Genomic DNA, 288,358 nt, shown 5'->3' on the forward strand with positions numbered 1-288,358 from the left:
GGACTCATAGCGTAACTTTGTAAATTTTATTCATACATCACACAATGAACATGAACCCCGTTCCCTTAGAATGCTACTCACAATATTGCAATGTAATCAGGCGTGTACATAAAACAGTCCCGCTTGTCCAACGCTACTCACATTGGACAAGCGCCCCCAGGTACAGGTGAAGACGTTTGCATATGGCAGAGACTGTCTTGGGGTCGGTCAGCAGAGAGAGGTTGAGTCACCAAACAGGAAGCGGGAATGTTGTGATCGGGATGCATAATGTCAAGGAGGTCTGAGAGGTACATCGGATCAATGGAGGCATTGTGTATCAGAGGGATATCCCTTTGAGTGAGAAAGAAGTAATCCAGTCTGGTGTATCGACAGTGAGGGGTAGAGAAGAAGGTATAATCTCCACCATTCAGGCAAGGAGTATGCCATGTATCATGCAAGAAGAGATCTTTTAATATCGTTTTAATTGCATGGAAAACTTTGTAAGGCATATAAGAGGTTCCAGTGGATGTGTCCAGAATGGGATTAAGTGAGAGGTTAAAATCGCCTCCAATAATTATGATACCAGCAGAGAAGGAAGTAAGAAGTGGAGCAGAAGAAGGAAACCTGTTGAGTATTGGGGACATAGATGTTTGCAAGCGTGATGGGTTTCCCCCGAAGTTCTCCCTTCACGAATAGATAGCTGCCTTCTATGTCAACTAGGGAGTCTGGGATATGAGAATAGATACCCCTTTAGACTTTGAAGTGAGATTTGTTGCTTAAAGATGGTAGGATAGTTGTGGTTTCTGGTATATTAAGGCCACATGCGTTGAGAGAAATATGTTTAAGGCGGAACTTGTCGGTAGAAGGTCTAGGAGTTCCCATTATTCACTGTAAGGGAGGGGATCCAGAAGGAAGTATCTGTTTCCAGTAGACCTAGGGGAGAGGGTGGAGAAAAAAAAGGGGGAGGGGGAGAGAGAGGGTATATGTGGAGAGGAAGGAGGTGAAAGAGGGAAAAGGAGGGAGGAAAGGGATTCGTGAGGAAGAGTTGTTAGAAAAGGCTTATGTATTGTGGTGTTACAGGAGCCGGAGAGAACCAGCTCACCTGTCCTGATCGGTATAAAGCCCTATGGGGGGTATTTTCAGAGAAAAATAAGCGGTAATAGCTTGAAGGGGGAACGGTGATTGATTCCACTGTGTGGGAGGTAGTAGTTTTGGGGTACTGTGATTCGATAGGGGTGCTACGCCTATACGGGGACAGTGGGTAGACTGAAGCATAGAGGCTATGTTGTTGAACGAAGTACGGGGTGATAGTCTTACAGGATGGAAGTGACTCATTTGTATATCTAGGCCAGCATGTCTGTACCAATGACATATTAGAGGGATGATAGGGGGACATGATGATCAGCGATATTTAGGGAATGTCTCTCATGGAGGATATGCTACGACCAGGCCTAAATTGGAACCCCACAGAAGGACTCTATTCCAGAATGAAAGAATTGTAGTTGCATCATTAACTTATAGAGAGATTCAAAGGAATACCAAAACGAAACATTTTAACAAGAAGTAGTACCTTTGCATGATTATACATATGGCAGATATCAATCAGGAACATGTTTAAGAATCATTTGATGATGGTAGTCCTGAGTAGCGGTATCCATAGATGAAAGTCTTCATGCAAGGCGAGCAGCCTTGTCGGGCATGGCAGAGGGGAGAGTGGTTCAGCTTCCGTAACCGGAAGTCGCTGTTTGTACCGCATCTGCGGCTTGTATTCACTGCTCGTATTGTCTGCTATGATGTAAGTGCATTTTTTCTTTATTATAGTGATTATTTTAAACATACTATACCATGATGGTATTTATTTAAATCCCCCTATCTGTGAGATATTTATGAGATGAGAGGCTATTGACCACCACCAGTGGGGTGCTTGCTTTGGAGCGATCCATAAGGAAAGGAGAGAGACAGCTTGCCCATATCTCACCACCTATCCCTGAATCTTTGAAAGTGTATCAAGAAGATAGAGGGGTTGTGAAAAGTTGATGTTCGATTACTCATCCATCCATCCATCCTATAGGGAAAAGATTATCATTGGTTCAAGTGATATTTATCACAGACACGCTCTCTTGAGTGTGCATTGAGGTGAGCGGCCTTTGCACACAGTTATTTATTTTAGTTCATTGAAGTGACATATCACGGTCATCAGACAACACTCTTTGCACATATTTCGTTGTATTTATAAGGAAGTCACCTTTTATACTTGGTGTTCACCTGCTCAAGTCACTTTATCGTTTGGAATCACCGTTGTTCGATGTTCGATTACTCATCCATCCATCCTATAAGAAAAAGATTATCATTGGTTCAAGTGATATTTATCACAGACACGCTCTCTTGAGTGTGCATTGAGGTGAGCGGCCTTTGCACACAGTTATTTATTTTAGTTCACTGGAGTGACATATCACGGTCATCAGACAACACTCTTTGCACATATTTCGTTGTATTTATAAGGAAGTCACCTTTTATACTTGGTGTTCACCTGCTCAAGTCACTTTATCGTTTGGAATCACCACCTGTTCGCATCATTCACTTTATGGACTGTTTTAGTTCTATATTTTACGCTAGGTTTTTTTGCTGATCCTGACACTTTTATTATTGCACTTTATCACCTTTCTCGTATATCACATGCATGCACCATTATGTAATATTGTTTACTTATCATCTTGGATTTTCATAGAAGAAGATTTTATCACACTATTTATACATCTGTACCATTCATTATTCTATTTATCATTCAACCTTTTGAGCAGCCAGTACATTATACACAGGTACCCACTTATATGTGACGCTTACATATGGTATGCCGCCCCCTTTTTCACCCCCTCCACATCCGTGGGGGAGGCGTTTCACTGGGTGACTACTCCTGCATGTCATGAGGTGATGGAGATCTGAGACACTTTCGGTGTATGTTCTTAAACTTCCCTGTACAATAATGTTGTTTTTCTAATGCATTATCTCTTTTCACACAGGAATTCTAAGGCAAATTTATCTACTTTTAAATCAATATACCCCTGAAGAAGCGGATACTTGAAACCGCGAAACATGTTGGGTCATTACCCGGTGCTTTTGGTGTAAATCACCGGTTTTCATATATATTGTTATTGCCTATTAGAACAGATTCGTATATTCCTGATATACTGTTTTGTACATGTCTTCTCATTTCATGTTCATGTCTTGTCCTAATTTTGTTATGTTTTTAACTTAAAGAATAAAATTTATACATTTTTATATATGATGTTTATTCATCTCTAATTACAGTACCGTCAAAATCCCACTAGCCCTCAACCTTCTTTTCTCATCCCCTCCCCCCTTTTGTCCCACCTTCTTCTTGCCCTCCCTTCCTACTTACCTCTGTTTTTCCATCTTTATTCCTTCATTCTTTTATTGTGTTCCTTTTCCCCTTGTCCCCCCTTCCCTTCCCCCCTCTCTCTTTTTCTTTTTTCTTTTTCCTTTTTCCTTTCTTTTCATTGAAAGCACGGTCTTGTTGCTGGACCCTTCACCCGGATCCTGCGCAGACCTAGCCTTTCTTGAACAACATTGGGATTATCTTTTAGTGACTAGGGATGATCGAACTTTTCAAAAGTTCGGTTCGACCAGAACACCCGAACTTCACGAAAGTTCGGCCCGGATTTCAGAACCCCATTGAAATCAATGGGACCCGAACTTCGGTAATCAAAAAACACCATTTTGAAGCCCTAAAACCCAATAAATGCCCCTAAAAAGTGCCTAGGGTTCTGGGTCATGCCCCAGGGACTATTAATCACACAAAAAAAGTTCTTAAAAATTGTCATTTTTGATAGGGAGCCAATTATTGAAAAAATTATTGAAAATAAAATGAGATTTCTTTGGATTTAGTGTCTGGGGGGGTCTAAAAAGTGTACCTGTGAAGTTTCAGCTCTGTAGCATGTCCAGAACCAGAAAAAAAGTGTGTTTGTATTAGAATTGCAATAGAACAGGATAGTGGCTCCGCTATTATCACACCTTGCTGGTTTTGTAGCTGGCGTTTTTTTGGGCATTTTTTGGGGGTCTTTGGTGGCAGGCATAACATCAGAACTTCTGTGTAGGGGTATATATACACACACACATGTATGTGTATATACACATACACATACAGTATATAGGTGTGAAAGTAGCAGAACACTATGCTTGCGCTAATGAAATAATTAACACCCATATGGCTTCTCTGCTATAACACCTATATATGTGTATGTGTATAAATACATATAAGTGTGTGTGTATATATACCCCTATACAGAATTTCAGATGTTTTGCCTGCCTCCAAAGACCCCCAAAAAATGCCCAAAAAAAAAAAAAACGCCTGCTGCAAAAACACACCTGGGCGTTTTTGTAGCTGGCGTTTTTTTGGGCGTCTTTGGAGGCAGGCATAACATCTGTACTTCTGTGTAGGGGTATATATACACACACACATGTATGTATATATACACATACACATATATAGGTGTGAAAGTAGCAGAAACCTTTTCAGTGCCTTTTCAAACTGCAGGCTGTAGACTTTGTTTCTTTCCATGGCAATTTCATGAACTAGTACCTACTATGCCAGGGAAATGAGTCTTGCTGGGGTGGTTGCAGGTGAATGACCCTGCCAAATGCAGGAGAGAATCTGCTTTAAATTTAGTTTTGCTCAGATATACACTGCCTGGCCTGATTTATACATTTTAATTTCAGTAAGTTTCCCTAAGCCCAGATAATCAGTTGCTTCCTCCTGTTCCTGGGGGGTGTCTCTGACAATATTATAAGAGGCAAAGATACCTTCAGTCATGAACATTTATCTTTTTCTTCTCTATTTACTAGGAGGCTGCATTCTGGTGGAGAGTATGAATATTCGGTGGAATCTGCCTTAGGGAGGACATGCGCTGTATATATGGGCATATTGCAAGAGAAACAGCCTGAATCAGGTCTTGAGTTTGATGCTGCCTTTTTGGAAGGTGAGTGCAGAAAAAAAGAGCAGAAGAATTGTTGTCACCTAGAAGAATCCTGCAGAGGGAACATCACTGTCAAGAAGGTCCTGGAGGGCTGGTCAGGAGCTGCAACCTATAGACCACATTGCAAGCCACATTGTACTGCTGAGAACCAAATCAATTGCTGGTCTCAGCTTAAAGGCACACCATCAAATATTTTTTTTTCTCAGCTTAAAGACACACCAGTCCATAACAGGAACTAAATCCATTTTCTCCACTTGAGTTAGTTGTGGAAAGAACCCTTTTTGGAGCTGGTGGATATTCCGTACAACCTAACCGTCGCTCCCCCAGAGTTGTTTAAATAATAATAATAATAGCAAAGATTGACAAAGTGGGGGCTCATCAATCAGTTGCTGCTGAATAGTGGGTGAGTTATGTTGGGCATTTGGGGAACTGATACCCTTAGAAAGGCTAGGAGGGCCCACTATTACTCAGAGGCACTTAGGGGGTACCACTACAATTATAAAATAGTCCATAGAAGGAAAAAAAATCACTGAAAGTAGACATTGAAAATACTTGATCTGTGCTTTTACCTGTATTTTTTTAAAGTTGGTAACAGGGTTTCTTTAATATGTATTTTACACAGAGGAGTAGTAGGGTACATCACAGGGTATATGAAACTGAACATGTTGTTTAGTGTCTAAAGGATCACATGCCCAGTCTTTCTGACAACAAACTAAGATGTTACCACTTAGAAATAAAGTATAGATTCATTCCCAGCCATTGATTCAGAGGAAAATGATAATGACACTAGTCACTTTAGAGTCATTTTGAGAAACAAAAGAATCTTGGTAATTGCTTGAAATAATGGCTTGCTTTGCCGAACCCATTAGAGTTTTCACTAAAAGAAATGAAAGAAGAAATCTGTTATCAAAATATTTTGATTCTTTCGGAATGAGTCTCCACTCTTAAATCTGCTTTGTGACATTTATACAGAGATTTGTATTCACTGCTGTCTCCATACACAAGACTTGTAATGTAGTATGCATCTGCGTAGGAGTTTAGAACAGGCACAAGGATAGAAGACCCCCAGAGCAAACAATAAAAAGAAAATTGTTTTAAATTTATCATCATTCCTGTTAAGTGAAGAATATGATCACTGTGTTTTATTTTTGAAAATTACATGGAGTTGACTTAGTTTCTCAAATGCTTTGATTTAATGCATAAAACCAAACCTTTTTTTGTTTTAGCTGTACTATAAATGCTTGCATTCAAACATGAATTTCTTTTAAACACCAGACAGTAATGGCCCAAGTTTTTTTTTTTTTATAGGGTTGATAAAATAACAAAAAAGTAAGTTCCTAAAGTGTTGTATAGTGGTAATCTTTATTTGTTTTTGTAGCCCAACGCTGAATTCTTTCTAATTTAACTATGTCTTTTCTAATGATTGGTAACCAAAACTGAATTTCATATTCAAGATGAGTGTTTTGTGAAGGCATATAATTATTGATTAAGGCTGGGGTTTTCACTCCTGTCGCATAACAGGAGAGTGTGACCGTCTCTCAATGGAGCCAGTTCACACACCTCTGGGGCAGCCACAGTCCACACTAGAAAAGGGTCCTGTGAGACTTCTGGTCCATTTCAGGTCCGAATTCAGGCAAAACATTGGATCTGATTTACCCGAAACAGAGAACAGGGATGCATCGGACCCCTGCTGTGAGTTGCGCCTGCAACTAGTGTGACCCCAGCCTTAGTCTTAAATGTATTATATCTAAGGTCTTAAATAAGACCAGATACAGCGCTTGCTTGTAAATATAAATACCTGTAGGGTTTACCCAATTGTTATTATTTTATATGATACCAGCACATGTTCTAAAAATTACTAAATAAACGAATGATATTAGTGCAATTATAGTGATACACAAACAAAACAAAAGTGTATAAATAATTAATAAATATTCCTTGGCTAATAAAAATTGGTAGAATATAAATACATACAGTGGGTACGGAAAGTATTCAGACCCCCTTAAATTTTTCACTCTTTGTTATATTGCAGCCATTTGCTAAAATCATTTAAGTTCATTCTTCTTCCTCATGAATATACACATAGCACCCCATACTGACAGAAAAACACAGAATTGTTGACATTGTTGCAGATTTATTAAAAAAGAAAAACTGAAATATCACATGGTCCTAAGTATTCAGACCCATTGCTGTGACACTCATATATTTAACTCAGGTGCTTTCCATTTCTTCTGATCATCCTTGAGATGGTTCTACACCTTCATTTGAGTCCAGCTGTGTTTGATTATACTGATTGGACTTGATTAGTAAAGCCACACACCTGTCTATATAAGACCTTCCAGATCACAATGCATGTCAGAGCAAATGAGAACCATGAGGTCAAAGGAACTGCCTGAAGAGCTCAGAGACAGAATTGTGGCAAGGCACAGATCTGGCCAAGGTTACAAAAAGATTTCTGCTGCACTTAAGGTTCCTAAGAGCACAGTGGCCTCCATAATCCTCAAATGGAAGACGTTTGGGACGACCAGAACCCTTCCTAGAGCTGGCCGTCCGGCCAAACTGAGCTATCGGGGGAGAAGAGCCTTGGTGAGAGAGGTAAAGAAGAACCCAAAGATCACTGTGGCTGAGCTCCAGAGATGCAGTCAGGAGATGGGAGAAAGTTGTAGAAAGTCAACCATCACTGCAGCCCTCCACCAGTCGGGGCTTTATGGCAGAGTGGCCCGACGGAAGCCTCTCCTCAGTGTAAGACACATGAAAGCCTGCATGGAGTTTGCTAAAAAACACCTGAAGGACTCCAAGATGGTGAAATAAGATTCTCTGGTCTGATGAGACAAAAATAGAACTTTTTGGCCTTAATTCTAAGCGGTATGTGTGGAGAAAACCAGGCACTGCTCATCACCTGTCCAATACAGTCCCAACAGTGAAGCATGGTGGTGGCAGCATCATGCTGCGGGGGTGTTTTTCAGCTGCAGGGACAGGACGACTGGTTGCAATCGTGGGAAAGATGAATGCGGCCAAGTACAGGGATATCCTGGACAAAAACCTTCTCCAGAGTGCTCTGGACCTCAGACTGGGCCGAAGGTTTACCTTCCAACAAGACAATGACCCTAAGCACACAGCTAAATTAACGAAGAAGTGGCTTCACAACAACTCCGTGACTGTTCTTGAATGGCCCAGCCAGAGCCCTGACTTAAACCCAATTGAGCATCTCTGGAGAGATCTAAAAATGGCTGTCCACCAACGTTTACCATCCAACCTGACAGAACTGGAGAGGATCTGCAAGGAGGAATGGCAGAGGATCCCCAAATCCAGGTGTGAAAGACTTGTTGCACCTTTCCCAAAAAGACTCCTGGCTGTATTAGATCAAAAGGGGGCTTCTACTAAATACTGAGCAAAGGGTCTGAATACTTAGGACCATGTGATATTTCAGTTTTTCTTTTTTAATAAATCTGCAACAATGTCAACAATTCTGTGTTTTTCTGTCAGTATGGGGTGCTATGTGTACATTCATGAGGAAGAAGAATGAACTTAAATGATTTTAGCAAATGGCTGCAATATAACATAGAGTGAAAAATTTAAGGGGGTCTGAATACTTTCCGTACCCACTGTATATTGATATCTCAAAAATACATATGTGAAGGTACTCTGTGCTCAGAAACATATATTATAAGTGCCGTGTCCTGAATAAAAATAGAGTTCAAAGGTGGTGAGCGTTTAAAAATATATATATAACTGTGTTTCAAAATCAATAAATAGTCCTTGATAATAAAAGTGATGGTTGTTCAATTCAAAAGTGCATGTGCTTGATCATAAGAAACTGTGACATCAAATTCTTGAAAATAAAAGGGCTGGATCACTTACCAGACGTAGTGGGTTCTATATACCTTATGGTATTAGAACCTATCAGGCTTGTGGAGCCCCCTGGGCTCAATGGGTTACCTCTTTTGGATGGTCTCCAGTAGCAGATTTTGCCATCCAAGGTGTTTGAAATGAGAGGAAAAAGAAGGCTCCAATAGCGCAATTCAATAGGATAATTGTTTATTTCCCATAATATGGGTAAAAAGTATTTAAAAGATCGTCTCACATCCCCAGTGGTCTAGCGTTGCGGGCTGCCTGTCCTCCTCGCGGTGAGACAAAGCGACTTCTGGCTTGCGTTCCACTGAGTGAGACGTGATGACGTACGTGCGGTCCAAGCTTACGCGTTTCATCACATCCGGTGACGTCTTCAGAGCGCTGTATCTGGTCTTTTTTAAGACCTTAGATATATCACCTACCATTTTTATACAGCAGCTGCTAAAACATTGATTTTAGGCTCTTTTAACATTTATTCATATTTTATACATAATACCCTATTTATAGTACTCTTCCACTGGCGCGAGGAATATACTTTTGTATATACATAATATAAGTCTTAAATGTATGCCTTTTTAATGTGTGACAGTATTTTGCTGGTTTTATTAGCTATGGCTTAGCATTTTATGCTATTTCTAAGTCTGTGATCTAAAAGTTCCTCAAGATCCATTTCCATCACTCCTTCACCTAGGGGAGCCCCTTTAATTTGCATGTATAATTCTGACACCCAAGTGTCTAAGTTTACATTTATTAATATTGAATCTCATCTGCCATGTAGCAGCCCAAACCTTTTATTTTCTCTTGGTCTTCCTGTAATGATGCCACATCTTGTGCCAAGGTTATATCCCTGCATAATTTGGTATCATAAGCAAGCACTGAGAGATTGATCTGTTGATTCCAATCTTTATATCATTTAAAAACAAATTGAACAGCATTGGTCCCAAGACAGAACCCTGAAGCACCTCACTGACAACTTTAATCCATTCAGAGAATGAGTAGCTTATCACTACTGTCCTTCAAAACTTTATTGGCTCCAAAAAAAATTCAAAAGAAGGCAGGCTTACATGTTGCTTGAAAGCCACAGCCCATGACATACCAAATATACATTTATACAATTGTACCACAACTCCCTCCAATCAAAAAAGGTGTAGAGAAACAGGTGTTTTTGAGTTTTTGAGTCATCCACCTTAGGAGAACTGAGAATTGTAATGGGGGGGGGGGCTAATACCTGTATTGAGTGGGGCTGAGAACTTTAATGCAGGGGGGTAAGGCATGTAATGTGTGTGTGTGGGGGGGTATCTGAAAAGGAGTAGCGTACACTGCAGTAAAGGGGGCAGGAGAAAGTACTGTTGGGGGTTTGATATCAAGGGAGTGTGAGAACACTACTTAAAGGGGTGGGTGGGGGGGATTGTGAAGGGGGAGCTAAGGACACTGCTGTGAAGGTAAAGGATATTGATGTCAAGGGGAGTGAACTGTAATGAAAGAAGTCCCTGACCCTGTGGCAACATAGGGTTTGACGTGTGCAAATATGGGACACAGGTGCCAATGTGTGGGGGTGCTATTAAGAATTAATGGCATCCCAGCACGTCTGCTAAAATGTAGCATGTTCCTCTGTGGGTCAGAAATACATGCGATTTTGAGTGTGTTTCCCAGCAGCAGAGATGGGAACCTAGGAACCTAGCCTAAGAGGAGAGGGGGGCTGTAATGGGAAGGATCTGAGCCATCAAGCAAACATGAAATTCAGACTTCTGTTGGAAAAAAATTTTTTTTGACTGGAAAATTAATTTTAATTCAATACCCCTGTTTTACACTGTGTCACCAGGCAAAAGCATTTGCCAAGTGACCCTGTGTAGGTAATTCAGTAGATTTAGAGGGCCCAGGGCGATTTCCGGTTTCACCTACACAGGATGATGGGGAAAGTCCTTTCCCCCAGCGGAACATTCTTTGCTAAGCCCCCTACACTCAGCCCATTACAGCCTCTCCCGCCCTGCTCAGCCTTGCTAAACTGTGCATTTGCACACAATGTATGTGAATCTGTAAGTCAGAAGGCCTGACCACCCTGCCCCACTGAATTTCCTCTTATACATACAAGCCTACAGCTTTCACATGGCAGCTCAGAGTGTGGCCCGCCTGCCCCTACTTTGTTTGCATGGTAGTGTGGGGGTCCAAGCTGGCAGGTGGTGGTGTGGGGGCCCCAGGTCAACTTTTCCATCAGGGCCCACAAGATTCAAGCTACGCCTCTGCTTAACATGTTTTGAAATGTTTGAAATGTTCTTAGCATTAGGATTCATTGAGTCATTATAATCACAAACTCTCTCTTTTAAAAGTTTATGTGTACAACCTATATATTGGAGAGTACACTTCCCACACTTAATAACATAAATACAATTTTTGGAACTACAATTAATATATTGTTTATTAGAATAAACATTACCAGTAGCAAATGACTGGACATCAGTGCATTTGTGTGCACTCTGCAGTATCTGCAGCTATTAGGACCACAGCAGTATGAACCGGCCAAAGCGAGCCATGTATGTTCATGAGGATTAGATTGAAACAAATTGGTGGACAAGAAAGTCAATAAGGTGGGTGCCTTCCTACTAGAAAACCACCTATTTGTATTCCACTGAGAAGGCAGTCTCAAAGGTAACCTGATTATTTTGTTGACATTGATTTTTTCACAGATTAGTATGATCTTTACTGTCCAGGTCTAATCTCTTTGTGATGCTTTTCTCTTACCTCTACAAATCTGCCAATCATGGTAACATCTTTCACTACTCTCTAAATCCAATCATGTAACCAGTTACCTATCTATATATAGTAAACATTTGTGAGGTACAGTATCAAATGCAAAATCTAGATTCAATTTGTCAGTTGCTTTCTCATAGAACAATAACTGATTTTATATACAGTGCCTTACCTTTCCCTCAAATACCTTACATAATATTGACGTTAGGCTTATGGGTCTATAGTTTCCTGATATGCATCTCAATCCTTTTTTGTAAATTGGTACCACATTTGCTCTATGCCAGTGTTTCTCAACTCCGGTCCTCAGGGCACACTAACAGGCCTGTCTATTCTTTCACATTTTTTTACTATTGATATACTTTTTAAAGACCTGTTTTTCTTTTTTTTTTTACACTAGATTTTAACCACATAGGTTTTAATTGTGTTATTTCAGGCTTGTTGTTAGGGATTGGCCGAACAACCCCCTGTTCGCACCAGAACATCTCGAACAAGGAAAAAGTTCTAGCAAACATGCAAACTCTTTAAAGTCTATTGAACACGAACATGAAAAATCAAAAGTTGTCATTTTAAAATTATTGCCATAAAAAGTGTACGAGGACCTGGGTACTGCCCTGGGGAACATGTATCAATGCAAAAAAAATGTTTTTTTTTTTTTAAACAATAGTGTTTAAAGGAACAGTGATTTTAATGATGCTTAAAGTGAAAATAAAAATTGAAAATTACTTTAAATATCGTAAATTGGGGGTCCCCTTAATGTGCCTGTAAAGTGGCGCATCTGTACGATGTATGGAGCCTGCTGCAGCAATACTGACATTCCTAAAGGAAAACATTAATTTAAACTTGCACTTGTCATTTAAACTTGCCAGGAGCCAACTGTAATGTATTGCTGGCTCCCTTCCATGCCAAAATGTAAAAAAAAAATGCGTAGGGTCCCCCCAAAATCGATACCAGACCCTTATCCAGGCATGCAGCTTGGCAGGCCAGGAAAGGAGGGGGACGAGCGAGAACCCCCCCTCGAACCATACCAGGCCACATGCCCTCAACATGGGCCTCTGGGTGCTTTGGGACAGGGGGGCCTCTTCCCAATAACCCTGGGCTGTGGTTGTTGGGGTCTACGGGGAGGGGGTTTACCAGAATCTGGAAACTGGAAGCCCCCTATGTGAATGAGTACCAGGTACATCGTACCCCTACCGATTCACCAAAAAAGTGTCAAAAAGTAAGAACCACAGGAAACAGTTTTTCGTTTCAATGGTTTTTATTGAGTTTTTCAAAAGGAAAAAACAAGAACAGAAGCAAGAATGACCAAAAACAAAAGATAACAAGATAACAGGAATGCATTTCCACTAATATCAATAATAGACAGTATGCATACAAGGCAAGGGAGACACGCAGGTGTCCGAAATAAGATAAAAGAAAGTAATTGATTAAGCATTAGGATCCACCAAATTAACTAGGTGGTCAAATTCAAAGATATGCAACATACCAGAACATTATAATGTGGAAACTGGGGTCGCCACCCCTCAGACACCCCGATGGGAGCTTACTGTGTCTGAGGGGGTTGGCCATATGTCCGTCCAAGTGAACCATAGTGCAGTTGTACGTGCTAGCGTACCATTACTGGATGCCGTCAGAGACTCATAAATGTAGTGAGTGTGGGTTATGTCGATCATTTCTTTAATGGAAGTGGGTACGGGGGATTTCCAGTGTCTGGTTATAGTCAATGTTGCTGCCAGGAGTACATGAATAGTTGCGGTAATAGCATGGTGGGGGATAGAGTTTAGGTCTAGATGTAATAGGGCCAGTGCAGGATTAGGGAGGATATGAGAGCGTGTCAGTCGGGAGATCAGGGTAAAAACATCTTTTCAGAAATTAGTGAGGATCGGGCACTTCCAGAAAATATGGTACATGTCACCTTTATGTGTGCAGTTTCTCCAACATTTATTCAAGTGATTTCCTTTGAAGTGAGCTATTTTATCAGGTGTAAGATACCAGCGGAGGAGGATTTTTTGTGTGAGTTCCCATAATTTAGTGCATCGAGTGGCCTTGTATGTTGATCTGCATGCTCGTGATCATTGGTATTCGGTGAATGTTTTACCTAGGTCCCTCTCCCACTGGAGCATTGTGTCATATTTGACTAAGAGCACTTTCTCTTGTAGGGTATTGTAAAACAAGGATATACCCTTTTTTGGAGGGTTAGGTGAACGGTAGAACAGTACGACCTGGGAAGGGAGTAAGCAAGGCCAGGTAGGGCATTTTTTCATTCAGTAATATGCGCATGTGAAGGTAGAAGTCTGAGTTGGCCAGGTGGTATTCTTGCTGGAGTTGGAGAAAGGATTAAGGGTTGGTCAGGGTGTATAGATCCTCTAGTGAGGTTATGCCTTTGCGTGACCAGTGGGATAGGGAAATATCTGGAATTAAGTATTCCAGGGTTGTCAACGGGATAAAGAATTTAGTGCAAGTTTTGTGGGAGTTAGAGAGTTGCATTCGTTTCTTCCAGGCTTTAGCGGAGGCCTGCATGGGTAGAGGAATGTTGGACGGGGTTGGGTTGCCGAGAGAGAGGCTCATCAGCCATGGGAGGAGTGATTTGGTAGGAGTAAAAGCTGCCTCGATCTCAAGCCATAGAGTGTGTTGGCAAGGGGTGAACCATTCTTTAAGTTGGGTCAGGATAGAAGCTAGATAGTAATCGAGGAAATCTACCTGACCCATTTCTCCAGCTGATCTATGTTTAATGAGTTTAGAGTGAGAGCACCGCGGTCTTTTGCCAAGCCATAAGAATTTAGAAAGCATGGATTAAAGTGTGCAGAAGTAAGAAAGTGGGATCGGGATGGGGAGAGTTCTAAAAAGGTATAGGATTTGTGGGAGATGCAGCATCTTAAATGCCGCCAACTTCCCTTCCCAGGAAAATTCAAACTTAGCCAACTTATTTAAATCTTCTTGGAGTTTGAGTCGAAAGGGGATGAAGTTTGCTCAGAATAGGTTGCGCGTAGAGTCTGTCAGCTGGACCCCTAGGTAAGGGATGCTGTGTTCAGCCCAGATATATGGGTATTGCTGTTGGAGTGTGTTGCTCGACACTGCGTCTACCCCTATGCCTAGGATGGATGATTTGGTTTAATTTACTCTATAGTAGGACACATTGCTGAACCAGGTTAGTATTTTTTGGACTTCTGCTAAAGAGGAGTGGGGATTCGTTAAGATTAAAATAACGTTGTCTGCGAATAAACTTATCTTGTGTTCGTTGGAGTTGACTGTAATGCCAGATATTCTCGGGTGGGATCTAACGTGAGTGGCTAGCGGCTCCATTACCAGGTCGAATATGATTGGTGATAGAGGGCATCCCTGCCTGGTGCCATTAGATATGGTGAAGGGTTTTTAAAGGATGCCTGAGGAGAGGACTCTGGCAGAGGGGTGCGAGTAAAAAGCTAAGATCGCGTTTCGTATTTGGCCCCCGGAAGCCGAATCTCTCCAGGGCCGCTGTCAAGTAGGTCCAATTAACTCTATCGAACGCCTTCTCTGTGTCTAAAGAGAGCAGCAGAGAAGGCATTCCATTCTGTTCAGCATAATGGATTAGATCAATTAGTCACCTGGTAGCGTCGGACAATTGGCGTCCTTTTACAAAGCCAGTCTGGTCCTTATGGATCAGTGTGGGAAGATGTTGATAAGTCTATTCACAAGCAACTTAGCATATATTTTAACATCGATATTAGGTAGACAAATCGGACAAAATTTTTTAGGTGTGTCCGGGGTTTTCCCCAGTTTGGGGAGCATTACAATTGTGGCAGATAACATTTCAGGTGGAAACTTGGAAGAGGAGGCAGCTTACGAAACAGTTTTTGACAAGTCCTTTATTAAAAATGTAAAAAATAGTGTCCCTCAATGTAAATCTAGCCAGCTACATCACCCGGTGGCACCCCTTATTCTGATGTCACGTGACGTCATGTGATGTCAGAAGAGGCGGTGCCACGGGTGATGTAGCCGGGTGGCCCTGCCCCTTGCCTATATAAGAGCTGTCAAAATGGAGAGAGGGCAGGCAGCTGGAAGCCTCCCAAAAGGCGGAAGCGTTTTTTTTTCTCGGGTTCCGCGGGAGTTGTGATTAATGATGGATTTACATTGAGGGGCACTGTTTTTTTATTTTTTAATAAAGGACTTGTCAAAAATTGTTTACTGTGATTCTTACTTTTTGACCCTTTTTTTGGAATGGGTAGGGGTACTGTGTACCCGATACCCATTCACATGGGGGGGCAGGATCCGGGGAGCCCCCTTGTTAAAGGGGGCTTCCAGATTCCAATAAGCCCCCCCCACCCACACACCCCAACAACCACATCCCAGGGTTGTTGGGAAGATGCCCTTGGCACCTCAAAGCACCCTCCCCATGTTGAGGGCAAGCGGCTTGGTATGGTTCAGGGAGTGGGGGCGCTGACTACACTAACTGCACTAAATTGACTGAACACACTATCCACTAACTACCTACCTAATCTCCATTGTCACACACTATACATGGCTGCTGTGTAAGCAGCCTTATAGAGTGTGGGGCGTGGACTTAGCCCCTGAGCCATGACTGGCTAAAGGCACTCTGCCGCTCGCCCCCCCCCCCTGCTTTCCTAGCCAGGCTACATGCTCCGATAAGGGTTGGGTATGTATTTTGAGGGGGACCCCATGCCATTTTTTATTTAAATGTTGGCGTGGAGTTCCCCTAAAATCTATACCAGACCCAATGGGCCTGGTATGGATACTTGGGGGGAATCCCATGCCATTTTTCTTTGTTTTAATTTTGTCATAAGGTTCCCCTTAACCACTTAAATACAGGGCACTTTCATCCCCTTCCTGCCTGACCAATTTTCAGCTTTCAGTGCTCATTGGCGTCTATGGGAAAGCTTGGTCAGCTTGACATGGCACTGCTCCCAATCCCTACTTGTTACCCAGTGGAATACTGTACAATGACTAATGCACTTGTTTTAATTCACTTTTAAACACTCCAACTTACCTTGTGTGCTCTTTTTTTTGCAAAGATGTGGTCTTGTTAAGTGTCATGCATTAATAATCACAGCCAATTGAACCTAATGTTTTGAAATTTAGAGTTCTTGTCAATGTCAACGTGATTACACTATGATGACTTTTTCCCAAGTTGTCTCCAACTTGCACATCTGTGATCAGCTCTGTGTTGTATAAAATGAATAGATCCAACAGAGCATTCTTCCTCATTGGGGCTTCCATCATCTGTTCCATGAAATTGTTGTGCAATACATTTAAGAAATGGCAGTCTTTTGTTGTGTGTACAGTTACATTTGCCCACTCAATACCAGAGTAATTACCTACTTCCCGCCTGCCTTATAGCCAAAAGATGGCTACAGAGCAGACTTCCAATGCCTGAGAGGACGTCAATGACCTCCGCCCGTGATTACACTGCCCGCGCGCTCCCTGCAGCATGTGGGCAGCACACTCTGTGTTCGCAGATTGGGATAAAGTGCCATTCACAACAGCTCTTTACCACATGATCAGCTGTCAGCCAATGACAGCTGATCACAGGCTGTAAACACAAGCCCTTTTTTCTCTCCTCACGCTGTCCATGAGGAGAGAAGAAGAAAGCTGGTAACTGGGTTCTGTTATCGGTCCTAACAATGCCTATCAGTGTGTAAGATCCTGGCACTCTCAGTGACTTTCTATCATCTCACTTCCGGGTTGCGTTCCACCACTCAGGTAGGTGGAACGCATATAAGGTGTGTATTCCTTTAACAGTGCTGACGTCATCATCAGGCGCCGCACTGAGCGGCTATTTCAACTGACGGTCTGCACTCACACATTGTTCGTGCAACCGCTCCTGATACCTGCCTAACCTGATGCTGCCGAATCTTCCAGCTACATACCCTATACCTGGATTGACCGGAGCCTCGCTACCTTGTCCTGCACTCCCTCACTACTGGCTATTGATAAGTACCCCACAGGGGACCCCCTCTTATCAACAACGCTTGCTATCTATACCTGCATTATAAGAACTATTGCTAGCTCTAGGATACATGCTCTCCAGTATCTACCATCTGCATTTCTAAACCTAGATCGCTAGCTCTTGTGCCTATTATTTGTTACAACCTGCATTACCGAACTAAGCTTAGCAACACCTGTATATCTTGCTTGCTATTATCTATCACCTGTTGATTATACTAGATTGCTAGCTCTTGTGATTGCTATCTATCATCATCTACTATCATTCCTGTAACCTCACTATCTGAGTGCTTATCATCATCTACTATCACTCCTCAGAGCCTATACCTTCAGTGTAACATCTCACTGCTACTTGCATAATTACTATCACTCCTGCAACATCATTATCTGAGTGTTTGTATATGTGCATACTGAATCAGGCTGAACCACTATGATGAGTCAAGAGAGTTGGATCAGGTGATTTAACAAGATCTCTACAAGACTACTGAGTGGAATTCTGCAGCTGCAAATCCAGTATCCTTGAGCTAAAACCCAGAGCGTTACACAGTGCTGCTAATCAGTGCACACCAGTGCTGCTAATCAGTGACCACTAGTGCTGCCAATCAGGGCCCAACAGTGCTGCCTATCAGTACCACCTACCAGTGCCTATCAGTTCCCATCAGTGCCACCTCAAAGTGCCCTTCAGTGTAACCTATAAGAGCCTATCAGTGTCACTCATCAGTGCCACCAATCAGTGCAGCCTTATCAGTTGCTCCCCAACAGAGCTGCCTCGTTAGTGCCCATCAGTGCCACCTATCAGTGTCCATCAGTACCACCTAATAAGGTCCATCAGTGCCACCTCATCAGTGCCTATCAGTGCCCATTAGTGCAGCCTATCAGTGCCTAATTGCCCATCAGTGCAGCCTCATGAGCGCACATCAGTGAAGGAGAAAATGTACTTGTTTGCAAAATTTGACTATGCAATTTTTTATTGTTTGCTTAGCAATAAATAAAAAAACTAGTAGTGAATAAATACCACTAAAAGAAAGCTCTATTTGTGTGGAAAATATAACAATTTTGTTTGGGTACAGTGTTGCATGACCAAGCAATTTTTATACAAAATTTAATAGCGCTGAAAAGTGAAAATTGGCGTGGAAAGGAAGGGTGTAAACATGCCCAGTAAGCAAGTGGTTAAAATTGTTCAAAAAATAACACTACCTTCCATCCAAGCCATTTCAGTCTGTGAAAGAAGCTAACAGCTTCTTTCTTATCCTTTTTGTTAGGAGGCCTATAACATACTACCACAAGTAATTTACTATTTGCTCCATTCTTACGAAGCTCCAGCCATAATGGATCTGCACTATCACTGTTCTAGTTAGTCACCTCTCAAACTCACTTTCAGATTGCTTTTCACATACTGTACATACATACATACATACATACTCCTCCACCTCTTCTGCAAATTCTGTTCTTCCGAAATAGAAAATTGTGTTTTCTTTTTCCTTTCAAGTAACTATGAAATACATTATTTGCCTTCTTTTAGATTAGGAAGGATCAGAAAGGAATTTATTTTCTCCCCACTGGAGCAATTGCACCATGAGTTTTAGGGATTTAACCTTCCTCTGCATCAGCTATGGGTATAGGATTCCTAATATGGAGTGGAGGTTTTCTATTTATTTATTCATTTTATTTCTTTTTATGAACTAGATGGACTTGTGTCTTTTTTCAATCTACGTAACTATGCAAATGAATATTATGCCTTCCAATTTTCTGCCAGTAGGTGGAGCTTTAGGTTCCCTTTTACACATTTTATTCTATCTTCTAAGTTCCTTTTGGTAAAGAATAAGTAGGCTTTCAAATAATTATCCTTTTATTCTCAACCACCACTTATCTTCTTTAAGATCCATGCTGTGCCATTAGTGTCATGCTTTTTCTGTACATTTGCAGACCAAATCCCATGTATTTCTATGGAAAGGCCTTATAGTAGCCTTTAAAAAAAAAAAAAAAAGTTACAGTATGCTATTTTTTCATGCATTTGCAGAATTAGTGAGGGTTGCCTATATTTGCAAGTGTAAGGCAGAGGTGTCCCCTGTACTGTATGTGTGATTTAGCCATTATTGCAGATGCTAGCAAAAGATACATTTGGGGTGGTAGTGCCTGGGAAAGGTGGGAAACATCTAAGTGTGATTGGATACATGGATGATGTGATTGTGTTATATATGTAGCACCCTCCTAGGTAGGTGCTAGGAAAAGTATATATTGGCCCTGTCTGCTTATCAGGGGGGCCTGATCATTAAGTTAGGTTGTCATATGTTTCCAAGTGTGGTCTGTTGAGTCTGGGGAGTCTCCCCACTGTATCCAATGAGGGCTCTTATTGGACAGTGGAGGAAACCTGGCTAACAGCGCACCAGGGCTTATAGCTGTCTGAGTGGGCGGAGTTTGCCACAATGCACCCTGGGATCTGATATATGCCTGAGGGGAGCACGTGACAGGGTGTCTTTGGCTGGAAGTAGAGTCCCAAAAGGAGACTGATGGCTGTCTCTCCTCCTGTCAGAGCAAGTGAGGGTGTCCTGGGCAGTCGACCAAGGACCGGAGGTTGAGCTGGGCTGCAGGAAGAGGATCCAGAGTGTTGCTGACTGAATGGAGCTGCTGGGCAGAAGTTTCCAGGAAAAACAGTGTTGTGAGTACTTAAAACTGCCCAGGGGTCCGCCTAAGAGAGGGGGCCACTCCAGAAGGTCAAAGGGATCCGGGAGCCAGCTAACCAGTAGAGGAGGCTTAGAGAAAGGGGGTGCCAGTGTCTAAGCCCTGAAGATAATTGAGAGAAAGGGGGCACCGGTGTGGGCCCTGAAGTTTTCAGCAGTGCAGCAGTATACAAGTAGCTACCTCAGCAAGAGTGCTTAAGGGAACGCAAAGAGGACTTCTTTAGTCAGAAAGCAGTCACAAGTCAGTTCAGTGTTAACAGGCATCCGGCCAGCATTAACCAGTGTCAAGCCAGCGTTGATAGACATTCAGCCAGCGTCAAGTCAGTGCCAAGTAGCGTTCTTCAAGTGTCCCTGCCAAATGGTGCATAATTCAGTTTAAGGAGTATCCCACTCATCCCTTCTCCTATCCAAGTTACAAAATAAATACAAAAACCCAAAGATACTGGACTGGTCATTGTCTCAGTGGCCACACTTGGAGAAACATGCTTAAATGTGCTGTTGTTGCTAGCGGTAACCCAGGGGGACCCATATCCAGCAAAACGGCCGGGAATTGTGCTACATATAAAAGTATACAAAAAGGAAAATAACACGGAAAGTGGATAGTGGGACTGGAGGCAGCCTTTATCTTGCTGAAAGAACATTATGCCACCATGCATGCCGGAGCCTGGGTTGGGTAGTCTGTGATCTGTCATCTCACTTCAGGGTGGCTGTATGTCTCTCAACACATCTTGTGGTGACAATCCAGGAGAAGGGAACATATGCCACTACAAGCTTGTTTTTACTTCTCAAAATGTAAGTGCAACTATTGTGATCTTTCTTGTGTGTCCCTAATAAAGCAGTGTTACATTAGCTTTGCTGCACGCTCTTCCCCTTTTTTCTTTTTGTGTAGATGCTTTTCCAGCACCCAGTGTATCAACAGAAGAGCTACAATGCTTTAGTAACAGAAGTCCCTTACACGTTAAAACTACCAGTCTGCTTTGCGGGCGTTCCGATTAGCGCATGAACTGGTGATTTGTTGTTGTTTTTTTATGTAGAAGTATAGCTGGTCTGAAGAAAGTAAAATATGCAAAAAAGAGAATGTAGTTTTTTTGGTGAGTGGAGAGATGTGGATGCGTGGGGGTGTAAGGGATAGTGTTAATATATTGGGTACAAGATTTGATAGTGATTTGTATGGAAGAGAGAGCTGGAAAGAAGTGTATGGGGAAATAGCGATCAAAAAACATATTTATTTTTTCTTTAAAGCGGAGTTCCTCCTAAAACCAAAAAAAAATACAAAAAAATACCCCCGGGACAGTCAGGGCTAGTGCATTCCACAATGGATAGCCTCTGAACTGTCCCGGGTTGCACTTACCTGCAAGAAGAAATACTTACCTTGAAAATGTCTTCTCCAGCTCTGCCATCTCAGGTGTGGGCAGCTTGAAGCAAGCGCGATCCTCTTCTGCGTCCTCTTCCATCCTCTTCGGTCCCACGATGCACTGCGCCGGCCCCGCCGTCACTTCCGGGGCTGCAGCATCATCCCTGCACAGCTTCTGGGCATGCCCAGAATCTGTTTAGCAAGGTATGACGGCGCCTGCACCGGAACTGACGTCGGGGCCGGTGCAGGCGCATTGATTCCTGGGAGCGATGACGTTCAGCTCCCAGGAATCATTGCAAGCCAGGAAGTGACGACTCGCCGTGGCCGCCGAGGGGAGGAAGAGGAAGTAAGGTAAGTATATTATCTTCTAAACAAGGTAAGTAAAAAAAAAAAAGATTGCGATTATCCATTTGTTTTTCAGGTGACCCGGAGCAAGAAGATGGACGGAACTTTAATTTTAGGTTGGAACTCCGCTTTAAGGACTCTAACAATGGAGGCGAAACCTTTGATTATAAAGGATGTCATCTTGCCAATTCCATTGTATTTATTTGCTGTGCTTCCTGCTCCTGATAAAATACTGAAGATAAAAAAGGAATGTTTTACTTTTTGTGGTCGTCGAGAATGGGGAAGTTGAAGAGAGAGAAGGTGATGAAAGGGAAAGCAAATAGAGGAAAAGGTGTGGTGAATATTAAAAGAATCTTAGTTGTAAAATATGTATGTGTGTGTGGATTATTGGGAAGGAGAGTGTGTGGGATGTATGTTGAAATATGCAGGTAGGAGTGTTCTTAGGAAATATAAGTTATGTGAAGTTGATTTGTCTAAGCCAGTAAATTTTAGTGCACTGTGGTTTTATGTGAGGATTGAAAGATGTATGAGGAGGTATGATTTGCAAGAGGTGGCTAGAGAAGTGTGGTATAAGAGTAAGAAGGTGATGAGTGTTTTAGGAGGAAGAGAGGGGTTGAAGGTGGTAGGTGGATTGAATGAAGTGTAAAGTAAGAAAGTGTGGAAAAATTTAATAAATAAAGATCTTGTGAATTGGCAGAAAAATATTGATTGGATGGCTGTGCATAGGTGGTTGCCGATGAGAGATTTTCAGAGGAGGAGAAGACTGGTTGATAGTGAGATATGTCTTAAGGGAGGGGTGTAGGTGTGTGGAGAATGTGGATCAAGTATTCTGGTAATGTGAGTACGCAGAGAGGTTTGGAAATGTTTGATGAAAATGGTGAAAGGTTTGTCTAAGGCAGTGTTAATGTAGTCAACGAAAACATTTTTGTTAAACTTTCCTCCACTTACGAAAACTATGACGAAAATCAATTATGTTTTCGTTAACAAACTAAATGGAATTGTGAGGTAGGGACGTTTACCCTCATGAACTTCCTGCTTCCACAAAGCTCCGCCTACTTCCGCTCCCAGAAAGCAAGCGACCCGTGTCTGTAGCGTGCATCGCTTAGCAGAAGTTTGCAGGCTGTGCATCCAGCATTACAGACTTCTGGGTCCTCAGATGACCGTCTGGTGCAGCACTGCGTAATACAGGCCTCCCGACGCGAGTCCCACTTCCAAAGACGACTGTCCAGAACAGAGAGCACTGTGAGTGTGTAACATTACAATTACAGGCCTCCTCTGACCACCAGGATCCAGAGTACTGTGCATTACAGGCCATTCCTCAGACCTGAGACCACCATCAAGCACTCTGCAGCATTACAGGCCTCTCAGAGTCAGACCACCATCCCAGAGCACTGTTTGTAAAGCATTACAGGTCTCCTCTTCAGACTATGCATGTCCAGAGCACTGTGTTCACTACAGGCCTCCTCAGACCACTGTCCAGAGCACTGTGCAGAATTACAGGCCTCCTCAGACCATCCAGAATGGCTAAATCTGTATCTGTGAGTTTGTTCAAACCTTAATACCACAAATAATACCATGATATTAGATTTTTTTTTTGTTTCCAGGCGTATATAATGAGTTTGGAAATTCTATAGAAATGCTTAAATAATGCATTACAATTTAACTAAACACGTGATATTTTATTTGACTAAACTGTACTGGAGATTTTAGTTGACTAAAATATGACTTAAACAAAAACAATTGCAGATGACTAAAATGGAACCTTAAAATAAAATGGCATTTTAGTGAAAAGACTATAATTAATACTAAATCCAAATTCAATGCCAAAATTAACACTGGTCTAAGGTGGAAAGGAGGACTTTTGAAATCATGATGTTTGGTCTGTGTAAGATTGGGAAGAATGAAAAGAGAGTTTTATGGATGTTCGTATATTGTGTAAAAGAAGATTTGTGGGATGCTCGTAACATTCATTTTCAGGAAAGGAAAATTGAGAATGAAAGAATGTGTATCCATGATCAATGAAAGGCTTTACCTATATGTATATTGTGACTGCAAGTATTATGGTTATCATGGGATGCGTTGATCCCATACGCATACATGAATGGCGATCTCAACACACATGTGAGGCATTCGTGGTTATTTGAGTTAACCTGTTGCCTTTCTATTATCTCGAACCAGTCTGCCCATTCTCCTCTGACCTCTGACATCAACAAGGCATTTTTGTCTACACAACTGCCACTCATTGGATATTTTCTCTTTTCCAGACCATTCTCTCTAAGCCCCAGAAATGGTTGTGCAGGAAAATCCCAGTAGATCAGCAGTTTTTGAAATACCCAGACCAGCCTGTCTGGCACCAACAACCATGCCACGTTCAAAGTCACTTAAATCCCCTTTCTTCCCCATTCTGATGCTCGGTTTGAACTCCAGCAAGTCGGCTTCACCGCACCTAAATGCATTGAGTTGCTGCCATGTGATTGGTTGATTAGCAGTTTGTGTTACTAAGCAATTGAACAGGTGTACCTAATAAAGTGACCAGTTTGAGGTTCTAAGTAATTTTCTAGACAAAAATACTGATTTTTTTCTTGTAAATAAAAAGTGTCAGAAAACGGCCTGGTCTTTAAGTTGTCAATATTGATCATAATGATGTATTGGAGAAGCTTAAACCATAACCATGACTCCCAGTGTTAAATGTTTTTAGTGCATTCTGAGTTTGGGTCATATTCCATGTAAGTTATTTTTTACATGAAAATTTTAATATTAAAAGGGTGAATATAAACTTGCAAGTTTCCAAATATTTAGCCCAAAACAACAAACTTGAAAAGCAAAATAAGAGGGCTGTAGTGTAGTATTGATACCAGAATAGTTGAGGACTGCACGGATGTAATATTAGGGACCATAAAATCGAATTTGAATACATTTAACAAGCTAGTTGGTCATTTATATCACAGTGTAAGAATATATAATAGACTACCATAAAGAAGGAAACATGCTTCATTGCTGGATTAACAACATATACGGCCTATTGAAAGATTCAGCTTTGGTGCCAAATGAGCAAATGGAAACTTTTTTTCTTTCTCTTCTTTCAAGTTTTTTTTATATATAGAAAATCATATATCTAATTGAATAACAAAAAAGTGAAAATAATGTTGACTATCACTTTCTCAACACAATGTTTGTTTTCCTGTAGAATTAGAACATGTTTTTGGCTATCATATGAGTTTAAAACTTTTGGCTGTTTTATTACTTTGCTAGTTGAATAAATTAGGGTTACAAAAAGTTACAAAACCAATGATTATATGTTGAATGTCAAAGACAAAGGAATATATTTTGAAAACGACTCAATAATAGCAAAAAGCGAATCCAGTTAAAAAAAAAAAAAAAATGTTATGTAATTCTTTTCTGTCCAGAGACTGCTAAAAATCTGCTATTTATTTCCAGTCCAATTCACACATCAAAACAATTTTGATTGTATTTTTATTGTTCTAGCTCACTTCTTTATCACCATCACTTTTCTTAATAAAAAAAAAAAAACTTCTCTTTATTGCATGCAATATCTTTCAAGTTTGTTTTACAATACAAGTTGTACTGGTTGATACTCTCATCACTCAAATATTTTTTGTAATTCTGTCTTCTTGTCTGTTACCTCGTATGAGCAGGGCCTTTATCACCCTTGTTTTTCCATTGTTTTTCTCAAATGGATTTTTATTGAATAATTTTTTCAAATTACAATCCACAATGGTATGTAATATAAAACGATTATCAATACAAGTATTTCTATGACAAGCAGAACGAAACTTATAGCAAGGAGTCAGAGGTATTATCCTATGTAGAATGAGTTAAGAAACCACATAAATGTGTATACCAATAGCTTTGATATAAAAGGAGAGACTAAAGTTTTATAAATATATATTTAGAAAAAATTTAGACGCATGACAAGTACACACTACAAGAACCTTTTCATATGGCCTAATTTCCACAGTACCAATATTTTTCAACTATGTATGCTGATATAGGTCCATGGCTCCCAATGTGTGAAAAAGCGGGACAAAGTGACATCTCTATGGGCAATAATTTTTCATATCTAAAGGCTTCATCTACCTTTTTAATTACGTCACTAACATTTGGGGACAAATCAGATTTCCATTTCCTAGACACAATTAGTCTAGCTGCCAGAAGAATGTTCATTATTGTTGGCCTGAGTGCTGGAGGATAGGGGTCAATGTGTGCACCTAAGATGGCTTATTCGACAGTGCCTTTTTTGATTATTCCCATAGGTTTGGATATTAGGCGGAAGACTCCTTTCCAAAAACTTTTAAGGCGGGGCATTCCTAGAGCAAATGGAGCAAAGTGCCCACTTTGTGACAGCCCCGCCAGCACTCATTTGAACTAGAATGTTTACATTTTGCTGTAATGTAGGGTGTATAATACCAATGAAGGAGTATTTTTTGGGCTATTTCCCAGTATGTAGCTGATCTTGTATAGCATTGATTAAATTTAACAGATTTTTTCCATTGGTCCTCCGTGAAGTGGGAAGGGATATTGGCTTGCCATTTTTAAAAGGGGAGGAATTTTGTGAAGATATTTTTTTGCTGTAGCAAATTGTAAAACAAGGATATCCCTTTTGTAGACATATTTGGGTCATTCCAATAGACCCAGGCTTTGTGTGGTACCCTAAAAGGATGAGCTTTTAGGAATAGAGCTATTCTGGTGAAAGTGTACTGTTCATGTACCCCATACCCATTACTCATTTATATGGGGGCATCAGTATCTAGGGGCTCCCTTGTTAAAGACAGCTTCCAGATTCCAATAAGTCACTCCCCACACACCCACAACCACCGGGTCAGGGTTGTGGGGATGAAGCCCTTGTCCTCATCAACATGGGGACGAGATGCTTTAAAGGAAAGTCAAGAGATCCTTCAGGATGAGATGGTTCAGGATGGGGAATGCGCTCATTTGATCCCCTCCTTTCTTGGCTGGGCTGCACGCTCAGATACTGTAAGAGTCGGGTATAGAATTTTTTTTCAAATTTTGGTGTGAGATTTTCCCCAAAATCCAATCCACGTGCAAAGGGTCTAGTATAGATTGAGGGGGACCTCACACATTTTTTTCCATTTTTTTTTATATTGCTGGCTTTTCTTTGTGTTTTGTTTTTTGTTTGATTGTTTTTATTGCTGGCTTTTCTTCAGTTTTTTTTTGTTTTTCACTCTGCTTGCTGCAGGGAATCTCACTTACAGCAATTAAGTCATGGTTGTTATGGAAACAGAGGGTGTCAGCTCCTTAACAACCAGCTATGCACTAGTTGTTAAGAACACCAGTGGGTGCCAGCTTGATAACAACCAGCTATTCACTAGTTGTTAAGGATGCTGGCAGGTGTCAATGTTAAAATACCACAAGTTTTTACTACCAAAATGCTATGTTTGGTGAGATGATTTTTTACCAAATGTGGGGACAGAAGGGAAAATCTGACATATGAAATTGAATATCACAATAAAGGTAGTTCTCAGGGAATATTGGTTGGAAATTGTCATCAGTGTTCTACTACAGGTCACCGAACAATCATCATCCATAATTATCATCATTAAACATTAACCTTTACAAACAAAAATAAAATAAGAAGTCCAGGCAAACAAAGTTTATCTCCTATATACACAGTAATAGGACAGCACACTTGAGACCAGCAATAGCCTTCTGTTATAAATTCCAGACTATGCTTTGCAGCACGTGTCAAGTTCATAAATGACTCACACATGTAAACTGCTTGTATAAAAATCTATTTTGCTTTATGGCACACAAGAAAAATGGTCATATCAGCAGACATACAAGGTTACTTTGAAGTGACTGCTTTATGGATATTTAGTCCTTTTAAGATTTGAGGCTGTGAACAAAACATCCATTATTTATTATCACACTTATGTCTTCTATGGCTCTCCATAAAAATTCAAGCAGACAGAATTCTTACATCTGAGCTGTGAAATGACAGCCTGTCATCTTCCTATCACAGGCATCATTGGCTAGAGGTGAATAGTTAGCCAGCTATTGCATGTCACTGTTCTTAAGTGGAATAAGTCATAAAAACATTGGCAGGAAGAAAAAGAACATTTTGTTTAGGAATGCAGAAAAACCTTAATATTAATATTTATTAAATCTTTCAAGTCCTGGAATACTGTGGTTGTGTTAAATTTTTCTTCTTTTTTTATTACATTGTGTTTGCAAAGACCGTGGTTTGGCAGCCCTAAAGCAGTAGGCTTCTCTCTGCTCCTTGATAGTAGGACACACAAGGGGGCAGGGCCGGCCTTAGGTGTTCAGGCGCCCTGTGCGAGCTAATCCTGTGGCGCCCCCCCGCGCGCATTTTCTAGCACCTTTTTTGCACTTTATTTGACTTTTCTTTTTTATGATCACTAATAACTTAGCCCCCCTTACATCAGAGACCCCCACACAAAGCCCCCCTTAATTTAGAGGCCCCCTACATCAGAGAGCCCCCCCACACAGAGCCCCCCCTCACATCAGAGACCCCTCCACACAAAGCCCCCCTCACATCAGAGACCCCACACACACACAGAGACCCCCTCACATCAGAGACCCCCACACAAAGCCCCCCTAAGTTCAGAGACCCCCTACACACACACAAAGCCCCCCCTCACATCAGAGACCCCACACACAGAGCCCCCCTCACATCAGAGACCCCCCACACAAAGCCCCCTACACACACAAAACCCCCCTCACATCAGAGACTCCACACACAGAGCCCCCCTCACATCAGAGACCCCACACACAGAGCCCCCCTCACATCAGAGACCCCACACAAAGAGCCCCCTGACATCAGAGACCCCACACACAGAGCCCCCTCACATCAGAGACCCCACACACAGAGCCCCCTCACATCAGAGACCCCACACACAAAGCTCCGCTACACACACAAAGCCCCCCTCACATCAGAGACCCCCCACACAAAGCCCCCCTTACATCACAGACCCCCCCACACAAAGCCCCCCACATCAGAGAGCCCCCCCACACAGAGCTCCCCACATCAGAGAGCCCCCCTTACATCACAGACCCCCCACGCAAAGCCCCCTTACATCAGACCCCCCGTGGAGCCCCCCACATCACAGACCCCCCACACAAAGCCCCCTTACATCAGAGCACCCCCCCACACAGAGCCCCCCACATCAGAGAGCCCCCCTTACATCACAGACCCCCACACAAAGCCCCCTTACATCAGACCCCCCCCGTGGAGCCCCCCACATCAGAGACCCCCCACACAAAGCCCCCCTTACATCACAGACCCCCCACACAAAGCCCCCTTACATCAGAGCCCCCCCACACAGAGCCCCCCACATCAGAGAGCCCCCCTTACATCACAGACCCCCACACAAAGCCCCCTTACATCAGACCCCCCGTGGAGCCCCCCACATCACAGACCCCCCCACACAAAGCCCCCCTTACAACACAGACCCCCCACACAAAGCCCCCTTACATCAGAGCCCCCCCCACACACAGAGCCCCCCACATCAGAGAGCCCCCCTTACATCACAGACCCCCACACAAAGCCCCCTTACATCAGAGCCCCCCCCCACATCAGAGAGCCCCCCTTACATCACAGACCCCCACACAAAGCCCCCTTACATCAGAGCCCCCCCCACACAGAGACCCCCACACAAAGCCCTCTTACATCAGACCCCCCCAATGGAGCCCCCCCTTACATCACGGAGCCCCCCACATCAGAGAACCCCCCCTTACATCACAGACCCCCCCTCACACAGAGCTCCCCACAAAAAGCCCCCCCTTACATTTTTTAAAGGCGAGAGTCCTCACTTACCTTCTGCTCTCTGCAGCTTTTTTTTTCTTTAAACTTCCCACCCACACATCTCCGGGAGTGTGGGCGGGGCAGGAGGAGGAGGAGAAGGGGCGGGCGAGGAGGAGCTGACGATCTCTCCTCTGGCATCAGTGCAGGAAGGGAGGAGAGATCGTCAGCGTGGAAGGATTGGAGCGGAGGCTGAGCTGTGTGTGTGTGATACACAGCTCGCCTCACTGCTTCAATACGGGTGACCGAGGCACAGCCGCACAGCGGGAGGTAAGCAGCGGACGCGGCCTGTGTTAACCCTGTCCAGGCCGCGGTCGCCGCTCACCTCCCGCTGTGCGGCCTGAATCACCTTATCTTCTGCGAGCCGTGATGGCCGCACGGCGCCCTTGTAGCCCATGGCGCCCTGTGCGGCCACACGGCTCGCACACCCCAAAGGCCGGCCCTGCAAGGGGGTAGATCCTTAAGACAAAGTAAGGTTTGAAGAAAACTGACAGGGATAAAGTGACAGTCTTGTAATAATAACCCTCCAACTCCCTAATATACATTTTCACTGTGCTCCCCTGACACTTTTGCTCCTTTAGAGCTCTCGGTAATTACCTAATCCTTTCTACCAGAATAAGCATATAATTTGCCAGGCCCACCAGGAATAAACATAATCAAAATTAACAAATCTTGTATAAGCTCCAACACTACCTGACACAAGTGAACCCATGGTATGTATGTGCTAGGTATTGTAGTCCTGTGCTTGCTGCTGTGAGCGCTGGCTGGGAAGGAGGCTGCCCATGCTCCAAACAATAACAGATAAGAGAAGAAGATCCTAGGAGCCGCACATCAGAACAAGACCTGCTGTGTGTATACAAGTGGCGTTCTCAGCCTTGACCCACGACAGGCCTCGCGTTGTGGGAGTGGCTCCCAGGATCTTCTTCTCCTAACTACCTGAAGCAAGGTTAGAACTGTACCCTGAAGAAGCTAAGTGACAGAATCTCTTTAAAGTGTAAGTTCACCCTCAGGAAGATTTATTTTTAAATTTTCCCTATGAAATTCTATATCCAATGAATAGTACATACCATAGTTCCTACTGTAAGAAATGGTGAGGATCCTCCCAATACGGATGCATTTCCAGAAAAAGCGCTGGCTCCTCTTACCTCTCCATCCTGCAGTTTATGAGACGGGCCTAATTTGACAATAATGAACCCCCTAGAAGTCACTTTGGGCCAGTCAAAACTGTGTGTATGCACAATATGTCCTCCTCTGGCTCCAGCTTAGTAGTGGGCTTTTCAAACCACATGCTTGTGGATTATGTGATCACCTTCTCTAACTGAGCTCAGGCCATAGAGGAGTAAAGGACCTCCAACAGCTGCATCTGTAATTTCATCAATTTCAGAAACAGAAAGATCCCTGGTATGTACTAATCAATTAATATAGAATTGCATATGGGGCGTTTCTGAAGATCTTCCTGCAGGTAAACTTACATTTTAAGTAAAGTATATTTTCTACTGTGGATAGTATTGGACAAATAGGAGAAGGATAGACGTTCAACCTCCCTGGCGGTATGATTCTTTCCGATTTTAGGTGCTGAAAGCGGTACCATTATTTTGCATTATTATACATAAAAAGTAAAACTGCAGGAAAGGGCACTGGGGGGCAATCTAATGTGAATTTATTTTATTTTGCAATGTATCAGTGTGTTTGGTGTGTTTTACTTTTGAATTTGCCACCGGTTCCACCCCCTGCGAGCGTCACGTCGCAGGAGATGGAAACCGGGGCACAGAGAGCATCGGGAGGAAGATCCGCTGCCGCACACCGCCCGCATACATCGCTGGATCCCGGTGACAAGGTGAGTAACCCCTCTACCAGGATCCAGCGATGCTTCTGGCGGTACCCCGAGTGTGGCTCGGGGTTACCGCTTTTGGCACTGAAATGTAACCCCGAGCCACACATACTCGGAAATACCACTAGGAGGGTTAAACAGAGGGGATTTTGACAAACATTGGTCTCAAAACCATTGCAAGACAACATTCAGATGATAAGTAAAGATTTTCAAAGGTGTAGAAGACAAGGTAGACAACTTATAAAGCCGGTTTCTTTGACTGTTTGCCTTCTTTAAGCTACAGCTATGACTCTGGTATTGTTTTATAGAGCCGGCAATCAGCTTTCACATAAAAGTAATCTGAACAGCTATAAAGCTGCCCAATCAATTTTGAGGAGCTTGGAAAGGGGCCCTTTTTCTGGCACTACCTGCTACTTTTTTTTAACTATGTGAGTTGTGGAACATCATTGCCCTGCCAGGGTCTAGAAAGATGTTATGACCTAGGATTCTTAACCAGATGGGTTGATGGGCTCTAGGGAGCTTGTGTCATGGAGAGGAAACTAGCTTTTTCAGTTTCCTCACTGTTTGGTAAAGCCCATTTTAAGAACTGGAGCCTGGAGATTTCAAAGTGATCTGGGTGGGATGATATCTCCAATCCGGTGTCCAGATTTTGTGTACAGCCAGCACACTAATTAGTCAGGTGTGTGCTGGGCTTTTAGTAGTGACCTGATCATGGTTCTGGGGATCCACCCTGGCAGACTGGAGGTCATTGCCCAGGAGTCAGGAGGGCTCCACCTAGGAGAGACTTGGGAGCCATAGCAGCAAGGGGTAGCTAGCTGTATGCACAGAGTTGTGTAGGAAGATAGTGTGTGGGAGACAGACAAAGGCCTAAAGGGTAAGGCCAGAGCATGTATAAGGCTGTAGGCTGAATATTCATTTGTTTTGTTGGAAGATAAAAGCAGGGCCAGACTGGGAATAAAATTCAGCCCTGAAAATAATTTCAAATCAGCCCCATAGCATTATTATATCGGCCCAACAGCAAAACGTCATTATTTTCTTGTTCATAAAAGGGAAAACCATGAATTTTAAAGCACATTTGAAGAGTGTATTATATATAGATAAGAGAGATATGAAAGAGCATAGGGCTTTTTATATATATATATATATATATATATATGAGCAAATTCGGGTTAAAAGTGGTAAAAGTGGTAAAAGTGCGGACATGGTACAGGAGGTGGTCATAGGCTGTGTGAGCATGGTGTAGGAGATGCAGGGGCTGTGGACATGGTACAGGAGATGCAGGGGCTCTGGACATGGTACAGGTGATGCAGGGGCTCTGAACATGGTACAGGAGATTCAGGGACTCTGGACATGGTACAGGAAATGCAGGAGCTCTGGACATGGTACAGGAGATGCAGGGGCTGCAGGCATGGTGCAGGAGATGCAGGGGCTGCAGAACATGGTACAGGAGATGCAGGGGCTCTGGACATGGTACAGGTGATGCAGGGGCTCTGAACATGGTACAGGAGATTCAGGGGCTCTGGACATGGTACAGGAAATGCAGGGGCTCTGGACATGGTACAGGAGATGCAGGGGCTGCGGGCATGGTGCAGGAGATGCAGGGGCTGCGGGCATGGTGCAGGAGATGCAGGGGCTGCAGGCATGGTGCAGGAGATGCAGGGGCTGCGGACATGGTACAGGAGATGTCAGAGGCTGCGGACATGGTACAGGGGGACATGTCAGGGGCTGCAGGCATGGTGCAGGAGATGCAGGGGCTTTGGGCATGGTACAGGAGATGCAGGGGCTGTGGACATGGTATAGGAGATGCAGGGGCCCTGGACATGGTACAAGAGATTCCGGGTGCTCTGGACATGGTGCAGGGGCTGCCGGCATGGCGCAGAAGATGTGGGCATGGTGCAGGAGATGCAGAGGCTGCAGACATGGTACAGGAGATGTCAGAGGCTGCGAACATGGTACAGGTGGACATGTCAGAGGCTGCGGCATGGTACAGGATATGCAGGGGCTTCGGGCATGGTACAGGAGATGCAAGGGCTACGGGCATGGTACAAGATATGCAGAGGCTGCGGGCATGGTTCAAGATATGCAGGGGCTGCGGGCATGGTACAGGAGATGCAGGGGGGCTGTGGACATGATGCAGGGGCTGCGGGCATGGTGCAGGAGATGCAGGGGTTGCGGGCATTGTGCAGGAGATTCAGGGGCTGCAGGCATGGTGAAGGGGCTGTGGACATGGTACAAGAGATGCAGGAGTCCCGGGCATGGTGCAGGAGATGCAGAGGCTCCAGGCATGGTGCATGAGATTCAGGGGCTGCGGGCATGGTGCAGGAGATGCAGGGGCTGTGGGCATGGTGCAGGAGATGCAGGGGCTTTGGGCATGGTGGAGGAGCTGCGGACATGGTACAGGAGATGCAGGGGCTGCGGGCATGGGGCAGGAGATGCAGGGGCTGTGGGCATGGTGCAGGGGCTGCGGGCATGGTGTAGGAGATGCAGGGGCTGCGGACATGGTACAGGAGATGCAGGGGCTGCGGGCATGGTGCAGGAGATGCAGGGGCTGTGGGCATGGTGCAGGGGCTGCGGGCATGGTGCAGGAGATGCAGGGGCTGCGGGTATGGTGCAGGGGCTGCAGACATGGTACAGGAGATGCAGGGCTGTGGGCATAGTACAGGAGATGCAAGCTTGCTGGCATTGTGCAGGGGCTGCAGGCATGGTACTAGAGATGCAAGGCTGTGGGCATGGTACAGGAGATGCAGGGCTGTGGGCTTAATGTAGGAGATGCAGTGCTGCGGGGAGGGTACAGGAGAATCTCCTGTACCCTCCCCGCAGCACTGCATCTCCTGAGGAGTCTCACTTACTTTTTGTTGAGGCGCCTTACATTTAAAAATGGCGCCGCTCGCCGCCAACACAACACTGCGCATGCGCCGTCTTCCCAGGAATAGCTGAACGCGTACAGGCTTTCCCGAACGTCGGTGGCGCATGCGCAGTATGCATGTCAGGCCAGCCATGGCCATTTTTTTTACAGGTCCTTAGCAGCCCCAGGGCAGAGGGAACTTGCCGGCCTACCGGGAAATTTCCCGATATCCCGGTAGGCCAGTCCGGCCCTGGATAAAAGCTGAAAAACCCCTGTGAGGGAAAACTCATGTTTTGTGTTTTCTAGAACTTTCGTTTAATAAAAGTGGGCAAGAAAAACCCTTAAAAAGAAGAAAGTCCTTAAAGCTCTACATTTGATGCGAGTTCTTACAGAGTGTACCTCTATATGTGAACTTAATAAAGCTGAGTATCAGTGTTTAGTACACTATGAGGGTCCTTTTCACTCTATATGTCATCTGCTTGTCTGGGTTGGAGTATTGGAGTGTGGTTAGTCACTAGAAGATTCCTTGGTCCAGACACCTAAAGTATATGTTTTGAGCACTTTATGACCATGTATGTGATCAAATCCTCACACATGGTCACATACCCTCTGGTAAGGCACTTCATGGGCACTTCGGGTAATCACGTGAAGTTTGTGGGGGAATCTTTGGATTTTGTTTATATGGACACTGGAAAGAATAGACTCTTTTTTGATTGCACTTTGTGAATTATGTTTCACTATATGGACACTAAATTATTAATTAATTTATTGTTTTCCATTCACAATATATATTTATAAATTATAGCTTCACTTTTGTACAACAGCTTTTCATAAAGTGTTCCTGTCACAGGCCAAAATTATCACATGGGTATTGTTTACTTCATGAACATGTATGATAGCAATAAAAATAAAAAGTGTAAAAGCCAGGTAAATTAAAAAAAAATGAAATGCTAAATAAAAAAAAAAAAAAAAAAACGTTTTCTTTGCTATATATCAATATATGTGTCAATAAATAAAACACTAAGTATTACTAGCAGCAGCTGGCACCTTATAACACTCTCTTTTGTGCATATTTAAAATCAAATAAATCAAATTCATGCCACGCTACTCAAAAATTTGAATCAATGTGCTAAACTCAGATATAAACCATATTGCATGCAATTACATACAATAAAAAATTGTCCCAAATAAATCTCTCCATGCCGTATTTCAAATGTCCACTTGCTGTATCAAATATCTTCCTTCACCTTTAGTTCTCCACCAATCACCAGATGCGCTCTAATCTTTTTTGTGTGCCAAAGTCAAAAAGTGTCTGTGTCCCCTTTAAATTGGATCTTTCTGCCCTTTAAAAGATGCATGGCTTCTCCTCCTTTCCTCCTGGTCAGAGCATCATAGATAAAATAAACCCAACATAATGTTTATTCTTAAAAACACCTTTATTTACATCCACTCTTTCTCATAAAACTCACATTTCAATGTGCACCTAAGTGCACCCACAAAAACAGCATGTATTAGAGAGAGATTTCCAATAGAACACTCTAATATCACACTTCCTGGCTTCCGATGTAGGTCGTGACATCATCCAGGCCCTGTCCCAATGTGTTTTGTTACAGGGGCACCATAATTGGATGACTAGAAAACTCATTCTTATAGCCCAAGGCCAGGCGACATCTTATTAGAGACCCTTTATCACTAACCACACTAGAAATGCCATTACCAATGTATATACATACCCTTTACTACATACCTTATTTCTAAACAATTAAAACCGTTTTTTTTTTCTGAAAAAAACCTTACATATGATAAATTCTTCACAACTGTTATATGCAACTTATATAGTGTGCAATTTATTATATTGCATTAAAACCTTACACAGGAGATTTATTAATGACCTGCTGATTGTATGGAAGGGGAAAGGATACATTTCTTGGATATGGAAGTTGGGAAACAAAATAAGGAAATCCTAAAAAAGGACAGTTCATTCGATTGAAGAGGAATTGTACAAAACAAGCATATTTTGAGGAGCAAACAAGAAGGCTGGGTCAAATGTTTATAAATAATGGTTGTGATGAGAAATATGTAAAAAAAGGAATTAATAAACTGAGGGAGATGAAAAGGGAAGATTTGATGAGGAATAGCAATATAAATGTTAGTAAACAGGAATTTCAAACATCTATAGTATTGGATTACAATACACAATATCAAATATGGAAGGGTTGATCGAAAAAACATCGGCCCATTCTCAGGAAGCATAAACTTTTAGTATCAGTCATTCCAGACAAACCCAAGATTGTATATAGAAGGTCCCCCGCTATTGGGGATAAGCTGGTGAGAAATGTAGTTGATTCCCCTTCTCAGAAAGTTTCTTTTTTTTTAATGGAACAGGTGTTTATGCATGCTGCCATTGCTACAGCTGCTGCAGAGTGAAGGGTAATGCAAAAAGAAGGGGGTCCTTTAAATCACAAGTTACTCAAAGCAAATTCAAAATTTAAGATTTTACATTCTGCTCCACATCAGAGTGGTGTATGGGCTAGGATACCCCCTGGACAACATTATGTGGGTATGACCATAAGAGGCCATTGTAGGAATGAATTAGGGAGCATGTATACAATAACATCACTGTTTTTAAAAAACATTGTTTATCAAAAAATGTTTTGCTGCACCATAATAGGGAACCCAGTGGTCTACAATTCTGGAGTATAGAAAAATATAAACCCCACTGGAGGCGAGGAGGGGGGCAATAACACAAAGGAGCTCAGCAAAATGGAATAGAGATGGATATAAGAGCTGAGAACTCTAGACCCACAGGGTTTAAAAGGGGATTTCAAATAAAAATGTTTCATTGAGGATTTAGAAATTGAGAATTGAGAAAAGCTTTCAGGGATCACCTGAAAGTGGACAGAGTAAGAGATAGTAGGACAGCTTGAAGTATGGTATTCTCCTGGAGGTGAGCATGGGAGGAGATACAGGCAGGGCCATAAATATTGAGACATTGATAGAATTCTAATCTTTTTGGCTCTATACACCACCACAATGGATTTGAAATTAAACAAACAAGATGTGCTTTAACTGCGGACTTCCAGCTTTAATTTGAGGGTATTTACATCCAAATCAGGTGAAAGGTGTAGGAATTACAACTGTTTGTGTATGTGCCTCCCACTTTTTAAGGGACCAAAAGTAATGGGACAAGTGGCTGCACCATGGCCATGTGTGTGTGTTATTCCCTCAATATCCAATTTACAAGGAGCAGATAAAAGGTCCAGAGTTCATTTCAAGTTTGTTATTTGCATTTGGAATCTGTTGCTGTCAACTTTCAATATGAGATCCAAAGAGCTGTCACTATTAGTGAAGCAAGCCATCATTAGGCTGAAAAAAACAAAACAAACCCATCAGAGAGATAGCAAAAACATTAGGTGTGGCCAAATCAACTGTTTGGAACATCCTTAAAAAGAAAGAACACACAACGGTGAGCTCAGCAACACCAAAAGACCCGGAAGACCACGGAAAACATGTATTGCATTGGATGTCTGTAAGCACACACCTGCTTTTTTATTAAATTCATTTAAGCCGTTTTACACTATGTGCCTTTTTCCTTTTTTGGCTTTATGTGTTATGGTGAATGAGGGATTCACCCTCCATCTTCCCCACTCATTGTGAGCCCGGGCTAACATCCAAGGTTACCCTAAGGAGGAATCTTAAAGCTCATCTGTGAAGCCTCTTTTGACCTATATGTCATACGACATTATAGGTCCACATCATCTGGTGAGCGTTCATTGCATTTGTTCCATGTGGTGATGGGATTGGAAAATTGTTTTTTTGTGAAGAATCAACAACAAGTGGGACACAATCATGAAGTGGAACGAAATTTATTGGATATTTCAAACTTTGTTAACAAATAAAAAACTGAAAAATTGGGCGTGCAAAAGTATTCAGCCCCTTTACTTTCAGTGCAGCAAACTCTCTCCAGAAGTTCAGTGAGGATCTCTGAATGATCCAATGTTGACCTAAATGACTAATGATGATAAATAGAATCCACCTGTGTTTAATCAAGTCTCCATATAAATGCACCTGCACTGTGATAGTCTCAGAGGTCCATTTAAAGCGCAGAGAGCATCATGAAGAACAAGGAACACACCAGGCAGGTCCAAGATACTGTTGTGGAGAAGTTTAAAGCTGGATTTGGATACAAAAAGATTTCTGAAGCTTTAAACATCCCAAGGAGCACTGCGCAAGCGATAATATTGAAATGGAAGGAGTATCAGACCACTGCAAATCTACGAAGACCTGGCCGTCCCTCTAAACTTTCAGCTCATACAAGGAGAAGACTGATCAGAGATGCAGCCAAGAGGCCCATGATCACTCTCGATGAACTGCAGAGATCTACAGCTGAGGTGGGAGACTCTGTCCACAGAACAACAATCAGTCGTATACTGCACAAATATGGCCTTTATGGAAGAGTGGCAAGAAGAAAGCCATTTCTTAAAGATATCCATAAAAAGTGTCGTTTTAAAGTTTGCCACAAGCCACCTGGGAGACACACCAAACATATGGAAGAAGGTGCTCTGGTCAGATGAAACCAAAATCGAACTTTTTGGCAACAATGCAAAATGTTATGTTTGGCGTAAAAGCAACACAGCTCATCACCCTGAACACACCATCCCCACTGTCAAACATGGTGGTGGCAGCATCATGGTTTGGGCCTGCTTTTCTTCAGCAGGGACAGGGAAGATGGTTAAAATTTGATGGGAAGATGGATGGAGCCAAATACAGGACCATTCTGGAAATAAACCTGATGGAGTCTGCAAAAGACCTGAGACTGGGACGGAGATTTGTCTTCCAACAAGACAATGATCCAAATTATAAAGCAAAATCTACAATGGAATGATTCACAAATAAACATATCCAGGTGTTAGAATGGCCAAGTCAAAGTCCAGACCTGAATCCAATCGAGAATCTGTGGAAAGAACTGAAAACTGCTGTTCACAAATGCTCTCCATCCAACCTCACTGAGCTCGAGCTGTTTTGCAAGGAGGAATGGGCAAAAATTTCAGTCTCTCGATGTGCAAAACTGATAGAGACATACCCCAAGCGACTTACAGCTGTAGTCGCAGCAAAAGGTGGCGCTACAAAGTATTAACTTAAGTGGGCTGAATAATTTTGCACGCCCAATTTTTCAGTTTTTTATTTGTTAAAAAAGTTTGAAATATCCAATAATTTTCGTTCCACTTCATGATTGTGTCCCACTTGTTGTTGATTCTTCACAAAAAATTACAGTTTTATATCTTTATGTTTGAACCCTGAAATGTGGCAAAAGGTCGAAAAGTTCAAGGGGGCTGAATACTTTCGCAAGGCACTATATATTTTTGCAACCTGTATTTTCAGTTGTTTAGTCCTGGCTGCTTTACCCTTATTTGGTTAGTGCGATTTTACACTTTTATCCAAGAGTGTTAGTATTACCAGGGCTGTTGAAGTTGACAAAAATAATTGTGGGAACTTTTAGAAGAGAGAATGTAGGGTAGCCAGGCAGAGAAGTCATCAAGGAAAGTCTATACCGATCCAGGGGACCAGTAGATCACAGCAATTCTTAAAGAAATTGGACATATACAGTGAGCTTCAATTAATGAAACCTGAAAGGTGCTCAGTGGGGATAGGAGGATTTTTAACTTCACCTGCCTTGCATCCACTGGGTCTGGGGGAGTGAGTCCAGAGGAGGCCACCATGGGAGAGGGAAGCAGGGAAAGCAGTGTTAGAATTATGCAGCCAGGTTTTGGTGACAGCAAGTAGATTAAAGGAGTTAGTGACAAAGAGGTCATGAACAGAGGAGAGTTTATTGCATTGATCTGAAGAATTTTGCTGATTGGGCAAATGAAACGCGTCATCAGCTAATGTCAGAAGTTCCCAGGTTGGGAGCCGGGTTGCCCTGTGTTCCACACGAGCCTGCTTGCACAGCAGGGAGAGATTGCCGGTACTGCCTGAAAGCTCCGGACCAGCTGACTGCAATTTTGCTTGGCTATCTCATCCAGGGCTTATGCAGGCTTTTGCTTTTGGTGAATCCCCTGGGTTCCTGCATACTGCCTTCTCCCTCACTCCCCAGTGAAAATAACATTAAATGAACTTTACTATGCACCTTATGCATGTGGAAGTTATATCTGCCTAGTAAGAAACAACAGTGTGGAGGAATTGCAGCAGCACCTGATCGTGATAGCATACAACATGTTTGACCCTGGGATGGATCTCCAAACGGAATGGTCCTTTATCTGCTATATTTCCATTTGAACTGCATTACCTTGCCCATGTTGTTTGCTTGCAGGATAAACCTCATATTCTGAATGGTGCTTATATCTACACTTCTTGGTGGGAACAATCCAGCTTTCCTTTTGTGGGACTCAGTAGACTGCATACAGTGGGTACGGAAAGTATTCAGACCCCCTTAAATTTTTCACTCTTTGTTATATTGCAGCCATTTGCTAAAATCATTTAAGTTCATTCTTCTTCCTCATGAATTTACACATAGCACCCCATACTGACAGAAAAACACAGAATTGTTGACATTGTTGCAGATTTATTAAAAAAGAAAAACTGAAATATCACATGGTCCTAAGTATTCAGACCCTTTGCTGTGACACTCATATATTTAACTCAGGTGCTTTCCATTTCTTCTGATCATCCTTGAGATGGTTCTAAACCTTCATTTGAGTCCAGCTGTGTTTGATTATACTGATTGGACTTGATTAGGAAAGCCACACACCTGTCTATATAAGACCTTCCAGATCACAATGCATGTCAGAGCAAATGAGAATCATGAGGTCAAAGGAACTGCCTGAAGAGCTCAGAGACAGAATTGTGACAAGGCACAGATCTGGCCAAGGTTACAAAAAGATTTCTGCTGCACTTAAGGTTCCTAAGAGCACAGTGGCCTCCATAATCCTCAAATGGAAGACGTTTGGGACGACCAGAACCCTTCCTAGAGCTGGCCGTCCGGCCAAACTGAGCTATCGGGGGAGAAGAGCCTTGGTGAGAGAGGTAAAGAAGAACCCAAAGATCACTGTGGCTGAGCTCCAGAGATGCAGTCAGGAGATGGGAGAAAGTTGTAGAAAGTCAACCATCACTGCAGCCCTCCACCAGTCGGGGGTTTATGGCAGAGTGGCCCTACGGAAGCCTCTCCTCAGTGTAAGACACATGAAAGCCCGCATGGAGTTTGCTAAAAAAACACCTGAAGGACTCCAAGATGGTGAGAAATAAGATTCTCTGGTCTGATGAGACCAAAATAGAACTTTTTGGCCTTAATTCTAAGCGGTATGTGTGGAGAAAACCAGGCACTGCTCATCACCTGTCCAATACAGTCCCAACAGTGAAGCATGGTGGTGGCAGCATCACGCTGTGGGGGTGTTTTTCAGCTGCAGGGACAGGACGACTGGTTGCAATCGAGGGAAAGATGAATGCGGCCAAGTACAGGGATATCCTGTACAAAAACCTTCTCCAGAGTGCTCTGGACCTCAGACTGGGCCGAAGGTTTACCTTCCAACAAGACAATGACCCTAAGCACACAGCTAAAATAACGAAGGAGTGGCTTCACAACAACTCCGTGACTGTTCTTGAATGGCCCAGCCAGAGCCCTGACTTAAACCCAATTGAGCATCTCTGGAGAGACCTAAAAATGGCTGTCCACCAACGTTTACCATCCAACCTGACAGAACTGGAGAGGATCTACAAGGAGGAATGGCAGAGGATCCCCAAATCCAGGTGTGAAAGACTTGTTGCATCTTTCCCAAAAAGACTCCTTGCTGTATTAGATCAAAAGGGGGCTTCTACTAAATACTGAGCAAAGGGTCTGAATACTTAGGACCATGTGAGATTTCAGTTTTTCTTTTTTTAATAAATCTGCAACAATGTCAACAATTCTGTGTTTTTCTGTCAGTATGGGGTGCTATGTGTACATTCATGAGGAAGAAGAATGAACTTAAATGATTTTAGCAAATGGCTGCAATATAACAAAGAGTGAAAAATTTAAGGGGGTCTGAATACTTCCCGTACCCACTGTATATCAGTGTTCCACAAATACATCAGCTGTTCCCCTTTGGGATGGATCACTAACCTGGGTGATCTGCATTGATCTCTACATTTCCAATTTCTGGACTGCCTTTACCATCCCACTTCATTACCCAAGATGTTTATTGGATTCCAGCACCCCCACCATGTTCTAACACCGCTAATTTGACATCCACCGATCCTTGCATTTGCCTCACTTTGCTGATCGGATCGGCTGCTGGCTTTGTGAATTCACTTGTGAGTTTTCTTTCAGATGATGGTGACGCCACCTAGTGGCCAAATTTAGTGTAGATCCACACTGCATTTTTTCACCTTACGTCCAGCCTTATCAGCTAAGTTTGTTTGTTCACATGCTTATTAGTATCGGATAACTAACCCGCAATTTTTCATTAACCTGGTACACCACCTGGGGTATTTTATTAAATGTTTGTATGTCCTTGTTGTGACTAATTGCCGATACATGTGTCAATTTTTATACTTCTTTCAATAAAGTAATTCTTTTTTTAAGCCTAATACCGCCTGGGTTTCTTCCCTACTTTTGCATAGCTCCCTTTGCTATTCTTTTTGTTACTGAGTTTATTGCAGACAGAGTGGACATTCCAGGTGGCTCAGGAGAAGGGGAAGCTGGTTTTGGGAAGAAGAGTTATAGAAACTAAATTATGTGGCTTGCGGCTGCTGCCAGGGGGTACAGGGTGATGTGTGCATTGAGTACAGTTAAAAACAGGAGCCCCCGGGTTTGAGGATTTGTCTCCAGAGGTTAAGAGAAGCAGAAAGGTGATGGAGGTAATATGAGAGTGCAATTTATATGAGGGGACAGGCCTCAGCATTCTGAGGGTTTTATTAGCATGGGGGATTAGTATTAGGAGGAGATGATGAGTGCAGTAATAAGGAGAGAGCAGATGTAAGGGTGATATATGCAGATGGTGGAGCGGAGAAGAGAAGAGGGGTGAAGGAAACAGAGTTTAAGGAGAGAGGACACAACAATGAAAAACAGAGGTGGAGATTGCATATTACAAAGGAGAAGAGGTGAATGGGGAAACAAGGTCACCTGCAGTCTGGTGTTTTGTAAAGTAGCTTGCTGTAGATGTTCGCTTTGTACAATCGCTGAAGTGCAAGAGCGGAATTGCCACTTAATTAAAGAATTCCACTTTATTGGAAGAACCCCAACATGCACCACCCTAGTATGTACTCCCCAGAAATGTGATCTACCTTTATACTGTAGTGGATGGGTGTGGAATTCGCCAATTAATCATTTAGTTAATATTAGGCACACATCTAGCACAGCAAACTTTTCACCAAACTGCAAAAGGACCAAGAGGGCAGGGGTGTAAAGATTAAAATTAGCCTTTCATTTAGGTAAGAGACTTAAAAATAAAATACACATCGCAATAATGTGAACAGATCTAAGTTTACCTTAATGAAAGTGAGAGCAGTCAGCCTGTGTTCAGTTTAAGGTGGATTAGAAGCAGCAGTAACACAGTTGCAAAGTTTACTTGATAACCTGTAAAGGCCTTTAAAGCATTGCCTATTAATAATTTTAGGTAGTGTAGTCTGTCACCATTTCACAGATGTGCACAATTTGAAATCTTAAGATGTTTGGTATCTATTTACTAGAAGCAATATCATCTTTTATGCTGTACCAAAAAAAGAATGCACTAAAATATATATTTTACATTGTCATTATATTGTCATTATTGTCATATTGTGTGACATAAAATTTGCAACAGCCACCATTTTATTCTCCATGACTTCTGTTTTTATAAAATATATAATGTTTGAGGGTTCTAAACTATTTTCTAGCAAAATAATGCAGGTTTTAACATAAATGTGAGAAATGTCAAAACTGTGGTTAACCACTTAAGCCCCGGAGGATTTGGCTGCTTAAAGACCAGGGGGTATTTTGCGATTCGGCACTGCATGACTTTAACGGACAATTGCGCGGTCGTGAGATGCTGTACCTAAACAAATTTGACGTCCTTTTTTTCCCACAAACAGAGCTTTCTTTTGGTGATATTTGATCACCTGTGCGATATTTACTTTTTGCGCTATAAACAAAAACAGCATCAATTTTGCAAAAATAACAATATTTTTCTAATTTTTTTATATGAAATTCCCCAAAAAAAATGTAAAAATCAAAATTTTTTAACATTTTCGGCCAATTTGTTTTATGCTACATATGTTTGGTAAAAAAAATCGCAAAAAGCGTATTTTGATTGGTCACGGACCCCCCCGCGCGTGTGACTGGCAGACCCGATGTCCGCCGCTCACTCAGCGATCGTCGGGGAGAGGGAGAAAGGCAGGCGGCTTGTGTAAACAAGCTGCCTGTCATTCTCCCCTGTGTAGAAACTGTGATCACACGGTTCTACTATGTAGAACCGTTGATCACTGTTCATACATCTGAAGCCACAGCCAATCACAGTAGAAAGCACGCCCCTAGGGACACACATAGCCCCTCCCTTTCAAAAAAAGTTAACCCCTTCACTGCCAGTGTATTTTTCCAGTAACAGTGCATATGTATAGCACTGATTACTGTAGAAATGTCACTGGTAACCCCAAAAGTGTCAAAAATGTCAGTCAAGGGTCCGATCTGTCCGCGCAATGTAGCAGTACCGCAAAAAAAATCGCAGATCGCCGCCATTACGCGTTAAAAAAAAACAACAAAAATGACAAAAAACTTTCCCTTTGTTAGTAAACGCGATAACTTTTGCGCAAACCAATCAAAATACGCTTTTTGCGATTTTTTTTGCCAAACATAGGTAGCATAAAACAAATTGGCCGAAAATGTTAAAAAATTTAGATTTTTACATTTTTTTAGGGGGGAATTTCATATAAAAAAATGTGAAAAATATTGCTATTTTTGCAAAATTTATGCTCTTTTTTTGTTTATAGCGCATGATCAAAAAATCGCACAGGTGATCAAATACCACCAAAAGAAAGCTCTGTTTGTGAGAAAAAAAGGACGCCAAATTCGTTTAGATACAGCGTCGCACGACCGCGCAATTGTCCGTTAAAGTCACGCAGTGCTGAATCGCAAAATACCCCCTGGTCAGGAAGGGGGTAAAATCTTCCGGGGCTTAAGTGGTTAAAGCAGTTGTAAAGGTAGAAGGTTTTTTTTTTTTATCTTAATGCATTCTATGCATTAAGATAAAAAAAAACCTTCTGCATGCAGCAGCCCCCCTCAGCCCCCCTAATACTTACCTGACCCCTATCACTATCCAGTGTTGTTTACAAGTGCCTCAACCATCAAGGACTCTCTCCCTCCTGATTGGCTGAGCCATTGGCTCCTGCTGCTGTCAATCATAATCAGTTAGCCAATCAGGAGAGAGAAGGGGCAGGACTGAACCGAAGCTCCATATCCGAATGGATATACGGAGCTGCAGCTTGGCTCAGGTGCCCCCATAGCAAGCTGCTTGCTATGGGAGCACTCAACAGGAGGGAGGGGATAGGAGCTCCAGCCATGGACCCGAGTAGAGGAAGATCTGGGCTGCTCTGTGCAAAACCCACTGCACAGAGCAGGTAAGTATAACATATTTGTTATTTTAATAGAAAAAAAGAGACTTTACAATCACTTTAAAGAAACCTTTCTTGGGAGGAATATACAGTATTGGTTGCTATTGCTGCCCATCTCCATGTTAGTTCCCTGAAACTTGAAATATTCAAGTGTCTTTAATACTTTTTCAGGCTCTGACCTGGAAAAAAAGGATACAAAAAAAAAGAAATTCTGACTTTATGTTCAAATTTTTATCTGTTTTAAAAATATTTCTAGCTGGGGCTAGATGAGCATGGCCCCTGTGATTTCACTGTGACCTTTTCTGCTAGCTAGGTAACAAACAGAACACACGTATCTGTATACTTGTGGACAGTTCTGCCTTTTTTAAGTAGAACATATTCCCACAAGAGCAAGGAACAGAATATCAACCTTATCTGGGTGAATATATACAGAAGAGTATCAAGTATATTAAAGTTTAATAGTACACACACAAAGGTTAACACAAAAGAGAGTATTCAAACATGACCCATCTAGACAAGAAAGTGAATAATGAATTTTACTGCTCTCTTTTACGTTTTCCTAGCACTTATCACTGGTGTGGTACTGCATTTGATTTATTGGGGCCTGCTTGTTTTGTATACTTAACCATACCGTAGATCCCTATTTTCATAGACCTAATGTTTATTTCATAAAGCAGCATAAGGACATTTTATACATTTTGGATGTCCTTCTTTTAATTTGAAATGTTACAAAACAGCATACACTGTATATGATTTTGAAAATATTGAAACAATTCTGCACATTAGCTGTTGATTTATTTCTCATCAAAAGTCTTTCCACTCCTTTATGGATACTTTTAAAGTAGTGTGAAATAGAGAGAAAAGGAGAAAAACGATGAATTATTAAAGTTGCCTTAATATGGTATAAATTTTGCTATTTGATCTTTGAAGAAAGTTCCCTCATAAATGCATTATACCCACACATATACACACTGTATATTTATAAAACTCTACATCCTTTTCAATTCTTCACAGCTCATTTGTTTACTCATCTTAATGATGTGCCTAAATCCATAAAGGGTGGTATAGTTACATAATTTTGCATATTTGTTTCAGCAGACTTAAACAAGCAAGATGTAGTAAAACTGGAAACTTGATAGCACTAGATAAACAGGATCGCTCTGTTGAAAACGGAGGAGCTGTTGAAATGCATCAGTGGTCATTTCAAGACCTGGTGATGTCAAGTGCACATGCTTGTTTTTCAGATTTAAATGTTATATCTGTCTACTTGTGGTTATCAGCCAGGGCTTTGTTAGACATTCCTGGTTAACACATGAATTTTGACCTTCACCCTTTTTTTTAAAAGTTTGTCTCCTGCCACCTTTCCCCTCCTCTGCAACACAATTAGAAAAAGAAAAAAATGTAAAGTATATTTTTTTCCCCAAAGTTCAGGTCCATTATTCTAATTTAGGCAAGGATTAACTACCCAGGATGTGTCGAGTGTCGACATGCAGGAATGCTATGGGTCACTCTGAGATCCATTGTGGCATTCCTGTGCATGTCCCATTAAAATGGCTCCTTGGATTTCTATGTCACTCATCCCAGGAGGCAGCTTTCAGGATCTTGCACATGTGCAGAAATAGTGAGTTCACGCAAAGGGAAATTTGAGTTGGCTTTTTCGTCAGCGACTCATTGTTTAGTAATGCCATGTTTGCACCAGTCAGTCAGTCTAATTACATGGTAAGCTGCATGATATTTGGGTATACCAGGGAATGTTGGACCTCCGTGAGGTTTGGGGAGGTGCTGGAGAGTTTATTTATCAGTCAGTAATATTTGGGTTGCATATCACTTTGCATAGAAAAGGTTCTAATGAAACTACAAAGAAAAGGTAAAAAGTGGGCAGTCTTGGTGGTTGCCATTAGAGATCAGAAACAACTTGGCTAGGACCTAGTTGATGATTACTGTGGCTTAAGAAATTGAGTAAATTGCAGTAACACACTTCATTATGTTATCTGCCAGGCCAGTATGCTTTAGTACAGCTTCCATAAATTGCCTATTTAGATAAGTCCACTCCAGTCAAAAACAGGACACAGGGGCGATCAGAAGAGCCAGCTCTATGGATTACATTAATCATTTTAACAATGTTATCTTAGACCTGACAGAACAGAATAAAAATCACTTGGTTGTGGTTAATTATATCTAAGATGTAGGGAAGAAGTCTGTTAGCTGTGATTTTTTGACTAGTTTTAGATCTATATTTTCGGTGGGAGATTGAATTTCAATTGGTGCAAAGGTCTTTTCCTTTTTTCTTTAGGGGGGACTGTGATGTGAGTCCTTGGTAAGTCCTGTGAGAAGTAAGAGTTGTTAGTCAGGTAGCTGAACACTTGGTAATATGAGGAAACAGAAGGGAAAGCATATCCTTAAAATATTGTATGGTTAGGCCATCAGGGCTTGGTGATTTGCCCAGTTTAAAACAACGAATCACACTTACAGTAGAGTATCCTCTTGTGTAATAGCGCCATCCCAGTCAAATTGTTAGAGTGAGTCTCTTGGACATGTGGTAAGAGATTTTATCAGTTTTGAGATGGGGGATGAATTTTGGGCCTTACCCTGCAAACTAGAGAGAGATGATAAAGAAAAGATTTTGCAATGTAAATTTAGAGCTGGACCACTTGAGGGTTAGAGAAGAGAAGCTACAAAAATGCAAGGGGAAAGGATCCCTCAGATCAGGTGCTTAAAGGTATGAAGTGATGGGTTGTAAACTATGTTGACTAACACAAGGTGTAAAATTAGGGACTACAAGAGGCATAAAAAGGCTATACGCGAGTCTGAAAGGTGGCCATCTCTGAAGGGAACAGGTTAACTCACCATTAATGCTGGACTAGTGGACAGGTCTCAGGGGATCTGTGAATATAGCAGTGGGGAATTCTAGAATCAGTAGGCAAGTTCATGTAGCAGCAGCATAGTTGTATTTATGGTAGAACTGCAGTAAAAAGCCCTCAGGCTCATACAATTTGGCCTGTGGGCAACAGTTTAGAGATGTAACAAACCTTTTTAGGACACTCATTTTGACAGTAGCAGCTGTAGTTATATTTATCTGCTGAGCCTCTCTTGAAATGTTTTCTATTGGTGTTTTTTATTTTATTTCAGAGTTATCCTTATTTTTGTTTAATTTTCTGCTAGGTTAAAAAATGGGTTTAGTGATTCTGTTGCTAAGGCCTTGTTTAAAATTTTAAGGTGTGTACCTGGCAAAGCTGCCTTTTTATTTTGCTGCACGTCACTGCATGCCTGTTCGGTAAAGTGGTGTGCACCAATAACCACATATTTATCTACCCTATTGCTATAGCTGCCATTGAATATAGGCAATTTCCTATACTAGAAAAAAGTGACTACTTGATTGTAGAGAATATCAGGGATGAGGTTTGAGTCTGTATGAAGTCAAAAATGTTCCACTGAGTTAACTTATGGGTCTGTGGCAGGACTTCTTCTGTCATTCCTTCTTAACAGTTCAATATGTCCCAGTATGCAGTATACATCGCACATGATGTCACATGTAATACAAATTTGGTGGGCACATATGCAAAGTGGCTCCTTTTCTTGTTTGCAAAGAGACAGAGATTATTTGGTCTCCATCTTCTTGGTGAAACCTGAACAGTACCTCTACTAGGTAATCAGTTGACAATGGGAGTATTTGTGGGCTATATGCCTTTAAGTAGTTCTAAAAGCAGAAGGGTTTTTTTTTTTTTTTTAATCTTAATGCATTCTATGCATCAAGATGAAAAACCTTCTGTGTGCAGCAGCCTCCCCCAGCACCCCCAATATTCAACTGAGCCCCATCTCGATCCAGCGGTGTTGCACAAGAGACTCGGCTATCCGGGACTCTCCCCCTTCTCATTGGCTGAGACAGCAGTGGGGCACCATTGGCTCCTGCTGCTGTCAATCAAAGTCAGTGAGCCAATGAGGAAAGAGAGGGGGCAGGGCTGGGCCTCAAATCCATGCATGAAAGAGCAGTGGCTTGACTCGGGTGCCCCATAGCAAGCTGCTTGCTGTGGGGGCACTTGGAAGGAGGGAGGGGCCAGGAGGGCAGACGAGGGTCCTGAGAAAAGGAGGATCCAGGCTGCTCTGTGCAAAACCACTGCACAGAGCAGGTAGGTATAACATGTTTGTTATTTTTATACAAAAAAAAACCTTAGACTTTAGTATCACTTTAAATGTTTTTTTTTTGGCTGATCTATATTTAATATACTTTATGGCCTTAGATGCTATATATTACATCTTTGCAGGGCATAACTATGGCCCCTGGAAGATCAATACATTTCCCATGCTTCCCCCCATGTGGTATACCTGGTTGTGGGTTATGTTTCTTATTGTAAATACGTAGGTGTATGTCTGTTGTCAGCAATATCAGACACTAGTATGATAATGTTTGTATTATGTTTATTGTGACAGGTGAGGCCCTGGCACTGTAAAAATATAATAAAAATGACACAGGGTTCTCATGTATGCAGAGTTTGGGGCTCTATCGGTTTAGAGTGAAGAAAACTGATATTTTGGTTTTCTCCCAGTTTTGGTATTCGGATTGGGTTTGGACACTTTGAAGAGTTTTGGGAAGGAAGAAGTCATCAACCCAGTGTCTTTTTATTGGAAACCAGCAGGATGTGTACAGCCTTTATAATGACAGGCTTGGGCTCTTGTTAGGAGACATGTGTATTACTCAAGAGACAGGCATCCATGCTGGAGACAGGAGATGCCTTGTACAGAGGGCTCTGAGAGCTGAGATAGCTAAGTGAATCTGCAGGACCAAGAAAGATAAGATGACTAGCCAAGTCCAGAGGACTTAGAAAATCTCAAGGTTTCAGGAGACTGAGAGAACCAAGAGAGCTGAGAGAGCGGGGAAAGCTGAGAAAGTCCAGAGAGCCAGGAGAGCTGGGTGAGCAGAGAAAGAGCCACAGGAAATCAGGGATACTGTGTGAGATGGTCTAAGGGACCAGTTAAAAGCCAAAAGTTCAAGCTTTAGGGCCTAAGCAGCAGTGCTGCTGAAGAAAGGAAGCCAAATGGCTTGGTATTATTTTTACTGTTGGCCAACTACTTTATGTTGAACTTTGATTTTGTTTGATAAAAATAGGCTGTCGAGCCCTAAACAAAGTTTAGGATGACATGGACTCAAAAAGGCTAAACATTCCTCTACAACTGTTTCAATTCCCCAGAGTATCACAATATTAGATGATTTGAGATACCCAAGGGGAAGAGGAGATTGGCAAAGAATGATTGGGTTTTCCTATCTCCTTAACCCTGTCCCATATACCCAATGAGTGAGATAAGAGGGGAGAGATCGGTTGGTATTTTAGGCTCTATCCTTCCTGCACAGCCATGAAAAGTTGTGTTCAGAACTTTGTGTATCGGGAGCAGAAATATTTCTCAATATAAACTCAAAGTGGCACCTGCAAAGGAACAAAGAGCAGCAGTGGCCGGGGCTTATTAAAATTAAAATAATGTGTGGTACTCCTAGGTTCACATATTCCTTAGGCTAATTGACAGGTAGTATGTGCGTTGCTGTTCTAGGTCTACTTTTGCCCAATATTAACTTGAGTATATGGGATTGTAGTGCACATACAGTATCTCCTTTATAGCCATGATTTTGACTAACCAGAAAATTGTGTAATCTCTCCATTAGTGCAAGCCATTAGTGCTTGAAGGTAATTCAGGTGAACACAGAGTTGTCTTTAGCAGGGGAGGGGAAAGGAATATGTTAAATTTATTTAATTTGCCTAATTACAGGTGAGTCTCAAGTCTGGCCCAAATGTTTGAAGTGTTGGATAAGGATGAGATGATTTTATTAGTTAACAGTATAAGGGCAAGGCCTGCAAACATGATTTTGTGATGATACACATCAAACTCCACCCCTGACCATGCCTTTTCTGGCACTTTTTCCTTACAAGTAAAAAATCTGTAATTTTTTCATTTTTGCTAGAAAATTATATATATATATATATATATATATATATATATATATATATATATATTTTTAGCAGAGACTCTGGAGAATAAAATGGGGATTGTTGCAATCTTTTATGTCACGCGGTAGTTACGCAGCGATTTTTCAAGTGCAACTTTTTGGGAAAAAAAAAACTTTAAAGAGTTTTAAAGCACGTTCAGGGAATGGTGACAAGGTGACAAACTACGATACTTAAAAATCTACAAAGGCTTTAAAAAAAGCCTTACAGGTTACCTGTTTAGAGTTACAGAGGAGTTCTTGCAAAATAATTATTGCTCTCGCTATAACGTTCATGGCGATACCACACATACCACACGACTTATATATGCGTTTCCTTCTGTGTGCGAGCACGGGAGGACAGGTGCGCTTTAAATATGTTTTTCTATTTACCAATTTATTTTTACACTGTCCCTTTCTTTTTATTTTTTTATCACTTTTCTTCCTCTTGCTAGAAATGTAAACTTCCCATTTAATAGAAATAAGGATGACAGGTCCTCTTTATGGAGTGATCTGTGGTCTATAAGACTCCAAATCTCTCCTTTAACTTTAAAAGCAAAAGATCAAAAAGAAAAATGATCTTTTGCTTTAAAAAAACAAAATGTTTATCTCTGCCCTAGACTGGAAGTGATGTCATCCCTCATTAAGGATAAAGGTCTGATATGGATTTTAAGGGTACCTTATGCCATTTTTCTTTCTTACTTTTTTTTTTTTTTTGCATGGAGTTTCGCTCAAATTCTTTACCAGACCTTTATCCAGGATTAGGGTCTGATATAGATTTTAAGGAGGGACTATGCTATTTTTTGGAATTATTATTTTTTTTTTCTTCAGAGCATGTGACCTGGTAAGCTGTGGAGTGGAGGGGAAACATGCTTACTGCTTGATCTTTAATGGCTATACAGGAAAAAAAAATAATAATCATGTCCAACAATGTAAATTCAACATCGATCATGTTGTCCAACAGTGTAGTGTTATTGTCCATCATTATGAGGAAATCGTGCCAACCTGCTGGCGCAAACGTGACAACCCTCACCCCAACTGAAGCTGGCCAGTATCTGTATCTTTACAAAGCAAAAGATCATCAATTGGATAGAAACATTATTCATCTCTGATTATTGTGGATATCGTTAGTTTGTAGGATACTCTAAGAACCATATTTGCTTAAGTTGTATAACTGGGTGAGATAGTATTTGTTTAATCAAAAAATAATGTATTGCTATGGTTCTGCGCAAAACCAAATAAACACAGTTTAACCGCTTCTCACCCATACTATAGCCAATATAGTGCTACAGCGTAGCTCTCCAGTTCTGGGAGGACATCCCTGGACTTCCTCCCACGTGTGCACCTCCCGAGTCCCGTACCTTCCCTGGGATGTGCAACGAACGTGCTCTGTGACCACTGTGTGCCTTGGACACAGCAGATCCCAGATTAAGGTAAAGAGCCAATCACAGTTTTATAACAGCTGTCACAATGTAAACAAACTTGCTGGGCAGCATCCCTATTATTGTACAACAAAAAAATCCCCTCAGCCTACAAGGGGCATTTAAAATATTGGTGGCAAGTGCTCAGGATAAATCATGCAATGCTCAGGTATCAAATGAAGGACTAGTCCATGTAAATATAAAAATCTAAAGACTATATATGTATTTGGGGGGTCAATAGTGATGAGTAAAAGCCAAGAACACTTAAGGCAAAGGAAGCTCTTCTCAGGAGTGAAAGCCAACTCTGGAAAAATAATGTACAAAAACAGAAAAGCGCCTCTAAGTGTAATAATTTATTGCAAGGGGAAAACAGCAATGACAATTGCCAACACACGAGATAGGAGTAGAGTAAATGCTCATCTGTAAAGTAAAACGTTCTCCCACAGGTGAAGCATCCAGCATGCCAATCCAAGTATACAGAGCCTGTGGTCAGTACAGGAAGATGTAGCCGGTAGGTTCCTTGTCGTTCTGGGTATCTGTTTTGGACTGCAATGTGGAGGAAGCTGGCTGTGACGTCAATAGGGGACTAGGACTACAATGCGTTTCAGAGCATGTGCAAAGCTCGTACTTAGCATGTGTGCTCCTTTGTCAAGTGTAACAAGGGGCATTTAGAAAACAGGATCCATAACACCAATATACACACCAAATGGATGGCTCTTGTGCATATTGTATACCTAATGTAGACACATTTAACTGCATTTTATTTGATTAATAAAGACTGTTCATATTTTATCCACATATATGTACATGACCTCTTTGTGGCACATTCAAAGTCCCATTTTTTCTCTTCTAAATGCCCCTTGTGGGAAGGGGGTTGGTTGTATGTAGTTTTGATCCCCTGCTCCCCCAGCAGCCAGTGCTCTCCTATTCTCCTCTACACTTCGAGAGTGAACTGTCCCTTGGCATCCTCATGTCCAAAATAATATTAGTGTGAGTTGTTTCTTTTTTTCAAATAGCACATCCAAATATCAAAAGCAAACAATTGTGTGTTTAAATCCACCTAGCACAGTGTTTGTTTTGCATTGTGGGTTTTACAAAGTTAAGTTAGGTTTTAAAAAGGCACAAGTTCAACTAGTTCATCCAAGTAAAAAAAAAAAAGGAAAAAACTTCTATATACACAATCCTATACCCACAGTTGATCCACAGGAAGGCAAAAACCCCAATAAAGCATGATCCAGTTTTGGGGAGGGGGGGAGAAATGCCTTTCTGATCTCCCACGATGCAATCAGATATTTCCTGCATCAACTAACCCTGGTGTTATTACCTATAAATGTTATATCCAGTTATATTTTGTTAGTTTAGGAAGGCATCCAACAATATACTGAGCTGTCCAAAACGAGAGAGAGTCTATTCCACATTTTCACTATTTTTTCTGTGAAAGAAGCTTTACCCTTAGTTTTGGATGAACAGTTTGAGCTGCGCAAAAGCTTTGCCTGAACATTAGTTGTTCTGTGAACACCTAAATTGTCAGGGAATTCGGCTGTTTGTTCGGTTCATTGAACACCCCACAGTGCATTCTAAGCCCTAATTGGCTGAAGCAATTAAGTCTCTGCCCAATCAAGCACAGAGCACTGTCAGAGTCATGATTGGAGAAAGTAATGATGACTGTGCCCAATCATGGCTCATTGCTCATAGACCCACCCCACATTATAAAAGGTTACTTCCCAGAGGAACCATTTGGAGTGTGATGTTGAAGTTGAGATAGATAGAGCAAGGCTCTGTCTATCTCAAGGCTCTGTTAATTTCTAAAAGCAAGTTAGTGTGTTATAGTGATTATATTGTGAGTGTAGAGTGTTATTGTAGTGTAAATATAGTGATATTGTAGTGTAAATATAGCGTCAGTGTAGTGCAACCTTCCTTTTTTATTTTAGAGTCAGTGAAGTGAGTCAGGGCAGTTTTACAGCAGTATATTGTAGTGGGTCAGTGCACTTTTACTGCAGTATACTGTAGTGCGTCAGTGCACTTTTACTGCATTATATTATAGTGCGTCAGTGCACTTTTACCAGATTATATTATAGTGTGTCAGTGCACTTTTACAGCAGTATATTGTAGTGCATCAGTGCACTTTTACTGTAGTATATTGTATTGTGTCAGTGCAATTTTACTGCAGCATATTGTAGCGGGTCAGTGCACCTTTACTGCAGTACATTGTAGTGCGTTAGTGCACTTTTACTACATTATACTGTAGTGCGTCTGTGCACTTTTACCAACTTATATTATAGTTCATCAGTGCACTTTTACAGTAGTATATTGTAGTGCATCAGTGCACTTTTACTGCAGTATATTGTATTGTGTCAGTGCAATTTTACTGCAGTATATTGTAGTGTGTCTGTGTAGTGCAGTGTTTTACACCACATTACATAACATTTAGAAATGTATACAGTGCTGTACACCCCCCCTTTTTTTTTCAGTTGCTGTGTGTTGTTTGTCAGCAGCAGTCCTCAAGTTAAAGTGCACCAAACACCACTTTCCATTGAATAAAGTGCGACCAATTACACATTTCCCCGTCTCTATTCAATGTTTGGTAATAAGCCCCCTCATCATGTCTGAGAGTCCAACAAGGGAAGGCAGACATGCCACTGTGACCCCGCCACAGTGACCCCCCCGGCACTATATTTAAAAGGAATTTTTAATTTTTATTGCTTCACTTTAAATCGTTGCTCATTAAAAAATGCTCTTTTTTACAAAGTTTTTTTTGCATTGATACACTATATTACCAAAAGTATTGGGGTGCCTGCCTTTAAACACACATTAACTTTATGGATTAAGACTGGGATGCCATTAGAGTTCAATATTGAGTTGGCCCACCCTTTGCAGCTATAATAGCTTCATCTCTTCTGGGAAAGCTGTCCACAAGGTTTAGGAGTGTGTCTATGGGAATGTTTGAGCATGCTTCTTTGTGGACAGCCTTCCCAAAAGAGTTGAAGCTGTTATAGCTGGAGAAGGTGGACCAACTCAATATTGAACCCTATGGATTAAGAATGGGATGCTATTAAAGTTCATGTCCATGTAAAGGCAGGCATCCCAATACTTTTAGTAAATCGTGTAAATTTCCCCCAGGGCAGTACCCGGACCCCCGTTCCTTTGTATGCCCAATAACTTGCATATAAGCCTTCAAAATAGGCACTTTTAATTTTTCAAGTTCGGATTCCACAGATTTCAATGGGGTTCATTTTTCAGCTCCGAACGTTTGCGATGTTCGAAAGTTCGGGTGCAAACAGGACGGGGGGGGGGTGTTTAGCCCATCTCTACTTTCCACATAAAATCTCTTTTCAACTAGATTTAGAGAGTGTCCTCTTGTCTTCTGTAATATGAATAACCCACCAACCATTTCACTAAATGGATCACTTACTGTACATATTCATACATTGTGATCATATCCCCTTTAATCACCTCTTCTCAAGAGAAAATACATTTATCTCAGCTAATCTTTTATCATAGCTGAGCTCCTCCATGCCTCTCATCAGTTTGGTTGCACTTTTTTTGCAATTTCTTCAGTTTCCCGATATCCTGTTTGAGAACTGGTACCCAAAACTGAACTGCATATTCCAGATGAGGTCTTACTAATGATTTGTACAGGGGCAACATTATGAACCCACCTCTCTCTTGAGTCTATGCCTTTTTCTCTAATAAAGAAAGTATTTTGCAAACTTTAGAAACTGTAGCTTGGCATTGCTATTGTTAAGTCTATTATGCCTCGTTTCCACTGAGTGCTACTGTTCGGTACGGTACGCAATTTTTGCCATTTCCATTGTCAAAAGTTGTGAATGGTACCCCAATTCCAAACCGTACTGTACCACTTTTTGGGATCACTTCATTGGACTACCAAGCACAATCGTACCGTACCAACAGGGTGGAGCTACACTCTGCAGAACATTGATTGGTTGACAGAGAATCGTCACTTCCGCCAAGAAGCAAGAACAAAATCTGCATTACTTCCTCCATTGTTGCTCGCTGTGTAGCTTTCTTTTGCGCGAGAGAATTCTCTACTTTCCGGCATATACCACGCCTATAACCATGCCTATCAAGTGACATCCCACCCCGCCTATCATGTAAGGGTACTGTTGGCGGTGGAAACAGAAGCCTGATCAAGGTGTACCGTTCTGAACCGTACTGGACTGTACCAAACCAAACCGTACCGCTCAGTGGAAATGAGGCATTATTTACTAGAACACCTAGATTTTTATCAACCACTGACCCCCTCCCAGGTGTTCTTTTCCTAGAATGTATATTGCATTATTGTTAATTTTTTTTTTTTTTTGTGCCCCAAAGGGCATAACTTCACATTTATCAAGATAAAACCTAATTTTCTACATAGTTGCCCAGTTGGTGCATTGAGGTCAGCTTGTAAGTCAGAGATGATCTGTAAGGACATTTTTCCAGTACATAACTTGGAGTCATCTACAAATACTAAAATGGTACTTTTAAATTAATTCTAAAGGCTTTTTTTTGTTTCTTTTTTTAAAAATAACAAACATGTCATACTTACCTGCTTTGTGAAGTGGTTTTGCATAGGGCAGCTCCGATCCTCTTCTTCTCAGGTTCCCATTGGCACTCCTGGCTCCATCACTGGCTAAATGGAAAAAAAATGTCTAGGCCAAGCTTACCATGGGTTTCAGACTCTTTTATCAGCATTCCCTCTATAGCTTGTTAGCTGCTGATTCACTAGATTACATTAAATTGATATAGATAAACAAGCAGTAAAACACACATCGATCAGAATAAAGCACATGTCCATTCAAAATGAGTCTTATATTTTAATTTTGAATACAATGCACATTGGTTAGCACCCTTGTCATGTTTTTTTTTTTTTTATTGTTTGTGTCCCCTTAGGGGAGATTTCCTTTTACTTCCTGCCATCACACACATCACACAGACAGCAATACCAATCTGACACAACTATTCAAAAAAAGATATATAAAGGGGAAGGGGGAAAAGGGCCATTCCTCCCCATAGGAACAGTCCAGGGGAAATAGGATTTTTCTGGTACCATAATAAAGTATAATGTCACATATAAAAGTATTTTTACAAAAATGTATTCAAAACAAATTTAAAACTGAAACATTGGTACAAAATGCCATAAGTATGATAAGGCCCCTTTCACACGTGGAGTCAGTCGGCAGACTCTGTTTTTCTCAGCAGGGAATTGATCCGCCGATACCCGCTGAGCAGGCGGATGGCAGCTCTGTCTCCGCGCTGTGTGCGGAGACAGAGCTGTCAGGTCCCCGCTGTTCTTTATGGGGAAATCGAATGAGAACGGACCGCCTGTCTGTTCTTATCTGATTCGATCCGCTGGACGGATAGAAAATAGGGTTTCCATCCATCCAGATTTGACGGACCGGATGTCAGCGGACATGTCTCCGCTGACATCCACTGCCCCATAGAGATGCACGGGGCATCCGTTCAGATCCGCCTGAAAAACTGACAGGTGGATCTAAACTGTCTGCCTGTGTGAAAGGGGCCTAATGGATGGTTGTTCAAACCACGGAATACAAAGTAATTTCCAGGCGTATATTCCTCAACATGTTTCACGGAGAAAACCGCTTCTTCAGGAGGATATAGAAAATATGCACATTTTGGAGATAGCAACCATCACAAACCCCCATGACACCGTCAGCCGCCATATTCTCTCACTGGCGGACATGGGAGATGCATCAGTATGAGGTTAGTGATTATCCACAAAGGGAAACATCTGCAGAGACTGGAAAGTGGAAAATACTTCCCAGATTTACGTGAGGCTGTCAAAAATAGCCATTCAGGCTATCAGTCGCCAGATCCTCAAAACAGTCCCAATAACGTGACCCCGAGTGTGGAGGTTCCACTGTATGAAAAAAACAGCAGACAGTGGAACCTCCACAGGGGTCACAATCATATAAACAGTAATAATATAGCAAATAGAATACCAATCTTTAAACAATCCAAATTAGGGTTTACTTTCTCCCTTCTTTTCAGGCAAAACTGCATAGACATATATTAAAACATGATATATTGTTACTGTGATAGAAACTACAGTAAAAATGTTATCAAAAATATTCCTCTTGCAGTGCCTGAACAGCAGAGCTCACACTGGGTGTGGAAAAAACAGCACAAGGAACCAATTAGTTATGGTTCAGTGCAGGGATCATGTTAATAAAAGAGGAACAGTTACAGAGATGATCTCATCAGTCTTCCGTTTCACCTTCCAGTGTCCATTAGCAGGGTGGGGATATGGCAGAAACTTGTAGGTGTTGATGAACTGCAACATAGAACGCTGTGTGGCAGAGCTGTGTAAATCTAATTACTGGATGGACACAAACACAAATCCTATGGCATATGAAACAGCTATTTTATATTTCAAGTTAGTTCAGTACTTTACAATTCATCGGTGTGCTTTACTATTCTGACACGACAAACCGTGTAATATACATTTTTTAACTTAGTTTACACTGAAAGGAAACATGTCTGGATAGCAATAGTGGGGCTGCCTTTGCTAAATTGTTTTAAAGGTGCAAGTTTTGGGTTATCCTTATTCTTGCCCATAGAATCAAGACTGTGTGATGTTCTAAAGCAGGGGTCTCCAAACTAGGGCCCTCCAGTTGTTCAGGAACTACAATTCCCATCATGCCTAGTCATGTCTGTGAATGTCAGAGTTTTACATTGCCCCATGGGACATCGTTCCGCAACAGCTGGTGGGCCATAGTTTAGTTCTTAAACTATACATTGATAGGTGCACTTTAATGTATATCAAAACCCAAAAAGAAAGATATTTTATATTGCAGGTTACCAGTCCTTCGATGTGCTGATTGCATTTTTTTTTTTCAGGCTAAGGATATTTTCTGTGCAGAAATATACCAATGTCCTAGTAACTTAGAGTGGCACCGATGCTTTTTTATAGATATTGTACAGTACAGTGACTGTATGTCATTGTTAGCTTTGGAAAGGATCGCCAGGTAAAAAAAATTAGAAAAAAGGTGAAAAAGTAAAATAGGGACTGGTAAGCTGCAATATTTATACTGTATGTGTGCGTGCATACATATATATATATATATATATATATATATATATATATATATATATATACTGTATCTCACAAAAGTGAGTACACCCCTCACATTTTGTGAATATTTTATTATATCTTTTCATGTGAAAACACTGAAGAAATGACACTTGTGAGTGTACAGCTTGTATAACAGTGTAAATTTGCTGTCCTCTCAGAATAACTCAACACACAGCCATTAATGTCTAAACCATTTACCTGGAGCTGATTCAACAGATGCATCTGAAACATAAAACAAGGGTGCACCAGTAGCAAAAAAACACATTTGAATTATTTCCTTAATGGAATTCCACCAGAATAAGGTTTGCATTCTAGAACAATATTAACCTCCTTGGCGGTATTCCCGAGTGTGGCTCGGGGTGGAATTTCAGTGCCATTAGCGGTAACCCCGAGCCACACTCGGGGTACCGCCAGGGAAAAGTCATTAGATCCTGGAAGAGAGGTTACTTACCTTGTCCCCGGGATCCCGCGATGTATTCCGGCAGTGTACGGGGGCCGGATCTTCCGCCTGATGCTGTGTGCCCCGGCTTCCGTTCCCTGTGAGCGTCACGTCACAGGGGGGTGGAATCGGCGACAAATTCAAAAAGTAAAACACACAAACACACTGATATATTGTAATCCTATTGGATTACATTACTAAATACAATTTTTTTTACCTTAGTTTGCCCCCCCAGTGCCCTTGCCTGCAGTTTTACTGTACTTTATATATCCACTTAAGCCCCGGAAGATTTTACCCCCTTCCTGACCAGGGCCTATTTTGCGATTTGGCACTGCGTTACTATAACAGACAATTGCGCAGTCGTGCAATGATGTACCTAAATTAATTCAACGTCCTTTTTTTTCCCACAAACAGAGCTTTCTTGTGGTGGTATTTGATCACCTGTTCCATTTTTTGATCATGCGCTATAAACAAAAAAAGAGCGTAAATTTTGCAAAAATAACAATATTTTTCACATTTTTTTATATGAAATTCCCCAATTTGTTTTATGCTACATATGTTTGGTTGAAAAAAATCACAAAAAGCGTATTTTGATTGGTTTGCGCAAAAGTTATTGCTTTTACTAACGAAGGGAAAGATTTTTGTCATTTTTGTTGTTTTTTTTTTAACGAGTAATGGCGGCGATTTGCGATTTTTTTTTGCGGGACTGCGACATTGCGGCGGACAGATCGGACCCTTGACTGACATTTTTGACACTTTTGGGGTTACCAGTGACATTACTACAGTAATCAGTGCTATGCATATGCACTGTTACTGTAAAAATGACACTGTCAGGGAAGGAGTTAACTTTATTTGAGAAGGAGGGGTTAAGTGTGTCCCTAGGGCCGTGCTTCTAACTGTGATTGGATGTGGCTTGAGCTGTAAGAACAGAGATCAACGGTCCTACATAGCAGAACCGTATGATCTCAATTCTTACACAGGGGAGAATGACAGGCGGCTGTGTTTGCATTAGCCGTCCGCCTTTCTCCCGCTGTAATGGACAATCACGAGTGTCGGCGGACATCGGGTCCGCCGGACACATGCGCGGGGGGGTCCGTGAGCGAGCGGGAGCGCGCCTCCGGCGGCGTGCGCTCGCTCCCTAGAGCCTCACAAGCTAGCGACGTAGACCTACGTCACTTTGACTGTGAGGGGCTGACTGCCGACGTAGATAGACGTTAGGCAGTCGGCAAGTGGATATATATATATATACTTATATATATATATATATATATATATATATATATATATATATACACTTTAACTTATTTATAGATATTTTTAGATTTATAGATATTTATTATATTATAATTTATGATTTTGTGTTTCAAACTTTATCACATCTGGGATGTCTACTAGAGTCTTGTTTGGTCAGGTTTAAGTAAGTAATTACTAAGAATTGTAGGCCTACAATACATAACACCAAATTTCCATGCAAAAAATTGTACCTCTTTTGGCACCAAATTCCTGACATAATCATACCACAAAGGAGGTTAAAGAAACTGAAAAAAGGAAAATAGACTGTATTTTTTGTTTTTTCCCTCTAATTTTAGTATTTTAGGTACACAACTGCTTACTACTGTCTTCCAACTAATGACTGAGGCGTTGAAAGACGTTTACATATTTTCAAATATTTAACAAGACTCAACTATTGAAGAGTAGAAATAAGCCTAATTACAGCAATACTTAAAAATACATACAGAGCTAATACAATATGTACATGATATTTACACATTTCATTAATATATTCAATGCAATGCACCTATGTGGTAAATTGTATGTGTGTCCATGCACAAACATATACCAAATCTTTGAAGCCCAACTGAATTTGTAGAAATAGTTATGTAGTCAGATTGTACTAACAAATTCCATTTCTATGTCTTAGGCTGGGTTTACACTTGTGAAAGTTGGATGCGGTTTTCACCGCATCCAATTTGCATTACAGGAGAGTGTGCCCGGCTCTCAATAGAGCCGGTTCACACATCTCTGTGGCGGCTGCGGAGCTCATTGCACAGGGGTCCTGTGCATCTTTGACTCCATTTCAGGTCCAAATTCAGGCAAAAATTTGGGCCTGATTCATCCCTGAAACGGAGAACAGGGATGCACCGGACCCCTGCCGTGAGCCGCATCCTATTTAAGTGTGAACCCAGCCTTAGGTCCACTTTCCTGGTACAAAAGCTGTGCAAGGAGTCTAACTATGGCTGAGTAAGATAAAAGACACCAGTATTAGACCTGGCACACTGTTTATTATAACAGAACTGGTAAGACAGATCTCATCTCTGATTTTTGCAATACAATGTGGGGAAGCGTGTGCTGAAGGATATGGATATTATTCAGCTATGTCAGCACAAAGCACTGCAGTGGGACAGGAATCGGCATCAGTTACTAAAATAAAGGGTGTTTTAAAGTTAGCCCAAGAAAAAAATCTGAAGGCCAATATACTATGTTGGGGTAAAAGGGGATATAAAGGTGTAAAACTTTATTCAAACTTTACCAAGGAATCATGCTGCACTAGAGATCAGATAAAGAGAAAAGGGGCCTAAGCGCTGCTAAAAGGTATTGAGATCAGGCTGCACTTGGCATATTTGAAACATGTAACACTTTTAAATAGGCCCTCAGCCTGTGAAAGGATTATTGAAATACTGATGACAGCATGTCAAGAATAGCTTCGATTGGACTGTACAATGTATTATTTAGAAGTCTTTACAAAAAAGTGTGGTGTTAATTCTCTCTGAACTAGTGTTCCTAGTGACACCTCACTGGTATTGACATTTTTTCTCTTTTCACCCAATTCTGCAGGATAACCTTTAAGTATTGAGAGGACATCAGACAAGGAGAAAAATTGTACAACACACACAAAAATTGTGACTTTCACCAATTCTAATGCTCTAAGCAATGGCTCACAAATCTTTATGAAAAATACAACCTTGATAAGAACCATCTCCATCCAACTATACCTCTTACTGTGCTCATGCAGCATGTACCGGTCAGAGTTATTAATTTAATTGTACAGAATATTGTTTGACATAGTGAGGGGTACATGAGTGAGCAGGAAGAAATCATGGATGGAAATGTCACAATGGCATATCTACCCAGGAGTAAAATTTTAAAACTGTAATACTATAGTATAACGTTTCCAACATCATTTACGTGAAATCTGAAGTTTACATGTAGTTTTTCTATAATTATCAGGAAATAATATAAAAAAAAAAAACCACAACAAAAAACATATGTTCTTTACATTAAACAAGTTGATAACGTATTGATAGTCCAAAGTATATAAAGTGGAATAACTGTAAATTCACATATAAGGTTTCAAGTAGAAATATACATTTTAGAAATTGTAACTCTGCAGGGTTAAATCTTGGAAATTCAGGTAAGGTCCCAGTTCTTCACTTACTTCCTCTGAACTGGCAGAAGAGGTATCTGAGCCTCCCTCCAGCAGAGTCGCAATGCTGTTTTTATGATTCCTTACTGCTAGCTGTAAGGGTGTGCAACCGCTACTGTCTTCTATATTCTGCTTGGCATTAGCCCGGAGAAGAGTCTTTACAATGGCTGCATTAGCATTTAGTATTGCCACATGTAACGGAGTCCAACCAAATTTATTTTGAGCATCCACATTAGCTCTCTTCTCAATAAGCTTGATAACGTTGCCAAAAGAACTCCGTTGTACTGCAAGGTGCAGCGGCGTCCAGCCAGACATTTCTGCAACATTTGGGTCAGCTCCAAAATCCAAAAGAAGAGAAATGATTGAGTCTTCACTGTAGCGTACTGCCAGGTGGAGTGGTGTCCATTTCATATCTCCTTCAGCATCTAAGGCAGCATTATTGTCTTTAAGCAAATGTATTATTTCAGTATGTCCTTTAAAAATTGCAAGATGCAGTGGTGTCCAGCCCTGGTTATTTTTTATGTTCACCTGAGCACCATGCTTTATGAGGAGTTTACAGATCATGCTATTGCCTTTTACTGCTGCCATATGCAATGGGCTATAAAGGCTTTGATCAGCACAGTTGACATTAGCTCCCTTTTGAATCAAATGCTGTACTACTCGGACATATCCTCTATCTGCAGAAATGTGAAGGGGAGTCCTGAGATTCTTCTGCTTGGCATCTCGGTCAGCTCCTTGGCTAATCAGTAGTTTAACAATTTTGTAGTGACCAAAATAGGAAGCTATATGAAGAGCTGTTTTCCCATCTGCTTCCTGGCAATTTGGGTTTGCCTGACGGGTGAAAAGGACCCGGGCAACATTTTCAAAGCCATTTTGAGAAGCCAGATGAAGTGCTGTCCAATCATCTCGTTCCACTGCATCTACCTGAGCTCCGTGGTCCAACAGTAGACGTGCTATCCGATCATCTCCAGCCTGGGCTGCAAAATGCAGAGGTGACCATTTGTCTTCATCAGTTATGTTCACATCTGCCCCATTTTCTATTAAAATAGTACATATGTCAGGGAGCTTTTTCTGCACCGCCAAGATGAGCGGTGTATATCCACTCAATGTGCGGCTATTAACATTAACATTCAAGCTGAGGAGATGGTTTACTTTCTCAAGGTTTCCTTGAGCTACTGCTAAGTGAAGAAGTGTGCAGTTGTTTTCATCCACGCAGGACACGGTATCACTGTTGTTTTGAAAAATCTCATTCATGAAGATCTCTGTTAGGAGAAAAAAACTGTTTTAGTAAGGCTATTGAACTTTTCTCTGGGTACCTATTTTTCTTGAAACAAAAAAATTGATGAGCTGGGAGATTTAAACATTGCCAACGAAAGTTAAGTGTATTTTCAGTGAACACATATTTTTTTTAAAATTACTTTAAATTTATATTAATTTTTGATATGCCTTCCCAGACATAAGGGAGCATATCACTTTCTCCTCTTGCTCCTGAGTCTGAGCAGCCATCTTTGAACCCCAAGCACTGCCATGCGACGGCAGGGGGGAGGTCCTTTTCTCCAACACTGTGCTTATACAAGGTTTTCTACTTATTGCTCTGGCAGGTGAACAAGTCAGGCAAGGAGTGCCAAAAAGGTAAGCAACAATAGCAAAAGAACTAGGATATCTAAAGAAGCTTTCACTTTGCTATTAATGGGCAAGATTGCAGGTCTACTTGGAGGGTTTTGCATTACCACAATCTGATCATTTCAAAGTCAGTGTTTTCATTAGCCTGTTGTAACTGTGAGGAGGTTTTCTCATTCAAGACAATGAGGAAAATGTGTCCTTCACATTGAATTTGAGGATTTTAAATGATTGCAAATTACCGATATTATTACTGCATATATTTTATACAGGTCTATTTCCTCTCTACTTTCTAAAGAAAAGAAATAAACAGAGTTTGCCTTTAAACTAATTTGGTCTGTATTTATTTTTTTTTTCTGAGATTTTAGTTACCCATCGTTGGGGTACCGTGAACTAAAGTTTCCTAATCTTTAGCATTTAAAACTCTATTATAACGAATGCTACACTAGCAGGAAAAATATAAATGCATGCACCTACGTAAACAACTAGTTATTTATCAGTCTTCTTTATCAGTTTATTGGTAATAAATATCATCTTATTTTACACAGCCTTTAGTCAGATCTTTCCATTCTGATAAATGGAATTTGAAAGCATAAACAGGAATAATAACTACTGGTGAAAGATGACTGTCTATCTAGATGAAATGGAGGCTATGTAGGTAAAATGGAGGTTGTTGGTCAATATGGAGAACGTTGGTCTACAATTGACAGAAACGTGAATATACACTGCTCAAAAAAAATTAAAGGAACACTTTGAAAACTCATCAGATCTCAATAGGGAAAAATATCATGCTGGATATCTATTTTGATATGGACTGGGTAATGTTTTTTGGAAATGAAAGGATGCCACATTGTTTGTTGGAAATTAAAATGATCAACCTACAGAGGACTGAATTCAAAGACACCCAGAAAATCAAAGTGAAAAAATGATGCAGCAGGCTAGTTCATTTTGCTTAAATTCCATTGCAGGAACTCAAAATGGTACTTAGTAGTTTGTATGTCCCCCACCTGCTCATATGCATGCCTGACAACGCCGGGGCATACTCCTAATGAGATGACAGATGATGTCCTGGGGTATTTCCCCCCAGATCTGGACCAGGGCATCACTGAGGTTCTAAACAGACAGAGGTGCAACTTGGCGGTGTCGGATGGACTGAAATATAATGTCCCATAATGTTCTATTGGATTTAGGTCAGACGAATATGGGGACCATTCAAAGGTATCAATTCCTTCATCCTCCAGAAACTGGCTGCATACTCTTGCCAAATGAGGCCTGGGCATTGTCGTGCACCAGGAGGAACCAAGGACCTATGGCACCAGCGTAGGGTCTCACAATGGGTCCAATGACTTCATCATGATAACTAATGGCAGTCAGGGTGCCATTGTCTAGCCTGTAGAGGTCTTTGCGTCCCTCCATGGATTTGCCTCCCCAGACCATCACTGACCCACCACCAAACCGGTCATGCTGAACGTTGTTATAGGCAGCATAACATTCTCTACTGCTTCTCTAGACCCTTTCATGTCTGTCACGTGTGCTCAATGTGAACCTGCTCTCATCTGTAAAAAAGCACAGGGCACCAGTGACTGACCTGCCAGTTCTTGTGATAAATGGCAAATGCCAATCAAGCTCCACGGTGTCAGACAGTGAGCACAGGGCCCACTAGAGGACTTCGGCCCTCAGGTCACCATCATGAAGTCTGTTTCTGATTGTTTGGTCAGAGACATTCACACTGGTGGCCTGCTAGAGGTCATTTTGTAGGGCTCTGGCAGTGCTCATCCTGTTCTTCCTTGCACAAAGAAGCAGATACCAGTCCTGCTGATGGGTTAGGGACCTTCTTCCAACCCTGTTCAGCTCTCCTAGAGTAACTGCCTGTCTTTTGGAATCTCCTCCATGGTGTTGAGATTGTGCTGGGAGACACAGCAAACCTTCTGGCAAAGGCACATATTGATGTGCCATCCTGAGGGGTTGGATTGCCTCTGCAACCTCTATAGGGTCCAGGTATTGCCTCATGCTACCAGTAGTGACACTGACTCTAGCTAAATGTAAAACTAGTAAAAAAACAGTCAGAAAAGATGAGTAGGGAAAAAAAAAATGTTAGTGGCCTCTACCTGTAAAACCATTCCTGTTTTGGAGGTCATCTCATTGTTGCCCATCTAGTGCGCCTATTGTTATTTCATTAACACCAAAGCATCTGAAACTGATTAACAACCCCCTCTTCTACTTAACTGAGCAGATAAATATCCCAGGAGTTTAATTGACTTGATGCTATACTCTGATTAAAAATTGTTAGCTTTATTTTTTGTAGCAGTGTACTTTGTCAGCATCCAGCAGAATTGTTAGTTTTCTTATCATTATGAGCTCTAATACTTCATGGTTGATCTTATAACCAATACAGGGGAGAGCTAAAGTCTGGTCTATCATTGTTAGTGTATATACTGTTAAGTCCAGCATTTTAGCTTTGGGAAGTGCAGGCTAATAAGATAAGAGCATTAGATGTGACATTCTAACTTTTGCTTATTTTGCCTTATTTTAAGCTACACACTCATTATGGTCTAAAAAATATGCTCTTTGCCACTAAATATGTAAAAACTCTCAGCTCTTTTAGTAAATATGCCTATCTCTTCCTTAAAAGTCACTCAAAACCTTATTTTAAAATATAAAAATACATATACAATATTTAAAATTAATGTATATATCTGTATATATTTATTTTCCATTATAGTCACCATCATTACAATATTATCACATGCATTATGGCCCACTTATATGTATTATTTTCTCTGTTGTATTGAACTGCATCAGAATACTATTGTTTTGTAGTATGTTAATATTTTGTGGTAGTTTAGGGTCACTTTATCTTATTTAATATGATATCTGGTATCTTCCCCATCCTTCCCTACTCCATATCTGGAGATTGGGCTCAGGTAAGTATTAGGGGGGCTGGGTGCACTGCATTTTTAACTTAAAGCTTAATCACTTCTGGACCAGAAGATTTTACCCCCTTCCTGACCAGGCCCTATTTTGCGTTACGGCACTGCGTTACTTTAACGGACAATTGCGCAGTCGGCGCCGCTGAACCCAAACGAAACTGACGTACTTTTTTTCCCACAAATAGAGCTTTCTTTTGTCTTTTGGTGGTATTTGATCACCTATGCAATTTTTATTTTTTGCGCTATAAACAAAAAAAGAGCGACAATTTAAAAAAAAAATAAAAACAATATTTTTCACATTCTTTTATATGACATTCCCAAAAAATAAAAAAAATGTAAACATCAATTTTTTTAAACATTTTAGGTTAAAAAATTTCTGCTACACATTTTTGGTAAAAAAAAATCGCAATAAGTGTATTTTGATTGGTTAACGCAAAAGTTATCACGTCTACTAAATACGGGAAAGATTTATGTAATTTTTATTGTTTTTTTTTACTAGTAGTGGCGGCGATCTGCAATTTTTTACGGGACTGCGACATTGCAGCGGACAGATCGGACCCCTAACTGACATTTTTGATACTTTTGGGGGTACCAGTGACATTACTACAGTAATCAGTGCTAAAATATGCACTGTTACTGTAATAATGCCATTGGCAGGGAAGGGGTTAATACTGTTGGTTATCAAGGGGTTAAATGTAAGCCTAGGGGAGTGATTCTAACTGTGTGGGAAGGGGGGGATGGCTTGTGAGATGACCATAGAGACATGTGATCCTATATAGCAGGATTACATGGTCTCTGTGATCATCCCAGGGAGAAGGACGGACGGCTGTGTTTACAACAGCCGACCGTCCTTCTCTCTCTCAGCGGGGAACGTTCGCGGGTGTTAAGCAGCAATAGGAGCTGCCTGACCCGTGCATTGGCTTCCCCGATGCCGAGTGGGGGTGGGAGCTCACCCCCTAGCTGCCTGCGCGCGACCGACGTAGGTCTACGTCGGTTCGCGCAGGAGAGCCACCCTGCTGCAGTTAAAAGGCGGCGGGTGGTCGAGAAGCGGTTAAAATGCATTGAGGTAACCAAAAAAAAACAAACCTGTTCCTTTAACTACTTGTACTGTTTACCCCCATTCCTGACCAGGCCATTTTTTGTGACATGGCACTGCGTTATTTTAACTGACAATTGCGCAGTGGTGCGACACTGTACCCAAATCAAATGTATGCCCTTTTTTCCCCACATATGAAGCTTTCTTATGGTGGTATTTGATCACCTCTGCGTTTTAATTTGTTTGCGCTAGAAACAAAGAAGGACAGTTAATTTTGAAAAAAATATATATATTTTTTTTCTTTCTGCTCTAAAACAAATCCAATAAAAAAAAAAAGAAATAGGCTAATATGTATTCTGCTACATATTGTTGGTAAAAAAAAAATCCCATTAAGTGTATATTGATTGGTTTGGGCAAAAGTTTTAGAATCTACAAACTATGGGATATTTTTTATTTATTTATTTATTTTTTACTAGTAATGGTGGCAATCAATGACTTAAAGCGGGACTTCAATATTGTGGCGTGCAAATCGGACACCTAACTGACACTTTTGACACTTTTTTAGGGATCAGTGACATTATTACAGTGATCACTGTACTAGTGAAACTGGCAAGGAAGGAGTTAACATCAGGGGCAATCAAAGGGTTGACTGTGTGCCTAGCTAATGTTTCAGTGTAGTGGAGGAGGTGCTTTTACTAGTAAAAGGCATGGGTCTGTGTTTCTGTTTTAGAGGAACACAGGATCCATGTCTTCTGTACTGATAGAATGACAAACAAAAAACAAACAAAGGGCGCACCGGCCTAGCGCATTATCCTCAATATTGGCTTTAGTAATTAAAAAAGTGTCTACTCAGAAACAATTGTTATAAAACAGCATATCCAATCCAAACATCAGGAGCAATCTGTGCCGGTACCCCCTATCCTTAACGGATGAGGGCTGACAAATTTCGTGGCTTAGCCCCTTCTTCAGAGCCATAAACTAGTGGTCTAGACATTGCCTACTGGCTCTGAAGAAGGGGCTAAGCCACGAAATTTGTCAGCCCTCATCCGTTAAGGATAGGGGGTACCGACACAGATTGTTCCTGATGTTTGGATTGGATATGCTGTTTTACAACAATTGTTTGTGATTAGACACTTTTTTATTAATAAAGCCAATATTGAGGATAATGCACTAGGTTGGTGCGCCCTTTGTTTGTTTTTTGTTTGCAGTACCTTCAGACTACCCCAATCTTATACGGTAGCAAGGTAGTGGAATGAGGTGGACAGGGAGCTCTGGTTCTGAGTGCAGGAGAAAGGTGCTACATCATCGCAATTTTGTTTCTGACAGAATGACAAATTGACACAGGCAATCTGCCTCTGACTCAGCAATCTGCCTCAGCCACAGGATCTGCGATCAGCTCCCACTGTGTAAAATCACTGCGGGAGTGAGCCAAAACCCAGAAGTGCAAAATCACGTATATACATGTTGCCACCCCGTTGAGGTAAATCCGCTGAGGTTAAAATTACTACTACCACATACTTATCTCTGACCATTAAAGTCCCAATTTTAATGATGGACCTCAGATGCAGACTACAACACTCATACAGCAGTGAACTGTAAAGTGTTTATCTGCTCTCTTGTGATGAAATGAATGTTCAAGTCCTGGTCAATGTAATAAAGAAAAATGGTTGTCCTGGGTTTATGTGTTGAAAGAAAATATCCAATCTCCCTGTCCCCATACAAGCCAAGGTAAGTGGAATTTTTATCACTTTTATCTGAGGCCTGTACTACAACTAGGAGTTGTGTTTGTAGTCAAATGTAGCTTGCTTTCAGGTGCATTCAACCTATTTGTGAGATTAGTTTGAGAAACATCAAAGATATTTCAGACTTTCTCAATGGCTGTATTTAGCCTTCAGGGGACCTTCTTCTGAACTGAGTTTTCTACTATAGGATTAGGTAAAGCTTATCTGGAACTTACCATTGCTTATCGAACTGGAAGATGATGGCTGGCAACTTTCCTGTAAAAATTGAGATAGTAAATCAACATATTGTATGTAAGGAACGACCTTGATAAATGGCTTTATATCACTAATAAATATTAGTATTATCATTCCATATACTAACTTCCCTATACTTCTAAAATATTAAACCTGGTTGCAGTGGATTATATTACATTAGAAGTCTTCATATTTGTATTCTTTAATGGCCAATGCTTAAAGGATAAGTTCACCTTTGGGAACATCTTACAAGTTCCACCCGTTTTGTAGGGTGGAACATGTAACATGTTCCCAATGCCACAGCCGCTCTATGACAGCCGTACAGGGAGAAGTTCCTCCTACTAGCTGTGTCACTAGTGATGTCTGCAGCTAAAGGCATCACCCTGGTACCAGCATCCATAGCCGATAGTTGGCTGTCTTGTAATGACAACCGATGCGGCTGAGAAGCCACTCAGCTGTCATTACAAGGAGCCGGAGGGGACATCCTTCCCCTCCCGCCACCTTCCGTGGCTCGCCCGGGTCTCCCATCCCACCGGGAGACCTGGGCAACCTACCTGAATGGCCGCCGAAGAGAAGACCTGATCAAAGCCGCATTCGGCTCTGATTGGGTCTCCTTGTAAAAGTGATGTCATGACATCATATTCAGCGCTAGATTAAAAAAAAATTACAAACTTGGCTGTTTTGAATGCTTTTAAGTAGGGATGATCGAACTTTTGAAAAGTTCGGTTCGACCAGAACACCCGAATTTCCCAAAAGTTTGGTTCGGATTTCAGAACCCCATTGAAATCAATGGGACCCGAACTTCGGTAATCAAAAAACACAATTTTTTAAGCCATAAAACCCAATAAATGCCCCTAAAAAGTGCCTAGGGTTCTGGGTCATGCCCCATTAACTACTACTAATCACACAAAAAAAAGTTCTTAAAAATTGTCATTTTTGATAAAAAAGCCAATTATTGAAAAAAATTAAAAAAAAAAAAAAAGAGAGAGATTGGATTTAGTATCTGGGGGGTCTAAAAGGTGTGCATGTGAAGTTTCAGCTCTGTAGCATGTCCAGAACCATGAAAAAAAAAAGATAATTTTTCAGTAGAACAGGGATGTGGGTCGGGACCCTCCTTTAACTTTAACACCTATATGATCTTTTTTTCTGGTTCTGGACATGCTACAGAGCTGAAACTTCACAGGTACACCTTTTAGACCCCCCAGACACAAAATCACACAAAAAAGTTCTTAAAAATTGTCATTTTTGATAATAAAGCCAATTATTGAAAAATTAAAAAAAAAAAAAGAGATTTTTTGATTTTTACTTTGGATTTATTATCTGGGGTTCTAAAAAGTGTACATGTGAAATTTCAGCTCTGTAGCACGTCCAGAACCATGAAAAAAAAATCGTTTGTATTAGAAAACTTTCAGCACAGGAGGTTGGCTCCGCTGCTGTAACACCTTGCCGGTTTAATAGAAGGCATTTTTTGGGTTCTTTGCAGTCAGGAAAAACATCTGAACTTGTGTATAGTGGTACTGTGCACAAGTTCTGATGTTTTGCCTGACTGCAAAGAACCCAAAAAAATGCCTTCTATTAAACCGGCAAGGTGTTACAGCAGCGAAGCCAACCCCCTGTCTGAAAGTTTTCTTATACAAACAATCTTTTTTTTATGGTTCTGGACATGCTACAGAGCTGAAACTTCACATGTACACTTTTTAGACCCCCCAGATCTGAAATCCAAAGTAAAAATCAAAAAATCTCTTTTTTTTTTCAATAATTGGCTTTTTATCAAAAATAACAATTTTTAAGAACTTTTTTTGTGTGATTTTGTGTCTGGGGGGTCTAAAAGGCGTACCTGTGAAGTTTCAGCTCTGTAGCATGTCCAGAACCAGAAAAAAAAGGATTGTATGTATTAGAAAACTTTCAGCTCAGGGGGTTAGCTTCTCTCCACACCTTGCCGGTTTCAAAGTAGGCATTTTTTTGGGTTCTTTGCAGTCAGGAAAAACATCTGAACTTGTGTATAGTGGTACTGTGCACAAGTTCAGATGTTTTGCCTGCCTCCAAAACCCCCCAAAAAATGCCAGCAAAAACACACCTGGGCATTTTTTTTTTTTGACGCTAGCGTTTTTTTGGCATTTTTTTGGGTTCTTTTGAGGCAGGCAAAACATCTGAACATGTGTATAGGGGGTATATATACACATATATGTCTGAATATATACCCCTAGACATATATAGGTGTGATAGTAGCAGAAATATATTACTGTAAATGATTTCATTAGCGCAAGCATTTATTCCTGCTACTATCACACCTATATATGTCTAGGGGTATATATTCAGACATATATGTCTATATATACCCCCTATACACATGTTCAGATGTCATGTCTGACATCAAACATGTCCTCAAAAAAGCACTGGCAGTGGCAGCCCCTGCAGCATAAAAAATGCTTGGCTGGTGAGAAGCCATATGGGTGTGCCAAAGAAATTCAGAGAAATGATCATTTCTCTATAGCGGTCACCCTGCTATGGAAGGGTTTTGTCACCCTGCCATAGCAGTCACTGCCAGTTAACCCTACACTACACTACGGTCCCCTTACACTTAACACTTTCCCTACAGAAACTAAATTTTCTGAAGCTAACTTAAGTGTAAAGGAGCACTCTAACTACACTAGATATCCCTTTCCTCACACTAAAAATAGCTAAATGACACTTTTAAAGTAAAATTAACAGAACTGCTTCCACTCTCTTCCATGTCCAGTATAACAATGCTAGGAATATGGCGGGGGCGATCTTATATACTGGGGGGCGTATTCACTAATGATTGGTCTAGGGACCCCCTAGTCACTCCAATCACATTCCTAGCATTCTCCTGCCCCCTCAATTGGCTTTTGCTAATGGTTCTGGCCCAATCACGGGCTTTTAAAGCCCATTTCCTGAAGCATTGCATTTTGGGCGGTTCTGGTTGCCGAATTCCGAACTTTTTGGGCAAAAAGTTCTAAATTCCGCCGAACCTCGAACACCCAATGTTCGGGCCGAACCGATGGTCGACCCGAACCGTTCGATCATCCCTACTTTTAAGTGAAGAGGAGGGGTTTGGGGTCTTTTAGACCCCAAGATCCCTCCACAACAGTACCGGTCAAGTGTAAATATAGAAAAAAAAATGAAATGTACAAAAATATCGTCCAATAACGGCCAATACCGATATTCAATGGCCAAAATGTTGGTATCGGCAACGAAAATCTGGAATTAGGTGGACAGGGAGCTCTGGTCGATCACTAATATAGTGTACCTATGTGTGTTTGTTATACATTCCATTCCAAACCATAGGGCATTAATAGATTAATGTACTTAGCACTTCAGCTTTGATATTTGCACTACTATACTGAAATAAAACTGACACTTCTGAGTGTTCTTAAAAAGATGAATATTAAGGAAAGAAAATTAAATAGGAAACAACTTTTTGATTCTTAGAACTTACATCACTGCTTATGTTGTCGACTATTACAGCAGAAGACTTTACATGATCTTTTTCAGCTTTGGACCACACACCTACTTGCTCTGGTAATGGGCTTTGTACCAAACAGAGTAACATATGGGATTCAACAATAATATCTAAAGAAGGAAATCAGAGAGAGGTAACTAGCACAAAGGAATTTTATTTGTAGAAGGTAAAATGCCAATAATGAATACATGGAATAGACTGAGATGCATACCAAAAGGACAAACATTAAAAAGGATGACACGAGGCACCTTGCTTACCAGCTTAGCAGCTAATACTCCCCAGGCTATATCGGAATTGATACAAACTAAATTTTTAAAGTGGTTGCAAACCCTTACATATACCCAGTGAATTGACTTTCCTTAGGTCATAAATAGAAATGTACCAAATCTTCCTGCATAAGTTGTACCTGCTTATCTGCAGTCTTCTTCTCTCTACATCTGTTTCAAGATCAGAATTTATAAAGCTGGTCTGAGCTGTCAGAAAAAAAGAGGCAGAGAGGTGATGTTACACTCTGCAGAGCATAGTGAGGAGAACTCTGAGAGATTATTGGAGGGGAGGGATACCCCCCCCCCCCTTCACACAGCTCACAGGAACAAAGCTAAGGCTGTCAATCAGCTGGAGTTCCCTTCCCTGTCATTTTTTTTTCTCTTGGTGTCACAAAAATTTATCAGAAGTGACTCATGCTAATAGCAGAGGAAGGAAGCAGCAGACAGAAATGACACTTAGTGCCCTGGATTTACACTATAGAGGGATATGCTTTGTTCATATTTCATGTCTGAGGTTTGCAACCACTTTAAAAAGAGGGAGGTCTAGATATATGTAAAGTCCAGATGTTTGTTATATTTAAGGCCAGCCATAGACGGTTCGAATCTCGGCAGAAATTTGAACCATTAATAGATAGGGTAATTATACCGCCACTACAATAATCACTGGCTTCCTATGCCCCCCTCCCCCCCCAGCTGGGAGAAGACAATTGCTTGGGAGGAGGGATTCCCCTGTCAACACTGTCAGTGTTGATGGAGAAATTGTGCAAATTTCTTTCCTGCAACCCATGGTTGCGGAAAAGAAATGTGCACCGCCTATGGCCTGCCTTAATGTGACCAGGTATCAATTCTTACCCTGCATTTGCTGTATAGCAGAATTTAGACTGTGATGGGCAAGACCTGTGGCTGTTACTTATTTTCAGCAGAAAAATCAGATCTTCTTCCCTGCCAGACAGGGGTGTGCTATTTGCCAGTGCTATAAAACATTTCAGGACTTTACTGAATGGTAAAACTGCCCCCTATACAGTATTTATTTCATCTGTGTAGATTTTTGCATGGAACTTAGTTTCAATCATTTTGCTTTTGTGACTTACTGTATAAAATTGAACAGGTCACCTGAACCTTTTTTTTTTTTTTTATTGTGTTCATTTATTTAATTATGTTTAATTTATCAAATGCATTGCAAAGTATGCAAATACAGTGGACTAGAAAAATATTCAAAAAATAAATAATTACATACAAAAAATCTCCATGGAAGGAGCAATTGAAACATATAGATACAGAGTATAGTACTGTAAGGTTACTGAGAGCCCAAAAACCATCCCAACCTGCTTTAACAAAGGAAACCAAAAGAAAAGAAAGCACACCAACATACAGTACATACACCATTCACACCAATGCCACCCCGCCTCCCCAATATTTAAAAGGAGAGCTAAAAAGCCCATGTCAATTGTACCAGCAAGCCAACAAAAATAGAATTATCATACCCCAAATTACAAATGTTGAGACTCAGGGATATATTTCCAAAAAGATTCCACTATGTCGCGCTAGGGCTGCCAAATTTGTGAGAACTTCTTGGAGGAGGCCTGACCCTTAAAGGTCAACCTAAAGTCAAGTAGATCTTTATTTGACAACTGATCTTTAAAAAAACATTTTGTATGATAGACACAAACTGCTCACCGGAGAAACTTGGTCTTTTATTCGGGTTTTGATTCCAACATCTCTGCATCAGGTCAATCATCTGCTGACATTCCACAGGTCCATCCTCAGAAATATCATTTAATGGAGGTCTCTGCCCAGCTGCGACTTTCACAATGACAGTCATCATGCTGTTACCTAAAGAAAGTGAGATTTCTATGTATTATCATTAAATGTAAGCCATTAAAGTGAAACTGTCACTACAAAGAAAAAGGCTACAAAAGATTGCCTTCAAAGGAAGATGATCAATACTTATCTCTATGGGTAAACAGTGACTCAGATCATTGCTGCATTCAATAACAATGGCAAAGGAAGTGTTTTTAGCACAGAGCTGGATCATCAACAAGGAAACTAAAGCAGGTGCCTAGGGCATGGGGATGGCTAATGGACCCAGCTACAACCTTCACGCTCCTTCAATTAACCAGGATATAATGTGATTAAAGTTGTGTATTCACAAGAAGGGTATGTACTAGCAAACAGCTGATATCTTATGAAATCTTCTATGCCAGTTCAGACAATGCAAGTATGGTGGATTCTCAGTGTATTTCCTATTAATATCCATCAAAAGGATTGAAGGAGTAGAGTACACAACTTGCTTCCTGTAGTGAGGTAGGGACTGCTGGATAGAACCACAGCATGCAGCGGATGACCTGACATCTAACACTCCTGGATGTATTTCAGATTCTGAGGATATTTCAGCTGCTATAGTTTACAAATACTAAGACAATTCAAGTAACTACCTAGATAATCTCCTGCTTACATGGTTCTTGACTGCATTTCTCCTTAGATTTACTTATTTTTAAAAAACTGTGACCTATCATGTGATTTTAGCAGGTAGACCCTTCTATTCAAGAAATAGAATGTGACTGCAGGCAAGAGAGAATCAAAGAATATCATGTGTCAGTAGGTATTCTGCAATGATGTTTTCTAAAATCCTTGATATATGCACTGATCAGCTATAACATTAAGATTACTGGTTGGGTTGAGCGAACCCGGACTGTATTGTTCGGGATCGTACCGGACTTTTGGGTATTCGGTACCCGGACACGGACCCGAACATTTCACTGTATGTTCGGGATACAGTACGTTGTTCGGTAATGTTATTTCATGTTTTGGCGCGGTTTTAATGTTTTAATGGTGCGGTTTCAACAAGCGTTTTACTAGTGTGCCCTTAGAAGCCATCACAGCCATGCCTACTAATGGCATGACTGTAATTGGCCAGTGCAGCATGTGACCCAGCCTCTATATAAGCTGGAGACACATAGCGCCGCGCGCGTCACTTTGCTCTAACTAAACTATGGACAGGTTCCTGCTGCTGCTGAGGGAGAGATAGGAGATTATTGTAGGGGGAGGCTGGAGATTGCTTTTAGGGAAAGAATAGGAAGAGTCTTCTTTAATCAGACAGCGATCTACATTTATTTTTTTGGGTGGAGGTGCAGTGCACAATCTTTTGCCCTGACCTGAGCCCAGTGAGGAAGAGGGAGAAAAAAAAAACTTTCATCAGTCAGTTAGGTGGGTGGCGTGCGTCGTGCAGCGGCCATGTAATACAAGCTCAGAGCATATGTGTCTGCTTAATCTGGATTTAAAAAAGAAAAAAACTTTTTTCCTTCATATTTTACCTTGACATAGAGTGTTTAGACACTGCTTTTCTAATCTGCTCTTCAAAAAGCACCAATTTAAGAGGAAAATATTTTTTTTTCAGTTTTTAGGGAAAAAAATATTTTTCAGTTTTTCATTCAAATGGGTTTTTTTTATTCAATAGCGGAATAGAACAACAACAGTATCCAACCTATTAGGCATACGGCGTGTAGCAGCCATGTAATGCAAGCTCAGTGCATATGTGGTTGCTTAATCTGGATTTAAAAAAAAAAAAAAAAACTTTTTTCCTTCATATTTTACTGTGACTTACAGCATTTAGACACTGCAGTTCTAATCTGCTATCCAACAAGCACCAATTAAAGAGGTTGTAAACCCATTAAAATGTTTTTTCCTGGCAGTCTCCATGGCAGCCTACGTGTGGGGTTAACCCCGCCTCCTCTCCAATGGTATAGGACCCCCCTCTATAAATTTCAGCTTGCAGGCACAGCCAGTGTTCCTTTTTTGTCCTCCTCCAAGGATCAACTATTTGGATTATTTCCTGTTGGAATTTGGTCGGCTTACCTCAGAATGAAAAGTCGGTGTCTATGTCCAGGGCCCAGCCACGGGCGGGTGAGTGACATTTCAAAATCCCCTTTGGCTGATAACTGTGCGGTGCTTCGGATGGCCGACGGATATCCTGACAGGGTCTGAAGATTTGTCTCCTCCATGGCAGTGTTTTTGTTATGTTTGTTTGTCTCCAAACTATCTTTCTTTGCTATCCCTGGTGGCCCAATGGCGGCTGGAACGCTCCGTGCGTTCCAGCCATCTCCTTCCTGCTTCCCCTCCGCTCAGTCCGGCGGACGCATGCGCTGTATGGTAATGGAGCTCCGCTCGCTGCCTGCGCATGCGCACTTCGCCGCGATCGGAAGCGAGGCCTGGTCCGCGCATGCGCACTTGCGATCACGGCCGGCCATCGCTGACGTCATCCTGGCGCGGAAATTTAAACGCCTGTCAGCTCCAGAGCATTTGGGAATGCACTGTGGGCATAGCGACGTCTTCCCGGTACCTTGTCCGTTTGTTTACCAGGTATGTGGGGACCGGATGCTGCATACCTTTTTGTGGTATGCAGGGGGGGGGGAGAGCGGTTGGATGCATATTAGGACAACACCTGAATGTTCCTTATTGCTTTGTAGTGATCCCTGTATGCTCTACTTCCTAGTGAGTTTGTGGTTTTGCCTGAAACATGGATCCTGCTTCACCGCCCTCTTGTGGCCAGCCCTCTCACAACAGGTGAGTGCTGGTACATTTAGAGGGATATGAAGGGAGGGATGCTGGCTCATGATTCATGGCTAAATCCTGTGTCTCCCTGGATTTCTCTTTCTCCCAGCTCCTCCAGGTCTGGTCAAGAAAGAGACCCTGTCAGGCCACGAAGAGAATCATCTTCAAGGTCAAGACGCCGTGAGTCTCCATCAGGGAGCAGACATGAGAGGAGACGCTCACATTCCTCCTCCAGACACCGCACACACCGCCACAGTAGCCATACGGCCCAGAGAGCCTGTTGGGGTTGTGGGGCGCATGTCCCGGAGGACAAGTCCCTTTGCGAGCCCTGTTTCGCTCGTGCAGCTGGTGAAAGAGAGTCTGAAGATCAGAGATTGGAATCCCTGGTGAAACGGATTGTCCAACAATCCATGAAAGAGTGGAATGCTAGTCCCACACCTGGATCTGCTACTCCCAGCTCTCCTGCTGATGCTCCTGAAGAGCAAGGTCCCTCTCAGCCAAGCTTCACTTCCGGGAAATCCTCAGAGAGCGATTCGGAAGAAGAGGAAGGTGCAGTTGGGGGTTTTGATTTTGCCCTTGTTGCACCTCTCATAAGAGCAGTCAAAGAGGCTCTGAAATGGGAAGATCCCAGTACCCCACAAGTAAAACAGAGAAGGTTTTTCAAACATTTGGGGAAAGAGCGGCTAAACTTTCCGCTCCTGTCAGAATTGAAGGATGTCATCCTAGAAGAGTGGAGTAAAGGGGACAGCAAGACCTCCTTATCCTCCAAACTGTCCAAGTTGTATCCTTTTAAATCGGAAGAAGTCAGTCACCTGGAATCAGCTCCTCTGGTTGATGCTGCAGTTTCCAGACTGGCTAAACACGTTACACTCCCGCTGGATAATGCGGTGTCCTTTAAAGACCCTCTGGATAGGAAGATGGACTTGGATTTAAAAAGAATTTATGTCACAGCCGGTGCGGCTTGTAAACCTGTGCTAGCACTAGCAGCCATGTCTAAGGCCATGGAAACCTGGGTTTCTGATGTTGAACTAAAATTAAGAAGTGTGTCTGAAGATGCAGTAGAGAACTCTCCTGTTCAGGAACTGAAGTTAGCTTCTGTGTTTCTTGGAGAAGCATCCATTGATGTGTTACGTCTCTTATCCAGATCCATGTTGGCTTCTGTCACAGCCAAACGGGCCCTGTGGTTGCGTCCCTGGCTGGCAGACCCAGCCTCTAAACAGGCTTGGTGCAAAATCCCTTTTGAAGGTTCCTCTTTATTTGGAAACAAATTGGATAATGCAATTACTAAAGTGACGGGTGGAAAGTCAGGTCTCCTTCCCCAAGATAGGCGCCTCTTTGGCCCTAAGAAGCAGCAACCAAGAAAGCAGTTTGCAGAGCGATCAAAGGATGCCCGCTCATATAGGCCTGGGCGAGATTACAGGAGAAATTGGAAGAGCAGCCAAGCATCCTCTCGTAAGCCGGTCAGAGGCTCAGCACCTTCCGGTCAAGAAACCTCGAAGTCCTTTTGAGATTGGGCCCGTTCAGACATGCCAGGTGGGGGCACGCCTGCTCCACTTTCAGCGTGTCTGGGCGGCCTCAATCTCAGACTTCTGGACCATCAGGACAGTGTCCACAGGACACACATGGACTTTCTCAACAGATCCCGTGTCCAGATTTATTCCCACTCGCTTGCCTTCTCAGGACGAGAAAAGAAACGTTTTGCTCGACTATGTAAGCACTTTGGTAGCTCAGGGCGCAATAATTCCGGTGCCCGTGCAGGAAAGATTCCAAGGCGTGTACTCGCCCCTCTTTCTAGTACAGAAGAAGAATGGATCCTGGCGCCCTGTGATAGATCTCACCTATCTCAACAGGTTTATCAAGAACGAAAAGTTCAAAATGGAAACCTTATCTACTATCCAGAAAGCAGTACTTCCAGGAGACTGGCTAGTGTCAATAGATCTCAAAGACGCGTATTTCCATGTGCCTATAGCAGTAAACTTCCACAAGTACCTTTGTTTCGCGGTAGAACATCAACACTTCCAGTTCATCTGCCTTCCTTTTGGCCTGTCCACATCCCCAAGGGTGTTTTCCAAGGTCCTTCTAGCTGTGGTGGCTCTAATCAGAACAAAGGGTGTACGTCTACATCACTACTTGGACGATCTTCTACTGTTGTCACAAGACCGGGATCAACTTTTGTTCCACAGGGACCTGGTCACTACAACTCTCATGGAGTTCGGGTGGTTGTTGAATCTTCAAAAAAGTCATCTGGAGCCCTCTCAACATCTGGTCTATCTAGGGGCTCAATTCAACACCGTTCAGAATACACTTTCTCTGCCTCTAGAGAAAATCCCGGTGGTTCGGGAGAGGATCCTTCCAGCCCTCTCATCCTCTTTTCTGACGGCATCCCAGTGTCTCAAGATCATCGGCACAATGGTTTCGACGGCCCCTATGGTCAAGTGGGCACTGTGGCGAATGCGGCCCTTTCAGAGGGGCTTCCTTCGGCAGTGGAATCCGGAAGATCACGATCAGTATATCTTTATTTCCCACAGCATGAGGAGCAGCTTATTTTGGTGGCTCCAACGCAAGAACCTGCTCAATTGCCATTCTCTAGTCCCCATCACATGGGTCATCATTACAACCGACGCCAGCAACTCTGGCTGGGGAGCCCATTGCATGACAGAGGTGGCTCAAGGGAAATGGCCCCCGCAAGCCCACTCCCCGGTTTCCAACGTCCTGGAGCTTCGTGCGGCTTTTCTAGCTCTTCAAGCTTTCCATCATCTAATAGAAGGCAAATCCGTACTTCTTCGAATGGACAACACCACGGCAGTGGCTTATGTGAAAAGACAGGGCGGTACCAGGAGTCTCTCCCTTCTTCAAGAAGTAGACCCAATCATGACATGGGCCCAAGCCCATCTGTCCAACATCTCGGCGGCCTACATTCCGGGGCCACAGAATGTTCAGGCAGATTTCCTTTCCAGAGTTCAGTTGAATCACAACGAGTGGTCTCTCCACATAGACTCATTCAAGTGGATTCTGTCCCTAGGGGTCTCACCAGAAGTAGACCTGTTTGCATCTCCATGCAACCACAAGCTAGTCCGGTACTTCACACTCAGCAAGTGTCACCAAGCATGCGGAACGGATGCTCTGACCGACAGATGGGAATTCAGCAGGGCATATGCTTTTCCCCCATTTCCCATCATCCTCAGATTTCTTCAGAGACTCCAAGCAGAAGATGTGGAGATCGTCATGGTAGCCCCTCACTGGCCGAACAGGCCCTGGTTCCCACTTCTCCTGCAACTCAGCTATCGGAGCCCGATTCCCCTGCCCATCAAACCAGACCTTCTCTCGCAGGGAACAACATTACACCCCTGCCCCGCCTTGCTCAGGTTAACGGTCTGGTTCTTGAGAGGGAGAGGTTGGAGTCACTCGGATGCCCTCCTGGGGCAATCCCTACTTTAATGAACTCTAGGAGACCTAGCACGAACAGAGTTTACTGTAGAGTCTGGTCTAGATTCTTGGAATTCACGTACCCGGAGGGAAATCATTCCCTGAATTTCGGAGTTCAAGAAGTCCTGAAGTTCCTTCAAGCAGGTCTGGATAAGTCCCTATCAGTTGGGACTCTCAGGGTGCAAATATCAGCCTTATCGGTGTTCTCAGGGTTCTCCTGGGCCAAGCATATACTCATACAACAATTCTTCAAAGGTGCGGTCAGACTCAGACCTCAGAGGAAGCCAAGGTTCCCAAAATGGGACCTTCCCCTTGTCCTTAACGTCCTTTCAAGATCTAGTTTGTCGGACTCCATTAAAGATCTTACCATTAAAACAGCCTTTTTAGTAGCAATCACTTCAGCTAAAAGAGTTTCTGAGATCAGTTCTCTTGGTTATAAAGAACCTTTTCTCACGTTTTTCCCGGACCGAGTAGTCCTAATTCCGATGCTCAATTCCAATCCGAAGGTATCATCGGTTTTTCATGAGAACCAGGAGATTGTACTTCCTACCTTTCGTTCTTCAGAGGATAATGAACCTCATCCCTTGGATGTAGGGAAAACTCTTATGGAATATCTCCAGTCAACGTCTTCTTTCAGACAATCGGATAATCTCTTCGTCCTTTTCTCAGGCAAGAATAGAGGGAAACGGGCCTCGTCAAGGTCCATTGCGGCCTGGATTGTGTCTGCCATTCAGCGAGCTTTCTGTGTAGAGGGTTTGGCTCCTCCGGAGGCGGTGACAGCCCACTCGACGAGAAGCATCTCAACGTCCTGGGCGGCTTCACATCATGTTGCACCAGAAGTAGTCTGCAGAGCAGCTTCATGGTCTTCTGTAAATACGTTCATGACACATTATTGTGTGGAGCCAGCCTCCTTATCTTCAGTTAATTTTGGCTTGACTGTTTTGTCTGCTAATAATTTGAAGTAAAATTTGATTTGAAACATTCCCACCCGTGTTTTTTGGGCTAGTTATTTCCCACACGTAGGCTGCCATGGAGACTGCCAGGAAAACGGAAAATTCCTATCATACTTACCGTAATTTTCCTTTCCTGGTGGTCTCCATGGCAGCCGGAGTTCCCACCCTCTGGTCTTGGATTCGGCTAAGATATGGAACACTGGCTGTGCCTGCAAGCTGAAATTTATAGAGGGGGGTCCTATACCATTGGAGAGGAGGCGGGGTTAACCCCACACGTAGGCTGCCATGGAGACCACCAGGAAAGGAAAATTACGGTAAGTATGATAGGAATTTTCCGTTTTTTCAACTTGAAAGAGAAGCACATAATGAGCTAGTATGCATCGCATAACAGCTCATTATGTAATACTTACCTTAGAACGAGCCCCCGCCGTGCCGCCCGCTTACCTGTATGACGGGCGACATGTTCAGTCGCCTGTCTTCCGGGAACGCGGCATCTGGCCATCTGATTGGCCGGAGCCGCGGTGATGTCACTCCCACGCACGCGCACGGGAGCCAACGGTCAGGGCACGGGGCTCTGAAGGAATGGCACCAGCGGCCATTCCTTCAGAGCGCATGCGCCAGTGATGTCACTGGCTGCATGTAAGGTAAATATCTCCTAAACGGTACATGTTTAGGAGATATTTACAGTACCTATAGGTAAGCCTTATCATCAAATCTTATCATGCAAATCTACTCTTCAAAAATCACCAAAGGGAAAAATAAAAATTTTTCATTCATACGTTACAGTGAGATACACCCATTGGATAATGCTGTTGTATTCCGCTTTGCAATAAAAACGCATTTAGGGGAAAAATAATAATTTGCAGCCTAGTCTGCATATGATACAGTGAGATACACCCATTGGATACTGCTGTTGTATTCCGCTTATCAATAAAAACCCATTTAGGGGAAAAAAAATGAATTGCGGCCTAGTCTGCATATGTTACAGTGAGATACACTCATTGGATACTGTTGTTGTATTCCGCTTATCAATAAAAACCCATTTAGGGGAAAAAAAATTAATTGCGGCCTAGTCTGCATATGTTACAGTGAGATACACTCATTGGATACTGTTGTTGTATTCCGCTTTCCAATAAAAACCTATTTAGGGTAAAAAAATTAAATTGCAGGCTAGTCTGCATATGTTACAGTGAGATACATCCATTGGATACTGCTGTTGTATTCCGCTTTGCAATAAAAACCCATTTAGGGGAAAAAAAATTAATTGCGGCCTAGTCTGCATATGTTACAGTGAAATACACCCATTGGATACTGTTGTTGTATTCCACTTTGCAATAAAAACCCATTTAGGGGAAAAAAAATTAATTGCGGCCTAGTCTGCATATGTTACAGTGAGATACACCCATTGGATACTGCTGTTGTATTCCGCTTAACAATAAAAACGAATTTAGGGGAAAAACATTTAATTGCGGCCTAGTCTGCATATGTTACAGTGAGATACACCCTTTGGATACTGTTGTTGTATTCCGCTTATCAATAAACACCCATTTAGGGGAAGATCCAAAATTAGATAAATATAAGGATAAGGTCAAATAAGGGAAGTGGCCTGGGTCATGGTGCTGCTGGTGGAGCTATTGCAAGGAGAGGACATGGTTGATCTGTGTCAGCTACATGCACAAGTGAAACACCTTCCTCAGGTGTGAGTAGGCGACAGAACCTGCAGCAGTATTTGGCAGGGCCTAATGTGCCTCTACAGATGTTGAGGCCAGAACAAGTACAGACAATAGTAGATTGGGTTGCTGACAGTGCCTCCAGTTCCTTCACATTGTCTCCCACCCAGTCTTCTGCTGAAAGGTCAGAGTTGGCACCTGCAGCCGATGCCCATCAATCTTTCACCTCACCCCCTTGCAAATCAGCCAAGCAGTCTGAGCCCCAAGTCATGCAGCAGTCTCTTCTTCTTTTTGATGACTCTGTTAGCATGGTTTCCCAGGGCCATCCACCTAGCCCTGCCCCAGAAGTGGAAGAGATTGAGTGCACCAATGCCCAACCACTTATGTCTCAAGATGAGTACATGGGAGGACCATCGCAGCACATCTCGGATGATGACAAAACACAGGTGCCAACTGCTGCGGAATTCCGAATTGTGGAGACCGACAAGGAGGGCAGGGGTGAAGACTGGGTAGAAGACAATGTGGAGGACGATGAGGTCCTCAACCCCACATGGAATGAACATCATGCAGGTGACCTGAGTAGTTTGGAGGAAGAGGCGGTGGTTGCACAGAGCCACCAGCACAGCAGAAGAGGGAGCAGGGTGCAAAAGCGGAGCGGCCGTGCCCTAGACACTACGCCTGCTACTGCCCAACACAGCAAGGGACCGTGCACACCAAAGCCAGCTCAAAGGAGTTCCCTAGCATGGCAGTTCTTCAGACAATGTGATGATGACAGCACACGAGTGGTTTGCAAGCTGTGCAATTAGAGCCTGAAGCAAGGCATAAACCTTCTCAACCTGAGCACAACCTTTATGACCAGGCATCTAAGTGCAAAGCATGAGCTGCAGTGGAGTAGACACCTCAAAAACCAAGAAAGGTCTCTGGCTCCTCCTGCTTCCTCTTCTGCTGCAGTCTCGGCCTCTTCATCCACCTCTGTAGTGACAGTTGCACCTGCCACCCCGCAAACAGAGGATCCACCAGCAACACCACCACCTGGGTCACCAAAACCATCTCCACCATGTCCCATGGAAGCGTTCAGCTTTCTATCTCCCAAACACTGGAGTGGAAGAGGAAGTACCCCCCTACCCACCCGCGATCCCTGGCCCTGAATGCCAGCATTTCAAAATTCCTGGCCTTTAACCACTTTACCCCCAGCCACTGTGCTGCTACTGCGGGACAGTGGCTCGTTCCCGTCCAGCGAGGTAGGCCTACGTCGCTGGACTCCTCCCCCTGTAGGCGGCGCTCGCGCGCCGCCGGAGGCGTGCTCCCGCTGTTTTCATTCACAGCGGCTGCTCTGCCCCGATCATCGGGAAATCGAGTGAGGAGATCCGCCCGCCTGTGTAAACAGAGCGGGCGGATCTCCTAAGTGACAGGGACTGACAGATCGGAGTGTTCAGCATAGCTGAACATCCGATCTGTCCTTCTGTCACTCAGTCACCTCCCCCTCCACACGTCAGTAAGCACCAGGCATACATTAACCCCTCCCTCTCCAATAAAATTAACCCCTTCACTGCCAGTGTCATTTTTACAGTAACAGTGCATATTTATAGCACTGATTACTGCAGTAATGTCACTGGTACACCCAAAAGTGTCAAAAATGTAATTCAAGGGTCTGATCTGTCCACTGCAATGTCGCAAAAAAAAGGACGTAAATTTTGTTTTGGTACGGAGTCGCACGACCGCGCAATTGTCAGTTAAAGTTGCACAGCGCAGAATCGTAAAAAGTGGCCTGGACGTAAGACAGCAAAATCCTCCGGTGGTAAAGTGGTTAAAATGCTGTCATTCCGTCTGGTGGAGATGCAGAGTTTTAAAAGCCTTAAGGCGGTGGCTGTCCCACAGTACGTCGTGCCCAGCCACCACTACTTTTCCGGGCAAACCATCCCTTCCCTGCACAACCAAGTGGGTGACAAAATCAGGTGTGCATTGCTCAACGCAATCTGTGGCAAGGTCCACCTAACTACGTATACGTGGACCAGTAAGCACGGTCAGGGACGTTATATCTCCCTAACAGCACACTGGGTAAATGCAGTGGTGGCTGGGCCTGAGGCAAGTAGCAGTTTGGCACATGTCCTTCCACCACCGAGGACTGCAGTGCGCTTCAGTTTGCCTCCTGTTCCTAACTCCTCCTACTCCACTTCCTCATCCTCTACCGCCTCCTCATCCGGTCAGCGTAACACCTTCACCACCAACTTCAGCACAGCCAGGTGTAAATGACAGCAGGCAGTTTTAAAACTTGCCTGTTTGGGGGAAAAACCACACACCGCGCAGGAGTTGTGGAGGGGTTTTCAACAGCAGACCGATGAGTGGTTGGTGCCAGTGAGCCTCAAGCCCCGCCTGGTGGTGTGCGATAATGGGCAAAATCTCGTAGCAGCTCTGGGCCTAGCCGGTTTGACACATATCCCTTGCCTGGTGCATATGCTGAATTTGGTGCTGCAGAGGTTCCTTAGAAATGACCCCGATATGTCAGAGCTGCTGCAGAAAGTGTGGGCCGTCTTTGCGCACTTTCGGCGTTCTCACCCTGCTGCTGCTTGCCTGTCAGCGCTGCAACCTAACTTCGGCCTTCCCGCTCACCGCCTCATATGTGGCGTGCCCACAAGGTGGAACTCCACCTTGCACATGCTGGCCAGGCTGTGCGAGCAGCAGCAGGCCATAGTGGAGTTTCAGCTGCATCACACACGCGTGAGTCGCTCTGCGGAACAGCACCACTTCACCACCAATAACTGGGCCTCCATGCGAGACCTGTGTGCCTTGTTGCATTGTTTCAAGTACTCCACCAACATGGCCACTGCCGATGACACCATTCTCAGCTTAACTATCCCACTTCTATGCCTTCTTGAAAAAACGCTTCGGGCGATGATGGAAGAAGATGTGGCACATGATGAGGAGGAGGAGGAGAAGGAGGAAGAGGTATAATTTCCAAGGCTTTCAGGGCAGTCATTCACAAGTGGCTCTGAGGGTGGGTTCCTGCACCCACAAACGTCAGGTACACAATTGTCCAGCAGGGGCACAGTTCTGGAGGATGACGAGCATGAGGAGGAGGAGATGGAGGAGGAGATGGAGGAGGAGATGGAACCATGTTCACGGCAGGGTGGCACCCAGGCCAGCTCATGGCCATCACTGGTGCGTGGCTGGGGGGATACAGAGGACACAGAGGATACATCTCCCACAGAGGACAGCTTTTTGTTGCCTCTGGGCAGCCTGGCACACATGAGCGATTACATGCTGCAGTGTCTCCGCAATGACTGCCGAGTTTCCCACATTGTAACTTGTGCTGATTACTGGGTAGCCACACTGCTGGATACCCGTTACAAGAACAATGTACCGTCCTTAATTCCCTCACTGGAGTGTGATCGGAAGATGCGCGAGTACAAGCGCACGCTGGTAGACGCGCTGCTGCTGGCATTCCCACCTGACAGCGGGGGCACAGTGGAAGCATAAGGCCAAGGCAGAGGAGGAGGAGGAAGAGGTCGCCAACGCAGCCAGGGCACCGCCAGCACCTCAGAAGGCAGGGTTAGCATGGCCGAAATGTGGAAAAGCTTTGTCAGCACGCCACAACAAGCAGCAGCACCACTAGCTGATATGGAACGTCTTAGCAGGAGGCAGCATTTCACTAACATGTTGGAGCAGTATGTGTGCACACGCCTAGATGTACTGAATGACAGTCTTCCCCCTTCAACTTCTGGGTCTCCAAGTTGGGCACATGGCCTGAGCTTGCCCTTTATGCCTTGGAGGTGCTGGCCTGCCCTGCAGCCAGTGTATTATCTGAACGGGTATTTAGCGTTATCACAGACAAGCACAGCCGCCTGTCCAGAGCCAATCTAGACAAGCTCACGTTCATTAAAATGAACCAGGCATGGATCCCACAGGACTTATCCATACCTTGTGCAGAATAGACATGTATACCCGCCTTACCCAGCCATTGTTGTATTTGATATTTCTTACTCTTTTGGGGTGTACCCTAATTTAAAAAAAAATGTAATTAAAAACCAAAACCATTGTTGGCTACCTCGTCCTCCTCCTCCACCGCCGCCGCCGCTTCCATCTACACCGCCATATCCACCGCCACCTCAACCTCCTACTCCATATGGGCCTCATTCTCCTCCTACATCATTCAAGATTATTATTTTTATTTTTATTGGCATGCTCTTAAGAAGATTTTGCTGCCATTTGCAGCCCTCTAGCCCTTTCCATGTGTTTTTTAGAGCCTTTTTAGTGCTCAAAAGTTCGGGTCACCATTGACTTCAATGGGGTTCGGGATCGGGGTAAAGTTCGGGTTAAGTCCGGGTCACGAACCCAGACTTTTTTTTCAAGTTCAGCCGGACCCGCCGAACCTGGACATCCAGGTGTTCACTCAACTCTACTGATAGGTAAAGTGAATAACATTGATTATCGCTTTACAATGTCATCTGAAAGTTGGTTAATATATTAGGCAACAAGTAAACTTTTTTTTCCTTTAAGTTGATGTGTTGAAAGTTGAAAAAAATGGGCATTGCAGTTTATTGTGTATGAGGTTGCATAGCTGCAAACCATTCAGTGTGCCCAGGCTAACCCATGTCCACAGCCAAAAGTGCCTACAATGGGCAAATGAGCTTCAGACCGTGGAGTAATAGGAGAAGGTGACCTGGTCTGATAGAAAGCATTATTTTTTACATCATGTGGATGGTCAGGTGCATATGTGCCACGTAACTGGGGAAGAGAAGGCACCAGGATACATTATTTGAAGAAGGCAAGCCGGCAAGCCAGTAGAGGCAGTGGGATGTTTTAGGCAAAGTTCTGCTGAGGAATCCTGGTCCTGCAAATCCTGTGGATGTTACTTTGATGCGTACCACATAGCTACCTACCTGACCAAGTAAATCTCTTCATGGAAACAGTGTTCCCTGATGGCAGTGGCCTATTTCAGCAGGATAATGAATCCTGCAACAATGCAAAAATGGTTAAAGAATTATTTGAGGAACATAAAAATAAGTTTGAGGTGGTGACTTGGCCTCAAAGTTCTCCAGATCTCAATCCATTGAGCAAAGAATCTGCTACTGATTGCATTGTGCCAGATACCACAGCATGTGTCCACACCGCGATGGGACAGGGCTGTTTTGCTGGCAAAAAGAATATCTTCCCAATTTTATGTGAGTCATTTTAATGTTATGGCTGATTGGATTAGGATAAGGGAAGCACTTTTTATATTTTGTTTACTTTTTTTATTTCCTTAACAAGGCTGAAAACATGCCTACAATCTATTGTAAAGGCACAAAGTACAAGGAAAATAAAAGCTAGATTTAAGACTGATCTTAAAAACACATTTTTCCATCTTGTTCAATAAAAATTATTGAAAGCAAAAAAAAAAAAAAAAAAATTTTCCTGGAAAACTGCCACAATAACCTTGGTTAAATACAAACCACTATCACTTTCACCTTCTATTGTCTACATTACAATATAATACAAAGCTATGTCAATATGCTCCATTTTAGACAGAATGTTCTTATTCTTTTGTCTGCTTGCCAGCTATTGTATGTCATGTTGTCATTCATACATGCATTTATGTGCACTCTGTTCTCCACTTAAAAGAATGCATTGTAGACATATGTTTTTGACACAAAAGAAATGAAAAGCATGTTTACCTACAAATGGTTTCTTCTGAGTCAAAAGCTCCCAGATAACAATGGAGTAGCTGCAAGAAAAGGAAAAAGACAATATTGATGCCAGGTATGACAACTTCAGTAGTTTTTTTTCTTTGCATCCTGACCCTTTTTAGGGCAGTTCAAACTTCAGGCATGGAAATGACAAGCTGATGATTCTAAGATCATTTTGAAAAGGTATAAATTGGATATGTGAAAGGAATGAACATAATACAGAGTTCTAATTCTTAGAAAGTAAGACACTTCATTGAGGAATGATGATATTATATTAAACTTAGCAAATAATGGCAAGTACTGATTAAAAGAAATATGTACAGTATTACATGGGCTAGACATATAAAACATATACAGGCTGAAGCCCATCATATAGAAAGTCTGGATGTTTGTTTTCTGGATGAAACCCTTAAGTGGCATTCAAGTTTTTTTATTTTTTTAATAGAACATAATAATAAATTAACTTACATGTATTTGCTGTTTCTTTTAAAAAAAAAAAAATCTTACTTTCGAAAGTGTCCCCCGGCCAGGCTGACAAACTACCAGTTCTATAGTTTCCCCATAGAGTCTTGTAGCAGTCCCACTTTGTGCACACTTTCACTCTATAATAAAACTACATGTAGGGTTCTGAGTGCCACACACACAGGCAGTGCTGGGGTCACCCACAGAACAAAAGTCATGCCTCTCTTCCTCCACAGCTGAGGTTGACAGTGGCTCTTTACCCTTTTTGTCTCTTGTGCTGACAGAGTGTGCACTATTTGGAATGTTGCACAAACAGTTGTAATACAGAGAAGGGCTTCTATGGGTCTAAAGCCATTGGGGCCCTTTTAAAATGAATGGAGTTGAAAACGCTTTATGGAGACCCCAGTTGCATGATCTGTCAAAGTCATGTGGCCAGGCACCCCTTAGGGATTATTTTAACCATTGGATTGGTTTGGCAGCTCTCATGATTGGCTGACAACCATTCAGGGGTATTCCCTTTATCGCAGAGATAGGAGGTTAAAAAAGGGTGAGGGGTATGCCTGTATATCAAGAATGATGTGCCAGTGAATATGAGGGACGATATCATTAATGGAGCTAGGGAGGAGATGGAATCCCTATGGGTAGAGCTTCAAAGGGAAGATACTAAGGGGAGAGTAATTATGGGCATATGCTATAGGCCCCTCAACCAGAGGGAGGAGGGGGAGGCGGACCTCCTATCACAGCTTGGAATAGAAGCAAGGATGGGAAATGTCATAATAATTGGAGATTTTAATTATCCAGATATAGACTGGGCAGAAGGAACCGCACATTTGTCTAAGGTTTGCCATTTTCTAAATGTTTTGCTGGACAATTTCATGGGTCAGATGGTGAACGCACCAACGTGAAACAATGCGTTACTAGCCCTACTAATTATGAATAATATAGACCTGATTGTGGATGTAGAAAAAGGGGCAACTTAGGAAACAGTGACCATAGGTCAATTAGTTACAGTATAATTCACAGAAATGGCAAACATAAGGGTAATACACAGACACTGAGACACTGAGGGTAATACAGTAGACACTGAACTTCAAAAGAGCCGATTTCCCTATTTCCCTTGCTCTATTCTAGGTGATATTAAATGGGATAGAATCCTGGGAACAAAGAAAACTAGGGAAAAATGGGAGTGCTTTAAGAACATACTTAATATGTTATATGGTATTGGCCAGTGCATTCCGACAGGGAATACATTTAAAAGAGCTCAAATAAATCCTGGGTGGCTTACCTCCAACGTAAAAATGCATATAAAACAAAAGAAAAGGCCTTCAATAAATACAAAGCAGAGAGGTCATTGGCAGAATTCCAGCACTACAAAGAATGCAATAAGAAAGGTAAGAGCACAATTAAGGAGGCTAAGATAGAACACGAAAGGCACATAGCGGAAGAGAGTAAGAAAAGCCCCAAGAAATTATTTAACCACTTGCCTACAGTGCACTTTCACCCCCTTCCTGCCCAGGCCAATTTTTAGCTTTCAGCGCTGTCACACTTTGAATGACAATTGCGCAGTCATGCTACACTGTACCCATATGACATTTTTATCATTTTTTTCACACAAATAGAGCTTTCTTTTGGTGGTATTTAATCACCTCTGGGTTTTTTATTTCTTACAAGAAAAAAAGACAGCAAATTTTGAAAAAAAAAAGTTTTTCTTGTTTTCTGTGAGTGCGCTGATGAGGGGGCACTGATGGGCACTGATAGGCTGCACTGATGGGCACTGATGAGATGGCACTTATGGGCACTGATGAGGTGGCACTGATGAGGAGGTACTAATATGCCGCACTGATGGCAACAATAGACGGCACTGATAGGCGGCACTGATGAGCACTGATAGGCGGCACTGATGGGCACTGAAAGGTGGCACTGATGGACACTGAGAGGTGGCACTGATGGGCACTGAGAGGCGGCACTGATGATCAGTGCCCTGATTACATGTCCTTGTCTCCCCTGTGAGGAGGAGCCGCCGATCGGCTCTCCTCGCCTCACACACTGACGGTGTGAGGCAAGGAGAGACGAATAACGGCACTTCCTCATTTACATGTGACTGGCTGTGATTGGACACAGCCGATCACATGGGTAAAGAGTCATGTTATTGACTCTTTACCGAGATCGTGACCGCGCCGTGTTGCTAGGACACGGCGTGGTCACTATCGCCGCCAAGAATTGGGGAGATACAATAACCTAGACTGTAATGTTAAAGGTAATAACACATCACAGGAAGCACCCTCATGGCTACCAGAAGACAGACTTAGAACTAGACTCGAAAAACTTAACATAAATACTCTGGGGTAGGATGGTTTACACCTGAGGGTCCTTAAGGAACTCAGCCAGGTGATGGCCAGACCATTGTTCCTAATTTTTAAGAACAGTCTTCTGACAGGAATGGTACCAGTTGATTGGATTATAAAACCAACTTGGCACCAATATTTAAAAAAGGGCAGAGATATATCCCTGGAAACTACAGGCAGGTTAGCCTAACATCAATAGTCTGCAAGCTATTGGAGAGGATGATAAGGGACTATATACAAGATTTTAGTAATAAAATGGTATCATTAGTAGTAATCAGCGTGGATTCATGAAGAATGGCTCTTGCCAGACCAATCTATTAGCCTTCTATGAAAAAGTGAGCTGCCATCTAGAAAAAGGAAGGCCTGTGGATGTGGAGTATCTGGACTTTGCAAAGGCATTTGATACAGTTCCCCAAAAACCCTTACTGTACAAACTAAGGTACAACGGTATGGACCATAGAGTGAGTACCTGGATTGAAAACTGGCTTCAGGGGCGAGCCCAGAGTGTGGTGATATATGCAAAGTACTCAGATTGGTCGGGTGTGGAAAGTGGGGTTCCCCAAGGATCTGTCCTGGGACCAATCCTGTTTAATTTATTCATAAACAATCTGGAGGATGGGATAACCAGCACAATCTCAGTATTTGCAGGATGATACTAAGCTATTCAGGGCAATATCTTCTTCACAGGATGTGGAAACCTTACAAGAAGACCTGAACAAAATAATGGGGTGGGAAACTATATGGCAAATGAGGTTTAATGTTGAAAAATGTAAGGTAATGCACTTGGGTGCCAGAAATACGAACGCAAGTTACTCACTAGGGGGAGTACCTCTGGGGGACTCTAAGATGAAAAAGGACCTGGGGGTCCTAGTAGACAACAAGCTCAGCAATGGCATGCAATGCCAAGTTGCTGCAAGCAAAGCCAACAGAATACTGGAATGTATAAAAAAGGGGATTCAATCCAGAGATACAATGATTATTCTCCCACTCTACAAGACTCTGGTCTGGCCGCATCTGGAGTATACCGTCCAGTTCTGGGCACCGGTCCTCAGGAAGGATGTGCTGGAACTAGAGAGAGTCCAGAGAAGGGCAACAAAGATAATTAGGGGAATGGGGGACATCAGCTATGAGGAAAGACTACAAGCATTGAACTTCTTCCCTCTGGAGAGGAGACGCTTGAGAAGGGGATATGATATCAATGTACAAATACCGTACTGGTGACCCTAGCATAGGGAACAAACTTTTCAGCGAAAGGGAATTTAAAATGACACGTGGCCATTAACTAATATTAGAACAGAAGCAGTTTAACCACTTGCCTACAGTGCACTTTCACCCCCTTCCTGCCCAGACCGATTTTCAGCTTTCAGCGCTCTCACACTTTGACTGAGAATTACTCAGTCATGCAACACTGTACCCATACAAAAATTGTGTCCTTTTTTTCACACAAATAGAGCTTTCTTTTAATGGTATTTGATCAATACTGGGTTTTTATTTTTTGTGCTATAAATAAAAAAAGACTGAAAATATCGTGAAAAAAACGCATTTTTCTTTGTTTCTGTCATAAAATTTTGCAAATTAGTCATTTTTCTTCACAAATTTTGGCCAAAATTTATACTGCTACTTATCTTTGGTAAAAAAAACCCAAATAAGTGTATATTATTTGGTCTTTGTGAAAGTTATAGAGTCCACAAGTTATGGTGCTATTCATTGAAAATTGATCACACTTGATCACACCTGATGTACTGAAGGCCTATCTCATTTCTTGAGACACTAAAAGGTCAGGAAAGTACAAATACCCCCCCAAATGATCCCTTTTTGGAAAGTAGACATTCCAAGGTATTTAATAAGGGGCATGATGAGTTTTTTGAAGTTGTAATTTTTTCCCACAATGCTTTGCAAAATGAAGATTTATTTTTTTTTATTTTTTACAAATTGCCGTATTAACAGGTTATTTCTCTCACACAGCACATGTATACTTGCAACTACACCCCAAAACACATTCTACTACTCCTCCTGAGTATGGCGATACCACATGTGTGAGACTTTTTCACAGCCTGGCCACATACAGAGGCCTAACATCCGAGTAGCAGCGTCCGGCATTCTAGGAGCACAAATTACACATATCATTTCCTGACAACCTATCGCACTTTTGAAGGCCCTGGAGCACCAGGACAATGGAAACCCCCATAAAATGACCCCATTTTGGAAAGCAAACAACCCAACGTATAATTTTTGAGGCATAATGACTCTTTTGAATATGTCATTTTTTTCCACAAGTTTTTGGAAAATGTGGAAAGAAAATGAAAACACATTTTTTTTACACAAAGCTGTCCATTTATGCAATATTTCTAACACATCGCATGTACATAGCAAAACTTGCACCCCAAAATACATTCTGCTATTCCTCCTGAGTATGGCGATACCACATGTGTAACACTTTTTCACAGCCTGGCCACATACATAGGCCTAACATCCAAGTAGCGCTTTACACAAAGTTGTCCATTTATCCACTTTAAGACTGGGCCTATTTTTGACACTTGGTGTTTACAAGCTAAAATCATTTTTTTTGCTAGAAAACTACTTTGAACCCCCAAACATTATATATTTTTTTTTAGCAGAGACCCTAGAGAATAAAATGGAGATCGTTGCAATATTTTTTATCACACCATATTTGCGCAGCAGTCTTCCAAATGCGATTTTTTTGAAAAAAATTCACTTTTTTTAACTAAAAAATAAGAAAACAGTAAATTTAGCCCAATTTTTTTCCATAATGTGAAAGATAATGTTACGCTGAGTAATTAGATACCCAACATGTCATGCTTCAAAATTGCGCATGCTCACAGAATGGCGCCAAACATTGGTACTTAAAAATCCCCATAGGCAACATTTTACAAATTTCTGCAGGTTACTAGCTTAGAGTTACAGAGGAGGTCTAGGGCTCAAATTATTGCACTCGCTCTAACGATCGCGGCGATACCTCACATGTATGGTTTGAACACCGTTTACATATTTACATATGTGGGCGGGACTTGCGTATGCGTTTGCTTCTGCGCGCGAGCTAACGGGGACAGGGCGCTTTAATTTTTTTTTTTTTTTTCCTATTTATTTTATTTATTATTTTTTTATTTTTACACAGTTTAAAAAAAAATGTTTTGATCATTTTTATTCCTATTACAAGGAATGTAAACATCCCTTGTAATAGAAATAGGCATGACAGGTCCTCTTTATTGTGAGATCTGGGGTCAAAAAGACCTCACACCTCACAACTACACTAAAAAAGGAAAAAAAAAAAAATTGTTGAAAGAGGAAAAAAAAAAAAGCAAAAAAAAAAAAGCGGCCCTTTAAACCGGTTGCTAGGCAACGTCTTTTGACGTAGCTCCGGTCCTCCAAGACCATAGAGTTGAGTGAGGGCCATCTTGCCCTCACTTGACTTCCTGTCTCTGAGGATCCGGGACCGGATAGTTTTCCCCGCTGCCGGGGGGTCCGGTAAGCTGGGAAAACGTCTGGGACGCGGCAGGAGGGGGGGGGGCACCTCTTCCCCTGCACCGTAAGGGTAATTCCGCGGCGAATCCGCCACTGGGACCACCCTTATCTGAAAGCCGACCGCCCGCCGTTTCAAAAAATACCGGGGTTATGGGGGCTATCTGCTGCCATAACCCCAGTATTTAGCTTTTAATGGCCGACGCATATAGTCGTTAGGCGGTCAGTAAGTGATTGCATGTATATGGCAAACAGGTGACGATGACTGACGGGGTGACAGGTGACGATGACTGATGGGGTGACAGGTGACGATGACTGATGGGGTGACAGGTGACGATGACTGATGGGGTGACAGGTGACGATGATTGATGAGGTGACAGGTGACGATGATTGATGGGGTGACAGGTGACGATGATTGATGGGGTGACAGATGACAGTCACTGACGGGGTGACATATGACGATGATTGATGGGGTGACAAGTGACGATCACTGATGGGGTGTCAAGTGACGATGACTGATGGGGTGACAGGTGACGATGACTGATGGGGTGACAGGTGACGGTGATTGATGGGGTGACAGGTGACGGGCGATGGTCACTGATGGGTGACAGGTGACGGGTGATGGTCACTGATGGGTGACAGGTGACGGCGATGGTGCACGGCGGTACTGATGGCAGTCTCTGGTGACCGGTGAACTTTAGGCTATGTTCACATGTGAGCGTAGCGATCGCGGGCAGAATCACTGCGATTCTGCCCGTGATCCAGAAATCATTGCAAATTGCGGGGCGCCTGTGCGTTGCCTGTGATTTGCAATAGCACCCCAAATGCTGTGCGATGTTGCTGCGATTTCCGCCTGCCGAATCGCGGTAACATCGCGCAAACAACGCATGACGCTCCAAATAAAAACTCTTGTACCTTTTTTGGGCGTCATGCGATGTTTGCGCGATGTTACCGCGATTCGGCAGGTGGAAATGGCGGCAACATCGCACAGCGGTGCTCAGTGGGGTGCTATTGCAAATCAATGGCAACGCACAGGCGTCCCGCGATTTGCAATGATTTCCGGATCGCGGGCAGAATCGCAGTGATTCTGCCCGCGATCGCTGCGCTCACATGTGAACGTTATGGGTGTCAATTTCTGGGCACTGATGAGGTGACTGTTGGGTGACAGGTGACATTGGGGGGGGGGCTGAGGACTGTGTGGGGACCTTTATTACTGTGATTTTACTTTTTGCAGGTACACAGAGCAGTAACTCACTATTTCTAGCTCTGCTCCCCTCATACTGGAAACTGTGTGAGGAGAGAAGAGCTAGTAACACTGAGTTACTGCTCTTTGTTTACATTTTGTGATCGGCTGTGAATGGATTCACAGCCGATCACATAGTAAACAGTCACTGTCAGTGACTGTTTACTACCGCCGGTGACAGCTGTGTTCCTACGGAACACAGTGCCACTGACATGACCGCGCTGCGCGCTCCCGATCGCGCATGCGCGGTCATCTGGTGGGCACCTTCATTGTGATCGGCTGTGTCATTGGAACACAGCCGATCACGTGGGAAACAGCCACGCCCATTGGCTGTTTCCCCCCTGCCGGTGACGGGGGGTGTCCCGGGGACACCTCGACACCGGCAGTGCAGGGCGGCGCGCACGCGATCGCGCGCCTGCCCTGCTTAAAGTGCCGCCGTCATATGACGGCGGCCCAGGATAATGGTCGCTCCGCTCCGCCGTCATATGACGGCGGGCGGGCGGCAAGCGGTTAACCTTAAACTGTGTAAAGGGTTCTTTACTGTCAGAGCGATAAGGATGTGGAATTCTCTTCCACAAGCAGTGGTATCAGCAGGGAGCATCAATAGTTAAAAAAACTATTAGATGGGTACCTTAACGACCACAACATACAGGGGTATACGATGTACTGTTAACTGCAAACACACAAACACACACATCTAGGTTGAACTGGATGGACTGGTGTCTTTTTTCAGCCTCACAAACTATGTAACTATGTAACCACTTGACCTCCGGAAGATTTACCCCCCTTCATGACCATGCCATTTTTTTGTGATAGGGCACTGCATTACTTCACCTGACAGTTGCGCAGTCAAACAACGCTGTACCCAAACAAAATGTATCTATTTTTTTCCCCACAAGTAGAGCTTTCTGCTATAAAACATATCCAACAAAAAAATGTAAAAAAAATCTAATTTCCTGATAAGTTTAGGCCAAAATGTATTCTGCTACATGTTTTTGGTGAAAAAAAAAAAATCCCAATAAGCATATAATGTTCGGTTTACGCAATAGCATCTTCAAACTATGGGATATACGCTGGAGCTGGAATTTGTATTTACTTTTTTACTAGCAATGGTGGTGATCAAAAACTTTTAGCAGGACTACAATATTGCAGTGGACATTTGGACACTAACTGCCATTTTTTGGGAGCCAGTGACACTAAGATAGTGATCAGTGCTAAAAATATGCACTGTACTAATGACACTGGCTGGGAAGGGGTTAAACATCTAGGGAGATCAAAGGGTTAGATGTGTACCTAACCAGTGTTTTGATGTACTGTGTTAGGTGCTTTTACTAGGGGAAGTTATAAATTTTATTTCCTGCTTTGCAGGTAAAGAAAATATATTACTCCCTGGCGGATAGGACAGGGCTCTGCCTTGTTTATATAGGGCTCTGTCCTGTGTAAATTCATGATAATCGCCGGGTGACAGCAGTAATCCATTGGCTGGCACCCGCTGATCAACATCTGCTGTGTTTAATCACAGCAGGGCCGGGTCGCGCATGCCCACGACCCAGAAGTGTCAGATCACGAACCTAGTACTTGATCTGGCGCAGCCAAACCACCTTGCCACTGTATATCTGTGTTATACGGTCAGCAAGCGGTTGGAAAGCAAAATGTATTATTCCTAACATTCCATATCCCAATTATAGACAAGTACACTAAAAAAGTAGAATGCATCACAGATGACTTGAGTATAAGTATAGCACAGGCAGTATGGTCATTTATCTTGGCATTTAGATGGCCATATTATACATTTTTTTGGGGGGTTATAATGAATGGTCTCATTGCAGCCCTTTGTGTAGTCGGTGAAATGATGTACAATTGTCATCATACCTGTACACATCATATTTAGTCCCCATTACTCGGCTGCTTTGCAGAAACATTTCTGGAGGGATATAATTCAGGGTTCCTTTGATTGCTGATCTTTCTATGTATTCCTTTCGGGTCGAGTTTTCTTTCCATTTAGAGAGGCCAAAGTCTGAAATCTGAAGAAGAACAAATACATTAAAGATGAATATTGTATGTTTAAGTGCATGCTTTCTAAAAAAAAAAAAAAAAAAAAAAAAACATCTAAAGCCTTTTTAAAGAACCTAATTTCACTTAACATCCAAGAGACATTTGCCCACTACTTTTATTTTGATATATCATTTCTACAATAAAATACCTATTCAGTTTTACCAGAACTACATTATATGATAAATGAAAAATGTAGCAACATAATATGACAGCTGGCATTGTAGACGTACCCCTTCTAAAGGCTGTAGGGTCAGGCCCTAAAATAAAATATAAATAATCACATTTATATAAAATATAAATAATCACATTTTTTTTTTTTTTTTTACTATTAAATAATATATAGATACAATATATATAAATATATGATAAACACAGCATAAAGGATTTAGCCAATACAATACAGGGCACTTTTACCACTTCTTGCCCCAGGCCAATTTTCAGCTTTCAGCACCGTCACTGTAACCCTGTAACCATAGGACATTTTTATCATTTTATTTTATTTTTTACACAAATAGAGCTTTTGTTGATTGGTATTTAATCATCTTTTTTTTTTTTTTTATGTGCGAAAAAAAAAAAACAGCTTTTTTTGCTTGCATATGTTTGGCTAATGGAAGCCAGCAGAGCTTCTGCTCATTTACTAATTTACAGCACTTTGCAAATTGCACAGTCTCTTTGTCTTTAGTAAATCAACCCCCATAGAGTCTACAAACTATGGAATATATATCTACCGAATCGTTCAATCCTAAAGTACTGACGGCATATCTCATTTTTTGTGGCCCAAAAATGCCAGAACAGTACAAAAATACCCCAAATAACCCCTTTTTTGGAAAGTAGACAGTTCAAGGTATTTCGTAAGAGGCATGGCAAGTTTTTTGAAGTTGTAATGTTTGTCACAATTCATTTTTTGAAAAGTGAAAAAATTTAAAAAAAGTTTTTACGTACTGTCACCAGGGCAGTAGAGCATCATCATATAACTGGTGTCGCACTGGTGACAGTTTGTAAAAAAAAGTAGTATTTTATAAATGTATTTACATTTTTTTATTACTTTTTTTTTACATTTTTTTTTTTACATACAGTGACCAGAGCAATACCATAGTAACACTGCATTGCGCTGGGGAGGTGATCAGATTTTTTTTTTTCTTTTTTCACACTGTCTGTACAATGTGATCACTGTGACCAAACACAGAGCTCATCAACATAGTACACAATGAAATTGGCACTGGTGACAGTTTGTAAATAAAAAGAGGTGTTTTATAAATGTATTTACATTTTTTTTATTACTTTTTTTTTTACATTATTTTTTTTTTACATACAGTGACCAGAGCAATACAGTGTTACCATAGTAACATTGCATTGCTCTGAATTGGTGATCAGATTTTTTTTTTTTTTTTTTTTACACACTGTCTGTACAATGTGATCACTGTGACCAATCACAGAGATAATCAACATAGTACAAAATGAAAGGCATGCACCAAAACCCTTCATTGTGTACAATTGTCATGTGATCTGCTGTGATTGGCCACAGCAATCACATGGTACAGGCAGTGGGGCGATACAGTGATCTGTCACCTGTCAGCGTGGCACAATCCTGGGAGAATGTCATATGATATGATCCCAGGATAATAGGGCACCCACCTGGCTGTAATATTGCAATAGGCCGGGTGGGAAAGGGGTAATTAAACACTGAAAGCTCTACACTGTTTGTCTGAATGTTATTTATTGTTAATGTTATTTATTATTTTCTGTACATTACAAAAGCATGCAATAAGAGACATTTTCCAAAGTTTTAATACAATTTGGGATGAGCTGAAAACACCTTGGTTTGGTTTGTGCAACATTCGCAAAAGCTAATTTGAGCATACAGTCTGACTGGCCAGAAAAGGGCACACCCCTTTACACAATACCAGACCACATGCCCTCAACTTGGAAAAGGCACCCAAGTGGGGGGAGTCACACTGGCACAGCATCTTGTCCCTATGTTGCTGAGGACAAGGGAGTCTTTTTCAGGGGTCTGCAGGAAGGGGGCTTATCGGAATATACAATCAGATACTGCCCCTTTACACGAATAAAAATTAATTAACAAGAAAAAAATGTAAACAGTAAATAGGCACACCACACACTTTGCAAAGTCATTTTTTTTTTTAAAAAGTCTATGAAAAAGTCTCAGGATGTAACTCCATCATCAATCACATCATGATGAACAATGCCTGACCTGACAAGAAAAAAACAATAGAAAAGGGAAAAATCTGCTAAGTTTACTTAAAAAAAATGAAATGCACATGTTTTTGCAGGTAAAAAAAAATGCACATATTTTGTTTCTCAGGAGCCTACAGAGCATTGCACCCACAAACAGGTTTTTCAGTCCAGTGTCAACATCTGCCTTTGGTTATCTATTATTTTTGCTTGATGTGATACTTTATTGTTTTTGTATCAAATATGTAATGGATTTTTGGGTTTGTTTATCCTCATAGATCTACATAGGTTTTTATACCCATCATCTGGGGTGCACGGCCCTTTTTATTTACATAAGATTTTTTTTATAAATATGGTTATTTGTATATACAGTATATACCCTTGGGATTGTGTGGCGTAAGAGGAGGCTAATATGGGATGTGTTCTGTGTTCCATGCCGGCTGTGGATGATTGACTTGGATATACATGGACATAGTGCCCGCTATTAGTATTTCATTGTCGGATGTGATGGAATAATCGATTCTATATATTTATTATATATGTATATTTTTTTCCTTATGTAAGTTATATGATACTTCCATTTTTTTTATATTGTGTGTATTTGGATATTTTGATATGTGTTTTATTACTGATCTTTTGGATTCTAAGGTAATTTTACATACATCCTTTTTAACAACTTCTCCAATTATTGATTTCATGCATATACAGAATTTACATTTATATATATTTTTTTCTTTTTTTTTCATTTTCCTTATCGTCCTTTTGTTCTTTTTTCCTTTTTCTTTTTTTCTCCCTTGTTTGCGCTGGGAGTGTGGACAACTTTGTCTGTCAGGTGTATATATACATCTTTGTGCACATTATGGGTTGGAATTATACAAGTATCTAATTCTGTTAACTTTTTTAAATGTTTATATGGAGTGTGTGCAAATGTTTGACTATATTAATTGTGTTCATTTGTATATTCTGTCTTGATTGGATACTTTGCATTATGTTTTGTATTGGGGTGAACTTTTTTTTAGTGCTTGATTAGTCACAGCTGATTTGGGGCTATTTAAGAGTTAAACATTTCAAGCAACTATAGGCTATGACTAAGTGATTGAGCTCTTGAAACGCATCAACCTTGCTCCTTTGCATGTGTGTCATGAAGTTTTTATAATTTTGTTACTCTTTGTTGGATGATTTTATGCAATAAAGATTTCCTTGCATCTTGAAGTGCGTTCTACCTTCTCTTTTTTTGGATATAACCTAACGTTTTAAGTTTCAATCTTTTTTTTTTCATTTCTATTTTGTTAATATATGTTGATGTGAAATTCTCCTACAGCTGGAGCTCTATTGTGCTCTCATTTCTCAGGGCCATCTTTTCGCACAGGAAAGAGTTGCAATTGAATTTGTTTGTGTTTTGTTAAAGCGAGAAGGTTGGAAAGTTAAATGAAAATAGTCTTGAGACATGTAAGTGATTCATTTTTCTTCTACACAATTAAAAAATGGAATGAATTTACTGTATATATGTATATATATATATATATATATATATATATATATATATATATATATATATATACATATACTGTATGCAGTATATATATATATAGGTAGGTGCTAGGAAAAAGCATTTATATGGCCCTGTCTGCTTATCAGGGGGGTCTGATCATTTAGTAAGGCTGTCATGTGTTTCCAGGAGTATCTGTTGAGTCTGTGGAGTCTCCCCACTGTGTCCAATGAGGGCTCTTGTTGGGTAGTGGAGGGAACCTGTCCAATAGCGTCCTGGGACTTATATCTATCTCAGTGAGCAGAGTCTACCGCAATGCATCCTGGGATGGGGTATAAGTCTGAGAGGAGCACATGACAGAAGGGCTTTGGTTGGGAAGCAGAGTCCCAGGAGGAGGGTGATGGCTGTCTCTCCTCCTGTCAGTGGTAGTGAAGGTGTCCTGGGCAGTCGGCCTAGAGGATGAAGGTTGAGCTGGGCTGCAGAGAAGGGATCCAGAGTGCTGTGGGCCGAGTGGAGCTGCTGCACAGAAGTTTCGGGAAAAAACAGTATTGTGAGTACTTGAATCCGCCCATGGGTCTGCCTAGGAGAGGGGACCACTCCAGAAGGTCAAAGAGATCTGGGAGCCAACTAACCAGTAGAGAGGTCTAGAGGAAAGGGGGTGCCTGTGTTTAGACCCTGAAGAGAAGTGATAGGAAAAAGAGGGTGCCGGTGTGGGCCCTGAAGTGTTCAGCAGTGCAGCAGTGTATACAGATAGCTACCTCAGCAAGGAGTGCTTAAGGGAGCTTAAAGAGGACTTATTTAGTGAAAAAGCAGTCACAAGTCAGTTCAGTGTTAACAGGCATCAGACCTGTGTTAACTAGTGTTAACTGGCGTTGACCGGCATCCTGCCAGTGTCAAGTCAGCGCCAATCAGAATTTTTCAAGTGTCTCCGCCAAGTTGTACATAGTTGAGCCAAAGGAGTATCCCACTCATTCCCTTCTCCTATCCAAGTTCCAAAATAAATACAGAAAAACCAAAAGATACTGGACCGGTCATTATCTTGGTGCTCACACTTGGGGAAGCATGCACAAAGGTATTTTAGTTGCACCCGGTGACCCAGGGGGACCTATATCCAGCAAAACGTCTGGGAATCCTGCTATATATATATATATATATATATATATATATATATATATATATACAGTATATATATATATATATATATACAGTGCCTTGTATGAGCTGAAAGTTTAGAGGGACGGCCAGGTCTTTGTAGATTTGCAGTGGTCTGATACTCCTTCCATTTCAATATTATCGCTTGCACAGTGCTCCTTGGGATGTTTAAAGCTTGGGAAATCTTTTTGTATCCAAATTCGGCTTTAAACATCTCCACAACAGTATATCGGACCTGCCTGGTGTGTTCCTTGTTCTTCATGATGCTCTCTGCGCTTTAAACGGACTTCTGAGACTATCACAGTGCAGGTGCATTTATACGGAGACTTGATTACACACAGGTGGATTCTATTTATCATCATTAGTCATTTAGGTCAACATTGGATCATTCAGAGATCCTCACTGAACTTCTGGAGAGAGTTTGCTGCACTGAAAGTAAAGGGGCTGAATAATTTTACACGCCCAATTTTTCAGTTTTTTATTTGTTAAAAAAGTTTGAAATATCCAATAAATTTCGTTCCACTTCATGATTGTGTCCCACTTGTTGTTGATTCTTCACAAAAAATTACAGTTTTATATCTTTATGTTTGAAGCCTGAAATGTGGCAAAAGGTCGCAAAGTTCAAGGGGGCCGAATACTTTCGCAAGGCACTGTATATATATATATATATATATATATATATATATATATATATATCAACATTTAGTTGACAGAGATGACAAATTCCCCTGTGGGATGCCACCTTATAGTGGTTCAGGTAAAAAATTACACCTCCCCAGTATACCACATTCCTGGTTGTCTTGAGCTGCCAGTCTGGACCCATTACAGTAAAACAAATATGACAATATTGCATCATGAAAACAATGCACAATACTGCCATTCACTAACACATCAACACTATATTGTTTTAACCTTGTCTTTAAAAATGAGCCATTTACCTGGAGATCCACAATACCATGTTTATAAGGCATATTTATTTTAAAGACATACCATCCCCATAGGTAATGTCTGCATAGCTGAAAGACCACAATAACACATTTGTGATGCAAAGATCTTTAAATATATACAGTAATAACCCAAAAACAGAATTAGCATACAACTGATTTTTATAATGCCAAAAAAGAAAATATATAATGCTGATTGATGAACATATCACAAGGTCATGCAAAAAGGATACATTGGATTAATATTAAGTCATATGCCCTGTGCTAATTTTTTTTTTTCTTACTAAACTCAGGCTTAAAACACAACATGGACATCACCTCTCCTAATTAGTAATAGGTGTAGCAGATTATGCGATGATATAATGTATAATGTATAAACAGGCTTATTCAGAATAGAAAACTATTAAATGTGGTATTAGTATTATTATTTCAGCAATCTGAGATGACAAAAAATAAAAGGATTCATTCTTTGCTTAGGTTACTAGGTTAGGTTATATTGCAACATTGTCCTTAGTACTTTTTTATCTAATAGGCATGAAGGTATGTGAAAAGACCCCTCTAATAACTTTACTTTAAATTGTAGTAACAATTACATGTTTTGATACATGCACTGGAGCTTATGATCAGAAAGCAGAAAAGAAGCAGAAAAAAAAATCCATATTTAATTTTACAATGCAAATCATCTAAAGTATTGTTCTGCCCTCATAAATATGTGCAACATAATGCAGAGAAAAGCTTTGTGGGTCATTGAATGCTTTACAGAACTATTATATGTTTTCATCTATAACTGAAAATATGAGTGCAGCTGAAATTATATGGCACTGCTGTAGCCTGGGGCACTAGCATGTACAGTACATGTAAGCTTTTAAAAAATGCAAACGTATTATCTGTCAATATGGTCCTCCTCAATGTCATTCCTAGGATATTTGCTTGTACAATAAGGCAGAGTAACAGGACAAAGTCTTTGGAAACAAGGAAACTGCATTGTAAATTGTAATCTACAAATGCTGTTGTATTTCTCTGCAATTTTGCTATATAGAAGGCTGACTGACTGATTGATAAGACGGGGATTTTAAATATCTATTTAACTGTTTACCCAAAAGCTCAATCTAGAGATGTTCAGTAAATGTTAATAAATATTTAACCAAATATACCAATGTGGTGTTAAGCAGTGTTGTCATTTACATTATGCCTCCTAGCTTATAGTATGCTACATTCAAGGCATGCCTCCGGTGATAACTGTCACAATTGCGAGTGCATTTATGCCACCTCTCCTTCTATCTTTCAAGACTTCAAATGGCTGATGCCACAGCTGGTTAGGTGTGCTGCACCATGGTGACAACAGATCTGAACAGAGGCTAAGATGACACTTAGGAACAGAAAGGTTTAGTTCCACTTTAAAATTGTCAGAAAGAGAAATGATGGTGGGTCATAAATTACAGTGGTTCTCCGTAATGCATTTATTAGTGTTTAGAAAGTTATTGTTTACCAAGGGAATTCTTGTATTTCTTCAGTAATATATGTATTGGTTACTATTATTAATATACAGGATTTATACAGTACCAAGAGTTTGCCCAGCACTTTACAATATGAATGGAGACAGAACAGTCACAATACAATTCAAGACAAGAGGGTTAGTGGGGCCCGGCTCATAAGAGTTTACAATCTAATAGGGAAGGGTCAATGCTTTTACCTATCTTAATTTGTTCTCTAAAGCCCAAAAGTAGCCTCTGAAATTTTAGTTGGCTAGAAAATCTGTGCTGAGGTTCCCTGTCACTTCCTGTGTGGATGTGTATTCAGTTGCTGCATATCATCCTGGTGTACTGCTGTTATATAGCCGATGCCGGTGACAGGTGACAAGACAGCTTGCCACTTCAATGGTGTTGTGTCATGGTTATCATTCTGTAAATAAAGGTGTCATCCAGGCTGTTTTTTGCCAAGAGCCACAGGTATGTTTTTCATCTCAGAGTGCTCACGCATAAAAATCACTGAGCACATTATGAATTTTTTTGAGCACTCCAGAACATGTGTAATATTTTCTTTAGGCCATGCATACACTTTATTTTTTAGTTGGTATAAAATCAGTGTATTGAAGTAAGTATAGTTGGCAGGGCTCAAAATTTCAAGTCCTGAGCTACTAGCCAGGCCTACTCTGCCCGCCCCTAATTCCAGCCCTAAATACACCCTCATAAATGATCCCAGGAAATTACACTGTTAAATGTTTTATGCAGAATTAAGGTATAAAAATAAACATTAACACCAACAAATGTATCAGTGCAGCCTCATCAGTGCCCATCAGTGCAGCATATCAGTGCAGCCTCATTAGTGCAGTCTGTCAGTGCCCATCAGTGTCACCCTATCAGTAGCCACCAGTGCAGCCTCATCAGTGCCCATCAGTGCAGCCTTAACAGTGCCCATAAATTCAGCCTATCAGTGCCCATCAGCATAGCTTATCAGTGCCTATCAGTGCAGCCTCATCAGTGCCCATCAATGCAGCCTATTAGTGCCCGTTAATGCAGCCTATTAGTGCCCATAAGTGCAGCCTCAGCAGTGTCCATCAATGCAGCCTATCAGTGCTCACCAGTGCAGCCTCATCAGTGCCTATTAATGCAGCCTACCACAGCTTGGATCTGAGACACCAGCCACAAACAAAGTCTTGCCTCCTGGATGGCTCCTATGATCGATGTCACACTGCTTCAATTTGCAGGCATTGGAGCAGTGTGCTGTTGTCATAGGAGCCAGTCCAGGAGGCGGGACTTTATTTGACAGTAGCCGGCATTTCAGATCCAAGCTTTGCCACAGAAGGAGTTCCCCTATCTGTGTGATCTGGCCGGCTCTCCTCTTCATTTCCTCTCTTTTCTCCACAGTTTCCTGGCTGATCACTGGGAATCAGCTCCTGTTTAACCCTGCCTGCTGGCGGCACCCATTCCCCCCTTTAGATGTGGCACACACTCGCCCTCAAGTTATTCCCATTCGCCAAATATAAGCAGGCGAGTGGAAATTTTGAGGGCTGATTTTTGAGTATAGTTGAGGAATAAGTGATCTGCAGATAGAGATAAAACTTTATTCTCCAATGCATCTCCAAAAAATTAAACATCTCCATGGTTCTTTTGTGATGTATATAATCATTTACGAAATGTTTCTACAGTGTATGCATTTTGTTTTTATCAAGTTTTTCCTAAACAAAAAACGAAATAAGCTTTAGACAATAACCTACCTTAACATGTAAATGTTCATCCAGAAGAATGTTTCCAGGCTTTAGATCCAAATGAAGTAATGGTGGGTTCATTATATGGAGGAAGTTCATCCCTAGCGCTATTTCATGGATAAAACGAAACTTAAGCTGCCAGCTGAGGGTATGTGTTGGGATTAGCTTCTCAAGGGATCCATTTTCCATAAACTCCATCACAATTCCAAAAGGATTAGTGCAAATTCCATAAATTTGTACAATGTATCTGAACTTTATCTTCTCCATCTTAGATGCTTCCTCCATTAGATTGTTGTAAGTTGTGCTGCATCAATTAAATTGAAACAAAATTGAATGGTTAACCTTTTCTAAAAAGGAAATTTAATCAAAAAAATAATTAAGTGCTTATAATGATTGCTGGTAGCCTGCTTTACCCTCAGATATGTTTTACCCTGAGAAGTAAGAACACACTGTAAACTTGCAATCTTTTAGGTCTCTGCCCTTCCTTCTGACAAGTTTGAAGTTGGCATTTTGCCTTTGAAACTCTTTACATCTCCTGTAGCACCTGAAATATCAAAGTGCCAAAGCTACAGCATTTGAAGCAGCCAAACAATCTGTGAAGTGTAATTTAATGCCACTCATTTTCTCTTCGAACATATCTGCAAATGCAAAACTGCAGTTAGCGTTTGCTGTAGTGATTAATCAGAGTATTATAGGTCAGTATGATTAATTAACAATAACTTGGCTTCTTTTTAAAACTTTGTCACAAGTATTATTACAAATTATTTTTGTTACTACTACTGTTGCCAGGGGCGTAACTACAGGGGTTGCAATTGCAACCGGGCCCCATGCTCCAGGGGGCCTGTGCGGCTCCCCTGTACACCTGGATAGGAGGGGCGGTGAGGGCAGCATGTAGAGAAATCACTGTCCTCCTTTCTCCTCCTGTAGCTGCAGGAGGAAATTGGAAGAGATTGGTTCCTCTGCATGCTGCCACCACTGCCCCTCCTATCCAGTTCACTTGTGTTCTGCTGTCTCTGGGCCCCTGAGTGCTCCCCTGCTCCCCCCCCCCCCACCGTGCTCCCTTCCCTCTCCTGCCGGCTGCTGCAGGGGATGTGTCACAATAGAGAACCAGGAAGGGGTCGGTAAATGTGTAATTTACCAGCTCCTTCCTTTTCTGAATGGACAGAGTCATAGTCAGTGACATTGTAAAAAAATAAAATAAAATGATAAAAAATAATACAATTAAAATACCAAAAAATAAAAACTACTGACACCAGTGGGTTAACTTCCAGGATCGCAAAGGTCACACTTGCAACTGGGCCCTGGCATTCCACCAACATGGGGAGGCCCCAAGATGGCAAGAAGGGGACCCACTTCAGAACTTGTGAAAGGATCCCACTGTGGGACCATAATAAAGGGCCCCGCAACGAGAGTAAAGGGCCCCAGGATCAGTGGGAAGAGCCCCAGGCTTGAAGAGAAGGGCCCACGGCCAGAGGTCCGGAGGCCCTTCATGGTTTCTTGCATCGGGCCCCTGAAGGTTCTAGTTACGCCTCTTTACGCCTGTTTCAACATATCCGTTTGTAAACCAAGGACTTGCTTTGCCTCTTTAACAATGCACTGGGGTTTTGGTAGGGACATTATATGGTCAAATGTATGTAGAAATTCCTCCAAATTATTGAGTTTAAGTGTTTCCATAGAAGGGGGAAAGGTATCTTTAGACAATTAATGTGCTCCCAACCTTGTAGCAACAATTTTGGGAAGACAACGTTCTGTTTCAGCATGACTGCACCACCTATGCACAAAGCAAGATCCAGAAAAACATTGTTTGATGTGTTTAGTGTGGAGAAAGTCAAGTGGCCTGCAAAGGACCCAGACTTCAACCCTTTTGAACACCTTTAGGATGAATTGGAGTGCAATTAGGAGCTATGTTGTCTGGAGTCTTTTTGTATGTGATTTGTATGTGATTTGATTAGAGTCAATAAAGATACTGTACGTGATCTTAATCTATTAAGTGCTGTGATGATGCATGCTTCATGCGTTTCCACATATTACTTTTGATACATGTTTGTTCTACTTAGAAGTCCAGGGGAAAGGTAAAGCCTATATCCATCTTTTCTTGATTGTTTGTATTACTATGTATTTTTGGAGATCTCTCTCTACTGGCTAGAATAGGTCTTTGCAGACCTTACAGGCTTAGGTAACAATTTTGTTACATTCCAATTAGGAGCCATGGCTTCTCATACAACATCAGTACCTGACCTCAAAAATGCTATTTTGACTGAATCAGCACAAATTATCACTGGCATTCTCTAAAATCTTGTGAAAAGCCTTTCCGTAGGAGTGAAGCCTGCCGAAAATTATGACTATGTTTTTTTTTTTTAATAGAATGTCCAACAAGCCCATAAAGATGCTCAGGTAAACATAAACTTTGGCCAAATATAGTATCTTCCTTTATTGATTTTTGTTGTGTGTTTTGTATGAATTGCATCTTATTTGAATATGATATCAAATGACATGTATGCATGTTAATGAGAAATTTTGGTTTATGACAGTAGTAAAATAAACCAGTAATGTCAGATTCTTCAATAGCTTGTAAGTTGCCTGCAGCAAAAATGCATTAAATGCTTACAGTTAAATTAATCACAAATACTACTTATATGGTACTTATAACCCTGTATGTTTGTAAATAACTGTATCATTGATATAATCAATATATTACCATTGATGCCCTAGTAAACATACGTAGAAGTATATAGTGGATACTCACTTTCTGTAACTTTATGGTAAAAAACAATGTTGTTTGAACCATTTTTTATGTCATCAGTTAAATACATTACAATAGGATTGTTATGACATACCCTTTAAATGCCCATGTAGCACAGGTATAGCTCTTTTATGCATAGTTATACTATTGTCTCTTGCCAAGAAGCACATTCACATACAGTAAGGGATGATCACTGATGTAATGAAAAGGGAATCCATGTTTTTAAACAGATATTTTGCATCAATCCCCACTCCTCCTGTGACATGTCCAATACGTTGATAATTCACTATGTGGAATACGCTACACTTACTACTTATGTTTGTTTTTCTTCTTCCCATGTACCACTTACTTTGTATATGAATCTGTTAATGTACCTATGTCATCACAGACCTGTCAAACCATGTTTTTCTCTTGTTGAAATTATTAACTGCCTCCCACCCGGCCACTGTACAAATATGGCCGGGTGGGAGTCTCGTCCTTCTGATCGGACGTTCCCCGAACGTCCTGCAGAAGGAGCGAGATTGCACTGGCACAGGCACGTGCAGCGGCGCAATCTCGATGTGCCTGTGTCCCTCGGACACAGAGCAACAAGTTTTGGCAGGAGGGCCCTGTGATTGGCCCTCCTGATCACATGACAGCTGTGTCCAATCACAGCCGTCATGTAATGTAAATACAGCCGTTGTAACGGCTTTGATTTCTTCTTCTCCTCACACAGATCCTGTCAGTGAAGAGAAGAAGATGATCTGTGCTGCAGTCAGGGGATCAGTGAGTTTTACTAATTACTCACTGATCACAGGGGGGGTCTGTGCTGCTAATCAGAACATTGATTACCAGTGCAGCCCTTGGGGGATGCCACTAGAGCCACCAGGGATGCCCACCCATGACCACCAGGGATGCCCACCATGGCCACCAGGGATGGCAATCAGGGCTCAGAGAGCCTGCCAGTGGTGCCCTCCCTATCAGTGCTGCCCACCAATGCCATCTATCAGTGCTGCCCACCAGTGCCCATTATTGCCATCTATCAGTGCCGCCCACCATTGCCCATTATTGCCCAACAGTGCTGCCTATCAGTGCCCATCAGTGCCGATCAGTGCCGCCTATCAGTGCCGATCAGTGCCGCCTATCAGTGCCACCCACCAGTGCCCATTATTGCCCAACAGTGCTGCCTATCAGTGCCCATCAGTGCTGCCCATCAGTGCCGATCAGTGCCACCTATCAGTGCTGATCAGTGCCGCCGATCAGTGTCCATCAGTGCCACCACTTTCAGTGCCCATCAGTGCCGCTGATCATTGTCCATCAGCGCTGCCTATCAGTGCCCATCAGCGCTGCCTATAAGTGCCCACCAATGCTGAATATCAGTGCTACCTATCAGTGCCACATATCAGTGCCCATCAGTGCTGCATATCAGTGCCACCCCATCAGTGCCACCCCATCAGTGCCTCGTCATCAGTGCCTGTCAGTGCGGCCTCATCAGTGCTCATCAGTGCTCATCAGTGCAGGAAAAAACGTATCTATTTACAAAATTGTATAACATAAACAAAAAACTTTTTTTTTTCAAACTTTTCGGTATTTTTTATTTGTGCACCAAAAAAGAAAAAACCTTGCGGTGATCAAATACCACCAAAAGAAAGCTCTATTTGTGGGGGAAAAATGACACAAATTTGGTTTAGGTACAGTGTTGCATGACCGCACAATTGTCATTCAAAATGCAACAGCGCTAAAAGCTGAAAATTGGTCTGGGAAGGAAGAGGGTTTAAGTGCCCAATATTGAGGTGGTACTGAAACTCAAAAGATATTTGGACCTTGTCATCCTTCCCACTTGTGTTATCTTGTGCTTCCATAATTCCTATTTCATTTTCCTTCTCATTTTACCCCCATTGCCTCCTTACTCATCCCAATGTAACAGATTTTTATTTTCCTAATCGAGTTATTCCCTCCCTCACTTCTGCTCCATGGCTTACAACATTTTTCTGGGATATGTTATCAAGATCTAAATTTTCTAATTTCTCCCACAGAGCCCACATTTTGAATTGAATAAGTTCATAATGACATAACATAATAGACATCAAAGTCATCTGAAAGATGCAAGCTTTCCTCACTCTATACACCATGAGGCCAGCTTTTTTTGGGTTATATCTGTACTAACTGGTGATTCTTGAAGTTATGCCCTATTGATTAAGCATTTTGTCATCTTGTGCATAAGAGCTGAATGACAGTCACTCTGCCATCTATAGCAGGCATTTTGGGTAAGTAAAAAAAAAAAAATCAGATTGTTGTTGTTCTGGAACCTAAAGAAAGCGATCCCAGGAAAATCCTAGCAATCCCTAGCAAACTGTGATCCCCTAAAAGATTGTGGTATGCATTTTTCCTTAAAATATCTCCTTGTCCATAGCTGGAATATATTTACTGGTCATTAAAATTTATTTTGGCTCAAAGTTTTAGACAGAACTGCCATTATCTTTACATTTGATGAAGTCTGTACCCAAAAATGCATTTACATTGTAAATTAATAAATATATCTTTATTTAGTAATCTTTTTCCATATAAACTTTTATCTAGGACATAAACTATGAATTTAGTTGTGAAAATGAGGGTCAGCAAAATCCATTATTTCAAACATTAAATAAAATAATAACGTATCTCCTATTGTTAACAGATAATAAAGACTCCTCAAAGCTATTGTAACCACCAAATCACCATGATAGTTCATGTCCTAGATATAAGTTTATATGATATTATATTACTTTATATGAGACCTTAAGGTAACCCTATATTTATGTGATCTTATATGGGCTTTGAGTATTTTACCACAAAACCTTTTACAACATTATATATTTTCTATATTATTGTGATATAGGAGGCCTTTTTGGTCCAGGTGCCCCCCCCCCCCCGCCCCCGTTTGCCTGGTTGATGAGGCCTTATTTTGTAGAAACATGCTGGGTAGTTGGATGCACTCATTGCTGGGAACAATTTCTTGTTTTTAACTTGTAACAAATGTATTACTGGGTTACTGCTGTTCAGGAGGTAGGTCTTTTGACCCCTATACAAAATTGTATGCTATTGTCTGATACTGTATGCTACAAATATGATGGGATTTGCTTAGCAGATTATTGTCCCCCTATTAGTCCTAAAGAAACAGACATTGATCTGAGAAACACATTGAATTTCAGATAACCTGATACTTACTTGAATCAAAGTAAAAGTAATGTGTATTATGTATGAGTAATAAAATATCTGGGGTTGATTGATGTTTATTAAGTCTATACATTGGTGGAACAGCCTTTAACCACTTGTGGACCGCCCGCAGTACATATACTGCGGCAGGACAGCCACTCTGTGCCAAATCACAAACCTATTACATGATCACACAAAACAGGAGCCCAGCTGCAGGTACCGCACACTGCTCCAGATGACGTTGTAGTGACAAAACGCGTAGGGCGTGGCTTATTGTGTCATACGTCACTTCCGGTGGCGGTGGAACGCGGAAGTGCTCAGGCTTGTCAGACCCTGCATGCTGACGGTGAACTTCCTCAACTGTGAGTGGATAAGTTTTACATGTTGTATCTCTAACTATACTACGCAATGGAAGCTATTTTGTACTTGTAGCGCTAATGTGAACACGAAGTTGGATGCAGGATTGACGTGCAGTTTAACCCTAAACAGTCTGTGCGGTAAGTGCTTTTGCCTAGTGGGGGGCCACAGGTAATAGCACCGGCAACACTAGCACGACATATCATGTGAGCACCCATCTCCCACAACTTCACTGGCACAATTCTCTGCAATACTCAGTTGGAACAACTAGTAGCATTAGCTACAACCACCTTGCTTCTCAGCATGTAGCACTTTATGATGTGGTTCCTCGGCCCCCTGCAGGTCCACACGAGTATGATATAAACGCACAGTGCACTTTTATGATATCTTATGATATTTTATGTTATTCACTTGTCACCATTTGCACAGTACACACATATGGTTTTATAAATGTGCACATTGTGGTAGCGCCGACACACCAACAACACTTGCACTTTTTTATTCACTTACTACCTCAGAGGTAGGTTGGCGGCAGCTTAAACCACACACTCTCTTAACACAATACACTCCATAGCGCTGGTATTCTCACACGCCCCTTTTTTACCGCACACTATTTGCCCATGGGCACCCGCCAATTACACAGGACACAGGTAGAATGGCGATCTGCCTATGTAAACAAAGCAGATTGCCATTCTGTTAGTAGGGAACGTGGATCATTGCCTTCCCCTAGTCAAAGCACCTCCCGCACAGTGCGAAAGCAGAGGCTAGGCACACAATTAACCCTTTATACACTCCTGATGTTAACCCCTTCCCAGTCAGAAGTACAGTGGCAGTACTTATTTTTAGCCCTGATCACTGAATTAGTGTCACTGGTCCCCAAAACGTGTCAAAAATGTCAGTTAGTGTCCATTTTATTTGGGTACAGCGTTGCACGACCGAGCAATTGTCAGTTAAAGTAACATTGCAACAAAATCGGGTATACTGGCGCTACCAGACAAAGTAACAGAAGGACAGAATGGATGCTGCTCAGGATCTTGAAACATTAAAACATATTTATTAAAATGGGTATAAAAATGCTCCTTGACAGACAAAAGCCGGCAGTGTGCCCATGGTACAACAGTCAAATGGAACAGCAGTCAGATGATACAGCAGTCAAAAAATACCTCAGAACAAGGGGGACCTAGGAGCGGGAGGACAACGACTATCCAACTGTAGAGCCTGGATGGTATCGGCGCTTGGGAGTGGGATGTCAGCCTCGATCACCCAGGGGAGCCTTGCTGATGATGTGCCTCCAAACCGAGTGAGGACCAAGATGTTGAGAGGGGGGGGGGGGTGGAATCCTCGACCCCCGCAGACCGCACCGGTTGCGGATGGTGCACAACCGAGGTGGCGGCAGCCGCTGCTCCTCGGACCTGACTACAGTGGCGCCGGATGATGACGTCACCGGGCGCCTGTCAGGGACGTGCACATTGGAGACTGCCTTGCGGATGTGAGTCTACGGCTGCTAGACTGGTCCAGGGGCAGTGCACCGGCAAGTGAACTGACAGCTGGCAGAGCTAATGAGGATGGCCACGGATAGAGGGGGATAACATGTTTCAGGCCAAGCCCTTCTTCAGTTAAAGTAACACAGTGCCGTATTACAAAAAATGTCCTGGTCATGAAAGAGGGGTAAATCTTCCAGAGGTCAAGTGGTTAACAAGTGTTTTTTATCCAATACCTCTTATGATATGAATAAACATACATGATTTTATCTAATATTATTATGACTTGGTACCTTTAAAGTCTTTTATTTTTTATTTTTTCTATTAGAGTTCCTCTATATACAATATGTATCTTCAATTTATGGTGTGGTACCTTTAATGAGATTATAGATATTTCCTCGCCCTTTTTCTTGTTTCTTTTTCTTGTTTTGGATTGCACTAAACCTCCTTCACATATGATGATTGCGTATTCTAAATAAATTATGTTTCCATTAGATTACCTGCAGTACAATGCAATAGTTATTTCTATTTGCTGTAGAACCTTAAACTGCATGAAAGTTATTTGGAATTATTAAACATCATCTATCTAAACTGTTAAAGCACAATTTGTTTTTTACTGTCTTAAGAACACAATACATTTAAAAATTGTATTATGAGATTATGAGGATGTCTTTAACTGCAGAGCAATCTGTTGGCATGCCTGCTGCTGAAAGAATATGCTTCATGAAATCAGGAAAGGCACGTTACAAGAATGCTCCATGATTTGTACAATGTAACAAAATGTCACATTTCTGATTGGTAAGTGGTTTGAACAATGATGATAAATTACCCAAAAGCTAAGTAACCAATACTAAACATGTTCTTTCCAATGAAATTGCATTAATAAAATTCGATTTTCTTTCCACCCATACAATTGTAATTTTATACTTTTACCAGCAAAATAATTGTTGTACTGTTTCATCTTATATTTCTTTCAAGTACACTTTGTTACATTACCTATTGAAAAGGTATTAATATCACTGACCATATCCAATAGCAATTTAATTAGGTACTTAAAAAGTAATTCTAGAGTTCTGTAATGGGAGTAAGAGTTTAATCTTGCTGTCATTCTCATTAATTCTCTACAAATGCAGTTGCATTTTTAACTGTTATAGTCTTCCTTAGAGGCATAGAATCGTTAAGTAACTTTTCATGTGATATAAAATGAAATGATTTCCCACACTTAAATAAAAGTTACAGTTTGACCCTAAAGTGAATTTTTTTTTTTTTTTTTTCAAAATATTTTATTGGTTCACAAAAGATAAAGTACAAATGTACAACCAGCTTAAGATGGCAGAAATATACAAAATTTTCAAAAAAGGGTACAAGCATGTAAACAGCCGAAGTCGGCAAATGCAACAGAATAAAATTGCATATAATAAACAGTATCGATAACCGTGGGGATCCGGGACAACTCTACCCTGTGAGGCGTATGAAGACAATCAGGGGTCAGAAGTGGAAAGAGAGGGGAGGCAAGAGTAGAAGCCAAAGAATTAGACACTGTAGAGGAAGTAAGGCAGCAGGAGGTCAAGCGGTCAGGTCGAGCTGGTCCGTGTCGAGGCCCATATCCTGGGTGATCCAAACCCAGGGACGGGAGACAGGGGAGTCGTCGTGGAGAAGCGGCTGCGAAGCATTCAAGTCATGCAATGAAGAGGGGGAGCCAGTTGTCCGGGCCCGCCCAGAGACAGCGAAGCAGCCCGTGGAGGGCAGGGAGGGGAAGGGAGACAGGGGGGGGGGAGAGGCGAGGGGAAATTGACAGGAAAGGAGGGGGGAGAGGAGGGAAGAGAGAGGAGGAGAGAAAAAAAAAAATACAAATTTTTTGTTATCATAGTGGGAGACAAAGAGGAATGTGAAAGAGAACGGAAAGAGCGGTGTATCCAAGGGGGTCAATAAGGACAGTACCGTAGGGTCGTCACTGACAGAGATGGGAGAATTCGGGCGTGGAAGTATAATGAGTCCAGCATGCCCACTTTTTGTGGTGTTTGGAGGGGGTATCCCTAGCAATGGCAATCAACTCTTCCATTTCCGCGACCCTTGAGAGGCGCTGGAACCACTGCTTGACGGTAGGTACGTGCGTGGTCTTCCACAGTGCCGGGATGCATTGCCTGGCGGCGTTCACCATAAGAATCGCTAGAGATTTAGAATAAGTCCTGCTGGAAGTGGAAGAGTGGTGCAACAGGTATTGAGCAGGAGTGAAGGCGATGTCAGCTGTGGTAACTTGCGTAACAATTCTATGGACTTCCTCCCAGAAGGCGGTAAGGCGAGGGCAGGTCCAGAAAATGTGGAGGAGCATACCAGGTTCCGCGTTACATCTCCAGCAGATCTGTGATAAAGTGAATTCTCACGATTCACACACAGGTCTCATACAGCATACTAAACCTGTATGTCTATTCTGGCTCATACCTTTTGAATATTTCAAGTGATTCAGCGAAGTGATACTTCAAGTGAAAACAAAGAAAAAAGAATAACAAATCTCCTTCTAAACACTCATTTTAAAAAAAAAATATATATTTTTCAAAAAGGTATTTATTCATTTAAAAGTTTGCAAACTTTGCATTGAAACTCATTGAACTATATCTTGGTTGTCAAAGCTAATAATTTGTAAGGCCAGTAGGGAAACTATTTTCAAATGAAAAGCATGGGAAACTGATAATTGCCATAGGGGACATGTACCCATGTCAAAATTAAAATCACAGTAGAGCAGAACAGCTTTCCCTAAACAAGCTCTCCCTGTCAACAAAGAATGACAATAAAGCACTTCTGAACCCATCCTTTTATAGTGAGGGTTTTGGGTTCTTCCTCGTTTCTAGTGGTGAGTCTGCAAAGTTCTTTGGCCAAAAGTTTGCAAATGGCAAACCCAGCAAATCCAAGGGTCTCCTCCAAATCCATCAATACCAAGAAGAAAAAAATTACATACTGCTGCAATGCTAGCATCAGAATTTTTATTTACAAATACAGCACACTTACAAAATAACAGATTTTATCAACCCTCAGCCTTCATACTTATGCGATGCGGGAAGGCTGCGAATTTGCAGCCTGTTCCCGCATCGTAAACGCACCCCCGGCAGTTCACACTGCCATATGCGATACGCTGGGGGTGTCAATGTAATCTTAACGACACCCCCAGTTTGATCGCATATCGCAGTGCGATCTTGCAGTTCGCACAGGATCGGATCACACAAGTGTTAACCGCTGTGCGATCCGATCCTGATGCGGCTGCAAAAAAGGGTCCTGTGCGTCTTTGCTGCGGGTGCGGTGCGAATTTAGCCATACAAAGTGTATGGCTAAACTCGCACCGCACAGCCGATTGCATGTAATGAAGGAGCAGTGCGCTCCGACATTACATGCGATCGCCGCAGCCGCATCAGTGTGAACCGGCACTAACCCACAAAAATGCTAGTGTATTTCAACTTTTGCAGTCAAATTTCCTAAACACCAATTATATATATATATATATATGCCATGTGTTCCTGTTCACACAGTGTACCCAAAAATAATCAAAACATTTCAAAACCAGGGCCAATACTGACATTTCTGCCATACATGTAAAACTCAGAGGCCCTGGAGAATATTTGAATGTTGAAACTTTTTATGTCACACAATATTTGGATAGCCATTTTTTAAAACACACATTTTCAGGAAAAAATATGGTTTATTGAATTTTAGGGCACAGAACGCGAGTACTCCCAGTACGGCGCACACCCTGTGCGCTTTGTGATCTATGTGTCCTTTGGACACAGCGGATCACACATCGGGGTAAAGAGCCAATCACAGAGGCTCTTTACCACGTGATCAGCTGATTACGATGTAAACACACTTGTCGGTTATCGGCATTCCTTTCCTCACACTGTCACAGCGTGAGGAGAGAAGAGAGCCGGTAACTGATAAGTGTGGACATCTACACTGATAATCAGGGCACTGATCATCAGTGTCCGGATAATCAGTGCAGCCCCAACAGTGCTCATCATTGCTACCTATCAGTGGCTGTCGGTGCTGTCTATCAGTGGCCATCGGTGCTGCCTATCAGTGGCCATCAGTGCTCCCTATCAGTGCCAATCAGTGGCCATCAGTACCGCTTATCAGTGCCCATCAGTGATGACGATCAGTGCCCATCAGTGCCGCCTATCAGTACAGCTTATCAGTGCCCATCAGTGACGACTATCAGTGCCCATCAGTGAAGGAGAAAAATTACCTGTTCGCAAAATTTTATAACAGAAACTAAGAAAAACTTTTTTATTTCTGAAAGGTTTCCTCTTCTTTCCTTTGTTTAGAGAAAATAAAAAACCCAGTGGTGATTAAATACCACCAAAATAAAGCTCTATTTGTGTGAAAAAAATGTCATATGGGTACAGTGCTGCATGACTGCTCAATTGTCATTCAAAATGCAACAGCGCTAAAAGCTCAAAAGTGGCCTGGGCAGGAAGGGGGTGAAAGTTCCCAGTAGGCAAGTGGATAAAGCAGTAGTAAAGTCACTTGTGAAAAATAAAGATATGTATTTTTTTAGCAGGGACCCTAGAGAAAAAAAATGGAGACTGTTGCAATACTTTGTCAGACAGTATTTTTTAAATGCAATTTTTTGGGAAAAAATACACTTTTTTTAATTAAAAAAAGAAAACAGTAAAGCTAGCCCAATTTTTTTTCTGTAATGCAAAAGATGACATTATGCTGAGTAAATCGATACCTAACATGTCATGCTTCAAAATTGCGCACGCTTGTGGAATGGCGACAAACTTTGGAACTTAAAAATCTCTGTAGGTGACCATTTAAAAATTTCTACAGGCTACCAGTTTAGAGTTACAGAGAAGATCTAGAACTAGAATTATTGCTATCACTCCAAAGATTGCGGCTATACCTCACATGTGTGGTTTGAACAACATTTACCTATGTGGGCGCAACTTGCATATGCGTTCGTTTTTGCGTGCGAGTTTGAAGGGAAGGTGCGCTTAAAAATTATTTTTCCTATTTATTTTACTTTTTATTTTTTATTTTTAAACTGTCCCTTTAATTTTTTTTATCACTTTTATTCCTATTACAAGGAATGTAAACTTTCCCATTTAATAGAAATAAGCATGACAGGTCCTCTTTAATGTGAGGGTCAAAAAGACCTCAGATCTCACATTTACACTTAAAAGCAAAAAAAAAAAAAAGGCAGAAGTGACATTTGACGCCGCTCCGGTCCTCCAAGGGCATAGATTGAGAGCGCTGATCGAGAGCTGATCGGCAGACCTTTTTCGGTCATGCCCCTACGACAGAAACCAGCTGAGCAGCCAGCTTCTGCCGGACCCACTCCAGCACACACGGGCCATATGTTGGCCAGTTTCTTTTGAACCGGCCGGTGCCGCTCGACATTCGTGCCTATGGGTACTAGGCTTAAGTTTAATCTATTAGAGCTCACCCCAGCTGTTTTAAGGGGATTTTGCCTTTTTTTTTTTTTTACATTAACGTCCAACATTGAAGGTGAGAGTTTGTCCTTGGGAGTTGGTGGTGGATTAAACACGATCTCATCTTTGTACCCTTACAAATGCAGTTTGATGTTCATCTTAATGAAAAATGGACTATTGCACTTCCATTGATGTTTGATTTCACATACATTATTTTTGTTTAATGAGTGCAAGATTTCTCTGGCCTGGCTGCACTAACTGTTGCACTAATATTTTGTGACACCCCTATTCCAACTATTTTATTCCCTGGGGTGTCTGCTTTCAAAAAATATATATTTTGGGGTTTTACAATATCTTCAGGTCTAACATTTTTTTTTTTAAAACATGTGTGCAAAGAATGCAAAACTGGCTGTGGCAGTAAAATGATTAATTTGAATTGCTTAGGTTTGTTATATGATTAGTTGGATCGAAAATAGACACATCTACTCACGATCTACTCTTAAAACTGCTTCTGTCCCTCTTCTAACACCTATTAACTACCCTTTGGATGAAAATATTCTTATCTATTCACAGACCACTCTGGCCACATAATCTCCCTGTATCAGCCAGTAGCCGGCTACAGGGGTAAGGTGGTAGTGCTCTGACAACGGCTGGAATGCCTGAGCGGTGATGTCACCTATAGCAGTGGTTCTCAATTCCGGTCCTCGGGACCCACTAACAGGCCAGATTTTAAGTATTACCTTGGGGGATGCAGACTAGAATACTGCAATCACTGAGCAGCAAATGAGATCACCTGTGATGTAATTTAGTTATCTTGCAAACCTGGCCTGTTGGTGGGTCCCGAGGACCGGAGTTGAGAACCACTGACCTATAGGCTTACTATGGGCCATCCGTTGTTGGCACTTCTTCCTCTCCCCTGAAGCCACTGCTAGCTGGACTGGAGGTGTTAGAAGGGGCATGGTTTTAATATCAGATTGTTTTAGCTCGGAATTCAACTTTTAAACTTTTATTAAAAAAAACTGCATTCTCAGAACCCTGATACAAGTTTGTTCAAAAGTAGGCAAAAAAACTTTATGTTTGTTTAGATATTGTGCCTTTAGGTTCCTGTTATAAATCCTGTCTTGTATATGAATATATTCCCAAGCATGAAATGTAGCTGTCCCTTAGGACTATGTTATCACAGTTACTATTTGCATGAGATGCTCATTTTAGACATGTTGAGCTCCATGGGTTTCCTAAGAGGTTGTGAAATAATTAAAAACAAGAACATTTTAAAATAATCAGCTGATTTAATCTCCCACTAATCAGTATAATCTATTCTCAACGTGCTCAAGAGACTTTCATGCAAATTAGATGTTGCTAACACAATAACGGCTTTATCTGATTGCCGTTCATGTTTTAATTGAAGTCATAACTGACGTTCTGCCCGTAAATGTTACACATGGTGGAAAATTTTAAAGAACAAGAGCCAGCACTGGCAGCTATCCGAAAAGCCGGCTTCCAGAAGCACATGGAATGTTAGCGATTACTGAGTATTTACTAATGTATCGCTGCTACTTCAGGGTAAGCCGACAGCTTTACTCATTAATCAAGCAGAACAAGAAGAAATGTGCCGAGAAACAGAAATAGGTAGCAGTATGAATTTTTAATAGGTTTTCATGCAAAAGTATCCAAGCTGCAATCCTTCCAGGGATCTTTTAGCTTATACATTTATATCTCTTTGCATCTGCATTAAAAATTTCTATACTGTAACGATAATACTAGAAATACAGATAAATCCTCAGACTTCTGAGAGAGCCATGCACAGGGTTGGCCTTAAAGTCCAATTGAAGAAGCAGAAATATATATTTAAACAGATAGATATTCTACTAACAGCCTCAGTTTTCATATTATATATACACACTGCTAATTGCAGTTACTGCTTCTCCGTATAGGAAGAAAGAAAACTACTCCACCTAACTGCTTTGAAGCTTGCCGTTATCAAATAATTAAATGCCCATCTTCTCAGCTGATGAAGAATATATTGCTATTTTTTTAGGGGATAGTAGAAAACAGACTAATACTCTTCCTCTTCGTTGGTTTCAGTTGTCACCACTGGCCCCCCTGAGTCCCATTCTTCTTGTCAGTCTTCAGCTGGTCTTGTCTCTATCCATCTCACATGGGTCATCAAGTACAATAGAAGCCCAGGGGCCGTGTTCCATCTTGATGATGTGGTTCCTGCTCCTAAATTGTATGTGATGAGGTAGTGCCTACTACTGTTTCAAGGTTGGAGAGAGCACTGAAACATTGCGTTTCTGGTGAATTTTTTTATTGTTTTTTTTTCATTCCAGTGCATTATTCTCTCTTTCTTTCTTTATTTCAGTTAAGGACGAATGAAGACGTGTGTCCCGGTGCATTTTTGATGTGTTTTGCCCCGTTCCAGATGCATTTTATACATAAAAATGCAACATGTTCTATGTTTGTTGACTGCACTGGAATGCACTTTACTGGTGTGGTCAATTGGAATTCATGTTAGACATTGTCCATGTGTTTTTGATGCAGAATAGAAATGCATTGGACTGCATCTGGTGTTAACCAGTATGGCATCCAGACAAAGCATTTTTTAGAGGATAAGATCACTGGTGGCAGCCTCTGTGTTAACCTTATAAAACATTATCTTCTAGACCTTTCTAACATTTAGTCCCATACAGGGCCATTGACAGGAGGGTACCACCATTTATCCTGTCAGGGGCCCGGACACACAGGGGGGCCCTGAGTGCATGGGTAATCAGATACAGGCAGCAGGACAGGGAGGATACTTGGTGAGTGGGGGCCAATACAGGAATCTGCCTTGATGCAGTACTCTGCTGATGCTCTTGTACGTGAGTAGAACTATTGGAGTTTTATTAAAGCTTTTTAGCCTTTTAGGCTCCTTTCACACAGGGCAGACTCTGCCAGCTGATCTGCCTGCTCAGCAGGGGATCTGTCCAATGATCCCCACTGACCAGGCAGATGACAGGTACGTCTCAGTTCCGCTTATGCAAAGTGGACACAGACACAGCCCGCTTTCCTCTATGGGTGGTCAGATGTAAATTAACTGCCTGCCCATTTACATCCGACTGTCATCTGATCTGATCCCCTAGATGGATGGGGAACTGATCCTCCATTTGTTTGTTTTTATTGGATCGTATCAGATGCAGGCAGGTGTAAATGGACACATGTCTGTTTACATCTGCCGATCCATAGAAGGCAATAGATGGTAGGATCCCGTCCATCTGAAAAACAGACAGGCAGACCCGATTGGTGCGCCCATGTGAAAGGGGCTTTATACAGCAACATGGGCTTGTGTGGTCTCCTCTTCACTTCATCCTTGTGTTTTGAAATAGATAGAGCCTCCCCTCCATATTTGGATCAGTGGCATACCTTCTAGTGCTAGTTTCAATGTTTGGAAAATGGGCTAGTCATTCTTCTATTTTATGTTTAAATTATAGTTTATTGACTGATTTGTATTGTTTGAGTCACCCTTTAGCTTTTTCTTTATCTACTCTACTGTATATAGCACTAGATCTTACCTATTGGAGTGAGCACTATAAATTGGGCGCCTTTTGGCGCTTTGCTGCTGTGTCATTTTATTTTTATGAATGAACAGGTGCCTCTGCTCCTGTTCATTCATCTCCAGTGCAGCCGAGGCTGCAGAGAAAGGAACTGAAGAATCTGTTTCCCCAATTAATTTCTCTGTCTAAAAGGTGAGATGTAAGGGGTCTGTTTAGACAACTGATATTTCACCCATAACAGCAGCCCTGGTCCCATATAGGAGTAACCTGCTATCAATTCCCTTGTAGAGATGAGGGTAGTTTTAGATTAATATATCAGAAAAAAAACAGTGCAGGGAAGGACTCTGAGTGTAGTAATAAATCCTGTAGGATTTATTAAATTGGAACACTCAAAGGTAGTGCATTCACAAAAGTGGCCTTGTACTGTTGAATGTAACAGTGCTGTGGGATCAAGCCCTCATACTCCCAAGCAGCCCTGGTCAAAGAAAGCAGGGGAGTCCTTTGTAATGGAGAAAGATTAGGTAACATTGTGGTTGAACAAACGCTGACCACTGTCAGAAGAAGCCATGTCCACTGTGATTACATCATGCCTAAGTCTAGATGCCATGAAGCGACATGTTCCTGGAGAAACCTCACCTTCAGCAGCCTACTTTAGAAGCTCTACCTCTGTCTGTATATATATATATATAGGTATCAAGTTATCACTGTGGACTTCTGACTGCAGGGGCTCCCTTAAAATTTTAAAAAGACCCTTATCTAGGCATGCAGCCTGGGTGGTCTGGGATGGGAGGAAAGAAAGCATGCGACCCCCCACCCCCACAACCAACACCCACACACACTTCATGAACCATACCAAGGTACCCTTTTGACATTGTAAAAGTACCTTGTATAAAGAAAGTAGCAAAGTCTCCCCTTTTGCAAAGCAACTATTCCATGTGCTGAAGGGACAAGAAGCCTAATCAAGAGCCTAATCTTCAAATCTGGTCTCAAAGAAGGTGTGGGGATTTGCAGTGGGGACTTATTAGAGTCTGGAAACCTAAAGCCCCCCTTATAATAGGTATATTAGTACCCCTATTACTCATTCCCCAAAAAAGTATAAAAATCATGAAACCATCTTTTATGACAAATAAACAACATCCAATAATGTAAAACCATAGTCAATCAAGTTGTCCAATGTAAATCTAGTTTTAATGATGATAACCCACTGCAGGATGCTGTTGCCCTGCCACCTCAAAGAACCACTGCTTGGCGATCTTGACCAACTACACTACTACAGCAAATCTACAGATCCCTGACCAGCTGTTCTTTGTAAACAAACCAGCTGGGGATACTGGGTAAGGTCAGTAACCAATGACCATATCTGGTCAACGATATTGTAGATCCCTAGCAAGTTTGTTTAACAACAGTAGTTGGGTGAACTAGCAAAACATGGTCAGGTTGTTGGGCGGCTCACCAAATGGCAAACAGGCTAGGTATAGGCACATTCGACCCACACCCAAAGCTCACTAATACTAGTGAAAGCCACTGCTATTTATAAATATCAATTCTGCATCTTGGTCCTCTCTGCTTTAAAAGGGATAACAAAAGGTCCATAAAATAAGAAAGATTGAAATCTCATCCCATTATTTTTACATGGGTGCCCAACACAGTAAATAATTCACCTGACTTTTCAACACATATTAAAATGAACTGAAAAATGTATGTCTTGAATGAAAGTTGTGTGAACCTTGGGTGAAAACACATGAATGAACACATGCAATGCAACACACATTGATACTGTGTATTTAGACACATGAATCAACACACACAGAACACTGTAAATGGGCCTTCAACTGGTAGTTGCCCAATCTGGTTGGTTTTGGGCACAGTAGAAAACTATATCATATCTGTGGCAGCAGCAGTCACCTGCACTGGGTGTGACTTTAAAATTATCAATCATCTGCTGCACTTGCAAGATTCTAATGAGGAAAGTGTCAGGATCTGAGTCATTTTAGACTAGATTAACCCTGTTAGAGTAACTCTCATTCAAGTATAAAGACATTTTGATTAGGGATGGACCGATTATCGGCAAAGCTGAAATATCGAGGGGCGATATGCACTTTTCCCGATATATATCGGAATTGGCCCCAGAGATTACCGATATTGCCCATATTTCAGGAAAGTGCTTGTACTGGAGTGAGGCCTGCAGCTAGAGGCATCATCCTGGTACCGGCGTCCATAGCCGACGGTCGGCTGTCTTGTAATGACCACCGATGCGGCTGTCATTACAAGGAGATGGAGGGGACATCCCCCTCCCGCCACCTTCTGTGGCTCGCCCGGGTCTCCCGTCTCACGGAAGACCCGGGCAACCAGCCTGCACGGCCACTGAAGACCCGATCAAAGCCACATTCGGCTCTGATCGGGTCTCAATGCAAAAACCCGTCATGAGTGACATCAATTCTGGGGTCTGTCCGGCGCCAGATTTAAAAAAATGACAGCATTCAAAACAGTCAAACTTGGCATGCTTTTAAGTGCAGAGGAGGGTTTTGGGGTCTTTTAGACCCCCCAGATCCCTCCACAAAAGTACCTGTCAAAAAAAAAAATATATATATATTTTTTTTAAATGTACAAAAATATCGGCCTATATTTACCGATACCGATATGCATTAGCAACGAAAAAACAATATCGGTCAATCACTAATTTTGATAACTATGGGGAAGCAAAGCAGAGATCTTCTCTGTCTCTAAACTCTATACTGCATTCATATATATATACAGTATCTCACAAAAGTGAGTACACCCCCCACATTTTTGTAAATATTTTATTATATATTTTCATGTGACAACACTGAAGAAATGACACTTTGCTACAATGTAAAGTAGTGAGTGTACAACTTGTATAACAGTGTAAATTTGCTGTCCCCTCAAAATAACATAACACATAGCCATTAATGTCTAAACCGCTGCCAACAAAAGTGAGTACACCCCTAACTTAAAATGTCCAAACTGGGCCCAGTTCGCCATTTTCCCTCCCCAGTGTCATGTGACTTATTAGTGTTACAAGGTCTCAGGTGTAAATGGGGAGCAGGTGTGTTAAATTTGGTGTTATTGCTCTCACTCTCTCATATTGGTCACTGGAAATTCAACATGGCACCTCATGGCAAAGAACTCTCTGAGGATCTGAAAAAAAGAATGGTTGCTCTACATAAAGATGGCCTAGGCTATAAGAAGATTGCCAAGACCCTGAAACTGATCTCCAGCACGGTGGCCAAGACCATACAGCGATATAACAGGACAGGTTCCACTCAGAACAGGCCTCGCCATGGTCGACCAAAGAAATTGGGTGCATGTGCTCAGCGTCATATCCAATGGTTGTATTTGGGAAATAGACATTTGAGTGCCACCAACATTTCTGCAGAGGTTGAAGGGGTGGGGAGTCAACCTGTCAGTGCTCAGACCATACGCCACACACTGCATCAAATTGGTTTGCATGGCTGTCATCCCAGAAGGAAGCCTCTTCTAAAGACAATGCACAAGAAAGCCCACAAACAGTTTGCTGAAGACAAGCAGACTAAGGACATGGATTACTGGAACCATGTCCTGTGGTCTGATTAGACCAAGATAAACTTATTTGGTTCAGATGGTGTCAAGCGTGTGTGGAGGCAACCAGGTAAGTAGTACAAAGAGAAGTGTGTCTTGCCTACAGTCAAGTATGGTGGTGGGAGTGCCATGGTCTGGGGCTGCATGAGTGCTGCCGGGGAGCTACAGTTAATTTAGGGAACCATGAATGCCCACATGTACTGTGACATACTAAAGCAGAGCAGGATCCCATCCCTTCAGAGACTGGGCGGCAGGGCAGTATTCAAAAAATAACAAACCCAAACACACCTCCAAGACAACCACTGCCTTGCCAAAGAAGCTGAGGGCAAAGGTGATGGACTGGTCAAGCATGTCTCCAGACCTAAACCCTATTGAGCATCTGTGGGGCATCCTCAAACAGATGGTGGAGGTGCGCAAGGTTTCTAACATCCACCAGCTATGTGATGTCATCATGGAGGAGTGGAAGAGGACTCCAGTGGCAACACATGAAGCTCTGGTGAACTCCATGCCCCAGAGGGTTAAGACAGTGCTGGAAAATAATGGTGGCCACACAAAATGTTGACACTTTGGGCCTAATTTGGATATTTTCACTTAAGGGTGTACTCATTTTTGTTGTCAGCGGATTATACATTAATGGTTGTGTGTTGAGTTATTTTGAGGGGACAACAAATTTACACTGTTATACAAGCTGTACACTCACTACTTTACATTGTAGCAAAGTGTAATTTCTTCAGTGTTGTCACATGAAAAGATATAATACAATATTTACAAAAATGTGGGGAATGTACTTTACTTACTTTTGTAAGATACTGTACATAACATAAATTACCTGTTCATACTTTGCTTAAACTGACTGGCACTTTTAATGTGGGGTTTAACAGGTATTTTATTACTTTTGGGACAACCATGGACCTTAGATGAAAATTGTACATGTAGGTTTCCTTAAATACTCAAAAGAGGTTTTTTTCTGGCTGGTTTTGTGTATAAACATGCAGCACTGTGATCATTAAACATTATAGATTTTTCAACTTACAGAGTAAATCCACTTTGGTGGAAAAAAGTTTTTGCAAAAAAAAATATATGTAATTGCAACACAAACCATAATGTAATATAACATTTTTTTTTTTTTTTTTTTTTTTAAATGGCTCAGTGATTCACCTAGAAATATGCAGTAAGATACAAATCTGATTTTGTTGCAGAAGATGTGCTGATGTACAAAATCAGATTTGTATCTTACTGCATATTTCTAGGTGAATCAGTGAGTCATTCACACAAACAGGAAATTACATTTCTGGGGGGCGTTCCAAACACCATCTGTCTACAGAATGCCTCAAGGTTGCCATATTGCATTGACTTTTACAGGAAATTACAGTGCTGCAGAGTGAAAAGGAAAGGTCATTTTTAAAAATGTTATATTACACAATGGCTTGTGTTGCAATTATATATACTGTATATATTATTTTTTGCAAAAATAAAAACCCGCGAGAGTGAATTTACTTTGTAATTTGAAAAATGTATAATGTTTAATGATCACAGTGCTGCATGTTTATACACAAAACCAGCCAGAAAGACTTCTTTTGAGTATTCTATGAAACCCACATGTAAAATTTTCATCTAAGGTCCATATCCCAAAAGTAATAAAACACCTGTTAAACACCACAATAAAAGTGCCAGTTAGTTTAAGCAAAGTATGAACAGATAATTTATGTATATGAATGCAGTATAGAGTTTACTGGCAGAGAAGCTCTCTGCTTGGCTTCCCCATAGTTATCAAACTGTTCTGAGAGTCTTTATATTTGAATGACAATATGCTTTGTTCTGTTTATCTAGGCTTTAAATGTTTGATATGGAAATAGCTAAATGAGGTGAGAGGAAGAGCATAAATAGCTATTAAACAGACAGTTTACTTTTCTGATCCCTATCAGCAGCTAGGGAGGTGTGATGGCCACATGTGCAGATAAATGACTGAATAATACCTGCATATAAATATGAAAATATTATTATTATTATACAGGATTTATATAGCGGCAACAGTTTGCACAGCACTTTACAACATGAGGACGGACAATACAATTCAATATAGCACTTCATTAGCACTTACAATCTAAAAAGGAGGACCAAGTGAAACAAATATCTGCGGGGGGTGATCCGAAGGAAAACATAAACGTACAGTTGTTAGACAGGGGCAGAATAGGTTTCTCTAACGAGGAGGGTTTCCAGGGATCGTCCAAAAGAAAACAGAGTAGGAGATAGTTGGACAGATTGAGGTAGGGAGTTCCATAGGATAGGAGAGGCAGAGGAAACTAGAGAGCAGGAGGTCTTGGGAGGAACAAAGAGAATGAGTAGGTTGGTATTTTGAGACTAGGTTAGTGATTAAACCAACAAGCTTTTTGTATATATTATCTAAAAAAAAATTTTGGCATTTTTAAAGAGATAGCTTTGTCAGATTTTAGATTTAGCATGGCTGACCAATCTTTTTTGTTTTTGTTTTTACCAAAAATTTAATTTGTTTGTGATCTTGATAAGCAAATAGTAATTTCACTCAAAACAATTTGTTTCAGGGTTGGTGGATTGGGACAGGGATTTTACCCTATTGACTTTGGGAGCAGTTGTGTCAGTTTTACTCTTCTGGAGCTGTCATCAGTAACATTCCAGATAATGGTCAGGGACATAGGCTGGGTACACATGGGTCGAATATTAGTCAGTAATTACTGGCTCAATTGGAATCAGGCCACATTTGGTGAGTGTGTACAGCTGTCTTTCCAACAGAAGCCCACTGATAAGAGCTGGTAAGCAGTCACTGATGTGCACTGATGGCACTGATAAGCACTTACTGATGTGCACTATAGGGCACGGATAAGCACTCACTGATAGGCAACGTAGGGCACTGATGAGCACTATAGTGGCACCGTAAGGCACTTAGGAGCACTGTAGTGGCACCATAGGGCACTGATGAAAACTGTAGTGGCACTGATGAGCAGTGTAGTGGCACTGACAAGCACTGTAGGACACTGATGGGCACTGTAGTGGCACCGTAGGGCACTGATGAGCACTGTAGTGGCACTGATGAATACTGATGTCACTATAGGGCACTGATGTGCTCTGTAGTGGCACTGATGACATTGTAGGGGCACTGATGGCACTGTAGTGGCAGTGCAGTGGCACTGATAAGCACTGTAGTAGCACTAATGGCATTCAGGGTCAATCCAGTTCGCACTTCTGTGGTGTTTCTCTCTCCTGAAACCAATACAGCATGTGAGGAGAGGAGATAGAAACACCACAGCAGCGTGAGCTGAACTGGGCATGATCCAGCTTTGTTGACAAGTGATCACTCCATCATTGGATGGAGTGATCAAATGGTAAAGGGCCACGCTGTAGGCATCATTCGGCTATAGCATACTCGGCAAGTGGTTAAGCATATGAGCATTGTATGGAAAATGATATATTTTTGGCAAGTTCTCATTATGCTCTTGTAGGATTAGGTATTGATGCATTTGATGTTACCCCAAAACTTCATATTCCTGATATGTGGCTGCTGTATCATGTAGTTGTATGAGAAAGTATCCTGTATTGCTTCCTTTGGGTGAAATCCCTGGTGTTCCTGCTAGTTCTCTTGCTTTCCTATTAAAAAACTGACCACACTAAACAGGGGGATCACAGTGTGGTCAGTTCTCTAGCTATGCTGGGAACTCAGTGTACTCTCCTCCAATGATCAGACTTGTCCTGACATGCCCCGCTGCACAGCAATTTACTGAGAAATTTAGTGTAATCTTGCTTCTCCTCCCAACAGATCTTATGCAGCTGAGAAAAAGGGAATAGGATCGCTTATGAAAAAAAGGAAAAAATGTATTTATGTTTTTTTTTTTATATCTAGACATTTCTATTTTAAACTGAATGGGTTTTACAAGGTGATAGTTTACAATCACTTTAACTCCGCTCTTTACATCTAAGTACACTTTACAGGACTAGTCCAGGAAGTCTAATGAACTGTGTAAAAGGTGTACTAAAGATACTTTTAATAACCTTTCACACATCCTGTTTTCATCTTATAAGCATTTCCCTGTGCACCATGCCAACAATAAAGTGTATGTAGAACACTGGGTAGGGAACACACACATGCCATACACCAGAGCTTTAAAGATGCAGTTTACTGGGTAGGCAGCAGAGAATTAAATGTGTTCATCTTTTGGGAAAAAAATAATACATGCACATATTACTGCAGAAAATTATGTGCATTTATTATTTTTTCCTGCAGGGGCCTGGAAAACATTGCACTGGTGATCAGTAGATTATGGGTGCACAGCCAGGCTCCTGCAAACTCTCAGCATATCTGTCTGCCCATACCTTCCGCATGCAGACAGATATGCTGAGAGTTTGCAGGAGTGCTCATCAGTGCTCTTGCAGTTAATGGAGAACTACAAGCCCTCTGCCACAATGGTAGACACTAGTTGTAGTTCATTCACAGAATCCTGTGAATGAATGCAGTAACTGTGTGGGCGAAGCCCTGAATGGCTTACGCTGTTTTTGAATTGTGACAGTGAGTGCAGGGAAATTATCTCCTACATGCTGTCACAGAGGGAGGTTTGAGGGGGGTGGGGGACTGCTGGAACATGTTACACATTATACCCTAAATATGGGTGTAATGTATAACAAGCTCCCAAATGCGAATTTAGCCTGTAAGAGTACATGCTTTTACCCTCTACAGCCACCAGGCGCTCTTAAAAACCTGGTAGAAAAGTGGAGCTAGGCGGTGTAGAGCCCACCAAGCAGACTTGGTGGCTCCTCATGGAGCTTTGACTCTGCCATTGCATCCCACAGTCCTACTGTCCAATGGGGCACCTTAATGGCTCTTAGAAGAAAAGGACAAACCCAATAAAAGTGTGAGGTTTGAGGACACATCTAAGTTCCAAACTCATAGACAATGCATCTCTGAATGTGGCTTGGGAAAGTTGGAGAAGGACGAAAGGGAGGAAGAGACTTTAGGCATAGAACAATGTCACTGGCAGAATGGTGACCACCAGCCACTAATGCAAATGTATCATTTTTGTGGAGGCCATACAGTCTGATTATGCAAACTATCTACAATCTCTATTAGATTTCCTGACCCTTGCACTATATATTTATAGGTAGATCAAAAGAGGCTTGCACAATCAGATTGCAATTGTACTATTAGAGTTTACCCAAACCCAAGACAAAATGAATATGCCATAAAGGAAACCTAATATAGGCATAACTGTTTCCGCTTGGCTTACAAGAGGATATTAAATGTATCTCTGCTGGAAGCGAATGTGAAGGTTATGAATAGTGTTGAGCGAACACGGACTGTATTATTCGTGTTCGTACCGAATAATTGGATTTTTTGTACCCGAACACGGACACGGACACTTTACTGTATGTTCGGGTAAAAATCCGTGTTCGGTCGTTTTATTTCCGGGTTTTGCATGCTTTGGCGCTCTTTTCATGGCGGGCTTTCAACAGCCAATCAACAATCGTTTAACTGGTGTGCCTTAAGCCATCCCAGCCATGCCTGCAAATGTCTCAGTAGCTGTGATTGGCCGTCTGAAGCATGTGACCAAGTCTTTATAAGTTCGAGGCAGCCGCAGCGGCGTCATTATGCTGCTTAGATTCAGGGACAGAGCACACATCAACGTGCTGGCTGCTGATTAGGGAAAGATAGGCAGGAAAAAACCATTTGTGTCCGGATAGAATTGAGGGACAGGTCGGAGTGTTTAGGCAGGGCGAGTTGTAGGCATTTTAGGGATAGAGTCTGCTGAATTATATAGGGTCAGTGTCTTCTACAAACTACAATCGATATTGCTGTGTGGGGGGTGGGGTCTGCACTCAATCCTGATCTACGATCTCTTCTCAATCCTGTTAGGGACAGAGTCTGCTGAATTTTAGGGAAACTGTGTTCTACAAACTACAATCGATATTGCTGTGTGGTGTGGGATTGGAGATAGGCAGGTGTCAGTGATCCACATCCATTTTTCTGTGTGTGAGCTGCAGTGAACACAATCTTTTTGGGCTGCAGTGAACACAATCTTTTTGGGCTGCAGTGAACACAATCTTTTTGGGCTGCAGTGAACACAATCTTTTTGGGCTGCAGTGAACACAATCTTTTTGGGGTGCAGTGAACAAAATCTTTTTGGGGTGCAGTGAACACAATCCTTTTTGGTGTGCAGTGAACACAATCTTTGTGGGGTGCAGTGAACAAAATCCTTTGTGGGGTGCAGTGAACACAATCTTTTTGGGGTGCAGTGAACAAAATCCTTTTTGGGGTGCAGTGAACAACATCCTTTTTGGGGTGCAGTGAACACAATCTTTTTGGGGTGCAGTGAACAAAATCCTTTGTGGGGTGCAGTGAACACAATCTTTTTGGGGTGCAGTGAACACAATCTTTTTGGGGTGGAGTGAACAACATCCTTTTTGGGGTGCAGTGAACAAAATCCTTTTTGGGGTGCAGTGAACAAAATCATTTTTGGGGTGCAGTGAACACAATCTTTTTGGGGTGCAGTGAACACAATCTTTGTGGGGTGCAGTGAACACAATCTTTTTGGGGTGGAGTGAACAACATCCTTTTTGGGGTGCAGTGAACAACATCCTTTTTGGGGTGCAGTGAACACAATCTTTTTGGGGTGCAGTGAACACAATCTTTGTGGGGTACAGTGAACAGAATCTTTGTGGGGTGCAGTGAACACAATCTTTGGGGGGTACAGTGAACACAATCTTTGTGAGGTGCAGTGAACACAATCTTTGTGGGGTGCAGTGAACACAATCATTGTGGGGTGCAGTGAACTCAATCTTTGTGGGGTACAGTGAACACAATCTCATACTGAAGGTTTGAGGGTGCTGCCTGTTCCATACTCCCCCTACTCCTCATCTAGCCTTTTAGGGGTACAAACAATAGTAATTGGGGCCTAGTGTGGTTGTGTACGTGTGATATACATACACTTTTTTGGGATCATATTTTCTATTCCGCTATTTAATCAAAAACCTTTGGGGATCAGTTAAATTGGGGGATAGTCTGTGTTGGTACGTGTGAGAGAGATCCACCTTTCCAAGTTGTTGGGGTTCATCTCATACTTCTGAAGGTTTGAGGGTGCTGCCTGTTCCATACTCCCCCTACTCCTAGCCTTTTAGGGGTACAAACAATAGTAATTGGGGCCTAGTGTGGTTGTGTACGTGTGATATACATACACTTTTTTGGGATCATATTTTCTATTCCGCTATTTAATCAAAAACCTTTGGGGATCAGTTAAATTGGGGGATAGTCTGTGTTGGTACGTGTGAGAGAGATCCACCTTTCCAAGTTGTTGAGGTTCATCTCATACTTCTGAAGGTTTGAGGGTGCTGCCTGTTCCATACTCCCCCTACTCCTAGCCTTTTAGGGGTACAAACAATAGTAATTGGGGCCTAGTGTGGTTGTGTACGTGTGATATACATACACTTTTTTGGGATCATATTTTCTATTCCGCTATTTAATCAAAAACCTTTGGGGATCAGTTAAATTGGGGGATAGTCTGTGTTGGTACGTGTGAGAGAGATCCACCTTTCCAAGTTGTTGGGGTTCATCTCATACTTCTGAAGGTTTGAGGGTGCTGCCTGTTCCATACCCCCCCCTACTCCTCATCTAGCCTTTTAGGGGTACAAACAATAGTAATTGGGGCCTAGTGTGGTTGTGTACGTGTGATATACATACACTTTTTTTGGATCATATTTTCTATTCCGCTATTTAATCAAAAACCTTTGGGGATCAGTTAAATTGGGGGATAGTCTGTGTCGGTACGTGTGAGAGAGATCCACCTTTCCAAGTTGTTGGGGTTCATCTCATACTTCTGAAGGTTTGAGGGTGCTGCCTGTTCCATACTCCCCCTACTCCTCATCTAGCCTTTTAGGGGTACAAACAATAGTAATTGGGGCCTAGTGTGGTTGTGTACGTGTGATATACATACACTTTTTTTGGATCATATTTTCTATTCCGCTATTTAATCAAAAACCTTTGGGGATCAGTTAAATTGGGGGATAGTCTGTGTTGGTACGTGTGAGAGAGATCCACCTTTCCAAGTTGTTGGGGTTCATCTCATACTTCTGAAGGTTTGAGGGTGCTGCCTGTTCCATACCCCCCCTACTCCTCATCTAGCCTTTTAGGGGTACAAACAATAGTAATTGGGGCCTAGTGTGGTTGTGTACGTGCGAGATACATACACTTTTTTTGATCATATTTCCTATTCCGCTATTCAATAAAAACCTTTGAGGATCAATTGAATTGCGGGATAGTCTGTGTCGGTACGTGTGAGAGAGATCCACCTTTCCAAGTTGTTGGGGTTCATCTCATACTTCTGAAGGTTTGAGGGTGCTGCCTGTTCCATACTCCCCCTACTCCTCATCTAGCCTTTTAGGGGTACAAACAATAGTAATTGGGGCCTAGTGTGGTTGTGTACGTGTGATATACATACACTTTTTTTGGATCATATTTTCTATTCCGCTATTTAATCAAAAACCTTTGGGGATCAGTTAAATTGGGGGATAGTCTGTGTTGGTACGTGTGAGAGAGATCCACCTTTCCAAGTTGTTGGGGTTCATCTCATACTTCTGAAGGTTTGAGGGTGCTGCCTGTTCCATACTCCCCCTACTCCTAGCCTTTTAGGGGTACAAACAATAGTAATTGGGGCCTAGTGTGGTTGTGTACGTGTGATATACATACACTTTTTTGGGATCATATTTTCTATTCCGCTATTTAATCAAAAACCTTTGGGGATCAGTTAAATTGGGGGATAGTCTGTGTTGGTACGTGTGAGAGAGATCCACCTTTCCAAGTTGTTGGGGTTCATCTCATACTTCTGAAGGTTTGAGGGTGCTGCCTGTTCCATACCCCCCCTACTCCTCATCTAGCCTTTTAGGGGTACAAACAATAGTAATTGGGGCCTAGTGTGGTTGTGTACGTGTGATATACATACACTTTTTTTGGATCATATTTTCTATTCCGCTATTTAATCAAAAACCTTTGGGGATCAGTTAAATTGGGGGATAGTCTGTGTTGGTACGTGTGAGAGAGATCCACCTTTCCAAGTTGTTGGGGTTCATCTCATACTTCTGAAGGTTTGAGGGTGCTGCCTGTTCCATACCCCCCCTACTCCTCATCTAGCCTTTTAGGGGTACAAACAATAGTAATTGGGGCCTAGTGTGGTTGTGTACGTGCGAGATACATACACTTTTTTTGATCATATTTCCTACTCCGCTATTCAATAAAAACCTTTGAGGATCAATTGAATTGCGGGATAGTCTGTGTCGGTACGTGTGAGAGAGATCCACCTTTCCAAGTTGTTGGGGTTCATCTCATACTTCTGAAGGTTTGAGGGTGCTGCCTGTTCCATACTCCCCCTACTCCTCATCTAACCTTTTAGGGGTACAAACAATAGTAATTGGGGCCCAGTGTGGTTGTGTACGTGTGATATACATACACTTTTTTGGGATCATATTTTCTATTCCGCTATTTAATCAAAAACCTTTGGGGATCAGTTAAATTGGGGGATAGTCTGTGTCGGTACGTGTGAGAGAGATCCACCTTTCCAAGTTGTTGGGGTTCATCTCATACTTCTGAAGGTTTGAGGGTGCTGCCTGTTCCATACCCCCCCTACTCCTCATCTAGCCTTTTAGGGGTACAAACAATAGTAATTGGGGCCTAGTGTGGTTGTGTACGTGCGAGATACATACACTTTTTTTGATCATATTTCCTATTCCGCTATTCAATAAAAACCTTTGAGGATCAATTGAATTGCGGGATAGTCTGTGTCGGTACGTGTGAGAGAGATCCACCTTTCCAAGTTGTTGGGGTTCATCTCATACTTCTGAAGGTTTGAGGGTGCTGCCTGTTCCATACTCCCCCTACTCCTCATCTAGCCTTTTAGGGGTACAAACAATAGTAATTGGGGCCCAGTGTGGTTGTGTACGTGTGATATACATACACTTTTTTTGGATCATATTTTCTATTCCGCTATTTAATTTAACTGGGCCTCCATGCGAGACCTGTGTGCCTTGTTGCGCTGTTTTGAGTACTCCACCAACATGGCCAGTGGCAATGACGCCGTTCTCAGCTTAACTATCCCACTTCCATGCCTCCTTGAAAAAACAATTCGGGCGATGATGGAAGAGGATGTGGCACAGGATGAGGAGGAGGAGGAGGATGAAGAGGTAACATTTCCAAGGCTTTCAGGGCAGTCATTCGCAAGGGGCTCCGAGGGTGGGTTCCTGCACACGCAAACGCCAGGGACGCAATTGTCCAGCAGGGGCACAGTTCTGGAGGATGAGGAGGATGAGGAGGAGGAGGAGCTGGAGGAGGAGATGGAACCATGTTCACAGCAGGGTGGCACCCAGGCCAGCTCGTGGCCATCACTGGTGCGTGGCTGGGGGGATACAGAGGACACGGACGATACACCTCCCACAGAGGACAGCCTTTCGTTGCCTCTGGGCAGCCTGGCACACATGAGCGATTACATGCTGCAGTGTCTCCACAACGACCGCCGAGTTGCCCACATTCTAACTTGTGCTGATTACTGGGTGGCCACGCTGCTGGATCCCCGTTACAAGGACAACGTACCGTCCTTAATTCACTCACTGGAGCGCGATCGCAAGATGCGCGAGTACAAGCGCACGCTGGTAGACGCCATGCTGCTGGCATTCCCATCTGACAGCGGGGCCACAGTGGAAGCACAAGGCAGAGGAGGAGGAGGAGGAGGTCGCCAACGCAACCAGGGCACCGCCAGCACCTCAGAAGGCAGGGTTAGCATGGCCGAAATGTGGAAAAGCTTTGTCAGCACGCCACAACAAACAGCAGCACCAGCAGCTCAGATGGAACGTCTTAGCAGGAGGCAGCATTTTACCAACATGGTGGAGCAGTATGTGTGCACACGCCTACATGTAGTGAATGACGGGTCTGCCCCCTTCAACTTCTGGGTCTCCAAATTGGGCACATGGCTTGAGCTTGCCCTTTACGCCTTGGAGGTGCTGGCGTGCCCTGCAGCCAGTGTATTATCTGAACGGGTATTTAGCACGGCTGGGGGCGTTATAACAGACAAGCGCAGCCGCCTGTCCAGAGACAATGTGGACAAGCTCACGTTCATTAAAATGAACCAGGCATGGATCCCACGGGACTTTTCCGTACCTTATGCAGAATAGCAATGGATACCGACCTTACCCACCCATTGTTCCATTTTTGCTCTTTCTCACTCTTTTGGGGTGTACCCTCATTTAAAATTTTTGAAAAGAAGCAGTGTTGGCTACCTCGTCCTCCTCCTCAGGGCCAGATTAATGTAGGGGCTATTGGAGCTGCAGCTCCAGGCCCCTACCTTTTATATAGGCCCCGGGTTGGCCATATTCACTGTTACCGCTCTTCTGTCACTTGTAAACACAGAAGTCTGGCTTCTATGCTCGCTTCCCCAGGCAGCACCCTCAGAACCTCCCCACACAGCGTGAAGGCCGGACAAGGAGGGACAGTTGGCGATGCATGGATGTGTTTATGGGCTTCAGAGACAGCATCCCATGTTGAATTAGGCATGCATGGCTGCACCCTTCCTCCTCTGGGTGCATGGCAAGGCACGGCCCTTAAGGCCCTTCAAAATCCTCAGCACCAAGCCCATGATGCTGTTAATCCGGCCCTGGTCCTCCTCCACCGCCGCTTCCACCTACACCGCCCATAGGTGTGCGCAGCCTATTGCATTAAGGTGTGCACCCCAAAGTTGAAATACACATGCATGTGTTTGCCAGCAGGGAGAGTAATGTATCGGGGCCATGTACCTGTAGGCAAGGAGAAATAGAGCAGAGCAGGTCCCAGGGAGATCTTTCCCATCTCCTCACTGGCAATGCTATGTGCCCTAGGTGATTAGGGTGTGCCCAGGCACACCCAGCACACCCTGTGCGCACGCCTATGTCACCGCTAGGCTTGTGACGGTATCAGATTTTCATGCTGCGATTAATTGATTAAGGTTTTGCCACGGTATACGGTATTATCACGGTATTCTATTATTAAATTTAAATTATTAAATTTCCACCTCACTTCAATTTCATTGCTGAATTTAGGGGCTTTGGTTCACTTATGCACATTATTATATAGTCAGTCAGTACAGACTCTGTGAACCAGGCCTAAAATAGGTCATCAAGCAGTGTCTGGCCTAACTGGTGATAACTGGTTCTGGCGCTCGGCTCCGATCCGATGGCCTGGTCATTAAGAGGGCAAATCCTTGTGGTCAAGAAGTGGTTAAACCTGAAGGAGGTGTTGTTTATAAATTACTTTACTATTGCTTTAGGCCTGGTTCACATGTATGCGGGTTGGTGGTTCACATTTGCACAGGCATAGCAGCCCATTGATTTGAATGGGCTGCTATGCCCTCATTTTCCGCAGAAAAAAGGTGCATGCAGCATTTTTTTAAAATTCAGTGGCCTTGAAATCCATCCTGCTTTTGCACCATGCGACTAACCTGCAGTTCCTGCTCTGGCAAGCTTTCTGCATTTTTTGTATACGTGGGCACGGCATTTAAAAATAAACAGTTTGCGTGTGCAGCAACGGCAGGTAAGTCGCATGGTGCAAAAGAAGGATGGATTTCATGGCCACTGCATTTTTTTAAATTCTGCATGCACCTTTTTTCAGCTGAAAACGCAGGCATAGCAGCTCAAGCCCATTCACATCAATGGGCTGCTATGCCTGTGCAAATGTGGGCCCCCAACCCGCATACATGTGAACCAGGCCTAAAGCAATAGTAAAGTCATTAATTGGTTAAACCTGCAGGAGGACCGGTGTTTTTATCTATTAATGACTTTACTATTGCTTTAGGCCTGGTTCACATGTATGCGGGTTGGGGGCCCACATTTGCACAGGCATAGCAGCCCATTGATGTGAATGGGCTTGAGCTGCTATGCCTGCGTTTTCAGCTGAAAAAAGGTGCATGCAGAATTTAAAAAAATGCAGTGGCCATGAAATCCATCCTTCTTTTGCACCATGCGACTTACCTGCCGTTGCTGCACACGCAAACTGTTTATTTTTAAATGCCGTGCCCACGTATACAAAAAATGCAGAAAGCTTGCCAGAGCAGGAACTGCAGGTTAGTCGCATGGTGCAAAAGCAGGATGGATTTCAAGGCCACTGAATTTAAAAAAAATGCTGCATGCACCTTTTTTCTGCGGAAAATGAGGGCATAGCAGCCCGTTCAAATCAATGGGCTGCTATGCCTGTGCAAATGTGGGCCGCCAACCCGCATACATGTGAACCGCCAACCCGCATACATGTGAACCACCAACCCGCATACATGTGAACCAGGCCTAAAGCAATAGTAAAGTCATTAATAGATAAAAACACCGGTCCTCCTGCAGGTTTAACCACTTCTGGATCGCAAGGATTTGCCCCTTTAAAGACCAGGCCATCGGATCAGAGCGCCAGGACCAGTCATCACCAGGTAGGCCAGACACTGCTTGATGGCTATATAATAATGTAATGTGGGCTGCTAGGCGTGTGTGTGTGTATATATATATTTATTAGAGCTGCACGATTCTGGCCAAAATGAGAATCACGATTTTTTAGCTTGGAATAAAGATCACGATTCTCTCACGATTCTCTGTGTAACAAAAAAAAAAAAAATTGGGATAACTTTACTGTTACGTTTTTTTTTTTTTTTTTATTCATTAAAGTCTAATCATTGCGTTTGAAAGACTGCTGCGCAAATACAGTGTGACATAAAATATTACAACAATCGCCATTTTATTCTGTAGGGTCTCTGCTAAAAAAATATATAAAATGTTTGGGGGTTCTAAGTACTTTTCTAGCAAAAAAAAAACTGATTTTAACTTGCAAGCTGCAAGTGTCAGAAAAAGATCCAGTCTTTAAGAGGTTAAACTTCCTTTCTCCCTGGCAGAGGGAAGGAAAAGATACAAATGTAATCATTTTTGTTTATAGTTAGGAGACTTAATGCTGAAAGGTGTTAGCTGAGTGAGTGAATGAGTCATCCAGCTCACTGAAATGTATCAATTCACAAGTCAGGCAGACTTGACAGAGAAACTCGGTATTTTAAAAATGCCACAATAACAATACCGTGGCTATGCAATACCGCGATATATCGAATTACCGAAAACCGGCATATGTCTAGTCACCGCCACATCCACCACCACCTCAACCTCCCTCCTACTCCATATGGGCCTCGTCCTTCAGAGATGAAGAAGAACATTGTTTTATTTTTCTGTTTTTTTTTGTTGTTTTAAGTTATTTCCCTATCCTATCCATTTGTTTGCAGAGCACTTGCCATGCTCTTAATTACGTTTTGCTGCCATTTGCAGCACTCTAGCCCTTTCCTTTGGTGTTTTAGAGCCATTTTAGTGCCTTAAAGTTCGGGTCCCCATTGACTTCAATGGGGTTCGGTGTCCGGGAAAAGTTCGGTAAAAGTCCGGGACACGGACCCGGACTTTTTTTTAAAGTTCGGCCGAACCCGTCGAACACGGACATCTAGGTGTTCGCTCAACCCTAGTTATGAACAGATGTTATATGATTCCTCTTCATCTCTTGAAACTATATCCACCATCCTCACCACTGAGTTTACAAAGCTGTCATACCTATAGTACCATGCTTAATGTTTGGTAGGAATGCTCTAAAATACGGGGCTTCTCAAACAAGGTCTTTGCCTTAATAAGAAATGTTACAGGGGCACCAGTTCCACAATTACTACGTATGTACTGAATGACCTATTGGAGAAGATCTTCCACTCCACCCAAATGCTGGTATTGTTTATGCTCCTGGTGGCCAAACCTACCATAGTTCTTTTGAGAAAAATACTAACCTATTTCTATGTGTAGGCACAAGGTGTCTTGGATTATGCACAATGAAAAGCTTGCCAACAAAATTAATGATACTAACAGTTTGACAAGGCCCGTAGTCCATGGGCCATCTATGTACATATACATCTTTAGGGACCATAACCAGCTTCTGTGAGGATTACTCTAACCAACTGCTGGATTCCCCCCAACCTAATCCTCCCTCCTTTCTCCTTTTTTTGCTCCCTGCTCTTTTCCCCAATTTTCCTGACTCTTTCTAATTTTCTCTTGTTTCACTTTTTGGGTGTTGCCCTAAAATTAACAACCTGACTCATGGAGCTATACTTTGTTCTTATTACATAATTTCTTTGGATAACTGGTGATCCTTCAACAGCAATTATGGTGCCAGATTTATATTGAGTCCCGCATTGGGCTGGCTCTATTTATTGTGGAATTTTGATTGCAAACAGTATTCCACTGTTATGATATTCCTGTTGTGCTTTTCTGTACCATGACTCACCAGTGTTCTGGCTACTATATTGTTTGTTACTTTGTACTTGAGCTTTAATAATACAACAGATTGAAAGAACATATGTCATAAGGAACATAATGATAGGAGCAGAGTATGAAGTGTCTAGTTAGCAAGATGGTACCAGCAGCCACAGAGAGCAACTCACAAAACGATTTACCTGGTGATTCTTTTATTAACCTCCCTGGTGGTCTGATTATGTCCAGATTTCTGTGCTAAAAGTGGTACATTCTTTTGCATGGAAATCTGTTGTTTTACATTTTAAAATTCACCTTCCCGTGCGATCCCCCGCCGTCCTCCCCCGCCGTCCTCCCCGCGCCGTCCTCCCGCTAGTTGCTCGGCCGATGCCGACACCTGTCTTCCGGTTCCCTTCCCTGCGAGTGACGCAACGCAGGGGGAGTGGAACCGGCGGGAATTAAAAAACATGTAAATACACTAAAGGCGCTTTTCCACTGCATGGAACCGAACGGTTCGGCTCGCTTTTGTGATTTTCCACTGCTGGTACCGCATGGTACGGTGTATGAACAGTTCGGTACGGAATGGTACGGCGGCGCTTTTCCACTACATGGAACCGAACGGTACGGCTCGCTTAAACAGTACCACCTCAGTTGTGATTCCAACCGGGCCGTACCAGTACCATATCCCACAATCCTTTGCATGCAGCCTTGACTGTTTGTCACTACTACCACTGATTGGTCAGAGAATCATTGTTATCCCACCCACTTTACTTTAGTGGAAAAGCAAACCGTACCGAACCGTACCGAACTGTTCCAACACCGTACCATGCGGTACCATGCAGTGGAAAACCAACAGAGCCAAGCAGTGCCAAGCAGGGCCGAGTGGAGCCGAGCCGGTACTTGCAGTGGAAAAGTGTCATAAATGACATGATACAAAGCTGTGATCCTAACGGATTACACTGTATCATGCCATTTCACCACAGGATTTCACCTGGTGACTTTTCCAGTGCCCTGCCTGTGCTTTTCCAGTTCTTTGTGCCTGGAAAATTGAGAACGACCATGGCATCAAAAAAGCGTTCTTTTTGCACCAAAGCGCTTTTAGACGAACTGGAAAACAGCGATAGTGAAACTGAGTTACTTGAAGAACTGAGCGATATCGATCTGTGGGAAAATTTGTCATCAGGTACGGAAAGTGATGACAGCGACGATTCTGATGTCTCTTTCTGGCACATAGCTTCTGAAGAAATTCTGAAGAATCATTTGACATACAGTGCCTTGGGAAAGTATTCGGCCCCCTTGAATTTTTCGAACTTTTGCCACATTTCAGGTTTCAATATTGATTGGATATTTCAAACTTTTTGAACAAATAAAAAAACTGAAAAATTGGGCGTGCAAAAATTTTCAGCCCCCTTAAGTTAATATTTTGTAGCACCACCTTTTGCTGCGATTACAGTTGTAAGTTGCTTGGGGTATGTCTCTATCAGTTTTGCACATCGAGAGACTGAAATTTTTGCCCATTCCTCCTTGCAAAACAGCTCGAGCTCAGTGAGGTTGGATGGAGAGTGTTTGTGAACAGCAGTTTTCAGTTCTTTCCACAGATTCTCGAATGGATTCAGGTCTGGACTTTGACTTGGCCATTCTAACACCTGGATATGTTTATTTGTGAACCATTCCATTGTAGATTTTGCTTTATGTTTTGGATCATTATCTTGTTGGAAGACAAATCTCCGTCCCAGTCTCAGGTCTTTTGCAGACTCTATCAGGTTTTCTTCCAGAATGGTCCTGTATTTGGCTCCATCCATCTTCCCATCAATTTTAAACATCTTACCTGTCCCTGCTGAAGAAAAGCAGGCCCAAACCATGATGCTGCCACCACCATGTTTGACAGTGGGGATGGTGTGTTCAGGGTGATGAGCTGTGTTGCTTTTACGCCAAACATAACATTTTGCATTGTTGCCAAAAAGTTTGAATTTGGCTTCATCTGACCTGAGCACCTTCTTCCACATGTTTGGTGTGTCTCCCAGGTGGCTTGTGGCAAACTTTAAACGACACTTTTTATGGATATCTTTAAAAAATGGCTTTCTTCTTGCCACTCTTCCATAAAGGCCAGATTTGTGCAGTATACGACTGATTGTTGTCCTATGGACAGAGTCTCCCACCTCAGCTGTAGATCTCTGCAGTTCATCCAGAGTGATCATGGACCTCTTGGCTGCATCTCTAATCAGTCTTCTCCTTGTATGAGCTGAAAGTTTAGAGGGACGGCCAGGTCTTCGTAGATTTGCAGTGGTCTGATACTCCTTCCATTCAATATTATCGCTTGCACAGTGCTCCTTGGGATGTTTAAAGCTTGGGAAATCTTTTTGTATCCAAATCCGGCTTTAAACTTCTCCACAACAGTATCTCGGACCTGCCTGGTGTGTTCCTTGTTCTTCATGATGCTCTCTGCGATTTAAACGGACCTCTGAGACTATCACAGTGCAGGTGCATTTATATGGAGACTTGATTACACACAGGTGGATTCTATTTATCATCATTAGTCATTTAGGTCAACATTGGATCATTCAGAGATTCTCACTGAACTTCTGGAGAGAGTTTGCTGCACTGAAAGTAAAGGGGCTGAATAATTTTGCACGCCCAATTTTTCAGTTTTTTATTTGTTAACAAAGTTTGAAATATCCAATACATTTTGTTCCACTTCATGATTGTGTCCCGCTTCTTGTTGATTCTTCACAAAAAATTACAGTTTTATATCTTTATGTTTGAAGCCTGAAATGTGGCAAAAGGTCGAAAAGTTCAAGGGGGGCGAATACTTTTCGCAAGGCACTGTACTTCCCAAATTCCACAAGCTATGTGCCAGAAAGAGACATCAGAATTGTCACTGTTGTCACTTTCCGTACCTGATGACGAATTTTCCCAGGAATCGCTATCGCCCAGTTCTTCAAGTAACTCAGTTTCACTGTCGCTGTTTTCAAGTTCGTCTAGATGCGCTTTTGCGCAAAAAGAGCGCTTTTTTGGACGCCATGGTCGTTCAAAATTTTCCAGGCACAAAGCACTGGAAAAGCACAGGCAGGGCACTGGAAAAGTCACCAGGTGCAATCCTGTGGTGAAATGGCATGATACAGTGTAATCCGTTAGGATCACAGCTTTGTATCATGTCATTTGTGTATTTACACTTTTGAATTTGCCGTCGGTTCCACCCCCCTGTGTCGCAATGCTCGCAGGGAAGGGAACCAGAAGGCAAGTGCCGGCAATCGGCCGTGCACAGAGTGGGGATAGAGTGTGAGGACGTCTGGGAGGACAGCGGGAAGGGCAGCGGGGTATTGCAGGGAAGGTGAGTAACATTCTGGGGTGATCCCGAGTGTGGCTCGGGGTTACCTCTTTTGGTACTGAAAGTTAACCCCGAGCCACACTCGGGAATACCGCTAGGGAGGTTAACATACTTCCTGTCCTAGGGTGACAACATTTACTCACCCTACTGGTACAGGACAATGGTAGCAAGGCAGGATATTGAATATTTTCTATCTACACTTCTCCATTACTTAGTAGGGGGAAGTTCTGTAGTCCTCAAAAGAAAACTAATGATAGGAATGCAGAACAGGCAGAGAGCACAGAAAAGTATCAGCTGTCAAGATTTCTGGTAAGATCAACAGGTATTTTTGCACTTATCAAAACAAATATAACAAAACAATTTCAATCTTAAAAAATAATATATAAAGTGTCACTGGTTAGCAGAGTCTCCAACGAAAAGGCTGCTTGCACAAAACATGTAATTCACCCACATACAAAATCATACATACATAAATAAAATGTGCAGCCCTCAAAAATATAAATTCTCATAGCCTATCTACCACATCCATACAAGGGAATTATACCAAAAGTCAAAATATATGTAACATGTATTAATGACCCCCAGATTCAGACACAAAAAATATATAGATTATATCAACGATAAACAACACATGGTCTGTGTCATAAACAATAGATGAATGATATCAAACAGGCATTCACCTAATATACAGGTGCTTCTCGTAAAATCAGAATATCAGTAAAAAGTTACTGTATTTCAGTAATTCAATTGAAAAAGTGAAACTGATATATTTTCTATAGATGTGTTACACACAGAGTGATAAATTTCAAGCATTTCTTTCTTTTAATGCTAATGATTATGATTTACAGCTAGTTAAAACCCAAAATTCAGTATCTTAGAAAATTTGATTATTACATAAGACTAGGGTTGAGCGAACACCTAGATGTCCGTGTTCGACGGGTTCGGCCGAACTTTAAAAAAAAGTCCGGGTCCGTGTCCCGGACTTTTACCGAACTTTTCCCGGACACCGAACCCCATTGAAGTCAATGGGGACCCGAACTTTAAGGCACTAAAATGGCTCTAAAACACCAAAGGAAAGGGCTAGAGTGCTGCAAATGGCAGCAAAACGTAATTAAGAGCATGGCAAGTGCTCTGCAAACAAATGTGGATAGGGAAATAACTTAAAACAACAAAAAAAAAACAGAAAAATAAAACAATGTTCTTCTTCATCTCTGAAGGACGAGGCCCATATGGAGTAGGAGGGAGGTTGAGGTGGTGGTGGATGTGGCGGTGACATAGGCGTGCGCACAGGGTGTGCTGGGTGTGCCTGGGCACACCCTAATCACCTAGGGCACATAGCATTGCCAGTGAGGAGATGGGAAAGATCTCCCTGGGACCTGCTCTGCTCTATTTCTCCTTGCCTACAGGTACATGGCCCCGATACATTACTCTCCCTGCTGGCAAACACATGCATGTGTATTTCAACTTTGGGGTGCACACCTTAATGCAATAGGCTGCGCACACCTATGGGCGGTGTAGGTGGAAGCGGCGGTGGAGGAGGACCAGGGCCGGATTAACAGCATCATGGGCTTGGTGCTGAGGATTTTGAAGGGCCTTAAGGGCCGTGCCTTGCCATGCACCCAGAGGAGGAAGGGTGCAGCCATGCATGCCTAATTCAACATGGGATGCTGTCTCTGAAGCCCATAAACACATCCATGCATCGCCAACTGTCCCTCCTTGTCCGGCCTTCACGCTGTGTGGGGAGGTTCTGAGGGTGCTGCCTGGGGAAGCGAGCATAGAAGCCAGACTTCTGTGTTTACAAGTGACAGAAGAGCGGTAACAGTGAATATGGCCAACCCGGGGCCTATATAAAAGGTAGGGGCCTGGAGCTGCAGCTCCAATAGCCCCTACATTAATCTGGCCCTGAGGAGGAGGACGAGGTAGCCAACACTGCTTCTTTTCAAAAATTTTAAATGAGGGTACACCCCAAAAGAGTGAGAAAGAGCAAAAATGGAACAATGGGTGGGTAAGGTCGGTATCCATTGCTATTCTGCATAAGGTACGGAAAAGTCCCGTGGGATCCATGCCTGGTTCATTTTAATGAACGTGAGCTTGTCCACATTGTCTCTGGACAGGCGGCTGCGCTTGTCTGTTATAACGCCCCCAGCCGTGCTAAATACCCGTTCAGATAATACACTGGCTGCAGGGCACGCCAGCACCTCCAAGGCGTAAAGGGCAAGCTCAAGCCATGTGCCCAATTTGGAGACCCAGAAGTTGAAGGGGGCAGACCCGTCATTCACTACATGTAGGCGTGTGCACACATACTGCTCCACCATGTTGGTAAAATGCTGCCTCCTGCTAAGACGTTCCATCTGAGCTGCTGGTGCTGCTGTTTGTTGTGGCGTGCTGACAAAGCTTTTCCACATTTCGGCCATGCTAACCCTGCCTTCTGAGGTGCTGGCGGTGCCCTGGTTGCGTTGGCGACCTCCTCCTCCTCCTCCTCTGCCTTGTGCTTCCACTGTGGCCCCGCTGTCAGATGGGAATGCCAGCAGCATGGCGTCTACCAGCGTGCGCTTGTACTCGCGCATCTTGCGATCGCGCTCCAGTGAGTGAATTAAGGACGGTACGTTGTCCTTGTAACGGGGATCCAGCAGCGTGGCCACCCAGTAATCAGCACAAGTTAGAATGTGGGCAACTCGGCGGTCGTTGTGGAGACACTGCAGCATGTAATCGCTCATGTGTGCCAGGCTGCCCAGAGGCAACGAAAGGCTGTCCTCTGTGGGAGGTGTATCGTCCGTGTCCTCTGTATCCCCCCAGCCACGCACCAGTGATGGCCATGAGCTGGCCTGGGTGCCACCCTGCTGTGAACATGGTTCCATCTCCTCCTCCAGCTCCTCCTCCTCCTCATCCTCCTCATCCTCCAGAACTGTGCCCCTGCTGGACAATTGCGTCCCTGGCGTTTGCGTGTGCAGGAACCCACCCTCGGAGCCCCTTGCGAATGACTGCCCTGAAAGCCTTGGAAATGTTACCTCTTCATCCTCCTCCTCCTCCTCATCCTGTGCCACATCCTCTTCCATCATCGCCCGAATTGTTTTTTCAAGGAGGCATAGAAGTGGGATAGTTAAGCTGAGAACGGCGTCATTGCCACTGGCCATGTTGGTGGAGTACTCAAAACAGCGCAACAAGGCACACAGGTCTCGCATGGAGGCCCAGTTAAATTAAATAGCGGAATAGAAAATATGATCCAAAAAAAGTGTATGTATATCACACGTACACAACCACACTGGGCCCCAATTACTATTGTTTGTACCCCTAAAAGGCTAGATGAGGAGTAGGGGGAGTATGGAACAGGCAGCACCCTCAAACCTTCAGAAGTATGAGATGAACCCCAACAACTTGGAAAGGTGGATCTCTCTCACACGTACCGACACAGACTATCCCGCAATTCAATTGATCCTCAAAGGTTTTTATTGAATAGCGGAATAGGAAATATGATCAAAAAAAGTGTATGTATCTCGCACGTACACAACCACACTAGGCCCCAATTACTATTGTTTGTACCCCTAAAAGGCTAGATGAGGAGTAGGGGGGGTATGGAACAGGCAGCACCCTCAAACCTTCAGAAGTATGAGATGAACCCCAACAACTTGGAAAGGTGGATCTCTCTCACACGTACCGACACAGACTATCCCCCAATTTAACTGATCCCCAAAGGTTTTTGATTAAATAGCGGAATAGAAAATATGATCCAAAAAAAGTGTATGTATATCACACGTACACAACCACACTAGGCCCCAATTACTATTGTTTGTACCCCTAAAAGGCTAGATGAGGAGTAGGGGGGGTATGGAACAGGCAGCACCCTCAAACCTTCAGAAGTATGAGATGAACCCCAACAACTTGGAAAGGTGGATCTCTCTCACACGTACCGACACAGACTATCCCCCAATTTAACTGATCCCCAAAGGTTTTTGATTAAATAGCGGAATAGAAAATATGATCCCAAAAAAGTGTATGTATATCACACGTACACAACCACACTGGGCCCCAATTACTATTGTTTGTACCCCTAAAAGGCTAGATGAGGAGTAGGGGGAGTATGGAACAGGCAGCACCCTCAAACCTTCAGAAGTATGAGATGAACCCCAACAACTTGGAAAGGTGGATCTCTCTCACACGTACCAACACAGACTATCCCCCAATTTAACTGATCCCCAAAGGTTTTTGATTAAATAGCGGAATAGAAAATATGATCCAAAAAAAGTGTATGTATATCACACGTACACAACCACACTAGGCCCCAATTACTATTGTTTGTACCCCTAAAAGGCTAGATGAGGAGTAGGGGGGGTATGGAACAGGCAGCACCCTCAAACCTTCAGAAGTATGAGATGAACCCCAACAACTTGGAAAGGTGGATCTCTCTCACACGTACCGACACAGACTATCCCCCAATTTAACTGATCCCCAAAGGTTTTTGATTAAATAGCGGAATAGAAAATATGATCCCAAAAAAGTGTATGTATATCACACGTACACAACCACACTGGGCCCCAATTACTATTGTTTGTACCCCTAAAAGGCTAGATGAGGAGTAGGGGGAGTATGGAACAGGCAGCACCCTCAAACCTTCAGAAGTATGAGATGAACCCCAACAACTTGGAAAGGTGGATCTCTCTCACACGTACCAACACAGACTATCCCCCAATTTAACTGATCCCCAAAGGTTTTTGATTAAATAGCGGAATAGAAAATATGATCCAAAAAAAGTGTATGTATATCACACGTACACAACCACACTAGGCCCCAATTACTATTGTTTGTACCCCTAAAAGGCTAGATGAGGAGTAGGGGGAGTATGGAACAGGCAGCACCCTCAAACCTTCAGAAGTATGAGATGAACCCCAACAACTTGGAAAGGTGGATCTCTCTCACACGTACCGACACAGACTATCCCGCAATTCAATTGATCCTCAAAGGTTTTTATTGAATAGCGGAATAGGAAATATGATCAAAAAAAGTGTATGTATCTCGCATGTACACAACCACACTAGGCCCCAATTACTATTGTTTGTACCCCTAAAAGGCTAGATGAGGAGTAGGGGGGGTATGGAACAGGCAGCACCCTCAAACCTTCAGAAGTATGAGATGAACCCCAACAACTTGGAAAGGTGGATCTCTCTCACACGTACCGACACAGACTATCCCCCAATTTAACTGATCCCCAAAGGTTTTTGATTAAATAGCGGAATAGAAAATATGATCCCAAAAAAGTGTATGTATATCACACGTACACAACCACACTGGGCCCCAATTACTATTGTTTGTACCCCTAAAAGGCTAGATGAGGAGTAGGGGGAGTATGGAACAGGCAGCACCCTCAAACCTTCAGAAGTATGAGATGAACCCCAACAACTTGGAAAGGTGGATCTCTCTCACACGTACCAACACAGACTATCCCCCAATTTAACTGATCCCCAAAGGTTTTTGATTAAATAGCGGAATAGAAAATATGATCCAAAAAAAGTGTATGTATATCACACGTACACAACCACACTAGGCCCCAATTACTATTGTTTGTACCCCTAAAAGGCTAGATGAGGAGTAGGGGGAGTATGGAACAGGCAGCACCCTCAAACCTTCAGAAGTATGAGATGAACCCCAACAACTTGGAAAGGTGGATCTCTCTCACACGTACCGACACAGACTATCCCGCAATTCAATTGATCCTCAAAGGTTTTTATTGAATAGCGGAATAGGAAATATGATCAAAAAAAGTGTATGTATCTCGCACGTACACAACCACACTAGGCCCCAATTACTATTGTTTGTACCCCTAAAAGGCTAGATGAGGAGTAGGGGGGGTATGGAACAGGCAGCACCCTCAAACCTTCAGAAGTATGAGATGAACCCCAACAACTTGGAAAGGTGGATCTCTCTCACACGTACCGACACAGACTATCCCCCAATTTAACTGATCCCCAAAGGTTTTTGATTAAATAGCGGAATAGAAAATATGATCCAAAAAAAGTGTATGTATATCACACGTACACAACCACACTGGGCCCCAATTACTATTGTTTGTACCCCTAAAAGGCTAGATGAGGAGTAGGGGGAGTATGGAACAGGCAGCACCCTCAAACCTTCAGAAGTATGAGATGAACCCCAACAACTTGGAAAGGTGGATCTCTCTCACACGTACCGACACAGACTATCCCGCAATTCAATTGATCCTCAAAGGTTTTTATTGAATAGCGGAATAGGAAATATGATCAAAAAAAGTGTATGTATCTCGCACGTACACAACCACACTAGGCCCCAATTACTATTGTTTGTACCCCTAAAAGGCTAGATGAGGAGTAGGGGGGGTATGGAACAGGCAGCACCCTCAAACCTTCAGAAGTATGAGATGAACCCCAACAACTTGGAAAGGTGGATCTCTCTCACACGTACCGACACAGACTATCCCCCAATTTAACTGATCCCCAAAGGTTTTTGATTAAATAGCGGAATAGAAAATATGATCCCAAAAAAGTGTATGTATATCACACGTACACAACCACACTGGGCCCCAATTACTATTGTTTGTACCCCTAAAAGGCTAGATGAGGAGTAGGGGGAGTATGGAACAGGCAGCACCCTCAAACCTTCAGAAGTATGAGATGAACCCCAACAACTTGGAAAGGTGGATCTCTCTCACACGTACCAACACAGACTATCCCCCAATTTAACTGATCCCCAAAGGTTTTTGATTAAATAGCGGAATAGAAAATATGATCCCAAAAAAGTGTATGTATATCACACGTACACAACCACACTAGGCCCCAATTACTATTGTTTGTACCCCTAAAAGGCTAGGAGTAGGGGGAGTATGGAACAGGCAGCACCCTCAAACCTTCAGAAGTATGAGATGAACCCCAACAACTTGGAAAGGTGGATCTCTCTCACACGTACCAACACAGACTATCCCCCAATTTAACTGATCCCCAAAGGTTTTTGATTAAATAGCGGAATAGAAAATATGATCCCAAAAAAGTGTATGTATATCACACGTACACAACCACACTAGGCCCCAATTACTATTGTTTGTACCCCTAAAAGGCTAGGAGTAGGGGGAGTATGGAACAGGCAGCACCCTCAAACCTTCAGAAGTATGAGATGAACCCCAACAACTTGGAAAGGTGGATCTCTCTCACACGTACCAACACAGACTATCCCCCAATTTAACTGATCCCCAAAGGTTTTTGATTAAATAGCGGAATAGAAAATATGATCCCAAAAAAGTGTATGTATATCACACGTACACAACCACACTAGGCCCCAATTACTATTGTTTGTACCCCTAAAAGGCTAGATGAGGAGTAGGGGGAGTATGGAACAGGCAGCACCCTCAAACCTTCAGAAGTATGAGATTGTGTTCACTGTACCCCACAAAGATTGAGTTCACTGCACCCCACAATGATTGTGTTCACTGCACCCCACAAAGATTGTGTTCACTGCACCTCACAAAGATTGTGTTCACTGTACCCCCCAAAGATTGTGTTCACTGCACCCCACAAAGATTCTGTTCACTGTACCCCACAAAGATTGTGTTCACTGCACCCCAAAAAGATTGTGTTCACTGCACCCCAAAAAGGATGTTGTTCACTGCACCCCAAAAAGGATGTTGTTCACTCCACCCCAAAAAGATTGTGTTCACTGCACCCCACAAAGATTGTGTTCACTGCACCCCAAAAAGATTGTGTTCACTGCACCCCAAAAATGATTTTGTTCACTGCACCCCAAAAAGGATTTTGTTCACTGCACCCCAAAAAGGATGTTGTTCACTCCACCCCAAAAAGATTGTGTTCACTGCACCCCACAAAGGATTTTGTTCACTGCACCCCAAAAAGATTGTGTTCACTGCACCCCAAAAAGGATGTTGTTCACTGCACCCCAAAAAGGATTTTGTTCACTGCACCCCAAAAAGATTGTGTTCACTGCACCCCACAAAGGATTTTGTTCACTGCACCCCACAAAGATTGTGTTCACTGCACACCAAAAAGGATTGTGTTCACTGCACCCCAAAAAGATTTTGTTCACTGCACCCCAAAAAGATTGTGTTCACTGCAGCCCAAAAAGATTGTGTTCACTGCAGCCCAAAAAGATTGTGTTCACTGCAGCCCAAAAAGATTGTGTTCACTGCAGCCCAAAAAGATTGTGTTCACTGCAGCTCACACACAGAAAAATGGATGTGGATCACTGACACCTGCCTATCTCCAATCCCACACCACACAGCAATATCGATTGTAGTTTGTAGAACACAGTTTCCCTAAAATTCAGCAGACTCTGTCCCTAACAGGATTGAGAAGAGATCGTAGATCAGGATTGAGTGCAGATTCACCCCACCCCCCACACAGCAATATCGATTGTAGTTTGTAGAAGACACTGACCCTATAATTCAGCAGACTCTATCCCTAAAATGCCTACAACTCGCCCTGCCTAAACACTCCGACCTGTCCCTCAATTCTATCCGGACACAAATGGTTTTTTCCTGCCTATCTTTCCCTAATCAGCAGCCAGCACGTTGATGTGTGCTCTGTCCCTGAATCTAAGCAGCATAATGACGCCGCTGCGGCTGCCTCGAACTTATAAAGACTTGGTCACATGCTTCAGACGGCCAATCACAGCTACTGAGACATTTGCAGGCATGGCTGGGATGGCTTAAGGCACACCAGTTAAACGATTGTTGATTGGCTGTTGAAAGCCCGCCATGAAAAGAGCGCCAAAGCATGCAAAACCCGGAAATAAAACGACCGAACACGGATTTTTACCCGAACATACAGTAAAGTGTCCGTGTCCGTGTTCGGGTACAAAAAATCCAATTATTCGGTACGAACACGAATAATACAGTCCGTGTTCGCTCAACACTACATAAGACCAATAAAAAAAAAAGATTTTTAATACAGAAATGTTGGCCTAGGAAAAGTATGTCCATGTACAGTTCCAAAAAACAATAAGGTGAAACCACCCTTCTCCTGCGCTTGGTATCCAAGCCCCTCAACCACACTCCTCACGGGACTGACAAATGGCTTCTTAGATGGCTACTGTCTTGCTGCCCTTAACGGACTGGGGTCGTCCACCGGTACTACAAGCAAAAAGAACAAAGAAAGGGCGCACCGACCTAGCGCATTATCCTCAAGCCTTTTATTGAGGATAATGCGCTAGGTCGGTGCGCCCTTTCTTTGTTCTTTTTGCTTGTCCATGTACAGTATAGTATGCACTCAATACTTGGTCGGGGCTCCTTTTGCAAGAATTACTGCATCGATGCTGCGTGGCATGGAGGGGATCAGGCTGTGGCACTGCTGAGGTGTTATGGAAGCCCAGGTTGCTTTGATAGCGGCCTTCAATTTGTCTGCATTGTTGGGTCTGCTGTCTCTTATCTCCTCCTGACAATACCTAACAGATTCTCTACGAGGTTTAGCTCAGGCGAATTTGCTGGCCATTCAAACACAGTGATACAATGATCATTAAACCAGGTACTGATACTTTTGGCAGTGCGGGCAGGTGCCCAGTCCTGCTGGAAAATGAAATCAGCATCCCCATTAAGCTGGTCAGCAGAAGGAAGCATGAAATGCTCTAGAATTTTCTGGTAGAGGGCTGCACTGACTTTGGACTTGATAAAACACAATGGACCAACACAAGATGACAAGGCTCCCCAATAATCATTTTATCAGATGTAATCAGCAGTTATCCCAGTAGGGTTTCACAAACCAGCTATCAAAAATCCATAGACAGAAGTAGAAGCTGAAGATTTCATCAGAAAGACCAACAAATTCCTTTTTTTCTGTATCCCTTCTCTGCTACCAAACTATTTGCATACAATAAGAGCAAATCAGGGGAATCCATAAATGGTTGAGCCTGATGGGGAACTGCAAGATTAAGTTCCCCATCAGGTTCGCTTAACTTTTGATCAACAAAGCATGGGAGTAGGTGAATCCATGGTCAGTATTCAGTTCAATGTCAACATATGCAACTCGGGACACTAAAAATTGTGGTGGGATTTTTCCCAAAGACTCAACACATGCATATAGCAGTTAAAACAGGGGTCTCAAACTGGCGGCCCTCCAGCTGTTGCAGAACTACAAGACCCATCATACCTCTGCCTATGGGAGTAATGCTTGCAACTGTCAGCCTTGCAATGCCTCGTGAGAATTGTAGTTCTGCCACAGCTTGATGGACCCTTCAAATGTCATCTTTATCATTTTAGCTCAACACAGACAACAAGGTGAGTAATACAAGATAAACAACAAAGGTGAAAAACCAAACAATAGGGTAGCATCATTATGAAAGCTACCCATATCCAGAATAGACATAGTATACAGTATATGTTACATGTAAAATAGAGATGTTGGCTGTGGAGAAAGTTTAAGATTTCAATGTGTATGCTTCTTTAGTAGAGGGCTGTGCTAGAACCATAAATAAGATAAAAAATTGCACATACTGTTCAAGCAATTCATAATAATATCAGCTTGTTAGATACTGTATAGCCAGCAGTTATAACAATTGACACCATTGTACAGTATGTGATAAGAAAAGAAACCAGAATATTGTGGATACCCAATATTTACCAAGGGAAGGCTATCTCAATGATCAGTTTGCAAGGCTCAAATAGAACCCAATAAAACTATTCAGTTCAAAACTGCCTGCTGCATTATGCTGTCAATCAAAAGTGAAGAAGACCTAAATGGGATCTAATCCTTCAGTTCCCCATCAGGCTCTTCCCACCTGTAGAAGAAAACTCTTTGGACATGTATCTTTTAGTGTTTAAGGAGCTCAGTGGTAGGGAGGGAATGTGGAAATATGGGAGTGCACTGAGGTAAGAATATGCAGTGTGGACACTTGTAGCACACATGTAGCACACACATGGACAGATTCATGTACTCGTCTGTATCAGGTTCATGCATTGAGCGAGAGGAACCAACATTATTGGTGGTGTGCTCATATTTAGCAAATTACATTAGCTGTATACATGACAGCTTCCCAGTGCAGCACTGCCAACTTTTAGTACCTGGAGTACCTCAGTACACCAGCTCAGAGTAGGTCTTTAAGCGGAGTTCCACCCAAAAGTGGAACTTCCGCTTTAGGGAGTCCTGACCCCCTGACATGCCACATTTGGCATGTAATTTTTTCGGGGGAGGAGCGGGTACCTAGTTTTGACAGGTACCCGCTCCCACTTCCGCTCGGAGCGCCGCGGCGCCCTGAGCGGAAGTTCTCCTCTCCCCCTCCCTCCCTGCAATCTTCTGGGACATGTCAAAGGTCCCAGAAGATTGCCGGCCAATCACGGCGCGCAGCGCAACTCGCGCATGCGCAGTGGGTACCTGGCTGTGAAGCCGCAAACTGTCACAGCCGGGTGCCCACAGCAGTGATACCGGCGCCAAGGGAGAGGATCGAGGCTTCGGGCAGCCGCATCGCTGGACCATTGGACAGGTGAGTGAATGGCTGGAACTCCACTTTAAGTACCACCATTTTCTTAAATTGAGAACTGGTGGTAATTCTTTAAGAATTTGTCACTGCCATAGTGACAGTTTCCTAAAGTGAAACTAAAACCAGCATTTAACGGTTTCAAAAAAGAATTACATTCCCAACATGCTGGAAATGCTGTCCCATTTGCTTGTGCCCCCAACCAAACTGTCAAACCATCAAATGGCTGGTGTTATAACTGATCACATGTGCAGCATTATGGCAGTTGCAGATCAAATAGAGGTTAAGATGGAAGCTACCTTGGCTGAAAAGAATAGCAGGGCTTAGTTCTGCTTTAAAGTGGCAGTAGAAAGAACTACCTGAAGTCGGCTGCACATGTCAGTAATGTTAGTAAGTGCTTGCTTGAATTATCCACAAATTGTCCTTAAGGAAATTACCACAGGAAAGAAACATGTTGTTATGGCCGTTTTGAATTCCCCTGTATATGTTTATAGTAAAAAGGAAATTCCCAGGAAAGTGAAATAAGGCACTGGCAGTAAAATTCCTGGCCTCTTAATGCCTTTCTTTGAAGCTGCTTTCGTAAACAAGGCTTGGGATTTCCTTCTGTCAATCTAGAGATCAGTGCACTTGCTGTGTGTCACACTGTAGAAACTGCGATGCAAAGGTGACATGCGTTGTGTAACTGGTTTGACAGGTTAGAAGAGCTGGTCTGGTCGAGTGTCATTTTTTAAAATCCAGTGTAGGAAATTTTTTAAGAATGAATCAGCTTAATAAGGTGTGATATACTTCAGATGTCATCCCTAGCAGCCAAACAGCATTTCAAAGTGAAGTGTCATGTTGAAAAAAGTGCACAAGGAGCATTTTAAGAGGAGCTTATCTTTGTGCTAAGGTCAAGCTGCAAACGTGCAAAACTACTTCTGTTTTGTTCAGTTTTAGTATGGGAACCTATGATTTATGCCAGATCATTACAAGGTCACATATGAACACTTTGCCTGAGAAAGACAATCTTAGTTTTTGAAATAACACTAAGGCCCTCATTCCCTATCCAACACTTATGATGGCCATACATGCTTATTTTTTTAACCAATCGATGTGCGATTTGATCAAAATGATTGAATTTTGTATTAGGACAGGAGATGTACCAGGGGATTGGAAGAAAGCTAACGTGATTCCGATATTCAAAAAGGGCCAGAGGCATATCCCGGGAAATTATAGGCCTGTCAGTTTGACATCAATAGTATGTAAACTTCTGGAGGGGATGATAAGGGACTATATCGTAGAGTTTGCTAAAGACAACAACATCATCAGCAGTAATCAGCACGGGTTTACAAATGGGCGTTCTTGTCAAACCAATCTATTAACATTTTACGAGGAGGTGAGCAGTGAGCTAGATAGGGGGAGACCAGTGGATGTGGTGTACTTGGATTTCGCTAAGGCGTTTGATACAGTTCCCCACAAGCGCTTAATTTATAAAATAAGATCTGCAGGTATCGACAGCAGGGTTTGCTCTTGGATACGGAATTGGCTTAAAGGGCGTGTCCAAAGAGTGGTAATAAACAGCGCATACTCAGACTGGTCTGAGGTAGTAAGCGGGGTGCCCCAGGGCTCAGTCCTGGGACCAACCTTGTTCAATTTATTCATAAACAACATTGAGGTCGGGATCAGTAGTTCGATATCAGTTTTTGCAGATGACACAAAATTAGGCAGGGCAATAACTGCACAGCATGAAGCAGATATCCTACAGAATGACCTGGACAAAATTACAGAGTGGGCAACGACATGGCAAATGAGGTTTAACGTGGAGAAGTGTAAGGTTTTGCACTTGGGGACTAAAAACATAAAAGCACAATACACGTTAGGAGGGGAACCCTTGGGGGAATCAAAAATGGAGAAGGATCTGGGAGTCTTGGTTAATGATAGATTAGGCAACAGCATGCAATGTCAAGCGGCAGCTGCCAAAGCCAGCAGAATATTGGCATGCATAAAGAAAGGGATGTATTCCAGAGATAAGACTATAATCCTTCCACTTTATAAAACTCTGGTCCGACCGCATCTGGAGTATTCTGTCCAGTTCTGGTCGCCAGTCCTCAGGAGGGATGTGTTGGAGCTGGAGAGAGTCCAGAGAAGGGCAACTAAACTAATTAGGGGATTGGAGGACCTTGACTATGAAGAGCGTCTACAATCGCTCGATTTATTCTCCCTGGAGAAGAGACGTCTGAGGGGGGACATGATAGCAATTTATAAATATCTTAATGGGGATCCCAGCTTAGAAAAAAAGCTGTTCATTCGAAGGGATTGCATGAGGACTCGGGGGCATACAATGCGATTAGAGGAGAAGCGTTTTAACCTCAGGCAACGTGGGGGGTTCTTTACTGTTAGGGCTACAAGATTGTGGAATTCTCTACCACAAGAGGTGGTTTCTGCGGGTAGTATGGTGGCTTTCAAAAGACTCTTAGACTTACATCTCAAGGATCAGAACATTCAGGGGTATGTGAGATGATTACAGCCACACACCTACACAGGTTGAACTGGATGGACTATTGTCTTTATTCAACCTCACCTACTATGTAACTATGTAATATGCAAATAATTGAATAACCATAACTCCCTTCTAGTCAATTTAGATTAAATTTAGTTTGGCTGGGTTGATCAGCCAAGGACTGAAAATAATTAATTGTTTTGCATCTATTGGCAGCACTTAGTTACTTTGTTGATTACACGATAACATTTCAATGGATCAGATTATAAGACTGCATGGTTGCAACAGGAATGTGATCTATAACTTACAATCATAAGTTATGATCGTATCCTAACTATTGATGATCCACACCAACTTCCCCACGTGTGTTATATCGACAAAATGTATTTTTGTCTATAGATCAATTATTCCTATAAGAGAAGTTCAATTGGAAAAGAAATATGTGATTACACATGCTGCCATTTTCATCCACAGGAATTTGTCAGATTCCTTGGCTGGAATTGACCTGCATGCTTTGTGTGCATCCAGCCCCAATCACCACAGGTATTCATTGACTGTACAATTGTATGGGTTCAGAGATCGCAGCTAGTCACATATATCTGATAATTCCAGTTGAAGCAATCTGCAGATTCTTTCTGCTGGATATTGCAACACGTGTAATTGCCCACGTGAATGAGGTTTTTGGTAATTATAGGTGTCGGTGAAAGCATGCAGAACTTTAACCATTCTGCTGTTTATTGCTCTAAAAGCAGGTGCTATTAGCTGTAGGATCTGTTATATTCCCCTATTGACTGACTTGAGCTGGGGCAGGGAGGGATAAAAACTGAGCGTAAAGTTGGATACACACTATACAACTTTTGTTGTTAGATTTCCTTTAGATTTACCTTTAACTATGTAGTGCAAGGGCCTGCCTGATTGCATACAAATTGAAAGTGTTTAGATTTGACCTCATATTATAAGGTTTTGGTAAATCTAAAGGAAAATATCTAAAGACAATTGTATAGTGTGTATAGCCCATAAGGCTACATGGTGATTGATCTAATGCATATAGTCATTTTTGAGTCCAGACTCCATGTTTTTATTTACTGATAACGTTGTCAAGTTTTTAACGGTGTTGGGTGGAGATTTAGCCCCCGTTCACACTGGGGCGACCTGTCAGGCGACCTGGTCGCCGTAGGTCGCCTTCCACAGAGAAGCTGCGGACCCGTTCTAATAGGAGCTTCGACTTAGAAAAAGGGTCCGGAGCTTCTTTGGGGCGACCCGGATGGACCTGCATTGACTTCAATGTTATGAAGTCCGTGCCGGCCGCTCCGAGGTTGCGGTGCGAGCAGCGCGCCGCGACCTGTGAGGTCGCCCCGGGAAGTAGCGTCGCCCCAGTGTGAACGGGGCCTAAGTCTATGTGATGTGATGTTTTTTCACTGCTTTAATCTTATTAATTGTCACTAATAAAGATTGTCAATATTAGTCATACTACCTGGATTGCATTTGGTATCTCGTGTATTTAGGGGTCTTTCCCTGAATTATTTTGCTATTTATTGCCTCTTTGAAGTAAGCTGATCTGTGCCTAAATTGGTGAGTTAGTAGACTATGTACAGTAATTGTCCACTTTTACTGTGCTGCCGTATTGGTAACACACTATTTAACATAAGCATGTAGGAGTTTTGCCAAGATTCAGAGTCTCTTCACACCAGGAACTGAACATTTCTGCATGCACATTTTTTACATACATGCACATGCATTTTTTTCTAAACGTTGATTAGGGGCTTGTCTGCTTGCATTTCCTTTGTAGTCACTTCCTTTTCCTTTATTCTTTGGACTTTTACTTGCACTGAGCTGGGCTTATATGCTTTTACATGCATTTGTTTTGTGAAAGAATGTAGCGTGCTGTACTTTTTCACTGCATTGAATTGTATTGCAATAGTGGGAATTCAAAATGCATCCCACTTCACATGGTGTGAATGGGCTCCTAAAGTTAATGTAAACACAATCACTAAAATCTTATACATGCTTTAACATACATTCATATAGTAACTCAAGGGGGAGGAGAATTCTCAACATCCATTAGTCCACCATTATAAGGCTTGGGTCAGCGTACCTAAGCATAACTGCCAAAACAAAGAGAGTGGGGGAAAGCACCTAAAAAAAGTAGGCATAAAAATGACCCCAAAGGGTATGTTAAGATATAAAAATAAGATCTTTATTGGACTTGTAAAATTTAAATAACATAAAAAAAATATTCAAAACCTCCACTGAAACCTGTAATAACAACAGTATTATTAAAAACGTACCAGACACACATGGATGTCACAGCATACAATATGAGGTATAAACCACCTTCAACGTGATGTGCACCTGACAAGCCATTAGCTCAATAGAGCCTTGTGCAGATAGATAATAATCCAGTATCTAAATGACATGCAGAGGCTCATAGAAGAAGTGGTATAGAACCTCTACACGTAGGGGAGAATTAGCTAATTAAGCCAGGCATTTAAAATAGCAAAGGTAGTATGCAGGGGACTTTCCCTCTTGTGGCTTATACCGATTACTTGCTACAAAACATTCACATTGGTTATGATGATAGTTCATAAGAGGACAGCCCTAATACTGTCCCAGGGTGCATCCCAATAGATCATTAAAATGATTGCTTATTGATTTACATAAAGTTCCTGCAGGACAGTGCTTTCATGCCTATGGTTTTTGGTATTTTTTTCAAATGCGGATATGCTCTAAACAGATCTGGTGAAATCAAAAATTGTCAGCTGAAGAGCGGCTGCATCCAATAAATTCAACAGCTGTTTAGGTATTCTGGCAGATAGGTTAGGTAAAGGTTTAAACCATAAAACTATAAATGCTGTCTTTGTTCCCATTGGGGAGATCTGCCCCCCACTATTTGTCACTAAGCCAGAAGATATATAAAATCATCACTGAGACAGGGGTAGAGGAGTTGGGTTATCCTCGAATGTGTTTCCCCTTAATTTGATTAGATTTGAATTCACTTCCTGTAACAATGATGGGAAAGAAGGTGCAGTAAATATATTTCCAATGGGGGCAAAGATAGCAAATAAACATAACACATGCTGAAACCTTTCCATATTCTGTACAAAAAAGTAAAGAGAAGAATTTGTAGGTAGATGGTGGTTGACTTTATGGTATGTACTTTAAATGATGGAGAAAACATGAATATATGCAGAAAACCCACAGGAAGCATACAAATCACCCACTGTATGTTGTTCTTGCTATTGTAGCCCCTTTTACATGGGGTGGATTCCGTCCCAATCAGCAGGTGATCAGCTCACAGATCCCCTGCTGATCGGAGCAGAGCGGAAGGATGACAAATTTGTGTCAGTTTCAGCAAAGCGGACAAAGGCAGAGCCTGCTCTGCTTTATAGGCAGCCCGGAGTAAACGGACTCCACTGTGTGTTCACACCTGACAACCCTCCAACCCGATCCACCTAAATAGAAGAGGACGGACTACCTTCCTTCCTTTTTTTTTGAAGACTGGATTGGATCCGAAGGTAGACGCTGTAAGTGGACACAAGTCCGTTTACATCCTTCTGTCCATAGGAATGCCTTGGCCTCTTGTTCAGGTCCACCTGAAAAACTGACAGGTGGACCTGATTGGACCGCCAGTGTGAAAGGGGCTTAAGTCTTTAAGGGGATTAAGTAATATATATTTAGGAATCTGAATTTAATGAGTCACTTTTAGGAGAAGCTATACATTTTTACAAGTAAAACAACTCCTATAGTTAAATAAATGTTCCATTAAACAAACAAACTGTACAAAGTTATGCAAATAAGTAAAGCTGGAGTTTAAAAAACCATGTGAATATATGACATTTTTAACTTTGGTTTTTGCCCTCTGTAATTACTGTAGTGAAGTGTCCTTTTACTAACCTTGATGCAATAGCATATAGTAAGCCCCTTTCATTCCTTTTTCCATACTTCCCTGGGTTCCTGGACATGTTTAGGGAAAATTAGTTTCTCTACTCCCCTCCCCAGCACCTCAAAGAGGCCACCTTGATGAGGCAGAAGTAGTTGGACAAGTGATCTGCAGGCAGATGAGAGGCCATCCACTGTCAAAACCAGCATGTGGGCAGCAAGTGGATTCTAATTGCACACAAATCGGCTAGAAGACCAACTCACTGTGGAGAGCTCTTTCCTAATTGGTCCTAGAGTACACCACTTACGGTGAGGTGCACCATATGTGCTAAGGTTTGAGATACCTTCAGTTATTCAACTGTGTTACCAAAGATAACATGAATTTCACTGTGGGGGGGCTGTTTATATAGATATGTGCAAGTGGCTGGGTTCTGTACTATTTTATGGAAGTAGTGATTTTTGCCTTGACTTGGTTGTTATAAAGTTCGCATGCAGCCACATGTTACTCTACATAGTTACATAGTTAGTGAGGTTGAAAAAAGACATAAGTCCATCCAGTTCAACCTATGATGTGTGTGTGTGTTTGCTTTTAACCATACATTGTATACCCCTGTATGTTGTGGTCTTTAAGGTGTCCATCCAATAGTTTTTTGAAACTATCAATGCTCCCCGCTGATACGACTGCTTGTGGAAGAGAATTCCACATCCTTACCGCTCTTACAGTGAAGAACCCCTTACACACTTTAAGGTTAAACCGCCTTTCCTCAAGTTTTAGTGAGTGGCCACGTGTCTTATTGTATCTCCTTTCTCTGAATAGTTACCCTGATTGAGCCACAGAGACATTGCTGTGAAGAGTTCACATTTATTCAGCTTTAATAATCTGTTTTGTAATATTGCTCTTTGCCATCCTGACACTGCTATGCATTATTCTTTCTAACTTTGGACCTGTTTAGTAAACTGCAAGTTATCTTCTCTGTGATCATTTTGCCAATTACCTATTCTGTTATACTATTTTGTCTATAGATTAGAATACATGAAAATGAAAGACAGAAATATTGAAATTACCATATTATCAAAAACCTAATAATAATCCATAATTAGGCAGCAGCTTGACAGTAACTACTGAAAAAGTCCAATTTCAATTTACATAATGAACTTATTAATAAAGCAGTATTATCATAAAGATGGAATTTCAGTGACATGGGGAAGAACAAATATGTTGGATTAACTAGATATTTACATACCCATTAACCCCCGTGGCCTCTACTAGATTTAGAACATGTTAAATCTGTGACTGAAAAAAATTAATTGTGATATAAGTGGAAGAAGCTATCAAATGTACTAGAGAAAGAAAATAAATTGAGTTCTTAAATGTTCCATTTCTATTGTTCTGCTTCCCCAGTCTAAGCACTGCAAATGGTATCTCTATAACTGATCCAGTCGTTGTGAGATAGCTGTAACTTACAGTGTCAGTAGGGATTGGCAGAGAGTTGCTTGATCCAAATAACATCCTGCAGGTCATAGAAAGTTTTAACGTGGAAGTAAATACTTTTTTGGCACTTGTACCTACAGGTAAGCCTATAATAAGGCTTACCTGTAGGTACAGTGAATATCACCTAAACGGTTTAGGGGATATTCACACTGCATGCAGCCGGTGACATCACTGGCGCATGACCTCTGAAGGGTCGGCACACCCGTGCTATCCCTTCAGAGCTCCGTGACGGGGTCCATGACTCCCACACTCATGTGCAGGAGTGACATCATTGTGGTGCAGTCAATCAGACAGCCGGAGGAGGAAAAATCAGAAGGAAGACTGGTTGAAAATGAAAGCGCCTGCTAGTGGTGACAGCACTATACTAGAGGGCTTCGTTCTAGGCTAAGTATTTCATAATTTGCTAGTATGCGATGCAAAATTGGTGCAGATTACTATCGCTTTAATTAAGAACTTGTGCAGACTTTGACAGTTCAGATAGGTCAACGAATCATAGTATGTTTAGTTCCAGCAAATATATGTACTCAGAACAGCAACAAAATACACTAAAAAGAGGGTGGGACTAACCATACAGAGCTACTGAGTGAGGAAGGGACAACATTATTTAGAGGCAAACAAATAACAATGCATGTTTAACATAACATCTATAAATGGACAGGGACATGGACCACCCATATACAGTATATGAAATTAAAAATGGAAAGATTGGGCAACAGTTTACTCATGTTTAAAGGTATTTTAAAGGAAGGCTTCAAGCAATATAACTAGAAATGATAGAGCAAGGTACGTGTAAATTAATAATTACATTTACTTCAGTGTGTCCTTTCTGAGTTATAGTTCTCAGAAAACTGTGCAGTGTGCAGATTGCTCAGTTGTACCATTGAAGTGGAAGTCTGGGCTAAGCCTAATCCTAAACCTGCTCCTATTCCAAGTCCTATACTAACTATCATGTAGAGGAAAGATGTCTATACTTACTTATTCTAAGGGTGCTCTGATCCAGTCACATGATTAGCTCTCAGAGGCCAGCTTCAGGGGAGAGGAGGGACAGCTGACAACGGATGCCTCATGGTAAACCTATGGGTGAATTCACTACACAGACATTAAATCCATTGGTGATCTCTACTCTCCGCTGAAGCTGGCCACTAGGAGCTGATCATGTCAAAGACCCAGGAAATAGGTAAGCATAGATATCTTTCCTTTACAGTTTGTGTAGTTAGTATAGGACTTAGAAAGAGGATGGGAGCAATTTTAAGATTATCATCCAGTCCATGACCTCCAATATCTGGTCCTGACCGTAAAATAGATGTTATTATTATAAAGGTATTGCTGCAAATAAAATATATGGGATTTCCTTTTAAAGTGACTAATGCCAAAAAAAAAAAAAATGGGGAACTAGAGAGATCATGGACCAGAAGCACTGACTTGATGGCACTTGGTTGCGCTTCACTTGGTTGCGCTTCACTTGGTTGCACTTGCTGCACTGTTTTTGGAGAGCCATGCTATGGAAAGGTCATTGCAGAGATACGTGTAATTAGCTCTTTAGACTTTTATTGTCTCTACTGTAATTTCTAGTTCTGTTTAAATATATTTTTGCCCTTTTTAATCTCCTTTACTAAATCATTGCACTCATCTTATTTACCAAGCATAAATCCCTGTGAACATAAATATTTGTGACAGGAGTCTATCCATCTCAGTCCTGTTACAGCACTTACAACCAGATTTACCCAATACGAGGACATGGCGCTCATAATTATTTCCTTGAACCTCAAGGGCCTCAACAGTCCTTTTAAGTAGTCACTTTAATGGCGAGAAGCCATTTCATTAAAAGCAGACATACTGTGCATTCAAGAGATGCATTTTTTTCAAACCACAACCCACCTCAATGTTCCCACAAACTATTCCCCCACTTATTTCAGGCACGGGCAGACAGAAAGGCAAGGGGAGTCATGACTGCGCTCCACTCTTCAGTCTCTTTTACTTTCACCCACCTTGATCAGGACCCCACAGGCAGATACCTGATTTTGTTAGGATAACCAATCCTTTACTATTGTAAATCTTTACGCCCCCAACATACATCAGAAATCATTCTATAAATCCATAATGCAGAAGATCCAACACTACCCTATAGATCAAATCATAATCTGTGGTGACTTTAATTATTACGTGGTCAGACTACGCCCCAGCATCCATTACCATATTCTTGTCCCCCTCTGCTTCTAGACACACCCTATGGTGTCTGAACGCCTCAATTCTTAGCGTGCGGGAGACCCGAGAGCAGGTCCGATCCGAGATATCTTCTTTCTTTACACCCAACTACACTTTGGAACGCCCACAAGTCTGTCATACGGGGTACTTGTTTACAGATGGTTCCCAGGAATATATAAAAAGAACCCTCACCATAAATTCCTTCCTCTACAATATCAGAACACTTGAATCCCTGAATAAACAAAAACCCACAATAGCTAATACCGAGGAACTAGGTAAGCTGAAGAATATTCCCAGCTCCTACCTCCAGAAGGGCCACAAATTTTATCTTAAGCGTCACCTTACCTGGTACTCCCAGGGGAATAATGCTGGGAAACTCCTGGCCTAGCAATATAAAAGGAGAGCAGCACCAGAATTCCATTCCCTTTAAATGGCAAGGGACATAAACGAACAAACCCAAAAGATATAGCGGACAGATTTAGTGCCTTTTCAGAGAAACTCTACAACTTTTCACTCTCTATGTCTGAGCCCCATCCCACCCTGCAAATAATACAAGATTTCCTTGCCCCTCTCTAACTCCCTTCAATATCCACATCTCAGCTCGAATCACTAGCCCAGCCATTTTCCCACCAAGCGATTCTCCAAGCTATCAAAGATCCCCCCTGCCACAAAGCCCCAGGACCAGATGGATTAATCAATGAATATTACAAGACCTATGCAGAGAAAATAGTACCCCGCCTAGGTAACACTTTTAAAAGATTTCTATCAACGGGTGAGATTTCATCTGATTCCCTTGAAGCAGTGATAACCACCATACACAAACCCGGAAAACCCCCTCATGATCCAGCCAATTATCACCCCATATCTCTGCTTAACACAGATCTTAAGCTCTATTCAAAATTATTAGCTACCCGCCTTGTGACCTACATGCCTAATCTAATACATCTGGATAAAGTAGGCTTTATCCCCTCCTGACAGGCTTCAGATGGCACCCGCAGGTTTGTAGAACTTATTCACTGGACAGAGCACCATCGAACACCTTCTCTGATGATAGCTCTTGATGCAGAGAAGGCGTTCAATAGGGTTAATTGGTTGCATTTAGACCCTGTCCTCCAGAAACTTGGCATCCACAGTCCCTTTCGCCAAGCCATTCTAGGTCTTGATTCTACTTCTATGGCAAGAGTTCTTACATCAAGCATGTTATCTACCCCCTTCCCTATCACCAATGGGACCCTATATGGATCCCCCATGTCCCTCTTAATTTTTGCATTGGTGATTGAACCACAGGCACAAGCAATTAGAGCACACCCAGATGTAGTTGGACTATCTGTTGATCAAGTCTCTATCAAGATTGGCCTCTACGCTGATGACATTATCATCTGGCTCACCGATTCTTTGAAATCCCTGTCCCCCACTCTGTCCAAGTAAAATTAAATCACTCTAAATCCGCTATGCTAAGCGTTTCCCTAGCCTCACAACTTAAGGCAGCTATTACTACCCCCAACTCATCCATGACCTATTTAGGTATTCAGCTGACCAACCCCTCTACCTTACTTCATTGTACTAACATCTCTCTTCTGGGGCAGAAACTACAGAATATTGCCAGTTCACTCCTTTCCACTAATGCTTCTTGCGCAGTCCATATAGCCCTGTCCAGGATGTTTTTTCTACCACAAGTCCTATATTTCTTCAGGACTCTACCACTGTCAATCCTGCAATCGGATATCACTGTCGATCCTGCAATCCTGCATCTCTGCTTTACACACCGAGGATCTTTGCTGGCCTCAGAGTCCCTGACCTCCGATTATACTACAAAGCAAAAATTCTAGATCAAACCAGAAACTCATGGAACATGTCCTCATCATCACCTTGGACCCAGATTAAAGCGACAGCTCTCGCCCACACCCCTTCACTTCTACTAGTTGATACTTGGATGGAATACCACCCTCCTCGCTTCTTCCTTCCAACAGTTAATGCTACAATATCCACTTGGAAATCAGTGCTACAAATCTCAGGCGGACTATGCATACAAGCTCCTCACCAACTCCCATAATCAGCTTTATCCTTTTTATCTCCGGACTAACCCCCTCAGATGTGGTCTTCACAGGGCCTCCGAAAGGTTGGTGACCTGTTACAGCAGAACAAACTCTTATCCTTCCCCCAAATTCAGGACTGCTTTGACATCTCCAATAAGGACTTTTATATGTACTTAAGGCTTTGCCATATGCTCTCCTCCATTTCAAACTCACATAACACTTGGACCAAGGATATCAGTTCTTTACTCAGATCAACTACAAAACTCGTGGCATATCCTATCTCTATGGTCTTCCAACAAAACCAAATCTGGAAGAATGAAACTCAACTATATTCTACTGGGAATCCAAGCTACAAATTCAGATTCCCCCACCTGTCTGGAACTGCGCACTCTGCTCATCCACCATGTACTCTAAAACATCTCCAACTGGGAAATCTCAATAAAAATCCTGTACAGGTGGAACTACACCCCTGTGAAACTAGCTTGAATGTTCCCATCTCAATCCAGCAAATGTTGGAGAAATTGTGATATGGATGGCAATATGTTTCATATTTGGTGGGCATGACCTTCTCTGGATGTTTTCTGGACAGACATCTCCATCCTTGTTCAATATGTTACTACCCTTTCTGTTGAGTTAACCCCACAAATGGCTCTTTTCGGACTAGGCCTCTTTAACTTTCCCTCAAAATTTCACCCTATAGTTACTCATATATACTCTTTGCGGTTTGCTTATCGATTGACCAGCTTTGGAAACAAGGCAAGTCACCTACTCTCCGTAACACCATTGATATTCTTAACGACCATCTAACAATGGAATTCCTGTTTGCAAAGGCACAGTTGACACTTGATAAATTCTATCACTACTGGCAATTATGGCTATCAGATCACACAGCTCTGCCTTGTCCTTGACTATACACCAAATGACTACTTCTCACAGTAAGGCCTTTCTTTTTGGGAGACTCTCTATATCTATCCATCCCCTGGAATGAAATGAGCCTTGTGGGTTTGACTACTGAGAAGCTTACTATACTATGCTCTCTTGTGCTATTGAGTACTAGTCTGCTTGTCATCTATACCTCTCCTTCTTAAACCTCTCCCCCTCTACCAACTCCTCCCCCCTCTAATGCTCTCTTTCTAGGCTACATGTAAGGGGCAGTGTCACACATGTTGGTATTTACCTGGCACTGTACAGTTGCTGTCAATTATTAATTATCTCTCTCTTTTGAATTACTGTACATCACTTTATTGCTTTTCTCAATAAATAAATGTTGAAACTAAAAAAAAAAAAAAAAAAAAAATGAATATATTATATATATATATATATATATCTTGAATAATAGGGATGTCTGTCGCAACATCTGAGGAGAAAATTATCAGTATTTTTTTAAACACAATGCTTTAAGAGGGTTTATGTTCTGCTTGAAGTTCTTCATTTAAAAGCACAAATCCTTTAAATTCCACAGTGTAGTGTGTCATGCTTTTGTGAAGCTCTTTTTCGATGTTCAAAAAATTATTGTATATCTTCACAAAAAAGAATGTTTTCATTTGTTAAGTCCAACTGTAACTCCTCTACCTGATAAAAAAAAATACACAGTCCCCATTGTTACCAGTGGTTAAAGTGGCACTTAAGACACAAGGTTTTTTACCGTCATGTATTCTGTGTGCAGTGACCCCCTCCCAGCCACCCAATCTTCACCTGAGCTCCCTCCGATCCTACGATGTTCAAGATAGCCTTGACTGTCCCGGGACTCTCCCTCCTCATTGGCCCATTGGCTCCCACTGTTGTCAATCACAGTTGTCAATCACAGCCTGTGAGCCAATGAGGAGAGAGCATTTGGGGGGGAGGGGGGAACTGCGTTTCTATGTGTCTCTTTGGACACATAGTGCAGTGACTCAGGAGCAAGCACACAGTGTTGTGCCCAGGGCAAGCTGCTTTCTCTGGGTCACTGTTCAAGGGGGAGGAGCCAAATAAAACTGTGTAAAGAACAAAAAGAGGGCGCACTGACCCAAATGCAGTTTAAAAAAATGAAATAAAAGGAAATATACTCACAAACATAAAAATGTAAAAAGCATATCAATCCACAAATGGAGCCAAAGTAGCCAGGTCATCAGGACAGTATCCAACACGCCGGAGGACTTTCCAAGATGGCTGACACTTTTCGAGGGGTGATCCCCTCTTCTTCAGGGCCAGAAGGAGCCAGGAGTGCTGGGCAGGGGACCCGAAAAGAAGAGGATTGGAGCTGCTCTGTGAAAAACCACTGCACAGAGCAGGTAAGTATAACAAGTTTATTATTTAAAAAAAAAAACATAGCTTTATTATCAATTTAATGATCCAGAGTCCAATCTTTAATTTGCACCTCAACTTTCTATTTCAAGGATAGTGCAGATTGCAATGGAGTGTTTTGACCAATGAATGAGATATGCTATGACTTGATATGAAATATTAAAATATAGGTAAATAATAGATAGGATATAATCTGTTATATTGCTTTTGATGCCGCTCAAAGTAGAGGTGAAAGCATATCCCTGTGTGACAGAGCATGGCATGCAAGCTTGTCCTGATACCAATCCAGAGGGTTAGTAAAGGTAAAGAGTAAAGGATCACCGCTACTCCCGACCAGCCCAGGTGAATAAATTATAAGCATAGGCATCAGCCTATGTCTCCACCAAACCACATACCCTAATGCATTTTGCCCCACCCACCATGTGGGTCAACCCTATGATTCAGCCCACGGGGGCAGGGCTAAATGAATTAGGGTGTGTGGTTTAGTAAGGACATGTAGGCTAAGGTTGCTTCTTATCATTTATTCACCTGGGCTGATCGGGCGTAGCAGTGATTCTTTCCTCTTTATAGCTATGATATCATATTATATGACAAAATAATAAGATATGACTTTCGATATTTATGCCAGGCAAGCAAAAAGAGGTGATTTCTGATTTGTTACAATGGAGCATCAAATATGTTATAAATTAAAAACAGTAACTAGCATAATCAATAAAGGAGTGTAATAATGTAGTCAGATCAGTAAAAAGATCAAATGCTTTGGGTTATTGCACTGTGCACATGTATAAAATCAAAAGAAGCAAAAAAGTCTTGTTAGACAAAAGCCACTTCCACCCTTCTCTCTTATGCCCCTCTTACTATTCGGCACTTCAAATAAAATTAACACCATCTGTAGTTCTTTTTACTTACCTAACTTAGCTGTCCATGCCCCTTGCTGCCACTGCTTTCGTCACATGGTGTCCAGTTATCCAGCTCTGCAGTCTATGCCCACTAACTGGCCCCTTCTTCCTGATGTCACCTTTCTACAGCCGTCTTCTGGATTCTTTGCAGGGCTGAGCTTTAGCTTGAACATGAATTTCACCCAAAACCCAGCTAGTTCCAGGTTCAGCGAACCCCTGAACAAAATGGCCATATTTGGCACATTCACCCATCGGACTCCCTGGCTGCAAGAGTGCAAACAAAGCAGCTGGTGTTCCCGGTTGACATTACTAAAAAAATATGGTCATGACCATATTTCCATATTTGGTCAATAAAGTCACCAAAAAACCTTCGGGACTGTTATTTACATTACAACAACGCTAGCAATTCTGTCATTAAGCGGCTGGGCAACACTGTTTAGTGGCGGGTCATTGTGCCAGCAAGGAAACATTGTCAGGCAGTGGGTTATTGTGACTGAGGATGGATCTATATTAGACCCTGCACTGTGCTTATTCTCCTTATTATCAAGGGGCCTTCCAGATTTCTAGTAGTCTTCCCCAAAACCCTCCACATCTTCTTGGAGTACCAAATGTGGGAAAGAGACCCTTGTTCGCCACTTGAAGGTAGTCCACTAATGTTGAAAGGCATGTGGCCTGGTGTGATTTAAGGGAGGCAGGGCTGCATGCTCACTACCCCATGTCTTGTTGTTTTCCATCCATATCTGTCCATTTTTTTCCCCCCAGAAAGTTAGTGCCCTTTCCTCTACTAATGCTCACTATCCCATGCCTGGCCACCCAGTGGCAAGGTTCATAAAGACATGGATGAGCGATTTTGGAGTGGAAAAACCTTACTGGCCTGCACAGAGTCTTGATCTCAACCCTATAGAACACCTTTGGGGCATATTAGAGTGCAGACTGAGACCCAGGCCTTCTAACATCAGTGCCTGACCTCACAAATGAGCTTCTGGAAGAATCAATAAACATTCCCATAGACGCACTTCTAAAGCTTGTGGACAGACTTCCCAGAAGAGTTGAAGCTGTTATTGCTGCAGAGTGGGTGGGCCAACTCAATATTGAACCCCACAGACTAAGACTGGGATGCCATTAATATTCATGTGCATGTAAAGGCAGGTGTCCCAATAGTTTTGGTAATGCAGTGTATCAATGAGCATTTTCCAGGACAGGTTTGAATCTGATTGCATTTATTACAGCCTGTGTCAATGGGCTTCTGCTTGCACCAGAACCACTTCCTTTTTCATACAAGTCTATGGGAACCCAAATTTAGCTTAAAACAGGTGAAATGCAGGTCACATTCAATAAACCTTACAGAGGTTGTAGCCCTCCCCCACACTGTTGAAAAAGTAGTTTTGCACAGGCACATGCTTTAAGGCATGAAAAAATATGTGCAAAAACACTATGTATTCCTATAAACAGAGATTCACTCCAATCTCTATACCAAATAAAAGATCTTCTCAATTTTACTGAATGATCATTATGTGCGCCTTCTCTTTTAAGTGCTGTTATTATCCTCAGAAACTCAAGTGAAAAGAATTTAAGGAAGAGTGAGCACCCCGGCTATGAGCTATTACTTCAGATTTGCATATTTACTGCTGAGTCATGCATGAGGAAGTATATTTGGAAATTCTCCATACGGTGAAATGAACAGTCACAGACTTTCCAAATTGTACAAACGGTAGCCTATACAGATTACTATTTCATATCAGGAAAAAATCTGAAACCCTGCCAGATCAAAATATATCAGAACAACAAAAAAATACATTGTTAAAATGTTTATGTGTTCTTTGACCCCTTAGGGCTCTTTCACACGGGCGATCCGATCAGATCCGCCTGTCAGTTTTTTAGGTGGATCTGATCGGATCCTCCATGCAGCTCTATGGGGCAGCGGATGTCAGCGGAGACACCTCCGCTGACACCCGCTGCCATCCGCATCCAATCCTGTGCGTGAAATCTGGACGGATGGAAACCCTATTTTTCCATCCGTTCAGTAATCGGATCGGATCGGATCTGATGAGAGCGGACAAGCGGTCCGCTCTCATCCGATCCCCCATAGAGGGCAGCGGGGGCTGAGACACCTCCCTCTCCGCTCTGCAAGCGGAGACGAAGCTGTCATCCGCCGGCTCAGCGGGGATCGCGGATCGATCCCCGCTGAGCAACACGGATCCGCCTACGGAGGCGGACCGTGTGAAAGAGCCCTTATTCAATTTTAGTTTTAGACTGATTTAACCACTTCAGCTCCGGAAGGTTTTACCCCCTTAATGACCAGGCCATTTTTTCCGATTAGGCATTGTGTTATTTCAACTGACAATTGTGCAGGCGTGTGACGCTGTAGCCAAGTAAGATTGATGTCCTTTTTTTTCCACAAATAGAGCTTTCTTTTGGTGGTATTTGATCTCCTCTGCAGTTTTTATTTTTTGCACTATAAACAAAATAAGACCGACAATTTTGAAAAAATAACAACATTTTTCACATTTTTTTATATGAAATACTCTCTGTTTTTTTTTCAAACTAGTAATGGTGTCGATCTGCGATTTTTTTTGTGGGACTGCGACATTGCGGCGGACATATCGGACCCCTAACTGACATTTTTGACACTTTTTCGGGGTACCAGTGACATTACTGCAGTAATCAGTGCTATTTTTTACTTTCTGCTACAAAACATTCCCAGTAAAAAAATGCAAAAAATCTAATTTCTTTATCAGTTTAGGCCAATTTGTATTCTGCTACATATTTTTGGTAAAAAAGAATCCCAAAAAGCATATAATAAATGGTTTGTGCAAAACTTCTAGCATTTACAAACTATGGGATAGATTTATAGATTTTTTTTATTGTTTTTATTAGTAATGGCGGCGATCAGCGATTTTTAGAGGGACTGCAACATTGCGGAGGACAAATATGACACTAAGTGACAGTTTTTGGGAACCAGTGACACCAGTACAGTGATCAGTGCTAAATAATATGCACTGTTACTGTATAAATGACACTGGCAGGGAAGGTGTTAACATCAGGGGCGATCAAGAGGTTAAAGCGGTTGTATAATGGAAAAAAAAAACCCTGCAAGACAAAGGCATAATGAGCTAGTATGCATCGCATACTAGCTCATTATGAAATACTTACCCTAAAACGAAGTCCCGACACGGACACCCGGACACCGCTCTGGGAGCGGACATGATCCCTCTGTGTCTCTTCCGGGTTGGGTGGCTCCGGCGCTGTGAGTGGCCGGAGCCGCGATCATGTCACTCCCGGGAGTCATTTTCCAGCAAGTGCCCAGCATGGAACTCTGAAGGTCCGCCGGACCTTTAGAGTGCATGCGCCGCTAGCGTCAGCGGCTGCATGCAGGGCAAATATCTCCTAAACCGTGCAGGTTAAGGAGATATTAATTGTACCTACAGGTAACCCTTATTATAGGCTTACCTGTAGGTAAACAAAAATCAGTATACTACCACTTTAAGTGTGCTCCTAATGAATGTTTTTTTAACCGTGGGGGGGATGGACTGACTGCAGGAAGAGAGAGATCCATGCTCCTGAATACTAGGAACACACAACCTCTCCCTTCCTGTCTGACAGAACAGCTGTCTGCATTGTTTACATAGGCAGACGGCTGTTCTGTCAGTCTCCTTGACAATCGTGGGAGGCCGGTGGCGATCCCACGGACTGCCTCCTGCTGTGTCTAATCACAGAGGGAGCGTGGCTCAGGCGGCCGCGCATGGCCCCTAGAGCCTTAAAGCAAAATCACGTACATGTACGTGATTTTGTGCTTAAGGGCCATCCTGCAGCAGTACGGTGGGCGGTCCTTAAGTGATTATTCATAAATTGTGGACTGTGGGAAAAAAAGAAAAACTTTAAATACATTCCTTAACCACTTAAGGACCGCCCGCCGCAGTTATACTGAGGCAGGCAGCCCCTCCTGCGCAAACCAACGTAGGTATACGTCCGTCACGCGCCTGCAGCTAGGGGGCAAGCTTGCGACACTGGCGGCACGCTCCTGCCCCTACTCAGCAGCGGAGACTCCAAAGCATGGGGCAGGTGGCTCCGATTGCCGCCTGCCACCCACGATCGTTCACCGCTGAGAGAGAAGGACGGTCAGCTGTTGTAAACACAGCTGACCGTTTTTCTCTCTGGAATGATCACAGAGTGCCTGTGATTTTTCTATTTAGGAACACAGGTCTCTGTGATCATTTCACAAGTCCCACCCCCATACAGTTAGAATCACTCCCCTAGGCTCATATTTAACCCAGTGATCACCCACAGTATTACCCCTTCCCTGCCAGTGTAATTATTACAGTAACAGTGCATATTTTTAGCACTGATTACTGTAGTAATGTCACTGGTCCCCCCAAAAGTGTCAAAAATGTCAGTTAGGGGTCCAATCTGTCCGCCGCAATGTCGCAGTCCCGCTAAAAATCGCAGATCGTCACCGCCATTACTAGTAAAAAAAAAATAATAATAATAAAAATGACATAAATCTTTCCTGCAGTTAGTAGACGTGATAACTTTTGCGCAAACCAATCAAAATACGCTTATTGTGATTTTCTTTACCAAAAATATGTAGCAGAAAACAAATTGGCCTAAAATCTTAAAAAATTTTGATTTAAAATTTTTTTTTTTGGGAATGTCATATAGCAGTAAGTGAAAAATATTGTTTTTTTTTTTTCAGAATTAACGCTCTTTTTTTGTTTATAGTGCAAAAAATAAAAATCGCAGAGGTGATCAAATACCACCAAAATAAAGCTCTATTTGTGGGGGGAAAAGGAACATAATTATTATACAAAATAATTTTATTTAGGTACAGCCTCACACGACCACGCAATTGTCTGTTAAAACAATGCAGGGCCGAATCGCAAAAAATTACCTGGTCATTAAGGGGGCAAATCCTACTGGTCCAGAAGTGGTTAAAAGCCACAAAGATTATAAAATAATTTAGTATGCACCAAATGTCCTGCTGCTGCCAGTCAAAGTGTGGACAAAGTGTGGACAAAGTGTGGACAAAGTGTGGGGGGCGACCCTGCACGTCTGCCCCCACAGCAAGAGGTTTTCAATAGGGCAGATGGAGGAGAGGAGGAGTCTAGAATGCTTGTGGGGACTCAAGAAGAAGTTAAGGGCTGCTCTATGCAATGCTATTGCACAGTGCAGGTAAGTATAACATCTTTGTTATTTTAATTTAAAATAGCTTTACAATCACTTTATCTAAGGCTGCATTCACATGTCAGCTTATAATCGCGGGCAGAACCGCCGCGGTTCCGCCCGCGATTCGGAGATTTATTGCAAATCGCGGGACGCCTAGCGTTGCCCGTTGATTTGCAATAGCCCCCCAAACGCCGAGCGATGTTGCCGCGATTTACGCCCGCCGAATCGCGGCAACATCGCGCAAAGAAAAAAGTACAAGAGCTTCTTTGGAGCGTATTGCGTCCCGCGATTTTCTTTGCGCGATGTTGCCGCGATTCGGCGGGCGTAAATCGCGGCAACATCGCTCGGCGTTTGGGGGGCTATTGCAAATCAACGGGCAACGCTAGGCGTCCCGCGATTTGCAATAAATCTCCGAATCGCGGGAGGAACCGCGGCGGTTCTGCCCGCGATTATAAGCTGACATGTGAATGCAGCCTAAACATCACTGTCTAAACATGAAACTTTTTTTTTTTTAACTTTTTTGATTTTTCATTTTGGATAGAGTGTGGAGGGATTAAAACTCTTGTAATTTTTTTTTTTTTTTGCTGTCTGTGTCCCTGGGAAAGATTCACTCTCTTTATGTGTCCTTGAACTAAAAATGAGGAAAAATGTAAACTTTTGAATTTCCACCTGAACAGGAATAGCGGGGAAGTATTCTACTTGCTACACCTGTTTCGGTAACAACTGTCCAAAAATAGAGCAATCTCACCTACCTATCTAGAGAGATCTGCTCTTATTTCATGAAGTATCTACAGGAGAAGACAAAAAGTGAAATCTATTAAGCGGGACGCAGGGGAAAAAAAGACAACCTAACAGGGATTTTAACTAGTTCCTATTCTATCTAAAATATACTTTAGGTTATATAATTTGTCCCTGTATATATTCAGATTTTTTTTTCCACTTGCCATCCAGCATACTTATATATACATCCTGAACAGAGTGGTTATACTGTATCAGGACCATGGCTACAGCTGCAGCAATGATGCAGTTATTTATTTATTTTTTTTTAATCAGTGATCGGTTTTCTTGTAAAAGTAATCTGGGCAGCTCTACAGCCGCTTGATCGCTTTTACAGTGCTGTGGTGCCTCCCCTTTCCTGCTGCTGCCTGCAGGCGGAATAGGGGAGCCTGGGACTGTAGTTCCTCCATTTCCTCTGTGATGAATGAAGCTGGAAGTGACAAAGATTTTATCACTTCCGGTTTCAGAGCTTTCTTTCCCTGGGCATTACAGCCAGGGAAGCAGCTGATCAAACAGATCTGTGTTTGATCAGCTTCCTTGGAGGACAGAGGAGGGATCAAGGGTCTAAAGGCCCGTACACGCTTGACGAAAATCGGACGAAATATCCTCCGATTTTTCTCTGTCTTCTCAGCGTTCATTACCATTTTTAGTTGACAGTGCATAAATGTTCACGAAATTTCTCGTCCGATTTTTCTTTTTTTTGGCACATTTGTTCCTAGACTTCCGGGTTGTCAGCAACTTCAGATCATGCGCGGTCTTTCGTATCCGATTTTTCACGGACGTACTGCATACACATTAAACGAAAATCGGTCGTCTGGGGACGGACGAAAAAAATTTTGGTGTTTGTCCCTCCGTCTTTTTTCGTTGAAAATGTCAGCATCGGCTGCTGAAAGTTGTGTACACACTAGGCAAAAATCGGACGATTTCACATCGGGCGGGAATTTTCGGCAGATTTTCTACTAGTGTGTACCCTGCTTAAATAGAGTACCTGTCACTGCCCCAAGCTATCACAAGGGATCTTTTTCACCCTTTGAGAAAGTAATAAAGTTTAATGTAAAAAATGAAAAAGTGAAAAAAATAAATTTAAATAGGATAAATAAAAAAGCACCCTCTTGCTCACATGTAAACACTCACATTGGTCCAGCACGCATTTGTAAACATTTCATCACACATGTGAGGTGTCCCATGAACGGCTGAGTGAAAGCAATAATTTAAGTTCCATAGTGCATGTTTAATTCCAAACTGATAACTTGTAAGAACCTTTAACCACTTGCCGACCGCCTAACGACTATTAACTGCAGCACTCAGACGCTTAGAGGCAAAGTGACGTAGTACTACGTCGCTCGCCCACGAGCCTGTAGGGGGCGAGCCTGCGCCGCTGGCAGGGGGCTTCCGCCCCCGCTCATTCCCCGGGGAGCCAGCACGTGTGACCGGTGGCTCTGATGGCCGCTGGCCACTAGCGATCTCCCGCAGGAGAGGGAGAAAGACAGACGGCTGATGTAAACACAGCCATCTGTCATTCTCACTAAAGTAATCACAGAGGCTATGCGATCCTGCTATGTAGGATCGTATGTCTCTGTGGCTACTTCACTAGCCAAGCCCCCCCACAGTTAGAATCACGCCCCTAGGGACATACTTAACTCCTTGATCACCAGTAAAGTTAGCCCCTTCCCTGCCAGTGTCATTTTTATAGTAACAGTGCATATTTATAGCACTGATTACTGTAGTAATGTCACTGGTACCCCCAAAAGTGTCAAAAATGTCAGTTAGGGGTCCTATCTGTCTGCCGCAATGTCGCAGTCCCACAAAAAAAAATCGTAGATCACCGCCATTATTAGTTTAAAAAAAAAAACAATAGAAATTACATAAATCTTTCCCGTAGTTAGTAAACGCAATAACTTTTGTGCAAACCAATCAAAATACGCTTATTGCAATTTTTTTTACCAAAAATATGTAGCAGAAAACAAATTGGCCTAAAATGTTAAAAAATTTGGATTTTTACATTTTTTTTGGAGAATTTCATATAAAAAAATGTGAAAAATATTTTTATTTTTTCAAAATTGTCGCTCTTTTTTTGTTTATAGCGCAAAAAATAAAAGTCGCACAGGTGATCAAATACCACCAAAAGAAAGCTCTGTTTGTGGGGAAAAAAGGACTTCAATTTCATTTGGTTACAGCGTTGCACAACCATGCAATTATCCGTTAAATTCATACAGTGCCGAATCGCAAAATAGGGCCTGGTCTTTGAGCAGCCAAATCCTCCGGGGCTTAAGTGGTTAAAGCATCATCAATGGACAATTTTAGGTAACGTAATGTGTCATTTTCACAGGCCTGCACAATTTTAAATCTTGACACGTTTGGTTTCTATGTACGCATCATATTTTTTAATTTGACCAAAACATGTTGTGTTTGTTTGCACTCATTCTCCAGGGCCACTGCTTTCAGAAAATATATAATGTTTGGGAGTTCCAAGTAACTTTCTACCAAAAAATGCTAATTTTAACATGTATATGAAAAATTTCAAGATTTCCCCAGTTGACAAGATAAGATCATTTAGTGACATGCTGCCTTGAAGGAGATCACACTAAGGCCGCAGGGACTGGACAAGAACTATTAATGGGCAGGCTGAATGTACCAAGTTGTTCGATCAATCAACTTGGGTACAACCAGCCTGCCAGATTCTCTTGTGCTTATCGCTGCTATAGCATTTGGCATTTGGCAGTGATGCCAGTCCATGTTCCAACCTTAGAAAATTGCATGTTCAGTGGATGCTTTATATTCTAGAGCTGATGGATATATTTGAAACATGGCTTTTTCATATTGTTGGACAAATCTCATAATTTTTTTTTGGCTCACAGCTAGCCATATACAGTCAGGTCCATAAATATTGGGACATCGACACAATTCTAATCTTTTTGGCTCTATATGCCACCACAATGGATTTGAAATGAAACAAACAAGATGTGCTTTAACTGCTGACCTTCAGCTTTAATTTGAGGTTATTTACATCCAAATCAGGTGAACAGTGTAGAAATTACAAGTTTGTATATGTGCCTCCCACTTTTTAAGGGACCAAAAGTAATGGGACAGATTAACAATCATAAATCAAACTTTCACTTTTTAATACTTGGTTGCAAATCCTTTGCAGTCAATTACAGCCTGAAGTCTGGAACACATAGCCATCACCAGACGCTGGGTTTCATCCCTGGTGATGCTCTGCCAGGCCTCTACTGCAACTGTCTTCAATTCCTGCTTGTTCTTGGGGCATTTTCCCTTCAGTTTTGTCTTCAGCAAGTGAAATGCATGCCCAATCAGATTCAGGTCAGGTGATTGACTTGGCCATTGCATAACATTCCACTTCTTTCCCTTAAAAAACTCTTTGGTTGCTTTCGCAGTATGCTTCGGGTCATTGCCCATCTGCACTGTGAAGCGCCGTCCAATGAGTTCTGAAGCATTTGGCTGAATATGAGCAGATAATATTGCCCGAAACACTTCAGAATTCATCCTGCTGCTTTTGTCAGCAGTCACATCATCAATAAATACAAGAAAACCAGTTCCATTGGCAGCCATACATGCCCATGCCATGACACTACCACCACCATGCTTCACGGATGAGGTGGTATGCTTTGGATCATGAGCAGTTCCTTTCCTTCTCCATACTCTTCTCTTCCCATCACTCTGGTACAAGTTGATCTTGGTCTCATCTGTCCATAGGATGTTGTTCCAGAACTGTGAAGGCTTTTTAGATGTTGTTTGGCAAACTCTAATCTGGCCTTCCTGTTTTTGAGGCTCACCAATGGTTTACATCTTGTGGTGAAACCTCTGTATTCACTTTGGTGAAGTCTTCTATTGATTGTTGACTTTGACACACATACACCTACCTCCTGGAGAGTGTTCTTGATCTGGCCAATGTTGTGAAGGGTGTTTTCTTCACCAGGGAAAGAATTCTTCGGTCATCCACCACAGTTGTTTTGCGTGGTCTTCCGGGTCTTTTGGTGTTGCTGAGCTCACCGGTGCTTTCTTTCTTTTTAAGGATGTTCCAAACAGTTGATTTGGCCACACCAAATGTTTTTGCTATCTCTCTGATGGGTTTTTTTTTTTTCAGCCTAATGATGGCTTGCTTCACTGATAGTGACAGCTCTTTGGATCTCATATTGAGAGTTGGCAGCACCAGATTCCAAATGCAAATAGCACACTTGAAATTAACTATGGACATTTTATCTGCTCCTTGTAAATGGGATAATGAGGGAATAACACACACCTGGCCATGGAACAGCTGAGCAGCCAATTGTCCCATTACTTTTGGTTCCTTAAAACGTGGGAGGCACATATACAAACTGTTGTAATTCCTACACCTTTCACCTGATTTGGGTGTAAATACCCTCAAATTAAAGTTTGTTTCATTGTAAGATTAGAATTGTGTCGATGTCCCAATATTTATGGACCTGACTGTGTACAAGAGTCCAAAGACCTCCACAATAATTTGCCATACAGCCAGCATTCACATTCTGTTATCACTATTTATTTAGTTGAATTAAAGGAGTTGTAAAGATTTAGGATTTCTATGCATTAAGGTGGAAACCCTTTGGTGCTGCATCTGCCCCCCAGACCCCCCCCCCTTACCTGAACCCAATCATTCCAGCAATGAGCACGAGCCCAGCAGCTCCAGCCACTGTCTCTGAACCTCATTGGATAGATTGATAGCAGCACAAGCCATTGGCTCCTGCTGCGGTCAATCATATCCAGTGACACGGGAGTGGGGGCAGGACAGAGTCCTGCTGTCTGTGGCAATAGACGAAGCAGGGGGACTCGTGAGCGCGCCAGCACAGGTGCCCCTGTGGAAAGCAGCTCTTCCTTGGGGGCGACTGATGAAGAGGAGGAGCCAGAAGCGATGCCGGGGTACCCCAGAAGAGGAGGATTGGGGCTGCTCTGTGCAAATCCCTTGCACAGAGCAGGAAAGTATAACATGTTTGTTATTTTTCTCAAAAAAAAACTAACCTCTGCAATCACATTAAATAGAAGAAATTCAAAAAAGCTTGATTACAAGTTATACCAATATACTAATAGATTGTTATTTGCACAGACCACTTATTAAGACATCAGTTTCCGACCACATATAAGAGCCTTTACCATTCATATAGTGATAATCTATACACTACCGTAACAAATAAGGGAATTTAAAAATATTGTGATATCTATGCAGTTAGAACAAAGCATGCACATTGGTGTATATTTACTTAGAAAATAGAGGCTGCTCACCTAGCAATGTGAATCTTCACTTTACCAAAGTAAATGTTAGCCCGTTCGTGTGATTCTTCCCACAAGTCCAAATTATGACAGTTTGGGTGCTGTGCGATGTGATTTTACAGCGGCTGCCACACCACAAGCTAGCGTGTAAAATCATGTCTGGCCTGGGGCCATAATTTGGTCCCAGGGCTTCTTTTTGCGTGAAAGATACGCATAGGGTAACCCATTCAATTGAAAGGATGTCCAATGCCTGATACGTGCAAACACGTGTGAAACACGCTTTTAAAACCAGTTTCCTTCTTTTTTTTTATATTTCTAAGCTTTTAGGGGGTATGCCCTCCTTAAAGGTCCAAGCGGTACTAATACGCAAAGTTTTAGCAGGATGTTGAAGTAAGACAGTCTCTGGGGGGGGGGGGGGATACAAACAAACATACACAGCCATGATAATTAAACTAGGATAGTTAGTAAATCGACAGAGAGAGAGAGAGCTAATGAGAGAACCTAACACACAATTGGGTATTTAATGTCAACAAAGCTTCGAAGTATGAATAGGTATTGGGTGGAGAGTTAATATCAACTGTATCAACAAGATGCTGGCACAATCCCCTAAAAGTCTGACAAGGGAAAAAAAACCTTTGCAGACGAAGAAGGTGGGGATTTTAATGTGCCAAAAGATCTCAGAAAAAGAGCAATTTATAAAAAACATATCAATTTAATTGGAAACAAAATAATAAAAACAACACATGAAGGTACAGCATATAAAAGGTTTATCACGTCACAAAACGCATCCTACAGTGCGGTCAATCGACACGTTTCACCCACAATCTGGGCTTCCTCAGGATCCGCATGTGTTACAAATTGTTCAAGAAATATATATACGCCCTTAATAAAACCAAAAAGGTAAACCTCATGTGCCAAGCCACGAGATTTAGAATAACAGACTGGAAAATAACCAATTAGTCTAAGCAGGGAGGAAATGCATACAATCGCCTACACAAAATATTTACCCAAAAAAGGATAAATACAATCAAATATAGAGTGCAGATGAACACAAAACTCAGAGAGCATATAGCTATAAACCATAACCAAGGATATTTAGTGCGTATCCAATAAGGGAACATTTCCAAATGGAAAAGATAATAATGCCAACAAACGTCCCTGCTGCAAACAAACCGGCCGAGCAGGGATGTTTGTTGGCATTCTGAGGATCCTGAGGAATCCCAGATTGTGGGCAAAACGTGTTGATCCACCGCACTGTAGGATGTGTATTTTTTATAAATTGCTCTTTTTCTGAGATTTTTTTGGCACTTTTTTGGCACCCCACTTTCCTCGTCTGCAAAGGTTTTTTTTTTTTCCCTTGTCAGACTTTTTAGATGTATAAAGCTTCAATGTATTCACTTACATTCACTTTGTTGATCGAACAGCCTCTACAACACCATAATAATTACAGTTTACCATTTGTTTTCTTACACTGCAACAACACCATAATAACTGCAATAAAACTGATTTCACAACCACATTCAAAGTGCTGGCATTATGGAAATTGTTGCACAAGGTATACAATATGGAGTGCCAAATTATATTATGTATTTTCAGATCTCATTGATCCCAGTACATCCGCTATACTATCTCTTATGAGAAGTACATCAGATCTCTGGTTCATACCACATACCGTCTATTGGTTCTTTCACTTTTTTGCTGCTAAACCCCCCCTCCCCATGTGCTGGATGATGTCTATGCCTCAGCCCCGGGTCAGGCATTTCTCGGATCAGCTTTCTTCTTCCTCTTCCCTAAACCGGAATATTTTTGGATACGTGACACTATCTCAGGTAGTGCCCATTCCATTCATTATTGTCCTACCCTCCCTCCCTCCCTTTTTTCATAATAGTATGTTATAATCTAGATCTATCATTATTTTTAGATACTCTATTTATCTCCAAGCTCCTGATGAATGGACGGAGGTCCAAGAAACGCGTCGAGCCTACATTTACTCCGATATCAAATTTAAGTGTTTTTATGTTTCCAGATCATGCACCTATAAAGAACTCGGTGTCATATGTAATCTACTATATTTTTACAGATTTTTATTGTATATGTATTAAGTGTATTTATCCTTATTTGCAATAAATGTATATGTGATTAATAAATACGGTACAGTGGGTACGGAAAGTATTCAGACCCCCTTAAATTTTTCACTCTTTGTTATATTGCAGCCATTTGCTAAGATCATTTAGGTTCATTCTTCTTCCTCATGAATGTACACATAGCACCCCATACTGACAGAAAAACACAGAATTGTTGACATTGTTGCAGATTTATTAAAAAAGAAAAACTGAAATATCACATGGTCCTAAGTATTCAGACCCTTTGCTCAGTATTTAGTAGAAGCCCCCTTTTGATCTAATACAGCCAGGAGTCTTTTTGGGAAAGATGCAACAAGTCTTTCACACCTGGATTTGGGGATCCTCTGCCATTCCTCCTTGCAGATCCTCTCCAGTTCTGTCAGGTTGGATGGTAAACGTTGGTGGACAGCCATTTTTAGGTCTCTCCAGAGATGCTCAATTGGGTTTAAGTCAGGGCTCTGGCTGGGCCATTCAAGAACAGTCACGGAGTTGTTGTGAAGCCACTCCTTCGTTATTTTAGCTGTGTGCGTAGGGTCATTGTCTTGTTGGAAGGTAAACCTTCGGCCCAGTCTGAGGTCCAGAGCACTCTGGAGAAGGTTTTTGTCCAGGATATCCCTGTACTTGGCCGCATTCATCTTTCCCTCGATTGCAACCAGTCGTCCTGTCCCTGCAGCTGAAAAACACCCCCACAGCATGATGCTGCCACCACCATGCTTCACTGTTGGGACTGTATTGGACAGGTGATGAGCAGTGCCTGGTTTTCTCCACACATACCGCTTAGAATTAAGGCCAAAAAGTTCTATTTTGGTCTCATCAGACCAGAGAATCTTATTTCTCACCATCTTGGAGTCCTTCAGGTGTTTTTTAGCAAACTCCATGCGGGCTTTCATGTGTCTTACACCGAGGAGAGGCTTCCGTCGGGCCACTCTGCCATAAAGCCCCGACTGGTGGAGGGCTGCAGTTATGGTTGACTTTCTACAACTTTCTCCCATCTCCTGACTGCATCTCTGGAGCTCAGCCACAGTGATCTTTGGGTTGTTGTTTACCTCTCTCACCAAGGCTCTTCTCCCCCGATAGCTCAGTTTGGCCGGACGGCCAGCTCTAGGAAGGGTTCTGGTCATCCCAAACGTCTTCCATTTGAGGATTATGGAGGCCACTGTGCTCTTAGGAACCTTAAGTGCAGCAGAAATCTTTTTGGAACCTTGGCCAGATCTGTGCCTTGTCTCTGAGCTCTTCAGGCAGTTCCTTTGACCTCATGATTCTCATTTGCTCTGACATGCATTGTGATCTGGAAGGTCTTATATAGACAGGTGTGTGGCTTTCCTAATCAAGTCCAATCAGTATAATCAAACACAGCTGGACTCAAATGAAGGTGTAGAACCATCTCAAGGATGATCAGAAGAAATGGAAAGCACCTGAGTTAAATATATGAGTGTCACAGCAAAGGGTATGAATACTTAGGACCATGTGATATTTCAGTTTTTCTTTTTTAATAAATCTGCAACAATGTCAACAATTCTGTGTTTTTCTGTCAGTATGGGGTGCTATGTGTACATTCATGAGGAAGAAGAATGAACCTAAATGATTTTAGTAAATGGCTGCAATATAACAAAGAGTGAAAAATTTAAGGGGGTCTGAATAATTTCCGTACCCACTGTATATTATAAACTGTACATCTGAGTTTATGTCAGCTCTATACAGGTCCCCCTTTTTAGGGTTTTATATGATTTTTTTCATTCTGGAAACATATATGCCTAGTTGCACTCAATTAAAGTCCCACATCTCTCTTCCTTTTGCAATACATATTCAGGGATGGAGGCAACTAGACATACATCTAGACAATTTTATGTGGCAGATCTTTCTCTTTTACTTTTCATGGAGTGCCAACTACTTTACAGGTTCCATTCTTACCAAGATCAAAAACGAAGGGATTTCCAGTCACTACTTACCAACCAGCCAGCAACCAGCCAAATTAACCTGTCTAACAGTATGCGTTAAAAACAGGGGTTTAGTTGCACACATTTGCAAATACATGCGTAAGCTGCAGGCCGCGCCAAGGCACCCTGATATCTGCAGTCCCTAACCTTTAAAGAGTCTCCACAATGGGAGCACATGCATTCTGATGAGATAGATGGAGGACAGGTGACTGGAGGGAGCCCACCCCTCCTTAAAGGCGCAGGGTCACACTGAACACCCAGCACATAGCACAATGGCAGCGAAGCAATTTTATGTGGCAGATCTTTCTCTTTTACTTTTCATGGAGTGCCAACTACTTTACAGGTTCCATTCTTACCAAGATAGCCGCATAGAGTTTGTATGTTATCTCAATATTTCTTCAAAGCTAAAACCCTAACCCTAAAATATACCTACTGTATACTGTTTAGGTTAGGAAGTGATAAAAGGGACTTTTATTTTTTGGTGGTACCAAACTAGAGTATGGTATGACCAGCAGTGGTGATTTTAGATGCAAACCAAAAGTAGTATGTATATTTTTTTAATAAATTGTTGCATCAGAAGCCAGTGATGGTCATGGTTATAACTAAGTTATAATTAAGGCATTGAAACATCTTACATTTTGCATGTTCAGATGTAACATTTTTTTTTCCATGAACAAACAGTTTTTATTAGGATTGCCTATTCATCTAAGATTCCTTGATCCTAGTGGTTTATTTTTAAACAGTTTATGTTCAGTATAATTTACTCCAGTTTTGGTTTTTGTTATATAGTTACATAGTTAGTCAGGTTGGAAAAAGACACCAGTCTATCTGGTTCAAACAATAAAAAGCAAAAAACAGTAAAGAAAACCCAACTATACAATCCCATATACACAATCCTATACCCGCAGTTGATCCAAAGGAAGGTGAAAAACCCCAGCAAAGCATGATCCAATTTGCTACAGCAGGGGAAAAAAATTCCTTCCTGATCCCCCGAGAGGCAATCGGATATACCCTGGATCAACTTTACCTATAAATATTAGTACCCATTTATATTATGTACACCTAGGAGAGAATCCAGGCCTTTTTTTAAACCAATCTAGGAGCTTGCCAGAACCACCTCTGGAGGGAGTCTATTCCACATTTTTACAGCTCTTATGGCGAAGAAACCTTTCCGTATTTGGAGACTAAATCTGTTTTCTTCTAGACGTAAAGAGCGCTCCCTTGTCCTCTGTGGTGACCTTAAAGTGAATAACTCAACACCGAGTTCACTATATGGACCCCCTTAATCTCCTCTTCTCAAGAGAGAATAAATTCAGATCCTCTAATCTTTTCTCATAGCTGAGCTCCTCCATGCCTCTTATCAGTTTGGTTGCCCTTCTCTGCACTTTCTCCAGTCCCCCAATATCCTTTTTGAGAACTGATGCCCAAAACTGAACTGCATATTCCAGATGAGGTCTTACTAATGATTTGTACAGGGGCAACATAATATCTCTCTCTCTATGGAGTCCATACCTCTCTTAATACAAGAAAGGACTTTGCTCACGTTGGAAACTGCAGCTTGGCATTGCATGCTATTATTAAGCTTATGATCTACCAAAACCCCCAGATCCTTCCCCCAGTTGTACTCCCCCTAGTATGTATGATGCATGCATATTCCTAGCCCCCAAGTGCATAACTTTACATTTATCAATATTAAACCTCATTTGCTACATAGTTGCCCAATTAAACAGTGCATTGAGGTTGGCATGTAAGTTGGAGACATCCTGTAATCTCCTCTTCTCAAGAGAGAATAAATCCAGTTCCTCTAATCCTTTCTCATAGCTGAGCTCCTCCATGCCTCTTATCAATTCTCTTGCCCTTCTCTGCACTTTCTCCAGTTCCCCTATATCCTTTTTGAGAACTGGTGCCCAAAACTGAACTGCATATTCCAGATGAAGTCTTACTAATGATTTGTACAGGGGCAAAATTATATCTTTCTCTCTGGAGTCAATGCCTCTGTTAATACAATTATTGCATTATGAGTGCATACACTTTTTCTGTAGCTCCACTAACTTACGCACCATTATTATTATTGTCCTGCTATAAACAACCTTAAAACTCTATACAGAGAGCTAGACTACTGACATACACAAAACACTATTTCATACAATGCTGGTTGTTTTTGTTTAGTTGAAATTACATTATATAAGTATGTGACTTCTGTTTTAGTTTAAATCAATCTATTCTAAGTTTATAGTCTTTTTCTGTGGCACCACTAACATAGTTTTGTACCATTATCACCATTTTCATGCAATAAACAACTATACAGCTATATACACTTTATGCAAGAGCTAGGCAACTGACATACACAAACCACACTCTTTCATTGTCTAGCACTCCTTTTAACCACTTTAATACTGGGAACTTTTACCCCCTCCCTGCCCAGGCCCATTTTCAGCTTTCAGCACTGTCGCAATTTGAATGACAATTGTGCAGTCATGCAATGCTGTACCCAAACAAAATGTTTACCATTTTTTTTTTTTTTTTTTGACAGATAGAGCTTTAATTTGGTTGTATTTAATCAAGACTGTTTTTTTTTTCTTTTGCTAATCAAAATTTAGATTAAAAATGTTTTTTTTGTTTCTGTTATAAAATTTTGTAAACAAGTATATTTTATCCTTCCCTGATATGCACTGATGAGGCTGCACTGATGAGGTGGCACTGATGGGCATGGATCAGAAGGCACTAATATGCCACACTGATGGGCACTGATAGGTAGCACTGATATGCAGCACTGATGGGCGCTGATAGGTGGCACTGATGGGCAGCCTTTATGGGCACTGATATGCACTGATAGGCAGCACTGATAGGCAGCGCTGATGAGGAGACACTAACAGGCATCACTAATGGGCACTGAAAGGCATCACTGATGGGCACTGATTGACATTATTGATAGGCACTGATTGGCATCACTGGCGGGCACTTGTGATCATCACTGGTGGGCACTGGTGGACATCACTGATGGGACTGATTATCAGTACAGATCCCCCCTGTCAGGAGAGCAAAGTAGATAACCTGCATAAGGGGGTGTTTGTTGAAAAAATTGATCAGTGTACCAACATCCCTATTGAACTATTCGAGAAAAGACAGGTATGAGCAGGAACCGGGTGAGGGGTCCAGCACCAAAAAACCGTGCTTCCAAATATAGAAGGGGGAGAAAGAAAAGAAAACGAAAGGAGAGGAGGGAGAAAAAAAGGGAAGAAGGAGGAGAGGGGGCAAGGTAGAAGGGGAGAGGAAAAAAGAGGGGGGGAGAGAGGGCCCAGGAGGAAAGGGGGGAAAAAAGGGAAAGAAAGAAAAAACAAAGGCAGAGGGACAAGGGGAGAAAGGGCAGGACAGAGGCCCGCAAGAGGGGAATGGAGGTGAAAAAATCAGGGTAGGTAAGGAAAAGGAAATTTAGAAAAGAAAGGGAAAAGAAAAGAAAATGACGAAAAAGGGAAGAGAGGAAAGAAATGAGGGCTAGTGGGATTTTTGAGGTACTGTATTTAAAGATGAATTGACATCATATATATAAAAAATATAGAAATTTATTCTTTAGATTAAAAACATAACAAGAATAAGACAACACATGGACATAAATAGAAAAAACATATATAGAGCAGTATATCAGGAATATACAATTAGGTTTCTAGTAGGCAATATCAAAGTGTAAACCGGTGATTTGCACCAAAAGCCCTCTCTCCCCCCCTCTTTTTTCCTCTCCCCTTCTACCTTGCCCCCTCTCCTCCTTCTTCCCTTTTTTTCTCCCTCCTCTCCTTTCGTTTTCTTTTCTTTCTCCCCCTTCTATATTTGGAAGCACGTTTTTTTGGTGCTGGACCCCTCACCCGGTTCCTGCTCAGACCTGTCCTTTCTCGAAAAGTAGATAACCTAGTCCTTCTATGACTTTTTTAAGTATCACTCTCAGCAAGACTGTTAGTATACCTTTATAATTAATTTATCTAGGTTGTTAACATGTTTTCTTGCATTCTCTGTCAGCATAGGCATGTGAAGGGGGTGTGCCAGGTGTGCTTGGGCACACCCTAATCACTACGTGCTGATTCCCCCTATTGCCCGGTTTCCCCCGTGTTGGCCACCCTCTATTGCTGCTGGCTTCCCTACTCACCCCCCATGCTGCTGGAAGGATGTTTCAGGATGGAGAGAGGGGGAAGACTCACTCACTGTGTTCATTCATAACTGAAGCATTGTAAACTGTGTTTATGATGCTTCAGTTCGTGAATGAACAAGAAGCCGCTCAGCACAGAGCACTTCCCTTTCAATCAGTGCCCCATGCAGCTGAGGCTGCAGAGAAAGGCTTGTGTGTTTGAGCTTTGGGGTGCACACCCTAATGCCATAGGCTGCACACACCTGTCTGCCAGTATATGAATCTGTACAAGCACAGGAAGACTGAATTTCCAGGATGGAACACAAGCATTCCCTACATGCCGGATGTGAATTGGAAACTGGTCCAATGAGTAAGTCAGTTTGTCAAGGCTATTCAGCATACTATTCCTTTTTAGAATGATCTGAATCAGTACAATACCTGGTTCAGGTCACCTGACACACTCATTAGTAGTTCCCAAGCAGGAATGTTATTGGTATGATGAGTCAAATACCTCGCAAGGGCTCCATATTTCTCATACCTATTATTCTACTTCAGAAGCAGGTCAGCAGTCATAAACCTTTTGTTTTGTAAATGCCAATACCTGCTACTTTGCAAGTGCAGTTGCTTTAGAGCTTTAGTAAGCTCCCACTTATTTACTAATCTCTGGAGCAACAGCACTTGCAAAGTGCACAGTCTATTTGCTTTAAGTAAATCCACCGCAAAGTGTGCCCTAAATGCAGAGCGCACTGCACATGCACAAAGCTGTAGCCAATGTGAATATCTCCTAAACAGTGCAAGTTTAGGAAATATTCACTGTGCCTACAGGTAAGTTTTGTTATAAGCTTATCTGTAGGTACAAATTTTAGGTTAGAGTTTACTACCGCTTTAAATGAGAAGTACAGCCAATGCTTGTTTGGCTGTACATCTTCTGTGGGTCACAGGAGTGCAGTTAGTTTTGCAATCCTGTGACTTGTTTTTAGCAGACAGCGGGCTGAAGCCCGCTGTTGGCTGAGGTCACAGAGCCAGTCCGGGCTGAGAGCTTGATCCTCTGAGAGCCTGAGTCGGCTGCTCCCACCCCCTCCACAGCCCAGCACTCCAGTGAGTGTAGGGGAGGGGAGCAGAGCAGAGAGTGGTGACTGACAGTCACCAGATCCCTTCTCAGGGAGCTGTAAGTGAGCGATCGGCGGTGTTTAATCGCTCGATTTTTAATCTTAGAGCCAGTGGGGGACAGATGCAGTATTGGAATGATGCTGCATCCACCTAGGTAAGTATAATTCTTAAAAAAAAAAAAAAAATTCCCATATAACCCTTTTAAAGTAAAAGTTCAGCCTAATACTAAAATTTTTAAATCTACTCGCAGCCACAATCTTATGCTGGCCATACACTATTTAAAAAATCGTTTGAAAATCTGTCATTTGGTCCGAACGTTCGTTTTTCGTCCAGTTAATGGGCACAAATAGAAAATCGTTTTTAACTTTTCAGAGCTGAAAAATCGAAGGAACAGTTTGGAAAATTCTGCCGAACGAACGATAAATTGAAAGGTTAATGTGTTTCTCGGCCGAACTGGTTGCACTAGGCATATGTGACATACTGAATGAAAAATTGATTCATTTATGTCCATTGAACAATTTATCATTCGAAATTCGGCCATTACATGATGGCACGACCGTCTGCTCTCACGGCCGATTTTTTGTTTTTCGAAAATGAGTTTAAACGATTTTTCAGCTAGTGTATGGCCAGCTTTAGACTAACCTATCTAGCCCTGTAAAGTAAAAAGTACTATACATACCTTTTCTGAAGCCGGTCCGGTCCTACACTGAGCTGTCAGCGGCGGCTTCGCTGTGGAGGCGGGTGCAGAAGAGGCAGCCGACAACAAAAGCCCCATAGTAACTCTATGGGTGACGTCACTTCCCAGGCTTTTCCCAGCCATTGTCGGCTGCCTCCTACAAAAAACCTCTTCCGCTGGAGACCGGACCAGAGAAGGGTATGTAAAGTGATTTTTGCTCTACAGGGCTAGATAGGTTAGTCTTAGGATGTGGCTGAAAGCAGATTTAGAGATTTTCATTTTAGGCTGAACTTACACTTTAAGTTTATGTACACCCTAACTAAGAACTTCTATTTGTTCCCTTTGAGTGTTCTAAATATACCATTTAAAATGTCTTGTTATGTCTGTGCAAAAAATACCTGTTGATTTTGCAAATATATCAATGTTTTATGGGCTCATACAGTGTGTCCATTGATATTTTAAAAATTGTGTATGGGAACCACAGTATGTGTCGTCTCCATCATTTTCAGATTAGGTTCAATATTTGAGGTCGAAACATTGGTTCCTTCCTATCAGGTGTTTAACCACTTGCCGACCAGCCGCCGTACTATACTGTGCCAGGTTGGCTCTGTCCTGCGAAACGACATACCTGTTTTGCGGGACCGCTAGCGGGGGTGCGCGCGCCCATTCGCCACAGGGTAAGCTAATTTGCGGGTCGCTCCCCGTGGAGACAGAACGGCGGCCTGCTGTTGGTAACCTGGCAGACCGCTGTTCTGTCAGTTATGAACACAAGGATCCTGTGTTCCTCTTATTTAGGAACATAGGTCTCTGTGTTCATGCAGCAAGCCCATCCCCCACACAGTTAGAAAGCACCCCATAGGGACACATTTAACTCTTTGATCACCTCTGGTGTTAACCCCTTCCCTGCCAGTGTCATTATTACAGTAACAGTGCATATTTTTACCACTGATTACTGTAGTAATATCACTGATCCCCCCAAAAGTGGCAAAAATGTCAGTTAGATGTCCGATATGTCCACCACAATATCACAGTCCCGATAAAAATCATTGATCACCGCCATTACTAGTAAAATGACATAAATCTTTCCCCTAGGTTTGTGCAATCAATATATACTTATTGGGATTTTGTTTTACCAAAAATATGTAGCAGGATACAAATTTGCTTAAAATGCTGAAAAATTTGATTTTTTATTTTATTTTTTTATTGCAAATGTTATATAGCAGAAAGTAAAAATATATAGTTGGTTGTTTTTTTTCAGAATTGTTGCTCTTTTTTGTTTATAGCGCAAAAAATAAAAATCACAGAGGTGATCAAATACCACTAAAAGAAAGCTCTATTTCTGGGAAAAAATGTTTTAGGGTACAGTTTTGCACGACCACAAAATTGTCAGTTACAGTAATGCAGTGCCGTCACGCAAAAAATGGCCTGGTCATTAAGGCGTAAATCCTTCCGGTCCAGAAGTGGTTAAATATTTGTAAATATGCTGAGATTATTTTTTAATCCTTCCTGTCTTCTGCAATAAACATACATAGTAGAAATACATATAAGCCTCCTGTTACCTCTATTCAAACATTGACAGTAATGTTTAGAATGGATTAACAAAAATAAACAACTGATTGCTCGAGTTTATGGACTATTAATGCTAAATTGTTAAAACCACCAACCACTTTATGTAATGTTTATGCAGTAATACGCTTTGATGGATGCTTATGTTTCAGATTATCAGCCAGAGTTCAATCATTCCTTTCTATGTATTGTTCAGTAAGAAAATAAGAAAGAAAAGGGAATGTGTTTGCCCTAATGTTACGTGTCCCTCAACTGCAACCTGGCAACCGTGTGTAAATAAAGAACTCGTTCAGCCTGCTCTCAGGACATCGGCAAACTTTATTAACACTGTTAGTATAGTCTGAAAGTAGTTTACTCTGCAGAAGTTTTTTCAATGACAGCAGACAGTCAAAGTTTATAAACTCTGGAAATAGCAGATCCATAGACAAGGCATTATTGCTAAAATCCACAGTGCCAAAAATTTGGAAGTGAAAATTGGCAGAAGAAATGATTGATCATTCTACCTAAACAATATTGCACCATGGTTTTATGTGGGGTAGAAGATTTTCTTACATTCAGTTCCTAGACCCAGTTTCATCAGAGGGGCTTCATCAGAGGGGCTTCATCAGAGGGGTTTCAACAGAGGGGCTTCATCAGAGGGGCTTCATCAGAGGGGCTTCATCAGAGGGGTTTCAACAGAGGGGCTTCATCAGAGGGGCTTCATTAGAGGGGCTTCATCAGAGGGGCTTCATCAGAGGGGCTTCATCAGAGGTTTACAAAGCCCAGTCTTGTGGGTGTAACGCATAAGATGGAGACAAACGCATGACATCATGCTACCTGGAAGACGCCGTGTGAGTTATATGGAGAATATACTCAAACTTGTACTTGGTCGCTGCATGATTTTGTCTTAAAGCTATGCGGTTGATTTACTAAAGGCATATAGACTGTGCACTTCGCAAAGTGCAGTTGCACTCTACAAATGCAGTTTCTCCAGAGCTTAGTAAATGAGCAGGCATTCTACTGACTTCCACCATCTAATCACATGCGAGCAAAAATTTTTTTTTTTTTTTTTCCTTGCATGTGATTGGGTATTCTTTGCAAAGTAAACCTTCATCTCATTCACTAAGCTCTGGAGCAATTGCACTTGCAGAGGGCAACTACACTTTGCAAAGTGCACAGTCTATTTGCCTTTATTAAATCAACCCCACAGTGTTCCACATTCAAAATCATACAATAAGGCAATCTATGTAAGTTAGTGATCATATAATGTGACAATTGTAAATTATTACCAGTATACCAAAATCAATAAATGAATTGAAAAAAACACAAAGAGGTTGATTTATTAAAAAACAAATAGACTGTGCCCTTTGCAAAGTGCAGTTGCACTCTGCAAGTGTAGTAGCTCCAGAGTAAATGAGCAGACGTTCTGCTGACCTCTATCATCCAATCACGTGCTAGCAAAAATGCTGTTTGCTTTTTAATTTTCTTTCCATGTGATTGGTTATTTTTTGCAAAGTGAAGCCTTCTTCATTTACTAAGCTCTGGAGCAACTGCACTTGCAGAGGGTAACTGCACTTTGCAAAGTGCACAGTATATTTGTCTTTAGTAAATCAACCCCATATGTAATGTTTTTATGTGAGTACAATATTGCTGTATAGATTATACAGAGAACACCAGGGGTGTTTATTTTTGACTCTGATAGAGAAAGAGAGGAGGAAGAGTGCATTATTGACCTAAAGAGGGAACCATCTTGCTGTTGTGGTGGGGAACCCCTAGATTACCAGAAAGGTGTTGTACATCTGGCATGCTGAAGACCTCCTATAATGTGGGTGTCTTTGGAGGAGTGAGCACATATGTTTGTGTGGAGACAAATGGTTTTTCTAATAGGAGTGTCTCGGGCATTTTATGTGTATTGGTTCACGATACTGTGAATAATCACTATTACAGGACTTTTATATTATGCATTTACTGTTTATGAACGTAATATGGCACACTCTAACTGTTAGCTGAAGTTGTTTACATGATTTCATTCATTGGGTAGTCTCACTTATAGCGCATACAGAAAACAGGGCATCAGAGTGCATATGGGTGTGCAGGTGCAAGCCGGCAAATGGCCATGCATGTGTTTGCAGGATTGAGCGCACATGCGCCTGTCACTGATGCTGTCACCAAACAGACTATTTGAACAGAGCTGTGGCACTGGTTCCTTTCTGTCTAGTCGACAGCATTTTCTGCACTACCTGCTACCTGTTCTTGTGTTTGACCGTCTTTTGCTGACCTAACCTACCTCTGACTACTTTTGAACTCACACAAAAAAAAGTTCTTAAAAATTGTCATTTTTGATAGAGAGCCAATTATTGAAAAAAAAAAAAAAAAAATTAAAAAAAAAAAAAAATTCTTTGGATTTAGTATCTGGGGGGTCTAAAAAGTGTACATGTGAAGTTTCAGCTCTGTAGCATGTCCAGAACCATAAAAAAAGATTGTTTTTATTATGTCACTTATAGAACAGGGATATGGCTTTGCTATTTTCACACCTCGCCGGTTTAGTAGCAGGCGTTTTTTTGGGGCATTTTTTGAGGTCTTTTGAGGCAGGCAAAACATCTGAACTTGTGTATACGGGTATATATACACACATACTTATATGTATATATACACCTAGACATATATAGGTGTGATAGTAGCAGAAATATATATTTGCGCTAATGAAATAATTTACACTAATATGGCTCAGCTCCTATCACACCTATATATGTGTAAGTGTAAAATACATATAATTTATGTGTATATATACCACTATACACAAGTTCAGATGTTTTGCCTGCCTCCAAAAACCCCAAAAAAATGCCTGCAACAACACACCTGGGCATTTTTTTTTGGCGCTAGCGTTTTTTTGGGCATTTTTTTGGGTCCTTTGGAGGCAGGCAAAACATCTGAACTTGTGCATACGGGTATACATACACACATACTTATATGTATATATACACCTAGACATATATAGGTGTGATAGTAGCAGAAATATATATTTGTGCTAATGAAATAATTTACACTAATATGGCTCCGCTCCTATAACACCTATATATGTGTACGTGTAAAATACATATAAGTATGTGTGTATATATACCACTATACACAAGTTCAGATGTTTTGCCTGCCTCCAAAAACCCCCAAAAAAATGCCTGCAACAACACACCTGGGCGTTTTTTTTTTTTTTACGCTAGTGTTTTTTTGGGTATTTTTTTGGGTTCTTTGGAGGCAGGCAAAACATCTGAAGTTCTGTATAGGGGTATATATATATATATATATATATATATATATATATATATATATATATATATATATACACACACTTATATGTATTTTACACATACACATATATAGGTGTGATAGGAGCGTAACTATATTTGTGTTAATTATTTCATTAGCGCAAGTAGTGTTTTCTGCTCCTTTCACACCTATATATGTGCAGGTGTATATATACATACATGGGTGTGTATATATACCCCCCTATACACATGTTCAGATGTCATGCCTGACTCCAAACATGTCCTCAAAAAATCTCTATAAACGCCTGCAGCCAAAAAGCAGGCTGACCAGCGAGAAGCCATATTAGTGCACCGAATGTGACTTAAGAGAAACTATCTTTTCTCTATAGCGGTCACCCTGATATGAAAGGGTTTGGTCACCCTGCCATAGCAGTCAGTGTCAGTTCACCCTACACTACATTACGGTCACCCTGAAATGGAAGGGTTTGGTCACCCTGCCATAGCAGTCATTGTCAGTTCACCTTACACTACATTACGGTCACCCTGGCACTTAACACTTTCCCTACAGAAACTAAATTTTTGCATCTAACTAAAGTGTAAAAGAGCACCCTAACTACACTAGATATCCCTTTCCTCACACTAATAAATGCTAAATGACACTTTTAAAGTAAAATTAACAGAACTGCTTCCACTCTCTTCCATGTCCCTGTATTACAATGCTAGGAATTTTTGGCGGGGGCTATCTTATATACTGGGGGGCATATTCACTAATGATTGGCCTAGGGACCCCCTAGTCACTCCAATCACATTCCTAGCATTCTCCTGCCCCCTCAATTGGCTTTTACTAATGGTTCTGGTCCAATCATAGGCTTTTAAAGCCCATTTCCTGGCCCATTGCATTTTGGTCGGTTCTGGTTGCCGAATTCTGAACTTTTTCAGCAAAAAGTTCTAAATTCGGCCGAACCTCGGACACCCAATGTTCGGGTCGAACCGATGGTCGACCCGAACCGTTCGATCATCCCTTCTTGCCAACGAAGTGCTTACTGATCAGCCATCTTCCAGCCAGATACCCGTCTGCAAGCTTTGCACCTGCTGACCATCCATTTGCCAGTCAAGTGTCTGCTGATTACCCACCTGCCACCCTACTGACTGCTGTTGGTCACCTTCTTTCAGCCGGTGACCACCAAGCTGCTTTTAGTAATTTCTCCAGTCTTTTTTGAGTACCAGCCACCATCAGCTGCTTCTGCTGTCCAGCTTGACTCCGTGGATGCACTGACCACCTACCTGCACCAACTTCTGCAAGAATCAACAAGCACTCATGCCACTGTGTGCCCTTGTACCTCCTGTTACATTACTAGGCAGAGGTGCAAGAGAGGCCTTCCTCATCACATCCCTCTATACAATATATAGCCAAAATAATTTGGCCCCTAACCACCCGACCTATATGCATTGTAAGATATTTCAAAATGACAGGAATTAATATTGGAGTGTGATAACATTCTCTAATCTTTTGGAAAGTTTTTTCCACAAGATTTTGGAGTGCATCTGTGGGAATTTGTGCCCATTCAGCCAAAAGAACATTTGTGGGGTTAGGTGTTAATGTTGGACCAAAACACCTGGCTTACAATTGGTGATACAATTTATCCCAAGGGTATTTAATATGGCTGAGGTCAGAGTTTTATGAAGGTCATGTGATTTTCTCACTCATCAAACCATGTTTTTGTGGAGCTGACTTTGTGCATTGGGGCATAGTTAGGCTGCAACAGAAAAAAACATTCCCCAAGGTTTTAAAAACACAATTGAGAAAAACAATAAAAAAAACAATGGAGCTACCAAGCCCAAGTAAATACGTCCAGAACCACTCAACAGCAATGCAGTCTACTCCTCAATAATTACCAAGGACTAATAATCATCTCTATTTGCAAATTTGTAAAAAAAAAAAAAAACTTTACCACCTAGATCCAGATGTGCAAGACACACATATCAATTTATTAATAAATACAATATTTAAACCAATCATTCATAGGAAAATACACTCAAAACCAAAAAACCATCAGAGGAATAATAACATACTATATATTCCAGAACATAGCTTATCTAATAGTAAATATAGTGCACTATATTTGATCTAACTTTATTATAATAAAAGGTATCAACCTCTGGATAATATTTCTCCATAAGTTTAGGCCAAACTGTATTCTGCTACATTTCTTTGGTAAAAATAACCTAAATAGTGTTTATTTTTTAGTTTATAGGAAAGTTATAGAGTCTACAAACTATGGTATATATATATATATATATATATATATATATATATACATATACATATATACATATACATATACATATATATATATATATGTGTGAAAATTGATCAATTGTGATGTACTAATGGCTTATCTCATATCTTGAGGCCCTAAAGTGCCAGGACAGTACTAATATCCCCCAAATTACCCTTTTTTGGAAAGTAGACAGTCTGCGGTATTTAGTAAGAGGCATGTTTTTTTTTTTAAAGTTGTAATTTTTTAGTATAATTTTTTTAGAAAATTAGGAAATAAAAAAATATATATATTTTTTCTTTTTTCTTTTCTTTTTTTTTTTTTTTTTTTACACACTGTTACCTCATATAACTGGCGTGGCAGTGATTAGGGACACTGACTGGTGACAGTATGTAAAAAAAATGTAACAATTGTTTTCTTTTTCTTTTTAAAAAATATTCTTTTTTATTAATTTTTTTCTTTTTTTACGACTTTTTTTTGACACACTGTGACTAGGGTAATATAATGTTACCATACTAACACTGTACTACTCTAGGTAAGTGATCAAATTTTTTTTTGTACACATTATGATACCGGTAAATTTCTCTGGTATACGCAACCATTTTTACTAAATTGATGTGATTAATTCAGTTTGTATTGTTGTGATTAGCTGTGACTGGCAACAGCTAATCACATGGTACAGATGGGCTGTGATTGGCCCTGTCTGTTCAATCACAGCTACCAACACAATTGTACCCAATGAGTGGCATTAATCAAATCTATTCATTGTTTACAATTGTCATGTGATCTGATGTGATTGGTCACAGCAATTACATGGTACCAGCAGCGGGCGGTAACACTGAACAGTCATCGGTTGTGTTTGGTGGACACAGCCGATGACAGATCACGCTGCAGTGGGGCACGTTCCGGGAGGACATCATATGATGTCCACCTTCAACGACGAAGGTCCCGCTCAGCCGTCATTTGAAATAGGCTGGACGGGAAGTGGTTAATCCATTGGATTCAAACATCAGCAGTTCCCTGAAATGTGTGTAATTCTCAGAACAATACAATCTCTGCAAATAACTGCGTAGGGAAATGCCAGAGTCAACATACGGCCCGAGATTGGCCTGCTGCCAGTCAAACAAATATCATCCAGGGGGTTAAGAATTGGTCAACCTTGGCCAGTTTCCCGGACTTCACCGGCTACTTCAGGAAGGATCATATAATCATTCTATGTCATTTTAGCTTATCATGGTGAGTAAGCATAATGTTTACCCTGTTGGTAATTGTATAAATTGTCATTGTTTGCTGTAGCATTGACAGTATCCTTTTATTGGAAACACCAGAACTCAATAATTCGGATGGCTATCTGCATACTTTTGGTCCTATAGTGTATGTATGGTAATTTCTTGCCTTGCCTGACTCTATTTGAAATTTATGTGGTCAAACTAGGCCATAGTATCTTAGTATATGTTGGATGTGTGAGGTGGAGGCAGGAAAAAAGCACTTAACCTCCTAAAGATTTACACCCCTTCATGACTAGGACATTTTTTGGGATACACACTTAATTTAACTGACAATCGTGCAAAGTTGTACCCAAAAAACATTTATATATTTTTTTCCTCACAAATAGAGCTTTCTTTTAGTGGTATTAATTCACCTCTGCAGTTTTTTTTTTTTGCGCTAAAAAAAAGACCAAAGAACGACAATTTTGAAAAAAAAAAAAAAAAACAATATTTTTTAATTTCTGCTAAAAAAACATATAAAAAAATTTAACAAAATCGAATTTATTCATCAGTTTAGGCCAATATGTATTCTGCTACATATTTTTGGTAAAAAAAAAAAAAAAAAAAAAAAAATCCCAATAAGCGTATATTGATTGGTTTGCGCAAAAGTTATAGCATCTACAAACTATGGGATATTTTTATTTTTTATTTTTTTTTACTAGTAATGGCAGTGTTCAGCGACTTAGAGCAGGACTGCGATATTGGGGCAGACAAATCGGACACTAACCGACTTTTGACACTTTTTGGGGACCGGTGACACGAATACAGTGATTAGTGCTAAAAAATATGCACTGTCACTGTACTACTGACACTGGCTGGAAAGGGGTTAACATCAGGGGTGATCAAAGGGGGTTAAATGTGTGCTTGACCAGTGCTTTACTACTGTGGGAGAGGAGGGGCTTGTACTAGGAGAAGGCATGGATAGGTGCCCCTGCTTAGCAGAGACACAGGATCCATGCCTTCTGTACTGACAGAATATTGTCTATATAGGCAGATCGCAGTTCTGTCTGTGTACTGAAGCATCGACCGGTGCGGGCAGACATTGAGTCAGCCATACCTGCCAATCAGCTCCTGATGTGTCTAATCACAGCAGGAGCATGCCACCAGCGGCGCGTGCCCCAGACCTGGAAGTGCAGTACCAGTTACTAGGTAGGTGATCCTGCGCAGCAGAGCCACCTTGCCACTTTATATGTAAGTTATATGGTCGCCAAGCAGTTAAAGACATAGGGGTTAATTTACTAAAACTGAAGAGTGCAAAATCTGGTGCAGCTGTGCATGGGAGTCAATCAACTTCTAAATTCAGCTCGTTCAAAGCTTTAACAAAAAAAAACCTGCAAGCAGATTGGTTTCAATGCAGAGCTGCACCAGGTTTTGCAAACTCCAGTTTTAGTAAATCAACACTATAGTTCACCCTAAGTGCCGGTTCACATATATGTGATGCAGGAACCCTGCGAATCCACTGCGGGTTCCCGTATTGCATTGAACTCGCAGGCAGTTCACACTGCCATATGCAAATTTGCTGGGGGTGTCAATACAAAGTAAATACAAAGTTAACGACACCCCCAAATCAGTTCGCATATCGCAGATCAAACTGTCAGTTCGGACATAAATCGGATCGCCTAGGTGTGATCACCCATTCTGGTGCGGACCCAAAAAAGGGTCGTGTCCGAATGTGATGCAAATGTAGCCATACAATCTATATGGCTGAATTTGCATTGCACAGACATTGCATGTGATTTTCAGAGCAGTGCACTCCGAATCACATGCAATGTCTGTCATCGATTATATATGAACCAGGACTTACCAAAAAACTGCCCATGCAAGTAAGGGGTGTCTGTAGATAAAAACAAACTGTGCAGCTTTGAACAGTGGCAGCAGTGACCTCTGTCCTCTACCCAGGAAAATTGTCAGAAAACTATGCTGATATCCTAACTGTCTCTCATTTGGAGAGACTGTCCCCTTGTCCTTCTTCTCTACTAAGTTGTCCTTCATTTTGGTCTGAGCTATAGACCTCTAAAAATTGTATACTGCAGTACACCTTACATTCAACCTCTAATATTTCCTTAGTATGTATTATTATTATTGCTAGGCAGAGCCCTCAAGTATCCTAATCAGAGGCCTGATACAATGCAAATGGTAGTATTTTTAAGGGTTTTGCATGATTCTGAAGGCAACTTCAAATGCCTCATGACAGACCCAAGGAGACTCAAGGAAAGCAGTAGGATGCTTCCCTGTACGCTCTGCCCATTAAATATAAAACAAATTACAATACAGAGGCCAAGGGATAAAAGGCAAAGTTATTTTTAAAGGTAACTGTACTTTTATCATAAAATGCCCATAGGGTCCCCTCTTTATGTAATAAGTGTCATGTATGTACTAAGCGGGAGGAGAATGTGACACGGTTAGTAAGGCTTTGGACACCACACACCAGTCAATTCTAATGGAATTTCTTCTGTGCAAAATATTCCCTTTAGGGCTCCAAATATTAAACTCTTTAAAGCACGCCTGTGCTTGCTACTTAGCATTGCTTTATGAAATTAAAATGGACATTGGAAAACTTTGTGGACATTCATTTCTTATTGTGATTTTATTAACACCTGCGGTTTTATTTATGCAAAATGTTCCTTCATATTTGGGCTCTAACCATGTGTGATGGGGCCCCTTTACAAAAATCATTGAGGGGACTTCCCTGTCTTTTTATCTCCATTTCAAAAGAAACAAATCTAGCGTGACACAGGGCTGTCCTAATGTATGGGCACCCGTGGGCACTAACCAGGTGAATGGGGGCCTTATGATAGTTTTGCATTACAACGGTTTTGGATTTGCCGGGCCAGACACGCTTTATACTAAGCTGTCCCAGGATGGCCGTGTCCTGGGCAGCGTCTTGGAACCTGTACTGTGCCCTCCTGATACCAGTATTGTGCCCTTCTGCCTCCACCCCTGTACTGTGCCCTCCTGATACCAGTATTGTGCCTTTCTACCTCCACCCCTGTGCCCTTTGTGTTGATTCGTTTTTGAATTATGAAATGTTTTCTTATTGTTTAAAATCGATTTTCATTGAATGTACTAATAATTATATGTTTAATTCTACCAACTATTTATGCTTTAATTCTTGAGAGTATGTTTGTAAATTGGCTGCCCAATGCATTAAAATGAAAAAAAAAATGGCATGGAAGACCCATACAAAAGAAGGAACTTCGATGATCCAAGTAGTTTGATTAGGAATCATTTTATTTGATTGATGTTAATGTATAGAAAATATCATCACATAGAAAAATCGATACCTCTACCAATCACCATAAAAAATGACAACATTGTCAAAATATAAAAACATGGAGTCTGGACTCATAGCAAAAACCCTAATTAGAAATAACTTTGTTGGATCTCATTTAACTGTGTTCCGCAACAATTTACTCTGCTAAGTAAAGTCATGTGCAAAATTGCAATTGTATTAATTTGCCCAGGAGCCAATGATGCTTTTAAGACGGCCCTGGCGTGGCCCCACCGTAATTGCTTTGATAGTGCTCATGCACACATTCCCCAGCTATATAAACATTCACGTTAGCCAAATGATATTGCTACCTGCATCAATCACTGTTTACTGGGCCCCATTGCAGTAGCATGCCCTACTATGGATATACAGTAGCTGAACCTTTGCTCCACAGTTACAGATGGAAAAAACTTTACCATTCCCAAAATGTAAAGCAAAAAAAAAAACAAAGTCAAGTAGATTATACTGATTTGTCACTATAGTGATAGTTTGCAATTCTTGTGATTTTTTATTTTTTTTTTGGAAACAGTAGCCAGAGTTTTTACCAGTACATATATCTTTAAATTAGAAGATTGTGCTATGTAGCAAAAATTTCATCTGATACCTGCATCCCAAATTTAAATGGACAATTTATGTTACCAAAAACCCCTACTGGGGATTGGTGAATGTGGGCTATATGGGGACATTCTTGGTATCATACTCATGATGGACACCAACACATAATTTATATAAAAATATATACATTTTATTTCGGATTACAGATTGAAAACACTTTATATAACAAAAAAAAGAAAGAAATATAAAGAATACATATATATTTGGACAATTTTTGACAATTGACAACAATTTAACAGATTGTAGACCCTCTTATATTTGATTAGGTGGGGCCACTTGTGCTGCCACCCATATCCTTGCCCAACATGTTTCGCTAGAAAGCTTCTTCAGGGGCGAATTGATGTAATAAGGGTTCTGTTATTGTCTGTAATACGAAATAAAATGTATATATTTTTATATAAATTATGTGTTGGTGTACACCATGAGTATGATACCAAGAAAGTCCCCATATAGCCCACATTCACCAATCCCCAGTAGGGGTTTTTGGTAACATAAATAGTACATATATCTTATAATGGGCTATGCTTGTACTGTCAGATGTGCCCTGCTGGCAGCAGTGACCTCTGTCCTCTTCCCAGGAAAATTGTCAGAAAACTATGCTGATATCCTAACTGTCTCTCATTTGGAGAGTCTGTCCCTTTGTCCTTCTTCCCTCCTCAGTTGTCCTTCATTTTGGTCTGAGCTATAGACCTCTATATAAACGGTATAGTACAGTAAACCTTACATTCAGAAAATATATACAAAGTATATTCCTCGCGCCAAAGATAAGGGGTATAATCGATATAAAAAAGGAATCGAATGCAAATAGGTAAAAATATATATAGCATCTGCTGTAGGAAAAAAGGTAAAACTGTCAAAAGAACTGGTCTTTAAAAAGGCCAAATACAGCGTTTGCTAATTAGATAGCATTTCCATGCCAATCTTCAAAATAAAGTAAATAAATATGAGAAGATTCACAATATTATAAAGTGCATGGGTGACTCAATATATAATATATATAAATAACAGGTATAAACTCAGGTATAAAATCCACTATATAGGGAACAGTAAAATTGTGCTCAATTTATAATAATTTTTGTGCATAAGTGACTATAACATAAAATCCAAAATAAATATCAATCATTACATGATGTTGCAATCACCAATAAAAATTCAGATATGAGTAAAACAGAGGAGCCACACTAGCCCATAGGACCACCAAGAGGGGAACCCATTTGGCCCAGGGGGCTATGAAAGCTTGAATGGTCTTAGTGTCATATGACATATAAGACCCTCGACATCTGGTAAGTGATCCAGTTTATTCATTCATTCGAGAAAAGGAGTCGATATCACAGTTAATCAAGACAGAGCACTTGCACTTTTCAAACCACTCCCACCAAGGACATTATTTGGAGCACTAAGTCACTTTTTTTTATAATTGGACTGTTTTACTTATATCTGAATTTTTATTGGTGATTGCAACATCATGTAATGATTGATATTTATTTTGGATTTTATGTTATAGTCACTTATGCACAAAAATTATTATAAATTGAGCACAATTTTACTGTTCCCTATATAGTGGATTTTATACCTGTTTAGAGGAGTGGAGAGGAGTGGAGTTTAGACCTGTTATTTATATATATTATATATTGAGTCACCCATGCACTTTATAATATTGGGCATCTTCACATATTTATTTACTTTATTTTGAAGATTGGCATGGAAATGCTATCTAATTAGCAAGCGCTGTATTTGGCCTTTTTAAAGACCAAACCTTACATTCAACCTCTAAATTATTATTATTTTGAAAGAGCCAATATAATGAAAATGTAATAGCGAAAAAAAGCACTGTCGGCTTTAACCAACATAACAACAATATGGCTTTAAACAACAAGATATTTAGCTGTTTGCACCAAAAAAACAAAACAAAAAAAAAAGAAACAATGTTCCTGAAATGCAGGTTCTACTAGATGAAATGAATTCCTAACTCAAGTACAGCATTGTTTAGATTTATATAAATTGCAAACATTTTGGATTTTTATATTCTATTTTCAATCACTACATGGATAAAATCTTACCTCTCAAGTTCAGGGTCCCCATGGAGGGTGGAACATTTCACAGCATAGATGGACCACCATTTTTTGTGTCTCACTTTATAAACTTTCCCAAATCCGCCTAAAGCTATTGGAGTCCAGTCATTCTCGAAATCTTCTTTCTTAAATTGAGTCAGGTTGCCGGTCTGTTCGCCCCCTGCATTAGCCATGGCAGCAAAGTAAGAATCATCCAGTCTCTCTTGTACATTTGAACAGACTTGTATCTCTGTTGAAGTGTGTGTGCTTTTTAAGAGCTCTGCTTCCTGGTTGAGAGCTACCTGTGTTACACATAGAAGGAGGGCCCAGCACTCTAATGCAGCCGGAGTTCCATCCTATAATGATATTTGCATATCAATTTCACAATCTCCAGGTATGTTGAATGTGCAGTCTGCAACCTATTAAATAATAGTTTCCCTTGTTCTTTAATCCTTTTATTACAGAGACACGTTGAGAGCGCTGTGAAGATGACTCACTGATTATTTACCAGAGTTAATGCTTTCACTGTTTTTTTTTTTTGTTTTTTTTACGCTGTATATAAACTAAAAACAGAAATTAAAAATTCTATTTTAAAGGACATATTTTTATCCAAAAAAACAATTATATAAAGGTGTATACATTCTTTAATCTATAGAGATGTCTAGTATTGCATTGCTGCATATATATATATAAAAAAAAAAAACTTAATGGTGCAAAAAAGAAGAATAATAAAGTCCCTGGGTAAATAATTAAAAAAAATAAAATAAATAATGGTGGAAAAAAGAAGAAGAATAAAGTCCCAGGGTAAATAAGTCTAAAAAAAAAAAAAAAAAAATGAATGGTGCAAAAAAGAAGAATAATAAAGTGTTGCATTGTTGCATATGTATATATATATAAAAAAAAAACTTAATGGTGGGAAAAAAGTATAATAAAGTCCCAGGGTAAATAAGTCTAAAAAAAAAACATAATGGTGCAAAAAAGAAGAATAATAAAGTCCCAGGGTAAATAAGTAAAAAAAAAAAAAAACTTAATGGTGGAAAAGAGAAACATAATAAAGTCCCTGGGTAAATAAGTATAAAAAAAAAAAAAAAAACTTAGTGGTGCAAAAAAAAAAAAAAAAAAAAGAATGATAAAGTCCCAGGGTAAATAAGTTTGAAAAAAAAACTTAATGGTGCAAAAAAGAAGAATAATAAAGTCCCAAGGTAAATAAGTCTAATTAGGGAGAATCACTTGTATAATGGCTGCAGCTCCTCTAGCAGAGTATTGAAGGATCTCTGTGCACTACATTAAAGCAGAAGGTGCCACCATCTAGGTGTATCATTTTATTGAAAAAAAAACTTAAAATATGGTTAAAAATGCACTCAAGAGAGTAGAAGAAAGACCAAATCATCATCACTGTTTAGTCAATAACGTAAGGTGACCAAATTTTTTAAATTAGATCCGGGACATTTTTCTTTTATTGGCAAATGGCACAGGACTGCATAATACACAAAGGGCTGGGCACAGGACTACATAATACACAGAGCGCTGGGCACAGGACTACATAATATACAGAGCGCTGGGCACAGGACTACATAATACACAGAGCGCTGGGCACAGGACTACATAATACACAGAGCGCTGAGCACGGGACTGAATAATACACAGAGTGCTGGGCACAGGACTACATAATACACAGTGCGCTGAGCACAGGACTGAATAATACACAGAGCACTGGGCATTTGCATTTTATCATGTGACCTCTTTAGAATACAAAAAGCCCTACCACTCACCCCTCCAATTAGCTCTGATGAAGGCGGAACAACCCGAAACATGTAAGCGGTTCTTTGGAGGTCCACATCCTACCACGGCCTGCGTCAGCAGAGGATGCTCAGTGGAGACTCTTGGTGGTCCTTTATTGCTCATGTTTGCCCATGTTTCACATTTGCTTTGTGAGTATAATGTGTATGTCTTTTAAATTTAATAAATTGTTTTAAAGATAATGCGCTAGGCTGGTGTGACCTCTGTTCATTCCTTTTCTAGAGTTTGTTTGGGTTACCACGACCTGTTGAGAGTAGCAGTACAGCCGGGACAACCTCCACTAGACCTGAATCGCATTCTTAGGATACCCATCCCAAGGCTACCCCTCAAGCGCAGGAGTCATTTGCTCTTTGTACAGAGTGCTGGGCACAGGACTACATAATACACAGAGTGCTGGGCACAGGACTACATAATACACAGAGCGCTGGGCACAGGGCTACATAATACACAGAGTGCTGGGCACAGGACTACATAATACACAGAGCACTGGGCACAGGACTACATAATACACAGAGCGCTGGGCACAGGACTACATAATATACAGAGCACTGGGCACAGGACTAAATAATACACAGATCGCTGGGCACAGGACTACATAATACACAGAGCGCTGGGCACAGGGCTACATAATACACAGAGTGCTGGGCACAGGACTACATAATACACAGAGCGCTGGGCACAGGACTACATAATACACAGAGCGCTGGGCACAGGACTACATAATACACAAAGCACTGGGCACAGGACTAAATAATACACAGAGCGCTGGGCACAGGACTGCATAATACACAGAGCGCTGAGCACAGGACTGCATAAAACACAGAGTGCTGGGCACAGGACTACATAATACAAATAGCGCTGGGCACAGGACTACATAATACAAATAGCGCTGGGCACAGGACTACATTATACACAGAGTGCTGGGTTCCGGACCATATAATACACAGAGTGCTGGGCACAAAATTACATAATATACAGGAGGGTGTTAAGCATAGAATGCAGGGTTCAGAGATTTGCTATGTAAAGAGGACACTTTTACCCCCACATCCATAGCTCACCTCTGCACCCTTCTCTCCCAAATTATCTCTGCAGCCACCTCTTAGCCCTTCCCCACAACAGCTAAACTCTCCATCTCTCCACGCAGCTGCCTCAGCTCTGACCCCTGCTCCCCCACTGCCCTCACCTGTGTACAAACAGATCCCCCCCCCCATCTCCCACCTCCCGGTCTCAGCCCTCCACACAGTCAATTTCTGGCTCTGCCTCTCATCCACTGAACAGCAGCAGGAGGGACAGTAAGATTGTCCAGCAGGGGGCGTCAGCATCTGAGGCACTAAGCTATTTCTCAGCCAGCTTGGAATGACCTGTCTATGTTAATCCAGCTCTGAATCCGGGGACAGACTTGGTCTGGGGACAGTGTCCACAGTCCAGGGACTGTCCCCGGGAACCGGGGACGTCTGGTCACCCTACACTAACAGGATTCGATGGAAAGCAGTCAAATGCTGGCAGATGAAACCAGGAAGCAGCCGTGTTGTGCAGGAGACATCCAGCTGAGGAGGGATGCAAGGCTTGAACAGTGTCCACCAGCGAGAGCCACAATCATGCTGGAACGCAAGCCAGCAGAGGGGCAGGAAGCGGAAGTGACATTGAACGTGATGACCCACTTCCTACTGTCGCCATCACATCTGATGTCACTTCCAATTCAGTTCCCTCCACTGGCTTGCGTTCCAGCATTCCTTGCGTTTCATCCTGTTATTGGTTGAACTGGATGCACTTGGGTCTTTTTTCAACCAGACTATTTATGTTTTTAATAAACCGATACACTTAGATGGTGGCACCTTCTGCTTTTTTGTTTGTTGCTGCATAAATACAATATAAATATATATACTATATAATAACTATCTTTATATATTTACTAACTGGCTACTTTATTGGGTACACCTTGCTAGTACCGGGTTGGACCCCTTTTTGTCTTCAGAACTGCCTTAATTCTTCGTGGCACAAATTCAACAAGGTGTTGGAAACATTTCTCAGAGATTTTGGTCCATAGTGACATGATAGCCTCACTCAGTTGCTGCAGATTTGTCGGCTGCACATCCATGATGCGAATCTCCTGTTCCACCACATCCCAAAGGTGCTCTATTAGATTGAGATCTGGTGACTGTGGAGGGCATTGGAGTACAGTGACCTCGTTGTCATGCTAAGTAAACCAGTGGTGAGATGATATGAGCTTTGTGAAAGTAGCCATCCAAAGATGGGCACACTGCAGTCATAAAGGGATGGATATGGTCAGGAACAATACTCAGGTTGGCCATCCTGTTTAAACAATGCTCATTTGGTACTAAGGGGCCCAAATTGTGCCAAGAAAATATCCCCCACACCATTACACCACCAACACCAGCCTGAACCATGGATACAAGAAGGGATGGATCCATGCTTTCATGTTGTTTACGTCAAATTCTGACCCTACCATCTGATTGTCACAGCTGAAATCGAAGCTCATCAGACCAGGCGATGTTTTTCCAATCTTCTATTGTCCAATTTTGGTGAGCCTGAGCGAATTGTAGCCTCAGTTCCCTGTTCTAAGCTGACTGGAGTGGCACCCGGTGTTGTCTTCTGCTGCTGTAGCCCATCTGCTTCAAGGTTTGATGTGTTGTGCATTCAGAGATGGTATTCTGCAAAACCTTGGTTGTAACTAATGGTTATTTGAGTTACTGTTGCCTTTCTATCATATCGATCCAGTCTGCTCATTCTCCTCCAACCTCTGATATCAACAAGGGATTTTCATCAAAACAACTGCCGCTCACTGGATATTTTTTAGTTTTTGGACCATTATCTGTAGAGATGGTTGTGCATGAAAATCCAGTATATCAGCAGTTTTTGAAATACTCAGACCAGCCCATCTGGCACCAACAACCATGCCACGTTAAATGTGACTTAAATCCTTTTTCTTCCCCATTCTTATGCTAGCTTTGAATCTTCACCCCGTCTAGATGCCTGAATGCATTGAGTTTCTGCCATGTGGTTGGCTGATTAGCAATTTGTGTTACCAAGCAATTGAACAGGTGTACCTAATAAAGTGGCCGGTGACTATCTATTAGGGATAGACTGATATGTTTTTTTCCGGGCTGATACCGATATTTTGGTCACGACATATCGGTATCGGCCGATATGGGCCGATATTTTGTACATTTAAAGTTTTGAAAAATAAAGACAATTTTTGACACAAATCTGGTACTGAACTGATGTTAATTTTTCTTTAATGCTTAATGGCTGGCTTGCTGGCACCCTGTGGTGGGTGGGTGGCTGGCACCCTGTGGTGGGTGGCTGGCTGGCTCCTTGTGGTGGATGGCTGTCTGGTACCCTGTGGTGGGTGGCTGGCTGGCTCCCTGTGGTGGGTGGCTGGCTCCCTGTGGTGGATGGCTGGCTAGCACCCTGTGGTGGGTGGCTGTCTGGCTCCCTGTGGTGGGTGGCTGGCTCCCTGTGGTGCGTGGCTGGCTCCCTGTGGTGGATGGCTGGCTGGCACCCTGTGGTGGGTGGCTGTCTGGCTCCCTGTGGTGGGTGGCTGGCTCCCTGTGGTGGATGGCTGGCTGGCACCCTGTGGTGGTGGCTGGCTGGCTCCCTGTGGTGGATGGCTGGCTGGCACCCTGTGGTGGGTGGCTGTCTGGCTCCCTGTGGTGGGTGGCTGTCTGGCTCCCTGTGGTGGGTGGCTAGCTGGCACCCTGTGGTGGATGGCTGGCTGGCTGGCACCCTGTGGTGGGTGGCTGACTGTTTGGCACATTGTGGTGAGTGGCTGGCTGTCTGGCATCCTGTGGTTGGTGGCTGGCTGGCACCCTGTGGTGGGTGGGTGACTGGCACCCTGTGGTGGGTAGGTGGCTGGCACCCTGTGGTAGGTGGATGGCTGGCTGGTAAATATACTGTGGGCGGCTGGCTGGTACAGGGCCTGTGGGCAGCTGGCTGGTACAGGGCCTGTGGGTGGCTGGTACAGGGCCTGTGGGTGGCTGGCTGTCTGGCACCCTGTCTTAAATGTCGATAGTAGATAACAAAATAAACACAGTACAGTGAAAGTAACAAATGGTCACCCTACAACATGCATGGCAAATTACCTTTTTTGATTCAAAAATTATCTCTGAAAGTTGAAAAAGGAACAACACATCTGTAACAGCTCGAAAAACAGTAAATAAACTAATGCACAACACTACAGAGAAAAAAAAAACACATTCTTCTTCAATCTGCCGATACAAAATATTTTGGCAACAAGTAATGACTCCCAAAGATCATGATACATTTTGTAGGCATGTCATGGCATAAACCACAATTATCTTTTTTTGTGGTTTCAGTAATGTGGTTAGCCACAGGCTACGAGATACTTGTTTAATTTTAGATCTTGATAAACTGAAAAAAAGAGATGAGACATATAAGTAAATACAGAATAACTGTGAATAGATTAAGCTATTTTAATACATGGATCATTAACACCTTTTCTTTTAACTTGGTTTATTTTTATGTATAGAAATAAGTGGCACATCTCGTGAACAATGACTGTCATTTATTAGCATTGTATAGAATATACAGTATAGCTTGTACTAAAACTCACATTTACAGTGGGTACGGAAAGTATTCAGACCCCCTTAAATTTTTCACTCTTTGTTATATTGCAGCCATTTGCTAAAATCATTTAAGTTCATTCTTCTTCCTCATGAATGTACACATAGCACCCCATACTGACAGAAAAACACAGAATTGTTGACATTGTTGCAGATTTATTAAAAAAGAAAAACTGAAATATCACATGGTCCTAAGTATTCAGACCCTTTGCTCAGTATTTAGTAGAAGCCCCCTTTTGATCTAATACAGCCAGGAGTCTTTTTGGGAAAGATGCAACAAGTCTTTCACACCTGGATTTGGGGATCCTCTGCCATTCCTCCTTGCAGATCCTCTCCAGTTCTGTCAGGTTGGATGGTAAACATTGGTGGACAGCCATTTTTAGGTCTCTCCAGAGATGCTCAATTGGGTTTAAGTCAGGGCTCTGGCTGGGCCATTCAAGAACAGTCACGGAGTTGTTGTGAAGCCACTCCTTCGTTATTTTAGCTGTGTGCTTAGGGTCATTGTCTTGTTGGAAGGTAAACCTTCGGCCCAGTCTGAGGTCCAGAGCACTCTGGAGAAGGTTTTTGTCCAGGATATCCCTGTACTTGGCCGCATTCATCTTTCCCTCGATTGCAACCAGTCGTCCTGTCCCTGCAGCTGAAAAACACCCCCACAGCATGATGCTGCCACCACCATGCTTCACTGTTGGGACTGTATTAGACAGGTGATGAGCAGTGCCTGGTTTTCTCCACACATACCGCTTCGAATTAAGGCCAAAAAGTTCTATTTTGGTCTCATCAGACCAGAGAATCTTATTTCTCACCTTCTTGGAGTCCTTCAGGTGTTTTTTAGCAAACTCCATGCGGGCTTTCATGTGTCTTACACTGAGGAGAGGCTTCCGTCGGGCCACTCTGCCATAAAGCCCCGACTGGTGGAGGGCTGCAGTGATGGTTGACTTTCTACAACTTTCTCCCATCTCCTGACTGCATCTCTGGAGCTCAGCCACAGTGATCTTTGGGTTCTTCTTTACCTCTCTCACCAAGGCTCTTCTCCCCCGATAGCTCAGTTTGGCCGGACGGCCAGCTCTAGGAAGGGTTCTGGTCGTCTCAAACGTCTTCCATTTGAGGATTATGGAGGCCACTGTGCTCTTAGGAACCTTAAGTGCAGCAGAAATCTTTTTGTAATGCCTCATACACACGTACAGATCGTCGACCGAACGATCGGCCGTCTTTTGTCCCCGGGCTGTCGTGTCTGTTGAAAAGTGCAAAAGACTGCACAAGAATTTTGTCCGCCGACTACAGCCGACTGCAGAAGTGATGTCATGTGATGGTTAACTTTCCCTGTGTTTTTTCTTTTCTGAGCATGCCCAGTCTATAGGTGTGTGGCTTTCCTAATCAAGTCCAATCAGTATAATCAAACACAGCTGGACTCAAATAAAGGTGTAGAACCATCTCAAGGATGATCAGAAGAAATGGAAAGCACCTGAGTTAAATATGTGAGTGTCACAGCAAAGGGTCTGAATACTTAGGACCATGTGATATTTCAGTTTTTCTTTTTTAATAAATCTGCAACAATGCCAACAATTCTGTGTTTTTCTGTCAGTATGGGGTGCTATGTGTACATTCATGAGGAAGAAGAATGAACTTAAATGATTTTAGCAAATGGCTGCAATATAACAAAGAGTGAAAAATTTAAGGGGGTCTGAATACTTTCCGTACCCACTGTATATTATATTCTCCAAACTCCGATCTTCTTTAGTATAGAACCCTAGGGTGGGAGTTCCTACTTACCCCTACACTGAATTATTATTGCTAGTTTTTCAAGTGTTGGTTAAATATTGTTTAGGTTTTGGAGAGGACTATAATGCAGAAGGCTCTCCTTAATGATGTTTTAGTGATAGAACTTAAAAATCTACACTTAAAGGAGAGAGACTGTGTTAAACCACAGAAATAGGAAAAAGGTCTGCAAGACGAAGAACCAAAAGTCCAAAATAAATGTGTTGGTAAAAAAAAATGTATAAAAACATTAAATGCGTTTTGAGGGGCAACACCATTCCCCCTTCATGAGAGCTACAAGAATAAAACATAAAACATAGTCATAAAGATGAAAACTACTGTATGTCCAAATATGATGTATACAAAAAGTGCGCTGGAAAATTTATAGAAAAGCTGCAACCTTAGAAGAAATTGTAATTCTGAAGAAAATATATAAATCAGGTGCGCTAAACTATTTCCAAGTGACAAGTAATATATACAAAAATATAAAAACGGTCACTAATGAGTGCTAATAAATAAATCTTTGGGGTTGGAAGGCTATGACCTACCACCCAATTGGTGAACAAATAAAAACCACAGCAAAATTGTGATACTAAAAATGAAATTGCAATAAGTGAAGGACAAATTGAACTTGATAAACGGCAGAAGCGGCAATAAGGTACCGGAGTTTGGACTGGAGAGCCGCGGCCGCCTGCATCGCGGTCCACGGCGATGGATAGTGATGTTGCGGCCGCGTGACGGCCGCGGCTCTCCAGTCCAAACTCCGGTACCTTATTGCCGCTTCTGCCGTTTATCAAGTTGTTATTCTGTAAGTGCAATATATTCTTTTCATTAAACTTTGTTTGGAGGATATTACACTATCAGCGTTTTTTTCACATGGTACACCAGGGGGATCCAATACATCTACCAGAGTCAATTGATCCAGGTTACACCAGGGAGTGAAGAAGATACTCACCACAGGCGGAATCTACATTTTAGGTAAGAGGCTGACCTGCCCTCTCCGATCACGGAGGGAAGATTTTGGGGTTTTCTCACCTTTCCTGGGCACATTAAAGTGGTACTGGATCTGATGATTCACACGCCCTTGTATTATCCCTTCTGGTAAGGGGCTAATCCATTCACGGTGGATGTTTTCGCTACACACTTCATTTGTTGTGGATTTTTGCACCCTGAAGTCACTATATATGTTCCAAAAAAAGATTAGTGCTGCTCAGCACCCTACTCCTAAGCTCAGAACCTGGTCCTCAGGCTGCCTCAATCCTGGAACTTGTATTCATACTTGGCATCCACTATGGCTGGGCTTTGCTGCCCCCTACGACCGGGGTGGTCGAACAAACACTGTAGATACAAAACAAAGAAAGGGCGCACCAGCCTAGTGCATTATCCTCAGCGAGTTTATTGAGGAAGAGGCACGGCCTCGAAACACGTCAGCCCTTTGCTTTCATGAGATATCGGACTCCATGATGCTGCTTTATGGAATTGATATGCTTGACTTTCACGCATGTTTGTGAGTAGCTGATTTTTATCTTTTTATTATCAATAAACTCGCTGAGGATAATGCGCTAGGCTGGTGGGCCCTTTCTTTGTGTCACCCATCTACAGTGTCACTATATATGCATGTTGGATATTTTATGATTCTGGACTTTTACATCTTATTTATGGACTCACTTTTTTGGATATTGATTTGAGATACCTTTTGGTTTCAATTTGTCCTTCACTTATTGCAATTTCATTTGTAGTATCACAATTTTGCTGTGGTTTTTATTTGTTCACCAATTGGGTGGTAGGTCATAGCCTTCCAACCCCAAAGATTTATTTAGTAGCACTCATTAGTGACCGTTTTTATATTTTTGTATATATTATTTGTCACTTGGAAATAGTTTAGCGCACCTGATTTATATATTTTCTTCAGTATGTCCAAATATGCCTGCATATGATTACTAACCACAATAGTTTATTTGCACATTAACTATTTATTAGCTATCCAAGTTTTTGTAGAGGAAACAAATACAGTCCTGCACTCTCAACTAAAATTTACTATCCTCTATAAAAATCTTTAAGCCGGCCATACTTGGCTAAAAAATTTGGCCAGTTCATCATGGACAGGGACAAACTTCAAGCCATGTATGGGCGCCCTGGTTGTATAGAAGTCATTGATTGATCAACTTCTGTACAACCACCCTGTGGGGTTCTTCCTGAAAAGTCTGTGCCACCAGCCATAGTCAGCAATATTGAATATTGTGTTCTGAGAGCGGGGAGTGATTTTCCCATCCATCTTGAATGTGTAGATGAGGGAATCGGCACATTTTTTTTGTTCAACCCACTGGTTGAATGAGAAATAATGTATAATGCCTTGCAAGTACAGTAAATAGTTTTTCCAGCCACCAATAGCCATTTTTTGTGTCTTCACATGCATCTTCCTGATTAATGAGAAATGTTGTATAACTGAAATGGTTATTAGGGTTGAGTATCATGGGTTTGGTCTCAAATTTTGGAGTTTGGCTGGAATCCTCCTCTCCTCTTCAGCCAGGCTGCATGCTTAAGAGAGGGTTTTGGTATAGATTTTTGGGGAAATTTATGTCATATTTGATTTTCCTTTGTGTATGGAACCCCCTTAAAATTGATACCAGACCTGATGGGTTTCATATGATTTTTTGGGGGACCCAATGTCATTTTTTGTTTTTTGGCTCCATCCTAAAATCCTAAACAAACACTCATCAAGGATAAGGATTCTGGCATTTGTTTTGTTTGTCATGTGGGATGTACTATAGCAAAAGCGACAGTTTAGAAAGAAATTGAACAAAGAAAATGTTGGTAATTTACATTTCCCTGCCAAAAACTGCATGGTCCCCATCCCAGTTCATACAGATGAAGTCATGCTGGCAAGGAAATGTAACTTACCAGTAATTTAAACTGCATGTTTTTCTTTGTAAAAGTTAGTCTTGCTGTCATACATTGTATACATCCTACAGATGTGCCACTTAACAGGCAGGTTTAAGGTAACACCAGGCATGATTTTTTTTTTTTTTTTTAAACAAATTGTGTATTTTTATTGTTTTACTTTAAACACTATTAAAATTGGTTCTCCCCTCAAAATGGTTTTATTGTTATTTTATTATTCAATTTTATTGAATTCTTTTTTGCATTGGTACCTGTTCTTCTAGCCCATGTACCATTTATTTGACAATTACTTGCTGATTAGCCTTGAAAATGGTCAAAATGTATTTTAAAAATGCTGGTCCCATCAATTTCAGTGGGGTTTGAATTAACATGCAGAATTAGTGAGCTGTTTGACGAACCCCTATGTGTATGTTCAACTCATTCCTAGTAATTATAATCTGTGCAATGAGCAGTAAAGTTTGGGCCAAGCAAGAACAGTCAGTTTACTTTAAAAATGCTAAAACCTGTCATCATTCTTTGACTCCAAGAAAATTAAAGTATGTGCTACACTGGTCAGCGACACTTTTTTTTTAAATCTCTTCCAACACTAATTAGTAGCTTTGCAAATGGAATATAAAAGGAATAGATTGCAATTTGTGAGTCTAATCCTATTTTTAGTAGAGGATCATTAAAGTGTAGCTTTGCCTATAGTATAAAAATCAAAAAGCTTGTTCAAAGTTTGTTTAATAAGTACCTGTACCTATTATTATTTTATTTATTTATTTTTTTTAATAAACTTTTAGGAACATACAACACAGTATAGTGTTAAGGTAAGTAAACACAGAAGAACAAAAAAAAGGCATCAGAGAAAATAAAATCTTGTGAGTTGAAGATATAAACATGTATTGGCGATGGGTATTAGCAGAGGGAATCAATTAGTGAAAAAATAAGGAGTTAGAACGTATCCCTAGCTCTTCCCCAAAACCAATATAACTGAACAACGGAAATAGGATTATAAGAAGGAAAGGGGGATGTGGGGGGGTGAGAGGGAAATATCTAAGCACTAAGTGGCGGGCATTTGGGGACCATAGGAGGTGAGAAATTCGAGCCAACTAAGGGGGTCTGTGGGGGTGGAAGAAGAAAAGTCATCTAGGAGAGTAGAAGAGTGCAAGTGTATGACTGGAATAACAACAAGGGAGGATACTGGAGACATGGATGAAAGAGCAATCAGTTAAAGGAGGCACCTGGGGTAAGACATCCCTCCCCACCCACAAGTGGGAGAGGGGGGTGGGAGCCCCTAGCGGCCTCTCTTAGGTAGACCAGGACCATGAAGGATAAGGTTTCCCCCCAGGTGTCGACATTTCAGACACCAAAAACCATATAGGTCATAAATACAAATCAAAAAGGATAATAATCTAATTTTGAGGTATTTATACACACACATCAACTAGGAGATAAGGAAGACATGTGGCAGATGGCAAAATATTGAGTGTAGCAGGGGGGACAGGAGTGTGACATGAGGATGTTTCTTGGGCCAGCAGGAAGTGCCTGAAGGATGAGTCAGAGAGCCTGGAAGGCCATAGAGTAGTGAGCTGACTTTCCCATCGGAGGATGAGTTTAAGATTAAAGATGATTGTTGAGTCATCAGTAGGGGAAATTCTTCATAAATGGTAGGGGGGCCAGGGCAGCCTCTTGCTTCCTGGAGAGGTCAGATAGCCAGTATGATCTTTTTAGGAAGGATTTTTGTAACCAAGTTGGACCATTTGTTCTGAAAATAAGATGTAGATCCATGGTGGGACAAGTCCATGTCCAGTTTTTCCTTTTGAAATAGGCTCATGAGTTCCTGCTTCGGGTCTGAGACAGCAGGGGGGTTATTGGAGGCCCAGCTTCTTAGGATGGTGCATCTTGCAGACATGAAACAGGTCGATAACCAGGTTTTATTGCGCTGGGTGTGCACCTGCCTGGTTTTAGAGTGGTCTAGAGGAGTTGTTTCCAGGCAGCTGAAGAGCATGAGGAAGAAGTCCTATAAAGGGGTCTCCCCGTAAAATATTCTGCAACATGTTCAATTTGATCCCAGAAGTTGGAGATGAGGGGACAAGACCAGAGTCTGTGTAACAATTGTGGCCTGACTTGGGCACAGAGGGGGCATAGATGTTTGACCTGAGGTGACCCACCAGCCAGATGGGAAATGTAGGCTCTGTGCATGATTTTAAGCTGTTGTTCCTTCCAAAATTAATTTGTGATAAAAGCACATGTAGTGTTGTATCCTGCTAGGATCCAGTCTACAGCACCCAGAGATTGTAGCTCTTCACTCCAGGCAGCCACTGAGGTAGATTAGACAGGTTTGCTTGGGCATGAGTACAGAGGCTTGTAAATTGCAGAGATTTTAAATTGCTGTGTTTCCAGGAGAGAGTCCAGGATGGATGAATGAAATCTTTGAAATCTGTTTTGGCATAGACCCATGACATGGTGGGTGGCCTGATGGACATAGAGATAATGATGGGCAGGAATGTCAAAACATAGAAGAATTTGGGAGACCTGCAGAGGTGAGCCCATAGAGGTGTCAAAGTGTTAAGCAAGCCTGAGAAGCCCTTAAGAAGCCCATACACAAAAGCAAGGATCCTGTTGTGTTTGAGGAAAGACAGTATTTCCATGAATCAGGGGGCAGTGGGATACTCAAGGGGATAGGTTTAATTTCCATCTCATTTCTCACCTTGCCACTAGAGTGTCATGGATTAGCAGATTTGGTTTGAGATCTGAAGGGAGAGACCTTAGGTTGCAATGCAGTAAGGCTGGTAAACTATATAGGCTTGTCAATTGGGACTCCAATTCATAGTTGGAATCACTTGAACATTGTGATTACCAGTCTAAGCAAACTCTCAGTAGACATGAAATGTTGTACAATCTTATATTGGGTAGGTTAGCTCCCCCCTCACTCCTAGGCAGGCAGAGTTTGGTTAAAGAAATGCGGGGACGGTGTTTGTGCCAGACCACTTGACGTCGCTTTATGTAGCCTTTGTACATCTGTGTGACATAATAGGAGAGGAATAGTTTGAAGGGGGTTAAGAAGTCTGGCAAAACATATCATTTAAAAGAGGTGACACCTGCCAAGGAGCAGGAGATCCATCCACATCTCCATTTCGGCTATAACCTTGGTAACAACCAGGAAAAAATTGAAGTGGTAGAGGGATAAAGAAAGTATGCCGATCTTTACACATAGATATGTAATGTGTTGTTTAGCAACAGTGAAGATTAAGGTGTTTGCCCAAGAGGGGTCCTAGGGTGGTAAAGTGGGAGAATTTCACTCTTGGAGAAATTGATGCGTAGGCCAGAACAGGTTCGAAAGGAGGTGAAGATTTCTTGGATGTGGAGCATGTCAGTTCGGGGGTTACAAGTGAATATTCGGATGTTGTCGGGGAAGAGGGCAAGACAGAGTTCTTGGTGGCCTATAATTATGCCATGTAAATTGAATTGGAAAAGCAGAAAACGGGATAACGGTTCTAAGGCTGGATTAAACAGGAGCTGCGAAAGAGGGAAACCTTGTCTGGTCCCCTTATGAAGCTTAAAACTCTCTGAAATGTCTGGCCACAACAATATTTGCCGTGGGGACTGAGTACATAGTGGAAACCAGATGGAGAAAGAGACCAGAAAAACGGTTGAAGGACTAGAAACAGCCAGGTAAAACTGACATTATCAAAAGCCTTCTCTGCATCTAGTGAAATTATGGCAAAGTCTCCATAGAGGTTGTCTCTAGCGTGTTCAAGGGCCATGATGACCTTGCAGATGTTGGAAGAGGCTGAGCGGCCTTGGGTGAATCCTGTCTGTGAGGGATGGATAAGGGAGGGCTTTAGTTTAACTAGTCTGTTAACTATGTTTTTTGAGAGTATTTTGAAGTTTAGGTTGAGAAAGGATATTGACCTATAAGAACTTTGTTCTGAGGGGTCTTTGCCTTTTTTTTGGCATTATTTAACCAGTTTTGGACCGGAAGGATTTTCCCCCTTAATGACCAGGCCCTATTTTGTGATTCTGCACTGCATTAATTTAACGGACAATTGCGCGGTAGTGCAACACTGTACCCAAATAAAATTGACGTCCTTTTTTTCCCACAAATAGAGCTTTCTTTTGGTGGTATTTGATCACCTGTGTGATTTTTATTTTTTGCACTATAAACAAAAAAAGAGCGACAATTTTGAAAAAAAAAACAATATTTTTCACATTTTGCTATATGACATTCTCATAAAAAAAAATTAAAAGTCAAAATTTTTTAACATTTTAGGCCAATTTGTTTTCTGCTACATATTTTTGGTAAAAAAAAAAAATCGCAATAAGCGTATTTTGATTGGTTTGCACAAAAGTTATCACGTCTACTAACTACAGGAAAGATTTATGCCATTTTTAATGTTTTTTTTTTTACTAGTAATGGGCGGCGATCCACGATTTTTCAACATTGCGGCGGCCAGATCGGACCCCTAACTGACATTTTTGACACTTTTGGAGATACCAGTGACATTACTACAGAAATCAGTGCTACAATATGCACTGTTACTGTAATAATGACACTGGCAGGGAAGGGGTTAACCGAATAGGTGATCAAGGGGTTAAATGTGACCCTAGGGGAGTTATTCTAACTGTATGGGGGTTGGGATTCTGAGATGACCATAGAGACATGTGATCCTATATAGCAGGATCACATGAGCTCTGTGATCATCCCAGGGAGAAGGACGGTCGGCTGTGTTTACAACAGCTGACCGTCCTTCTCTCTCAGCTTGGAACGATCAAGAGTGTCAGGCAGCAATCGGAGCCGCCTGACACACGCATTAGCCTCCTAGCTCCTCCCAGGCAAATGACGTATGCATACATGGTTTTGCCTGGGAGAGCCACTCTGCCGCCGTATATATACAGTATGCAGTGGGCAAGTGGTTAATAAGTGCCTGGTATCCCAAAGGTAGGTAATTGCCCCCCGCTAGATTTCCCTGATAGACCTGGACTAGTGAGAGGACCACAATGTCTGCTGCCATTTTATAAAATTCCAGGGTATAGTCATCCAGGTCTGGGGCTTGCCATTTGCTAGGGATGATATTTTAGATATCTCCTGGTTTGTGATTGGGGCATTTAGCTGAGACAAAAGAGAGGTATCTAGCTGAGGGAGAGCGACTTGGTCTAGGAAACTTTGAGTGGTGGCTAAGTCTATTGGATCTTCGCTGTAAAATGAGGCATAATATTGCTCTAAGATTGTAACAATATCTTTTGAGGATGAGGTGAGAGTTTCATGGGTGACTTTGCGGACCGATATGTGTGTGGGGGTGTATGCTCTCTTGCATAGCTTGGCGAGTAGTTTCATGGGTTTTCCCTGATGAAGTTACGTGGACGTGATGCTACGCGTCGGGATTAGGAAATAATAGGAAAAACCGGAAGTGTCGGTGGATGACGAGCTCGCTGCTCGTGGATGATATGTTTGTACTACCACTGAAAAATTGAGTGTTCTTAAGCTGTTTTTACTCTAATAAATTTGGAAATAGTATTATTTGGATCTTTTCTTTCCAATACATACTAATATTATTGAGGATACATCTGGAGAGCCTACGGTACCACCATAGATGGGATATCTGTCCTTACACTATAATAAATCATCAGCCGAGTCTGCATCAGAAAGATCCCTGGAAGTAGTGGGAAACATAGGATTTCATAGTGCAGGATATCTATTCATGCTGTAACCTTACTGCAGTAAGGTGAGAAGTCAGCACCCATAGAGTTGTCACTTCATTAATTGTTTAGACACCAGTCACTTTTGCTTCCTGGGTGAAGGGATTCACTTGCACTCATCCCCATGTAAATTGGACATTTATATTTTGTTTCGTCACTTGATTTTACTTTTTGTATGGTCTTATTTTCTTATGTAGCACTGCAGTTTATTGATCATTTCTTTTCTTTCTGATGTTTTTGATTCAATATTTTCTTCATAAGCAATTTGTCTTTATCTACCACGATCTCACAATTATATATTTACATATATATATATATATATTATAGATTTTGATTTAATATTTTTTCCACTTCCCTGAGCTACAGTCAGGTCCATAAATATTGGGACATCTACGCATTTCTAATCGTTTTGGCTCTATACACCACCACATTGGATTTGAAATGAAACAAACAAGATGTGCTTTAACTACAGACTTTAAGCTTTAATTTGAGGGTATTTACATCCAAATCAGGTGAACGGTGTAGGAATTACAACAGTTTGTATATGTGCCTCCCACTTTTTAAGGAACCAAAAGTAATGGGACAGATTAACAATCATAAATCAAACTTTCACTTTTTAATACTTGGTTGCAAATCATTTGCAGTCAATTAAAGCCTGATGCTCTGCCAGGCCTCTACTGCAACTGTCTTCAGTTCCTGCTTGTTCTTGGGGCATTTTCATGCTCAATCGGATTCAGGTCAGGTGATTGACTTGGCCATTGCATAACATTTCACTTCTTTCCCTTAAAAAACTCTTTGGTTGCTTTCACAATATGCTTCGGGTCATTGTCCATCTGCACTGTGAAGCGCCGTTCAATGAGTTCTGAAGCATTTGGCTGAATATGAGCAGATAATATTGCCCCAAACACTTCAGAATTCATCCTGCTACTTTTGTCAGCAGTCACATCATCAATAAATGCAAGAGAACCAGTTCCATTGGCAGCCATACATGCCCACGCCATGACACTACCACCACCATGCTTCACTGATGAGGTAGTATGCTTTGGATCATGAGCAGTTCCTTTCCTTCTCCATACTCTTCTCTTTCCATCACTCTGGTACAAGTTGATCCTGGTCTCATCTGTCCATAGGATGTTGTTCCAGAACTGTAAAGGCTTTTTTAGATGTTGTTTGGCAAACTCTAATCTGGCCTTCCTGTTTTTGACGCTCACCAATGGTTTACATCTTGCGGTGAATCCTCTGTATTCACTCTGGTGAAGTCTTCTCTTGATTGTTGACTTTGACACACATACACCTACCTCCTGGACAGTGTTCTTGATCTGGCCAACTGTTGTGAAGGGTGTTTTCTTCACCAGGGAAAGAATTCGGTCATCCACCAAAGTTGTTTTCTGTGGTCTTCCGGGTCTTTTGGTGCGTTCTTTCTTTTTAAGGATGTTCCAAACAGTTGATTTTGCCACACCTAATGTTTTTGCTATCTTTCTAATGGGTTTGTTTTGTTTTTTCAGCCTAATGATGGCTTGCTTCCCTGATAGTGACAGCTCTTTGTATCTCATATTGAGAGTTGACAGCAACAGATTCCAAGTGCAAATAGCACACTTGAAATGAACTCTGGGCCTTTTATCTGCTCCTTGTAAATGGGATAATGAGGGAATAACACACACCTTGTCATGGAATAGCTGAGCAGCCAATTGTCCCATTACTTTTGGTACCTTAAAAAGTAGGAGGCACATATACAAACTGTTGTAATTCCTACACCTTTCACCTGATTTGAATGTAAATACCCTCAAATTAAAGCTAAAGTCTGCAGTTAAAGCACATATTGTTTGTTTCATTTCAAATCAATTGTGGTGGTGTATAGAGCCAAACATATTATAATTGTGTCAATGCCCCAATATTTATGGACCTGACTGTACATTTATTTATTTTTTTATACATCTACATGAGATGTATATAATAATATAATATAATTATTGATTCACATTTCCTCATCCATATGTACTTGATAGTTTGTCTGAGGTTTTATTTGCTGGTATCTGACAGCGCAGCACCAATATTCTTTGTATTTGGTTTTTGGAGCTATGGATTCGTTTTTGGATCTATGGATTGGCTGTTCAGTGCCTGCAGCAGTTGGTTATTTTTACCATCTGGTATATTGATTGCGTGGGACTATCTTTGTATTACTATTTTGTTTCTCGGGTTTATTGCCAACTTTGTGATATTTCAGTTCAAGGTTTGATTTATGGATATGTTCTTGTGCCCAGAGGTCAAAATTGTATTTAGCTTTGCACCAAAGTTTCATGTTTCGTGGGGGAATAAGTGTGCATTATTTATGACTGGGCTGAGCGTAAACAATCATTTGCTTCCTGAAAAGTGTTAAGGACATTCTTTTTGTGAGTGGCAGCAAAGGCAATAATCCTTCCACGTAATACGGCTTTCTCAGTCTCCCAGAAAAGATTAGGGTTGTTGCTGTGTATCGAGTTTGTTTCTTCATAGTCTTTTCAGGTCTCATGGAGCAAGGTAGGAGAGGAAGTGTCATGTCTTTGTGGTGGCATCTGGGGTAAAGTTGTAAAGACTGGTGGATATAAGGCCTGTGGTCTGAGATAGCAATTTCATGGATGTAAATTACAGATGTGAGCGGGAGAAGTGTCGTGTTGCAGAATAAGTAATCTATTCTAGAAAAAGTATAATGTGGTGGAGAATAAAAGGTGAATTCCCTACCATCTGGGTGGGCTAGTCTCCAAATGACTATAAGCTGGAGAGCTTCCACAAAGGTTGCAAGAGGGGAGCCCGGGGAGATGGAATGAGGTGGGGATGTGGTTATGCCCCGTGACTTTCCAAGGCATCCATAAGTGTGTTGAAATCACCCCCCACCATGAGAGGGAAGTGTAGGTAAGGGGAGAAGTGTAAGGACACTGTTTGAAAGAAGGTTTCAGTGGGGGAATTAGGGGCATATACATTGGTGATGGCTAAATCCCTTTTGGAGATGCATATGTGGATAGTTAGAAGACAACCTACGTCAGTCATCGTGTTTCACTGAAATCGCCTTCAAAGGTAGGCAATTGTGGATGAGAATCAGTACACTTGGCTTCCTTTTTACCGCTGCAGAGACAAACAATTGGCCCACCCAGAGTTTTCGCATATATGTTGAGTATCCTCCGAGGAGAGGTGTGTCTCCTGGAGGAGAGCTTTGTCTTTCTTGAGCCGTTTAAGGTGGCAAGGACTGACATCCTTTTATGGGGGGAGCGTAAGCCTTTGACATTCCAAGAGGTGATCCTCATGGTGTAGGCTAGATCCCGGAGGAGCTAAGTGGGGAGAGTGAGGGCCGCCGGGTACCAGTGGATGGCTGGTCTTGAAGGTGGACACTGAGGTGTTGCTGGGGCACCAGAAGGGGGGGTAGGGAAAGGAAAGAGTAAAGGTAGGGGTAGAAATTTGTGATAGGAAAGGATTAGGGTTATAGAAAGCAAAAGTAGACCTCTCCGAGGTAAATTTAAAGGAGAGAAAGAGAAGTCTAATCAAATCACAGCAGTAGTAGCCTGGACTTCGCTTTCTTCCACACGTAGAAACGCCTTCTGACTGGCAGCATAACCAGAGGAGGGGGTGGAAAGCATTGACTAAAGGTCGCATCTTTACAGGAAAGAAAGACACTGTGGTAGGAGACGAAGGAGGTCATTCTATTCACTTAATTGTGGAGATTCACCACTGCTCTGGTAAGGCTGAAAGTACAGATCAGGTAGAGACACAGCAGATAAAAGATAACAGGTTTCAACAAGATATACCAGGTTTCAACAAGATATAACAAGGCAAATGTTTAGAAAACTAGTCAGAAATTATTTGGAACTATAGAAAGCAACGGGTTTGAGGATGTCTGCTTTAGCGGGGTTTGTGAGAACTGGGGTCATCCGAGAAGTGGAACCTCTTCAGTGGATCCTTGCATGGGCTGCGTTGATCTCTGGGGCCGGTGGGGGGAGAGCTTGACTCCATTGGGGAGATCTTCTGTGACAGATGGTGATAGGTTTGGAGGTAGAAGGCTGCTTCCTCAGGGTGTGTGAAGGATTTTGTCTCCCCTGAGTGGTCGGCGAGCCTTAGGACAGCCTGGTATGCCAAGGTAAATTTCATGCCCTTAAGGTGCAGGGCTGGTCAGCAAACAGAATTAGCTTATGACCATCCATTTGGAGAGAGTGAACTTTGCAGAAGGATTTTATTTACGATTCTGATGTCTCTTTCTGGCATTATCTCCATTGGAAATTCTGAAGAATCATTTGATATACTTCCCAAATTCCACAAGCTATGTGCCAAAAAGAGACATCAGAATCAACGCTGTCGTCACTTTTTGTTCCTGATTATGAATTTTCCCACGAATTGCTATCAGTTCTTCAAGTAACTCCATTTCGCTGTCGCCGTTTTCCAGTTCGTCTAAAAGCGCTTTTGCGCAAAAAGAACCCTTTTTAGACGCCATGGTCATTCAAAATGTTCCAGGCACTGGAAAAGCACAGGCAGGGCACTGGAAAAGTCTCCAAGTGCAATCCTGTGGTGAAATGGCATGATACAGTGTAATCCAGTGGACTCACTGGATGAACACAGAGATCCATGTTCCTGCTTAGCAGGATCACAAGATCACTATGTTCATCCCTGACAGAACGGTGATGTTTACATAGGCAGATCGCCATTCTGCATTTACCGGGGATGATCACAGGCGGCTGACCCGTTGATTCACATCCATGCTAGCCAATCATGGCGCGATTATGCCTCCAGCAGCTCAATCTCGCCATCTAGTGGCTATTGAATGAAATGACATACAGGTACATTGTTTCACGCAATAGAGCTACACTTCCACAGCATATACACTGTGGGCGGTCGGCAAGTGGTCAAAAACAAGCCCTTTGGAAGAATTTTTATAATAATGCAGAGCTCAAAAATCTAGTTTAAAAAAGACCCAATTTTCCCAAACACTTCAGTTAAATGAATTAACTATGGTAATCTTCAGATTAAATCCATAGAACAGAATATAAATACTCTGTACACCAGAGCTTAGTACCCATATGGAAAATCCGAGGATGTGCTCACTGTTGACAGGTAAAAAATATATGCAATCATATGAAAGATCCCCTGTCAGATATGTGTGAACAGTATTGTTTAAATATCAAGCAGAATACCTTCATGCTGCATTCCACAAATAAAGAAGGGCTCTGCAAAACCTTTAAACAAACTCATGCAGAAATAAAACTGTAGTTTGGTATTGTAGAGTGTGTTATAATGAAAGCTATGATTTCCTGATATTCTGGATATTTTGGGTATTTATTTGAGCACACTTTTAAAGGACAAGTCCACTTTCAGAAAAAAAATATAGCAAATACAAAATAATATAGCACATACAATTGCTGCACAAGCCATATTGTAGTTCAAAAACAAAACTTCACTCCAGGGGCGAAAATCAGTGGGCCTATGTGTAAAATCATAAGCTGGATGCCATTGCTTAAAGCGGAGTTAAACCCTGACATTTTTTTTTCCTGTTTTTTTCCTGTTTTAGCTTGTTTTTAAAGAAAATATACTTACCTTACTTCCTCTTCCGCCCTCTGCAGACATGGCTGCCACCGTCACTTCCTTCTTGCATTGACTCCTGGGAGCTGAACGTCATCGCTCCCAGGAATGAATGCGCCTGCACCGGCCCCGCTCATCAGTTCCGGCGCAGGCGCGTCATTACCTGCTAAACAGCTTCTGGGCATGCCCAGAAGCTGTGCAGGGATGACGCGCCTATGCCGGAACTGACGAATGGGGCCGGTGCAGGACATTCTGGGACCAAAGAGGACGCAGAAGAGGACACGCAGGCTTCAGCTGCTCACACCTGAGATGGCAGCGCTAGATAAGAAATTTTCAAGGTAAGTATTTCTTCTAAAAGGTAAGTGAACCCGGGGATAGTTCAGAGGCTATCATTGCTGAAATGCACTAGCCCTGACTGTCCCGGGGGTATTTTTACCTAAATTTTATTTTTTAGGCAGGAACTCCGCTTTAATTAAAAAAAAAAAGAAATGGATTAAAAATACGGCATGCCTAGTACACTGTGGCAAAGAGTGGGCATGGTTTTTATTGTGGCTAGGATGTTGCTTGGGTTGTAAGAGATCTGGGGCGTGTTTTGGAACCTTGATTGGAGTACTAATGCGGCATGTGTAGCACAGTTACATTAACAGTAGGGGAGGCTTTAAGGGGCATCGGTAACTAAAACAAAAGCCTTCTTGTACCCATAAAATATGCTTACATTGCTCTGCCGCAAGCAAGAGTCTCACAGACATGTATAAACCTAAGCACAATCATTTAAATATTCTATTATTATTCTATTATATCTAATATTTAATTATTTAAATATTATCTAAAAATAAAACTTCCATTGTCTGAATAAATTATGCTGAACAGTGCAATGGAGACAATACTTTAAAGAATATCAGTGCACCAATTAATCAAACAAAATTAGGAAGTATGAAAAAATAAGAAAATAATAAACTTGTATAACCAATATTTCAAACAGTGTCTGCATGATCCTTATAAGTGCAATAACCCGTGCTGTGTCCAAAACATCTACCATGCACTACTTAGAACAATTCTTTCCACAAGGAAGATGCAAAATCCTCCAATATTTCAATCATTCTTTTTATGCCTGTGATTGACCAAAGAACGCCAAATATCAAAGTCCTCTTACTTGTGCTAGTACCATTACCCTTATACACCATGCACTCACCAGAGCCTATGGATCCTAGATTAAACGGGTTTGTGTTCCCTTATAAAGCGTGTGAAAGCTTCCCCTAGCCTTCCTCCATAAAAAGTACCAGCCTCCTTGAGTCCAATTTGATCTCCAAATTAAAGGTGTCTTAATAGTATCTGGAATTGTGAGCAGAGAGTTCTTCTCCTCAGCACAGAAGACTCATCCAAACACTATCTATCCTGGGCCCAGGAGAGAAATAGCTCTTCCATTACGTGATTATGTGTACACTGAAAACAGTCAGAGCAAACATTTTATCTGAGCCTAACTTATGGAAGAACTTCATTAAGATAGTCAGTAACTGCTCAACTATGACTTGCTGTTGAAACAATGAACACTTTTGTGAGAAGTTTGTAATGTGTAACATAGTGTATAGAGTGCACGAGTGAGAATGTCCTTACAGACCCCTCAGGCTCCACAGTCCCTGCCATCCTCAGTCTTCACAGGCCCCCATCCTCAGGCTTCATTGTCCCCCTCTACTTTTTCAGGCTTCACAGTCACGGCACATCCTCAAGCTTCTCATTTCCCCCATCCCCCCATCCTCAGTTTTCACAGTCTCTCCCACCCTTAGTCTTCACAGCCCCCCATCTCAGTCTTCACAGCCCCCTGTCCTCAAGCTTCACAGTCCTCCCCATCCTCAGCCCCCCCTCCCTGATTCCCAGTCTTCACAGCTCCCCCCATCATCAGTCTTCACAGCCCCCCCCATCCTCAGTTCTCACAGCCTCCTGTCCTCAGTTTCCCCCCCATTCTCAGTCTTCACAGCTGCCCCCATCCACAGTTTTCCCAGACCCCCTTCAGCTTATCTGGATAGTTCCTCTCCCTCCCTAAATTCACAGACATCACATCAGCATCTCAGATCTCTCTCACAGGCATGGGAGATTTCCTTTCTCCCGGGCTTCATTGGATGACATCAGCACCCCTCCAACCCCAGAAAAGCAGTTCCCGTCCAAGCTCCAGCTGTTCTCAGCTCCAGTAACAGGATCTGTGTGTGAGAATTGAGACACACAGATCCTGTGACAGGAGACAGAGAGTGAGTAGTGAAAGGCACAGTTGCAGTGCCGCAGGTTTGTCTCATCCATAGTTGCAGAGCGGGTCACCATCCCTCTTGGAACACTGGACTGCACACTTTGCACCCATGGATGGCATGCTGCTGCTTCACTCTTTCAATCAACATTGACTACTTTTTATCCTTATGCATATAGTATTAGTAAATAGATGGGAAAGTATATCATATTTACTTGTTTTTTTGTTTTTTTTTTACACTTCTTCAGTTACTTCCTGGTTTGCAGGCCTAGGCAAATGATGTAAAAAATCCCAGGTGTATTTAACCACTTAAGCCCCGGAAGATTTTACCCCCATTCCGACCAGGGGGTATTTTGCGATTCGGCACTGCGTGACTTTAACGGACAATTGCGCGGTCGTGCGACGCTGTACCTAAACGAATTTGGCGTCCTTTTTTTCCCACAAACAGAGCTTTCTTTTGGTGGTATTTGATCACCTGTGCGATTTTTTGATCACGCGCTATAAACAAAAAAAGAGCGTCAATTTTGCAAAAATAGCAATATTTTTCACATTTTTTTATATGAAATTCCCCAAAAAAAAATTTAAAAATCAAAATTTTTTTACTTTTTCGGCCAATTTGTTTTATGCTACCTATGTTTGGTAAAAAAAATCGCAAAAAGCGTATTTTGATTGGTTTGCGCAAAAGTTATCGCGTTTACTAACAAAGGGAAAGATTTCTGTCATTTTTGTTGTTTTTTTTTTAACGTGTAATGGCGGCGATCTGCGATTTTTTTTGCGGTACTGCGACATTGGGGCGGACAGATCGGACCCTTGACTGACATTTTTGACACTTTTGGGGTTACCAGTGACATTTCTACAGTAATCAGTGCTATATATATGCACTGTTACTGTAAAAATACACTGGTAGTGAAGGGGTTAACTTTATTTGGGAGGGAGGGGCTGTGTGTATCCCTAGGGGCGTGCTTTCTACTGTGATTGGCTGGGGCTTGAGCTGTATGGACACTGATCAACGGATCTACATACTAGATCCGAGTGATCAGTATCCTAACAGCAAGGAGAATGACAGGTGGCTTGTTTACACAAGCTGCCTGACATTCTCCCTCTCCCCCGCCGATCGCCGAGTGACCGGCGGACATCGGGTCCGCCGGTCACACGCGCGGGGGGGGTCCGTGACCACGCGGGAGCGGGAGCGCACCTCCGGGGGCGCGCGCTCGCTCCCTAGACCCTCACAAGCTAGTGACGTAGCCCTACGTCACTTTGCCTGTGAGGGGCTGACTGCCGACGTAGATCGGCGTTAGGCAGTCGGCAAGTGGTTAAGAGGGTTGGAGAGGCTTTTTCAGCTAAGCACACACTCCTGCATGCAAATCTGAGCTAAGGGCAGTTAGATTCCAGAAAGTAAATGCTACAGCAGGTCCATAAATATTGGGACATCAACACAATTCTAATCTTTTTGGATCTATACATCACCACAATGGATTTGAAATGAAACAAACAAGATTTGCTTTAACTGTAAACAGGTGAAAGGTGTAGGAATTACAACAGTTTGTATATGTGCCTCCCACTTTTTAAGGGACCAAAAGTAATGGGACAATTGGCTGCTCAGCTGTTCCATGGCCAGGTGTGTTATTCCCTCATTTTCCCATTTACATACAAGGAGCAGATAAAAGGTCCAGAGTTAATTTCAAGTGTGCTATTTGCATTTGGAATCTGTTGCTGTCAAAGAGATACAAAGATCACTATCAGTGAAGCAAAACAAAACAAACCCACCAGAGAGATAGCAAAAACATTAGGTGTGGCCAAATCAACTGTTTGGAACATCCTTAAAAAGAAAGAAAGCAACAGTGAGCTCAGCAACACCAAAAGACCCGAAAGACTACGGAAAACAACTGTGGTGGATGACCGAAGAATTCTTTCCCTGGTGAAGAAAACACCCTTCACAACAGTTGGCCAGATCAAGAACACTCTCCAGGAGGTAGGTGTATGTGTGTCAAAGTCAACAATCAAGAAAAGACTTCACCAGAGTGAATACAGAGGGTTTGCCACAAGATGTAAACCATTGGTGAGCCTCAAAAACCAGATTAGAGTTTGCCAAACAACATCTAAAAAAGCCTTCACAGTTCTGGAACAACATCCTGTGGATTGATGAGACCAAGATCAACTTGTACCAGAGTGATGGGAAGAAAAGAGTATGGAGAAGGAAATAAAACTGCTCATGATCCAAAGCACTCCACAGTGCAGATGGACAATGACCCGAAGCATACTGCGAAAGAAAACCAAAGAGTTTTTTAAGGGAAAGAAGTGGAATGTTATTCAATGACCAAGTCAATCACCTGACCTGAATCTGATTGAGCATGCATTTCACTTGCTGAAGACAAAACTGAAGGAAAAAAGCCCCAAAAACAAGCAGGAACTGAAGACAGTTGCAGTAGAGGCCTGGCAGAGTATCACCAGGTATGAAACCCAGCGTCTGGTGATGTTTATGCTTTCCAGACTTCAGGCTGTAATTGACAACAAAGGATTTGCAACCAAGTATTAAAAAGTGAAAGTTTGATTTATGATTGTTAATCTGTCCCATTACTTTTGGTTCCTTAAAAAGTGGGAGGCACATATACAAACTGTTGTAATTCCTACACCGTTCACCTGATTTGGATGTAATTAAACCTGAAAGTCTGCAGTTAAAGCACATCTTGTTTGTTTCATTTCAAATTCATTGTGGTGGTGTATAGAGCCAAAAAGATTAGTATTGTTTAGATGTCCCAATATTTATGGACCTGACTGTATATGAACCATCGGCCCTTACTCAAGATGGCTATGGCCAGAAAAGCTAGGGGTGCTTTTTGAAGTGATTTCTCAGAAAAATAAAGCATAAAGATTTAGCCAAGAGCGGACTAGTTATCTGACACTGGAGAATTTTTCTCTGCCCTCTCAGACTGTCTCTGCACTCCCCTAATCTTCGTCTGGGATTTCATGCATCATACTCCTGAGACTGGAAGAGAGCATTGTGGGTACTGTAATCTTATGGAAAGATATTACTGCACTGCTGAACTGTTTATGAACTACACCTCCCAGCAGACCATTCTTTCCAGGGGAGAATTGTGGGAGGGACTATAAAGGGATCTGCTTACCAGGCCCATGCTCTCTTGCTTCCCAGGATCCATTGTGTGTGCATCGGTCAATGAATTGTAGCTCCCCAGTGTCAGCAGCACTCATGCAGCCACAGGCCATGACACTCCCACCACAATGTTTGACTGCAGGCAAGGCCCACTTGTCTTTGTACTTCTCACCTGGTTGCTGCCACACGCTTGACAGCATCTGAACTAAATAAGTTTATCTTGGTCTCATCAGAGTACAGGTCATGGTTCCAGTAATCCATATCCTTAGTGTGCTTGTCTTCAGTAAACTGTTTGCGGGCTTTCTTGTGCATAATCTTTAGAAGAGGCTTCCTTTTGGGACAACAGCCATGCAGACTATCTTATCTGACTGCCTCTGTGAAGTCCTATGCTTATAGCTTGGGAAAATGGCGCCAACCCCTCCCCCCTCCACGTCTCCCCACATCCGCCCGCCAAAACATCCTATGGGACATTTGAGGCCTTTGGTGTTCTTATTGTTGATCCCTTCCGCCAACTGAATGCACTTTGCAGGACGTTCGGCGCTTGTCTAAATTTGGGACAACGTAATTTCCAATGTTGACACAGTGTTAGATCGTCACTTCCGGTTTCTCGGACCGGAAGTGACGTCATTTCCGGAACGCGGGAACATCCTCCCGCACGTCCACATAGGATGTTTTGGCGGGCGGATGAGGGGGGCGGGAGACGTGGAGGGGGGAGGGGTTGGCGCCATTTTCCCAAGCTATAAGCATAGGACTTCACATAGGCAGTCAGAAAAGATGGCATCTCGGCTGTAAAGAGGGAATCTGCTCTGGTTTAAAGAATACGTTTTGATAGCAGCAGCCTGCAGATGGGTAAGCACTATTTTAGCCTCTCCTTTTGCTTAGTGGAATGAAGATATTTGTCTGTGGCTATGCAACCTATCATTTACTACCCTTTGATGTCTGTTTTTACAGGCTGGAGCCTAAAATTTGGGACAAACACTTTTTGGAGTTGACTCTTCCAGGCAAATCCTCTGTTTAGACTTATCCATTTGACTCCCCCCCCCCCTTATACCTGTTATTTTACTACTACTACCCTATACCCACTTCACTGATTGAATATCAGTGTAACAATACAATTGAAGTTTGCCTTCCCTTCTTTTCTACATCCAATTAATATCCTTTTGTGCATATATATAGGGTGAGTCCTATAATTTTCATTTATTTATTTCTATTTAAATATTTCACATATATATCTAACACTTGGTGCGTGGCTTTTACTGACTGCCCCTGTCTTGTCTTTCTCTTCTCAGCTAACAAAACACTGATATTCGGGTGATGCAGTATGCTTAATTTCAGAAAAATTGTTTGATAATTTGCCCTTCAACTAATGGGTGTTGGGTTTTTTCCTCATCACCTACACGGCGATTCCTAACAATTTTCTTGTATATTTCCTGACTTTTTCTTTTCTTTTTCCTTCAACTGGCCCTTTTCTTCTCTCCCTTTTCCTCCCCCCCCCTCTTGTTACCTTCTCTTCCTTCCTTTCCCCTCCTCCCCCCCCTTCCCCGCCCTCCTCCTCCCCCCCCCCTCCTCCTTCCTTCCTCCCCCCCCTCCCTTTCCGTCCCCACTCCCCATTCCTTTTCCTCTAATTCTTTTCTCTTTTTCTCTTTTCTTTTCCCCCCTTCTTTCCTTTTCACCCTATTTTCACTGAATAACACCGAACTAATTACATATGTAATACATTCATCCCCCTCTCTATTCAAACTATTCAGGATCTGTGGCAGATTTCTCCATTTGATTTTAAATTGTATACATAAATTCTACATTATCCATCCTGACCACCAAACAAGGGTAAGACTATAACTTTACACTCTAAACGAGTCTTATCGCTGGCTCTTTTTTATGTCTGATCTTGTGGCTTGGTTTTATGTTCGCGCCATTTGTGTTTCCATCCTTTCTCCCTCTCTCACTCCCAAGTTGGTAGGTTCCCTCTGGGTTGTTTTCACACCCCGAGGTCAACCTGGTCTTCCAATATGCCCCCCCTTTGGGTTGTCTGATGACTCATTTCTTACATCCCCTATGTGGTTGGCTTCCCGTCCCCAGTCTTCCACATCCCTCCCCTTTGCTCCTCCTTTTCCCCCCTCCCCCTCCCTCCCCTTCCCCCCCCCCTAGTGAGGGACAACTGTACCTTTCTCAGCAGATAAAAGCTGCCAGCAGGGAGAGAGTTCAGCATTTAGCTGCTGGATGAAGAGTTCTGTATTTGTTGTCCATCACTAATCCCCCTCCCTGTGTAGGCCCCCCTGTGTGCTCAGGCCCCCTACAAGGGGACTAGTGCTCGTCCCCCTATCAGCGGCCCTGTGTACTATAGTAAAGCATAGTAAATACATTTTGTGAATGAACAGAAAGCCGCTCAGCACAGAGCACTTCCCATTCATTTACTGAAGAGTGCAGCTGAGGCTGCAGAGAAAGGCATGTGTGTTTGAGCTTTGAGGTGCACACCCTAATGCAATAGGCTGCGCACACCTATAATCTTCAGTCAACCTTAAGAAAATGTATGAGAAGGAGGAACAGAAACAAAGAATTAATAAAAAGAAAAAAATACAACAAAGTTATTGTTGACTATAATACAGGCATTGTTTTCAGTTGACAGAACAAGATTGAGGGAGATGAAGAAGGTGGTATGGAGATCAGGATGATGAGGCAATTGTTGACGATGTGAATGAGGGGAAGGCAATGACAAAAAGGAATGACGGTAAAATGTGGAAACAATTAAATCCCTCTGAGCCACTTCTGTATTATGAAAGGAGGCATTTTTATAGGTCTTCAGACAAGATTTAATGATAGAAATCACCAGACTCTGTCCAGGGAAACTATTGGAAGGTCCTCATAAAGATCACCATACAGAAATCATTGGGATAGAAATAATTAATTTTATTTTATTTATTTTTTTACTTAAACTTTATTTGGTTTTCAATATAAATGTATAAATACATAAACATTCCACAGAGTAAAAAATGTATAACAAATAAACACTCAACCCATCCCCTTTTAATCCAACCCCCTCCTTCTTACTTACTCACATCTCTCTTTTTCCTTATTGTGCAACCTCCTTTCTTTTTTACCTTACATTCTGTTTCCCTCCACCCACATTGCTGCCTATTTTCTAGTTATTTTCAATTCTTTCCATTTTTCCAATTTATTTGAGAAGTTCTCTGTCTAGTTCTCTTCTCTGCTATTTAGATATTCCATATTGTATATGTATTCAATTCTTTTAAACCAGTCTCTAAGTGTAGGGCTTTCTGGGTCCAGCCATTTTTGGAATTGTCTCCTTTGCGGCATTTATTAAATTTGCTACTATTGTACTTTTATATTGTTCTGTGGATTTATTAGTTTTGTGAAACAAACATACCCATGGATCATCAGTAATATCTACCCCTGTAATTTCCCCAATATAATGTTGCACCTTCTGCCAATATTCTCTAATTTTGGGACACTCCCAGCATATGTGGGTCATTGTGCCCTTTATATTACATCCCCTCCAACACAGTGGGCATTTTTGTGCTTTTACTGGTGTTATGTACCATCTTGCAAGACATTTATAGTTCATTTCAATGGTGTTTATATCTGACGCAAAGTCATGTACAGTTCACAATATTTGAGTCTCTTGTTGTTCTTTTAAATGTGATCTCTTTTTCCCATGTTTCTATAAATGGAGGCATTCTCAGCCCAGTTAGTTAGCATTTTATATATCTGAGATACACAATGCTTCACTTTTGTTTGTGATCTACATAATTTTTCAACTTAGATCTGATAGGTTGCAGTAGAGATTTCACAAAATTATTTAGCTAAGAGTATCTCCATTCATTTAGTGACATCATTTCCCCTTTGGCTTTCAATTCATCATGATATGGGCTTATATTTCCTCCTTGTATAATATCTTTCAACTGTGTGTCTGTTATCTGTTTACCAATTTATGCCTCATTCCCTGGTGAAAAATAATTTGTGCCCTCTAGTGATTTCCGTGGTGAATTATATTCCCATTTAGCTTGTCTATGTATCCCAATGTGTCCCAAACCTTATATACAGTTCTGGTTATTTCATTTGTTTTTTCATAAAATGTTCTACGTTTTGGTGGAACCCAAATAATCTTTTTTAAATGTGATCTACTTAATGGGGTTTCTATCTTAACCCATCTTTTATCCGAGTTTATTTTGGTCCATTCTACCATTTGTGCTATTATAACTGCAGTGTAATATATTTTATTATCTGGTACTACTAACCCCACATGTGATTTGTCTTTACTAAGTACCATATACTGTATTCTTGGCTTCTTCTCTTGGCATATGAACCTTAGCATCATTGCTTTTACTTTTTTTAAATATGCCTGTGGAATAGCTATTGGTAGCATTTGGAATTTCTAAAGTATTTTGGGTAGTATTACCATTTTTACCATGTTTATGCGGCCTATCCATGAGAGTGGCCGTGTTGATATTTTTTTTCTTGCTCAGTCCAATATTTAAGATTTCTGACTTGACAGGATTGATCTTTAAATGTAATTTTTTTTTTCAATTCTTTTATTACAGGTAGTGAAGTTCTAGGGTTAGTTATATAAAACAGGACTTTGTCGGCATATGCTGCTACTTTATGTTCCTCATCTCTGATCTTCATGCCTCCTATGTCTGCACTGTTCCATATGGTGGCCAGTCAAGGCTCCAGCGTCGCGCAAACAAGAGTGGCGAGAGTGGGCACCCTTGTCTCGTCCCATTAAGCATTTAAAAAAAAATAGGTGAAAGACTCCAATTTACCTTTCCTGATGCTGTTGGATCCCTTTACAGGGTTTTTATAGCCATTGTCCCATCCTGGAACCTATGTCCAGGTCCTCCAATGTATTCATCATAAATCTCCAGTCCACTCTGTCAAATGCTTTTTCGGCACTGATTGAGAGCAGTAGATCTGGGCATCAGCTCTTTTAATCTAGTGGCTAAGACTTTTGCATACAATTTAGTATCAACGTTTAATAACACTATTGGTCTGTAGCTAGAGCATAGAGTTGCATCCTTTCCTTCATTTAGTATTACAGTTACGTATGCTTGTAATAATTCTATCCTCATTTAATTTCCTTCGCCTATCCCATTAATAGATGAGCAGAGTTTTGCAACGAGTTGGTCCTTGAACTTTTTATGATAACGGGTGGTGAAGCCATCAGGTCCTCAGCCCTTCCCTTTGCTGTATTTTTAAATGCTACTATTATTTCCTCCTGTGAGATTGATTCCTCTAGGGCTTGCAATTTTCTTTTGATATTTTGCTTCTTTTATATATTCTTGTATCCTTTGTTTTTTTTTTTTACTTCTGCCTCTTGTGACCCCTTTTGTCTCACAGCATATAGGGTGCCATATTAGCTGTGAAATACCTTAGCATTTTCTGTTGTTGAGTCTACCATTTCCCCTCTTTGTGAGCTGTGGTCATGAGTCTTTGAAGCTGCCCATCCCAGTCCGAGGGCTCCCTCATTTAGACTTCAGCTGCCCAATGGGCTTTGTTGGGGGTCTCCCCACACTTTGTCTGAATTATTGGGTTATTACAATCATCTATACCATCATCTGAACCTATCACATAGACCTCCACAGTTTGGTTGCTTTAATTATTGTGCAAGCAAAATATTGTCATACAAACGCAGTTAATAGAGATACTGTAAGCTAAAGAGAACCCCTGAGGAAGAAGTATTACACTTCGTAACGCGTTGGGTCCCTGCTTCTACAGTACTAAAGTTGTCTGCATTTTTTGTATTTTCATTATTGCTTGCCATGTTTTTAACTTTATGAACATATCTTTATAATAAAATTATTTTTGTTGTATTATATTACATTGTATATTTACTAGAGTGCCTGAAAAGTCCCACTATAGGGGAACCCCCTTTCTTTGCATTCTATTTAAAGTCTTTCTTTTTTTTTTTCTCTCCCCATCTGCAGTAGGCATTTCAAGTTTTTCACAGAATTCTTGTAAGTCTTTAGGGAATCTCAGTTTTGCTGAACGTTCATCTTTCTGGCCTACCGAGCATGCAGGGGACCCCCAATTATACTGAATATTATGTTTGTGTATCTTCTCCAGGAGGGGTTTAAGAAGCCTCCTTCTACTTAGTGTTTTATTCAATAGATCTGCAAAGATCTGGAGGTTTATACTAGGGCTGCAACTAACGATTAATTTGTCTGTCGACTAATCTATCAATTATTTTTACGATTAGTCGACTAATCTAACGATTATTTTTATTTTATTTTTTTGCTTAATTGAGTGTTTTTTTGATTAGCTAATTAATCCTGTAATTAATACAGACCCCTCAGTAAGCCCCCCTCCCAGTACAGACCCCTCAGTAAGCCCCCCTCCCAGTACAGACCCCTCAGTAAGTCCCCTCCCAGTGCAGACCCCTCAGTAAGTCCCCTCCCAGTACAGACCCCTCAGTAAGTCCCCTCCCAGTACAGACCCCTCAGTAAGTCCCCTCCCAGTACAGACCCCTCAGTAAGTCCCCTCCCAGTACAGACCCCTCAGTAAGTCCCCTCCCAGTACAGACTCCTCAGTAAGTCCCCTCCCAGTAAAGACCCCTCAGTAAGTCCCCTCCCAGTACAGACCCCTCAGTAAGTCCCCTCCCAGTACAGACCCCTCAGTAAGTCCCCTCCCAGTACAGACCCCTCAGTAAGCCCCCTCCCAGTACAGACCCCTCAGTAAGCCCCCCTCCCAGTACAGACCCCTCAGTAAGCACTCCCACCTAGTACAGAGGATGGATGAAAGGATGGACACACGGATGAATGAAAGGATGGAGACATGGATGGATGGATGAAAGGATGGAGACACGGATGGATGGATGAAAGGATAGATACATGGATGGATGGATGAAAGGATGGAGACACGGATGGATGGATGAAAGGATGGAGACACGGTTGAATGGATGGATAGATGGAGATGTGGTTGGATGGATAGATGGGGATATGGGTGGATGGTTTGAGGAGTTGCTTTGAATATAATTAATGAATTAAATAGCATTTTTTGGTTTGTGACGCTCACATGCAGTAAAGTTCCGTTGTAAAGTGAACCTGTCACCAGAGAAAAATGGAGGCTGTCAAAGCAACGTCACATTCTGCAAATGCTAGTTACTTGGCTGTCATGTTTATCCTCCTGCTTTAATTCATGGTATCCTTTATCTGGGACAGGATATACATAGGAAAAATATACATCATCTTATCATTCTGACAGCCAGACAACCTGCATCTTCAGGAGTGGATTGGGGATGACAGTCTCCATGCATCTCTATGGATAGGTTTTCTTTAAAGAGACGATAACATTTTGTATATTAAAAAATATATATAATCATGTTGGGGGGACCATGTGACTGAGGGGGGAGGGGTACGGCCTACCCTGGAGTTGTGTTTGAAATAACTAGAAATGCGCAGGAAATCCACCATACAGAATTTATTGACAAGTAATAAAGATCAGTCTCAGGCAAGCACTCTCAGCTGAGTCCAATGAGAGATGAAAATGAGGGTCACATGGCGTTCTATTACACTTCAGAGCAAAGACTGCGACTTCTCTGTCCGCCCTTATAACAAATGTAAAAAATGTGGCAACAATCAAAAAAAGAAAAAAAGGGAATTTTACTAATTTTTGCTCCTGCAGAGCATTGCAACCACATCACTGCCTCAGTGTGCAGAGCGTCGTTCGCCTCCGGGATGTCATGGCCCTCACAGACACTCTGGACTGGAGCGCAGCGGGGGCCGGGGGCGGGGCAGTGCAGCCTGCAGAGGCCCCAATCAATGTAGCGGCCCGGCCGGAATGCGAGCAGGGGGCGTGTTACGTCACGCGTGACGTGTCAACGCTTTTCTCGCACGTCGACGTATTTTAGTAGTCGACGAGTCGTGACAGCCCTAGTTTATACCTTTGAATTTTATTGGTGGTGCGCTTCTCAGGCTTCTCCATATTTGTGTCTTTTGCCTAGCAGGGGGTTAAATATTTTCCTCATGGTCTCTATTAAATCTTCTCCCTGTCTTGCTTCTGGTAGGCCTCTGATTCTCAGATTTCCCTTCTGTTATGATTCTCCTGGTCTTTTAATTTATATAGCATGTTCCTTTGTTAAATTTGTAAGTTCTTAATTTCTTCTTTTAGTTATTTTATTATTTGTGTGCAAAGCCAGACTGACCATCGGGAAGACCGGGCATATTCCCGGTGGGCCGTGGCTCTCACTCATCAATCACAAAGATAAGACTGTCTGACATGCAGTGAATGTAAGCCAGTAAAGTCACACCGATCCTCTTTGCTTCTATGCCCGGTTGATTTTTTGTCCTTCTCTTATCTGTTCTGTCTATAAATCTCTACAACACTTGTCCTGCAGCCTCTGGTCTCTGCTCAGCATTCCACACACTGATCTTACACCCTTTCCATCCCAGTTTGCTTTTAGCTCTTCTGTCCTGTCCTCACACAGCCTAGAATATTCAAATTTTCTCTGCACCCCTTCACTTTTCTCTTCTCTAGCACATACCACTCCACCCTACTCATTGATTCACTATTTTCTTATCCCTAATAGTGGGTTCACATAGGTGACATGATGACATTGGTTTTGTCTGACTCCGATGCCAGCCTATTTGCAGAAGAAATCCTGATTTGAATAAAATTGTTGCTGCCAGTGCCAGCCTATCAGGGGCTGATCTGAGGTATGAAGGTGCAGGAATTGGGGCTGATCTGAGGTGTGAAGGTGCAGGAATTGGGGTGATCTGAGGTGTGATAGTGCAGGAATTGGGGTGATCTGAGGTGTGAAAGTGCAGGAATTGGGGCTGATCTGAGGTGTGAAGGTGCAGGAATTGGGGTGATCTGAGGTGTGATAGTGCAGGAATTGGGGTGATCTGAGGTGTGATAGTGCAGGAATTGGGGTGATCTGAGGTGTGATAGTGCAGGAATTGGGGGGATCTGAGGTGTGAATGTGCAGGAATTGGGGTGATCTGAGGTGTGATAGTGCAGGAATTGGGGCTGATCTGAGGTGTGAAGGTGCAGGAATTGGGGTGATCTGAGGTGGGATAGTACAGGAATTGGGACTGATCTGATGTGGGAAGGTGCAGGAATTGGGACTGATCTGAGGTGTGATGTTGCAGGAATTGGGGTGATCTGAGGTATGATAGTGCAGGCATTGGGGTGATCTGAGGTGTGAAGGTGCAGGAATTGGGGCTAATCTGAGGTGTGATAGTGCAGGAATTGGGGCTGATCGGAGGTGTGATAGTGCAGGAATTGGGGTGATCTGAGGTGTGATGGTGCAGGAATTGGGGTGATCTGAGGTGTGATGGTGCAGGAATTGGGACTGATCTGATGTGTGGAGGTGCAGGAATGGGCACTGATCTGAGGTGTGATGGTGCAGGAATTGGGATGATCTGATTTGTGAAGGTGCAGGAATTGGGGTGATCTGAGGTGTGAAGGTGCAGGAATTGGGACTGATCTGAAGTGTGATCGTGCAGGAATAGGGGCTGATCTGAGGTGTGAAGGTGCAGGAATTGGGACTGATCTGAGGTGTGATAGTGCAGGAATTGGGGGTGATCTGAGGTGTGATAGTGCAGGAATTGGGGTGATCTGATGTGTGAAGGTTCAGGAATTGGGACTGATCTGATATTTGAAGGTGCAGGAATTGGGGTGATCTGAGGTGTGATAGTGCAGGAATTGGGGTGATCTGATGTGTGAAGGTTCAGGAATTGGGACTGATCTGATTTGTGAAGGTGCAGGAATTGGGGTAATCTGATGTGGTAAGGTGCAGGAATTGGGACTGATCTGAGGTGTGATGTTGCAGGAATTGGGGTGATCTGAGGTATGATAGTGCAGGCATTGGGGTGATCTGAGGTGTGAAGATGCAGGAATTGGGGCTAATCTGAGGTGTGATAGTGCAGGAATTGGGGCTGATCGGAGGTGTGATAGTGCAGGAATTGGGGTGGTCTGAGGTGTGATGGTGCAGGAATTGGGGTGATCTGAGGTGTGATGGTGCAGGAATTGGGACTGATCTGATGTGTGGAGGTGCAGGAATTGGGACTGATCTGAGGTGTGATGGTGCAGGAATTGGGATGATCTGATTTGTGAAGGTGCAGGAATTGGGGTGATCTGAGGTGTGAAGGTGCAGGAATTGGGACTGATCTGAAGTGTGATCGTGCAGGAATTGGGGCTGATCTGAGGTGTGAAAGTGCAGAAATTGGGACTGATCTGAGGTGTGATAGTGCAGGAATTGGGGTGATCTGATGTGGGAAGGTTCAGGAATTGGGACTGATCTGATTTGTGAAGGTGCAGGAATTGGGGTGATCTGAGGTGTGATAGTGCAGGAATTGGGGTGATCTGATGTGTGAAGGTTCAGGAATTGGGACTGATCTGATTTGTGAAGGTGCAGGAATTGGGGTAATCTGAGGTGTGAATGTGCAGGAATTGGTTCTGATCAAATTTGTGAAGGTGCAAAGCTCACTTGATTTCTTACTATTATTCAAGCGGTTTACAGCAGTTACTTTATATGAAGTTGACAGTCGTTTTTTATGTATCTGGCACTCCCAATTTTTTTGAAAACATTTTTCAGCACACTGTGCCCAAAAAGGTTGTCTACCCCTTGATTAGAGTAACCCTCATCTTGTGCTGCTTCATACTATTTTTAGGACTCAACCATCAAAACAGGATTTAAAGTAAGACAAAAAAAACAGCATCACATGGCAGCTCTGATCTAAATTGGACCCAGTCTGTCAGATTAAACTAAAAAAAGGTACCGTAATCGAATCCACACATCCTGGAACATTAAATCCTGTCATCAACCATCCCAACGAACGTCCCGCCCCGCCACACCCTACCACGCTCCTGTCACGCCCCTGTCACCCCCCCCCTCCCGGGCTGCTCAGTCCAAAATGCCCCGGGCCTATTTTTTGTCCCAGTCCGGGCCTGCTTGTGTGTGGCTATCTAGTCTCTTTTCTGTGTCTTCCACTCTTGCTAGTATCTGACCCAGATCGCTATGTGGCCTTGCCATGTAATTTTTTATGGAATTTTGTACTTTTATGAACATTGCCGCCATTTCCGATCTTGTTGGTGGTTGGTTTTTTTAGACCTTGTTCTTCCATGCATTCCAGTTCCGTATTGCTTTTAATCTCTGGTTCTATTCTCAACTGGCTATGTATACTCGCACATAGCCACGATGATAGCCTGTTCTGACTACTTTTCGTATTTCCTGTCATTTGCTTCATATGTGTTCCTGTTTGTTTTTCTGTTGTCGACTTATCATCGCCTCCTTCTTGAGACATATATTTTTTTTATCATTCCTGGGCTTGCACTTATGGGAGATTTCTCGGCTCCGCCTCCTCTAATTGTTTTCGCATTTACCTTTTACCTGTTTTGCATGTTTCTCTTCCTCTCTTTTTCTCCTCCTTCTCCCCCCTCACTCCTCTGTGGGACCTTTACTCCTCAGGTGGGAAAAAAATTCTTGTTTTAGTTTTCTTTTCTTCCGCCACACATCGTTCTCATTTCTTCTTTATATATAGTCTCCCTACCCCTTTATCTCTTGTAATTTACTATTTTCTCCCCTTTGTCCTTATTCAAACCTACATTGTCTCTGCTTTATTCACTTTATGGATAGTGGACATGTTGAGCAAGAAGGACTCTAGGGGTAAGGGAGATCAATAGAGGGAGGGTAGAGAGAAAAAAACATCCAAGGCCACAATTATATTTTGTCACTTCAGAAAAAGTCTTAAATTAGGTGACTCACCATTCCTTGTGGGTAAGGGGGCTTCAGTGAGGCTTACTTTGTTTTTTACTGTGTTATTTTTCATGTATGGCTGTGCAGTTTCCCGTTTTATTGCTTCTCCTTCCTTGTTGATTCATGCTGAGTATGCCCTCTCAATTTCGGGTCCCACGGCTGATTTACTGAGCTCCTCGCAGCCGAGCTCCTCCAACCGCAGCTACCGTACTCCAGTCCGGCGTCTCCTTGCACTCAGGTCCCCTCTGGTCATGTCACTGAGCTCTGCTCTGCTGAGTTTCCCTGAGTGCCTCTGGCCGCTGCCGGACTGTACCGAGTTTCTCGCACTTGGGTCCCCCTGGTCTTGTCACTGAGCTCCGCTTTTCCGAGGTCCTCCAAGGTTCTCAGAGCACCTCCGACTGCTGCTGTGTTCCACCGAGCTCCGAGCCAAATCACAATCTGGAGCTCCGCCCTCCGGCCGATCTCTGCTCACCTCCTTGCTCCACTCGTTACAGAACTCGGCGAAGCTCCAGCCAGCCCGCTGTTTCCTCCTTACTCCCTAACTCCTCGTACGGGCCTCAGATAATCTCCAAGGAGACCAGTCACTCTCAGTCCCCCTAGGTACCCAGGTAGCAGGTTTTACTGTCTGAATGTGGGTAGATGGCAGGGCTTCAGGGCTTACTTCATAGTCTTGATGATGTATTCCCAGGAACTCCTAGCACAAGCTCACTGCTTGCGCCATGATGGAAGAAGTAATTAAAACTCTTCGTATATGAAAATCAAATAAAAGATTCTCATGTAAAATAGATATTACCATTTGATGGAAGGAGAGGACCATTATTTTAAAGATGCTCTTGGCAATCACCATGTTGGGCAATATGGAGAAACCAGCTAGCGTTTTCAACAACCACATCTGTTAAAGGAGCAAGATCAATGAAGAGCCTGACATTGGTTTTTTTTTGGTTCCAGTCAGGGACAAAGGTGAATGGTAGAACAAAGAGAGAGACTAGAAAGGGAGGAGCATTCAGTCAAAAAAGAAAAAAGTATATGTGGAGGGGGTATTTACAACTTTAGTAGGAAGAGTTTAACACAGGAAGAAAAGCCCATTTTGAATAAAGGTTTTGGATTTAAAATTGGGGGAGCCCTCCACACTTAAATTCCAGACCATGGATACACAAAAATATGTTCACAAATTAAATATTATGAGACATGTGATGACTAATTCTATTAAAGAGAAGCAAATCCTCTCCACTGATGTTCAGCATTCCAATCTCTCAAATGCTTCTTTGTTTATAGAGGTGGTGCTAAGGGATCTGGAAAAAAGTAGAAACCCCTAAAATGTCACTTTCTGCAGCCATTAGGAAAAAAGATGCCTTCTGCACTGCGGGGGCTTCGTTTTAAGGTAAGTATTTCATAATGAGCTAGTATGCCATGCATACTAGCTTATTATGCCTTTGTCTGTACAGGTTTTTTTCTTTTTCTTTGGAGGAGTTTACTTCCTCTTTAATATTAATAATAATAATAGGGGTATCCTTTTGAATTATGAAACTAGTGAAACAAATCAACATTTTAGATTTGAACATTTTTTAGGAAGGGAACTATTTTGTCACTTTTGATTTTTTAAATCCACAGACAGGAATTCTTCAATTCCTTTAGATAGTTGTCACCATCAGTCCTGGCTGAAATCTATACCTTGCAGCCAGTTTATGCGCATTAGATGTAATCAGGGCTTTTTTTCAGTGGGAACGCGGGGGAATGCAGTTCCGGCACCTCCAGCACTGAATGGCTGTGGTTGTGCTACATTGTCTATTGATGCTGGCTGCTGAGGGATCTATTGTTGCTGGTGGGGAATCTATTCCTGCAGGAGGGTTTATTGCTGCTGGGGAGGACTAGTGTGGCTGCTGGGGGATCTATTTTTTCTGGAAGAGATCTCATTTTGCAGGGGGGACCATTGTTTATGGGGTGGTTCTTATGTCGCCTAGGGGGCAGTTGTTGCTGGGAGGGATCTATTGTTTAGGGAGCAGCTGGCTTCTGGAGGGTCTATTTTCTGCTGGGAGACCTGTTGTTGCTGCTGGGGGCCCATTGTCACTGGCTGGATCTATTGTTACTGGGGAGTCAATTGTTGTTGGCTGCAGGGGATCTATTTTACTGCTTTTTTGTTAACAATAAAAAATTCCATACAAAATTGCTTAGTACCACAAATGTTACTTGGTTCTGTTTTTTCTAAAAGGGATGGTACTGGAAAGTGGGTAGTGGGTGGAACCAAGGAACATTCACGGAGGTAGGTAGGGGCGGAGACAAGGGTAAAGTCCAAAAAAGGGAGTTCCTGCACCTATTCTCTGAGAAAAAAAGCCCTGGATGTAATTGCATTAAACAACAGGATTATATGGTGCAAGCTAAAGTTATGAAGGAGAGATTTTAAAGAAAAAAGGTATGCTACTAAGTCCCTAGAAAGTATTATGTTGTCCATTAAGGTGATGGATAAAAATTCCCTTTTGCTTGAAAATTATAATGAGGGATAGGTCTTCTGGAGATTTTTCATGGTCCTTAGACACATCATTCTTGTCGCAGCATTATGCCGAAAGAAAAATGATATCCAAACTTTGGCATATTTTACAGAGTGACAAAGTGTTAGAACCTGTAATTCCATTGAAACTGCAGGTGATATTTAGGGGAGTTACTTCCCAAAAGATCAAATTGCCCCTAATGTGCTTGACCCACCAAAATATTAATCTTTTTTTTATAATTTAACTGCATTTTATTGGTGTAGAAGATGCTTGAATTGCCAAATCAATAGGCACAGGGATAAAAAAAAACATCACATTAAGCCATTTATTACCTGCACCACTACTGGAGTTGTCTATTTGGTCTTCAACATGTTGGGAGGACCAAACGGTCACTGAACATCCATTTGGGATGAACATGTAGTCAATGTTAAAAGAGACTTTAAAGGTTAACGACACTTTCCTTAGGAAAAAAAATACCAAATAAAGAAAAAATAGTATAGAGTATACAATTGCGACATATTGTAATTTAATGTTTAATGGTCTCTGCCCCCCCATCCCAAAGCACCTTGCCCTCATGTTGATGGGGACATGGGGTCTCTTCCCAACAACCGTGGGCTGTAGTTGTGGGGGTTTGCGGGGGGGAGGCTTATTGGAATCTGGAAGCCCCCTTTAACAAGGGGGCCCCCAGATCCCGTCCCCCCCCTATGTGAATTAATATCGGGTACATCGTACTCCTACCCATTCACCAAAAAAATGTACAAAAAAATAAAATAAAGACAAAAGCCAGTTTTGGAAAAGTCCTTTATTAAAAAAATAAAAAAATAATGTCCCCCCATGATCTGTTGCTCGCCTGCCCGAAAAATAGAAAAGAAAAACGGATGCTTCCCGTGCTCTGAGCTGTTTTGATTTTGACAGCTCTTTTATAGGGATCTGATGTCACAAGCCGCCCCACAATGTACTGCTCAGGTGCAGTGAATAAATTACTGATGCCATGTAAATTTATTCACTGCACCTGAGCAGTGCATTGTGGGGTGGCTCATTAAGTCAGGTCCCTATAGAAGACATAGTTGATTTTTATGAAAAATATCTTATAGTGTGCTTTTTTATTGTGTATTTTTCTGTTGCATAGGTGCAGTTTTCCGTTCATTTTCAATACGTAACATTTTAAAATTCTTGCTTCTGTGTATTGTTTGAAACTATATATGTATAAGGAAGCAACACAACTTTTCTCCAAAGCAGCAGTTTGTTCCTCTTCTTTCCAGTATTGGAAGTGATACAGGGACTCCCATATCAACATATTGGCTTTGGCCCTGCATTGTGTGTGATGATTTTGGTAAGAAAGGTTGTGATGAAACTTGTCAAAACCAGTTGAAACCATCAAGAAGAACAGCTGCTGGGGACTGGGCATTGCAACTGGAACTGGCAGTTGAAAAGACAGCAGAATCATAAATTAAAGAAAGTATTTTTTTGGTGTCATATTATCCTCTTTAAAGAAGGTCTCTTCAGTGTTAAATGTGACCGTATTGTATGTCTAATTTTTTTGAAAAGGAAAGCCCTTGAAGTCCAGAATTTACTTTACAGAGCTACACAGCACACCTAAAATGTAATGCAACAGGCCAAAATATTATAAATATTTGCACAGATTAGCTCTCTTTAAATATTACAAGCCTCTCACCTCAATTGTAAACTTGAGAAGAGCTTTCAGAAGTTAAAGATTAATTTCATATGGAGAAAATACCTTCCACACATATGTGATATTTATTTTTTTGCATGCAACATCTTCAAAAGAATGTTACCATCAAATAAAATAAAACATTTTACTTAAATTCATTTATTTAGGTTAAGTGACTCTTTAGACTGTCTAAATAAATTGTTGACTTTTTCGAGTAAGAAAATGTCTTTGTTTTAGTGAGCCTTTCTGTGGGCCCAGTGGGGATGGCTGTACATTTTAGCCATTGTCTGATCATTAGGAACAATACTTGTATTGGACGCATCATTTAAACACTGGATGAGGCATGATAACGCCTACTCTTTATTTGACTTGTGTAATCTATTCATCAATCTGCTATAAACCATACATATATTTGACACAATTATAGAACAATGTGCGTTTATTAAAATGCACAGCTTTTAAAATATAGAATTGTCATAATTATAGTGTGCAAATATTGTTTCAATTACAGCACACAAAACCAACAACAAAATTCTAAATCAGGGATATCACTTTATGCATAAAGGTAAATAGCCCCATTATGAGGTTTTAAATTACCCATTTCCTATTGAGTAATGATCTGTTTCAGTGAACTGATAAAAGACAGAAGCTTGTTAAAGATTTCCAATTTTACATCATCAAGAGGAACAATTACAAGTGTCTATATTAGGGTAATCTGTTTTCTGAACGATTAAACATTTCAGATTTTAAATTTATTACTGTAACCTAGCCTAGCCTTTTTTGTTTAACTACTTCTGGACCGGAAGATATTTCCCCTTAATGACCAGGAAATATTTGGGATTCGGCACTGTGTTTAACTTTAACGGACAATTGCGCGGTCGTGCGATGTTGTACCCAAATAAAATCAATTTCCTTTTTTTCCCCAGAAATAGAGCTTTCTTTTGGTGGTATTTGATCACCTGTGCGATTTTTATTTTTTGCGCTATAAACAATAAAAAAGCGACAATTCTGAAAAAAAAAACAATATTTTTTCACTTTCTGCTATATAACATTCTAAAAAAAAAAAAAATTAAAAATCTAAATTTTTTAACATTTTAGGCCCATTTGTTTTCTGCTACATATTTTTGGTAAAAAAAATTACAATAAGACTATTTTGATAAGTTTGCACAAAAGTTATTGCGTCTACTAACTACGGGAAAGATTTATGTTATTTTTATTGTTTTTTTTTTTTTTACTAGCAATGGCGGTGATCTGCGATTTTTAGCGGACAGATCGGACTGACATTTTTGACACTTTTGGGGGGACCAGTGACATTACTACAGTAATCAGTGCTAAAAATATGCACTGTTACTGTAATAATGACACAGGGAAGGGGTTAATATTGTGGGTGATCAAGGGTTAAATGTGAGCCTAGGGGAGTGTTTCTAATTGTGGGGGGGCATGCCTTGTGAAATGATCATAGAGACCTGTGTTCCTATATAGAAGGATCACAGAAGCTCTGTGATCATTCCAGGGAGAGGGACGGTCAGCTGTGTTTACAACAGCTGACCACTCTTCTCTCTCAGTGGGGAGCGATCGCAGATGTCAGGTGGCAATCAGAGCCGCCTGCCCCATGCACCGGAGTCCCCGCTGACGAGTAGCTGCAGGTGCACGACTGACATAGGTCTACGTCGGTTTGCGCAGGAGGGCCGCACTGCCGCAGTAAAAAGGTGGCGGGCAGTCAGGAAGAGGTTAAAGGTGAACTCCAAGCATGTATAGAAGACACAAATTATTGTAGCCCTGTATTATGTTTGATACATTTTTATGTTATTTCTTAAATGCAAGCAGTGTATGTACTTGAATTTTGCTAGATATGACCCTCTTGAAACCCCATATGCAGCGGAGCTCAGACTGGTAGAGGGAGAAACACTGCAAGAAGTCAGTCAGTTGGAACCACCGTAATGCTTTTTTCCTGTCTGTGTGCCTTTTAGGGAGATTCACTCTCTCCAATCGTCTCTAGGAATTGAAGTGAGGATAAATTTCCACAAGAACAGGGATAGAGAGAAAATCTTCCACTGGGGATATTTGTACCTGTGACAATTTTCTAAGTGGAGAGAACTGGAGAGATATACTCTCAGTTCTTTTGACTCTACAGTAAGTGAAAAAAACTCTTCCTAATGAGACAGAGATGGCAAAAAAGTGAGAGCGGAGGGGAGGAAGAGGGCTGTGCAGCCTCTGCGCGTAAGAGGAGAGAGTGGAATGTGAGCTGTCTGCTAAAAGCTCACATACCGTACAACAGCTCGGGAGCTGATGGAGATCGGAGGCAGTTTTCTATGCAGGAAGCTGCCGCAATCACTTTATTAATTAGTCACACAATCCACTCCAGTTTCTATTTCATCCTAAAATAGAAACTGGCATGGGTGAAGCAGATTGACCCAAAACAGGTGTAGCGCTAATCCCATAGGGGCTGCAGGAATTTTGCCCAGATCTTCCCAAAATTCAGTCCCACAGCCAGGCACAAGGTATTTTTTTACAGCCAGGTGCACACACGTTTCTTCAACGACCAGTCTAGGGGATGTTGTTTTTATTTTTGGAGAACTTGGATAGGGATGAGGGTAGTGGTGGGATACTCCAAAATTGAGAAATATGTACACTGAGTACCTTATCTTCCTTGTTTGCTTTGGTAGTAGTAGTACTAGTAAAGCAAAGTCCCTTCTATTTAGTGGGCAGTATCTGGACAGAGTTCTTCGGGACTATCAGCTGGTGTCCCCTTTATATAGACCCACAGCTGACTATCACTAGGCAGCAGAGGGGTAGCTAGAGGGGTAGCTAGACCACAAGGTCCCCAAGATCCAGTAATGTCTTTACTCACAAGGCCCAAGGACAGATGGATGCTGCCTTTCAAAACAATGTTCTCCAGTGATACCAGGTAGATCTGTGGTGGCCAACTCCCTCAGTCAGCTTCTTTTAAGCACCCGGGTCTCTGCATTCCTCTGTCAATTCACCTACCTGAGGCCTCTTTGTGGCAGCGTGCCCTACCTAGACTGGACTCCTCCACTCTGGGACAAGGCCCTGACCTCAGTGTGCTCACAGAATAAATACAGTCACCTACCCTGCCTTCAGAGCCTGTCCCTAGGATAGACCAGGGCCGCATCCATATTCACGCTGCCATCTGCATAGCTACTATCCAAAGGCTTCTCTCATCTTCAGGATACAGAGGAAGCCATATGCAGAACTAGCAGCAGCTGAACACACTGAGCAGACCTAACTAGCAGATGGCAGTTTCACCGATTATAGTGAACAGAATATGCTTTTGCCTTTCACACAATTACAGCCTCAGTACCTACCATGTGGCAACTAAATTTATCAAAAACACTCAACATCTATCTAACTACCCCAGCACCTCCCTAGGAGGGTGCTTCACAGATCTATCTGCTTAGTTGATGTGGCACATACAACTTCAGAGAGTTTACTTCACTAGTTTTCTGGCATAGAAAGCTTAGTAAATTCCCCAGTCTATGCTTCAGTAAACTGTGCTGAAGAACTTTTCAATCTGAGAATTTGGTTTAAAAATATTACTGACCCATATTTTCTTTTTGAATTAGCTTTATTTCTGTTACACATACAAAATCAAAAGCCATCATCTCTTAGTAAGAGCTTAAAGAAGAGATACTCAAAAAGGTGACAATTTACTGTTCTATAGGGAATATCTAGAAAGGTTAGCAAAGATGAATATATTTCAGCTGTCCAATGATTAAATGTGATGACTGCATTCGTTTTAATTTTTTTGTCATTTTCCTCTCTGTTTTCACCTGGTGACCTGGCCACTAAAATACCCCCTGGGTACCAGAGGGCTTTAACCAGAGGGCTGAACAAAGAAAACTGAGAAATCTCTGCATCAACACAACAATGGGGCATAACCCGCCCATTCCAACCTCTGATGATTGCTATTCACATGAGACATTGAGTGTATTCTGAGCTCTGTAGAGACATGTAATTTAATCATACCTGATGGGGAAGAAGTTGCACCTGAGCACATGCAGAGCAAAGATCTTCGCGCTCTAGTCGCATTGTTCTAGATCGCAGTGAGTAAAGGAACTCATCTTTCTCCATTAAGCAGGAGCAGTGGAGAAAGTTGAGTTCTTCTACTCATCCTTTTTGGCATCTGTGGTGCCTCTGTGTGAAGATCTGTGCTTTCTTAAAGTGTGTCTACAGGAAAAAATGTATTAAAAAAAAAATACTAATAAACAGGTTATACTTCCCTGCTCTGTGTAATGGTTATGCACAGAGCAGCCCTGATCGTCTTCATTTTGGGTCCCCCGCTGGTGTTCCTGGCTCCTCCTCCTTGCCATGTGCCCCCATTGCAAGCTGCTGGCTATGGGGACACTCGAGAAGGCTCAGTCCAGAACTGCATAGTGCAGCTTGGCCCTTTCCCCCTTTCTATTTTCATTGGCTCACTCACTGTGATTGACAGTATCTAAGCCAGCGTAAAGAGAGACCCGGGAGAACCACTGCCTTTGTGCACATTGCTAGAATGAGATAGGGCTCTGGTAACTATTAGGGAGGACTGAGATGGGGCTGAGTGGGGGGGGGGGGGGCGAGGGACTGGTTGCTGAAGGTTTTTTATCATAAATTGATATTAGTCTTTTTTTTGTTTAAAAATAACAAACATGTTATACTTGCTCTGTGCAGTGGTTTTGCACAAAGCAGGCCAGATCCTCCCCTTCTCAGGTCCCCCACTGGTGTTCCTGACTCCTCCCTCCTGCCGAGTGCCCCCACAGCAAGCAGATTTCTGCTTGGCTCAGCTCGGGCCCACCCTCTCTCTCTCCTCACTGACTTTGATTGACAGCAGCAGAAGCCAATGGTGCCCACTGCTGTCTCAGCCAATGAGGAAGGAGAGTCCGGGATAGCTGAGGCAAAAAATGATGTTTCTGGGGTGTGGTCAGTATACATTCTGTGTACAGAACACCTCCAGTTAGAAATTTTGCATTGCATTGCACAGAGAATTAGAGCAGCTGCAGATTGAAAAGGAAAGGTATTTTTTTTATAGCATTCGATTACAATATGATTTGTGTCGCAATTGTATACATTATATTATTTTTTCTTTATTTGCAATTTTTTCCCCCACAAAAGTGGAGTTACCCTTAAATTAATAGAATGCATTAAGGAAAAATACCTTGAGACTTTATATCCACTTTAACTTCATTGGGAAAATGTTCCATAATTTCCGGTAATATCAGGAAATGAAGCCTATTTTAGTTACTTCTGGTTTATAAATAGCACCTTATATCACAGAGAAACTGGACACAACTACTGTATTTTCTGGCGTATAAGACTACTTTTGAACCTCAAAAAAATCCCCCAAAAATGGGGGGTCGTCTTATACGCCGAGTATAATATCTCCAAGGTAATCTAAGTATAAGTATTACCGGTAGATGAAAATTAGGGGGGGTCGTCTTATACCCCCAGTCGTCTTATACGCCGGAAAATACGGTAAGAATAGTTACAGTTACATTAAAACAGTACAGTACAACATGTAATTGGTGCTTTCAAAGTGATTTTACAAAACTCCACTTCCCATGCAACATACACTCAGGCTATTTCTAAATGCGGATACAGTATACTTTGGAATTTACTGTATGAGGTAATGCAGTTGCACAGTAAGTTTTGTGTTTCGTATTTTAATTAGGCAGGCTCTGTAATTATTTCAGTATACCATAAATAAACCACAAGGAAGACAGTGAGGCAGGTTCATAATTAATAATATTTAATAGGTATTGTGCTCAGCAGAGCCGGGACAAGGGGTGGGCAGGAGGGGCGGCTGCCCTGGACACTATGGTATGATGTGAGGTGGGGGGCACCACAAGAATATTTGGGGGAGAGGATTTGTGTTGAAAGGGGGGATTTTGATGCAGCAGGTGGTAAGTATTGTTCTAGGAGGAGAAATGTGGGAGAGGGAGTGGAAAGAGTGGTGATTTAGGGGAATTTGTGCTAGGCGGAGGGATTTGGGGAAATTGTTCTGGAATTTGAAGTGTGCGGGGGGGAGAAGATGTAGACGAAAAGTGGATATAGGATAACTAGGGGTATAGGATTTGTGCTAAGAGGATTGAATTTTTTTCTGGGGGGGGGGGGGGGCATATGAGGGATTGGGTGGCAAGTATTTGTGCTGAGAGGGTGGATTTTAGAATGGGGGGATTTGTGCTGGGAAGAGGGGGGATTTTAATTTATGCTTAGGGGGGTAAGAATGCTGATTAGTGCTTAGTGTTTTTGTGGAGGATTTTATGCTGACACATAATGCTCATACATCTTGGGGGGTGCAGTTTGGCATGTTTGCCCTTGGCTCTAGAGGACCTTGTACCAGCATTGGTGCTCAGGCTTTGGCTTATTAGTGCAATTATTTATTTACCTGAAGTTTAAAAGATAATGTGACTATGGCCCCTTTCACACGGCGACAGAGTCCGTTCTGCGCTGCGGGGGATCGATACGCTGATCCCCGCTGAGCAGGCGGATGACAGCTCCATCTCCGCTCTGTGTGCAGAGACGGAGCTGTCCTCTATGGGGAGATTGGATGAGAACGGACCGCCTGTCTGTTTTCATCCGATCCCATCCAATCCGATCCTCCAGACGGATGGAAAATAGGGTTTCCATATATCCGGATTTCACGGATAGGATCAGAATCGGATAGCAGCGGGTGTCAGCGGAGGTGTCTCCGTTGACATCCACTGCCCCATAGGGATGCATGGAGCATCTTATCCGGTCCGCCTGAAAAACTGACAGGCGGATAGGATCGCCTGTGTGAAAGGGGCCTTAGTTATAATGAACTGCAAAATTACACAAAAAACTATTTCCAATGACAAGGAATAAGCCTTTTTATTTATTGTACATCATTTTGTAAGCAGAGAATGTTGAAATTCCTAAAAGGAAAGCCCAGCAATGCCTGCTCACCTTTTGAGTGTTGCTCTCTAAATTGGGCACACTGCTCCCTTTCAGCTAGAGACATGAAAGGGAATATCTTTCATCTGACTTTTTCAGTTGTGCAGGTTTTTTTTTTTTTTTTTTTAATAAAGCTGAAGTAAATACCAAATATTCATATATAGAATTCCATATTCACCTGACTAAATAAAAAACATACATTATAAGATTTATTTTCTTAATTCTGAACATAAAGAAAAAAAATATTTATTTTATCCACCTCATTTCTCAAACTTGTATATCTCTTATGGATCAAAGCTAATTTTACATTTCTGCTTACTTTTACCAATAGATTTCTCTTTAATTTGACTGATAACTTTACCATTACCGGTTCCTAGGATTACAAAATATAACATCGTTGTTTTGTTTTTTCAGAACAAGCAAGGCTTTCTTTTGGTGAAATTATCTTGCAAAGATAAATGCAATACTTATAGACAAATGTATGTTAATAAAAAAAAAAAAAAAAAATGTACTTGTTTTTTTTTTTTTTTTTTTAGTTTGACCTCTGTTTTTTAAAAATGGTATTGCTGGGGGCGTGTCCGGCCGGTGCTGAATATGGCCGCATAGCGTGAGAGCTCCCTGCCATCTCTCCTCACAGCGGCTCACAGCAGCGGATCGAAGCGGAATTCCGTGCCGGCAACTTCTCCACAGCCTCCCGAGCCTCCCGCAGACCGGCCCCGAGCATGTCCAAGCGGCGCAAGGCTATCAAGCCGCCGCAGCGGCTGACGGACTTCTACCCGGCGGCTCCTCACAGAAGCCGGCAAGATGGCGCCGGCTCCGGACCTGGTCTCCCACGCTCAGATGCAGGTACCATCCCTGCTTCAGCCCTGTCCCCTCAAGCCTCTGGATCCCCCCAGGGCGCCCTGGATGTGCCTTCTCCACCCCTGTCTCCTACCACCAGTAGCCCCACAAAAACTAAGTACCGCAGGCATGAGGGAGAAGACCCCCCTGGAGCTCGTGCTGCGGCCTGTCAGGAACTACTTCTGTCTAACCCAGGCATAACTATAGAGGCATTCCCTGCCTCAGATCAGGCAATCTCAGAGGCCACCATGAAACGGATGCTCCTCTCTATGAAAAGCACCCTGTTTAACGAACATGCCACCATGTTCTCTCCACTAAATGACACTGTACAAATACATGATGACAGGATACAGCATCTAGAGTCTAAAATGGCGGATTTGTACACTGCTCACAATGACCTCGTTGATGCCTATGCTGACCAGGAAAGTGAGATGCAGCGCCTCCAGTACAAACTTGCGGACTTAGAGGACCGCTCTAGGCGCAATAACATTAAATTCAGAGGCATCCCTGAATCTGTGCCGCATAAAGATTTGACCAACTTTGTCCAGCGCCTTATGAAGTCACTTATCCCCTCTCTCAGTGATATTGAGTTGTGTGTGGATAGGGCCCACCGTATCCCTAAGCCTAGCTTCCTGCCAGACACCGCACCTAGAGACACTCTGGCCCGTATCCACTACTATCATGTTAAAGAGAGGGTTATGGCGGCAGCCAAACACGACCCGGTTGTGCCTGATGAATTTACGGGTATATCCCTCTACACTGATATATCCCAACAAACGGCTCTCAACAGGAAGAAATTGTCCCCGCTTACGAAAATTCTCCGTAACAACAGCGTTATCTACAAATGGGGCTTCCCCACTAAATTGCTTGTTACGTGGAATGGTAAAATGTTTCCTATTCACAGCGTGGATAAGGGCATCCAACTGTTGAAACAATGGAACCTGCTGCCAGCTGACTCTGAGCCGCCTGGGAGGTCCACCCCTGAGCGCATGCATCAAGCCGGGTCTGGGATGGATACTTGATTTGTTCTGCTTCTCCGCTTCCTTATGCCACTATAGGATGGATGGGACGGGGGACCTCTCACGTTAGTTGACGTTTTGTCTCTCGGTGATGCTTATCTGTTGTCTCCCCCGATGTGCTGTAGCGGCTTCGGCCGCCCATTGTGCCTGCATGCTCAGGCTTTTTTTTATGTGCACCTGTGTACCTTTTTGGTTTGATTTTTTTTTTCTCCTGCTTTCCCCTCTTCTGGCTTTCTTCCTCCTGGTCCAGGATCCACCGTGGCTCATTGTGTTCACTATCGTCCTCCTGTTTGGCTGCCAAAGTGCACTGTTGCTCCGAGATGTTGTGATGACTGCTCCCCAGGTCACTTGGACTTTGTGGCGTATACCCAACCTCGGTGCAGGTCCTTTAGTTTTAAGTCATCTTTTATTGCATTTCATTGCCACTAAGCTACGCATCCCTCCTCTGCTGCTATGCCACTGAAGTTCGTGTCATTGAATGCTAAGGGCCTGAACTGCCCAGCTAAAAGGGCCTCCTTGATGAGGGAAGCAAAGTCCCTTCGCGCAGATGTTTTGTTCGTGCAGGAATCCCACTTCGCCAAGGAAAAGTGTCCGAAGTTCTCCTTCCCTAACTTTTCTCACCTGTATATGGCTAATGCTCCCAAAAAGGCATGCGGGGTTTTTATAGCCATAAACGCCTCGGCTTCCTTCCTACACAAACGCACCATTGAGGATCCGATGGGGAGGTACATTGTTCTTGTGTGTGAAATCAACGGTTCCCTTTTCACCCTGGTGAATCTATATGCCCCCAATACCAGGCAGAGGAAATTTCTCACCCATCTCTTTAATCTATTGGAAGGTAATGTGCAGGGCACACTTCTTATTGGAGGGGACTTTAATACTGTTGTACAACCGTCTATGGACTCTACTGCCCAAGCTAGGAGGCCATCCTGCTCTCTCTCCTCCCTGCTGCAGAAACATGATCTATACGATGTATGGAGGTGCTTCCATGGGAACGAGAGAGACTTCACCTTTTTGTCAGCTGCTCACTCATCCTACTCTCGTATAGACTATTTTCTGACTGATAAAAGATCTCTGCAAAATGTATTGCGCGCTGACATTGGTACGATATCTTGGTCCGACCATGCCCCGATCACATTGGAATTTGATGATAAGCTTGGCAAATCTCCCCCCCCCTATTTGGAGGATGAATACCTCCTTGTTGGAGGACAAGATTTCATACCAAAAGATAGTGCAGGCTCACAATGATTTTTTTGAATTCAATGATAAGGCGGATGTTTCACGATTTACTCTGTGGCTCACGTATAAGGTATATATGAGGGGTATTTTACTCCAACTCGCTTCAGGTCTCAAAAACCGCAGGAGGAAGCAAGTTGAAGAACTTCTGGCTACTATAGAAACCAAAGAGGCGACCAATAAGTTGCACCCGAGCCCTGCTCTTACCCAGGAATTGTTAACTGATAGGCAAAAATTAAGATCCCTACTTCTCTATAAATATGAGAATCACCTGAAATACACCAAGGCCAAATTCTATGGTCTCCGGGACAGGGCCGGGGCGTGGCTAGCCAGGCGGGTCAAGACGCTACAAGCTAAACGTAAAATTGCTTCCGTAATACATCCTAACACTAAAGTCTCTATGTCTAATCCAAAAGATATTGCGGACGCATTTGCGGATTATTATCAATCGCTTTATGACCTGCAATCGGACCCTGCCACTCCCCAGCCCTGTCCTGAACTGATTGCGAAGTTCCTTAACAAGGTCAAGCTCCCCGCTCTCACGACCGAACAACTCCAGTCTATTTCTCAACCCTTTACTTCCCTCGAAATAAGCTCAGTCATTCGCAGGCTCCCCAACCATAAATCTCCGGGGGAAGATGGACTCCCCAATGAGTATTATAAGGCTTTGGTTGATAATATTACTCCACACCTGCAACCTGTTTTTGAACTTGCTTCCTCCTCATCTATGTTCCCTCCGGATATGTTGAGGGCTGTGATAGTGACTCTTCCTAAGCCTGGCAAAGACCCAGCGGTTACGGCAAACTATAGGCCGATCTCACTTCTAAATACCGATGTTAAAGTATTTGCTAAACTGCTGGCCCTTAGGATCCAAAGAGTTTTGCCTGTTCTGGTTCACCCGGATCAGGTAGGATTTGTCCCGGGCCGCCAGGCTCCGGATGGGACGAGACGGCTTATCGGCTTGCTCTCCAGAGTTGGGGCCGCTCGGACGCCTTCTCTGCTTCTCTCTTTGGATGCGGAGAAGGCGTTCGATCGGGTCCACTGGGGCTATCTACGGGCAGTCCTCGATGCTTTCGGGATTGGAGGATGGATACAGTCAGCCGTCCTGTCTCTGTATTCCAACCCGTCCGCGACTGTCCTCACATCAGGGATGAAATCGAAGCCTATCCAGATCACAAACGGCACTAGGCAGGGATGCCCCTTGTCCCCCATCATATTTGCCCTTCTCATGGAGCCCCTGGCAGAACGGTTCCGCTCTCACCCCCGCATCAAAGGTTTGTCGGTGGCCGGACTGGAACACAAGATAAGCCTTTTTGCCGATGATGTAATGCTTATGCTCACGGACCCTGCCGCCTCCCTGACGGAATCGTACACCCTCCTAAATGAGTTCAGTAGGGTATCTTACTATAAACTCAACGCCAACAAATCACAAATATTGAGCCTTAACATACCGCCCCCGCTACAATGTTCCCTAGCTGGGAGGTTTCCTTTTATCTGGTCCTTGCACTCTATCCCCTTTCTCGGCATTCACCTTACACCCCATACGTCACAACTGTATACATACAATTTTAAACCCTTTTTGGATTCCCTGCCCTCTCTTCTGCAACAGTTGCGCACGCGAGAGTTGTCCACTATGGGTCGGATAGCTTCCTTTAAAATGCTTATCCTCCCGAAGATACTTTATCTTTTTCGCACCATTGCCATACCCTTGCCTGTGTCCTTCTTCTCTGCTCTCCAAAAACAGTTGACGCGTTTTGTGTGGAATGCCAGGCCTCCAAGGTGCTCCCTTAAAAATATGGTTTTACATAGAAAACATGGAGGTATGGGAGTCCCTAATCTGACCGCCTACTATAAGGCATGTGTTCTAGACCAACTTAAATTTTGGTGGGCGCCGTCTCCGCACAAGAGGTGGGCTTCCATTGAGTTCTCTGAGGTCCCTGGGCACGACCTACAGTTGGCTCTCATTGCCACTATACTGGGGGATTGGCCTGGGACTTCCGAGAGCCCGATTGTCCAAGCCTCCCTCTCTATGTGGAGGGAATTTTGTCGCTCACAACCACCCATAATTCCCATGCACAAAATACAGGTCCCACTGAAAGTACTGTGCCACTTTCTCCCGCACCTAGATATCCAACAGTGGCTGCGCAAGGGAGTACTACTCCTTCGTGACCTGGTCCACGATTCTCGCCTGAGCCCGTTTGATAGCTTACAAACCCGTTTTGATCTTCCAATGGGAGCAATTTTCTCTTACCTTCAGATCCAATCATTCCTCCACAAACAACCACTTCCCACTTATGTAGAAATCCCCAGTTCAGTACATTTTTTCCTTCAGAACACAGCTACTCACACCAAAGGTATCACGCTGTTCTACGCCATCCATAATAACCATAACCTTTTCTCTAAACCTTCGTCAGTCACCAAATGGGAACGTACCCTGTCGTCATCATTCCCTGAGCCCACTTGGCTGAAAGCATTTGCCTACACCTATGCGGCCACGAAGTGTGTTACCCATTGGGAACAGTACCAGAAGGTGCTCCACTCATGGTACCTCACTCCATTCAAGCTTTCTAAGTTTTACCCGTCCCACCCCTCTCTATGTTGGCGACAGTGCGGAGAAATAGGTACTCTGTACCACACATTGTGGTCTTGTGTTTCACTACGGTCCTTCTGGAACAAATTATTTACACTAATTTCAGATATAACACAGGAAACAGTTTCACCATCTCCGGCTTTAGCCCTCCTGCACCTCAATATTCATGACTTTAAGCCTTGCCACAGGGCGGTTATTATACATCTGCTTCTTGCAGCAAAAACTGCTATAGCCACGCACTGGAAATCTCCTGAGCCCCCTTCCTGTAGTGAAGTCATCCTTGCACTTAACCAACATTGTATGATGGAGAGGACGCTCGCGGTTGTCAACCTTGCCGCTTCCTCGTTCCGGAGGAGGTGGGAAGTTTGGCTATCTCACTCCAAGTGTACGGTCTTAGATTGATAGATTGATGTGAATTTATTGACTGGATCTAGCTGGATCTTTCACTGTCCTGCTCTTGTCACCCTCTACCGTTCCTCTTTCTGCTGTCCCTTAACTTTATTCCTGTTCCCCGTTTTTATCTCTCCTTCCCACTGTTTTGCCTTTCCAGCCTACACCTCCCCCAAGTGCGCTGCCTTAGCGTTTGGGTCGACTTTATGCATCTGGCTCTGCGTTCTGAGCATGCTGATTAATTCATTGGTTATAAGATTGTTCGCATTGAAGGTCCGTGAACCTGTATTGATCTGTCTTCTGTCATCCTCCCGGGGCACAGTTTGTTCCCCTTGGGGTGCCCGGGGGGCGATGTCAGACCCTTTTTTTTTTTTTTTTTCTTGTCAAGGAAATGTTCACTCACCTGTATTCGTATGCTATGCTATAATGTTATGTGTAGTTGCTTCACCATTCAGTCATGCCTGTTGTACTTTGACCCATATGTACTGCTTTACTTTGTTCACTTGGCTGTTTACTTGTTAAAATCAATAAACATCTATTGAAACTAAAAATGGTATTGCTGAAGATAAAAAAAAAAGTATAATTTTTTCTATTGTTTGTCCTATTTATTAATACACGATAATGATGTATCTGGTACAAAGCATTGCAGAGATATTTGCAAATTACTTTTTTTTTTTTTTCGATTTTTCACATTTGAGAAAGAAAATTTAAAATATTAATTGTTTATAAAATAGGAAAAAAATAGCAGGGAAAAATTGAGGGGGAGAAAGGGGAAAGGGGAAAGGGGGAAACTCGACTGATTAGGATTACGTAATAGTTAGTAAGTGATTAAATAGGAACACATTTTTTTAATAAAACTTTTTTTGTATTTGTAAGGTTGTTTTAACTGGCACCACAGACGAATGAAACAAGTGTAGTGGAACAAATGGAGTAAATATAAAGTAAAAATAATGTTACTTTGTATCTCTGAATCAAGCTACTGAACAGTTTTTACAAACACTGATCAGAAGGTCTTTTTTTGACAGCCGTAGATAGAGAGACCTGCTTTATTTACTCTGTAAGGCTATAATTTTGAGAGCTAGAAATTGGTAGTAAGGATTGATGCACACAGTGCTTAAAAAATGCCACTGTAGCAGGCATTTTTTTTCAGTCTGTAAAAGCACTTCTATCTAAGCCTAAGGGGTGTATTTACTAAAGGCAAATAGACTGTGCACTCTGCAAGGGCAGTTGGTCCAGAGATTTGTAAATGAGGTGAAGCTTCACTTTGTAAAGAATACCCAATCCCATGCAAGGATAAAAAACAAAAACAACATGCTTGCTTGCACATGATTGGATGATAAAGGTCAGCAGTTTCCACTGCACACAGTCTATTTGTCTTTAGTAACTCAACCCATATGTGTCCATGCACACATAGACATTTACAGATGCATTAGAAGAGGAACATTTACAAGCAGAAAAAAAACACCAAAGGCACATTTAGAAGTGGAGCCCAAGAGCAGAAAAAAAGCTTAACACTTATAAATGCATCTAAAGGCGCATTAACGCTGGACACATCTAGCATGTTAGCATTAATGCATTCCAATTGGCAGAATAAATGTTCTGGCAAACAGAAAGCGTTATCACTCAAACGCTAGATGTGTCTAAACGTGTGCACAATACACAGCTTTTACAGTTTTGTTTAACAAATTTTTCCTGTGAGAGGGGCTTAGCCCCCGTTCACACTGGGGCGACGCTACTTCACACCGCGACCTCAGACTCAGGCTTAAAGGGCTTAAAGGGCTTTAATAGACACCCTGTGTACATCTTACTTTCAATAATGTTTATTGAATTTTTCAAATTACAGAAAATAAACAAAAGACTCTGACAATGGGGGAAAACACATACACAAAATACAGTAGGAGGGAAATAGGGGGAAGGGGTAGTATCATACATAAAGAAATTGTATAGAGTGAAAACATGACTGAGGAATCTATGGCAATGTAATCAATAACAACTCAGTGAGAAGGAACAAAATATCTGCTTTGAGTCCATATTGACCAGTCTTTGTGGAAATGTGGGCCTCGTAAAGTGGAGAAGGCATATGCCTTTTCAAGGGAGTAATGGAAATTAATTTGTGTCACAACTTCAAGATGAGAAGGGGCAATGGGTTGTTTCCAATATCTGGCTATGACCGTTCGGGCTGCAACAAAAATATGAGTCACTACTGTTCTCATGTAGGATGGTATAGCATCCAGACCTAAATGAAGACGAGCTAACGCAGGGTTAGGTGAAAGTAGGATACCAGTGACGGTGGATAGGATTTCAAAGATTTTACCCCAAAAACTGGTCAAGCTTTTATAGTGCCAGAAAATATGAACAATGGTGCCCACCTGGTCGCAACTGCGCCAGTATAGGGGGCTTTGAGTACTATACATTTTTGACAAACGGTATGGCGTGAGGTACCAACGAGTAATAACTTTTTGAGCTTGTTCCCAATGGGAGACGCAACGGAATGCCTTGTAAGTAGCATGCACGGCCAGCCGCCATTGTGCTTCAGAAAAGGGTTGGCGTAAGTCATTTTCCCAAGTGATCATATGTGGTGTTTTGTGGAAGGTAGACTTTTGACCAAAGGTGTTGTAAAACAGAGAAACACCTTTTCGTCATGCAAAGAGGGTTGGAGAGATATTGCCACAGTTGGGGTGTGAGGTGGATTTTGGGCGGCGGATGTTTGCGAAGGAAGCTAGCAATACTATTGTACGTAAATATGGTCCTCGCCGGTAGTGAGTATTCTGCTACTAGTGATGTGAATGGTTTGAGAGTTGAACCATGGTAAAGCTGAGCCACGGTGGTGATGCCATTTGAGGTGAATTGTGAGAGATTTACACACGGGAGAAGGACCTTGAGAGCGGCTAGCGTTAATGGGATGTCCACTGTGGACGTGGAGCCTGGGATATGGGAGGCTAAATTCTCCACGATATTATGGAAGCCTGTGTAGGAAGGGGGAGGGGGTGAAGGGAAATCGCTTTCCATCTGTCAGCGACTAGTAGTATACTGAGGTCCGCCACGTTCGAGACATAAGCTTCTATAGGGAGCCAGGGAAGGTCAGAGTGTGAGGAGAACCAGTAACGTAGGGGAGCCAGATGGGCTGCGTGTTGATAATCCACAAGATCAGGTAAGCCTATTCCCCCCACCGATTTATGGCGTATCATATGGGCGTAGGAGCATCTAGCCTTTTTCTTTTGCCAGATAAATGTGCGGAGAAGTGAAATAAGGGGTTTGAGGTATTTGAGGGGGACGTATACTGGTAAGGTGCGGAAAATGTAGAGTATTTTTGGTAGGCACAACATTTTAAAAGCTGCAATTCTCCCTGTCCAGGAAAGTTCAGTGTTCCTAAGTTTGGCTATGTCTGTCAAGATAGTGGATGTCAGGGGTTTCAGATTAGACAGTATCAGGTTAGCAGTGGGGAAAGTGAGATTGATGCCTAGATAACGCAATGGTGATGTAGACCAAGTATATGGTAGAGTGGTTTGCTTGCAGGTGTTTGCGAGCAGTCGAGTGTATCCCCATATTAAGGATAACCGACTTACTGAAATGTACTTTATAGTATGAGAGTTTGCTGAATAACTGTAAAATATCATGGGCCGCTGGGAGCGAGACAACAGGATTAGTAAGGCTGAGAATCACATCATCCGCAAACAGTGTGATTACGTGGCGCGAGCTTTGGAACTTAAACCCGGAGATTAGGGGACTCTGCCTAAAAGAGGCCGCTAGGGGTTCAATCAGGAGGTTGAAAATAAGAGGGGAGAGGGGACAACCCTGTCGAGTGCCATTGGTTATGGAGAAGGGTTTGGATAGCACCCCTGCCTTCAAGACTTTGGCCGAAGGGGAAGAGTAAAGGGTAAGTATGGAGTCTAGGATTGGACCAGAGAAGCCAAATTTCAGCAATACCAATCGCATGTATCCCCAATGGACACGATCAAACGCCTTCTCTGGGTCAATAGAAAGGAGCAGAGAAGGCGTTTTAGTGCGTTCCGCATAATGGATCAAATTCACTACTCTCCTGGTAGCGTCTGGAGCCTGTCTGCCTTTGATAAACCCCATCTGATCCGCACATATCAACGTTGGCAGAATTGTTGCAACCCTGTTGGCTATAAGTTTGGCGAAGATTTTAACATCATTATTTAGTAATGATATGGGTCAAAAGTTGGCAGGAGTGGAGGACGACTTCCCAGGTTTAGGTAGAGTAGTGATATTGGCTTGTAGCATTTCGGACGTGAGGGTGCCAGTAGTGACGGCTTCAGAGAACATAAGCAACATATGTGGCTGGAAGATGTCTTTGAGGGTGTGGTAGTATTCTTTGGTTAGTCCATCCGAACCAGGGGATTTGTGCATCGGCAAGGCTTTTACCGTTCTAGCCAATTCAAGGGACGTGAAGGGTTTATTTAAGAGGGAGAGGGAGTCCGCGGATAGAGAAGGTAAGTTGAGGCCATTCAGGAACGTCAGTATGTCTGTTTCGGAGGGTTGCAGCGTATCCGAGTCCGTAGCTAGATTATAGAGGGAGCTATAATAGTCGCAAACGCGTGGGCAATTTTGTGGGGATGTGTCAATTTAGCACCAGTATGAGGGTGAGTGATGGAGTCTATTTTGGTTTTGGTTCTCCTGGCCTTCAATTTAGAGGCCAGAAATTTACCCGCTTTGTTATGGGAGGAATAATAATTTAGTCGAAGGCGAGCTAACCATTTGTTGTGGCGTTCAACCAAGAGTCTACGTAGATCCGACCTAAGAGATGCAAGCTTAGAAGCGTTGGCAGGAGAGTGTGTAGTTTTGTTGATATTATCTAAGGAATGGATTTCCGCGATAAGAGCATGGAGCCTAGCCTGGTATTTTTTCTTGAGGCGGGATCCCATTTGTATAAGGAGTCCCCTGACAAATGCCTTATGTGTATTCCACAAGGTGGTGCGGGTGATCCCAGGGGTGTTGTTAAGTTCAAAGAATTCCTGCAATTCTGTTTGTATGTATTTGAGGGAATCTGGGTCAGAGAGGAGGGAATTGTTACAACGCCAGATGAAGGAGGACGGGGTGGACGGACTAGTGGAGGTAGTCATGTGTATGGCGGCATGATCTGACCATGTGATCGGAGAAATGGAAGTGTCTGTTACTAGGGGTAACGTGGAGGAGTCTACCAGTAACATGTCAATTCTAGTATATGTGTTGTGACAGGGAGAAAAGTAGGAGTAGTCCCTCTCTTCCGCATGTTGGTAGCGCCACACATCATGGAGCCCCTCTGAATGGATAAGGGTAGCCAGAGAAGGTAGAGTCGATTTGCCCCTAGAGGAGGAGTCCATGACGTGGTCCACCACCAGATTGAAATCACCACATATGATCAATTTGCCCACCCTCAATTTGGCAATTTTAGAACACAGCTTACGAAAAAAACTTCAGTTGATGTACATTGGGGGCATAAACATTCACAATCGTGTAGGAACAATTATCCAAAGTACAATTAATGATGACGTATCGGCCCTCCGTGTCCTGCACCACCCTGGAGTAGGCGAAGGACACTGAGGCCCGAAAGGCCAGCAAAACACCTCTCTTTTTCTCCGTAGCCGAAGCCAGGAAGACTTGTGGGTAGTCCCGGTGGGAACATTTGGGGGCAGAACCTTGCTTAAAATGAGTTTCTTGTATTGCAAGGACATCAGCTTTTGACGTCAGAGCCTCCTGACACATAGAATATCACTTGGCGGGGTGATTGAGGCCCTTGACGTTCAAAGAAAGAAATTGAAAAGGCACCATGACATCAGAAAAGCAATATCACAAGAGCAAGGCGATATGACATGGAAAGCATCAGTCAGGCTCCGTGCGAGCAGTGTCCAGGCCACGGGAAATAAACGTGGGAGCATAAAAAATTGGACAGCAGTAAGGCAAAAACAGGTACCTGAGTAACGAGCAGTCATAAGAACGTGAGAACAGGAGGCACAATCTGCGACTGGAGACCATAAACAAGGTCTCCTCCATCTCCTCCATCTCCGGAACGACAATTCGTGTGCATTCTGCAGTAATGGGTAGTAGAGGATTCCAAAACAGAGTTCAGTTGCGAGAGCTGTAAAGAAAAACAAAAATAGGAAGGACAAAGGGAGACAAAAAACAAAAAAGGGAGTCAGGTGGTAAAAAGGACTTGGTCCGTAAAGACCAGGTGTGCAATTGGAATTGCAAAGGCAGTGGGGATCAGGAGCACGGTGGTAGGTGCCCATAGAAGACGGTGGGGCCTGGTGTGCCTAGCGAAGATATGGTGTTACTTGTGACGGTTAGATGATCTGGATGGTCTTGACACGACGTGCCAATCAGGTTGTACATGTTGAGGCGGTGGAGCATCGGGAGGTGGAAGAGCATCTGGAGCGTCAGGGACGATTCCCCATTGTCCTAGCATGCGAATCCCTTGATCGATAGTGGTGATGTAAGACGTGGCGCCCTGATGGGTCACACAAAGTTTTGCTGGGTATTGCCACTTGTATATGATTTTGTGGTTTTGGAGGGCTTTTGTGATAGAATTAAGGTTGTGTCGTTGCTGCAGGGTGTATTGGGAGTAATCCGGGAGGACTTGGAGTGTTGCTGCTTGTTCTGGGAGGCGATCCTTGCGTCTAAAGGTCTCGAGTATTTTTTCCTTGGCCTGGAAAAAATGCACTCTGAGTAGGGCATCCCGAGGCACTTCTTGTGGGAGAAAGGACGGCTTTGGAATACGATGAATTCTATCGATCGTTAAGTCCGCGTTAGTGAGTTCAGGGACCGCTTTCTGGAACAGTTCCCTGGCAAAAGATGGCAGTTGGTTCGGCGTTACAGATTCCGGGACACTGCGTAATTTTAGATTATTACACCGGGACCTGTCTTCCAGGTCTGCCAATTTAGCCTGAATACGGTAGATATCACTTTGATGTGCAGTATGGGAATCTATCAGGGCATTGTGTGATGCAGTAACTTCCCCCATTTTGTCTTCAAGGGTGTGAACTCTATGTCCAAGGCCATGTAACTCCTTCTGACAATATGCGATGGAAGCAGCAAAATTTTCCTGCATGGAATTGTGGAGCATGAACATCATGTCCTTCAAAGTGGTGTCAGACACCGGTTGGCCCGTTGTGACAAATGAGGCAAATGGATTTGGGGGGGTATGTAGGCCCCAGGGCTGGTAACTTCGTGAGGGTTATTGCTCACCTCCATATGGGGATGTTCCAGGGCCGGCAGGGCCTCCTCCCACCGCGGCCTCGATTTTGCAGGGCTCTGCGTGGAAGGAGTGGATGGTGAGGAGTCCGCCGATCTGCTGGGACGCATCGGGCCACTCTGGTCTTGGAGCCCGGGAGACACAGGCGATGACACATCATCTGTGCGCGCCGCCGCTAGAGGGCGGACGCGTTGCGGGAGCGGAGGTATCGCGGCGCCATTTCGGTGTAGTCCGGCGGCGGCCGGCGGGAAGAATTCAGACAATTTGCGGGCGGCCGGTACCTCTGTCTTCCTCCTCGTCATGGCGATTGTATGCTGAGGGGGTTCCTACGCTTGGATCGGTATGTGACGAGTCGGAACCGTCGCTGTGGATGGCTGTGGAGATTGAAGAAGCGGAGCACACGCCGGAGCACTCGGGTTAAGCGGCCATCTTGGACAGCGGTCGCCACGCCCCCAGTCACCCTGTGTACATCTTAAAGTGGTTGATCTGCAGCTTCTCAATTTTTTTAACTGAATAAAAACCTAGATGTAAGTGTATTAAAAGTAAGTGTATTAAGTGTTATTATTAAGTGTATTAGTACTTATGGGTTGTGACTAGTGTTGAGCGAACACGGACTGTATTATTCGTGTTCGTACCGAATAATTGGATTTTTTGTACCCGAACACGGACACGGACACTTTACTGTATGTTCAGGTAAAAATCCGTGTTCGGTCGTTTTATTTCCGGGTTTTGCATGCTTTGGCGCTCTTTTCATGGCGGGCTTTCAACAGCCAATCAACAATCGTTTAACTGGTGTGCCTTAAGCCATCCCAGCCATGCCTGCAAATGTCTCAGTAGCTGTGATTGGCCGTCTGAAGCATGTGACCAAGTCTTTATAAGTTCGAGGCAGCCGCAGCGGCGTCATTATGCTGCTTAGATTCAGGGACAGAGCACACATCAACGTGCTGGCTGCTGATTAGGGAAAGATAGGCAGGAAAAAACCATTTGTGTCCGGATAGAATTGAGGGACAGGTCGGAGTGTTTAGGCAGGGCGAGTTGTAGGCATTTTAGGGATAGAGTCTGCTGAATTATATAGGGTCAGTGTCTTCTACAAACTACAATCGATATTGCTGTGTGGGGGGTGGGGTCTGCACTCAATCCTGATCTACGATCTCTTCTCAATCCTGTTAGGGACAGAGTCTGCTGAATTTTAGGGAAACTGTGTTCTACAAACTACAATCGATATTGCTGTGTGGTGTGGGATTGGAGATAGGCAGGTGTCAGTGATCCACATCCATTTTTCTGTGTGTGAGCTGCAGTGAACACAATCTTTTTGGGCTGCAGTGAACACAATCTTTTTGGGCTGCAGTGAACACAATCTTTTTGGGCTGCAGTGAACACAATCTTTTTGGGCTGCAGTGAACACAATCTTTTTGGGCTGCAGTGAACACAATCTTTTTGGGCTGCAGTGAACACAATCTTTTTGGGGTGCAGTGAACAAAATCTTTTTGGGGTGCAGTGAACACAATCCTTTTTGGTGTGCAGTGAACACAATCTTTGTGGGGTGCAGTGAACAAAATCCTTTGTGGGGTGCAGTGAACACAATCTTTTTGGGGTGCAGTGAACAAAATCCTTTTTGGGGTGCAGTGAACAACATCCTTTTTGGGGTGCAGTGAACACAATCTTTTTGGGGTGCAGTGAACAAAATCCTTTGTGGGGTGCAGTGAACACAATCTTTTTGGGGTGCAGTGAACACAATCTTTTTGGGGTGGAGTGAACAACATCCTTTTTGGGGTGCAGTGAACAAAATCCTTTTTGGGGTGCAGTGAACAAAATCATTTTTGGGGTGCAGTGAACACAATCTTTTTGGGGTGCAGTGAACACAATCTTTGTGGGGTGCAGTGAACACAATCTTTTTGGGGTGGAGTGAACAACATCCTTTTTGGGGTGCAGTGAACAACATCCTTTTTGGGGTGCAGTGAACACAATCTTTTTGGGGTGCAGTGAACACAATCTTTGTGGGGTACAGTGAACAGAATCTTTGTGGGGTGCAGTGAACACAATCTTTGGGGGGTACAGTGAACACAATCTTTGTGAGGTGCAGTGAACACAATCTTTGTGGGGTGCAGTGAACACAATCATTGTGGGGTGCAGTGAACTCAATCTTTGTGGGGTACAGTGAACACAATCTCATACTGAAGGTTTGAGGGTGCTGCCTGTTCCATACTCCCCCTACTCCTCATCTAGCCTTTTAGGGGTACAAACAATAGTAATTGGGGCCTAGTGTGGTTGTGTACGTGTGATATACATACACTTTTTTGGGATCATATTTTCTATTCCGCTATTTAATCAAAAACCTTTGGGGATCAGTTAAATTGGGGGATAGTCTGTGTTGGTACGTGTGAGAGAGATCCACCTTTCCAAGTTGTTGGGGTTCATCTCATACTTCTGAAGGTTTGAGGGTGCTGCCTGTTCCATACTCCCCCTACTCCTAGCCTTTTAGGGGTACAAACAATAGTAATTGGGGCCTAGTGTGGTTGTGTACGTGCGAGATACATACACTTTTTTTGATCATATTTCCTACTCCGCTATTCAATAAAAACCTTTGAGGATCAATTGAATTGCGGGATAGTCTGTGTCGGTACGTGTGAGAGAGATCCACCTTTCCAAGTTGTTGGGGTTCATCTCATACTTCTTAAGGTTTGAGGGTGCTGCCTGTTCCATACTCCCCCTACTCCTCATCTAGCCTTTTAGGGGTACAAACAATAGTAATTGGGGCCCAGTGTGGTTGTGTACGTGTGATATACATACACTTTTTTGGGATCATATTTTCTATTCCGCTATTTAATCAAAAACCTTTGGGGATCAGTTAAATTGGGGGATAGTCTGTGTCGGTACGTGTGAGAGAGATCCACCTTTCCAAGTTGTTGGGGTTCATCTCATACTTCTGAAGGTTTGAGGGTGCTGCCTGTTCCATACCCCCCCTACTCCTCATCTAGCCTTTTAGGGGTACAAACAATAGTAATTGGGGCCTAGTGTGGTTGTGTACGTGTGATATACATACACTTTTTTGGGATCATATTTTCTATTCCGCTATTTAATCAAAAACCTTTGGGGATCAGTTAAATTGGGGGATAGTCTGTGTTGGTACGTGTGAGAGAGATCCACCTTTCCAAGTTGTTGGGGTTCATCTCATACTTCTGAAGGTTTGAGGGTGCTGCCTGTTCCATACTCCCCCTACTCCTAGCCTTTTAGGGGTACAAACAATAGTAATTGGGGCCTAGTGTGGTTGTGTACGTGTGATATACATACACTTTTTTGGGATCATATTTTCTATTCCGCTATTTAATCAAAAACCTTTGGGGATCAGTTAAATTGGGGGATAGTCTGTGTTGGTACGTGTGAGAGAGATCCACCTTTCCAAGTTGTTGAGGTTCATCTCATACTTCTGAAGGTTTGAGGGTGCTGCCTGTTCCATACTCCCCCTACTCCTAGCCTTTTAGGGGTACAAACAATAGTAATTGGGGCCTAGTGTGGTTGTGTACGTGTGATATACATACACTTTTTTGGGATCATATTTTCTATTCCGCTATTTAATCAAAAACCTCTGGGGATCAGTTAAATTGGGGGATAGTCTGTGTTGGTACGTGTGAGAGAGATCCACCTTTCCAAGTTGTTGGGGTTCATCTCATACTTCTGAAGGTTTGAGGGTGCTGCCTGTTCCATACTCCCCCTACTCCTAGCCTTTTAGGGGTACAAACAATAGTAATTGGGGCCTAGTGTGGTTGTGTACGTGTGATATACATACACTTTTTTGGGATCATATTTTCTATTCCGCTATTTAATCAAAAACCTTTGGGGATCAGTTAAATTGGGGGATAGTCTGTGTTGGTACGTGTGAGAGAGATCCACCTTTCCAAGTTGTTGGGGTTCATCTCATACTTCTGAAGGTTTGAGGGTGCTGCCTGTTCCATACTCCCCCTACTCCTAGCCTTTTAGGGGTACAAACAATAGTAATTGGGGCCTAGTGTGGTTGTGTACGTGTGATATACATACACTTTTTTTGGATCATATTTTCTATTCCGCTATTTAATCAAAAACCTTTGGGGATCAGTTAAATTGGGGGATAGTCTGTGTTGGTACGTGTGAGAGAGATCCACCTTTCCAAGTTGTTGGGGTTCATCTCATACTTCTGAAGGTTTGAGGGTGCTGCCTGTTCCATACTCCCCCTACTCCTAGCCTTTTAGGGGTACAAACAATAGTAATTGGGGCCTAGTGTGGTTGTGTACGTGTGATATACATACACTTTTTTGGGATCATATTTTCTATTCCGCTATTTAATCAAAAACCTTTGGGGATCAGTTAAATTGGGGGATAGTCTGTGTTGGTACGTGTGAGAGAGATCCACCTTTCCAAGTTGTTGGGGTTCATCTCATACTTCTGAAGGTTTGAGGGTGCTGCCTGTTCCATACTCCCCCTACTCCTCATCTAGCCTTTTAGGGGTACAAACAATAGTAATTGGGGCCCAGTGTGGTTGTGTACGTGTGATATACATACACTTTTTTGGGATCATATTTTCTATTCCGCTATTTAATCAAAAACCTTTGGGGATCAGTTAAATTGGGGGATAGTCTGTGTCGGTACGTGTGAGAGAGATCCACCTTTCCAAGTTGTTGGGGTTCATCTCATACTTCTGAAGGTTTGAGGGTGCTGCCTGTTCCATACCCCCCCTACTCCTCATCTAGCCTTTTAGGGGTACAAACAATAGTAATTGGGGCCTAGTGTGGTTGTGTACGTGCGAGATACATACACTTTTTTTGATCATATTTCCTACTCCGCTATTCAATAAAAACCTTTGAGGATCAATTGAATTGCGGGATAGTCTGTGTCGGTACGTGTGAGAGAGATCCACCTTTCCAAGTTGTTGGGGTTCATCTCATACTTCTTAAGGTTTGAGGGTGCTGCCTGTTCCATACTCCCCCTACTCCTCATCTAGCCTTTTAGGGGTACAAACAATAGTAATTGGGGCCCAGTGTGGTTGTGTACGTGTGATATACATACACTTTTTTGGGATCATATTTTCTATTCCGCTATTTAATCAAAAACCTTTGGGGATCAGTTAAATTGGGGGATAGTCTGTGTCGGTACGTGTGAGAGAGATCCACCTTTCCAAGTTGTTGGGGTTCATCTCATACTTCTGAAGGTTTGAGGGTGCTGCCTGTTCCATACCCCCCCTACTCCTCATCTAGCCTTTTAGGGGTACAAACAATAGTAATTGGGGCCTAGTGTGGTTGTGTACGTGCGAGATACATACACTTTTTTTGATCATATTTCCTATTCCGCTATTCAATAAAAACCTTTGAGGATCAATTGAATTGCGGGATAGTCTGTGTCGGTACGTGTGAGAGAGATCCACCTTTCCAAGTTGTTGGGGTTCATCTCATACTTCTGAAGGTTTGAGGGTGCTGCCTGTTCCATACTCCCCCTACTCCTAGCCTTTTAGGGGTACAAACAATAGTAATTGGGGCCTAGTGTGGTTGTGTACGTGTGATATACATACACTTTTTTGGGATCATATTTTCTATTCCGCTATTTAATTTAACTGGGCCTCCATGCGAGACCTGTGTGCCTTGTTGCGCTGTTTTGAGTACTCCACCAACATGGCCAGTGGCAATGACGCCGTTCTCAGCTTAACTATCCCACTTCCATGCCTCCTTGAAAAAACAATTCGGGCGATGATGGAAGAGGATGTGGCACAGGATGAGGAGGAGGAGGAGGATGAAGAGGTAACATTTCCAAGGCTTTCAGGGCAGTCATTCGCAAGGGGCTCCGAGGGTGGGTTCCTGCACACGCAAACGCCAGGGACGCAATTGTCCAGCAGGGGCACAGTTCTGGAGGATGAGGAGGATGAGGAGGAGGAGGAGCTGGAGGAGGAGATGGAACCATGTTCACAGCAGGGTGGCACCCAGGCCAGCTCATGGCCATCACTGGTGCGTGGCTGGGGGGATACAGAGGACACGGACGATACACCTCCCACAGAGGACAGCCTTTCGTTGCCTCTGGGCAGCCTGGCACACATGAGCGATTACATGCTGCAGTGTCTCCACAACGACCGCCGAGTTGCCCACATTCTAACTTGTGCTGATTACTGGGTGGCCACGCTGCTGGATCCCCGTTACAAGGACAACGTACCGTCCTTAATTCACTCACTGGAGCGCGATCGCAAGATGCGCGAGTACAAGCGCACGCTGGTAGACGCCATGCTGCTGGCATTCCCATCTGACAGCGGGGCCACAGTGGAAGCACAAGGCAGAGGAGGAGGAGGAGGAGGTCGCCAACGCAACCAGGGCACCGCCAGCACCTCAGAAGGCAGGGTTAGCATGGCCGAAATGTGGAAAAGCTTTGTCAGCACGCCACAACAAACAGCAGCACCAGCAGCTCAGATGGAACGTCTTAGCAGGAGGCAGCATTTTACCAACATGGTGGAGCAGTATGTGTGCACACGCCTACATGTAGTGAATGACGGGTCTGCCCCCTTCAACTTCTGGGTCTCCAAATTGGGCACATGGCTTGAGCTTGCCCTTTACGCCTTGGAGGTGCTGGCGTGCCCTGCAGCCAGTGTATTATCTGAACGGGTATTTAGCACGGCTGGGGGCGTTATAACAGACAAGCGCAGCCGCCTGTCCAGAGACAATGTGGACAAGCTCACGTTCATTAAAATGAACCAGGCATGGATCCCACGGGACTTTTCCGTACCTTATGCAGAATAGCAATGGATACCGACCTTACCCACCCATTGTTCCATTTTTGCTCTTTCTCACTCTTTTGGGGTGTACCCTCATTTAAAATTTTTGAAAAGAAGCAGTGTTGGCTACCTCGTCCTCCTCCTCAGGGCCAGATTAATGTAGGGGCTATTGGAGCTGCAGCTCCAGGCCCCTACCTTTTATATAGGCCCCGGGTTGGCCATATTCACTGTTACCGCTCTTCTGTCACTTGTAAACACAGAAGTCTGGCTTCTATGCTCGCTTCCCCAGGCAGCACCCTCAGAACCTCCCCACACAGCGTGAAGGCCGGACAAGGAGGGACAGTTGGCGATGCATGGATGTGTTTATGGGCTTCAGAGACAGCATCCCATGTTGAATTAGGCATGCATGGCTGCACCCTTCCTCCTCTGGGTGCTTGGCAAGGCACGGCCCTTAAGGCCCTTCAAAATCCTCAGCACCAAGCCCATGATGCTGTTAATCCGGCCCTGGTCCTCCTCCACCGCCGCTTCCACCTACACCGCCCATAGGTGTGCGCAGCCTATTGCATTAAGGTGTGCACCCCAAAGTTGAAATACACATGCATGTGTTTGCCAGCAGGGAGAGTAATGTATCGGGGCCATGTACCTGTAGGCAAGGAGAAATAGAGCAGAGCAGGTCCCAGGGAGATCTTTCCCATCTCCTCACTGGCAATGCTATGTGCCCTAGGTGATTAGGGTGTGCCCAGGCACACCCAGCACACCCTGTGCGCACGCCTATGTCACCGCTAGGCTTGTGACGGTATCAGATTTTCATGCTGCGATTAATTGATTAAGGTTTTGCCACGGTATACGGTATTATCACGGTATTCTATTATTAAATTTAAATTATTAAATTTCCACCTCACTTCAATTTCATTGCTGAATTTAGGGGCTTTGGTTCACTTATGCACATTATTATATAGTCAGTCAGTACAGACTCTGTGAACCAGGCCTAAAATAGGTCATCAAGCAGTGTCTGGCCTAACTGGTGATAACTGGTTCTGGCGCTCGGCTCCGATCCGATGGCCTGGTCATTAAGAGGGCAAATCCTTGTGGTCAAGAAGTGGTTAAACCTGAAGGAGGTGTTGTTTATAAATTACTTTACTATTGCTTTAGGCCTGGTTCACATGTATGCGGGTTGGTGGTTCACATTTGCACAGGCATAGCAGCCCATTGATTTGAATGGGCTGCTATGCCCTCATTTTCCGCAGAAAAAAGGTGCATGCAGCATTTTTTTAAAATTCAGTGGCCTTGAAATCCATCCTGCTTTTGCACCATGCGACTAACCTGCAGTTCCTGCTCTGGCAAGCTTTCTGCATTTTTTGTATACGTGGGCACGGCATTTAAAAATAAACAGTTTGCGTGTGCAGCAACGGCAGGTAAGTCGCATGGTGCAAAAGAAGGATGGATTTCATGGCCACTGCATTTTTTTAAATTCTGCATGCACCTTTTTTCAGCTGAAAACGCAGGCATAGCAGCTCAAGCCCATTCACATCAATGGGCTGCTATGCCTGTGCAAATGTGGGCCCCCAACCCGCATACATGTGAACCAGGCCTAAAGCAATAGTAAAGTCATTAATTGGTTAAACCTGCAGGAGGACCGGTGTTTTTATCTATTAATGACTTTACTATTGCTTTAGGCCTGGTTCACATGTATGCGGGTTGGGGGCCCACATTTGCACAGGCATAGCAGCCCATTGATGTGAATGGGCTTGAGCTGCTATGCCTGCGTTTTCAGCTGAAAAAAGGTGCATGCAGAATTTAAAAAAATGCAGTGGCCATGAAATCCATCCTTCTTTTGCACCATGCGACTTACCTGCCGTTGCTGCACACGCAAACTGTTTATTTTTAAATGCCGTGCCCACGTATACAAAAAATGCAGAAAGCTTGCCAGAGCAGGAACTGCAGGTTAGTCGCATGGTGCAAAAGCAGGATGGATTTCAAGGCCACTGAATTTAAAAAAAATGCTGCATGCACCTTTTTTCTGCGGAAAATGAGGGCATAGCAGCCCGTTCAAATCAATGGGCTGCTATGCCTGTGCAAATGTGGGCCGCCAACCCGCATACATGTGAACCGCCAACCCGCATACATGTGAACCACCAACCCGCATACATGTGAACCAGGCCTAAAGCAATAGTAAAGTCATTAATAGATAAAAACACCGGTCCTCCTGCAGGTTTAACCACTTCTGGATCGCAAGGATTTGCCCCTTTAAAGACCAGGCCATCGGATCAGAGCGCCAGGACCAGTCATCACCAGGTAGGCCAGACACTGCTTGATGGCTATATAATAATGTAATGTGGGCTGCTAGGCGTGTGTGTGTGTATATATATATTTATTAGAGCTGCACGATTCTGGCCAAAATGAGAATCACGATTTTTTAGCTTGGAATAAAGATCACGATTCTCTCACGATTCTCTGTGTAACAAAAAAAAAAAAAATTGGGATAACTTTACTGTTACGTTTTTTTTTTTTTTTTTATTCATTAAAGTCTAATCATTGCGTTTGAAAGACTGCTGCGCAAATACAGTGTGACATAAAATATTACAACAATCGCCATTTTATTCTGTAGGGTCTCTGCTAAAAAAATATATAAAATGTTTGGGGGTTCTAAGTACTTTTCTAGCAAAAAAAAAACTGATTTTAACTTGCAAACAGCAAGTGTCAGAAAAAGATCCAGTCTTTAAGAGGTTAAACTTCCTTTCTCCCTGGCAGAGGGAAGGAAAAGATACAAATGTAATCATTTTTGTTTATAGTTAGGAGACTTAATGCTGAAAGGTGTTAGCTGAGTGAGTGAATGAGTCATCCAGCTCACTGAAATGTATCAATTCACAAGTCAGGCAGACTTGACAGAGAAACTCGGTATTTTAAAAATGCCACAATAACAATACCGTGGCTATGCAATACCGCGATATATCGAATTACCGAAAACCGGCATATGTCTAGTCACCGCCACATCCACCACCACCTCAACCTCCCTCCTACTCCATATGGGCCTCGTCCTTCAGAGATGAAGAAGAACATTGTTTTATTTTTCTGTTTTTTTTTGTTGTTTTAAGTTATTTCCCTATCCACATTTGTTTGCAGAGCACTTGCCATGCTCTTAATTACGTTTTGCTGCCATTTGCAGCACTCTAGCCCTTTCCTTTGGTGTTTTAGAGCCATTTTAGTGCCTTAAAGTTCGGGTCCCCATTGACTTCAATGGGGTTCGGTGTCCGGGAAAAGTTCGGTAAAAGTCCGGGACACGGACCCGGACTTTTTTTTAAAGTTCGGCCGAACCCGTCGAACACGGACATCTAGGTGTTCGCTCAACCCTAGTTGTGACAGACCCAACCAGGAGAGGGGCTTTTGGAGAGGACTAGAGGCAAGCCTCCTACCCATTGATTATGGCCCATAGAGAAAGCAGATCATTCTATAATGATGGACAACCACTTAATGGATGCTGAGAGCATAGTTTGGATAAGGACAATAAAGCTTCCCTTCTGGAGTGGATGGAAAGATGTAATATTATTCCTGTACAGGTTAATGGTCAGAGAGAATATGGTGGCCCTTATGCGAACTGGATTGGAGAGGCTTCTTCACTTGGGACAGAAATATCAACACTATCTCTTAAGAAATCTATGAAGACAAATTGATTCCACCTTTTCAGACTGCTGGAATATTATAGGAGTTTGTCTCATAGACTGTTGTAGAATGTTGCCGGATAGTTTGAGGTGGGCGAAGTGAGGACAATTGTTTAGTGCCAATCTACCTATTTAAACAGGCCTAAACAAGGGGAGGGAACAACACATTACCTGCCTGAGGAGGTTCATGGCCTGATGGCTGAGTAAGAGGGGACTGCATGAAGTGTATAGAGGTGTTTACTGAACTTAATGCAGTGATCTCTCTTGGAGCCGTTTGTCTCCCCCTCCTTTCCTGCCCTTTTTTGGATGCCTGATGGGTGCCCCCCTTTTTTCGGGTCGATTTTTAGTTAACCCTTGATGTTCCTGGCTACCAGTGGCTATCTGACCTGACTGATAGGAGTACCTGTAACTCTCTCCGAAATTGCTGTTATTCTCACAAATTAACTCATCTGAACCCTCTATCTAAACATCCCTGAAGAAGCCTTAAGGTAAAATGCATCGGGAGAAGTCCCGTCCTCTTTACAGCTTGGCTTTACTGTGCTATATAGCTGATTTGGAAGGGAAAGAATCTGCAGCTTTGACGGTGTTATTATGGATTACTTTGTATAAAATGCAATACCATCCTTTGATTTTAGGAAATGTAATTTTTGACTGGAATTTTTAATTATCAATGTTTGTAATTCAATAAAGAAAATATTTTACTAAATGTATGTGTGTTTACAGTAGCACTGAAGGGGAGGTCAAAACGTATAAAGTCCTGCTGTTTCTGCTCTTTTGTATTTCTATTTATAATTGGGATGTGGTGCTGATGTGATTGGCCAGGTCATCAATTTTTACAATAATCTGAGGTGGAGTGGGGTTTGTTATGTGTTTAATGTTAAGTAGGTCTTTCTCATTGTTCTACTGTTTATGTCTGTCTGATCATTTCTTGGAAATTAGATTAATCTTGTGACCACTTTAACTTGTTACCAAGGTATTGTGAGATGTTATATGTTTGTTGATTAACCTGCTGTTTAATTAATTTACTGTTTAATTAGGATCATTGTTAGCTGTTATTTGGATTGGTGTTTGAAGTTTGCATTGTCATGCTAATATCCTCAAGAGGGGAATGTCCTCCTGTGTGGTATAAAATATGTGTCTGAGTTTTAATATACAGTCATTCCTTTGGTTCTATCCCAACATCTTGTCTGTGTATGATGTATGGGGTAAAAAGGGCTGGTATTAGCTGGTCTGCTCGGAACAGTTTTGAGGGCAGGAGGCACTGTTTGGCAGAAGGAAGCACCTAATCAGGGTGCAAAGTGGTTCAATCACATGGCCAGTCAGACAATAGAACAGGAAAGACTGCCGTCAGGAAGGATTCACTAGGGTGCAGTTATGAACATAACAAGGCATTGTTTGTATTGTGCTGATTCAGCAAAATAATCAATGTACACACATTAAATAGTAGATATCTTTATCAGGAGATATATATATATATATACTCCTATGCATCTGATTGTATAGCATTAAATGACCATATGCCTATAGGTATGGTCAACTCAAGGAGAAAAAAAAATATATATATATGAATATTTTCTTATGGGTTTACTTCTTTATTGTTTGTTTCCCTCTTCTGGATTATATGACATGGAACCTTTATAAGAATAGTGTCAGGTATACATAACCTTGAAACTATCTATAGCTATTAAAACACCAGGGGTTAATGATCAAGCCTTCAATTTCCTTCTTAGATTGTTGGTTGCAGAGCATCCTGCTAGTTTTCCAGGGTAGGTGGCCTAGTACACCATTATCTACAGATCAGCAGTTGCTCACTAAAATAAGAGCCTTTTCAATATTAGAAATTGGCATCTTCCTGAGATTGAAATGGATTTTGTCTTTGAACAGTTTTAAAATAAATCACTGAAGCTTTTTATAACTTCTGATTTCCAGTTCTTTATGCCAAGGCCAATTCAGAGACAAATTAAACAGCTACCTAGAAGCACTTTTTACAAATTATACAAGTTCAAAGGTTTTACAATTTTAGAAAAAATAAAAGTATTACTATATTTTGTAGTGCTTCCTTATACTTATCACTACATATTTTGTCTAAATATTTATGTTATTTGTAGCATTTTAATGACAAGGATGTATGATTCAACTTGTTGACTTAAAGCAGTAGTAAACCGCACAATTTTTTATGTATTTTTTTAAAACTCTGCAAGATCAAGGCATAATGTGCAAGTATGCATTGCAAACCATCCAGCGCTGCGCTATCACCACTGACAGGCATTTCCATCTTCACCCGGTCTTCTTTCTGGGTCTACTTCATCCGGCCGTCTGATTGGCCGCACCATGGTAACGCCACATGTGTGTGGGAGTCATGGGCTGTGACACGGAGCTCTCAAGGGACGGCACGTTTATGCTGTTTTGCTGTCCCTTCAGAGAGCATGTGCCGGTGACATCAACGGCTGCATGCAGTGTGACTATCTCCTAAACCATGCAGGTTTCAGAGATATTCACTGTACCTACAGGTACAAGTGCCAAAAAGGGCTTTACTATCACTTTAAGCCTAGCACACACTATTTGTTTTTCTTTGTGTTCAACCCAGCAGGCTGAACGAAAAACAACAAAAAAAACTGAAGCACTCGAAAGGAGCAGCTGTACCAACTATGTAATGTTAGTACAGTGACCTCCCCCGCTGAGCTACAGTATCTCACAACAGTACACCCCTCAAATTTTGGTAAACATTTTATTATATCTTTTCATGTGACAACACTGAAGAAATTACACTTTGCTACAATGTAAAGTAGTAGTGTACAGATTGTATAACAGTGTAAATATGCT

The 288,358-nt window shown here is 42.3% G+C and overlaps 1 protein-coding gene across 1 annotated transcript; it reads right to left on the minus strand.

Annotated features, from left to right (window-relative positions):
* Window positions 1-63,889: 63,889 nt before the first annotated feature.
* Window positions 63,890-211,751, minus strand: ANKK1 (ankyrin repeat and kinase domain containing 1). The gene is made up of 8 exons (XM_082274283.1): window positions 211,484-211,751; window positions 110,436-110,730; window positions 101,258-101,409; window positions 91,844-91,893; window positions 77,267-77,422; window positions 75,300-75,433; window positions 71,821-71,860; window positions 63,890-65,539 (listed from the first exon to the last, which is right to left on the minus strand). The coding sequence occupies exons 1-8, from the start codon at window positions 211,666-211,668 to the stop codon at window positions 64,224-64,226; spliced, it is 2,328 nt and encodes a 775-aa protein (XP_082130409.1). The 5' UTR covers window positions 211,669-211,751; the 3' UTR covers window positions 63,890-64,223.
* Window positions 211,752-288,358: the final 76,607 nt, after the last annotated feature.

The sequence above is a fragment of the Pelophylax lessonae genome (assembly GCF_965119305.1).
Source record: "Pelophylax lessonae genome assembly, chromosome: 12".
Lineage (NCBI taxonomy): Eukaryota > Metazoa > Chordata > Amphibia > Anura > Ranidae > Pelophylax > Pelophylax lessonae.

What these genes read in the sequence shown, in the direction of transcription:
- ANKK1 (XM_082274283.1), bottom strand. Translation starts at nt 211,668, where the DNA reads ATGGCTAATGCAGGGGGCGAACAGACCGGCAACCTGACTCAATTTAAG. An exon ending in ATGAACATTTACATGTTAAG is followed by an intron (nt 101,410 to 110,435) that starts GTAGGTTATTGT and finishes GTTCTTCTTCAG; the next exon opens with ATTTCAGACTTTGGCCTCTC. An exon ending in TTCCAGTTCGATAAGCAATG is followed by an intron (nt 65,540 to 71,820) that starts GTAAGTTCCAGA and finishes TTCTCCTAACAG; the next exon opens with AGATCTTCATGAATGAGATT.